We start from the raw sequence: 288,358 nt of genomic DNA on the forward strand, positions 1-288,358 counted from the left end.
ATCATCTTTGTCTAGTCCCTGTCCTCTGTCACAGGGCTTGATGTTATTGGATTTGTTTTCTTCCAACAGTTGTAGAATTATAATGATGGCTCCAATTCTTTCTCCCTCCCTGTATTCATACCTTTTGCCCTCTCATTGCAAGTGGGCGGAGTGAGTGCCTGCCCCTTAGGGCAGGTGAATGGGCTCTGGTGAATGCTTTGGCTAATGGGTGTTAGCTGACTTGACACAAGCCAAGTCTTGAAAAGGGTTTGCATCTGTGGCTTCCTCTTAGCACCTCTGCCATCACCGTGAGAATATCTTTAGGCTAACCTGCTGGAGGATGTGAGAAATGTGAGCACAGCCAAGTCACCCCAGTCATGCCCAGTCAGCTGGATCAGCCAATGGCCAGCCTCAGTTGTGTGAACTAGTCCAGCCAAGATCAGCAGGGCCACTGAGCTAATCCTTAAGTCACCCCGGATGCATGAACAGTGAACATTTCATGTTTTCTGCCGGTGAGGGTTTGTGGCTGTTTGTTATTGCAGTAGATAAGAACACATTAACTTAAGTCCCATTTCTAAGCAACTTCCCTTCATGTACATAAAAAAATTTTTTTTAACTAAGCAGAATATGAAAGTGTAATAATCTAGAACAAAAAATATATAGGTATCTTTTGGTGAAAATTTGCACCTATCTCAGGAATCTCCTGCACCATTGATAGTGAACAAGGAAAAGTTTTAGACTTATGTTGTTTGACAGGATGGATTTACTAATACCATCAGATCTTTTATCAGGTAGTATAAAAGCCAGAGTCAGAGTTTGATGCTTTTCTGACTTAAAAAAAATCAGGTAGGTTACTTAAAGAAAAATGGAGTTTCATTTTTAGTTCTAGGTGCAGTTAGATTATATAGTTCTTAGGCAGTGGTTCTCAACCCTGGTTGCATATTATAAGCAATGGGGGAGCATTCCAAAAATACCCATGCCCAGGCCCAATTCCAGGCCAACTGAGTTACCATTTCTGGGAATGAAGCCCAGGCTTATATATTGTTTAGCAGCTTTCCCAGGTTTTTTGATGCACAGCCTAGGCTGGCAGATGCAACCCTAATTGGAATGATTGCATTATGTAGGCGATAGTGCTAAACATTTCAGTCTGACCTCCAAAAGTAGACTTGTTATAAAAAATTTAGTGTTGAGTCACTTCTATGCTTACAAGATACAGAACAGAATGTTTTTAAGATATGAAACATATAAACATCTAACTTGGGGGCCTTTTCTCCTGACATAGGTAGGAGTTAAATATCTTGTGAATATTCCCAACGTTTGTTTTACTCTAACAATTTCGACCTGGTTTAAAGAGTACAGCACAATAGTCAACAATCTCTTAACTTTCCAGTGCTTTTCACTAACAACTGCTTTTTAAGCAACTGATTCTCTGCTTCTCTCAAGAACATACTAACCAGAGCTGAAACAAAGACAAGTACAGAGTCTCTAGAAATCAAGGGCTGAAACAAAGATCACAGGTTTGGAAAATGACAATGATAATTTCTCCTTCCACAGCAGGTTGAACTACTATTTGAATACTTTTAGTGTTAGTATTGCTTGCTAGGGTAAGAATTCTAGCTCCCAGTTTAGTTAGGCCTGGGTTCAAAATCTGGTTTTATCACTTACTGATTTTAGTTTCATTAGTTTTAAAATGGGGATATAGTAATGATCACTTGCTCTTGAGGGTCTTAGTTGAATCAAATAACATAATGTGGGAAAGTATCCCGCCCAGTTCTTGGCACATAGTAGTACTCAGTAAATGTTGCCTATAATAATGATAGTAATTGCTCTAACTTCTGTTATAATACAGGGCAGTTGGTTCTGTTCTATTCTATTGGGCAGCTCTTTATTACAGTTAGGTAATGATATATTTTCTTAGAACTTCCAATTATACTAATTTTCTTTTATGGAGTAACATGGAATAAATTTAATATCTCTTCCAACTGAGGAGGCTTCAACTGTTTGGAAGAAATGTACAATGTTTTGTACTTTGGACATTCCCTCCCCCCCTTCTACTTTCCCTCTTCCTTTGGCAGGTTGCCTCTGCGTCAGTGCATGCAGTCTTAAGAAAAAGATAAGCCAGATGAATTTGTTTGCTCAGTCTGCCCTACCAAAGCACCACAGACTGAGTGGCTTAAACAACAGAAATTTATTTTCTAACAGTTCTGGAGGCTACAAGTCCAAGATCAAGATGTCAGCAGGGCTGGTTTCTTCTGAGGGAGGCCTCTCTCCTTGGCTTGTAGACGGCCACCTTCATGCTCACATGGAATTCTCCCTCGATAGGTATCTCTGTCTAAATTTCCTCTTCTTATAAGGACACCAGCCATATTGGATTAGGGCCACTCTGATGACCTCATTATAACTTAATTACCTCTTTTAAGACCCTCTCTTCATATATAGTCATCACATTCTGAGTTACTAGGAGTTAGGACTTCAACATAGGAATGGGGGCAGGGATGGCACAATTCAGCCCGTAACACCAAGCTCCAGACTCTTCTCCCAGGACTTTGAATCTAGAGCACAATGACCAGGGAAAAACATGACAAGAGCTGATTCACTAGGGCAGAAGTGTCCTGGAGGGTCTTTGCATTAGATCCCCATGGCTGCCCTGTCTTGATTTCTGTCCTTCATGACAGATCTTTCTCTTCTTTTCTATGAGTAACCCTGATACCATTGTGATAAATTCTTCTCTTTTCCCCTTAAAGCTAGCCAGAGTCCATTGCTATTGTTTGCAATAAAAAGTCTATAACTGATACCTACCCCTAAGTCCGTTCCCCGAATGTGTTTTCTAGACAACGGGTGCTGGAAACCAGGCTCTCCCCTTGGAGGATCCTGTTACCAGAACCAACAAGTTCCCAATTTCAGATGGAACTAAAGAAAACGCTCTAGTTGAGTATGTGTGTCTGCAGATATTTCACTTTACAATTGGATTAAATTATGTATATGTTTAATGTTAATATGTGCTGTGAAAATATCAGGATAAAGTGCTCAATGATTTTTTTTTAAAAAAATTCTGTTTATCATTGAAAACCCTTATTATAGACAAATAATCTGTTTTTGTTTGTTTAGTTTACAATTGTGATCCATGATGAAGACCAGAAAAAAAGCTGAGTTAGAAGCAGTTTTGTTGGAGCACAAGTTCTGTGTGCAAAGACAGGTGTTGCTTGGGAATAAAAGGTTACAATGAAAGGTCAAAGCCATAATGCTTGATTCACAGGGACTAGTTGGTGGCTCTGGCAGAGACTGCTAAACGTGTTTGATATCCATGTGCTCTCCTTTTTATGGTATTAGACTGTTAGCTGTGCACACGGCACCCGGAGTAAAGGTGGCATTTTCCAGCCTCTCCTGCCATAGGGGTGGCCGTATGGCTGTGCTCACCCGGATGAGATACATGCACAAATCATATGTACAACCTCTGAGGTTTGTGCCTTGCCCTTCTTTTTTCTAATTTTGAATCTGGTGGGCTCCCCTGAGTTATGACTACAAGGGCAACACTCCAGAAGAGCACTAAGCTCAGAGAGAGAAAGAGCATGGACATCTGACGATTGTATGGGACACAGCTTTGGTACCAGCTTAGATATTTGTGTGATGCAGAAAAATAAGCATCTCTCTTCTTTCAGACTCTGTGTTTTTGTTTGACCTGCAACATATTTATGTCCTAAGTGATATAGTGGCCATTAATACACTTCCTATTCTTGATTAAGTATTGGGGTAATAAAGACCGTTTCTATGACTTCCAGCGGTTTGCTAAAGGAACACGTGTTGCAGTCTAGTAGTTTTTGTTAATAGCCTGATTCTGTCACTTCAGAGCCAAAATTAACTTAATTTTTAACGTGGAAGATAAGAGAATTTCTTAAGAAAGCCAAACTCTGGTGCAAACAGCTCTATCACTGTGTGTATGACTTTTCAAACACCAAATATTCAATTTTCTTCCATCTTTAGAGGAAAAAAATAATGACATCATATTGGGCACATTATAAAACCACATACATATGCTGTAACAGTGGGAATGCTTTCCAGAGTCAAATGCAACCAAAGAATGGAAACCATTTGCCCCTAACTCCCAAGTGGAAGCATACAACAGTCCAGCTTTTGAGTGTGTTCTATTCCTTGATTTAGTCTTTGACAGAATGCTGAAAGTAGTCCTCAGTTGGAAATTTCTCTATAATTTCAATCCAGATATCCAGATCCATTTGTCAGAGCCAGAAAACAATTTCTGCCAGCTCTGATGATCTGTAATTGTGAGTTAGAATTTTCTTATCTGGTAGAATAAAGAAGAAAAAAACAAAACCATTTGGACCTGGACCCTGACCTAACACTTTAGCTATTCATTTGTGATATTGATGTGGATTTTTGGTGAAAAGATTGCAAATGTTAAAATCCCTCAACAATTACATACTTTTTTTAAAAATCCTTATGAATTTTTTTAAAGAAATTTACCTAAAAATGGATGGCCTCTATATACATCCAATGTTCAATTAGAGGATCTTGTATTCCAAAAGTTAAAGAAAAGCTACTCAAAATCCTCTTTTTTCCCAGAGTTTTCATTCTCAGATTCCTTAGGATACAGATTCTTAACTGGGATCCATGAGTGGATTTCTGGGTCTGTAATGTGGATAGAAATGACAGGCAAAATTTCAGGAATACAGATCCATAGCTTTCATCAGATGTACACAAGTGTCTATGACCTCCAAATAGGTTAAGAACCTGTAAGGTATTGAGTAATAGGTACTAAATAAGAGCCTAATATAAGCCTGGCTCTAAAGCATTAGAAGATTAAAGCAGCTTAATTCTATTGGAATGACAAGAGCAGAACATCTGCTGCAAGAGTCCATGGTTTTCAGAACCTTGCTATTTTTCAAGTGTACAAAATCCTGCTTGCTGTCTGTGATACTGAAGCCAGAGCCTCACAGAGGCTTAATGGAGACTATAACCCAAGATTGGGGTAAGAATTTGATGTTTACTGCATCAGCTTCAAAGTCCAGCTGTAAATATGCTATAGTTGAGCGATGGAGCAATATAATCTTTTCAAGCTTGAAAACACAGTGATGCAGAGCCAAATACTTTGCACTGTTTGCTTGTTTAAGAAGAAATCTATTTCAAGATTTGATTACCCTAACTCAGACAACTTTTTCATCACTAAGTCCTTTCAATTCCATATCATGTGTTTCAAATTTAGTCTGCATAACTTATTTTTGTTCTACTTTTCTGTCAAAAACAATGTGGAAATCCCAGGTTATATAATTGAGGTCTTGGAGAGGCAATATACATCTAGCCAACCAAAATAAAATGAAAGCTATTATCATGAAACATGCTTAAGGAAGTCTATCCTTTGTTCGGTTAAGAGTGCCAACATTTGTGATCTTAGGATGAAGTCGAAGGAAACTAAAATGGGTTTTCCTTAATGCAGCCATGTGCAAAATCACTCTTTATCATAGCAGATGATCTGTAAAAATATTTGTGGATTTTTAAATACCCATGAGAAGAAATCAATTTAAAATATAACAAGAATGTATTATTTTTATAATGTACGTGGAAGCTGAAATCATTATATTCATCTTCCTTATTTGAGTTTATTATCAGCCCTATTAGACAAGCCCAGTGAAAGACTCTTCTGCAAACCCTCTCTCTCTAGGGCAGACACTGAAATGTTAATTTCTTCCTCTTTCCTTGCATCAGGTTGGTCACGCAGTTCATTTGAGTTACTGCTAGAAGGGAGATGCTGCATGGCTTTGAACTAATAGAATAACTAAAATCCATAGATTTTTAAATACACATATGAGGATGTTCCAGGAAGAGGTCACCACTGTGCAGAGTTGTGAAGCTAATGATAAGAGTCGACACGGAGATGTTTAGTTTGGCAATACCCGGGGCAATTTCGATTTCCTGGTAGCGTGGTCCAGGAAGGGAGTGAGAGACTCTTCTGATGACCACCTGATAGGATAAAGAAAACATTCCTCTGCGGGGGCGTTGGGGGCAGTACAGAAGGGCTGACCGTTACTGGACTGGCTAGTTCTGTAAAATTGCTACAACAATGCTTAATAAAATGAACAGCCTACAGACTCTAGCTGAGACTTCATGGAAACACCCAGGGAAAGAAAGAACAGAGGGCAGTCTTCCCAGTGTGCATGGAAGAAGTAAAATGTTTCCCTGAATTCTTCTATCAATGTCAACGTTTTGGATGGAAATATGCTATTAAAAGAAGATTAGCTCCGGTTTGCTTAGAAAGAATTCTCCCTGCAAATAATCCTGTGTGAGTTTTTAATATGTAGGGTTTACATTGTCCATCAGTTCTATTTGGCTGTTTTCAATATGATTTCTTTTTGACCCATGAATTATTTAGAAGTGGGTTTTTTAATTTCTGAATATATTGATTTCTTGGCTATCTTTAGCTGTTGATTGTATTTCTGATTTTAATGCATTGGGGTTTTTTTGGTTGATAGTGCCTTAGAGTCAAGAATATGATCAATTTTTGAAGATGTTCAATGTGTACTTGAAAATAATATGTATTTACTATATTTTTGTGGGACTATCTACATATACAGTGTATACACATACATATCAGTTATGTCAAGCTTAATTCTGTTGTTCATATTTTCTCATTTCTTTCTAAATTTTGGTCTGCTCAATCCACTATGATCTATAATTGTAAATTGTTAATTTCCCCCTTGTGCGCCTGCTTGCTTTTTGCTGCATATATTTTGAGGCTACGTCGTTTGTTTTTTTTTTTTTTGGAGGATAGGGAATCAGAATAATTATGTCTTCCTGGTGAATTTATCATTAAGTAAAGCAACTCTTGGTCTTTAATAATGCTTTTTTGCCCTTAAGTCTGTTGAGTATATATCAGCTTTCCTTTGATCAACATTTATCTGGTGTTGTGATCATCACTGGTTGCCTAATCAAAATCCATTTATTCCTTTTCCTTCCAATAGAAGCTCAGGTAGCCACCTGTTTCTCTTTCACACAGCTAAGTGTCTCAGATTGGTTGGTCTACGGGTGAGTGCATTCTGTTTTCCAGTTGGTTGGTTGTTGGGCATGAGATTCAGTGTCGGCCAAAATGAAGTGTGCTGACAGGCGGGGAGCCTCTGGGAAAGCGTCCTTCTTCTGAGTAGAGCCATGGTCTCCCCCGCCACCTGACGATGGCTCTTCCTCGTGTCACCCCTGGATTTGCTGCAGCCGTCTTGCTACAAGCCTAAAAGCCAACACAGGGCAGAGAGAAGGAAAGAACCCAGGTCCTTCATACAAACGTTCGCATAATTTCTTGTTGAGTATCCTTCTAATTTTTATGTGTAACTTTTCTTTTAGTGCCTTATATAAACTGAACAACGTTGAGTTGCTCTGGACACAAACACAGAGGGCTTTTTTTTAAACCTCTTAAGAGGTACATTCATCCACTTACATTTAGTAGTATATTTGCTCTTCTGTCATCTTATTTTGCTGTTTTAAACTTCTTTGCAGTTCCTTTTGCTTTTTAATCTTCTGTTATATGTACTTGGTTTTATTTGCTTTTTTCCTTATATTTTTTGAAAATTCTATTTTTTTTCATTCTGCAAGCAGTTGCCTTTAAAAATAAGGAAAATTCTTGATGTTCCATGCCAGTTTGGTAAAAGCAAAACTTGATGCAGTCTAAATGTTACCAAGAATTAAATAAATTATCATACATACAAAGAATGGGTTGTTTATAAGCAATTGAAGTGGTAATTCACCTAGAAAAAATTTTAAGATATACTGCTAGATGATAAAAGTTGTTTGGAAACTCTGCACACTTGACCTTCCGTGACTTCCTTTAGTCTGTTCCTATTCCGATTATATTTAGCAGAAATTCTGTTATGTTTCTGACATGTAAATGCCCCCTTTTCCTAGTTTCCACAGCTAGTTCAGGCTGTCTCCCATTTTTGTATTCCTTTAGTCTTATCATTGGCCCAAGTGGTGGTGTAAGAATTAGGGTTTCCATTTTTCTAGGAAGCCTATTTTTTCCTTTGAAAACCAATGTCATGCTTTATTTATTCATTCCTTCAATCAATATTAATGACCATTTACTAAGTGCCACGTATTTAAATGTAATTGTAAGGCTAGATGTTTAAGCTTCACTGTAAGATTATGTAATCTTTAAACTAAAAATCACCAAAGGAAGATACTGGAAGATAGAAGCTGCATAGACAATAAAAGCCCGCAAGGGTAGCTTTGGCCAGGGATGAATAACAGAGACAGTCTCTCCTTCATGCATTTGCTGTGTTTCAACTGAGTACTAAGTACCCTATTTGGTGGGGTACTTAGTACTCAGTTGAAACACAGCAGAAGAATGTTCCAGGAAAGTAAAAGAGACTAGTAAGTCTGAAGTTATGACGTGTGACTTTTACTCAGTAACTTACCAAGGAAAAACTTCTGCCACTTCAGATGCCTTCAAAAACCAATAGCCTTAGTATCTGTGCCTCAGTTTCCTCCTCTGTAAAATGGGGTAATAAATATTACCAATCCCCCTAGGTCTAGTCTGAGGACTGAGTGAACAGAGGTAAAATGGGATAACAATGATACCACTATTCTATAATGATATCATATATTACTTATATATTAATATACTATATAATGATTTTTTTGTTTCTTTTGAGCACATCAACTTTAACTTCTTGAAATTAAGAAATTGATAACAAAGTTATTTTCTACTAATCAACACAAGTTGGTCTACAGGCAAATCACAAGATGGAGCTTGATCTTACTGAAATTAAGGAGGTGATACACTGAGATTAAACTGAGGGGTTAAACCAGTGCACTTAAAGATAATCCGATGATATAGCCTTTAAATTTGTCAATATTTTCCTTGTTATGATGCTGGGAAAGAGAAAGCAGAAAGCATGAAACTGAAACTTCAGGATTGGGTCAGCAGCCTAAATTTGTACACCACAAACCACAGGGCAGTTATCGACGTGGAAAATCCGATGATCTTCAGCAGGCCTGTCACAGAAAGCGGGTTCCTCTCCCAGAAGGTGTGGGTGGTGTCTACAGCTGCAGCATCCTCTGATTCAGGTTCTTGGACTCATATGTCTGTCTTTGCCACCTTCCCCAAAGCATTCAAGACCTCTCTAGCCGCCCGTTCTCCGCTTCACTATGTGGCAGTCTCTGTGCCAGGAAAGCAAATCCTGCCTACGGGCTGGCGAATCACCCTTCTGTCCTGTCCTGAGTCCTGATCCCAGGGGGAAGAAGGAGTGTGGCGGCCCCCGGAGCACTGCTCCTCACACCAGTTCCTCTCTTCGTAGTGCACCGGGTGTAAAGCTTCTGGGGATCCATCCTAGCCCTTTGGCGTAGAACTCACAGATTTTCCTTATTTCTTTATGGACCGCAGGGAGGCGGTCAGCTTTTCAGGCAAGGATGAAGCCCATGATGGCGGGCAGCGGTCCATCTGGCTTGGTGTCATCCAGGGTTATTGAAATAGGAGCGTCCTCACCTTCGATGATCACACAGCCACGGTAATCCTTCTTCTTCCAAAAGGCCTCCTATGGTGCCAGGCAACAGGCTTGCACGGAAAAATGTGAAATCCAGGGGTGGTTATTCAACCAAATGATAACATAGTCAATAATAACTTGGTTTTTATTAGTGCAGCCGATTAACTACTTTCTGATGTCTTTTATGTCTACCCTACACTGTATTATCTTTCTCACTTTTGATGTGGTCCCTACACATTTGTTCATCCTTGGTGATCTGGCTGGACATCCTTTCTTAGTTCCCTAATTTGCCTTTCAGAACTTTGCATAGCTCCGTTTTGCCAATTTGGCAGGCTGTTCCCTGTCCTTCGTGTCCCATATAGTTTGTTCACCTGCCAAAATTGTTTGTTTAAAGGCCATCCAGATCTTTGGACTCCTTTTTTCCCAAGTCTTTTTTCGCCAGTGCCCTAAACTTGCTGAAATTTGCTTTCCCAGAACTGATTATTTTTTCCTCATCAGCTTCTTTCCTTTTCCTTAGGAAAGGAATTTTATGCCTTTTTTTTTATTATTACTTTCACAGAAGTTTCAATTCTCTTTTAGTTCTGTATGAACTCTGCCATTATTGAAAATTGAATTAGAAAGGATCTTTGCCTTCTGATGCATTTTGTAACAATTATCTCCAGTGGACTTTAAATCTGTTTCACAGTTTGTGTGTGACCTATTTTCTACAGCAAGTATCAGGATAGTTAGAAACCTGTCTGATCACCACACTGGAGTATTAGGGTGCACGTCCTCATGTACTTCTGTGTTGAATAAAACAAAATAAAGCAGCTGTAAATATGTATTTATACTGTTGGCTTACCTTAAAGACACTATAATAACATGTCTTGAAAATTAAAAATTAAATTATCATCATAATCCCAGGAGCCAAAAACAATGACTTATTTTTAACAACCCCCCGCCCGTCGACACACACACACACACTGGCACTATTTCTATGTGTTCTTGGGAAGAAACAACCCAGAAGTTTAAGAGGTGGCCACAAAATTCCTCTGAGGGGGAAAATGTAATTTTTGTAAAGACAATTTAAGGACTATTGATCGTGGAGAGATAGCCCTGAGGATTTGTCGTGGACGGACTCAGAGTGAGGCACAGAGAGTCAAATCGCTCTCTATCGGAGAAGGAAGAAACTGTAGTAAGTAGCCTGCTATAGGCACACCTGCTGCAGTGTGACTTGTAGCTCACGCCATCGAGCGGAGACCTTTGACTTGCTCTGACTGATAGAATGAAGAGGTGGTGGACCAGTTGTTCCTAAGGTTCAAGAAGCCTTGGGTGCCTCTGCTTGTCCTCACGGAACCCAGCCCAACCTCCCTGTGAACAAGCCCAGGCTGGCCTACTGGAGGGTGAGAGACTGCATCGGGCAGAGTCAAGTCAGCCCATCTGTCCCGCTGAGGCCCTAGACACACGAGAGCCCAGCCTCTAAAAACAAAGCCAGTCTGCCACTGCCAGCAGACGCATGAGGTGCCCAGCTGAGTCCAGTCCGAATTGCTGCCCAGCAGACTCACGAGCTAAATGCATAGTTGTTTGGAACGGGGCGGGGGGGGGGGCGGGGAGTGAAGCAATAAGAGCTAATTGATACAGAAACATTTAAATCTCTGAAGATAGCATCACCAGGGCCAGGAGTTGGTGCTGGGAATAGGCGAGACTCCGGGAAGAGACATAGGTGGTGAGGGAGAAAGAGCCCAACGAGGCAGGTGATGTCAGTGACGGGTTTTTTATTTTTTTAATTGAAATATAGTTGATTTACAATATTGTGTTAGTTTCAGGTGTACAGCAAAGTAATTCAGTTATGTGTGTGTGTATATATGTATTTTTTTCAGATTATTTTCCGTTATAGGTTATTACAAGAGGTTGAATATAGTTCCTTGGGCTATACAGTAAATCCTTGTTGCTTATTTATTTTATGTGCAGTAGTTTGTATCTGTTAACCCCATACTCCTTATTTATCCCTCTCCCCTTTCCCTTTGTTTTCTTTGTGAGTTTATTTCTGTTTTGTATAGATTCATTTGTATTATTTTTTAATTCAACATGTAAGCAAAATCATATAATATTTGTCTTTCTCTGCTGACTTATTTCACTTAGTATGATAATCTCTAGGTCCATCCACGTTGCTGCAAATGACAAGATTTCATTCTTTTTTATGCTTGAGTAATATTCCATTATATATATAATGGAATATATACATGAGATTTTATATATATATATATATATATATATATATATATATAAAATTTTCTTAGACTGTTCATCTGTTGATGTGCACTTGGGTTTGTTTCCGTGTCTTGGCTATTGTAAATAGTGCTGCTATGAACATTGGTGTGCATGCATTTTCTCAAATTAGAGTTTTCTCCGGATAGGTGCCCAGGAGTGGGAGGTTCTTGATGGGGAGAATGGCTAGGCGACAGCGCTGAGGCTGCTGTCACAGAGTGAGGCTTTCTTCAGTGCTGCCCTAACCCCAGAATCTTCCGCAAATGGCTCCGACTCATACTTGTCTTGGATGAGTAGCATTTTTCAGAAATCAGAGAAAAGGAGTTGTGTTACATATCTGCGATCACAAGGGCAGGAAGGGAGGAAGGAAAGGGGAGCAGTTGCCAGAGGTGAGGCTGGGAAGAACTGAACACTGAGACGAAGCAAGCAATGACCAGAATCGTGAGGTAATTTGGAAGAATATGTCCTGCTCAAGAATTCCTGGAAATACTCAAAGAGTGTTGAGTTTTTCACTCTCTAGAGGTTCAGACCAGTGTTGTCTAAACCTTAGTGGGTAAAATCACCCTCACAAACCAGAGGACTTTCAGCCACTAGGAGCTGGCGTCGGGTTATACAGAGTTTCTCTACCGTACATAATGTTTTGTATTTCGTTCATTTTGAAACTGTGTGGCGTGTAAGTTCAGCTCCAGAATCAGTAAGAAGTAGTTTTCATCGCTTCATTGCTAACTTGCTTTTAATACATCTGGAATCAAAGGAAAAAGTTCTGACCAACCAATGTGAAAAGCCAGACAACAGCAAAGCAAGTGTGAAGTCAAAACTGAATTCTTGGCTGTATCTGAAGGGAAGGGGGCAGCGCAGGCAAGATGCGGAAGCGGGGCCGGCCGGCACATTTGGGGGAAGAGAAACAGTTCAGTTTGGCCGATTACAGTGGGCAAGATTTAGAAATGCCATACAATGTCTCTTTCCTCCTTAGGAGTTCCAGAACTGGTTTTTGTGTTGGTTGGTTTGGTTGGTTGGTTAGTTGGTTGTTTTGAAAACCCTGCAGCTTCCCCGCCATTGAGCCAAGAAGCTGAAGACAGTTTTTTCACGCGGAAGGGGAGAGAGAACGCTACCCAGAACAAAAGAAACCCTTGCTCAGCTCTGAGTTCCAAACTGGACTTTTAATATAAAGTCGGTAGATGCATAGTAGTCTCAAGAAATTAGACCTTCAAGCAGGAGAAGGGTGTTTTCTCAGACCCTTCCCAGCAGACGTCCTACATCACAAGCTTGGAGGGTTGGCTTCAGGGAGGACGAAGGCGAACGTGTGTCCGGAAGTGCCAGCCGCACGGGGGAGAGTAAGCGCCTCTGTTCCGGGAGGACTGAGCGCCTGGCAGAGGCGGGAAGGAGGCGCCCCAGGTGCTGGGCCTACTTGGGAGCCGGCGGGACATAAGAAGCCGGTAGAGGGCCGGGCGGGGCCCGGAGCCCGCACAGCAGCAGGTGCGGCTCGGCGGCCGGAGCCCGGGCGGCCCCGAGTCCCCCCGCCGCGGCCCCGGGGTGCGGGGGAGGCAGCGCTGGGCCGGGCCCGGAGGCTGGCGGGGCGGGACGCGCGCGGGGCCGGGCATCGCGCGGGGCCCCTCCCGGCTGCGCCCGCCGCCGCCCGCCGCTCCGCCCGGGGCAGCCGCCTCGCGGGGGCCGGACGCTGGGCCGGCCGGGCGGCGCGCTGCCTGCAGGGGCCCTGGCGCCCGGGACAGGGGCGGGGACAGCCTGAGGGGTGCGGCGTTCGCGCCGAGGAGCCGGTTTACGCTCCTCGTTCCTTTAAGTCTTCTTTCCGCTCTACTGACGTGGGACGGGCAACAGTCGCATCTCTTAAGGCGTGCAGCGCGGCCGCCCCCCGTAAGCGTGCGCTGCGGGAAGATGGCCGCCGCGCAGCCCGAGGGCTGTTTTACGCGGGAGACCCGGGCCCCCCGAGCCGGCAGGGTCACGTTCGGCCGCCGTAGGGGGAGACGGTAAAACCTGAAGGAAGCGACGCCCGTTTTTGCACGTCCGAGTCGGCGCTGGTGACTTGTTTGAGCGGAGCCCCGGCGGGTATATGCGGAGGAGGAGCGAGCGGGCCGAGACGAGGGCGCGGAGGCCGTCCGTGCGGAGGCCGGGCTGCCGCTGACGGGGCGACAGTGCACGGAGGGCTTTCTCCCGGGGGACGCGACGCTCGGCGAAGTGAGCCGGTCCCGAAGGCCGGACGCGGCCTGATCCCGCTTCTGTGAGGCCCCTAAAGCGGGCGGGGTCGCAGAAGCGGAGCGCACGGCAGGCGCCGCCGGGGGCCGGGGTCGGAGTCCCGCCGCAGGACGGGTGCTGAGATGGGCCGCGCGCTTCAGACGCGCTCGGGGGGCTCTCACGTCAGGCGCCCCTCCGCTGCCATCACACACACACACACACACACACACACACGCGCGCACACACACGCGACAGGCGGACTCCGGGAGGCGCTTTCGGTTTTCTGCTTCAACATCTTTGCTGGAGCCTAGCTGCTGGACCACGGTGTGCTAGTTTCTGCTCTGCAACAAAGCGAGGCGGCCCTGCGTGTGCATCTGCCCTGGGAGGCGTTGGTGCGTCTCCTGCGTGGACTGTGGTGACTGCTGTTTGCATGACCAGACTCCGCAAGTCGCGCATGCTAAAAGCGTGCAGTTCTTTGGATATCAGTCAAACCCCAATAAAGCTGTTTAAAAAAAAGAAAAAGGAATCGAGGGTTGTCTAAAGCTCCTAAGGGATTCTTTCACTCTTCCTCCGAAACGTCAGTGCTCCGGCCAGAGGGCGGGAGTAAATACCCTTCCCGAGGAAGGCACTCACATCGTCACCCTCCCGGGTGGAAGGGCCACGCAGCCAGCGTGGGCGCAAGGGGGGCGCACGGAGCACCCCTGGGCCCCGTGCAGGGTCTGCCGCGTACGAGGGGCGCACGTGTCCCCAGAGTCACGACGCTCCAGGCGGGAAAGAAGACCCGCCTTCCCGGCACGCCTTCACCTCTGTTGTCTGAGCTCATGGTCAGTTCAGTTTGAGAGAATAATCCAAATAAACCAACCTCGGAGATGACAGTGGGGTCGCTCGTCTTCTGGTTTGAATCAGCGTCAGCAGCTGTCTATTGCTTCAAACGGGACAAAATGATTAAGGCGCTCCCTTAATGTTTCACACCTTGCGAGTGCAGATGAGGAAGGACCGTCAGAGCTGAAAAGAGCAACACATTCCCTTCAAAGCAAAACCGGGGGCCAACCGTGACATCCCCCCCACGTGTCCACAGGGTTCAAGCAGGACGCGGGTTGGTTGGGGCCAGCGTTCTTCTGCAGCGGAGGGGCCGCATTTGCAAGCTGTCAGGGACCACGCTCGCCATCTTTATGTGCCTGGACCACATCCACAGTGCAAACTGAGCGGATTCTCAGGGCAGCTCCCAGCCTAGAAATATTTCTCACAGCCCCAGCACAAACTTTTCAGAGCCCTTCAGCCTCTTTTTCTCTCTAAAAGTGCTGAATTGTACATGGGAGTTGCAGAACACTCACATTTGCCTTTTAGCACAACCTAAACACCACACAGTGGAACTTTTGAGAGTTGGGTTCATTTTTTAGGCCATTTTGGTAGATTTAGTGGCACCGTTAAGAGACCTTACTGCTTTTCCAAAAGTATGACTATATCTTCTTAAATGCCTAATTTGCCCGCTGAATCACACACACTGGGAGAACTTGGCTCATTCAGAATTAAAAATATACTGAACTGACTGAGGTAACTTGAGAGGATTCTTTGTCCATGAGTCAGTGACTGTGAAACTGTTGGGATGCTTAAAAAATAGAGTCCCTGCTAGAGACGCTGTGGAGTGTATCTCAAGTCCACTGACTCTGCTGGTAAGGATGCCCCGAACCACCTTTTCTTATTATAGCTTTGACTAGTTAGGCTTTAAAAATAATTTTATCCAATCCAGCTATTCCACTCCTGGGTGTAAACCCAAGAGAATTGAAAGCAAGGACTTGAACAGATGTTTGTGCACTCATGCTTATGTCAGCATTATTCACAATAGCCAAGTGATGGAAACAACCCTAGCGACCACCAGTGGATGGATGGATAAACAAAATGTTGTATGTGCACAGAATGAAATATTGTTGCCCTGTAAAATGGAAGGAAATTCTGACATACACTACAGCATGGATAAACCTTGAAGACAATGTGCTGAATGAAATAAACCAGACACAAAAAGACAAATATTGTATGAGTCCGCTTACATGAGGTAGCTAGGGAGGTCAAATTTATAGAGACAGAAAGTGGTTACCAGGGGCTGGAGGAGGGGAGATAAAGAGCTGGTGTTTAAAGGAGGCAAAGTTTCAGTTTGGGAAGATGAAAACATTCTGGAGATGGATGGTGGTGATGGTTACACAACAGTGTGAATGTACTTAATGCTGTTGAACTGTACAATTTAAAAAACGGTTGAAATGGTAAATTTTATGTTGTGTATATTTTACCACAATAAAAAAACTAAAAATAACTGTACACAAAATATAATGTTGACTATGGTCTTCTAGATGAATTGCCTTTGAAATTCATATCAATTTGAATTTAAAAAGTCATCACGCCAACAGAAATAGCATGACTCAGAGAGGTTTGTCAGAAGGAGAAAAAGCACTAAGACAAGATGCCTGATGATCTGGCATAACCCAAAGAAATAGTGAAAACTCGCATAAATTAAAACAGTATTGGTAAAAGAAACCCCTTAACCTAACCAAGTGTATAGACTAAGACATACCAACATGGGACCCAGTGGCCACATAAATGTGGCTAGCCTGAATTGAACTGTGCTGTAACTGTAAAATACACACCAACTTCAAAGATTTGGTGAAAAACAATGTAATATATTTCATTAGTAATTTTAATTCATTAAATGTTTAAATGATAATATTTGGGATACATTTGGTTAAATTAAGCATATTAAAATTAATTTCACCTGTTTTATTTTTACTTTTTTACTACAGCTACTAGAAAATTTTATTTTATATATGTATGCAATGTATGTACTTTATTGAAGTATAATTGACATATAACATTATATTAGTTTCAGGTATACAACATAATGATATTTGTATATATTGTGAAATGATCACCACAATAAGTCTACTTAACATCTGTCACCACACACAGTTACAAAAAATTTTTTTCTTGTGATGAGAACTTTTAAGATCTACTCTCTTAGTAACTTTCAAATATGCAGTGCAGTGTGATGAACTATAGTCACCATGCTGTACACTACATCCCGATGACTTATTTATTTTATAACACCCCACATCCCCGCCTCTGGCAACCACTGAACTGTCCTCTGTATCTGTAAGTTCAGTTTTGTGGGGTTTTTGGGGGTTTTTTTAGATTCCACATATATGGATCATATGGTATTTGTCTTTCTGTCTGATTACACTTAGTGTAATGCCCTCAAGGCCCATCCATATTGTAACAAGTGGCAATACGTCATTCTTTTTTTTTTTTTTAAAGTTGTTAGAACTTGACAGTTTTTTTTTTTTTTTAATTTTATTTATTTCTTTATTTCTTTATTTTTGGCTGTGTTGGGTCTTCGTTTCTGTGCGAGGGCTTTCTCTAGTTGCGGCGAGCGGGGGCCACTCTTCATCGCGGTGCACGGGCCTCTCACTATCGCGGCCTCTCTTGTTGCGGAGCACAGGCTCCAGACGCGCAGGCTCAGCAGTTGTGGCTCACGGGCCCAGTTGCTCCGTGGCATGTGGGATCTTCCCAGACCAGGGCTCGAACCCGTGTCCCCTGCATTGGCAGGCAGATTCTCAACCACTGCGCCACCAGGGAAGCCCACTTCATTCTTTAGTATGGCTGAATAACATTCCATTGTATATATTTATGGCACATTTTCTTTACCCATCCATCAATTGATGGACACTTAGGTTGTTTACATATCTTGGCTATTGTAAATAATGCTGCAATGAACAACGGGGTGCATATATCTTTGCAAATTAGCATTTTAATTTTCTTCAGATAAACAGCCAGAAGTGGAATTGCTGGATCATATGGTAGTTCTATTTTTAATTTTTTGAGGAACCTCCATACTGTTTTCCATGGGGGCTGCCCCAATTTACATTCCCACCAACAGTGCAAGAGGGTTCCCTTTTCTCTATATCCTTGCCAACACTTGTTATTTCTTGTCATTTTGTTGATAGCTATTCTGATGGCTCTGAGATGATAATCATTGTGGTTTTGATTTGCGTTTCCCTGATGATTAGTGATGTTGAGCAGAACATTTTAAATTACACAATGGCTCGTCTTATATTTCTGCTCTAGAGGTATGTGGGGTGGTTCATGGTATAACAGCATAGAGGTAGAGTTCGTTTCATGACTATGGGCTCCTTCTCTAAGGTATAAGAGACCAACTTTTAAGAGTTTGTCAGTTCTGATACCTTTCTATTCCTATTCCCTAGTCTTAGCCGTCTACTTTATAGTAGGCCCAGTACAACAAAATGTACATTGCTCTCATTTCCTCTCTGTATTCTATTCATTGTACCCCTACCAGATTAACTTTGAGAAAACCCTTGTATACATTTTTTTGCCATGCCCAAAATCCAGTAACTACATCTGGGAAGTTTGCAGATTCCAGGTTTCCCAGAGATTCTGAATCAGTAGGTTGGGGGCAGGACTGAGACTTTGCATTTCAACGGATACCCCAGACTAGTATCATGCAGGAGGCCTGGGGAACACTGGCCTGTGGGATTAAGCTGATTCCTCAAAGTATTTCTCAAGGCTCTTTTTATCTTCATAAGCTGGGTAGTCCAATCTGTTTGAGGGAGAATGGGAAGCAAATACCTGGAGAACCTTTGGAAGAGAATAGGCCTCTGTCCTGAGCAGCTTTGATACTTGCCTGATAGAGGGCAGGGAGTTGGCCCTAAAGGTGTCTCCAGCTCTGCTATTCTTTGACCCTAAACCTAATTATGATTATCTACATCCTCAGAGTAATTTTTCCAAGCTTCAGTCAGTTTGAGGAAGTCAGCCTGTTCAATGCTGCATTTTGTAGTGCTGACATCATAATATGAATCTACATGAACCAAGATGGTTTTGACATGTGCTCTTTTTCATAAATTATTTTCCTTGCTTTTCTATTGATTAGCTCCAGGCATCTTTAGGGATGTTTTTTAATGTCAGGACTTAAACTCTCCTTCTAATAGATGAAGGTGATGACATTGCAGACTGATGAGTTGAAGGCCATATCTGGCTCACAGAGTCTTTCTGATTTTTCTGCATGGTTGCTGGTATGGACTGTGTCCCCCACCCCCAAATTCATATGTTGAAGCCCTAACCCTCAATGTGACAATATTTGGAGATAGATAGGCCTATTAAAGAGATAAGTAAAATTAAATGACGTATAAGGGTGGGGCCCTAATTCCATAGGACTAGTGTCCTTATAGGAGGAAAAGACACCAGAGATTAATCTCTTTGTGAGCACACAGCAAGAAGGTGTCTGTCTGCAAGCCAGGAAAGAGGTCTCATCATAAACCAGCCTGTCAGCCCCTTGGTCTTAGACTTCCAGCCTCTAGCTCTGTAAGAAAATAAATGTCTGTTGTTTAAGCCACCCAGTCTGTTGTATTCTACTATGGCAATGAAATTGCCAATACTTAAAATTTGGGTGAATGCCTATAAAAATCTGAATTTCTCTTGAAAAATGATAAGATCTGGCTACAATTAGCTAGAGATGAGTAGTAATTTGTCTGCACTCTCCACTTCTCCACAGTCTCCACCACTCCCTTCTGTCTCCCAGACATGGAGGCTAAAGGTCAGTTGGCAATTGTCTCAGTATTATTATTATTTTTTAATCCAGCTCTTTTCACTCATTTACATTACTTGCCTTACCATTGTGGATTTAGGTTTGTAACTGATAATGTAACTAATCTATTGACAAAGGTCAGTTTTCTTCCAATAATGAAATAGGATTTGCATTTAACTATCCACACTATCTTGTCTGAACTCCCTTTTGATATATAGTCTTTCTTTATGAGCAAGCTAACCAGCTGTAGATTCTGAATATGTATGAACCATGCTGATATACACTAATATACCTTTCAATCATGAAAATAAATTAGGACATAAATCCAAACTGAAATGACAAATCTTAACTCCGAACATCATGGGCCAATTATGTAATGTGCAAAGGATGTCTTTTATCAACTAATGAATCAGGGTGGCATGAACTGGCAAAAGAAAAGCTCCCTTTTGTCTTGCTAGATGCAAATAAAGAATAATTACTTTTACTTGAAATTTTGAAAATAATGGATTGGGAATACAAGGATTCCATCTGTTACCTGATTTCAAGTCAGCTATGGGAGCTGTGCATCAGAAACATTGACATATTAACTTTGCATCTTGCATTTATGGAAATTAAAGCATAAGGCATTTTAAGAGCCAGAAAATGTAACAACCATTTATCAGAGAAAATGGGAGCAGAAGCTGGAGACACGGAAAGTAAAATGTTGGAAAAAAAGAAGGAAAACAATTGCTGGGATGAGGGGAAATTAATGTAACAGAGCAGAAAAAAAAAAGAGCACAAAGGAGAAAAACACGATGCTTTAAAGGAGAACAGACGTCTATGAAACTGTACTATATTTATTTATTGGTTGGAAGTGTATTTCTATTAGACTAATTCAGGCAAAATATATAAAGAAACAGTAAATCCCAATATTGTTTGTCTTAGGCATCTACAACAATAAACAAATGAATGGATCAAAATCATTCTTTTCAAAACAACAGTGTGTATAAAGCAATCTATCAATGACTTTTTGAGTTATTTCATTTGTCTGCTTTTGGTGCTCTTGGAATAGAATTCAGCTGCTTAGACAAAAAAAAATTTTCAGAATTTAGTTATGGGCCATTTCAGCATGCTTCAAGTACGCTGTACTACTATTAGTTGTAGTTGAAAGCTATTACAAATGTGCATTTTGTAGGTTAAAGTATATTATAGTGTTTTAGATGTTGAAGCGACCATTCTTTCGTCAAGAAAAAAAAAATTTATGTATGGGTTGTGTCTCCCATTTGTAAACTGAGGATCTCTCTTTTAAAGTTAGTATGAGGAAGAATGTCTGCCTTAGAAGTTTCCAAAGAATAAAAAAAATTCACTGAGAGTGTTTTTATTTTAAAAAAGTAATTCATGTTTATTGTAAAATAGTTTAGAAAACACAAATGAGCAAGAGACAACAAAAATCATTCTTACTCCACCATTCAGAAATAATCACTTCTTTGACTAATCACAGTGTGGTGTGTATAAGTCCCATCTTCTTTCATTGTGACTAGCTACATGTATATAATTTTTAAAATGTGATCACACTGTATACATTGTTTCAGAACCTGCTTTCCAATTTAACAATGTCTTGCGAAAAGCTTTCCATGTCATTAACTATTATTCTACAACATGTTTTCATGGTGAAGTTGCACCATAATTGAATTAACCAATTTTTCCCTAACATTTTGCCATTATAAATAATGACGTGGTGAACACCCTTGTACATAAACCCTTGGGCATAATCCAAAGGGCATAAAAAATTAAAAAGCTTCTGGTGTGCATTGCCAAATTGTCCTTGCAGAATAACTGTGCCCATTTAGATAGACCCTAGTATGATACGAGATTAGCCGTTTTACCAATTCTCCTGTATTTTAAATGAGATCACAAGTAGGAAGTACCTAATACAGTGACAGCATTAGGTAGCATCATATACAATGTTGTTCTCTTTCTACTCCTTTCTCACTGAGGAAGAGACTCCCACTTTTTACAGTTAAGTACAGGAGGAACATAGGTGTTTTTTGGGCACTTAATGCATTTGAGGCAGTGAGGTTTTTTTTTTTTACCTGATTATTTTTTATTTTATTTTATTTTATTTTTATTTGTTTATTTATTATTTTTGGCTGTGTTGGGTCTTCGTTTCTGTGCGAGGGCTTTCTCCAGTTGCGGCGAGCGGGGGCCACTCTTCATCGCGGTGCGCGGGCCTCTCACTATCGCGGCCTCTCTTGTTGCGGAGCACAGGCTCCAGATGCACAGGCTCAGTAGTTGTGGCTCACGGGCCCATTTGCTCCACGGCATGTGGGATCTTCCCAGACCAGGGCTCGAACCCGCGTCCCCTGCATTGGCAGGCAGACTCTCAACCACTGCGCCACCAGGGAAGCCCCAGCAGTGAGGTTCTTAAATAAGTGGGTGTCCTTACTGTTTTCACTGAATTGTAAGAATGGACATAGCCTATTCCATTCTTGTCTTTTATGGAATGTGATTACACACCTTCAATTATTTGGACTGTGAAATTTTCTTTATTATTTTTAACCTAATCTTGTTAGATGGCTGTCTGTTTATCAACAACTGAATTTCTCATTTTCCTAAGTGGAAATAAATTTTCCAAATATTTTGAATCATTGACTTTCAAGTCCATGCAAATGCCTTAGAGATGCGTAATGGTAATTCCAAAATCTATCAAAATAATAGGATTTGCAATGTCATTCCCTAAGACATCTAACCTTCCACTCACTTTCAGAACCTAGAGAAGTTTTAAAAAGAAACTATTTTCACACAAGTCATCCTGAGAGGCAAAATAATAGTGACTACCAACAGCAGAATGATGGTGACCAGGATTTCTAAAAGGAAACTTTCCAAGCTAAAGACAGTAGAAGATCAAAGAGTATCTATTTAAAATTCCTTCCACCTTAAACTCCTTTCAGACTGAAATAGCCAGCTATCATGAAGAACATACTGGATTCCCAGGATGTCCTGGGGAAGAATAAAACCTAAAAAAGAACTTTGTTGCTGAAAACTTAGAATTAATGTCATCAGCTTTAAAGCAGAAAACAACTATAAAACAAAACATCTTATACAAAAACTAAAGCAAAAAAAAAGTAAGTGCTCTCCCATGGAGAGAGAAAAGATGGTCTCTTTGCATGGAGTAGCAAAGAAATAGTGTGATCTTCGGCATGTTTGTTCTCTGACATCTCTGGGTGCTTTCACTCACTGCCGTTGACATTTTTCTAGTAAGGTCAGAATTTTCTGTTATGCCATTTCACACACACACACACACACAGCCAAAGAGTGACCTTTAAATTCAGTTTCTCTTTTGTTTACTTTAAAGGTACTATATTCCTGGTGCTCAAGAATTAAAAGAAACAATTCTTAGAAATACACAAGATGATTTTCACCTTAGCTTACTGTATCTGTTTCCACAAGCTTAGTTTCCTTTAAAATGGTACTGTTGCTCTTATTTTATGCATTTAGTAATCATGCAAACGAAAGCCCCAAGCTTGCATATGGTAAAGGAACAATCCTTCCCAACCATTCATCCAGTTCTTGGTGCTGCTGCTGTTTTTTGTTTGTTTGTTTATTTTCTGCTGCTTCCCTCCATTCTCAGGACCCACTAATTCCAAGAATATTTAAAAATCTTAAAATGATGGTGAAAGCTTCCTTTAATAATAATGTAACAATAATATATTTATTAATTTTCTATAGCTGTCATAATCCATGATTTCTAGATGTGGTTTTTTTTTTAATTTACCATCTTAATCTTTTTTATTTACTTATTTATTTTTGGCTGTGTTGGGTCTTCGTTTCTGTGCGAGGGCTTTCTCTAGTTGCGGCGAGCGGGGGCCACTCTTTATCGCGGTGCGCGGGCCTCTCACTGTCGCGGCCTCTCTCGTTGCGGAGCACAGGCTCCAGACGCGCAGGCTCAGTAGTTGTGGCTCACGGGCCTAGTTGCTCCACGGCCTGTGGGATCTTCCCAGACCAGGGCTCGAACCCGCGTCCCCTGCATTGGCAGGCAGGTTCTCAACCACTGTGCCACCAGGGAAGCCCTCTAGATGTGTTTTTAATGTTAGTAAAACACAGCTAACCAGTGACTTTAACATTAGAAATAACTACTGTTTAAAGCTAAAGGATTTACACTATTATTTAAATTCTATTCTTTGTTAGCCTTGATACCATTTCCTTGTTTCTATTATCCTCTTTTATAACCTCCTTTGAAAAGCAGTGAAGATGAATTGGTGTTTTACAAAACCTTAAAGTTCTCAGAAATGCCTTACCTTTTTATCGGAGAATCTTCCACTGGTATAATTTTCATCCTGTACAGGCTTTTCATTTCATACAAATTATTTACATTTAATTCAGTTAAGTTTATGAACTTCTCCAAATTATGAAAAACATACACAGTACTTAATAGTTTTCAATAAAACCTTCCCTGCTCTTTAAAGCATTAAGTGAGATTGTCAGTTTACTGAGTGGATGCGGACAAAGCTATTTTCCTCGCTAGTTTTAGATGCTGGGGACGGTTAGTTCCCAAACATTGCAGCACACCAAGGTTACATATGTGATTCTTTTAAGTGGCTTCTAATGTTTCTATAACCTGATAAAATGCCATTAATCCTTTGTAGCCACTTTTTAAAAAGTATTGTTTGTTTGTGCTGAAAACAAGTTCAGAAATTCAAAGCAATTTTCTGTGAAGTAATATTATCCTTACATCAGCATAAACTAATTCTTTCAATAAAAGTGTTGGTGAATCCTGTGAGGGAAATAAAACATCTAATTGTTTATACTTTGGAAATCCAAAAGTGAAAATCTCACTCATTGCTTATGTTTTTGTGATTTGCATTATCTGGTACAGTGACAGTTATACGTTGTCTTCTCAGATGTTTGATAGTTTTAGGAGAAACTTGGAATGACCTCGGGATGCTCTCTCTCAGCCCAGCTGCTTAACTCTGAATTCTATTCCATAACAGTTTGTGAAATCAGCACATCTCCTCAGAGCTCTCCCGTGGGTTGCAAGCAATCAAACAAACAAAACCATAGTGTCAAGACAGATTGGTTTAACAGAAAGAGAATTCTAAAGACATTCATGAATGACTCTAAAAATGCACAACGGGAAGGCCATATCTTTATTAAAATCACCACAAATGCAAAAGCATCGCCGATATCTATATATATATACACACACACACACACACAAGCTGTATACATATATTCTCAAATTCCTGGAAAATTATCACAAATATATTGGCTTTACATGTCATTACATGGCATATCCCTAAAATAGAACAAAAATACCCATACAATTTTTGGATGAACAGCATCCTTTGCATTTCTAAATTCCTGTGTTTTCAGACATTTGTTTGTAAAGGATTTGCTATGAAATGTTCCCCAGTTGAGGCCTCCTGGCCCTGGGAGTGACATGGCCTGTGTCGTGTAGCATTTGGTAGCTATCATGTCCGTTCAAGTTTCAAGTGTATCTCGCCTTTTCTGTAGCAAGAGCCAACCTGCGAATGTTGGATATACAGCCAGCTGCGGCTTCCTGGAGATCCTGGTCAGGTGACCCCACCATACGCAGTAGAAGCTGCCACACACGGACGAGCAGGGGGAGAAGGGAAATAAGAATAAAGCCATTAATCTAAACACGTAAAGTTAGGATATAAGAATGATGTTAAATAGGAAATGCTTTCTAAGTCACCGAAAAAATGGCCGAGAAATTCCACTGTGGCAAATGCAAATATAAATGGTACTTAATCAGATGCAGGAATTTCTCATGAAATTCTTACCTTTTTATTCAATGGAGCTGAGCTAGACCTGTTTCTCCCTCCTTTCTTTGGTCATCTAACTGCTCGAAATTTCTGCTTTGAAATTTCTCTTGCATCCTTTGTGGCTTCTCCACCTCCGGAGACAAGCCAGCAGGGTATCATGCCTAGACTGTTGGTGTATCCTCCAAGGCTTAATCTCTCTGCATTCCAGTCTACCCCATCGCGTCACAACCTAATTATATCAATCAGTCCCTTAATAGAGACTTTCATCGACTCCCAGTGCCAGCTAACTAGAGCCCAGTCTCTTAACCTGTCCTTGAAGGATTTCTGTGCTCTGGCCTCAGTTTACCTTTCTAGCCATTCATCTTTCTCCTGTTCCATCCTGTACTCCAAGGTCACGCTTCCCCACTTCTTTTGCCTTGATTGGTGCCATTACTCTACCTAAAATGTCCTCCCATCTCCTTCTCTGACTCTCCGTTATCCACCTTTCATGACCCAGCTAACTTTTCTACAAAGCCTCCGCTGATTTCTGTCAAACAAAATGCCATTTCTCCCTCATCAGAACTCTCATAGTTGTTTGCTCAAATGTCTGTTGCTATACTTGTATTCTTCCCTTTTTCACAGACTTGTATTAATGCTTTTTGTCCTACTTTAGATTGTAAACTCTGGAAGAATCTTATAAAACCGTAGAGTGCCTGATACACAGTAGATGCCAAATAAATATCAAGTAAATTAATTAGAACTTTTAAAATCTATCATCAATTATAATTCTAACTAATAGTTCTGATGAAAGATTTAAAATGTAATTTGAATTGAACATTTTTCATACAGTAGCCTTTGAGTACAAATGTGGATAATGTCATAGAATGAGGATGTCTGGATAAGGAAAGAAATATTGTAAAGAAAAATACTGTGAAACATCTTAAATATGGCAGGCTTAGGAGTCTGGCTTTTATTCTGCAGGTAATAAAAGGAAGTTGTTGAAGCACTTTAATCAGGAGAGTGACATGGTCATATTTGTATTTTAGAAAGATACATTTTATGGCAACTTAATAGAATAAGGACTGTGGAGAGAGGCGGCTGGTGGGAACGGCAACACATCAGGCCAGAGGTGATAAGAACTGAGTAAAGCAGAACCGGGAACAGCATGGAAGGAATGAGTTCAAGGGATATTTAGGGACTAAACTGTTCAACAGATGGCCCAAGGACAGCTGGTTATCCAAAGAGAAGAAAATGAAAATGTAATGTAAATGTATGTAATCTCATACATAAACATCCATTCCAGGTAGACTGATGACTTAAATAAGAAAGCAAAATGTGAAACATTTAGGAGGTTGTACAAGAGGAGACCTTGATCACACTGGGGTATTGAAGGGTGTCTGGCCTCTCTGTTTCTTGACCTCCTCATGTCAGTGATTTTCACCACACTTTAGCCCCCACTTCCAGGGTCACACCCTGGTTCTTATTTCTATTTTATTTTTATTTTTATTTTTATTTTTCATCACTCTCAACAGTCCAACCTCCAGACTCTTTGATTTGGCCATTGAACTTACTTGTTTGCTCTCATCACGACCTCTAGCCCACTGGCCTGTGTACTTTTTCTTAAACCATCTCCTGTCTTCACTTCCTCCATAACCAGTTTAGAGTCTACAGTCCATCTTTTCATTCATTCTCTTACCAGTTTCTTAAGCCTCCTTAAGCCAAAGAATAAGTTTAATCACAGAAGTGAGAAAATGCAGAAACAAAGGAAAACAGTCCAACAAGACTAAATAAAAATAGTTTAGTCATTAAGCAAAGTCAAGGACCTTTAGTTTCTCTTCAAGGGCTATAGGTAATATTCTGAGCCATGTCCTGTGAGCCGTCCTGTAGGTACTTAAACGATCAAGATGATTCTGGTCAGACCACCACGTGACCAATGTCAAGATGACCATCAGAGCTGACTGTGCTGTTTCTGCATGGAGCCCCCTCCCTCTGTCTATAAAAGCTCTTGCCCCGATTGTCAGGGGGGTGTGGGAGGGAGTAGGCCCTTGGACAGGGGTCCACCCTCCCCCCACCCCCGATCTGGTTACCAGCATCCAAAATAAAGCAAACTCTCCTTTCCACCAACCTTGCCTCTTTATTGGCTTTTGAGCGACAAGCAGCCAGACCCCACTTTTGGTAACATCTTCTCTATAAAAACCATCCCCTGGCTCCTGTTGGTGGAGCCCTCCTAACCATTTTCAATTTGGTGCCGCCTGATTTGAATCAATGTTTGCTCAAATAGACTCTTGTAAATGCCTCAGTTTATCTTTTAAGAGTGTTATTGAGAGTTTTTCTCCAGCATCATTCAGTAACCTAGGTGTAGGATGTAGGACAGAGGACATATATTATAGGATTGTAATTCATTTGAACAGCGATGCAGTCTGGGCTGGGCTGGAAGGGAAGTAAAACAGAAGTCTACTGATAATCTGGGAGAATTAGGAAGAGAGACCTCAGCGAAGTAGGAAAACAGTGTCAGTGGGAATGAAGCATAGGAAGAAGTTGAAAAATAGGACATTATAGTCTGAGAATGGATTATTTGGAGTTTAAGATTTATAGATAAGGTTGTCTTGAGAATTGACAAAGTCCGGGATGTGGCCATGGGAATATAGGTCAGTATAAGATTGTTACACAGTTTTATACACACACACACACACGAACACACTTAATTTATATTCTCATTCTCTGTCTCTGTCTCTCTCTCTGCAGAAAGAGGAAATAGTGGGAAAGTGGAAGGAAGAACAGAGTAGTAGCCAGCTCTCCTTGGCTACTGCAGCGCATAGCTTAAAAGTCTTTCTATAGCAGCTCACACTTGAACCCCTTTCCTAGCTTGCAACTTTCAACTCTTGATCTACAGTTTGGTATTTTTACCAATCTACTTATTTGTTTATGCCTCACCTTACTATTACATGAAAGCTTTTAAAGCAGATATGACGATATGAAATTTAGACTGTCTCTTCTGAATGCGTATTTAGCACAGAAGTTCATCCACCACTTTTTTATCATGCTCTCACAGATTTTAGTCTCCCACCTCATCACTGTAACCTTCCATTATCTTCATGTGTGGAGCGCTTGCTGTAAACGTGGGGAGTTCACGCTGCCGCATCATTACTAAATCATTAACTAAGAGCATCCCAGGCTTGACGTCGAGGGAGCCTAAATACTCCTCTGTTCTCAGAGGGGCCTGTTTTCCCCTTCGTTCTACTTTCTAATCTTCAAATTAGTTATTTTATCAAAACCAAACGTTCCAATCAGTTTCTCAGTAAATTACATAATCACTTGAGGGTTTTTTCCCTCCTTTTCCCAGGTAAAATAGATGATTAATATGAGTTCATGAGTTCCCTCGTTGATTCCACTGTCTTATAAAATACATCATTAACATTCTCCCACCAGTCTAAATCACTTTAACAGACAATATTTATTACTATATTAATTTTTAAAATTATAGTCATGTCATCATAATGAATAATGTCAGTTACCTGTGGATGTTTCTGGGCCCTGGATTAGGGGGCCTGATGCCACCTTAAAAGCTTGATTTCTACGAGCAAATGGGATGTAGAAATGCTCCAGTGTCCAACTGCCCTGCATATGCTATTCAGAAAACTGGAGGACAAGAGGGGCAGAGACTTGCTACGGAGAACTCACCTAAGCTTGCCTCGCAGGGACAGCCTGCCTCACTCTGCTCTAGTCTGGGCCTCTCCTGCAGCAGTTTTTTTGTTGGTTTTTTAAGTCTGGGGAGACGTGAAATGGAGCTCCAGCTGTGAACCCCAACTACCTGCCTGAGTGAGGAACTAGACGGCTCCTCACGCCGTTCAGCTCCTCTGTAGAAAAGGCAGTGTCAAATAGTAGTCAAGGCCGTGGGCTTTGAGGTTGCAGCTCCTTGGATTTGTATCCTGACTTCTCCACTTACTGGGCAAGTTATGGAACCTTTCAGCTCTGCCTTCTCATGTGTTTAATGGGCTCACCTACCTCTGAGGGTCATCGTGAAGATGGATGAGACAGTACACACCTTTAAAAGTGCTTGACCACCTGTGTTCACAGGCTCTTGCGGTCTCTCTATCTTTTGATCTTTGTATCCCCCCACCTTCCCCTCTTCCAGTTTCGTCTGATTGTTCCCTGAGGCCGTGTGTGAGGGGGGAAACTGGAGAAGCAAAGGCAGGGAGACGTTACACCAGAAAGGGCAGAGGATCCACCCGGTTTTGAAGAGAGGGTTTGGAGAGCTTGGAGTAGGGGGCTTGTTTGGGAGCAACTTCAGAGAGAGAGAGATACTGAGTGGAACAAAGGTAGGAGATTTTAAAGAGCTTAACAGTACACGACTGTGCTCTCTAGCTTCAAGAGAGAGGGAAACCAGGATAACAGTTACTTTCAGTTGCTCCTGGGCGGCCAGGCTTGTGTGTCTCGGACTGCATGTCCCAGTCACGAATGGACCATGGGAGCCTGGCTTCATACAGGCTATGCATTCGAATCCCAAAAACCAAGGGCCCGGGACAGAGTAAGTGCTCCGTAACTGCCATCCATTATCATGGTGATTTCTTCACCAGTTCCAAAGTCTGGTTCTGGCAGTTATTCGTTGGAGCCCAGCCCTGGTGAGTTTGAGAAGAACAAGGAAGCAGGCATGTTGGCCCTGTGGCCCGTCTGCCCCTATCGCACTTGCTCCAGGCCCTCCCTTGTCTCTGGTTGACTCCGTGGGTACCGATGGTCCAGGCTTCACTTGGCCTCAGCCACTGCCACCGCTGCCTGGCACGGCTCCCTTAGAAAGCAGCCCATTGGCTGATGCCTGCCAAAAACGGGCCGGTGTTTTGCCCATGCTCCCCTCAGACCTGGGTGCTGTTCTGTGGTTCCCTCTCCAGCTTTCCAAGGGTCAGATGCATTTATTCCCAAGCCCTTGACGCCAGTTACATAATTTCAAATTACCTAAACCAGTGAACAGTGAGTGTGAAACGTCTGGCATGCTGCTGGCACCTGTGTCTGTGACAGAGCCTGTGGCGTGCTGGCGGCCCCTGGAGTCTACTGGACGGGGCTGCTGGGAGGGCATGCCCTGTGCCGTCACACACGCTATGTTAGAACACAGTGTTCAGTCAATGCCAGTACCTTTTATGACCCAACTGCGTAAATGACTTTGTCTATTACCGAACTTCTACTCCTGAGTGCATCAAAAGGACTACTGCTCTTCGGGGAATTAATTTTGCCTCAGTTTCTTGCTCTCACCACGAGGTTTCCTTCCATATCCAATATGGTGGTGAGTGAATGTTTGGCCTAAAAGCTTGATCAGGGGAGCCCAGCAGTCCAGTGTTTTAAATGACTAAAATGTAGACAAGGGTGAAAGGTTTAAAAATAGATGAAAGGAGAAAAGCATGGCTTAGAAAGGTACATGTGGTAGAGGTGACAGCTGCCCCCTTAAACATAGCTTCAGTGACTCACTGGCCTCGGGCCACAGGCTACCTGATGTTTGTACAGCGTGAAATGGTTTTATTAGCTACCAAGCTTACTATGTGCCAGGCACTGGGATCTTTTCTTTGTTCGTTAATCTTATCCTGCTCTGGCCATTTTCCTTAGCCAGGAACGTTCTCAATCAAGGGTATAGAGTTGGAAGTGTAACATTCTCTGCCCGCTAAAGGTAGGAAGGGCTTGATGCTTGAGAGGCATCCCTAGGACCCTCTTTGGGTGATGCTGCTCTCTGAATTTATTTTCCCTGAACTTTATTTTGCCGTTAATGAATGCTCCTCATTGCATCGTTAATACAACCAGAGGCTGCGTAGCTAATGCTGCTTTACAAATTGAGTAAGGATGTGCGACTTTCCCAAACCATTATCTGAACAACATGTACTGTGTATGTGTCTTGGTTTTGAATTAGGCTCAGGAATATATGTTTTTCTTAAGAGCTTCACAAGCAAACTAGGGCACCCGGAGGAACGCTTTAAAACGACTATAAACAGCCACATAATGGAAACTTAGTGCAAAATCCTGCATTTGAGGGGCAGCTAGCAGAAAGGAAAGAGCAGCATGTTTTCAAATCACTAACACACATGGCAAGGGGAAGGTGGCATGTGATACTTTGCGGTCATGACTCAAAAGGAGTACTTTCCTTAGGAAGGTGAGATGCAAACTGGGTACAAGTGATTATGGAATTGGTATGCATTTTTTTTCCAGGATATATTTTTTGATTTGTAGACTTTTTCCAACTATAAAAACATTTAAAAATCTTATAAGGAGGAAAAACACCTCAGATTTACCTTTTTGAAGTGTTTGTTCCTTTCAAAAACTTTCCTCTTTTTCATCCTCCCCCTCCCCCAAACATACCCAGAGACCTTAAATTTATTGGGAGTTTCATATATACACTGAAGGAAAACCAGCTCCCTTGCTTTAGAACTTAATTGCACAGAGCACTTTAAAACATCATTCAAACACATAACTTTTCACAGCGTTGGTGTGAACGAGGACACGGGGAGGTGCACTGAGAGGGGTCTGTGGATTGGGTGCACGAGTACTTCTTCCAGTGGCAAAGGCTTTGATCACAAGGCACGTGCCCTCAGAATGCAGCTGTGACCCGAGCTTCACATCCCCTGGAAGGTGAGACAAAGGTAGCAAGGGAATCGGAGTCTGCGTCCAATTTCTACTTTTACAACTAACAGTTCATGACTTTATGTAATATTTCAGTTGTATGAAAAGTACCAATTTGAGTGATAACAGATTTTCTTGTGGTTTGACTTGACATTGTTCGGGCGAACCCAGGCTGGGAATAGGAGTTCTCATTAGAGCCAGAGGAGCGCTGAAATACCTGCATGCATGCCGAGCTCAGCGGGTTTCCCAGAAAACTCTGGCGTTCCCAGAGCTGATCTGAACCCTTCTTCTGCTGTCAGTGTCCCAGGCACTGAGGTGAGGTTTGCGCGACCCAGGAACGCACGATGCCTCTGGACCCTGTCCTCCGGGCCGGTGGCCTCCTGGCTGTCCGGCGGGCTGGGCTCTGCTGCAGAGACTCTCGGTGGGTCCCGACCCCAACTCGGAGCCTTGGTAACTCATTTCACGTGGCAGCTCCCCAGAGCCATGGGCCTCAAAACACATGTTACATTTGCTGGTTGGGGCAAAACTTTTGATTCTGCTTTTCGGTGAAGTGAAGCAAGGAGCTTGCCTTTTCATGGTGTCTGCTTGCCTCTGGGTGACAGGAGCACATGCCCTGTGATCCAAGGGCCATGTCCACAGAGCTTGGGAGGGTCTGCTGGTTCCATCCACTGCCCTCTCTGTGTAGACGTTCCTTCACATTGGAGTAGGTTTGTCCTCTGGTTTTCCCTCAAGTTGTCTTTACATGAGCCTTCCACTAGAGCGCTGTTGTGCCCAGATACACACACACACACACACACACACACACACACACACACACAGAGGAGATTTAGAGTGTTGGGTCTGCTGTCCTGGGTTGGAGAAATAGGTCACATAACAAAGAGTGCCCTAACAGCCCTCTTTACAGAATGCTAGAAATGGAGAATGACTTGGTTTCTGGCTGGATCAGGAGTTCATGGGACCCTGCTCTCTGCTAGAGGAAAAGGAAGCGACAAGTCTCTGCACGCCCTGGGCAGAAGCTCACGGTGTCACTTGGAACAGCTTCAAGTCACTCTTCCATTTTTCTTCCTATCAAATATAAAGAACATTTGTGTCTACGGAGGTTTCCCGGATAAGAATGCCAAAGAAAAGATAGGGTAAGGATGGATAAAAAGACACACATGGACACGGTTGTTTAGAATTGTATTTTGCTATTGGGTAGATCAAAGTGACAAAGGTAATTCTCTCGAGTAAAAAAGAAAAAAGAACGTGCTCATAGATTATGGAAGGTAGTGGCTGTGAGTTCACATCTTGGGTTCAGAGAGTCTGGTTTTGAGTCTTATATTCTCCTCACTGTGTATGACCTGGGGTAACTTTCCCTGAGCCTCAGTTTTTGTTCTTTTCTTTTCTTTTCTTTTTTTTTTCATTTGTGTAAGTACATGTTTTCGCTTTATTGTGGCATACTATTCCAAGTAGGATTTCTGCATGATACTTTTTTTTTGAATTTTATTTTATGTATTTTTTTATACAGCAGGTTCTTATTAGTTATCCATTTTATACATATTAGTGTATATATGTCAATCTCAATCTCCCAATTCATCAAACCACCACCGCACCCTGCCACTTTCCCCCTTTGGTGTCCAAACGTTTGTTCTCTGCATCTGTGTCTCAATTTCTGCCCTGCAAACTGGTACATCTGTACCATTTTTCTAGGTTCCACATATATGTGTTAATATACGATATTTGTTTTTCTCTTTCTGACTTACTTCACTCCGTATGACAGTCTCTAGAGCCATCCATGTCTCTACAAATGACCCGATTTCGTTCCTTTTTATGGCTGAGTAATATTCCATTGTATATATGTACCACATCTTCTTTATCCATTCATCTGTTGATGGGCATTTAGGATGCTTCCATGCCCTGGCTATTGTAAATACTGCTGCAGTGAACATTGGGGTACATGTGTATTTTTGAATTATGGTTTTCTCTGGGTGTATGCCCAGTAGTGGGATTGCTGGGTCATATGGTAGTTCTATTTGTAGTTTTTTAAGGATCCTCCATACTGTTCTCCATAGTGGCTGTATCAATTTACATTCCCACCAACAGTGCCAGAGGGTTCCCTTTTCTGCACACCCTCTCCAGCATTTGTTGTGTGTAGATTTTCTGATGATGCCCATTCTAACTGGTGTGAGGTGATACCTCATTGTAGTTTTGATTTGCACTTCTCTAATAATTAGTGATGTTGAGCAGCTTTTCATGTGCTTCTTGGCCATCTGTATGTCTTCTGTGGAGAAATGTCTATTTACATCTTCTGCCCATTTTTGGATTGGGTGGTTTTTTTAATATTGAGCTGCATGAGCTGTTTATATATTTTGGAGATTAATCCTTTGTCCATTGATGCATTTGCAAATATTTTCTTCCATTCTGAGGGTTGTCTTTTCGTCTTGTTTGTAGTTTCCTTTGCTGTGCAAAAACCTTTAAATTTAATTACGTCCCATTTGTTTATTTTTGTTATTTTCATTACTCTAGGAGGTGGATCAAAAAAGATCTTGCTGTGATTTATGTCAAAGAGTGTTCTGCCTATGTTTTCCTCTAAGAGTTTTATAGTGTTCAGTCTTACATTTAGGTCTCTAATCCATTTTGAGTTTATTTTTGTGTATGGTGTTAGGGAGTGTTCTAATTTCATTCTTTTACATGTAGCTGTCCAGTTCTCCCAGCACCACTTATTGAAGAGACTGTCTTTTCTCCATTGTATATCCTTGCCTCATTTGTCATAGATTAGTTGACCATAGGTGTGTGGGTTTACCTCTGGGCTTTCTATCCTGTTCCATTGATCTATATTTCTGTTTTTATGCCAGTACCCTATTGTCTTGATTACTGTAGCTTTGTAGTAGAGTCTGAAGTCTGAAAGCCTGATACCTCCAGCTCCGTTTTTTTCCCTCAAGATTGCTTTGGCTATTTGGGGTCTTTTGTGTCTCCATACAAATTTTAAGACTTTTTGTTCTAGTTCTGTAAAAAATGCCATTGGTAATTTGATAGGGATTGCATTGAATCTGAAGATTGCTTTGAATCTGTAGATTGCTTTGGTAGTATATTCATTTTCACAATATTGATTCTTCCAATCCAAGAACATGTCATATCTCTCCATCTGTTTATTTCATCCTTAATTTCTTTCATCAGTGTCTTATAGTTTTCTGCATACATGTCTTTTGTCTCCTTAGGTAGGTTTATTCCTAGGTATTTTATTCTTTTTGTTGCCGTGGTAAATGGCAGTGTTTCCTTAATTTCTCTTTCAGATTTTTCATCATTAGTATATAGGGATGCAAGAGATTTCTGTGCATTAATTTTGTATCCTGCAACTTTACCAAATTCATTGATTAGCTCTAGTAGCTTTCTGGTGGCATCTTTAGAATTCTCTATGTATAGTATCATGTCATCTGCAAACAGTGACAGTTTTACTTCTTCCTTTCCAATTTGTATTCCTTTTATTTCTTTTTCTTCTTTGATTGCCGTGGCTAGGACTTCCAAAACTATGTTGAATAATAGTGGTGAGAGTGGACATCCTTGTCTCGTTCCTGATCTTAGAGGAAATGCTTTCAGTTTTTCACCACTGAGAATGATGTTTGCTGTGGCCTTTATTATGTTGAGGTAGGTTCCCTCTATGCCAACTTTCTGCAGGGCTTTTATCATAAATGGGTGTTGGATTTTGTCAAAAGCTTTTTCTGCATCTATTGAGAAGATCATATGATTTTTCTTCTTCAGTTTGTTAATATGGTGTATCACATTGATTGATTTGCATATATTGAAGAATCCTTGCACCCCTGGGATAAATCCCACTTGATCATGGTGTATGATCCTTTTAACGTGTTGTTGGATTCTGTTTGCTAGTATTTTGTTGAGGATTTTTGCATCTATATTCATGAGTGATACTGGTCTGTAATTTTCTTTTTTTGTAGTATCTTTGTCTGGTTTTGGTATCAGGGTGATGGTGGCCTCATACAATGAGTTTGGGAGTGTTCCTTCCTTGGCCATTTTTTGAAAGAGTTTGAGAAGGATGGGTGTTAGCTCTTCTCCAAATGTTTGATAGAATTCACCTGTGAAGCCATCTGGTCCTGGACTTTTGTTTGTTGGAAGATTTTTAATCACAGTTTCAATTTCATTACTTGTGATTGGTCTGTTCATATTTTCTATTTCTTCCTGGTTCAGTCTTGGAAGGTTATACCTTTCTAAGAATTTGTCCATTTCTTCCAGGTTGTCCATTTTATTGACGTAGAGTTGCTTGTAGTAGTCTCTTAGGATGCTTTGTATTTCTGCGGTGTCTGCTGTAACTTCTCCTTTTTCATTTCTAATTTTATTGATTTGAGTCCCTCCCTCTTTCTTTTTCTTGATGAGTCTGGCTAATGGTTTATCAATTTTGTTTATCTTCTCAAAGAACCAACTTTTAGTTTTATTGATCTTTGCTATTGTTTTCCTTGTTTCTATTTCATTTATTTCTGCTCTGATCTTTGTGATTTCTTTCCTTCTACTAACTTTGGGTTTTGTTTGTTCTTCTTTCTCTAGTTCTTTTAGGTGTAAGGTTAGATTGTTTACTTGAGATGTTTGTTGTTTCTTGAGGTAGGATTGTATTGCTATAAACTTCCCTCTTAGAACTGCTTTTGCTGCCTCCCATAGATTTTGGATCGTCGTGTTTTCATTGTCATTTGTCTCTAGGTATTTTTTTGATTTCCTCTTTGATTTCTTCATTGATCTCTTGGTTATTTAGTAACATATTGTTTAGCCTCCATGTGTTTGTGTTTTTTACATTTTTTTCTCTGTAATTGATTTCTAATCTCATAGCACTGTGGTCAGAAAAGATGCTTGATATGATTTCAATTTTCTTAAATTTACTGAGGCTTGATTTGTGACCCAAGATGTGATCTATCCTGGAGAATGTTCCATGCGCACTTGAGAAGAAAGTGTAATCTGCTGTTTTTGGATGGAATGTCCTATAAATATCAATTAAATCTATCTGGTCTACTGTGTCATTTAAAGCTTATGTTTCCTTATTAATTTTCTCTTTGGATGATCTGTCCATTGGTGTAAGTGAGCTGTTAAAGTCCCCCAGTATTATTGTGTTAGTGTCGATTTCCTCTTTTATAGCTGTTAGCAGTTGCCTTATGTATTGAGGTGATCCTATGTTGGGTGCATATATATTTATAATTGTTATATCTTCTTCTTGGATTGATCCCTTGATCATTATGTAGCGTCCTTCCTTGTCTCTTGTAACATTCTTTATTTTAAAGTGTATTTTATCTGATATGAGTATTGCTACTCCAGCTTTCTTTTGATTTCCATTTGCATGGAATATTTTTTTCCATCCCCTCACTTTCAGTCTGTATGTGTCCCTAGGTCTGAAGTGGGTCTCTTGTGGACAGCATATATATGGGTCTTGTTTTTGTATCCATTCAGCGAGCCTGTGTCTTTTGGTTGGAGCATTTAATCCATTCACGTTTAAGGTAATTATCGATATGTATGTTCCTATGACCATTTTCTTAATTGTTTTGGGTTTGTTTTTGTAGGTCCTTTTATTCTCTTGTGTTTCCCACTTAGAGAAGTTCCGTTAGCATTTGCTGTAGAGCTGGTTTGGTGGTGCTGAATTCTCTTAGCTTTTGCTTGTCTGTAAAGCTTTTGATTTCTCCATCAAATCTGAATGAGATCCTTGCCGGGTAGAGTAATCTTGGTTGTAGGTTCTTCCCTTTCATCACTTTAAATGTCATGTCACTCTCTTCTGGCCTGTACAGTTTCTGCTGAGAAATCAGCTGTTAATCTTATGGGAGTTCCCTTGTATGTTATTTGTCATTTTTCCCTTGCTGCTTTCAATAATTTTTCTTTGTCTTTAATTTTTGCCAGTTTGATTACTATGTGTCTTGGCATGTTTCTCCTTGGGTTTATCCTGTATGGGACTCTCTGTGCTACCTGGACTTGGGTGGCTATTTCCTTTCCCATGTTAGGGAAGTTTTGGACTATAATCTCTTCAAATATTTTCTCGGGTCCTTTCTCTCTCTCTTCTCCTTCTGGGATCAGTATAATGCAAATGTTGTTGTGTTTAATGTTGTCCCAGAGGTCTCTTAGGCTGTCTTCATTTCTTTTCATTCTTTTTTCTTTATTCTGTTCCGCAGCAGTGAATTCCACCATTCTGTCTTCCAGGTCACTTATCCGTTCTTCTGCCTCAGTTATTCTGCTATTGATTCCTTCTAGTGTATTTTTCATTTCAGTTACTGTATTATTCATCTCTGTTTGTTTGTTCTTTAATTCTTCTATGTCTTTGTTAAACATTTCCTGCATCTTCTCGATCTTTGCCTCCATTCTTTTTCTGAGGTCCTGGATCATCTTCACTATCATTATTCTGAAATCTTTTTCTGGAAGGTTACCTATCTCCACTTCATTTAGTTGTTTTTCTGGGGCTTTATCTTGTTCCTCCATCTGGTACATAGCCCTCTGCCTCTTCATCTTGTCTGTCTTTCTGTGAATGTGGTTTTTGTTCCACAGGCTGCAGGATTGTAGTTCTTCTTGCTTCTGCTGTCTGCCCTCTGGTGGATGAGGCTATCTAAGAGGCTTGTGCAAGTTTCCTGATGGGACGGACTGGTGGTGGGTAGAGCTGGCTGTTCTCTGGTGGGCAGAGCTCAGTAAAACTTAATCCGCTTGTCTGCTGATGGGTGGGGCTGGGTTCCCTCACTGTTGGTTGTTTGGCCTGAGGCGACCCAACACCAGAGCCTACCTGGGCTCTTTGATGGAGCTAATGGCGGACTCTGGGAGGGCTCACGCCAAGGAGTACTTCCCAGAACTTCTGCTGCCAGTGTCCTTGTCCTCATGGTCAGACACAGCCGCCCCCGCCTCTGCAGGAGACCCTCCAACACTAGCAGGTAGGTCTGGTTCAGTCTCCTATGGGGTCATGGCTCCTTCCCCTGGGTCCCGATGCACACACTACTTTGTGTGTGCCCTCCAAGAGAGGAGTCTCTGTTTCCCCCAGTCCTGTTGAAGTCCTGCAATCAAATCCCGCTAGCCTTCAAAGTCTGATTATCTAGGAATTCCTCCTCCCATCGCCGGACCCCCAGGTTGGGAAGCCTGATGTGGGGCTCAGAACCTTCACTCCAGTGGGTGGACTTCTGTGATATAAGTGTTCTCCAGTTTGTGTGTCACCCACCCAGCAGTTATGGGATTTGATTTTATTGTGATTGTGCCCCTCCTACCATCTCATTTTGGCTTCTCCTTTGTCTTTGGATGTGGGGTATCTTTTTCGGTGAGTTCCAGTGTCTTCCTGTTGATGATTGTTTAGCAGTTAGTTGTGATGCCGGTGCTCTTACAAGAGGGAGTGAGAGCATGTCCTTCTACTCTGCCATCTTCGAGCCTCAGTTTTCTTATCAGTAAAATTAGGGTTTGCAATAATGCCATTTTAATGGGATAGATGTGGGGATTCAATGAGATGATGACTGTAAAGTGCTTATACTACATGCTCATAAAAGATGATCCTTTTTATTACTATTGTTGTTGTCGTGAATTGGAGGTTGTTTGTTGTTGAGTAGAGAGATTCAAATAAAATTTGCTGTCAGCTCACTTTCTCTGCTAGAGTTCCAATTGGACTGATCCAAATAAGCAATTTTAATCTAATTATATTGGAAATTAATGTTAACAGGAGGTTTGTGGTGTCCTGTTAAGTGAACAAAAGCATAAGGCAGGGAAGTTTCACTAGCACAAGTCTGTGTTCATTCTAACACATGATGAGTTCTGTTCAGATTCGAGTCCCCTCCTGAGTCCGTCTCTAGTCCAGAAGGACATCAGACCCTCACGGATGAACAAAGGCATAAAGGGGATAATTAAAATGGGATAAATGCCTTGGATCTGGAATATATTTGCAATGGGAAATAGGAGAAGTTGGATGAATATGGAAATGGTCAGTGGAATTTTAAATATTCACGGAAAGGTAAAGCTAAACTGTAACACTTATTAATTTATATTATAAAAAAACAGAGCTCACCCACACCTCTTGTGTTATTAGAATAATTGAATAAAACTTCTCTACCTCCTTCCTGCAAAAGACTATCCTATAAACTCAGTTGCAAGGCTGGCCAGAACTCAAATGCGTTTCCACTCAAGTATTCTTCTTCCTGTTGGGTTGGAAGATGTTAAAGGTAACTCAGTCTAAGTGAAGGAAGGTGGAGAAGATGGTAGAGAAGGGAAATAAACTGATAATTTAATATTTTAAATTATTACTATTAACCTCTTCCCCTGCCTGACCTTTACAAGACGTGATAAGAAAAAGATAAGTGCCCAGCCTGCAACTGCTCTCAGAGGAAGGCAGGGGTGAGCTAGGAGAAGGTGCAATCTAGGATAAGACCATGGGGAATGGGCATGGGAGGCCACCTGTGATGACCCCGAGTTTATTATTATCTGTAAGTTATATTTTTAAGGTTCTTGGAGCAAGGCCTGGCTCACAGTAACTGCTCTCCGATTGTTAGCCCTTAGTACTCTAGTAGAAAACACACTTCAGGAGCTGTACACTCATCCCAACACTAGTAACAAGTGACAGTGATGAAAAGTGTCTACAATTGGCTGGAATGACTGACCCTCTCAAGAAGAGGTCAGGCTGCTCCTAGGCAGTGGAGGCTGGGTCATGTGCATGAGCGCCTCTGTAGAAGTGAGGGCAGAGTTTCTCAGGAATAGGTCGGTGGGATAGAGTCTCTGAGTCCCTGTCAAGTTCTGCTTCTGTGATAGGTTCCAAGAGTCCTTTCTGGAGAAATCAGGGAGACCCGAGAGACAGGGCTCACAGTCCTTGGGGGCTCTGGTGGCCGGAATATAGGCCGGGTGCTGCAGAAGAAGGAAGAGACTGCGCTGCATTTTTGCTTTGAGTTTCACTATGGCTTTCCTCTGGTTCTTAGTAGCTCAAAGAACACTTTTGTGGGGTAAAATGATCTTGAAATAGAGCAGTCAGGAACTTCACCAATATGTGTTCAAACAAGACCAAGTATGAATTAGGATATGAGCTGGGCTTGTCAATATTCTATTTGAAGGTTTAGAAGACGTTTGAAAGATATTAAAAGGATAATCATATCCTCCAGTAGCTTCTTGAAAAATGTGCAAAGGAGGTAAACCTCTTAAGACTTACATGACTTCTTTCATACGTAATTTAAGTTTGCTTTGGTATAGAATTCTAGGTTGGAAGTAATTTTTGAGGAGTTGGAAGAGTTTTGAAGGCAATGCTCCATTTTCTTCTTGCTTCTGGTGTTACTGTTGAGAAGCCCAGAGTGATTCTTGATGTTTGGTTTGTGATCTCTCTCTCTCTCTCTCTCTCCTTCTTTCTCTTTTGAAGATTACAAATGTGTGTGTGTGTGTATGTGTGTGTGTGTGTGTGTGTTTGTGTGTACTTAACGTCCTGAAATTTTATAATGCTGTTTCTCATCGTAGGCCTGTTTTTATCCACTGTATACAGGCACCTGATAGGCCCTTTCAATCTAGTGGTTCATGCACTTCAGTTCTGGGAAATTCTCCAATTATTTCATTCCATTTCCTCCTCTCCGTTTTCTCAATTATCTCCTTCTGAAGCCAATCTTCCAAAGTTACGTCTTTTGCATGGTTCTCTTTTTCTTAATCTTTCCTATTTTCATTTCTTTATCTTTTTGCTCCACTTTCTGGGAGGTTTCTTTACCTTTATTTTCCAACTATTCTATTGAATTTGTGCTTCCTGAATGCTTTTTTTTTTTTTTTTTTATAGAGTCCTATTCTGGTTTCATGGATGTGATACCTTTTATATCACTCTGAGGATGTTGATTTTTTTCTTCTCTGTGCTACACTGTGTTTCTTCCAAGGATTGATTTGTTTGTTTCTGTTTGTTTCAGATTCTATCTTACAGGTTCAAGACATCCTTTAGATGCAGTTACTCATTGGATGATTGGAGATTTTGAGTAGGTAGGTGGGGCTTGCTGACTTTGTGCTTTACTACAGGGTGATTGGGGTGGTCTCAGGGCCACTTAGAATAGTGCTCTCTATGAAGACACCAGATTGAAGGGGGCTGAAATGCAGCCCTCGCTTATTTACCAGTTCATGAACGCTGGTCAGAGGCTATGTCTTCCTGAAAGAAGGGATGCCTTTTTCCTCCCACAAAACTGTGATCTGCTTTTCAAATCTGACATTAGCAAAGCTTCATCTACCCAGAGGAAATATCGTTTTCCAATTCACACAGCAGTTTCCCACAGGCCAGCAGAGGCCCTGGGAAGGCTGGCTGAAGTTCTCCCCAGGTCAATATCTTGATAGCTTTTGTGTTGAGCTGGTCAAATTCTGCAAGAAAGAGCTTTTCAAACTCTAGCCAGCAGAGTAAAGGACTGGCTTCGAGAGATTTGTGAGTGAGCAGGACAGAGATTTCCATTCAATGGAGCTTAATCTCCATCTTGGGTAGAGTAGCCACACCTCACGGTGGCTGCTGTCCTCCAGCCCAGAGACACTGTTTTACCCTCTATAGACAGATGCGGGGCTGGGGACAGCAGTGACTCTGTGGGGTGGAGTTGGACAAGGGGCTCTAGCTTTCACCCAGTCTTCCTTATTGGAGCCTGCACCCTCAACCCTACCAAACAGTTCCAGAGGTACTTAGTACTACTAGTTCCTGATATTTTGAGGCTTCCACATTGTAAATTGGGTGTGGTCTCAGTTTTCCCCACTTTTGACTTTGTATTCTTATTCCTCAGATCTGCTGGGCAGTTGCCACTCTCCCACTGAATTTCAACATATACAAATTTATTATATTCTCCTCTGCAATTCTCCAATTTTCCTTGTCCCTGTTGTTTTTTTTTTTTTTTTAAGTTTCTTGACTGTAATGTTTGTTAGTAGATTTCAGAAGGAAGAAAAATTAAACTCAGGAGTTTAATTTGCTATCTTACTTGGAATAGTCCATAGGTTTCCTCCAGACTCTAAGAAAAATGCCCTTTTGTTATCAATTCTGGATACAGTGCCTGCATTTAACTTGTGTTTTCTCCCTTTGGGAAGAGACTGAAAGTCCATGTGGCTGTCTGTGTCCTACTGTTAAATCACTTTTGTGAAAGAATATTTAGAAGTAAGTTTTTTTGGAGACAAGTTATATGTGTGTATGTAAATATATATACATATATGCAGTCATCCTTCAGTATCCATAGGGGATTGGTTCCAGGACCTGCCACGAATATCAAAATCCACAGATGCTCAAGTCCCATAGTTGGTCCCCTGTATCTGTAGTTCCACATCCATGGATTTAACCAACTATTGAAAAAAATCTGCAAATAAGTGGACCCACACAGTTCAAACCCATGTTGTTCAAAGTCAACTGTGTGTGTGTGTATACATATATATGATGAATATAAGTTGTACATATGATGTATATTTATTATTTGAAAGAGTGGAATGATAAAATTTAAGTCTCCAGCTCTGACCTGACCTCTGACCATTTGACTGCCTAGTTGACATCTCCACTTGGATATAAAAATACACATTAAATTTTACATGGACAAAGCTGAACTCCTGATTCTCCCATCTGAAACCCGTTTTCTCACAGCCTCCCCATCTCGATTCATGTCAACTCATCTCTCCAGTTGCTTGGGCCAAAGACATTGGAGTGTCCTCAGCTTCCTCTTTTCTCATGGCCCTCATCCAAGACATGAACAAATCTGTTGGCTCCACCTTCAAAATGCACCCAGAGTTGGACCTCTTTTGACTACCTCCACAGCTGTGGTCTGAGTCACTATTCTCTCTTGCCTGAACGTAATAATTAGGCCAAGTTTTTGATATGCAAAAAAGATCTGGGGCTGACTTTGAAGGTATAGCCTAGAGAAAACTAAATCACTCAGATTGGTAACTAACTTAGGAGAATCTTTCCTTCTTTTAAGAAGAAAAGGCAGAGAAGAGAAAAGATATCTTAAGTGATCTGCTGGGAGAATGAGAGCCTAGGTCATAAATGTTAAAGGGACTTCTTTAAGCTGAAAAGAAATGGTTCTAATTAATAACAAGAAAACATACCAAAGTAAAAAATCTCACTGGAAAAGGTAAATATATAGTAAAGGTAATGAATCAGTCACTTATAAAGCAAGTATGAAGGTTAAAGACAAAAGTAAAATTAAATAAAACTGCAATAATTAGTCAAGGAATGCATACAATTAAAAGATATAAAAGGTGACATAAAAATATAAGACATGATGGGGGGAATAAAAAGTAAAGTTCTAGGATGTGTTCAAATTTAAGTTGTTATCAACTTAAAACAGACCATTACATACATACGACGTTATATGTGAACCTCATGGTAACCACGAAGCAAAAATTTATAGTGAATACACAAAAAGAAAAATGACAAAAGAACCTGAACATAACACTAAAGAAATGCATGAAACCACAAAGGAAGAGAGAAAGAGAAGAAGAAAGGAACAGAGAGAACTACAAACCAGAAACTACAAGCCAGAAAACAGCTAACAAAATGGCAGTAAATACATACCTAGCAATAATTACTAAGTGTAAATGGACTAAATGCTCCTATTGAGGGGACTTCCCTGGCAGTCCAGTGATTCAGACTTCACCTTCCAATGCAGGGGGTGTGGGTTCAATCCCTGGACAGGGAGCTGAGCGCCCACATACCTCATGGTCAAAAAACCAAAACATAAAACAGAAGCAATATTGTAACAAATTCAATAAGGACTTTAAAAATGGTCCATATAAAAAAATTAAAACATAAATAAAAATAAATGCTCCTATTGAAAGACACAGAGTGGCTGAATGGATGAAAAAACAAGACCCAACCATATGCTGTTTACAAGAGGCTCACTTTAGAAGTAAGGACACACACAGTGAAAGCAAAGGGATGGAGAAAGATATTCCATGCAAATGGAAATGAGAAGAAAGTTGGAGTAGCTATACTCATATCAGATAAAATAGACTTTAAAATAAAGACTGTAATAAAAGACAAAAAGGACATTACATAATGATAAAGGGGTTAATCTAGCAAGAAGATCTAAACATTTATAAATATATATGCACCCAACATAGGAGCACCAAAATATTTAAAGTGAATATTAATGAGCCTAAAGGGAGAAACTGACAGCAATACAATAAGAGTAGGGGACTTTAACACCCCACTTACATCGATGGATAGATCATCCAGACAGAAAATCAATAAGGAAACATCAGCCATAAATGACATATGAGACCAGAGATTTAATAGATTTATACAGAACATTCCATCCAAAAGCAGCAGAGTATACATTCTCAGTGCACATAGAGCATTCTCCAGGGTTGATCACATGTTAAGCCAGAAAATAAGTCTCAAGAAATTCAAGAAGGCTGAAGTCATATCAAGCATTTTTCTCTGACCACTATGGTATAAAACTAGAAATCAGTTACAGGAAGAAAATTCAAAAACCATAAACATGGAGATTAAATAATATGCTACTGATCAATCAATGGGTCATTGAAGAAATCAAAGGAAAAAATTTAAAAATACCTACAGACAAATGAAAACAGAAATATGATATACCAAAGTCTATGGGATGCAGCAAAAGCAGTTCTAAGAGGAAAGTTCATAATGATACAGGCCTACTTCAAGAAAGAAGACAAATTCCAAATAACTAATCTAACTTTACATCCAAAGCATCTAGAGAAAAGAAGAACAAATGAAGCCCAAAGTTAGTAGAAGGAAGGAAATAATAAAGATCAAAGCAAAAATAAATGAAATAGGGACTAAAAAGACAATAGAAAATATCAATGAAACTAAGAGCTGGTTCTTTGAAAAGATAAACAAAATTGACAAACCATTAGCTAGATTCACCAAGAAAAAAAAAAGAGAGCAGGCTTAAATAAATGAAATCAGAAATAAAAGAGAAGTAACAACTAATAGTAAAGAAATACAGAGGATCATAAGAGACAACTATGGACAATTATACACCAACAATTGAACAACCTAGAAGAAATGGATAAATTTCTAGAAACATACAATCTTCCAAGACTGAATCATGAAGAAATAGAAAATCTGAATAGCTTGATTACTAGTGAGAAGATTGAATCAGCAATCAAAAACCTCCCAATGAACAAAAGTCTAGGACCAGGTGGCTCACTAGTAAATTCTACCAAACATCCAAAGAAGATTTAATACCAATCCTTCTCAAACTATTCCCAAAAAAATGAAGAGGAAGAAACACTTCCAAACTCATTTTAAGAGGCCAACATTACCCTGATACCAAAACCAGAGAAGAATACCACAAAAAAATTACTGGCCAATATCCTTAATGAACATAGATGCAAAAATCCCCAATAAAATATTAGCAAACCAAATCCAACAACACATTGAAAGGATCATACACCATGATCAAGTGGGATTTATTCCAGGGATGCAAGGATGGTTCAACATCCACAAATCAATGTGATTAACACATTAACAAAACGAAGGATAAAAAATATGATCATCTCAATAGATGCAGAAAAAGCATTTAACAAAATTCAATACCCATTTATGATAAAATGCTCAACAATGTGAATATCGAGGGAATGTACCTCAGCATAAATAAAGGCTATATATGACAAACCCACAGCTAACATCATACTCAAAGGTGAAAAGCTCAAAGCTTTTCCTCTAAGATCAGGAACAAGTCAAGGATACCCACTCTCATCACTTTTATCAACATAATAGTATTGCAAGTCCTAGCCACATCAGTTAGGCATGAAAAAGAAATAGAAGCCATCCAAATTGGAAAGGAAGAAGTAAAATTGTCACTATTTGCAGATGACATGATACCATATATAGAAAACCCTAAAGAGTCCAGCAAAAAAAAAAAAAATTTGTTTGTTAGTTAGAATAAATGAATTCAGTAAAGTTGCCAGATATAAAAATCAATATACAGAAATCTGTTGTATTTCTATACACTAATAATGAACTATCAGAAAGAGAGATTAAGAAAACAATCCCATTTACAATTGTGTCAAAAAGAATAAAATACCCAGGGATAACTTCAAACAAGGTGAAAGAATAACAGAATAACAGAGGCAGAAAGACGAATAACTGAGCTGGAAGACAAAATGGTGGAAATAACTGCCAAGGAGCAAAATGAAGAAAAAAGAATGAAAAGAATTGAAGACAATCTCAGAGACCTCTGGGAAAACACTAAACACACCAACATTCAAATTATAGGGGTCCCAGAAGAAGAAGAGAAAAAGAAAGGGTCTGAGAAAATATTTGAAGAGATTATAGTCAAAAAATTCCCTAAGATGGGAAAGGAAATAGTCACCCACATCTAGGAAGCACAGAGAGTCCCATACATGATAAACCCTAGGAAAAACACACCAAGACACATATTAATCAAACTAACAAAGATTAAATTCAAAGAAAAAATATTAAAAGCAGCAAGGGACAAACAACAAATAACATAAAAAGGAATCTCCATAAGGTTATCAGCTGATTTTTCAGCAGAAACTCTGCAGGCCAGAAGGGAGTGGTAGGATATACTTAAAGTGATTAAAGAGAAAAACCTACAACCAAGATTACCCTACCCAGCAAGGATCTCATTCAGGTTCGACAGAGAAATCGGGAGCTTTTCAGACAAGCAACAGCTAACAGCACCACCAAACCAGCTTTACAACAAATGCTAAAGAAACTCCTCTAGGTGGGAAACACAAGAGAAGAAAAAGACCCACAAAAGCAAACCCAAAACAACTAAGAAAATGGTAACAGGAACAAACATATGGATAATAACCTTGAATGTAAATGGATTAAATGCCCCAACCAAAAGACACAGACTGGCGGAATGGATAAATACAAGACCCATATATATGCTGTCTACAAGAGACCCACTTCAGACCTAGGGACACATACAGACTGAAGGTGAAGGGACGGAAAAAGATATTCCATGCAAATGGAAATCAAAAGAAAGCTGGAGTAGCAATACTCATATCTGATAAAATAGACTTTAAAATAAAGACTGTTATAAGAGATAAGGAGGGACACTACATAATGATCAAGGGATCAATCCAAGAAGAAAATACAACAATTATAAATGTTTATGCACCCAACATAGGAGCACCTCAATACATAAGGAAAATGCTAACAACCATGAAAGGAGAAATCGACAGTAACACAATAATAGTAGGGGACTTTAACACACCACTTACAACAATGGACAGACCATCCAAGCAGAAAATAAATAAGGAAACACAAGCTTTAAATGACACAACAGACCACATAGATTTAATTGATATTTATAGAACATTCCACCCAAAAGTGGCAGAATACACTTTCTTCTCAAGTGCACATGCAACATTCTCCAGGATAGATCACATCTTGGGTCACAAATCAAGTCTTGGTAAATTTAAGAAAATTGAAATCGTATCAAGCATCTTTTCTGACCACAATGCTATGAGATTGGAAATCAATTACAGGAAAAAAAAAACTGTAAAAACTACAAATACATGGAGGCTAAACAGTGCACTACTAAATAACCAAGAGATCACTGAAGAAATCAAAAAGAAATTTAAAAATACATAGAAACAAATGACAACGAAAACACGACGACCCAAATCCTATTGGACGCAGCAAAAGCAGTTCTAAGAGGGAAGTTTATAGCAATTCAATTTCACCTCAAGAAACAAGAAAACTCTCAAATAAACAATCTATCCCTACACTTAAAACAACTAGAGAAAGAAGAACAAAGAAAAGCTAAAGTCAGTAGAAGGAAAGAAATCATAAAAATGAGAGCAGAAATAAATGAAATAGAAATGAAGAAACAATAGCAAAGATCTATAAAACTAAAAGCTGGTTCTTTGAGAAGATAAACAAAATTGATAAACCCTTAGCCAGACTCGTCAAGAAAAAAAAGGAGAGGATGCAAATCAATAAATTTAGAAATGAAAAAGGAGAAATCAAAACTGACACCACAGAAATACAAAGGATAATAAGAGATTACTACAAACAGCTTTATGCCAATAAAATGGACAACCTGGAAGAAATGGACAAATTCTGGGAAAGGTACAATTTTCCAAGACTGAACCAGGAAGAATTAGAAAATATGAACAGACCTATTGCAAGTAATGAAATTGAAACCATAATTAAAAATCTTCCAACAAACAAAAGTCCAGGACCTTATGGCTTCACAGGCGAATTCTATCAAACATTTAGGGACGAGCTAACACTGATCCTTCTCAAACTCCTCCAAAAAAATTGCAGAGGGAGAAACACTTCCAAATTCATTCTATGAAGCCACCATCACCCTGATATCAAAACCAGGAAAAGCTATCACAAAAAAAGAAAATTATAGACCAATATAACTGATGAACATAGATGCAAAAATCCTGAACAAAATACTAGCAAACAGAATCCAACAACACATTAAAAGGATCATACACCATGATCAAGTGGGATTTATCCCAGCAATGCAAGGATTCTTCAATATACACAAATCAATCAATGTGATATACCACATTAACAAGTTAAGCAATAAAAACCATATGATAACCTCAATAGATGCAGAAAAAGCTTTTGACAAAATTCAAGACCCATTTATGATAAAAACTCTCCAGAAAGTGGGCATAGAGGGAACCTACCTCAACATAATAAAGGCCATATATGACAAATCCACAGCAAGCATCATACTCAATGGTGAAAAACTGAAAGCATTTCCACTAAGATCAGGAACAAAACAAGGATGTCCACTCTCTCCGCTCTTACTCAACATAGTTTTGGAAGTCCTAGCCACAGCAATCAGACAAGAAAAAGAATAAAAGGAATACAAATTGGAAAAGAAGAAGTAAAACTCACTGTCTGTGGATGACATGACACTATACACAGAAAATCCTAAAGATGCCAACAGAAAACTACTAGAACTAATCAATGAATTTGGTAAGGTTGCAGGATACAAAATTAATGCATAGAAATCTCTGGCATTCCTATACACCAACAACGAAAAATCAGAAAGAGAAATTAAGTAACCAATCTCATTTACCATCGCAACAGAAAGAATAAAATACCTCGGAATAAACCTGCTTAAGGAGGCGAAAGACTTGTACTCAGAAAACTATAAACCACTGATGAAAGAAATCAAAGATGACATAAACAGATGGAGAAATATACCATGTTCATGGATTGGAAGAATCAATATTGTGAAAATAACTAAACTATACTACCCAAAGCAACCTACAGATTCAATGCAATCCCTATCAAACTACCAATGGCATTCTTCACAGAATTAGAACAAAAAATTTTACAATTCGTATGGAAACACAAAAGACCCCAAATAGCCAAAGCAATCTTGAGAAAGAAAAACAAAGTTGGAGAAATCAGGCTCCCCGACTTCAAACTAATCCACAGAGCTACAGTAGTCAAGAGTGTATGGTACTGGCACAAAAACAGAAATATAGATCAATGGTACAGGATAGAATGCCCAGATATAAACCCACGCACATATGGTCACCTAATTTATGACAAAGGAGGCAACAACATACAATGGAGAAAAGACAGCCTCTTCAATAAGTGGTGCTGGAACACTGGACAGCTACATGTAAAAGAATGAAATTATAACACTACCTAACACCATACACAAAAATAAACTTGAAATAGATTAAAGACCTCAATGTAAGACCAGACACTATAAAACTCTTAGAGGAAAACATAGGAAAAACACTCTTTGACATAAACCACAGCAAGATCTTTTTTGACCCACTTCCTAGAGTAACGGAAATAAAACCCAAAAATAAACAAATGGGACTTAATTAAACTTAAAACCTTTTGCACAGCAAAGGAAACCATAAACAAGACAAGAAGACAACCCTCAGTATGGGAGAAAATATTTGCAAATGAAACAACAGACAAAGGATTAATCTCCAAAATATACAAATAGCTAATGGACTCAATATCAAAAAAAGAACAATCCAATTAAAAAGTGGGCAGAAGACCTAAATAGACATTTCACCAAGGAATACATACAAATGGCCAAGAGGCACATGAAAAGATGCTCAACATCACTAATTATTAGAGAAATGCAAATCAAAACCTCATACCAGTCAGAATGGCCATCATCAAAAAATCTACAAACAATAAATGCTGGAGAGGGTGTGGAGAAAAGGGAACCCTCTTGCACTGTTGGTGGGAATGTAAATTGATACAACCACTATGGAAAACAGTATGAAGTTTCCTTTAAAAACTAAAAATAGAACTACCATATGACCCAGCAATCCCACTACTGGGCATATACCCTGAGAAAACCATAATTCAAAAAGAGACATGTATCACAATGTTCATTGCAGCTCTATTTACAATAGCCAGGACACGGAAGCAACCTAAGTGTCCATCGACAGATGAATGGATAAAGAAGATGTGGCACATATATACAATGGAATATTACTCAGCCATAAAAAGAAACGAAATTGAGTTATTTGTAGTGAGACAGATGGACCTAGAGTCTGTCATACAGAGTGAAGTAAGTCAGAAAGACCAAAACAAATACTGTATTCTAACGTGTATATATGGAATCTAAAAAAAAAAAAAAAAATATGGTACTGATGAACCTAGTTGCAGGGCAGGAATAAAGATGTAGATGTAGAGAATGGACTTGAGGACATGGGGTGGGAGCGGGAAGCTGGGGCAAAGTGAGAGTAGCATCAACATATATACACTACCAAATGTAAAATAGTTGGCTGGTGGGAAGCAGCAGCATAGCACAGGGAGATCAGCTCAGTGCTTTGCGATGACCTAGAGGGGTGGGATAGGGAGGATGGGAGGGAGGCTCAAGAGGGAGGGGATATAGGGACATATGTATGCATATGGCTGATTCACTTTCGTGTACAACAGAAACTAACACAGTATTGTGAAGCAATTATACTTCAATAAAGATTTATTAAAAAAAAATAAATGGAAAGATATTCTGTGATCATGGATTGGAAGAATTAATATTGTTAAAATGTCCATACTATATAAAGCAGTCAACGGATTTAATGCAATCCCTCTCAAAATTCAAAGGGCACTTTTGATGGGAATAGAACATTAATTCTAAAATTTGTATGGAACCACAAAAGACCCCAAATAGCCAGAGCAGTCTTGAGAAAGGAGAACAAAGCTGTAGGGATCACACTCCTTGATTTCAAAGTATGCTATAAAGCTATGGTAATCAAAACAGTATGGTTTTGCATAAAAACAGACACAGAGATCAATGGAACAGAATAAAGAGCCTAGAAACAAATCTACACATATATGAACAATTAGTTTACAAGAGAAGAGTCACGAACATATACATGGAGAAAGAATGGTCTCTTCAATAAATGGTGTTGTGAACACCGGACAGCCATAGGAAAAAAGAATGAAACTAGACTATTATCATATACCATACACAAAAATTAATTCAAAATGGATTAACGACTTGAATGTAAGACCTGAAACCATAAAATTGCTAGAAGAAAACATAGGCAGTGAGGTCTTTGACATTGATCTTAGTGATGCTTTTGTGGATCTGACTCCAAAGGCAAAGGAAACAAAAGCAAAAATAACCAAATGGGACTGCGTGAAACTAAAAAGCCTCTGCAGAACAAAGGAAGCCATCATCAAAATGAAAAAGCAATGTACTGAACACAAGCAGATACTTGCAAATCATATACCCAGTAAGGGGCTAACATCCAAAATATACAAAGAACCCACACAACTCAACAACATAAAAGCAACCTGATTTAAAAATGGGCAGAGGACCTGAATAGACATTTTTCCAAAGAAGACATACAGATGGCGAACCGGCACATGAAAAGATGTTCAATATCCCTAATTATTAGAGAAATGCAGATCAAAACCACAATGAGGTATCACCTCACACCTGTTAGAATGGATATTATCAAAAAGACAACAAATAAGTGTTGGTGAGGATGTGGAGAAAAGGGAACCCTCGTGCACTGTTGGTAGGATGTAAATTCGTTCAGTCACTGTGAAAAACAGTATGGAGATTTCTCAAACAATTAATAGAACTACCATATGATCCAGCAATTCCACTTCTGGAATTTATCTAAAGAATGCAAAAATAGAAATTTGAAAAGATATATGCACCCCTATGTTCATTATAGATCATTTACAATAGCCAAGGTATGGAAACAACCTAAGTGTCCATCAATGGATGAATGGATAAATAAGATATTTTATGTATACACACACACGCACACACACACACACACAAAATGGAATACTACTCAGCCATAATAAAGAATGAAATCTTGCCATTTGTGACAACATAGATGGACCTTGAAGGTATTATGCCCAGTGAAATAACTCAGAGAAAGACAAAGACCACATGATTGCACTCATGTGAAATCTAAAAAACAAACAAACAAACAAAAACCCCAAAACGAACAAACAAACAAAAACAAAAACTCATAGATACAGAGAAGAGATTGGTGGTTACCAGAGGGGAAGGGGGTTAGGAGGCAGGCGAAATGGATGAAGTGGGTCAACTGCATGATGATGGATAGCAACTAGACCTTTGGTAGTGATCACTTTGTAGTGTATACAGATGTTGAATTATAATGTACACCTGAAACTTATATAATGTTATATACCAATTTTACTTCGATAAAAATTTAAGAAGATTGAATATGCAGAAATTAGAAGAAATAGCTAATGTCAGAATTTCCAGCTTCTGAAGGAGACAAAATGGGATCATGAGTGCAGTGGGTGGGAACAGCCTGGAGAAGAAATGCTGAGATACCAGAGAGAATATGTTTCTACTGAATGTAGCTACAGGTACGTTCACAGGGAGTGGAAGTTGAGGTATTTTCTGCCTGTAACCTCCATTTTCTTTTCAATATAGAAGGCAAGTTCACGTGAGAAGTACCCCTACTTAACACATAGGCTTGTAATGGGTAATTTCACATAGAAGTATTTTAAAACAATAAGAGACATGAACTCTTTATTAGAAAACAATTGCCTTAATTATACAAAGGCATTTTCCATGGAAGGATTTTGTTTTGGTTTACAACTTTGCTCTAGGAAATGCTAAGAATTTATAAAATCTGAGGTAAATCTATAAAATTGAACTCTATCAAGCTAAGCAAGAATTCTAAATTGTTTAAGAATAAGGCCAGGCCAAGAATCATCTAAATATGGATATATTAAAATGGATAAAAATGTCCACAGCATATCTACACTACCAAATGTAAACTAGATAGCTAGTGGGAAGCAGCCGCGTAGCACAGGGAGATCAGCTCGGTGCTTTGTGACCACCTAGAGGGGTGGGATAGGGAGGGTGGGAGGGTGACGCAAGAGGGAGGAGATATGGGGACATATGTATACGTATAGCTGATTCACTTTGTTATACAGCAGCAACTAACACACCATTGTAAAGCAATTATACTCCAAGAAAGATGTTAAAAAAAATGTCCACAGTATTCCTTAATTTTAGTCAGTCTAAATGCTTAATGTTATCTTGTCTGCATTTATATTTATCTCTAAAAATTGGCACATTATTAGAAGGAATTCAAAACCAAAAACATGTTAATATTTAAAATACCTCATTGGATAGAGAATTCATTCCCCATAGGAGTAAACATGGAAAGATATCCAGAGGAGACGAAGCCAAAGAATTGAAAAGGAAAAAAAAAAAAACCTTTAGTTAAACCACTTTCCCAACTTTATTTTGATTTCTTTTTAGCTTTCAAAAGCAGATTAATATGGAAAAATAAAGCACAAGGCTGGAGAAAAGAGCCACAATTTTTCTTCTTCAGTGTCAAAGAAATAGCTTTTCCTGCTCCTACTAAGTTGGAACTAAGCTCAGAAGGTTGAAAATAAATGACTAATTTCTTGGGAAATAACCTTAAGTGAAAGATTCTTTTGGCCCAATGATTGCTTTTCTTAAACTCCAGTTGACTTAACCTCATTCTCAAGGCCTCTTCTGCCCTCCCTTCCATCACACCCTACTGGTATCAAGTGTACCTAAAAGGCAGTCTCGGCACTTGCTACCCATCTCGGGAATGTTTTCCTTCTCTGATACAATTTGTGGGCAGGAATAAGTCAAAAGTGTGCTTCCTTCATTTCTTTTAAAAACTTCTCTCTGACGTCTAAGATCTTTAAAAATGGGACCTAAAAAATATTACCACAAAATTTCACAAAGTAATGTTTCTACCAGCTTTGAAAAAAACTGTGCTAACCCTCTAAAAAGTTTTAATACATAACTAACATGTTAATTTTCATCTTCTCGTTTTGCTAAAATTATATGAAATGATACTTCTTAGTCTCATCTATACAAGAACTTCAAATTTCAGAGAAAGAAATGGAATGAGTTTTATAACAGAACGGTCCTTCTTCCCCTTCTGGCAAAGACCATGTTCATTTCAGAGCCCATCTTGCATTATTTTTACCAAGTTAGCTGTTCAGAACTGCAAGGTTGGCTCTAAGCATGGTATCTAGGCCAGCGATTAAATAAAAAAATTTTTTCAGCAGTGGAACTCTTTTCCTTTCTTTTTAAAAAAAAAAAAAAATTTACCAAGTATTTATTACTATGAATTGATGTAAGAATTAACAATATAAAATCTCATTTCCAGGCATAAGCATATTCAGAAGCAAGATTTACACACATTTGTCATAAAATAGTAAGTAGCAAGAGAAATATAATTTTATTAATCCTGGAGCTATCTTGCAATATTAATAAGAATATTAAGGACTGAAAGCTAATAGTACAAATTGGAATGATGAAATATGTCTCTACCAAATGCAGATGCATTTTTTGTTTCAGGTATATTTCCTCTAATTTTTATTACCAGTGTCCTGAGTTGGAAGAACGTTTAATGTCTAGATGTACTATGTAAAAGTAATACCTATATAATTTTTTGAAAACTGTTTGTTTCAATTTAAGTGGAAGCATTCCTTAGCTATGCAGTGATTCTTAGCATCTTTCTTTTAAATGTAGTTCTCAAAAACGGATAAATCCATTAAACTGAAAAGTTTTGATATATTTTCTTGCACATCTGAAATTGGTCATCAAACTTTATATGATTTAGTAATTTCTTTCTTAATACATAAATTCATATAATCTTTCTAAAGTTCTAGGAAGACTTAGCAGTAGAAAGTCCCAGAAACTTTTAAAGAGTGGAAGAACTCTTTTCCTTTTTTCCCCCAAACAAAAACTCAACTCTTGTATGAAATTCACATAGATTGATACATAAACATCCCGTGAAAGGCAACACGGAGCGTCGGAAGGGAAAGCAGGGCATGGGCTCCTAGAGCTCTGCCTGCCCCTCCGTCCCCAATACAGACCCTCAGGCCACTGTCTCCAGTTTTGTGATACACAGCAAACCACTTATCTTCATAACCTTTGACCTCCTCACCTCTTTATTTCCGTTCTCGCAACAGCACAGCTCCCCTGGCTGCTCCTTCCACACAGGTCTTCTCTGTCCGCATTCGCTCCTCCAACAATTGCCCCACAACCCTAAAAACTGCCGTTCCCTCAGTTTTGATAGTCTCAGCCAGACATTCGGAAAGGAACAGTTTAAACACATTCCTGCTCAGTTTTAAATGAGTGATCGCCTTGCTTATGCTTCCTGGATTTCAAAGTTTGTGTTTTTAGGCTAAATCTTTAGCTTACAAAATTTCAAATTATATACCAAAGTGATACATCTCAGGCAGCACATTAGGACTTAGGATTTAGGAAGGTCTTTGGGGCCGCCCTGAAATGATATGTGCAGAACATTGCTTCTGTGTGGCCTACTTCAGAATCCTCCCGAGGGAGCTGGATGGAGCGTATTCCTGAGCCTGTTCCAGGACGGCCCAGAGCTCCTGATCAAACATGTTAATAAAGTCATCCTTTCAATCTTACTTTAATGTCAGTGTGGATCCGAGGTACTAAAGTCGCTTATTGTGTCAATACTTATTTTGTGTTAATCTAGCTTTCTTCAGTGTATATCTTGCACTTCGGGCAAGATTTTCCTTTTAAATGAATATCTTCTCTATCACATCCTTTTGGATGTGATGAGCACAGGTGGGCAGGTCTTTGTTTCCTTGTCTACCAGGAAAAGATGTTGCTGGTCACCTGCGATGTGATGTGAGGAAGTCACGGTGCAGCCCGCGAGGCGGGTAGAGGGTGAGGAGCAAGGCATGTGGCGGGCAGCCCGGGGCACAGCCCTCCCTCCGCCTCGGGCCAGAGGACCCAGCTTTCTGGGCTGTTACAAGCGCGGCGTCCCCAGATTCAAGGAACAGGTGGTGGGGGAGGCCTCTCTCCCTTTTCACAAAGCAAAGCCTAGGCAGGACACAAGCTAAAGCTCAGGCAGGCTTTTCTCAGTTCATCACCACCCAACCTCCACCAGAAATGACGTTCCCCACCCACTGCACCATTGTGGATCCAGGAAAGGCAGGGAGGGTGGGTGTCCCGCAAGAAGGAAGGGGACGATAGTGACAGTGACCAACATGTCAACCAGCGGTTAGCGATCACCGCGTATGAGACACCATCAAAGCGCCCTGTATATACTAATTCACTTAACGCTCCCAACAAACCCAGAGTTATATATTATTAATTTTCTAGTGTTACAGATGAGGAAACTGCAGCATAGAGAGACTGAGTCGCTTGCCCAAAGTCACAGAGCTTGGGAAAGCCAGGATTTGAACGTAAGCTCTAGGTCCCATGCTCTCACCCATCGCGAACACTGCCGCCCTTTTGTCAGAAGCGTGCGTGGAGAAGGAGCTGCTCTGGCCCGGACCCTGGACCCCTGGTGCTGCATTCCCTCAGGCCATCACGCCCACACCCAGCGCCGAAATCTGCAGTCACAGTCAACTGGCTCCACTTACAATGATTCCACTCAAAGGGGCCTCTTTGTTTCTGCAAATGCTCCCCGTGGGTCCGCTGCAGACCGAGTGCAATCTGTGGGGACCAGGCCCCGGCCGGGGCTGACCTTTCAGACATTTATCTCCACCAGTGGTGCACCACTGCCCCTGCACCATTTTGGACTTGCAGTCCAGCACACTCAGAGCTTCTCCTGAAGGCTGAATCCCTTCCTTTCTCTGTGTATCCTCAGAGGTTATGCCCATCAACACCATTTTGAAGTTAAGATGCTCTGCATATTTCAGCTCCAGCAGCAAACAAGGCTGAGAAGGTTTTGAAATCACTCCTCTGATTCTTCCACTCATTCCCACTCAGACCCCTTTTTAAATCCCTTTTTAAATGTACTTGAGTTATTTTTCTCTGGTACAAGATAAAACTTATCCGTCCTTCTTTCCACTCTTTTGGGCGCAACGACTGGATCTCTCTGGTTTAATATTCCTAACGGCTTATATTGTGTTCACAGACTGCACTCCACTGTGTATGCTGTTTTTCAAATTGTTCCATAAGATTCTTCCTAGTACTGACCCTGGAAGAGTGTTGCCAAGGAACAGCTGCTTCCTGTCTCTACTCTGTCTCTTGTCCCTATCCCCTTGCCAGGTTCCCTAAGCATAACAAAGCTCACCCTCCCCGCCCCGTGCTGTTGTGCCTCACACACACACACACACACACTTCTGAATTGCTTTGGTGTAGAACTTTGTCACAAATGTCCTAGAAATCTACATAACGACCAGTTTGCTCCTTTTGGGGCAATCAAGGAGCCCATAAGTTTATCTGTGAGCACATTTCACGGATTACCCAAATATAGGTAACCAGCAATGCTAATTCTCCCCCTCCAGCTTTATTGCTTCATACGTAAGGCAAAACGACTTAATGATGCATTTCAGGAGGATGCGTTAGCAGTGTGAATCTTATTCTCCATGAGCCAGTGGTATGTTAAAGCTCTCATGCAGTAAAACTAAACGTCTCTTTTTCAGCCTGTCAGTTTACTCTGACATAGGCAGTTGCTGTGAAAATTATTCTAATGGGCATTAGAGGAATAAATAATAGAAATAATTTTTTAAATTATTTCAATAAAGTTTGAGGGTATAAGAAGAAAGTGTCAGTGCAAAATGGCTTTGCCGACTTGGCAGTGGCAGGCAGAGTCTGTGATGGAATTTTTACCTTAAGTGCAGCAGCCTAGCTTTCTCCATGGCCCAGCCATGCTTTCCGAAGTGTTTTATGTACCACAAAATACATAATAGAGGGCAGTTAAATTCACTCCGAACCCCCAGCTACATGACCATGACATATTTGGAGGTGACTCAGGTTCATTCCCAAACATGGTGCCATGACTTCTAAATTCACAGTCTGATTTCCTGCTGCCAGTTATGACTGCCAGATGCTTCCGACAGCGCAGCCAGTTTGTGGTGTCCCTAAAAATCATCAGCAATTTGAAAACATTAGCACCCAGCAATAATCATACTTTGCAATGATTGCCTGTATTTATCACCTCACTTTTCCAGGGTACAGACTGAAAAAAAAAAAAAAATCAAAGAGAAAAATTAAACTTCTCTAGCAGCGGGGAAAATACAGAGTTGAAAACCAACTGCATCAGAGGAACTCAGCCCTTTTCTATATTGTTCACAACTTAAACAGTTTGAGCTCTGTGGCTGTGTAGAAGAAAAATATTGTAACATGTTTCCCTCTGTCAAATACTTTTTATTTGGTCTTCACATTTGCAGAATATTTGGATATTATGTTATGTGGCAGGACTGAAAATGGGGAGAGGTTCATTGCTTCATTCAACAAATATTTACTATGTTCTGCTTCGTGGCACAAACTGTGCCTGGGAGTGCCGAAGTGGACGAGACAGGCATGGCTTCTGTCGTCAGGAGCCACAGTCTCCTGAGACCAACAATTCCATCATGACAGCGGGGAGAAGAGACGTCCAAGTCTTAGGCGCGCACAGATGCGGGCAGGGCTAGAAGCAGACACCCCCGAGGAAGAAGAGTGCATCTGAAACCTGAGAGACGGGCGTGGACAGCACAGTGTGTTGCAGGGATCTGAGTGGCATCCGAGGCGGGAGGAGCGGTGGGACCACCTGGCAGGGACCCACTGAGCACAGAGGCGCCCGCAGAGAAGTGGCGGCGGGCCCCTCACCCCCGCCCTGCTCTCCACTCGTACATCCTGGCTGGGGGCTGGCCCCGGAGAGCAGGCTTTACTTCACGCAAAAGTAGACAATGCTTGCCACCAAGCCATGTCCCATGAGTATATTCATTTGAGTCCAGGATAAACAGTTTTCACACAAAGACCCTCAAGCCCTAACCCTAACCCTTACCCAAATTTAGTGGTTTAAACAACCTAGAAGTTTGTCTTCCCTTGTGTAATGCTGCAGATGGTCCAGGGCTGGTAGCACAGCCCTGCCATCTTCAACGTGTTGGCTAAACTCTGAGTCCAAAGCTGCCCCAGTGGCCTCTACCCCTCAGCCTTCGAGTTAGGAGAGGGACCCAGGGATACGCTTGCATCCTTGACGTGGGGCAAGAAACAAAGTCGCCCACATCACTGCTTCACACGTCCCATCCCGGAGAACTTAGCCCCGTGGTCACAGCAAGAGTCAGGGGAGGCTGAGAACCGTATTCTGTGCTGTGCTGAAACCGTCCTTAGCCGTCCGTGCCACAAGGTAGGTTGCGGGAGGGGCCAGATGGTGGCAGAGAGGCAGGCAAGACTCGGGTTCTGGGATTACGCAAGGTCTTGCTCAAAGCAAAGGAAACCACGTTAGTGTTGTAGAAGGTGCAAGGGCAGATTTAGGAGAATTTGCTCGCAGAAAAGGCTGGATCAGGGTGGACACAAGACAAGGCTTCCCAGTGAGTCTCCCATTTAATTATCCAGACAATCCAAATTCTGCATTCAGAGGACACACAGCTGAGTCATATGGCCTCTGAAGAAATTGCCTGAGAGCTTATGTTTCAACAGAAAGGTTTTGGTGGCTATAGACAGAAACCTGGAGTATCCTGTATTACTCAGCTTTCCCCCGCAGTGACCCTCGGCTGTGCTCTGAGTTTACGACGGTCACAGGTCCCAACAAAGCACACAGCCTGGGGTGCAGAGGTGGCTGCACCTGCACAGTCACAGCTGTAGCTACGAGTGTGGCCTGCGCCCTGGCCAAGTCGCAGGAGGACCGAGCCACTCTCGAGGGTGGCACGGACCTGCCAGCGGCCTCTCTGCGGAGCGTCAGATCCTGCCGAGGATGCAGGGCCCATCCACGTGGCACTCAGCCCCTCAGGAGAAATGCTGCTGGAAGCCAGCACCTCAGATTCTTGTCTACACTGAAAAGGTGGAGGCCGAGGCCTGAAGAGCTGCCGTCGAGTCGGTTCAGCGCACGGACAGGGGACTTGGTTCCAGGGAGGAGCACTTCAGAAAGACGCCTACCCCACGCTCACAGCACCCAGCCGGCTCGGCGGAACTCTGCTCCTCAGGAGAACAGCGGCAGCATTTGGACCCCCGTCAGCCAGGCTCTTCATATATACGCATCTCTCTCCATACACGCATTCTTCCCCTCTCATCCTCTTTGTGTCATCATCCTTATAGAAGTGGTGAAGACACAGCCAGGGAAGCTGGGTGGCTTGAAGCTGTACCCACAGCCAGGACTCAAACCCAGGTCCAGTCTGGCACCAAACACAAGCTCGTTTCTCTGTACCCTGTGTTATTTATTTAAGGAGTAGGTTTCTCCCTCAGATTTATCCATTTTCTAAATTGCATTCATGAACTAACTTTGGGATATCTGTCTAAATTATACTTATATGTATTATATTATGTATCTATGCCACCTAAAATGATTTCAAAACCTACCTAAATTTGCATACAAATCACTGGCTATATCCTATAAAAAGTACATCAGAAAATTCTGATGTTCTCATTCTTGCAAAATGGCTTGTGGTAGCTTGAGTGTCTACGTGCTGTCAGGATCCTTGTTTTCATGGCTCACTACCAAATCATTCTTTTTATGATAGGACATCGCTTCTCTTAGGATTTCAATGAATATGAAAAATATGGGTAAGCCATACTAGTGGTTTTGATTTAATTATTAATGATAAGGGTTATCAATTGATTGATTAATAATTAAGTTCTGATTATTATTAATTGAACAGTTAGCAGAGCTAAAACTTGAAATGGTGCTGAAGCATGGAGGACCAATTTAATAAAAGTCACACCTAATGAGGATAGTTTAGTGAGTCACGACTCAGCCTGGGGCTTCTTTCACTTAGCCCAGTGTTTTTGAGACTTGTTCGTGCTGTGGCATGTGTCACTGGTTTGTTCCTTCTTGTTGCTGAGTAGTAGTCCATGGTACGAAGGCACCTACGGTGGTTGATCCACTCACCTGTCGAGGGACATTTTGACTGTTTCTATGTTTGGGTGACTATGAATAATGCTGCTGAAAGTACTCACAGAGAGATCTTCGTGTGTATACACATTGTCGTGTTTCTCTTGGATAGGCATCTGGGAGTGGAGGTGCAAGGCTGTGTGGCATGCTTAACTTTCTGAGAAGCTGGCAAACTGTTTTCCGGGGGTGGGGGGCCTGTATCATTTTGCATTTTTGTCAGCAGTGTGGGAGGGTTCCGGCTCCTCCACATCCTTGTCAGCACTTACTATTGTCAGTCTTTTCAATTTTAGCCATTCTGATAAGTATGTGGTTGTGTCTCATGAAGTTTTGGTTTGCATTTCCCTGATGGCTAGTGGTATTGAGCATCTTTTCATGTACTTGTGTTTGCCATCCATATATCTCTGCTGAAGCATCCAGATATCTTGTGAATTTTTGAGTTGTTTATCTTCTTATTGAGTTGTAAGAATTCTTTATGTAATTTGAATACTACAAGTCCTTTGTCAGATATGTAAAATATACATATGTATATATGTATACACATATACGTACATGGGGACTTGCCCTGGTTTTGCAGAAAAAAGTTGGACCCAGTGTGGCTTCAGTCAGGCTCTTCAGTGCCGCCTTCCAGGTCCCAAACAGGACTTGTACAAGCAAAGCTGAGGGCATATTCTGGCACAAGAAAGGTGTATCTCCAGATAGATATAGGATAATTTGTTGTCAACACACAATTTCACTTTAAGCGAGCCAGCAACTTTGTTGCCTCTCCCAGTCACAGGGAGGACCCCACATTTCCACCTGTGCTGCCCTCTGACCACGCATGGGCGGCTCTCCCAGACCTGTCTCTAGGTGACCAGCAACACATCTTGGATGAGTGTTTCTACCGTTCTTTGGCAAAGATGACAAGCTTCAAAGAGGCTTTCATTTTTACTTCTCTGCATGCAAATTGGAATGAAAAATATCGGGTCAACATTCTGACAAGTGTAGTTTCATTGGCAAGTGACCATCTAAGAAAAAATACCTTAGAAATTTAATTTCACAAAAATTTGATCAGATTTCCCCCCAATCAGAAAATCATGGTCTAGTGAAAAATATCAACATTTCCAGTAGTTAGTGTGCACATTTTAAGTTAGCTCTTATGATAAGCAAAGGTATAAACACTAAGCCGCACATTGTAAAGAGACCCCCTCAAACTGCACGTCGGTTTTCCTTGCTGTAAATGGAGCATTAGGGGTGCTTTTCTGATTTTCTTTCCTCCTCAGGGATTCAGACTTTAAACTTGGGTTATAAAGAATGTTAGCTTAAACTTTAGAAATATTTTTCTTACTTTTACTCACAGGTAAACAAAGACTTAGAGAATGAAGTGATTGAAAAACTGAAAGCATATTGCAAACTAGGATATTATAAACAAGTCCTGACTTGTTAACCAGAAGCACAAGCCATTATGTTTGATCACTCCTTAACCACAGAAATCGTTGTTCTAATTTAAATATGCATACACTATAATTAAGCTGATTTCAAAAACATAACTTTTGTTGAGCACCTATACTTTTAAATTTGTGTCCAAAGACATTTCAAAGGGAGACATCTTACACCATGGCAATGGTTTGGAAAATACAGAGATCACACCCTCTATGAACTGAAGAGTTTTGTATTTTTTTAATAATTAAAAAAAAAAACAAAAACGATTGATCCTGAAGGAAGTGAAAAAAAGGAGCCTTGGAAGGGAATGTTAATGCATGCATATTTTTGGTACCTTAAAGACTTCAACATGCTAATTCCAGCACTGTTTACTTTTTGTATATAACAGGATTGCTGTTTTCAAGGGTAAAACAGAAGATATTTTCTGAGTGCCAAAAACTACTTATTCATGAAGTCTGAAATACCATTATTATTATTAATTCTTATGTCTAGCATCTGTGAATAGCTTCTTATACGAGAAAACTATTTTGGGTCAGCTGGAGGCCAAAAATAATGAGCTGGCCTCCTGCCTTTGTGTATTGAGTCCAGTAGCTGCCAATTAATAAAATTGATTTTTTTCTCTTTTGCTCCCGAGATAAATTTCAGAAAATGGAAACAAACATTTGTTGGTGCTTTTTATAAATTTCCAATGGAAACAATCTATTTCTCACAAGTTTAAAGAGGGACAGCTCTGTAAGTAACCAAACAATGAGGAGAAGCTGCCCGGTGTATTTCTGTGGTTTCAAAAAAGGGCCAAGTCGGAAGGAAAAAACATTCCCAGCATTTTCTGAAGCTAGATAAATACAGAGAAGAAATACAGATGAAACATGGAACTGCTCTCTAGAACCCCTGCCAGATTCCTCGACTTTTTGGCAGGCTGATTGAATTTGGCAAATGTAACCAGTAGCAATCTTTTCCATTAAAAGGAGCAGCATATACTTTATTTTACCATACTGTTTGTGCATTTTTGACCCTCCCAAACTGGCTCTCTTTTTTTAGAAGGTGATTATTTCTGCAGAGTTGGCTGCAATTTCATTTATTTGAAATGGATCATTTATCACCAAAAAAGCTGTGGGGCAGAGCTACTGTTGAAGGACTCCGACAGACCTACAGCTCGGCAGGAAAAGTGTCGTTTTCTGAGACCGAGAGATGCTTTAACGTGTTCCAAGAGCATCTTATGCCAACCTAGCGCCTTGATAGCCAAACGTATTTAAATTTGAGGAGTCCTGGACTGTACAGTTTAGACAAGATAAACTACCCAGTCCTGTCATTTTCTTTTATTTGTGATCAGAAAAACTGTAATGTAGCCTGATGTTCCTAATTTTGGTGACATGATTAGGTTAAGAGAAAGACTGATTCTCCAGCCTCGAATCTAAATTCTGTGGACTCCAACACCCCTTAACCCTAAATTGTTTCTTATCTGGCAGTGATTCTATTGTAAAGTTATTAGGATATATGAGTAACAAGCTCTAAAAATGTCAAGGTCATGGTTTCCTGCTTCACCCAACTCAGGAAGGGAGGCTCACACCTGATAGGTCTTTCATGCACTCAGATGGAAATGACTTTTTGTTTTTACCTTTCATTGGGTTCCTCTAAACTAAACGAAAATTTAAAAACATTAGTGTGTTCACCTTTTGCTGTTAAGTTTTTGAACACAACATGATGGACAGGTGTTTGGTTTTTAAACAGCCAAAAATTCAAGCAGCCTTTGTATAGTTGACAGTGATTTGGATATATTATTGTTCTGATGTTATTTGCCATCTTGTGCATCTTTCTTAATCATAAAGTAGCAGCTAATTTAAAGCAAAGGAAAAGCATTAGCTTGGTGTGAGTGCCAGATAAACCCTGTGGTTTCAATTTACAGTTTGGAGCCATCAGTGACAGATATAAAAATAAGAATCTGTAATTTGCCAAGTTTAAAATCCCAAAACCAACATGTGAATGCTTCACAGGTTTATATGTGCATAAAATGAAGACTGTTTTGCATAGGTTTTTCAATGGTGAAGGAGTGTCTTTTCTTAAACTTAGGTTGACAGTTTAATAGTTTAATCACAAAGTATCTGACAAAAAAAGAGCCAAAAGTTACTGTTTAAATTTCAGAATGCTAAATCCATACCAGCAGTTGGCAATAGCTAGATGGAATATTTTCAATAAAAATTATAAATAATTACGTCTCACATTTTATAATTTACATCCATTTAACTCAAAGAGCTTGCCTTGTGAAAGAGTTCTTTAATAAAAATAAAATAATAATAATAAATAAAGCTGGCCAAAGCTGTTAGCAGGAATTTATAATTTTAACAAACAAGGCACAACATTTTAGAAGTGTTGGGTAAAATGCCCTCTATACGTCTTTGAAAGCCTTGCCATGATAATGTCATAACAAAAGTATATATAACTCTAAACACCGCCAATAATAACATGATAATACAGTGAATGTCCACTGAGCCAACAACTTCTCATGTTAGTTGGTCCAGAAATCTAAACCATGGCTTGACACATTCGTGTGCACCTTACACCGTCTTCCCAGCTCACCAGGAATGCCCTGAACTGTCCCTGCCCCTCACCCCCAGGGGCCGCCTTGGGAGCCATTTGTTAAGATACCACACTGTTTTCTTGTCCACAGCTGATTGGACTAAGGGTGGGTACTTTTCCCAAACTGGGCCAGTCAGATTCCTTTCCCTGAGATTTTTGAATTGAAAGTGACAATAATATGTGACCTCCCTGGGTGACTGGAGAGGAAACCTAGCAGTAACAGTGGAGACACATGTGGAGAGACACAGCCAGCTCACAGAGGAAGAATAAAATGAAACAGATACAGAACGGAAGTGAGATGACAGATGAAAGAAGAGATTCTAAAAAGCGTCTTTAGCTGGTCCTTTCTCCAGCATCTTCCTAGGGCTCTGCTGTTTTCTGGCCCATGAGCTCTGTCAAACGCCCACATAGCCCCTTTGGTGCCTTAGCTTATTTGAGTTGTGTTACTTGTAATTTATTGAATCCTAATGGATCCTGCATTCTATCTGTGGGACACGGGGCACATCACTGAGACTGTTGAACTAAAGCTTCCCAATCTTTAAAATGGGGACAGTAATGCCTGTGTCACAGGGTGACTGTGAACACAGTGAGAGCACCTAACCCAGCAGAAAACACTAAGTAATTGGTTTCTGTCTTAAGAAGAGATTATGCTGTAATATACATTTTATAAAAATATATACAGTTATTCATATTAACTAAGTGTTAGTCCAAGAAAAGCACTGCAATCTCGTGTTCTTGTCTAATAGTCTAATATTTGCTAATTTTCATTTAAGGGGTGACTCCAAATTATTTGGTGAAGTTTAAAATGAAAATGGGAAAAATAAATGCTGGAGAGGGTGTGGAGAAAAGGGAACTCTCTTGCACTGTTGGTGGGAATGTAAATTGATACAGCCACTATGGAGAACAGTATGGAGGTTCCTTAAAAAACTAATAGAACTACCGTATGATCCAGCAATCCCACTACTGGGCATATACCTGGAGAAAACCATAGTTCAAAAAGAGTCATATACTACAATGTTCATTGCAGCACTATTTACAGTAGCCAGGACATGGAAGCAACCTAAGTGTCCATCGACAGATGAATGGATAAAGAAGATGTGGCACATAGATACAATGGAATATTACCCAGCCATAAAAGGAAACGAAATTGAGTTATTTGTAGTGAGGTGGATGGACCTAGAGTCTGTCATACAGTGAAGTAAGTCAGAAAGAGAAAAACAAATACCATATGCTAACACGTATATATGGAATCTAAAAAAAAAAAAAAAAAAAAAAGGTTCTCATGAACCTCAGGGCAGGACAGGAATAAAGATGCAGATGTAGGGAATGGACCTGAGGACTCGGGGCGGGGGAAGGGTAAGCTGGGACGAAGTGAGAGAGTGGCATGGACATATATACACTACAAAATGTAAAACAGATAGCTAGTGGGAAGCAGCCGCATAGCACAGGGAGATCAGCTTGGTGCTTTGTGACCACCTAGAGGGGTGGGATAGGGAGGGTGGGAGGGAGGCACAAGAGGGAGGGGATATGGGGATATATGTATATGTATAGTTGATTCACTTTGTTATACAGCAGAAACTAACACACCATTGTAAAGCAATTATACTTCAATAAAGATGTTTAAAAAATAAATAAACAGAAAAAAAAAAAAGATAGAATGAAGGCCAGGGACCTTGAAATCATATTTTTAAGAAAGGAAGAAATCAAGCATTTGCCACATGATACAGTTAATTTGTAACTGTGTTCACTAAGGCCCAATTTCTGGAACATATGTATTAGCTATAAGCTATCATAAATCTCTCCTAGAAGTGAATTATTCGACTTGTAAACACCATTTCTCTGAGACCTACTGTAAGATCCAGTCATGAGGTGTTAAAAGATTTTGAACATTATATTCTGGTTGAGTTTTTTCAAAATCAGTCAGTGACTATTGGACTTTCTTTACCAGCACTAGTTAACACATCTATGCAAAATGCCCTTGTGAATTATTGTAATCAGACTTTCATAAAGGCCAAAACTTCCAAAACATTTTAGATTAAAAACTTATCAGTCGGGCTTCCCTGGTGGCGCAGTGGTTGAGAATCTGCCTGCCAATGCAGGGGACACAGGTTCGAGCCCTGGTCTGGGAAGATCCCACATGCCGCGGAGCAACTGGGCCCGTGAGCCACAACTACTGAGCCTGCGCGTCTGGAGCCTGTGCTCCGCAACAAGAGAGGCTGTGATAGTGAGAGGCCCGCGCACCGCGATGAAGAGTGGCCCCCGCTCGCCGCAACTAGAGAAAGCCCTCGCACAGAAACGAAGACCCAACACAGCCAAAAATAAATAAATAAATAAAACAAAAAACTTATCAGTCAAACTATACATAAGCAGGTGTACATATTATATATATGCATGTACTTTCTGTGTATTCAAGTTAAAGCCATTATGAAATGTAGTATGACATACTGGCAAATCCTCAAAGATCAGAATTCAGGTCCTTTAATACACTGCTTTACCTTAGGTAATGGGCTTAATCTTTCTGAGCCTCTCTTTCCTCAGCTGTAAAAATGGGAATAATGGGAATAATGCTGAGTATCTTATAGGACTGCTGTGAAGAATAAATGTGATATTTGGTTAAAAAATAAAAAATAAAATGAAAATGGGCTTGTGAGCAACTGCTATCACTATGCTTATTTCCCTCTGTATAGTAGGGAAAAAAAGGTTTGCGAAGGGACCCCTAATTCTTCCTGTTCCCTTAATCTCTCATCCAGTCTGTAGCCAAGTCCTGTTTTGGCCGCCATGTTCTTGGGGACTGACTGCTTACCAGCCCCTAGAGGGCTTTTTGCTTCCACTCTTTCTGACCCACTTTCTACACTCCTCCAAGACAGATCTTCTAAAAACACAAATGGGATCGTGTCACTGCTCTAATTAAGCATTTTCAACGGCTTCTCAGTACACTAGAATAAAACCCCAATTCCTTTCTGTGTCCTGGCAGTCCCCATGTAGTCCAGCCCCATCCAGCTCTCCAAACACATCTTGTGTCACTCTCCCTTCCCCCACTCAGCCTCAGCCACCCTGCTCTTCTTGCAGGTCCCTGGACACGCTAAGCACACTCCCACCTTATGTCCTCTGCACATACTTGCTGTCTGTAAACTCTTCTCTCTTTATCCTGCATATCTTAGTTTAGATGCACCTGCTCCAGGATGCTTCCTCTGACTTCCTGGTCTGAAGTAGGTTATCCCTCTATGACTCTTCATTCAACCCTATCTGTTTCCTTCGTAGCATCAGCACACTGGCAATTATTTTGTCCATTCAACCCTATCGGTTTCCTTCGTAGCATCAGCACACTGGCAATTATTTTGTCCATTCAACCCTATCTGTTTCCTTCGTAGCATCAGCACACTGGCAATTATTTTGTCCATGTACTTGTTGTTGACCAGGTCCTTCCTATAGTGCCTAAGAGGGCTATGGAACTCTTGGTGCTACCCTCTCCTCCTGAATTCTGGGAGTGGTGAGTAGAAGGCCAGGTCCTGCCTATGTGTAGAATCTGTATCCTCTATCTTTATTCTATTCCTTTGAAAAAAGGGGTACCCCTTCAAAGGTGGAGTCATTTCCTAAATCAGCACTAAACATACGTGGTCATTCTTGACTACAGTTTTTAAGAGGTTTTGCCCCCAGTTAGCAATGCATATTTTCCGCTGATTTCAATAAATTAATAACCAATATATCAGGATGAAGTAGGATGGAATCACCTCTTTTCACAAATAGTTATCAATCTTCTACCATGTGAAGGATTAATTTGTTAAAAGGAGAATTCAAAAGCATATAAGATTATCTTTTAAAAGATTCTATAAAACCATGGACCATTTCCAGACAGATTAACTTCAAGTAGAAATCAATTTCTCACAGTAAAATCTTTAAATAAATTTAAATGATAAACTGAAAGGGAATGTCAGATAATTGATTAGAATTCTGAATAAAAATATTTATCCAAGTTTTATATTTGAACTTTCATCTGGCATGATGTCAATGGAGTAAAAGTAATCACTTAATAATAATTATAAAACCAATTATACATATACTTTTTGAGCCAGCATTTCTTCTCCTCAGCATACACTCAATCAGTGCTGTGTCCACCAAAATACCATGTCAAGGATGCTCATAGAAGCACCATTTGTAATAGACCCAACTCATTTTCACTCTAATAGGTAGAGGATTCTTAAAAAAATGTTTCATGTTCAAATTATCCATTCACAAGTTTTTCAGAAGTTGGATAAATTCTGTATAATTTGTAAATAAATGTCTGAAATTATATATAAAATAATATATATTCCCTAGAATAAATTAGAAACTGGTATCTAAAATAAATTAGAAAACCATTTCTGGAATAAATTAGAAACTAGTGTCATAGTGAAAAAAAGAATAGGCTGAAGCCACTTGGGGAGTATTAAGTCTTAAAAATAAAATAGAAACAGCCTATCTGCACACAAATCTGTGTGTGAAAATCCTGAGGGTTAGGAAAAGATTCAGCTGAATAAATAATAATAATAATTTGTTTCCTTGGAAACCACTGCAGTGGATGAATACCATTATAGTAGTGCATGCTGTGGTGTGCTACCCAGTGCAACTGACTGGCTGATGGGAAGCGGCTCTCCATATATATGATTACTTGAGAGGTAACTATAAACCTTAGCATTTAAACTTAATAAATTAATTAAGAATACTAGTAGGCTAAATGTGCACTAGTTCATCAAATTCCAGGATATTAGAACAGAAGTGTGTCCTTTTCAACTATGGTGTTAGCAACGTTAGGGAAAATAAAAGCCTGCTTTATACTGAGAGTAGAAGATTTAAGGATTTTCTTGTTTAAAGGGGGGTTGGGGATGAATAGGTGAAATACCTAAGAAGGGCTTAGAAAAGTTATAGTGACCACATGTTCTGATCCCAAGTCAGGAATTTTAGCAATTTATATAAAAAGTTTTATAATCGCATAAAAATTACACCTAAGTCAACTTTTAGAAAATGTTTAAACTATATCAAATTTGAATAGCTAGTAAAGGCAACCAATTTGCAATATTGCAGGTTCCTTTTTCTAAGTTTGCCGGAGAGGGTGTGCCTTATCCAGCGCTTCTCAAACTTTACCGTGGATATGAATCATCTGGGAATCTTGTTAAAATGCAGATTCTGATCCCGTAGGTCTGGTATAGGGTCTGAGGTTGTGCATTTCTAACAAGCACCTCTGTGCTGCTCTGTGTCTGGGACCACACTTTGAATAGCAAGCCCTCAGTCCTCACGGCGCCAGGAGAGGCCCCAGACCAGACCAGTTGCCTCTAGGCCACAAATAGCTTTGTCCATTAACAAACATTGAATGTTTTCCTGATGACAGGAAAAAAGTTTAGGAAGCACTATTCTATAGGACAATCATACAGCATATACCTTGATATCCTTTCAAAGGCAATTAAATTAACTGGATTGGCCAAGGGTCTGGCATACTGTGTCAGATCTTATATTCCTAGTTTCAAAGCTTATAGCTTTGAAGATAGTATTTTAAAGTAGGTAACAAATAAATTCAGGCCTCTCTCAGTTAGAGGAAATTATATTTTTATAGTATTAGCAGAAAGTCCTCCTTGTCTTGTCTTTGATGAGGAGCAAATAAAGTGTCCTAGACAGACTGTCTTCACGCTTGCAGAGGTACTGCAAAGCAGAGTTCCACAAGTACCTGCCACCCACCAGAGACACACTCTTCCTGTTCAGCATGATGTCACCCACCGGTGCATTCCAAGTGCACAATCAGTATTTGTTGGGTGGGTTAAGCTTCCATGCAATGGATTCGTCACCATCAGGGTTCTCTAACCTTTTTCTTTGAACAGGTTGACTTTGGAGCATCAGAGGATGACAAATGTCAGTGATGGTCTGGCACCCTTGCCATTGAAACTCATGTGGATCAGTGGTTCTCAAACTTCCGTGTGCTTCCGCATCACCTTAGGAACTTGGTTAAAACACAGTTTCCTGGTATTGCTCACGGAGACTCCGTGTCAGTCGATTTAGGGTGTGGCCAAGCAATGTACGTGTTTTTAAACAAGCCCCATATTGCTTCGAGGCAAGTAGACTGTGGACCATGCTTTGGGAAAGGCTGCTGTAATGGACCACAGTGCACTCACGTGGCCCAGGAGTAACTGGTGGGGTTGCTCCCTGATACTCAGGATATTGGGTGAGGAGATAGGAGAGTTCTGACTCATAAGAAGTCATATGACTTTAAGAATGGACACTCTTATTCATGATCTACTAAGAGGCCTGAGACTTTTGTCCCAAATTTCCAGGTTAACCTTAGATTTTCAATTTAATTTTTTTGATTGGGGATTTCTCCTTTTATAATGTCATAATTAGTGGTATTTATAATAATACCTAGAAGTATGCCCCTTGGTGGTAGGAGATGTTTTTAAAAGTAAAAATAATATAAAGATCTTGGACTTTTGGAATATAGCTCACGTAGACCTAAAAACTTGCTATAGATTAGTGAAAAGGTTTAAATTAAACCCAAAACTTAATGGAACTGTATTTTAGTTCCAATTTTCTTAATTCTAAAAATGTCAAGTGTATACACATACACACACAGAGCATAAAATGCCATTCATATTAGCTAAATTAAGCAATATTAACTAATATTACCTTTGGAAAATACAGCTACCCTTGTTAAAATCTATGTAAAGATTAGCAATGCAATTTTTTAATCACAAAATCATCTGGTTTTAACTTTATATACTATAACTCTTTCTAGTAATAATGTTTAATTGGGATACATTAAGAATATGCAAGAGCTTCCAGGGCAGTATGAGAGGCTGGAAAATCATGAAGACGAAGGAGAAAAGTACAGCACTGGGGACATAATTCAAGAGAGGGTGTGAGGGCTGTGACCGGAGGGACGGGCGCCGGTCCACCACAAGACAAGCGTGCCCTCTGCCACATCCCGGTCCTGTCTGTGCGCCCCAGACGGGGACTCTGCCTCATAAGGCAGCTCCTCAGCCAGACTCAGCCCTTCGAACACAGCCTTCAGCACAGGTGCCCACGCCCGCATGTGCCCCAGGGGACTTCAGCTTGACCTTGCAATGGGAGTGAAGAGAACAGACCCTGGAACCAGATTTCTTGGGTCCTTTCCTTATGACCTGGATGATTTGGGGCAAGTTACTTAACCTCTGTGAGACCCCGTTTCTTCATCTGTAAAATGGAGAAAATGACAATTCCCATCTCACTGGATAATGGAGAAGACTGAATGAAAGAATATATGTTAATGTGCTTTTAGAATAGAATCTGCACATAAGAAGCTGAATAAATGAAAATGATATTACTTCCATTATTATCTAGCGCTTTTGCTTTACATGCAGCTGTCTTTTTCATCTTTTCTCACCTTTAGCTTTCAAGAAGGGGGGATTTGGGCTTCCCTGGTGGCGCAGTGGTTGAGAATCTGCCTGCCAATGCAGGGGACACGGGTTCGAGCCCTGGTCTGGGAAGATCCCACATGCCGCGGAGCAGCTGGGCCTGTGAGCCACAACTACTGAGCCTGCGCGTCTGGAGCCTGTGCTCCGCAACAAGAGAGGCCGCGCCGGTGAGAGGCCCGCGCACCGCGATGAAGAGTGGCCCCCGCTCGCCGCAACTAGAGAAAGCCCTCGCACAGAAACAAAGACCCAACACAGCCAGAAATAAATAAATAAATAAAACATGTCAATTCATTTAAAAAAAAAAAAAAAAAGAAGGGGGGATTCGTTTTGCTCAGGGTCGGGTGGGAGTGAGGTAGCAGAAGCAGGGTGGATTCACTCTAGTGAAGCAGAGCTCGCATGGAAGAATACACGCATTCTGTTAGCTCAGACCCTCCTAGGCACAGTCAGTTTTCCCCAACTGCTTCGTGAATATTTTAGAAGACCACTGAATCACCTCAAGGGCAAAGGCATTGCCTAGAGCTCTCCAAGGAAAACTTAGACTAAAAAAAAGTCATTTTTTAGAGTCATTCTCATATCAGATTTTTATATGCACTAAACTTGTCAGAGTACAAAGAATTAAGATTAGAATTCTTAATTCCTACTGGAGAGATTCTTGTTTTGTAAACGTTTCTATCAAAGAAAAGCAAAGTGCTAAATAAATATGACAAGGATGGCTCCTACTGGGCTTCATAAACAACTATTAAAGGGCAGCATGGCCTAGTGCAGTAATTTTCAATTCTTTTTAAAGCAGCCAAAAGCTTTTTTGAAGCAATCTCATGCATAATTTCAATATACAAAATGGAAAAAATAACCACTCTAACTGAAGTAGGTGACTTCAGTGACTACTCCCTGCCCCCCTTCCCCAGGACCTTGAGTACTAGGCGCTGATCTCTCCCTGGGCGAAACCCTAAGGGTCCATGAGACGCGGTTTGAAATTCACTCATCTAGTGGAAACAGCACTAAACTATACATCACAATCATAAATGATGTTATGCCCTATAATGATTGTGTGGTTTTAGGAACTTCACTTACCTGGCCCTTCGTTTCCTCATCTGCAAAACGTGTGTTTAAAATGGATAACTCACCTCTACCAGCTATCACTTTCCATGAATTTATTATATAAGAGAAAATCTAAAAGGGAAATAAGAATTCTGCTTCATGCCAAGATAGGGTAACAGAGACTGGATATACCTTCCCGTCTCAAGTAATTTAAGAATAGAAAAAAATAAAAAACAATGGCTTTCAAGTCATCGGACATCAGACAACAAACAAAGCACAGTGATCACTGAGAAAAGGAAAACAAAAATGGTTAGCCCTAAGGGTGTCCCAGCCTGCTGCCTGGAGAAAGTTTGCTGCCTGGAGAGAGTTTACAGGTTGCAGCGCAGGAAGAGAGAACCCACACAAAGTGTGGCCATCTCCCTGAGTTGGGAGCCAGAGCTGGGAGTCTGGGGGACCATGATGACTAGAGTCCTCAGCGAAGATTACTGGAGAGGAGGGGGCAGACTTCTGGAGACCTGCATCAGTGCCCCTGGATCTCCAGTGCCATACTGACTATCACCTGTGTGTAAGGAGCCTACTTGAGGACAGGAAAAGGACACCTGAAAGATGGAACAATCTCTGAAGGTCACACACAGTGAGGAATAGTGCCTAATCCCCCTACTCAGAGTGGAAGACTTCATAATTTACAGGGTGTCAGGTAGAATAAACATAAGGGTCTTGCCTCAGAAGTGGGGAAGAATTAGCCCTACTCTAGTCCTGCCAACAAAGTGTAAAAGCAAGAAGTGAAAAGATCAACTTGTTTCAGAGTAACATAACTGCATCCCAGAATGAAACTCTAGAATATTTATAGAAACACACACACACAAAAAAGATATCCAACACTCAACATATTAAAATTCACTGTCTGATGTCCAATGATCCATGCAGCAATGATATTAGAACTGTAATTAGAATTGGATTTTGTATGTGCAAGAAGCCAGAGGAAAGAATCACCATGTTAAGTAGGGACATGAGAGATGAACAAAAAGACTCAAATTGAATTTTGAGAGGTGAAAATTATAGTATCTGAAATGTAAAACACACTGAGTGTAAATAAAGGCAAATTAAACATTGCAAAAATTACTCTCCTTGAGGACATGGAAATATCCCAAATTAAAACACAGAGAAGAAAAAGGACTAAAAAAAACTAACAGCACCTGAGGCAGCTCTGGGAAAACCTGAAGTAGCCCAAATATCAGTGAAAATGTAGTTTCCAAGGACAGTAGAAAGAGAAGGGGAAAAGGAAAGTATTTGAAGAAACAATGGCTCAAAAATTTCCCAATTTGATGAAAACTATGAGCCCACAGATCCAAGAAGCTCAACAAACCTCAAGCACAAGAAACATGAAGAAAACGGCACCAAGGCACATCATAATCAAGTTGCACAAAATCGGTGAAAATAATAAAGTTTAAAAAGCAGCCAAAGAAAAAAGACACATGACATACAGGTGAACCAACATAAAGATGATAGCAGACTCTTCTCAGAAACAATGTGAGTGAGAATAAAATGGGGCAACATGCTTAAAGTTCTGAAAGGAAAAAAATAGTCAATGTAAAATTCTACACCTAGCAAAAATATTTTTCAAAAACAAGGACAAAATAAAGTCTTTTTTAAACGTAACAAAAACTGGAAGAATTTATCATCAACAGAAGTGTACTGTAAGAAATATTAAAAGTAGAAATAAAAGGAATCCAAAACAGAAAAGAAGAAGTAAAACTGTCACTGTTTGCAGATGACATGATACTATACATAGAGAATCCCAAAGATGCTACCAGAAAACTACTAGAGCTAATCAATGAATTTGGTAAAGTAGCAGGATATAAAATTAATGCATGGAAATCTCTTGCATTCCTATACACTAATGATGAAAAATCTGAAAGAGAAATTAAGGAAACACTCCCATTTACCATTGCAACAAAAAGAATAAAATACCTAGGAATAAACCTACCTAGGGAGACAAAAGACCTGTATGCAGAAAACTATAAGACACTGATGAAAGAAATTAAAGATGATACAAATAGATGGAGAGATATACCATGTTCTTGGATTGGAAGAATCAACATTGTGAAAATGACTCTGCTACCCAAAGCAATCTACAGATTCAATGCAATCCCTATCAAACTACCACTGGCATTTTTCACAGAACTAGAACAAAAAATTTCACAATTTGTATGGAAACACAAAAGACCCCGAACAGCCAAAGCAATCTTGAGAACGAAAAATGGAGCTGGAGGAATCAGGCTCCTGGACTTTAGACTATACTACAAAGCTACAATAATCAAGACAGTACGGCACTGGCACAAAAACAGAAATATAGATCAATGGAACAGGATAGAAAGCCCAGAGATAAACCCACGCACATATGGTCACCTTATCTTTGATAAAGGAGACAAGAATATACAATGGAGAAAAGACAGCCTCTTCAATAAGTGGTGCTGGGAAAACTGGACAGCTACATGTAAAAGAATGAAATTAGAACACTCCCTGACACCATACACAAAAATAAACTCAAAATGGATTAAAGACCTAAATGTAAGGCCAGACACTATAAAACTCTTAGAGGAAAACATAGGCAGAACACTCTATGACATACATCACAGCAAGATCCTTTTTGACCCAGCTCCTAGAGAAATGGAAATAAAAACAAAAATAGACAAATGGGACCCAATGAAACTTAAAAGCTTTTGCACAGCAAAGGAAACCATAAACAAGACGAAAAGACAACCCTCAGAATAAAAATAAAAAAGCAAGCCCCAAATATACGTTGCCTATAAATACCCACTTTAAATAAAGATATACAAATAGGTAAATGGATAGAAAAAGCTATCAAATTTAGCATACTAATACTAACCAAAGAAAAAGTAGTAGGTTTTCTATTAGTAGCAGAGATGGTAGATTCCAAAATAAAGAATATGATGAGGGATAAAGATCATGTCATAGTGATAAAGGGTCATTGACAGGACATACTATTCCTAAATATTTATACACCTAATAAGAGAGCTTCAAAATACATGAAGAAAATAAAAACTGATAGAGCTGCAAGTAGGAACTGGCAAATCTACAATAATTGATAGAACAAGTAATCATAAAATCAATAAAGGTGTAGAATACCTGAACAACAATATTAACCAACTTGACTTTATTAAACTTTATAGGACACTTTACCCCAACCACATCAGAATACTCATGTTTTTCAAGTGCACATGGAACATTAACAAGATAAACCATGTTCTGGGTCATAGAACAAGTCTCAAATGTTTTAAAAATATTCAAGTAATACAATGTGTGTTCTCTGACTACAGTGGAATTCAATTATAAATCAATAACAGAAAGGCCACTGGAAAATCCTCAAATATTTGGAAACTAAATATCACATCTCTAAATAATCCATGGGTCAAAGAGGAAATCAAAAGGAAAATTAGAAAGTATTTCTAACTTAATAAAAATGAAGACACAGTTTATCAAAATTTCTGGGATGCAGTATTAGACGAAAATTTGGACAACTAAGCACATTTATTAGAAAACAATAAAGGTATCAAACCAATTACCTTTGTTTCCACTTTAAGAAACTAGACAAAGAAGAGAAAAGGAAACCCCAAAGTAATCAGAAGAGAGGAAATAGTAAAGATCACAAAGGAAATCAATGAAATAAAAAGCAATAGAGAAAAATCAATGAAACAAAACTGGTTGTTTGAGAAGATCAATAAAATTGATAGACCTCTAGCCAGACTGATCAGGATAAAAAAGAAGACAAAAATTACCAATATCAGGAATGAAACTGGTGCCAAAACTACAGATTCTATATATATTAAAAGGATAAGGGAATATTTTAAACAACTTTAGGCCAATACATTTGACAATTTAGATGAAATGAACTAATTCCTTGAAAGACACAAGATATCAGAAGAAATAGAAGAAATCTTCTCACTCAAGAAGAAATAAATAACCTGAACAACCCTATATTGATTAAAGAAATTGGATTTGTAGCTTTAAAACTTACAGAAATGAAAACTTTAGGTCCAGATGGCTTCACTTGTGAATTCTACCAAACATTTAAGGAAGAAATAATACGAGGGCTATAAAACTTCAGGAAGATTGAATAGGAAGGAATACTTCCCAACTCATTCATTGAAGCCAACATTGCCCTGATAGCAAAACAGAGAAAGACATTATAAGAAAAAAAAATACTATAAAAATGAATATAGATGCAAAACTCTAAGCAAAAATTCAGCAAATTAAGTTCAACAATGTATGAAAAGGATAATACATCATGACAGAGTGGGTTTACCTCAAGAATGCTGGGTTGGTTTAACATCTGAAAATGAATGTAATTCTCCATAATAACAAACTAAAAAAGAAAAATCATAAGATGATATCAATAGATATAGAAAAAGCACTTGACAAAACCAGCATCTATTCCTGATAAAAAATTCCCATCAAAGTAGTAACAGAAGAGAACTTCCCTAACCTGATAAAGGTTACCCATGAAAGACCTGCTGCTAACATTAAACTTAATGGTGAAAGTCTGAATGCATTACCCTAAGGTAAAGAATAAGACTAAGACATATGCTCTTACTGCTTCTTTCCAACACTGTACAGAGTTTCTGGCCAATGCAATCAGGAAAGAAAGATAAATAAACACATCTAAGTTGGAAAAGAAGAAAGTCTTTATTTGCAGATGACATGATTGTTTATGTGAGAGGCTGGCAAGCCACAATCTGTCTTTGTATGGCTCACAGAATGAAGAGTGGCTTTTGCATTGTTGTATGGTGGTAAACAACAACAACAACGGCAACAATAAAAGAAAGAAGAATCTGCAACATAGACTATATGCCACCCATAAAGCCTAAAATATTTAGTATCTGACCTTTTACAGAAAAAGTTTGCCTACCCCGGTCTATATAGAAAACATGATAGAATCTCCAAAAACCTACTAGAGTAAATAAGTGAGTTTAGCAAGGTTGTAGAATACAAGATTAGTATACAAAATCAATCACATTTCTTTATAACAGCAATTAACAATCAGAAATTGAAATTTTAAAAGTACTATTTACAGTAGCATCAAAAAATATTGATTACAGGGCTTCCCTGGTGGCGCAGTGGTTGAGAATCTGCCTGCCAATGCAGGGGACACGGGTTCGAGCCCTGGTCTGGGAAGATCCCACATGCCGCGGAGCAACTGGGCCCGTGAGCCACAACTACTGAGCCTGCACGTCTGGAACCTGTGCTCCGCAACAAGAGAGGCCGCGCCAGTGAGAGGCTCGCGCACCGCGATGAAGAGTGGCCCCCGCTCGCCGCAACTGAAGAAAGCCCTTGCACAGAAACGAAGACCCAACACAGCCAAAAATAAATTAATTAATAAAAAATATATATTGATTACATAGGGAATAATCTGTATTGATTACATAGCAATTATGTGAAAAACCCATATGATGAACACTACAGAATGTAGCTGAGAGATGTTAAATAAGATCTAATTCAATGGAAAGATAGTCCTTTTTAATGGGTCAGAAGATTCAATATTGTTACGATATCAATTTTCCCCAGAAGATCTATAGATTTAATGTCATTCCAATCAAAAATGTTAGGAAGCATTTAATGTAGAAAATGACAAACTGATTTTAAAGTTCATATGGAAATGTAAAAGAACTAGAATAGCCAAAACAACTTTTAAAAGACAATAAGGTAGGAACTTTAAGGCTTATTTATTACAAAGCTACAGTAATTAAGACAGTGTGGTATTGGCATAAATATAGACAAATAGAACAAGGGAACAAAACAGATATGTATTCATTGATTTTCTTTCCAAAACTGCAAAAGAAATTCAGTGGAGAAAGGGCAATCTTTTCAACAAATGATGCCCTTATGCCCCCCAAAATTAGCTTCAATTCCTACCTTGCATAATAAACAAAAATTTACTCAAAATGGATCATAGACTTAAATGTAAAACCAAAAGTTTTAAAATTTCCAGAAGAAAACATAGAAAATCCTTGTGACCATGTGTTAGGCAAATATTTCTTAGATATAACACCAAAAGCATGATCCATTTTTTAAAAAGATCAGTTGATTTCATCAAAGTTAAGAATGTCTGCTCTTTAGATGACACTGTTAAGAGAATAAAAAGACTAGCTACAAAGTGGGAGAAAATATTTTCAAATTATACATCTGGTAAAGAACTTACATCCAGACTATATACAGAACTCTCAAAACTCAATAATAAGGAAACAAATAATGAAATTTTAAGATGGTCAAAAAATTTCAACGTTTTCCCAAAGGAGTTGTAGAGCTAGCATATAAACACATTAAAAGATGTTCTTCATTACTAGTCATTAGGAAAATTGAAATTGAAGGCATGAGATGCCATTACACACCTATTAAGATGCCTCAAATAAAAAAGACAACACACCAAGTGTGATAAGGGCGCCCCCATACACTGCTGGTGGGAATGCAAAATGGTACAGCTGCTTTGGAGAGCAGATTTAGCAATTTCTTCAAACATTAAACACACACATACCATATGATCCAGCCACTCACTGGTAGGCATTTACCCAAGAGGAGTGAAAGCACATGTCCACACAACACTTGTACATGGATATCCACAGCAGCTTTGTTTGTAATAACCCCAAATGGGAAATAACTCTAAAGTCCATCAACAAGTGAAAGGATAGACAAATTGTGGTATATCCATACAATGGAATACGACTCAGCAATAAAAGAGTGAACTATCAATGGAACAGGATAGAAAGCCCAGAGACAAACCCACGCACATATGGTCACCTTATCTTTGATAAAGGAGGCAAGCATATACAGTGGAGAAAAGACAGCCTCTTCAATAAGTGGTGCTGGGAAAATTGGACAGGTACATGTAAAAAGTATGAAATTAGAACACTCCCTGACACCATACACAAAAATAAACTCAAAATGGATTAAAGACCTAAGTGTAAGGCCAGACACTATCAAACTCTTAGAGGAAAACATAGGCAGAACACTCTATGACATAAATCACAGCAAGATCCTTTTTGACCCACCTCCTAGAGAAATGGAAATAAAAACACAAATAAACAAATGGGACCTAATGAAACTTAAAAGCTTTTGCACAGCAAAGGAAACCATAAACAAGACCAAAAGACAACCCTCAGAATGGGAGAAAATATTTGCAAATGAAGCAACTGACAAAGGATTAATCTCCAAGATTTACAAGCAGCTCATGTAGCTCAATATCAAAAAAACAAACAACCCAATCCAAAAATGGGCAGAAGACCTAAATAGACATTTCTCCAAAGAAGATATACAGATTGCCAACAGACACATGAAAGAATGCTCAACATCATTAATCATTAGAGAAATGCAAATCAAAACTACAATGAGGTATCATCTCACACCGGTCAGAATGGCCATCATCAAAAAATCTAGAAACAATAAAGGCTGGAGAGGGTGTGGAGAAAAGGGAACACTCTTGCACTGTTGGTGGGAATGTAAGTTGATACAGCCACTATGGAGAACAGTATGGAGGTTCCTTAAAAAACTAAAAATAGAACTACCATAGGACCCAGCAATCCCACTACTGGGCATATACCCTGAGAAAACCATAATTCAAAAAGACACATGCACCCCAATGTTCATTGCAGCTCTGTTTACAATAGCCAGGACATGGAAGCAACCTAGGTGTCCATCATCGGATGAATGGATAAAGAAGATGTGGCACATATATACAATGGAATATTACTCAGCCATATAAAGAAATGAAATGGAGGTATTTGTAGTGAGGTGGATGGAGTTAGAGTCTGTCATACAGAGTGAAGTAAGTCAGAAAGAGAAAAACAAATACAGTATGCTAACACATATATATGGAATCTAAGGGAAAAAAAAAAAAGTCATGAAGAACCTAGTGGCAAGACGGGAATAAAGACACAGACCTACTAGAGAATGGACTTGAGGATATGGGGAGGGGGAGGGGTGAGATGTGACAGGGTGAGAGAGTGTCATGGACATATATACACTACCAAATGTAAAATAGTTAGCTAGTGGGAAGCAGCCACATAGCACAGGGAGATCAGCTCGGTGCTTTGTGACCACCTAGAGGGGTGGGATAGGGAGGGTGGGAGGGAGGGAGATGCAAGAGGGAAGAGATATGGGAACATATGTATATGTATAACTGATTCACTTTGTTATAAAGCAGAAACTAACACACCATTGTAAAGCAATTATACTCCAATAAAGATGTTTAAAAAAAAAAAAAAAAGAGGTAACTATGGATACATGTAAGAACAGAGATGAATATGAAAGCAATTAAGCTGAGTGAAAGAAGCCAAACAAAGAAATCAAGCACATACTGTATGATCCTATTTATGTTAAACTCTAGAAAATGCTCATCTATAAAAACTAATCTATATTGATAGAAAGCAGATCAGTGGTTGCCCCAAGACAGAGAGGGGCAGGAAAGAAGCTTTACCAAGGGGTAGCAGGAAACTTGGTGGGATCATTATATTGATTTGGTAATGATTTCATGTGAGTATGTGTATGTACAATATATAAATATATATGTCAAAACTTACCAAATTGTATACTTTAATTATGTGCATGCATATGTCAATTACACTTTAATAAAGCTATTATATTTTTAAGTTAAAAAACAAAAATGAAATAAGGAAAATGTTTGGCATATGAATAATATTAAAGTTAAACAGGATAAACTAAAATCTAACTTACTGGAACCCTTAAGTAATCATAAACTTCTTTCTCACTTTAAAGCAAAAGTGCAAATACTGTAACAAGAAAAAAGTCAATCAGAAATAAATCTGTATATGACTCTATGTGTGGTACTGTAATATATTCAGTGATACCTAATAGTCCTAACTAAGTAATTTAATTGCATATCATCAAGTGACCTATTCCCAGCACTCCAGGGAATATCCGAAATGTGAGGAAAGTACTCAAAACCATAAAGTTACATGAAGCGTTTTAATTAACCAAAAATATTATAGTTCAATCAAACATTATGTAGACTTGCATATGGACCATGAGAGTTCCTGAGTGATCTGAGTACCTAAAGTCCATTTACTTGACTCCAAAGCATTAGCAATATTTTTCTTTCCCTGTGCCAGGCTTCAAAAACCAAGGGGTGTGTTAGCTTCTGGGTTCATCTTCCGGTACTGTGGATGCCACTATGCATGCTGAGTCTGGGCAGAGCCAAGACGACCCTTTTAGCTCTACTCAAATTGAACCACTCTTCCGTCACTCTGCCACTGCTGGGAGTACTCCAGGTTGCATTTTCTGTAGTCTCTTCAATTTCCTGCCTTCCAGAAAGTTATGGTAGTTTTTACCTGCTTGGTATAGACATTTGCAAAACAAACCCAATGTCACGATGGGGAAGGGAGTTTCATGCTTCTTAAAGGTGCTCATCTTCTTTCTATTTGATCACTTTTTCTGTCTTAGGAAAGGGCTTGTCTTGCTCAGTTTTTCTGCAACTTCTATCACTCATTCTATCACTTTCCTATGTTACAGTTCTGTTATACTTAGCGAATGACTTTGGAATATCTCCTAGATGTCTCATATTTTCGATACAGTTGCCAACAGCTCTGCTTCCATGTTCACAAGGTTTTGTAATGACACAGACCTTGGGCTGATACTTTGGAGAAGGAAGTCTGTGTGAAACCATAAAGAGGGTAAGGACTGGATTATTCCTACCCATTGTATGCATCAGAGCAGGGGGTTTATTAGTTCCTACAGAAGAGATGCTTGCCGGGAGAGCCTCTACCACAAGGATTATTTTTCATCACAACTGACGGCTTAGCAGTGTTCAAACACAAACCCTTTGGAAACCTAGTCTTTGGCTTCTAGGGCTCCTGGTTAACTGGCTGACTTCCTGAGTTTGCTTTGACAGTTCTTCTTCCTGGTTTACATGCTCCGTGAGCGAAAATGTAGACGTTTCCCAGGCTTCTCTAAACTCTCAGCCAAAAGCATCTTATCCACCCTCATTCATGGCTTAATACCTCTCCAGTGATACTTCCGGAATCTGCCCTCTCTCCTGTCTCTAGACTATGCTGTGGAACATGAAAACCACTAACCACCTGCTGAGAACTTGAAATGTGGCCAGTCCAAATTGAGATGTATTGTAAGTGTAAAAACACACACCAGATTTTGAAGATTTAGTACCAAAAAAAGATAATGTAAAATATTAGTATTTTATTATATTGATTCATGTTGAAATAATATCGTGGGTGTACTGGGTTAAATTAAATATATTACTAAAATTAATTTTACCTGTTTCTTTATCTTTTCTTAAATTGGGGCTACTAGAAAATATAATATTACATATGTGGCTCACATTACATTTCTACTGGCTAGCATTGCTCTAGACCTAAAATTCAAACTGACCATTTAAATGGAACACACTATGACAGGTGTGAGGTGATACCTCATTGTGGTTTTGATTTGCATTTCTCTAATGATTAGTGATGTTGAGCATCCTTTCATGTGTTTGTTGGTAATCTGTATATCTTCTTTGGAGAAATGTCTATTTAGGTCTTCTGCCCACTTTTGGATTGGGTTGTTCGGTTTTTTTTTTGATATTGAGCTGAATGAGCTGCCTGTATATTTTGGAGATTAATCCTTTGTCAGTTGCTTCATTTGCAAATATTTGCTCCCATTCTGAGGGTTGTCTTTTCGTCTAGTTTATGGTTTCCTTTGCTGTGCAAAAGCTTTTAAGTTCATTGGGTCCCATTTGGTTATTTTTGTTTTTATTTCCATTTCTCTAGGAGCTGGGTCAAAAAGGATCTTGCTGTGATGTATGTCATAGAGTGTTCTGCCTATGTTTTCCTCTAAGAGTTTTATAGTGTCTGGCCTTACATTTAGGTCTTTAATCCATTTTGAGTTTATTTTTGTGTATGGTGTTAGGAAGTGTTCTAATTTCATTCTTTTACATGTAGCTGTCCAGTTTTCCCATCACCACTTATTGAAGAGGCTGTCTTTTCTCCATTGTATATTCTTGCCTCCTTTATCAAAGATAAGGTGACCATATGTGCGTGGGTTTTGATGTAAAAAATAAATAAATAAAAATTAAAAAAAAAAAAAATGGAACACATTAGAAACTGAACTTAATTTATTCCAGACCCTCAAACCTGCTCCTTCTCTGTTACTACAGAATAAACACCAGTTGGCATTCACAGATACACTGCATAATGTCAGCTGCTACTGTTGAGGAAATTGTACACAGAAAGAGCTAACTGTAGAATAAATTACTTATGAACAGGGTGACAGGATGACTCTGGTAATTGTCAAAGAACCTGTCCACATTGTTCATGGGCAGCTGCTGCAGGAATGTTTGCAGGACTAGGAAATAACTCTATACAGCTGTGTCTCGGTGTCCAAGGGGGATTGGTCCCAGGACCCCCACGGATACCAAAATCCACGGATGTTCAAGTCCCTCATATAAAGTGATGTAGTATTTACATATAACCTACACACATTGTCCTGTGTACTTTAATTTTTAAAATTTTTTATTGAGGTATAGCTGATTTACAATATTATATTAGCTTCAGATGTGTGACACAGTGATTCACAATTTTTAAAGATTATACTCCATTATAGTTATTATAAATATTGGCTCTATTCCCTGTGCTGTACAGTAGATCCTTGTAGCTTATCTATTTTATACCTAGTAGTTTTGCCCCTTTTAAATCCCCACACCTATCTTGCCCCTCCCCCCTTCCTTCTCCCCTCCACTTACTACTAGTGTGTTCTCTGTTACCTGTGAGTCTGTTTCTTTTTTGTCATATTCACTAGTTTGTTGCATTTTTCAGATTCCATATATAAGTGATAACGTAACAGTATTTGTCTTTCTCTGTCTGACTTATTTCACTCAGCATAATGCCCTCCAAGTCCATCCATGTTGTTGCAAATGGCAGAATTTCATTCTTTTTTATGGCTGAGTAATATTCCATTGTGTATATGTACATTGTATATATATATATATCACATCCTCTTTATCCATTCATCTGTTGATGGACATTTAGGTTGCATCCATATCTTGGCAATTGCAAATAATGCTGCTATGAACATTGGGGTGCATGTATCTTTTCAAATTAGTGTTTTCATTTTCTTTAGATATATACCCAGGAGTTGACATGCTGGGTCATATGGTAGTTCTATTTTTAGTTTTTTGAGGAACCTCCATTCTGTTTTCCATAGTGGCTGCACCAGTTTACATTCCGACCAACAGTGCAAGAGGGTTCCCTTTTCTCCACGTCCTCACCAACATTTGATATTTGTGGTCTTTTTGATGATAGCCATTCTGACAGGTGTGAGGTGATATCTCATTGTGGTTTTGATTTGCATTTCTCTGATGATTAATGATGTTGAGCATCTTTTCATGTGCCTGTTGGCCATTTGTATGTCTTTAAATCATCTCTGGATTATTTATAATACCGAATACAATGTAAATGCTATGTAAATAGCTGTAAATGCTATGTAAATAGTTGTAAATACAATGTAAATGATATGTAAATAGTTGCCAGCACATGTGGCAAATTCCAGTTTTGCTTTTTGGAACTTGCCGGAATTTTTTTTTCTGAATATTTTCGATCTGTGGTTGGTTGAATCTGCAGATGTGGAACCCACCAATACGAAGGGCCGACTAAGCATTTGACTAGAGAGGTGCTGTAGCATTTAGGAACAAAAACAGTCAGGGATTTGCCAAAATAGTGGATAAAGTTCATATGCATTTGAAGTCAGAAATGTTAGCAGTTACACAACGTGACACATTCACTGCAGGGACCTTAACCACCCTGATGCGCCACATATTTTCTTGCATTGTCTTGGCTAATGGAATCTTCCTCTTCACCTAGCCTGAAGTCTGGAGTAATTTTTGACTCAACACTTTCCTTTATTCCCCATATCCAAGCAACTACCAAACCCCACTGGATTCTATCAACACCCACTACACGACATCCACATTTTTTCCCTCAAAACCAAAGAAGGGACACAGGTCCTTATGCTTCCCCGAGAGCCGCCTGAGGGAGAGCCCACCATGAGGCCAGCCTCTGTTCATGACAGAGTAGCCTACAGTAAACTTACAAGAATCGGTTCTTTACACTTATCCTCCAGTAGAAATAGCAGGTAGTCAGGAATGCAGATGGGCAAGACAGAGAGGCCCTCAACATACCCTTAGATGACCCAGGAAAGGGTCTCAAGGGCAACAAACCCAACTTTCTCTGTTTTTCTCTATCCTGTCCCCTCACCCTAATCATTTTTATTGCTTTATTTTTTTATTTATATAAGCTGTGTGGGTGGGTGAACACAGTTTCAACAGTTTTCATAGCAGAATACAATTCATAAATGATTTTGGATTACCTACTGACTTGTATTAGGAGAAATAATTGAGAGTTGCATATATACCTGGCATATATGTCAATTGAATGGTAACACGTAAACCTATTAAATTTGAAAACTTTCTGAGTAGTCTAGAAATTCTGCTCTTAAACTGACAATTGTCTAAGCATGTTACATGTCAGACACTTTATCAGGCTACTTAAATTTATAGCTTCATTTCTTTAAAAGTCTTTAGGTTGTGCATATTAGATTGTCCTTGTTCAATAACAGAATGTATAATTTTAAATTAGAAAATCTTCTTTTTTGAAGTGTGAACATAATCCCGTAGAAGTGATGGCATTTTTACCATTCTTTAGTAACTTGAAGTAAACATTCCAGTATATTTTTTTATAAATAACTTTAAAAAATTAGTGCTTAGTTTAAAAGGTGCTTTTTATGCCAGTTTTTTGCTTGAATAAATTAATATGGCCTAACTTATGTGCTGTAAAAATGGATTTACAATGGAAAAGTTGACACATTTAAATGTAAATTGGGTTTAATTTCAGAAAAATTAACATCGTATTCTTCATCTATAATAGGTTTAAAGGATAAATTAAAATAACGGCCTCAAAAAATTACCAACTGGGGCTTCCCTGGTGGCGCAGTGGTTGAGAATCTGCCTGCCAATGCAGGGGACACGGGTTCAAGCCCTGGTCTGGGAAGATCCCACATGCCGCGGAGCGACTAGGCCCGTGAGCCATAACTACTGAGCCTGCGCTCCGCAACAAGAGAGGCCGCGATAGTGAGAGCCCCGCACACCGCGATGAAGAGTGGCCCCCACTTGCCGCAACTAGAGAAAGCCCTCGCACAGAAACGAAGACCCAACACAGCCATAAATAAATCAATCAATCAATCAATCAATCAATCAATCAATCAATCAAATTTAAAAAAAAAATTACCAACTGGCATTCTAAGAGTCTTATTCCTCCAAAGATGTTTCATATTCAGCATATATAAGTTTGATAAGATATGATTAACTTAAGATTTTATTAGCTTTTGTCTAAAAGATCAAGCTAACTTTGGGTATACATTTCAAAATGTAAATGCAGCTGGCTGTCACAGGCTCCAAACTGAGGTAACAGTAAAATTACATTGTACAAGGAAACAAGCCATAGAAGAGAGCTAGAATTTGAAATCAATTTTTCCTAATACTTGTAAGCTGTTCATGTACTCTTAAGTATTTTTCTATCTGTTGTCATCAAAATATTCCACTCAGAATAAGCTCTAGGTGGTTTCCAATGTATAGATATATCAAAGTCTACGTGCAGAAACTTTCCCACCTGGGTATTAGTTAAAGGCAAAGAAAATGTGATGCACAGTTTTTTGTTGTTTTTTTTTAAAAGAAACATGTCTTTGAATTGGTTCTTTGCTTATGGTTACGACTGGCAAGACTGTCTAGTTGCTGTTCGTCAGCTCCTTTGCTGTGCAGTTGGTGCCTATATTTTATTATTTAAGTGCTAAGTAAATAAAATATTAAACGGAATTATGAATACCACTGATTATTCATGCACTATACATTTTCTTTAATCCAGTTCAGATTATGGAACTTGTACTTATTTAACTGAGTACATTTTATAGTTTTCAATTTAGAAAAATTCTGTCTCCACGCAACTTTCCTGCAGCACAAATCATGATAATGATAACACACGGCTCATTTGCAGCCATGATGCAACAAGTGGGCAGTTTTGTGTGTTCAAATACCCCTTTCAGCAAAACCTTAACATCACTTAAGTTTCTTTCCAACCTACATTGACATAACTTGGACTAAACCACAAAGTTGGTCAACAGTACCTTCACTGCGCCATTCTCGTGCATGGTGATGCAGTTATCGGCATCTTCTGAGAGCTGGTACAAGGCTTGGGCTGTCGCTCTGTGCACGTTGGTGTCGTTTGATTTCAGGTTCCGCACTAATGGAGCCACTGCCTTGTGTTCGCCGAAGGCCACTCTGTTTCTGCCCCACATACAGCAACGTGAGATGGCTTCTGCTAGATGACGTCTCAGTTTATCGTTATTCTGCACAAGGAGAACGGATTGTGGTGTGTGCATCATAATGACCCTGTGATGCTTATGCTCTAGGTGTTTATTACCCACTGGCTGCTCAGGTGGTGTCTTGATGGGAACTAGTATTCTGGTGGGTCACCAATGCATCAAGGTTCAATCCTGCCTTTTCTTTTTATGAACTGAGTGGAGGGCGTGCAGGCAAAGGCGACCAGGTGTCTGGCATTAGTTATTTGCTCAAGGCTCAATTTCCTTTTGAGTAAGTCTACTCACAACACAGAGTTACAGATCAGCGAGCGGCCGAGTAATAAAAACAAATAAGGAATATTGGACACTCTTAAGGGAGCCTGCCAGATAACTGGGGGAAGTGGATTAATTCTACTTCTTCACCTTAGGAATACTTCCACATCAGGAATACACCTTGGTTCCCAAGAGGGAGAAGACAATGCAGCAAACGAGGACAGGTTTTGAGTCTGCCATTTTCCCTTCTGTATTGTTTATGCAGACCACATACTTCTTTTTGGATGTAATTAGCTCATATAGGTATAATACAACTGAATAACACTATAATTTTCTGTCTATTAATTGTACTGTTCTCTTGATTCAGGTCACAACTTGGTGTCCTTAACTGAAACTGGCAGATAGTCTCAGGAATTTAGTATTAGACTGGCCCAAAAGTCTTCTAGACCAAGCAGGCTTCCAATCATTGAATTTCTGCTCCACGACTTTTCTGCCAAGTTCAAGCTATGCTCAAATACCTCTGGTCATGGTGAAGTCATTATCTCTCAAGGCTGCTTGCTCTATCTGGCACAATTCTGGGTAAACAATACAGCGATTGCCAAAATCTTCTAGCTCAAGAATGCCATCGACCCAAGCTTGCTAAGCTGGGAGAGGAGCATTTAACTTCTAAAGTTGGCATGAACAATTATCTTAAGGCTCGTAATAATGACGATGGTGATGATTTCAGTTTGAAATATACTTTCACATTTATTAGTCTCAGAGAAACTAAAATGAATTCGCTAAAATCTCATACCTCACAAGTGATAGATATTAAACTTGAGTCCAGGTCTCTGGATTTTAAGCTCATTGTTTTTGCTACTACACCGTGGTATCTTATGACAATATGCATTTTGAAATAAAAAGATACATTACTTACTGTATTTGCTAGTTTGGACAATAAAGGGACAACTCCATGATCTGTGATAACAGCTAAATTTTCTTGATCTTTTGCTATATTGGTAATAGCAGCACATACACTCGCCAAAACTTCTTTATTATCTGATTTCAGTAAATTGACAACAAGTTCCAAACCACCAACAAAGGAGCGAACCATCTCTCCAGCATCCTAGATAACAATAAAAATAAAGATGATATCAAAAATAAACCTATGTTTAGCATTTTTTAAAAAAGCACAAAGTAATGATAAGGCTGTGAGGTAGACCTTCGGCGTGAAAAAAATTCAGTTTCATTTATTTATATGTTATATAAATATTTACGTTATGTTATACACACATACATACATGTATGTATGTATGTATAACACATACACAGAGACAGTTCAGTTTCCACAAATGTGTATTGAACAACTATTACGTGAGAGTCACTGTGATAACTACTGGGGATATAGAAGTTAACAAAACACATTGAGTCTTATTATCGCAGTAGTTATATTCTATTAAATCATCACAGAAACGGAATTAGCTAATACTGAACCATTGCTACTAGGGGAGATACAGGGCTAGCTTCCTGCAAGCCTCTGGTCACATTGTCATGAACTGATCAAAATGTAACCTTGTTTTATGTGTGCTTCTGTTTAAAGACATCTCATTTCATATAGGTTAATTCATTAACATTGAACCTATAGACAACACACTATAACTCATGCCCGAATGAAGCTTATCTAGCACCTGTATTTTCTCCATAAGGCACATCACAGCTTTCTTGCACTTAGGAACACTAGACTGCACTTCAGTGCTATGCATGGGGGCCATTTTCAACAGTGAAGCCAACAGTAAACACAAAAATGCGGGAAACGTGGCGCTAAGCAGACTGCACAGCGGAGGCTCACTGATGGTCCGCGGGCTGAGACAAGAGGGCAGAGCATCAGCTTGCTCAACCTCTGCTGACAGTGAGGGTGTCGGGCAACTTAAAATTTTCCTTCTCTGTGCACGTCCAAGAATGACTGAGAAAACGCCCTGAGTGCTGACTTGGGAGTTACAGAAAATGTGAGCAAGTAGGTGACTCCCCAAATAGAATCCATGAACAACATGGACTGACCGTGAATACTCTTTAGCCACCATGTTGCTACAGTCTAGTGGGGAAGATGGGCATTAGGAAGCTACAAGTAGACCGAGTAGCATTAATGGGGAAGAGGGAAAGACACTACAAATACGTGTGACAAGGGACTCCTGGCTGGTGTAAAGATTCAAGGAGTGCCCCTCCACCATGATGTTTGCCAGCTGAGACCTCAGGGGTGAGGAGTTATCCAGTGTGAAGGGGATTCTGGGTGAGGGACCAAGAGTGGGAGACAAGGTAATTTTTTCTAGGTCAGGATGGTTAGAGCATAAAATAGGAGAGGGAGAATGGGAGACCATAAGACTCGCTTCGGTGGCATTCAAAAGCTGCTGAAGAGGCTTAATAACTGTGTGTGGGGAAGCAGGAGAGGCGATTTTCTCCATTTTGCCTCATGGAAGGTCCCTCAAGATTGCAGGGTTGGGGCAAAGAATGGTGTTGGGAACTCAGGCTGTTTCACAAGTTTAGGTAACAGGTGGTGGTAGTTTGGAGGAGGTGATGGTCCGGCCTGGAGAGAAGGATGTGGACTTGTGAGGATTAACTGGAGAAGATAAGGACGAGTGATTCAATTCCCATGTTTCTGACTTGACCTAGTGGTGTTGATAATGTTGGAAAGTGGGGTTTTGTTTTGTTTTCTTGGTGTGGGAAAGGGTAGTGTTAGGTAACAGAAGAAGTACCCCCAAGACATTTAAGTGGAGGGATCCACTTAAGGAGTCAGTTGGCTTTGCGGGTCTGGGGCTCAGGAGTGAACACCAGGCTAGAGGTAGAGACTTGGAAGTCATCAGCATAAAGACCGTAACTGAGGTAGTAAGTGCGAAAGAGCGGGCTTTCTGTCCCGCTATGGCCGTGTGGGTAGAGGCAAGGAATTTGTCAGAGGAACCTGGAGATAGATGGCGAAACAGAAACCCCACCTCCCCTGGTGTTGGACAGCGGCTGTGTGATGCCCACCAATTATTTGGCTCCATGGTTTTCTCAAATAATAGAAATTCACATCTTTTGAGTACCAATTATATGTCAGGCACTTTGTGCATAAATTATCTCAGTTAAACCTCCAAATAACCAGGCGAAGTAGATACTGTTTTTCCATTTTTGGTTTTAAAAACTGAGGTTCAAAGATGTTGAACCTCATAAACTAGACTGTATCACTCATGACGGCAGGGGCCATGCCTTAGTAAACTCCGTGATCTTTATAAGTCATGAATCTGATCACCTCATCCCCATACCTCCCCTGTCCTTCCATAGCCCCCCCACCCTTAGGATAAAATCCCAACTCCACACATGCTTTACAGCCCTTCCCGGTGCACCCCTGGGTTCCCTGCCTCGCCCTCCCTAACTTGAGCCCCTTCCCCAGCCCCACACACACCCTAAGCCAGTGGCTCCCCAGAGGAGCTAATAACCAGAATCTTGAAGTGTTCTCTGAGAATGTAGTTCAGCAAGTCTGGGCTGCGGCCTATAAAAAAAAAAAAATCTGTATCTTTAAAAACTCTCCTGGTGAGTCTGAACTTCAACCAGTATTGGAAGCACTGTTTATGCATTAGTCCTTCGTTTCACGTCCTCAGATGTGCCGCCTGCGTGTCATGCCCTTTTGTCTGCTTTCCTATTGGCTTGGGGATTCCTACACATCCTCAGCTACTAGCTAATGTGCCATTTTCTTCGGGAAGCCTTTCCTGAACCTCAAGTCTGAGTTAAGCCGCTCCTCCTATAATACCTGGTTCTTCTCTGTTTATTTTTTTATTTTTAAATTTATTTATTTTATTTATTATTTATTTTTGGGTCTTAGTTGCTGCGTGTGGGCTTTCTCTAGTTGCGGCGAGCAGGGGCCACTCTTTGCTGGGGTGCCCGGGCCTCTCACTGTGGTGGCTTCTCCCGTAGAGGAGCATGGGCCCTAGGCACACGGGCTTCAGTAGTTGCGGCACACAGGCTCAGTAGTTGTGGCTCGCGGGCTCTAGAGCGCAGGCTCAGTAGTTGTGGTGCACAGGCCTAGCTGCTCCGCGGCATGTGGGATCTTCCCGGACCAGGGCTCAAACCCGCGTCCCCTGCATTGGCAGGCAGACTCTCAACCACTGCGCCACCAGGGAAGTCCCTCTTCTCTGTTTATAATACTCTGTGCGGTATTAGCTTATCTGTTTGCCTTTGACCTTGAACTGTAAGTTCCAGGAGGGCAGGGACTCTGTCTGTCTAGCTCAGTGTTACATGTCCAGTGCCTAAGCCAGTTTCCAGCAGTGAGTACATGCTCAATTAACATTTATTGAATTTGATTACATGCAAACTTGCAGCTATGGAAGGAAAATTTTCACTGAGGGTATAACAAACCAAACTAAGCTTCTAGGAAATGATGAAGGAAGGGCCTAAGTCAGGTTCTTCCCAATTTTAAGGGCAAAGCATCTTTGTCCACAACATGTTGCCTCTCCTGATTGCTAGGTGAGATGGTATCAGCAATATTGGTGGGCTTGTTCTCGATGTCAAATTTAAATATAATTTCTGATAGTTAGGACACACTTCCTAATTCTGATGTATCAATAAAATTATTTTGAAAATATTTAATTGCCATTTTTTCTAAAATTCTACAATAAAGGTTTTTAAGTAATACAAAAGAAATTATCTTTCTACATTGTCACCTTATTACACTTCTATGCTTTAGGGTGCAATCAAATCAAAAGATTATAAATGTGAATTTATTAACCTTTGGTCAAACATCCAACTTAATTTAATCCAAATTACTCTTTGAGGTAGTACTTGGTAGTGGTAGTTGCAGTAGTATTTCCACCTTATAGATGAGAAAAACCTCAGAGAAATGAATTAATATGTGAAAAGAAAACTGATAAGTGGCAGAAGTGGGATTTGAATCCAGATATGCCCAACCTTTTCTAAGTGGTGTTATATGCATCAATAATCTAATAAATGTATCAATTATATAATTATCTAACAATTTTTTCTTGAGAAAAAACTGGAGGAATTCCTGAAAGATGATGGTGGGCATAGTTTTTGAATCTCCCTATGGAAACAGAGCAAGTATTATAGCAAAACAAAAAAGGGACAACACATACAACAATATTCAGCGACTAGATATCTACACCAACCCCCAAATACAAGCTGATCAGGACAAGTTACCAAGCGCTACAAAGCCCACATGCTCTAAGAAACTCTGAAATCTGCAGGGGAAAAGCAAAGGGAAACCAAATTGCCATTAGGTCTCATTGGAAAGCTCAGGAACAGCAACAGAAGCTGGGAGCTGACTTCTCAGGCTCTGATGGATGGATAAGACTAAAAGGACACACAGGTATGATAGTGCTAGAATGTTCTACAGGTCTGAGTCCCATGAATTCTTAAAACTGAAGCCCTCTCACAGGACAAAGCCAGCACTGAGGAGAAACTACTGGGGTTGCATCCTAATTGAGCAAGGCAAGGGTAACAGGAAGAAGAGAAGAGAAAGTCCAGATAAAAAGAGGGCAAGAAAGGGAGAAGACTCGAATTAATAGAATTAGAAATGAAAAAGGAGAAGTAACCACTGACACTGCAGAAATACAAACGATCATGAGAGATTACTACAAGCAACTCTATGCCAATAAAATGGACAACCTGGAAGAAATGGACAGATTCTTAGAAATGCACAACCTGCCAAGACTGAACCAGGAAGAAATAGAAAATATGAACAGACCAATCACAAGCACTGAAATTGAAACTGTGATTAAAAATCTTCCAACACACAAAAGCCCAGGACCAGATGGCTTCACAGGCGAATTCTATCAAACATTTAGAGAAGAGCTAACACCTATCCTTCTCAAACTATTCCAAAATATTGCAGAGGGAGGAACACTCCCCAACTCATTCTACGAGGCCACCATCACCTTGATACCAAAACCAGACAAAGATGTCACAAAGAAAGAAAACTACAGGCCAATATCACTGATGAACATAGATGCAAAAATCCTCAACAAAATACTAGCAAACAGAATCCAACAGCACATTAAAAGGATTATACACCATGATCAAGTGGGGTTTATTCCAGGAATGCAAGGATTCTTCAATATACGCAAATCAATCAACGTGATACACCATATTCACAAATTGAAGGAGAAAAACCATATGATCATCTCAATAGATGCAGAGAAAGCTTTCGACAAAATTCAACACCCATTTATGATAAAAGTCAGGCAGAAAGTAGGCACAGAGGGAACTTTCCTCAACATAATAAAGGCCATATATGACAAACCCACAGCCAACATTGTCCTCAATGGTGAAAAACTGAAACCATTTCCACTAAGATCAGGAACAAGACAAGGTTGCCCACTCTCACCACTATTATTCAACATAGTTTTGGAAGTGTTAGCCACAGCAATCAGAGAAGAAAAAGAAAGAAAAGGAATCCAAATCAGAAAAGAAGAAGTAAAGCTGTCACTGTTTGCAGATGACATGATACTATACATAGAGAATCCTAAAGATGCTACCAGAAAACTACTAGAGCTAATCAATGAATTTGGTAAAGTAGCAGGATACAAAATTAATGCACAGAAATCTCTTGCATTCCTGTATACTAATGATGAAAAATCTGAAAGTGAAATTAAGAAAACACTCCCATTTACCATTGCAACAAAAAGAATAAAATATCTAGGAATAAACCTACCTAAGGAGACAAAAGACCTGTATGCAGAAAATTATAGGACACTGATGAAAGAAATTAAAGATGATACAAATAGATGGAGAGATATACCATGTTCTTGGATTGGAAGAATCAACATTGTGAAAATGACTCTGCTACCCAAAACAATCTACAGATTCAATGCAATCCCTATCAAACTACCACTGGCATTTTTCACAGAACTAGAACAAAAAATTTCACAATTTGTATGGAAACACAAAAGACCCCGAATAGCCAAAGCAATCTTGAGAACAAAAAATGGAGCTGGAGGAATCAGGCTCCCTGACTTCAGACTATATTACAAAGCTACAGTAATCAAGACAGTTTGGTACTGGCACAAAAACAGAAATATAGATCAATGGAACAGGATAGAAAGCCCAGAGATAAGCCCACGCACATATGGTCACCTTATCTTTGATAAAGGAGGCAAGCATATACAGTGGAGAAAAGACACCCTCTTCAATAAGTGGTGCTGGGAAAACTGGACAGGTACATGTAACAGTATGAAATTAGAACACTCCCTGACACCATACACAAAAATAAACTCAAAATGGATTAAAGACCTAAGTGTAAGGCCAGACACTATCAAACTCTTAGAGGAAAACATAGGCAGAACACTCTATGACATAAATCACAGCAAGATCCTTTTTGACCCACCTCCTAGAGAAATGGAAATAAAAACACAAATAAACAAATGGGACCTAATGAAACTTAAAAGCTTTTGCACAGCAAAGGAAACCATAAACAAGACCAAAAGACAACCCTCAGAATGGGAGAAAATATTTGCAAATGAAGCAACTGACAAAGGATTAATCTCCAAGATTTACAAGCAGCTCATGCAGCTCAATAACAAAAAAACAAACAACCCAATCCAAAAATGGGCAGAAGACCTAAATAGACATTTCTCCAAAGAAGATATACAGATTGCCAACAGACACATGAAAGAATGCTCAACATCATTAATCATTAGAGAAATGCAAATCAAAACTACAATGAGGTATCATCTCACACCGGTCAGAATGGCCATCATCAAAAAATCTAGAAACAATAAATGCTGGAGAGGGTGTGGAGAAAAGGGAACACTCTTGCACTGTTGGTGGGAATGTAAATTGATACAGCCACTATGGAGAACAGTATGGAGGTTCCTTAAAAAACTACAAATAGAACTACCATACGACCCAGCAATCCCACTACTGGGCATATACCCTGAGAAAACCATAATTCAGAAAGAGTCATGTACCAAAATATTCATTGCAGCTCTGTTTACAATAGCCAGGACATGGAAGCAACCTAGGTGTCCATCATCGGATGAATGGATAAAGAAGACGTGGCACATGTATACAATGGAATATTACTCAGCCATAAAAAGAAATGAAATGGAGGTGTTTGTAATGAGGTGGATGGAGTTAGAGTCTGTCATACAGAGTGAAGTAAGTCAGAAAGAGAAAAACAAATACAGTATGCTAACACATATATATGGAATCTAAGGAAAAAAAAAAAAAGGTCATGAAGAACCTAGTGGCAAGATGGGAATAAAGACACAGACCTACTAGAGAATCGACTTGAGGATATGGGGAGGGGGAGGGGTGAGATGTGACAGGGTGAGAGAGTGTCATGGACATATATACACTACCAAATGTAAAATAGATAGCTAGTGGGAAGCAGCCGCATAGCACAGGGAGATCAGCTCGGTGCTTTGTGACCACCTAGAGGGGTGGGATAGGGAGGGTGGGAGGGAGGGAGATGCAAGAGGGAAGAGATATGGGAACATATGTATATGTATAACTGATTCACTTTGTTATAAAGCAGAAGCTAACACACCATTGTAAAGCAATTATACTTCAATAAAGATGTTTAAAAAAAAAAAAAAAAAAGAGGGCAAGAGAGCACAGGAGTCTGAACCTACTCTCCATCACTGTGAAAATAGCAGAAATGGCATCTTAAGAACCATGAAATTAAAAATGCTACCCTGGCCCACATCTCTCTCCTAGAAGACCATGAAAACTCATTTCAATTAAAAATGCACAATATAAAAAGACCACAGTCGATTTCCATTTGGAGTTACTACAAGAAAAAAATGAAAAAAAAAAAAAAGAAAATCATAGAAAGTATGATTAGAATTATTAAAGCTCACAAATTAGGTGATTAGTAAAAACCCATTTTTAAAGATCCATAAAAAGTTAGAAATAAAATAAAAATTCATTTTGGAAATAAAGAGTAAAGTAGAAGTAACACAAGAATGAATAAACAAAATGGGAAATATCTTTAAATAAATAGAAGATGTGAAAACTCCAAAATGATGGAAAAAGAGCTAACAAAAACTTCAAGAGAACAAATAGGCAGAAAGATCTAACATACGTACAGTAAGAGCCCCCAAGAAGGAAACAAAGCAATACAAGAGAGCAAAATTTTAAAAACTGTAATTCAAGAAAACTCTCTCCTGAAATAAATAAAACCTGAGAATATATTGAAAGATCACTCAATATACCAGGGAAAACTGGCCCAGAATTGGCTAACATAAAGACAAATACTAGTACAACTGCTGGACAGTAATAAAAAAGAAAAAGATTCTTTGGTCTTCCAGGCAAAAAGACCAAGCCACTTCTAAAGAAAATAATAAGCTACTATCCTTAGACTTTCCAACAGCAATGGTTTATGCAGAGGAAAAGAGAGTAACACGTGTGAGCTACTCAAGAAAAAATGTGAAGCAAGGTTCTAACTTCCAAAAGTTTGAAGCCCAATGACCTTCAAGGATAAAACTGTTATAAACATGGATGACTTCAAGGAGTGATGCTAACACAGGCCCTTTCTGAGGCACCTACTTGGGAATGAGTGTCAGACCTCCAAAAAGACTAGAAAAACGTTGACAAAGGGACAGCAAATTTCTTAAAATCCTTTACTGGCTTCATTTCCTTCAGGATCAGGTCTAAATGACATTCACGTATTTTCCCAACCTCTTCTTTCCCATACTCTTTTGCATAAGCTATACTCCGGCCTCTAGGATTATTGCTGTTCCCAAAGTACCATGTTCTTTTATATCTTTGACCAAGTTATTTTCTTTACCTGGAGTTTAGCCCTACCAAACTACAAACTCCTACTCAGCTCTGAAAACTCTGACTCATCTTTTTTTTTTTTTTTTAAATTTATTTATTTATTTATGGCTGTGTTGGGTCTTCGTTTCTGCGCGAGGGCTTTCTCCAGTTGCGGCGAGCGGGGGCCACTCTTCATCGCGGTGCGCGGGCCTCTCACTGTTGCAGCCTCTCTTGTTGCGGAGCACGGGCTCCAGATGCGCAGGCTCAGAGACTCGTCTTTTAATAGCAGCTTAAATAACAGCTCCTGCATGAAAATTCCCCCACTCCCCTGCTCAGTGTTGGTCACCCCCTGCCTTCCATATTCTTGTCGATGGTTTTGTCCAAAAACCCATTGCCTCATCCTCTCGTGTTTGCAAAGTCTTTTTTTTTTAATATATTCTTTTTATATGTTATTTAATAAATATATGTTATATTTTCACATATAATAGAATTTTAATAAAGATAAAGTCAAATAAAACAACTATATTTTAGATAGAATTTGTAATCAGTTTTGGTTTCTATTTTTAATTAATTTTTATTGGAGTATAGTTGCTTTACCATGTTGTATTAGCTTCTACTGCACAGCAAAATGAATCAGCCAAGTCTTGATTTTGTTTGGTTGTCTAGTTCTCACAGACAAGCATCAGGAGAGAGCGTCTCTAACCTCAGAGGCCTAAGCCTATCCTAGAAGTCTCCTTCCCCTTGCCAATGATTTGCTTAGGGGTGGCCTAGATATGGCCCAGTTGTGGCTAATGCCTTCTGAGATGACCACTCAGAAATCTTCTGGAAAAGTTTTCCTATTTATAACAACACTGAGAATGGCAGAACAGCAAGAGGACGAGAGCCTGGTCCTTGAAGACACCGTCGAGCTGCTGAATCAGCTCATACCCTAAAATCCGGTTTGGCTATTGAAAACCAAAGGCATCTGCAGCTGGTTTCTTTTCATCATACTGTAATGATTCTCTCACAGGTCCTTTCCCCATTAACGTGTGAGTTCTTCAAGAGCAGAGACGCCTGGTCTTGTTCTTTGACTCTCACTTGGGACGTTGTCTGGTGTCTGTCACTCAGAGGACTTTCAATAAATGTTTGTAGAATTATGAAAAACTAAAGGGAATAAGGGTACTATAACTTTAAGATACTTGACCACAATCACAAGCGCCGAAAAGAAAAGAGCGTTAGCTCTGCAAGGTGGAGCGTAAATGGATCCGATCACTTAGCCTCCCATTCTAGTGACTTCCTGGTTCCCTCACTGCTTTATCGGTGGATCCCGTGAGCCCCAGCACTGGGGCACCAGGGGGAAGAATAACGAGGGTGATGGCATCTGCCTCTGATCCGAGAACTTCCTGAGGTGCCTGGTAGGAGCCCCAGCGAGCCGGCGTCAGCGAGGTCGTGGGCGCGGCTCACCAAGGTCTCCTAACGCTTATCATCTGTGGGACAGTGAAGTGTTACACTCAAGCCTACAGGCCCCTCCAAAGTTTGTTTATTTGTTTTGAAGATGAGACTTCTTTCTTTTTTTTTTTTTTCCTTTTTAGCTTTAAAGATTTTAGACACATGACTTCTTGCCTCACATAGTTTCTCTGGAAAGGAAGACAGTATATTTGAGGATGGAAAAAGTAATTCCTCCACCAAGACTGTCTTTCACTAAATGCTAAGCAGCTGGGAAATCCACCACATTTCCCACCTTCTCATGTGTCTTAATAACTAGTCTTTGCCAACTTCACCACTGGTACAATATGGGTTATAGACAATTCAAATACTTACCTGTAATGGAAAAATCTTTAATAATAATAATGATAATAATAGTAGTAATAGTAAAAAAAAGAAAGAGAAAGACAAATACCATATGATATCACTTATATGTGGAATCTAAAATATGACACAAATGAACTTATCTATGAAACAAAAACAGAATCACGGACATAGAGAACAGACTGGTGGTTGCCAGGGGGAAGAGGTTGGGGGAAGGATGGAGTGGGAGGTTGGGGTTAGTAGATGTGAGCTTTTATATATAGAATGGATAAACAACAAGGTCCTACTGTATAGCACAGGGAACTATATGCAATATCCTGTGATAAAGCATAATGGAAAAGAATATTTAAAAAAGAATGTATATATGTGTGTGTGTGTGTGTGTATATATATATATATATATACATATATATATATATATATAAATGAATCACCTCACTCTGAAGCAGTAATTAACCATACTTAAATAAAAATAAATAAATAAATAATAGTAATACAATAACAACAGCCTAATTCTTTTGCAGTTTACAAAGGACTCCCGCATACATTATCTCATCTGATGCTCACAGCTCTGCCTTAAGAAGACATGACATCCTCATTTTATAGACAGGAAGGCTAAAGGCTCATGCACAATGAGTGACAAAACTAAAAAGCAACTTTAGATCTCCTGATTTCTCATTTAGTGTCTTTTCACTACACACTGTGTGCTTGGACTTGGAAGTACCAACAGTTGAAGTTGTCACATTACAGTTAGTTTATAAACAGTCAGAAGAAGCTTCCCAATTTAGAGAGTTAATAATTCCAAAAGAGATGAAGCTATTTTGCCAATGACATTTCCCAAGACAAGCAAAAACCATAATTGAAGAAGAGAATATGAAACACCTTCATGCTGCTATCAAAGTAAAGCTTGAATGGTTGAATAAGTAGGAAAACGTGTCAAGTTCGAATTAAACAAAATTAAGTCAAATACACAAATGTGATGAAAATATAAAGTAGCAAAATATTTTTGGTTAAAATTCAACTAATAGGAAAATATTAGGACAGATTATTATTTACAGATTAATGAATAAAACAGGAACCCGGATGTTTGGCACAGAGCAGGTAAAATAACAGGCTTGAAAATCCCTCTCTTGCCTCCAGCAAAAAAGAACCGGCAGCTCTCTGAGGAGGTGAGGTACACAGAATGCAACTTTAAAGCACATGCAAGACAAGTGTAACATGACTTAAGACAAAAATTTTTGACCAGAAGGGCTATAAAAACACTGCTCTGTGCCATATAGAGCCCATACAATGCATAATATAATATTTGAAAGAGATTTTAAAAGAGTACATTGCATATAAAAAATTTCAAAAATGCTACATTCACATTAGAATAGCATGTCAGAGAAACCAAAACTGAACAGGCAGATCTTGTCCTAAAGGTATGTTCAATAAATTGCTTTTCAAATTCTAAATATACCTCTATATACTCAAGGAGAACAGACAGTTTGTGTGGCTCTATCACAATAAGATCCTTGCTCTGTTCCTAGTAGTTAACAAGTCCTACAGCTTAAATACATATATATCTGATCCAGAATTACTTTACACTTTCAAATGTAGCTCTTCAAAAATCAAAAGTAGAACATCACTGATTATTCCTTTCCTTCTGAACTGAAGGAACAATAAATTAATTTCCAGTGAAATAAATGACATGGTGGCTCACAGTCTAGATTTATGTAGCAGAAAATGTATTAAACATTGAAGGTGGCTTTATCCAATTAATTCACAAGATAAATTTTTAAAAAATTTAATGGTTCTGATTTTTTTCTACTTCCTAAGCCTAATTTAAGATAATCTTTTCAAATATCACGGTCAACTGTGATTTTTCAATTTTACTATGTCCTGTGTTGATTCTGCTTTAGATGCCATATTCTGTTAATGAGGAGGTGTAATTTGTGAAGCACCATTGTGTATTCAGAGGCTTATGGAGGTAATTAAGTGACCTTCTTAGCCAATGATGTATTTGAAAGAAGTCTGTAAGTACAAGGTGCTAAACAAATATAAGACATATTATCATAAAGTACCTATTGCATGTAAATCTCTACATACACATATGCATATATATATTTAGAATTTTTCCCACTTGTAGTCAATAACCCACAGATTAAGATGGGTAAAGCAGTTTCTGCTTAAGATCCAATCAGTGAGTTGTGTAGATCAGGCTAAGAATAATACTTGAAACCATAATCTTGACTGAAAAAAATTAATTGTATGAAATACTACACTTCAAAAACAAAAAACAAAACACAGGGAGTCTCTAATTTATGAAGAGGTTCTTTTCCAAATGTTTACTTGTTGGGTCTGTTGTATCATATTTTTCTATAAATATGTGATTAGCTTCCCAGTTCATCAGATGAATCTCTTTAACTCATAATGAACATTATACTACCTGCAACTAACCCTCATTTTCATGAATGTTCTTCTAACATTTGAAGCCAGCTACCTGGTCTCCCTCATTTCCTGTGTGTACCTTTAACTAATTTTCATAGTAAATGGTTTTCGTCGGTCTTCCCTCTCATTTATCAAAGTTTCCCTGAGAACACACCGAGTTTAACACAGCTCCAGATGTGGTCTGACTAGAACAGAGACGGGCAGACTTCTTACCTCCTGAGATATCCGTGTGGAGCCTCAGAAATGTAAGGTGCTATTTTACGTTGTGGGATTCAAAATAAATAAGATCTAGATCAGTGGTTCTCAGCCTTGGTTTCACATCATAACCACCTGGGGTGATTTTTTAGAAATATGTATGCCAAGGCCTCAATCTCAATATACAGAACAAGGGTTAAGGCTCTTGCACGAGGATATTTTTTTTTAAAGCTCTGAAGATGATGTGTATCTAGACTGGAGAATGACCAATCTGGATAATTATCAAATTGTGTTGCTATTACTTCCAAAATCATAGCCTCAGTGCAAAAATGATGAACGTAAATGCCCAAGCACTTGTGGAATGGTAGGGCAAGGATCCGATCATCTATAACAACAGTGAGTACACTGGCACATAATGGCAAAATCAACATTTTCGGAACTCTCGAATTTAATGAAAGGCTTGTAACGAGGGGTGTTTATTCAAGAAAAACAGCTGAACTTCAGTAAGAACAGTGAGCTTTGTGGCATCTTAACTTTCCCACCTTCCTCTCCCCAGCTCTGCAGTAGCCTTGAAAACCAATGGCCTTGAAACCATGGTATCTGTGAAAAACCTGCAGCCTGGCAGCCACAGGAGGGGGAAGAATGGGTTTGGAGCTCCCCCAAAAGCCTCATTACAAAAGAATGGTCACTATTTGACCTGAATGGCAACTTTTAGGAAAAGCTCCAAAGGCTTGTCTTTACCTCAGGACTCATTTAATGAGGAAAGTCCTATCCTCAGGGTGTGTCTTAAAAAAAAAAATCAGTGGCAATTATTTAACATAAAAGCTGTTTGAGATGGCAATATCAGTTGGGACAAACAAGAGGTTGGACAAAAAAAAAAAAAAAATTAAAAGGAAAATCTTGGAAATGTGAGGTCTATAGAGGGCTTTGAAAAACTCCACCGTATTCCTGGGGCTTTAAAATGCCACAAGCAGGTGTAGGGATATGCACGTGCTCAGAAGAGACCTGAGGCAGCTGCGGTCGCTCGTCTCTGCCTGACCGTGAGGCCCTACACGGGAAGTGAAGGGTAAGACAGATGTGTAAGCTGCTAGGGTTCACTGCCTGCCACAGAATGCACACAGGGCCCCACACCAAACGGTGAGAAATCTAATGATGCAAAGTGTTTAGGAAAACCTCTATCGACTCATCAGCTGTCCAATGAGCTAACTGAGAAGAAACCTCAGTGGTCACACTGAGAAGGAACACAGATGTTACAGAATTAGTCCAAGAAAGTCAATAACAAACAATAGCAAAAACAACAACAAACAGCAAGAACACAACCCCTGAAAAGGGGGGAATCTGATTTCCAGAGTTTCTAAATTATATTATTTTCAATATAAGGTTTCCAATAAAAAGTTATAAGACATACAAAAAAAAGAGAGAAGTATGCCACAAAGTATGCCCCAGGGAAAGAAAGCAGTCAATAAAATCTGACTGTAAGGAAGCCTGTACCATGTTGGACTTATTAGATAAAGACTTTAAATCAGCTATTACAAATATGTACAAGGAACTAAAGGAAACCATGCCTAAACAATTAAAGTTTGAGAACAATGTCTCAGGAAGTAGAGAACACTAATAAAGAGATTTAACTTATTAAAAAAAGTCACTTAGAAATCCTGGAGTTGAAATGTTCAATACCTGAAATGGGAAATTTACTATATGGGCCCAACATCAGATGTGAGCGGGCAGAAAAGAGACTTGGTGAATTTGAAGATAGGTCAGTTCAGATTATCTAGTCTGAGGAGCCAAACAAAAAATGAAGAAAAAGGAAAACATTCTCAGAGACCTATAGGATACCATCAAGCATAGCAACCTATGTATATGAGAGATCTGGAAGAAGAGAAAGGGACAGAAAGACTATTTGAAGAAATAATGGCAAAAGCTTCACAAATTTGAGAAAAAAATTTTAACCTATATATTCAAGTATCTTAAGGAATTCCAAGTATAATAAACTCAGATACACACCTAGACACATTATAATTAAACTGTTGAAAGACAAAGAGAGAATCTTGAAAGTTGCAGGCTGCACTTGAAAGTTGTACATGGCTATCATGTACAAGGGAACTTCATTAATACCAGTATCTGACTTCTCATCAGAAAGCATGGAGACATTTCCAAGATGGTGGACTTAGAAGCACCAGACACTTGTTCCGCCATGGAAACATTAAATAAACAACTAACAGACTGGCTAAAGTAACTTTATAGGAGCTCTGGAAACCAATTCAGAGATCTATAGTAAATAAACAAACACTGAACCAAGATAAAGTCACATTCAGAACTTTAGGAAATTTCCTGGCATTTTTACTTGCCCACGTCCCATCCCCTTCCTGGCAATGTTACAGGTCAGGAGGAAGCGGGCCAATTCCCAGTCCCCTCCCTTGACCAGAACAAGAGGAGTAGAAACGACTTGCAACACTCTGGCTTGTGGATGAGCTACCTGAGAGACTGGTCCCTGTCTCATGTGACTAAGAACTTAGATGCGAAATTGTGGCGTACGCTGGACCTCAGGTGGCAGAAGCTGTGGAAGACAATGGTAGTCATTGTGGGGTGTGAAAACTGCAGGGGGACTGCAGACTCACAGACACCTCAGGGCAAGAAGTTATAAGAAGAGGAATAAAATAGAACATTTAAGGCCCCAAGAAAAAGCTGGGGTGAGACTCTTTGGGAAATTAAGACATTTAAAAGCAGCTATGAATATGGGGGAAATTTTAAGTAGACAGACACACTGGCCCAGATAAAACACATGCCGAGAAAAGATCTGAGAAGACCTTACACCTTTACCCTAGGTGATTCCAACAGGAATGACAAGAATGACTAGTGAAGGTCTTCCAAGCCAATCTGAAACGACTAGTGGCTGTTTTTTCAAATGCCCAATTTTCAACAAAAAAACCACAAGATACACCAAGAAAAAGGAAAACATGGCTCACTCAAAGGAACAAAGTAAATCTCCAGAAACCAACCCTGAAGAAACAAATGCATCAGACTTACAGATGTATCGGGCAAAGACTGTAAAACATCTATCTTAAGTATGCTCAAAATGCTCAAGAAATACACAAAGAATTAAAGAAAATAAGGAAAATGATATAGAAATAACATGAGAATATCAGCAAAAAGATAGAATTTTTTTTAAAGAACCAAATAGAAATTGTAGCACTGAAAAATATAATAACTGAATTGAAAAATTAACTAGAGGTATAAAATAACAGACTCAAATAGGCAGAAGAAAGAATCAGTGAACCTGAAGACAGGACATTTGAAATTACTAAATGTAAGGAGAAAAAAAAGAAAAGAGAGAGAGAGAGAGAAAGGGGCAGAGAGATTATTTGAAGAAATAATGGCTGAAAACACTCCAAATTTGAGTAAATACATGGATATACAAACCCAAGAGGTTCAATATACTTTAGGATAAACTTAAAGAGACCTCATAAAGGTAAATAGAAAAATACAAATAGCAATGTTATAGTAATTTGGTTTGTAACTCTACTTTTTATTTTCTATAAGATTTAAAAGACACATTCATAAAAATAGTTATAAATCTATGTTATTGGGTACACAACATGTAAAGACGTAATTTGTGGCATTGGGAACATCAAGGGGGAGTGGGAAAGCATAATTGTAAAGGAGTAGACTGCCTGCGTGCAACTGAAGTTATTAGTATCAATTTAGGGTAAACTGTCATAACTTGAGGATACTATATGTAATCCCCATGGTAACCACAAAGAAAATATCTATAGAATATGCACAGAAGGAAAGGAGAAGGGAATAAAAATATGGCACTACAAAAAATCAACTAAACACAAAGGAAAGCATTAATGAATGAAATGAGGGGAAAAAGCCACAAAACATACAGAAAACAAATATTAAAATAGCAAAAGTAAGTGCTTCCCTATCAGTAATTACTCTAAATATAAATGGATTAAACTCCCCAATCAAAATACACAGATGGGCTGAATGGATTTTTTTAAAAAAATCCAGTATGATGTCTACAAGAGATTCACTGTAGGTCTAAGGACACACATAGGTTGAAAGTAAAAATATGGGAAGATATTCCATGAAAAGTCAAAAACTATTTAAAAAGAGAAAGAAGGATGTATAATGATAAGGGGGTCAATTCAACCAGATATAATACAATAATTATAAACATTTGTATGAATCCCAAAATATATGAAGCAAACAGTGACAGAACTGAAGGAAGAAACAGACAGCTCCTTAAAAACAAGAGTGGGATACTTCAATACCCCATTTTCAATCATGGATAGGACAATCAGACAGAAGATCAATAAGGAAATAGAGGAATTAAACAACACTATAGACCAATTGGATCTAACAGACATATATAAAACACTTTACCCAACAACAGCAGAATATACATTTTTCTCAAGTGCGCATAGAACATTCTCCAGGAAGACTATATTTTAGGCCACAATGTCAGTCTAACTTAAAAAAAAAAAGATTGAAATCATACAAAGTACCTTTCCTGAACACAATGATTGGATGAAAATAGAAATCAACAACAGAAGGAAAACTGGAAAATACACAAATATGTGATAATTAAGCAATACACTTGTAAATAACTATTGGGTTAAAGAAGACATCACTCTATTTCCTAAAGAAAAAAACAGAAAAACAGTAGAGAAAAATCAATGAAACCAAGAGTTGGCTATTCAAAACAAAACTGACAAATCCTTAGCTAGATTAATGAAGGAAAAAAGAGAAGACTCAACTCAAATCCAAAATGAAAGAAGGGACGTAACAATTTAGAGAAATAAAAAGGATTGTAAGAGAATACTATCAACAGTTGTATGCCAACAAATTGGATAACCTAGAAGAAATGGATAAATTTCTAGAAACACATAACCTACCAAGACTGAACCATGAAGAAACAGAAAATATGAACAGATCTATATAAGTTATGTTATAAGTAAGGAAATTGAATCAGTAATCAAAAACCTTCCAACAAAGAAAAGCCCAGGACCGGATGGTTTCACTGGTGAATTCTACTGAACATTTAAATAAAAATTAACAACAATCCTCAAACTCTTCCAAAGAACTGAAGAGGAGATAACACTCCCAAATGCAGTGTATGAGGCTAGCATTACTCTGATACCAAAGCCGAATAAGGACAGTATAAAAAATGAAAACTGCAGTCCTCAACAAAACAGTAGCAAACCAGATTCAACAGGATTACACATCATGACAAAGTGGGATTTATTCCTAGAAAGTATGGGTGGTTCAATACAAGAAAATCAATCAGTATACTGCCCTGCATTAACAGAATAAAGGTTAAACCCATAAGAGCACATCAATTGATGCAGAAAAAGTATTTGACAAAATTCAACATCCTCATATGATTAAAAAAACAAGCTCAACAAACTAAGAATAGAAGAAAACGATCTCAACATAATAAAGGCCAAGTAGGAAAAACCCACAGCTGAGATCATACTCCACGGTGAAAGACTGAAAGTTTCTCTCCAAGATCAGGAACAAGACAAGTGTGCTTGCTTTCAGGGAACACAGCCAATATTTTATAGTAACTATAAATAGAATATAACTTTTAAAAATTGTGAATCACTGTGCTGTACACCTGAAACTTATATGATACTGTAAACAACTATACCTCAATTTAGAAAAATTAAAAACAAAAACAAAAAAACAAAACAAAACAAACAAAAAAAGCTCTGTGCCCAGAGAGACAGAGGGACATAATGTTGCATCAGAAACTGGGGTCCAAACACATGAACTGTGAGATGACACAGTTTCTGATGGTGATCAAGTGCAGTGTGGTCCTGGGAGTTCTTGGCTGAGGTGGAGATAATGATATGATTAACTCAATGGATGAGGTTATTAGTTTAATAAAGTAACTGGAAACTGGTAAACTGTACTTCCAAATAAAATGGTTACACGGTTTCATGAGCAGCTTATTGTTGGCACACCTGTTTAGAACAGGCTATACCTTTTAGTCGTTACTTTCCATTTTGTATATTACACCTCTGTCAATCTACCCCTTCCTAAACTAGCAACCTCCATTGTAGCCCCCTTTGGGGCTGAGAAGCATGGAATGGGAAACAGTAGCAGGACAGGAGGGGAATCCAGGTGAAAGCAACAAACGTGACCCATAGATACTGAAGACAACTTTGTCACACCCTCACTTTTGTTCGGGCCTTCAAGTTCCCATTTGAAAATCCGGCACACAGAAAAAATACCTGTAATATAGTTCACTTTAGTTTATAGGATTTTAGAATCTGGGGGCCAGATGAGGAGCCTACTTTGAACTATTTGGTGACTTATTAAAAATGATAGCCGACCCCAGATAGGAGGGCTGCCAAACACGGATTACATTTTAAACAGGTTTTCAATGTTTTAAAAACCTATGCAGCCTTTTTGGCACACCGTGGACAGCTATACATTCTTTGGCCCAAACGTGACCAAATCCAAGCTCCTAAGCCATGTCCATGGCAGTCTTCTCAGTATGAAGTTACAGCCCTACACGCTCCTTTTCCAGGTTCTCTCTGGCTTCCAGATTGGGCATGGCTCATTGGGCAGCTGAAATTAAACAGAGTGTGATGTCAAATTCCTGCCTGGTTTGATCAGCTGTGTTCTGTCACACCTGTAGTCAGGAAGCTAAAATTGCCCAAGCTTGTATTTCAGCCTCACAGAAATTAACTTTTTCCTCGCCTCTTTCGGGCGATCATTCTCATACATCTTCTAATTGGCTTCTCTGTTTGGGGCAGAGCCTCAGGTTGCTGGTTTCGAAATTACTAGAGATTTTTTTTTTTCCCCTCTGAGATCAAAATTCACAACCAGACATTATTTCCTAAACAAGTAGCAAAATTAGGTTTAAGAAGGTTACAAGGCCAAGCGATCTCGTGGATATATTACTGATTTGGAAGACAGATTGAGTTTTCTTCCTAATGCTACAGCTGACTTATTATACAGAGTGTTTATTCTAAAATAAAATACCTGTTTCCCATCTAGTTCATAAGGAAGTGGTGATCACAAATTAATATGAATTATGTGAATCACTTCTTATAAAAAGGCCAATAAATATATGTAAACTTCTACTTTTTTCTTAATAAAAACTTTTAAAAGTCATTAATGAAAAGAAATAGGATTAAATACTATCTTACAGCATTCACAAAAAGAAAATATAAAAAAACGCAGTGATATTTTAAGAAAGAAACATGATTCTTATAAATGCTGGCAAAAAGCTTGAAAGTAAGTGATGTAACACAATTATACATTCTTTATGTGAATTCTGTAATTTTTCAATATCTTATTTTTCATGGAGCACAAATGTGAGTTGATTTTCTGCAGCAGGAAATTTTGGATCTGAAGAACAAAGAATTTAATACGTGGATCTTTGCCAGATTCAGTTGCTGCATTCTTTACATCACAAGTTCATAATACTGAACACCTGTTCAACCACTGTTTTCCTCCAAAAATGTGTTTGATCGTTCAGCTGGAAAGGAGCAGCTTTTCACTTCCATTTACAAATCTCTCACACTTCTTACAAAGCAGCTCTTCATCTGCAGCCAGACTTGCAGCTCATGAATTTTACCAAATAACATCACTACAGAGGTCACATCTTAGGATCTCTGTCCTTTTTAGTAATCTTAACAGGAAAACAACAACAACAAACTTTCCTTAAGCCTTAAATAAAACCTTTTAAATAAAGCTACTTAGAAAAATATGCAGTGAATTTTTTGTAATTACTTCAGTATTATTTCAGCCTCTGTTGTTTAGTTCTTGATAGACTGAAGAATACTGAGTAGTTTTTAAACTGAAGATGCTTATTTCCTATCTTAAATATTCTTTCAGGTTTAATATAAGACCATAAAACAGACTTACATTCCACACCCTGATTTTCGAATCATATAAGGAATGGACAGATAATTATCAAGCAGGCAAAACATTTCTTTTTCACTTAGTACATTTTCTGTATCACTGATAAGTGACCAAAAACTATAATATACTGACTTTCTCCAGAATGAAGGAAAATTTTAAGTTTTCTAGTTGAGACACTGGCCTCCTGGTAAAAAAGTCAATATTTCTTACTACAAAAATCCCACTGTCCATTTGTTCAATACATCTAATTACAACGCAAATACAATGCCAACTTACTTTGTGACTCTTCGTCACAATTATTCCACAATTCATTACTGAAATACTTTGCTGTCCCACTCATTCACTGATAGGTAGCTTTAAATATTTCCCAGCAAGAAAAGAGGCAATCCATCCAATACAAGTAATTTCCACATCTCATTTTCTTAACAGATCTGAAAATGTGTTCTAATGTATATGCTGCTAACAGTATAAAAAATGGGTAACATCTGTCTCGAACAGTTGACACCTCACCACCTCCATTCCACATGGACACACACAGAGCGTGCTCAGATTGGCACAGCCCTTAGCTATCATTGACAGTGGCTGGTTTCTGCAGCATTACTGTCAGTGCCATCAATCCAGACAAAGAAGTGGTTTATTTCTAAATGATGCCAACTCCTATGATTCATAAGTTAATAATTCTAAAGTGACTTGCAAAAGCATCTTACATGAAAAATGTGGAAATGCTTTCTTATAAAATAAAAGGAAATTTTCCCTAGAAAGCTGAGTCATTAACTTACCTGAAGCAGAGAGCGGGAGGGAGGGGGAAAGAGGGAAGAATGGGCCAAAATATCTGGCAAGATCTTTTCTGGTTCTGTTATTTTACTGCAAGCTGGATGCCCAGCATATTCAAAAAATGTTTCCTGCCTCTACTCTCCCATAGAACATATACTCTTATTTGAAAACAATTTAAACTTACCTAAAACAGTGGAATATACAAAATCTATTCTTGAGGATGCTCAAGCATGAGGATGAGGATGTTAACCTGAATATAACCAGGTGGGTTAAGTTTTGGAGAGTGATGTAATATAAGACACGTGAGACCCTAAAGGAGTCCCAAGCATACATAACCTCAGTGCATATAGACATTTATAAGTATCTTCACCCATATTACTTTAGCTTATCAAAAAGGCAGTTGATTAGGGCTTCCCTGGTGGCGCAGTGGTTGAGAATCCGCCTGCCAATGCAGGGGACACGGGTTCGAGCCCTGGTCTGGGAAGATCCCACATGCCGTGGAGCAGCTGGGCCTGTGAGCCACAACCACTGAGCCTGCGCGTCTGGAGCCTGTGCCCCGCAACGGGAGGGGCCGCGATAGTGAGAGGCCCGCGCACCGCGATGAAGAGTGGGCCCCGCACCATGATGAAGAGTGGCCCCCGCTTGCCGCAACTAGAGAAAGCCCTCGCACGAAACAAAGACCCAACACAGCTAAAAAAATTAAAAAATAAATAAATAAATAAAGTAGCTATTAATTTTTTTAAAAAAGTGGTAACTTGGGAAGAAACAGAGAAAGATCGATTTTTTAAAAAAAACAAAAAAAACTATAACATGTTCTTCACCAGCATCATTTTATATTCTGGGGCTGTCTTTCACAATTACTAAGAAGTAACAGAAGTTGTATCTCCTTGGGTATAATACATGGGTGAAAATTAGATAAAATCTCATTTAACCCCCAGATTACTATGTTTAGGTTAAAATTTGAATGAAAAACAAAAGAAAACCCTATTCTATTCCTGATTTGTGATTAATTTTTGGTATGAGTATTGAAAAAACAAACCAACATTTTATGGATTTTAATTATTAATTTGGGTTAGTATGGAAGGGATTAATCAATAACATGTAAAATCTTTTCCAACCACAATGCTATAAGACTGTAAATCAACTACAAGAAAAAAACTGCAAAGAACACAAACATGTGGAGGCTAAACAATATGCTACTAAACAATAAATGGATCACTGAAGAAATCAAAGAGGAAATCAAAAATACCTAGAGACAAATGAAAATGAAAACATGATGACCCAAAATCTATGGGATGAAGCAAAAGCAGTTCTAAGAGGGAAGTTTATAGCAATACAATCCTACCTCGGGAAACAAGAAACATCTCAAATAAACAACCTAACCTTACACCTAAAGCAACTAGAGAAAGAAGAACAAGGAAAACCCAAAGTTAGTAGAAGGAAAAATCACAAAGATCAGAGCAGAAATAAATGAAGAAAACAATAGAAAAGATCAATGAAACTAAAAGCTTGTTCTCTGAAAAGATAAGCAAAATTGATAAACCTTTAGCTAGACTCATCAGGAAAAAAAGGGAGAGGTCTCAAATCAATAAAATTAAAAATGAAAAAGGAGAAGTTACAACTGACACCACAGAAATACAAAGGATCATAAGAGACTAGTACAAGCACTATATGCCAATAAAATGGACAACCTAGAAGAAATGTACAAATTCTTAGAAAGGTACAACCTTCCAAGACTGACCCAGGAAGAAATAGAAAATATGAATCGACCAATCACAAGTACTGAAATTGAAACTGTGATTTAAAAACTTCCAACAAACAAAAGTTCAGGACCAGATGGCTTTACAGGAGAATTCTATCAAACATTTAGAGAAGAGTTAGCACCCATCCTTCTGCAATTATTCCAAAAAATTGCAGAGGAAGGAATACTCCTAAGCTCATTCTATGAGTCCACCATCATCCTGATATCAACACCAGACAGAGATACCATAAAAACGAACCTTACAAGCCAGTGTCACTGATGAACATAGACCCAAAGATCCTCAACAAAATACTAGCAAACCGAGTCCAACAACACATTAAAAGGATCATACACCATGATCAAGTGGGGTTTAGGGATGCAAGGATTCTTCAACATATGCAAATCAATCAATGTGATACACCATATTAACAAATTAAAGAATAAAAACCATATGATCATCTCAATAGATGCAGGAAAAGCTTTTGACAAAATTCAACACCCATTTATGATAAAAACTCTCCAGAAAGTGGGCATAGAGGGAAACTACCTCAACATAATAAAGGCCATATATGACAAACCCACAGCTAACATCATTCTCAATGGTGAAAAACTGAAAGCGCTTCTTCTAAGATCAGGAGCAGGACAAAAATGTCCATTCTCGCCACTTTTATTCAACATAGTTTTGGAAGTCCTATCCACAGCAATCAGAGAAGAAACAGAAATAAAAGGAATACAAACTGGAAAAGAAGTAAAAGTGTCATTGTTTGCAGATGACATGATACCATACATAGAAAATCCTAAAGACGCTACCAGAAAACTACTAAAGCTCATCAATGAATTCGGTAAATTGCAGGATACAAAATTAATACACAGAAATCTGTTTCATTTCTATACACTAACAACAAATGATCAGAAAGAGAAATTAAGGAAACACACATCAAAAAGAATAAAATATCTAGGAATAAACCTACCTAAGGAGGCAAAAGACCTGTACTCGGAAAACTATAAGACACTGATGAAAGTAATTGAAGATGACACAAACAGATGGAGAGATACACCATGTTCTCGGATTGGAAGAATCAATATTGTCAAAATGACCATACTACACAAGGCAAGCTACAGATTCAATGAGATCCCTATCAAATTACCAATGGCATTTTTCACAGAACTAGAACAAAAAATATTTTAAATTTATATGGAAACACAAAAGACACTTTCCTTTGTGTTTTTCTTTGCTTTCTAAAATTGGCATAGTGAATATATAACCATATGCCAACTTATATAATTCTTGAGGTTTAGAACTTTTTGTAGAAGTTGCTTTTCAAAAACAACTCTCCATTATTTGCATATCTTAGACTTGGGATATTCAAAACAATAGCCACTAGCTACATGTGGCTACTTAAATTAATTGAAACTTAATATAATCAAAAGTTTAGTTCCTCAGTCAGACTAGTCACATTTCAAAACCCACACATGGCTACTGGTTGCAATATCTGAAGAGTACATTTCCATTATCACAGAAATTTCTATTAGATAGAGCTGTCTGAAACCACGGTTTGATTGGGATCTATATGAATAATGAGATACTATTTTTTAATATAAATGTGCTTTCTTTCCTCTTGCCTTTCTGAGCACATGACCTCTCTTGCACTTGACCCCTGAGGTATCCTTCTGCCTTGGGTAGATGAGTTTTGTTCTAGAAGTATGCAAGGAAGGAAACCAGTATAATATTCACCTCCTGGTCCTAGAAAATAGGAGTTTTCAAAAGGACAAGAATCTTGCAAATTAGGGTATTTTCTTGAGGAAATATGTTTTAAGTTTCCTTCTCTCCCATTTCAAGGGCCAGACCTGGTATACTAGACCAATAGTCTTCAAAATTTTTACTCACATATCTCAATACATTTTTGAAAAGGTATGCATCCTCCTCATCTATTTCGAATTGACATCTAAAAATGTTCATCATAAATTTAGTCATAAAAGCTGTATTTTGTGATATATATGACATCAAATTTTGACTCTGCATATTTAGTTAATTCAATTTATGGAAATGTCTTCTACATTATGTAATCAGAAAAGCCAGTCCTCATTGTTGAAATAATCAGCCAAATTATACTTACTGTCAGCTAAGAAATGTGTGACTTCAAGTTTTTAAATTCACAGAAGGGTATTAATTCAGATCCCTTTGATAACTTTGTCACTTCTGAATTGGACGACAGAAAGATAGATAGATAGATAGATAATAGATAGATAGATGATAGATAGATAGATAGGCGGATAGATAGACAGATAGATAGACAGGGAGACAGGAGATTGGGCATGTGTTTGTTGCCTGGATGAAGTAAGAAGTTGCCTTTTTCAGTGTTTCTTACCAGCAGTCCTTCCTCTCACAGGGCTCACCCTCAGGAGTTACGTATTCTAGAACTGTCCTTCTGCTTGGTGCTCCAGAAGATTTTTACTCTACTTAGAGCAATGTGCTTGTAAGGTTTAGGAACAGTGAGAGCTATGCTTTCTTCCTTCCTTCCATGCATCCGTTCTTCCTTTCTCCATCTACTACCTACACACACCCTCTCCACCTCTCTCATGCCTTTCCCATATTAGTCATTCCCTCAGCCTAAACTGTCTTCCGGATTTCATATTGGCTCCTTCCATTGATATTACACCTCAGCTTCCAGAAAGAACTATTAATCCTCTTCGTATCTATTTCTCCCCTTAATTCATTTCTCACCCCGGTACCACGGACTTAAACTCTCACCTCTCAACTGAAATGTCTATGACCGATGACCTCTTAATTTCCATATTTAATGTACTCTTTTCAGTTTTCAAAGGCAAATGACCTCTTAGGGGCAAATGATACTGTTGAACACTCCTCCTTTCTTGGCTTTGCTTCCTTTCTTGTCTTTCTTGAAATTGCCCTCTCCTGGTGATCTCATCACACGTCGGTCTTCCTCTGTGACTGTTCTTTGTCACTGGTCTTCTCTTGTCGCCCACACCCTCTGCCGTTCATCTTTGCTCAAGACTTCAACCACCTCCTACATACTGATGGCTCCCATATATATATATCTCCAGTCCAGAATCTCTCCTGACACCCAGATTCATATATTCAAATGACTGGACATCTATACCTGGATGAAAGCAAATTCCCCATCTTTTCCCCAAATTGTGTTCTTCCCATGTTTGGTGAAGGTTACTAACAAGGTTAGCAACTAAGGTTACTTAGTTGTCAAAGTTAAAACACCAAAACAAAAACAAAAATTCATACTCTCTCTCACCTCTTTCTCATAGCCAACATCCAATAACTCACCCATTTCTGATTCTACTTCCCAATCATTTCTTGTATTTGCTCTTCCTCTTCACCCACACTGCCCCTGTATTAGGTCAAGCTCTAATTACTTTCCTCTGAGTCATGGCAATAGCCTAATCGATCACCCACTCACACACTTTCTAGTGAGCCAATCTGCTTATGTCTCTTCCTTGTTCAAAACTCTTCAGATGTCCATGGTACCCAAATGAAAATGCATGCAGAAGTTCTTGGTAAGAGAAGTGAACAAGCAGAGATCCTCATGGGTCTGTCCTTCCCCCAGGAGTGGTAGGAAGGGAGCTGAGAAGAGTTCAAAGATGCTGAGTTGGTGGGAGTGGAGAGCAGTGGAAGGCAGGAGAGGTTCAGGAGAAATGGAGCTCTTTATGAGGGCTTGGGTGTAGACTGGTCTTGGGGCCAAGGGCTTAAACACAGACAGGATGGGTTGTTCTTAAAATCTGAGTGTGGCTCAGTTTGGGTGGCTAGCAAAGGAGACCAGTTGGATATTTGGGACAGAAATCCTGGGCGAGAATAACGAATGTGGAAATGCTGGAATACCTTTTAAAGCCAATAATAGATAAATAGGCAGATTTGGAGTTGAAGTCCATACAAATACAGGATGCAGTTTACACGTAATAACAGCACTGATAGAAATGTTATCTATACAAAATGGTATCTCACCAATGATAATATTAAATTCATCATATTTTCAATGATGATTGAGATTTAACCAGTATCTCTAACACCGTTCTCTAGGAAAAGGAAAGACTTTTGGCATGTTTTTACCTATTACCTTCCACTCCCTAACATGCTTTCCAAATCATCTGGTAGCTTAGATTCAGATTGTTACTGTGACAACACCATCTGCTTTTATTTTACTTTATGCCATTACTTTTAAAGAAATTCTTTCTTAATAATCTGACAAAATTTGAAAGCCATATTACCAACACAAATTCATATTTAGCTATAAATTCTAATGATTTATTTGTTCATTATTGTTTCTATAACTCATGTTATTCTCTTCCTTCGAATCTTCTGTTTTGCTGGAAAACATTGTAAAGTAATTTTTTTTCAAAGAAGACCCCTGGGGGATAACTTTCCTGAGTGCTGACATTTCTAAAGGCTCAATGTCTTTATTCTGTCCTTAGTCTACTCTCACTGGAATGCTAGTTTTGCAGGGTATAGAATTCTAGCATAAAAAGTATTTTCCTCTAAAGACAGTAAAGGCTTTGTTCCTTTTTCTTGTAGAATTTATTGTGAATGATGTTAAGCCTAATACTGGTGTGATTCTTACTCTTATGTAACTTTTTCTTTTCCTTTAATTTCTGGAAACACCAAATTTGAATTTGTGTCTAGGCGTAGATAAATTCTTTTTCCCTACTTGGCACCAGTTGGATCTTTTCAATCTGAAGACTAGAGTCTTTCTTCAACTCTTCAGCTTACAGAAACCACCCCTCCCCTTTAAAAAAAAAATGACTGTTTCTTCTTTTCAATTGCTCTCTTTCTTTTTGTGTGCTTGAGATTCCTATTTGGTTTTTACTTTTACTTTACATTTTTAGCTATTTACTAGACCTTATCATCCAGATAATTACATAGTCATATCCCAGCATCACACATAACCTAGTATTTATCTCTTTTATTAAATTTATTGTTTTGTCAAATATATTTTTAATTTCCAAAAGTTCTTTCTTAATCTATGAATATTTCTTTTTTATTCAGGCTTTTTGGGCCTAGTAGTATCCCTTGGGTCATTCTGAGGATATTAATTTTTAAAATTTAATGTTATCTTCTGTTCTTTACATTATCTCTTTCCTCTGAAGTTAGTTCTGCTTATTAATCTTGGCTTGCCTCTGATACCATTAACCTTCCTTAAAGATAAATAAGGTCCTTAAAGATATTAAAGATTCCTTAAGGAAGATTAAGGTCTTTCTTAAAGAATATCCTTAAAGATATTCTTTAAGGATGTGTAGCAATCTTTCTCCAGTAGGCTTCTTTCTTGCTCCCTAAATAATATCATTTATATTTTGCATTTAAAAAATTTCTTTGGACCTTATATAATAGGATTATATTGTATGTCTGCTTCTGAAACTTGTTTTTATTTTGCTCAATATGTTTATGTGACGTAGCAATATTGGTGAACACATTGCTGAAATACATTCATTTTTCACTGCTGCATTGTATGACATGTTATGACTGTACTATCATCCTGTTGTCCATTTTCCTGTAGGTTGACATTTGAGGTGTTTTTATTTTTATTTTTCCTTTTCTGTTGTTATAAAAAAATGGTTCCATTAACCAGTTTGTAATAAGTCTTTTCTACTATTGCTACATATCACAATTCACTTTTTACAAAAGATTACTTCTAGTCACAAATATTTAGGAAGATAGAGGCATGTTAAATTTATTACAGGGATTAAATGCTTTAAATAAAAATACTTTAGATAAAAATACTCAACAGAGAGAAATATCTCTAGCAACAAGGATCTTAAAGGGAAATCCCTAAACCTATAGGAAAAGAAATTTAAGTGAAGATAACAGAAATGGGCTGAAAAGAGATCCTCAAAGAAAATAATAAAATTTACAAATGAAGAGCTAAAAGACTTCAGAAACTTCCAGTTCAGTCTTTTTTCATACAAAAATTTTATCCATAGGTTTTATATCCAGTCTTTATCGACAGATAAGAAAAGTGGGATTCATGGAATTATGTGACTTTTTCAAGGTAACAAAGAACTTAGTGATTTTTCATTGTAGTAATTCAGACAATAAATAACATAGAAGTCATCTTGAGCTTCTGAAAGTAGCAGTAATGCAATTTTCTTTTCACCCAAGAGATAAGAACAGTCAACTTTCCTCCCCCTAATTTACCTGGGGTAGTTGTTTTGATTGCACCAGCCATGTAGAACATGGTAATAAGCACTGCCATCTTAGCCCAGTTTCATTTTACATATAAAAACTGACCAGGAGAAGGCATTGCTCAAAAATTAGTTTGGCACAAACGTTCAGCACATTTTTCCCCCAGATAAATCTGACCAAAAAGAAGTGGAAAGCAATTAGTGACCTGTGGTGACATTATTCAATATGGTATTAGAGATTCTAGAATGGATTGATTTGCAGTCTCTTCTCACCTTTGCATTCTGGATGCAGGGACAGAGGGCCCAAGCTGCACTGGCCTTCACGTCTGGGTGAGGATTTTTTAGTAGGGACCACAACAAACGAACTCCATCTAAGTGATCAATTATCCTATTGTGAAACAAAAAAACAGAGGTAGAGACTGTAATTAGTACATGAAAATAAAAATTTTAATGGCCTATCTATTCACACAATTATAATTATTTTTTCTCCTTTTGACATTTTGCTTAGCTATTTTTTTTTCAAAACTTTAACAACAGCAGGGACATAACATACTGTTGAGTTGTCGGCTCTCTGATTTCAGTTTTAAACTCGCTGACACAGAAAGCAAGCTCCATGATAGTTGTGATTCACATAAACTGAAAATCAAGCCATGTAATTCTTTAATTAGCTGTATACAGACTGTTACCTAAATGTAAAAATACTGGTTTCTTTCATATAGTAACATCTAAATACTTTCCAAGACAAATATTTATGGCTCAAAGCTGTGCAGTTACCTTTTCTATTTGGTCTGTGTTTAACTGACTTACCGTACTGCATGACACAGTTTAACCTCTTCCAGTACTAATCTAGCACTAGGAATTAAAATCAGTACAACACACTGCATCCTTTGTGGGGCACGAATAACACATAACTTGTTTTCCATGTGCTCCCTTCCCAGCAAGACCAACATTGCAGACTGTGTTATAGTTACTTAAACACACTGTAATCAAAATATCTTCTTGACTAGCTGAAAAATGAATTATCATCAGAGTCGTCTCCACACCATCTGTCTTCTGTTTATGTATCAATCAGTCCAGGGAGTAAAACCTTGCATTAAGGTCCATCAAATACTCGCAGTTGAGAAGAAGGTCAAACAAAACTTAATATCCTTTACAAACATGGCTTTGTTCAGAAAGATAAACTCAGAGCATATGAAAACAGATAAAGAACATCAAAATTCCTTTGATTTTGAACCTCAAGTTGAGTTAAATACACGTAGTACTTAGCCACAGATAGAATAAATACTACTAGCTTGGCACCATTCAAATTTTTTCTTGAAAATTGACATTAAAAAACTACATTTCTTGATTATCTGAGTATGCCAGGAAAAAAAAAATGTATTATTCCAAAGGTTCCAAGTTGGATATGTTTTCCATAACCTTATAAAACAGTTGGTAATGCAAATAGCTTATAGTAAGATATAAACTATCTCTTTAAAAGATGATCTTTAATAAGAAAAAAGCACATTGAGAAAGTATTTTAACCCAAAGTTTAACTAAATAGCTTTCTAAAACTAAAACTTTCTGTATCATGCTGAGGGAAAATAAAGTTTTATTTCTTGATTTATAGAAACTATAAAGAAAGATACTGAACACACTGTACTTCACAATGAAGGAATTACTTTGCAAACTTAAAAAAGCTTACTGGTTTACATATGCCACTGAAAATGTAATTAATGGAGATCCTTGGGTCTCTATTTTTTCACATGCAATTTCTCAAAGAACAATAGTGAATGTTAATCCATCCTACTCTCTCACTAATGTAGTAGTAACAGCTGCATTAGGAATATTCAGCCATACAATGAGGGACGTAGCTTGTCATCACAGTGGAAGTCATCTGGATGGCACATATTTTCAGTTAAAAAGAGGCATAATTCAACTCTGGATCCCCCCAGGAAAAATTTCACAATTAGCGATAAAAATTCACTATTCATTCTAAAACCAGATGTACTGTCCTTGACCGTCACTCCAAACCCTAGGCAATTCATCAGCTGCTTAGTTACAACAGCTGATGACTGTGACCCCATTACAGGTGTCTTAAAAGACAGCACAGTACAGAGTAATTACCTTAGATGAGGAAAACATTTAAAAAAAACATTTGCAAACACAGGAACTAACAAAGTCATGGGTAGCAAACTTCAGAGTTTAATTTTGTCCCTCCATCTCCCTCATCCTCTGTATCGAGTCATAATACTGTGGATTTTCTTCAAATAACTCAACTATCTCCCCCTACTTCTCTGTTCTCCCTGCCAGCATCCTAATCCTGGTCTCCACTACCTCATATCAGGATTGCTACAATAGTTGCCTAACTTGGTTTTATGTCTCCAGTTTCTCTCAATTCCAATCCATCCCATAAATCCCTGGGAAATTAATCTTGCTGAAGGAGTTCTGAGAGCTTCTGCAGTATCTCCTTGCCAGCAGGGCCCCGGGGATGTTCATTCTGTCCATCACACCACCCAGCACATTCAGTCAATGCTTGGTGAACAGTTCACAACTGAGAGGTCACTCCCAGGAGACAGTCTCTGACAGCTTCCCGCTGCCTGCATGGTATTCACACCCCAGTTCCTGAATTCAGTATTTAACATTTCCAATGAGCTGGTTTATTCCTCCAAACTCCCTACATTCAGGTGTTTGCTCATAAAACTCTGTGGCCATCTACTAAACTCTAAGTGCTAAGCATACGGAAGTAACAGATACAGTCAGTTCTTATTATGCCGGGTAGTTGGCTGTATAAAGTCACTGCAAACAGTGAGTTTGTAGATACCGAATCATCGCTCCTGGGGGAATATAAAGTTTTGTTCCTAAGAGCCTCTGGTGAGAATATTTTCGTTAACTGATCAATACATAATCTTGTTTTATGTGTGTTTCTGTTTAAAGACACCTTACTTAATACACATTGTTGATTCATTAACACTGAACCCACGGGGAATCCAATACACACATTTTCTCTGTAAGGCACATCACAGCCCTCTTGCATTTTGGCACTATGCTTGGGGGCCATTTTAAACAGGAAGATCACCAGCTCAAAGCACGAAAATGCAAAAAACGTGGCACTAAATACTGTGAAGATGACACTTGTTTACAAAATGAGAGCGGAAACAAGAAGGCAGAGTGTGGTCCTGTTCAACCCCAGCTGGAAACACGTGCACCAGGCAGCTCAAATTTTTCGTGGCTCCACACGTGTCTGTGAATAACTGCAAAAGTGCTATAAGGATTAACTGGGGGGATTACAAATACATTTTAGCAAGGATGTGAATACACAAATACAGAGTCTGCAAATAATGAGGATTTTAATTGTCCTTTAGGAAACTGCAGTCTAGCCAGTGTGTTAAAGAGACCATAATAATCTATTCTGGTAAATGCTATAATAGATGCGGGCATGGGGTTCCCTGTGAACACAGAGGGGAGACACTGTTAACTCACAAGCCACAGAAATTCTCCCAGGACTAAGCCTTTGCCCTGCCATCTCCATCTTTTGCTGCAACAATCCATACTTTAAGGTCTACCATAAGACCTCTCCCCAAGCCCTCTGGCTTCTCCCTCCTCTGAGATTCTTTTGAGGTTTGCTGCCCTCGTTTCTAGCACTCATAACACACTGCTTTGCACTGTAGGCAGGTGAGGATGCTTCTTATCTCCCCAAGTACTGTGCAATCTCCTTGACGGCAGGAATCTGCTATTGTCCGCCATGCTTAGGGCGGCTCCCGCAGACAGTGAGTATGGGTTAAATGGACCTGAAACAAGACAGCCTTTGCCTACTCCTTTTTTGATGAACCAAAAATCTCTCCCAACACAAATACATTCATTTTTAACCTCATACTTGGAAAGTGCATGTTCAAATTCAAAATCTAACCGGTAAATTTTTATTTGGAGTTGCCTCTAGGTTGAAAGTGCATTTTCATAGGTCTTCTTTACAACTTTATTGCTTTTTGAATATACAATGCTGGGCTTGTAGGTGGTATTCATTACATCACTGCCCATTTTCAATGGGTCTATCTCCTTTTGTATAGTTCTTTAATTTGATTAGCATCTTGCTCTGAATTCACGTCCAGCAGTATGTTATAACTCTTCCTGTTTTTATTGTCAATAGAATTTTACATTAATATTTTGATATTATAAAAACAAAACTGAACTATATGTTTCCAAAATCTTCAACTTTATCATAGAAATCAAACTGTGTGGCTGACAAAATAACAGCTCTTGAAAGATGACTACATATTCATATTCTGGCTCTTAAAAACAAACAAACAAAAAAGACACAGCTGCTTGTTATGGCTCTCAGTGTCTTTTGTTCTATTAACTCTTGTCAGGATTGTTAACAAGTCTGGCTGGCTGGCCTGCCCACTGAGGCCACATATATGCACAAATGTGAACAGTTTGCACCCACATAGCCAGCACGGCTGAGGTTGCAGAGTTTCTTTCTGGCAATGACAATACATCTATTTTGAAACCATAATTTTGTATCTTTTCTAAAAATTTCACAATATTTGCTGAAAATTATGCTGATAAATGCTATTGTCTGACAATGGCTCAACCTAAATGTGGTTAGCCTAAAGGAACATGATGTTCTTAAGCCACATTATAAGATGCAACTGAAATCTACAGGTTTTAAAACCAAGCTGGCAATTCCACAAAAATGGAAACATAAATGGATGTCAGGATTAATGATCCCTGTGCAAAACTATGATTAGAAAAGAATTTTACATTTTCATAAAAATTCTCAGAGTTTTAATGTTTATATCTCTGTGTATTCTTTTAAAGAGGCTATGGGAGACCAAATTGGGAGAAAAGATGTGAATGTAGCAGCCTCTGGAAAGGCATGTCAAGTGTGTCCCAGAACTCCTTGGCTTTGGTAGAGTAGAAGGATAGTCTATCCTTTTATAGTTGTGTAAGCACTATGACAGAAAAGCTTTCAAAACTTATTCATTCATACATACAGTTATTCATTCATACGAAAAGTTATGCATTCATAGAATAATATTAAGAGGGCCCAACAATTTTTGAGGTCCGGCTCATATTCAAATATTCCCATTTCTTTGCAAAACTTTCTTTAGAGCTTTTTAAAAAACAAACAAAACCTAGATTCAAAAGGGATCATACACTGTATTTTTGATATATCTTTTTAGTCTCTTTTAATCTAGAACATTTCTATGGCATTGACTCTTTTAAGAGATCAGGACTGTTGTAGAAAGTCCCACAGTTTGAGTTTGGCTGACTGCTTCCTCAAGGTGTCGTTTGACTTTCCCCTCTTTTCTCTGTACAGACCTTCCTTGATTTATCCATGGGGCTGTGTCCTAATAAACCCAGCACAAGTGGAAAACACATTTAACACACCTAACCTACCGAACATCACAGCTTAGCCCAGCCCACCTTAAACATGCTCAAAACACTTACATTGGCCTATAGCTGGGCAAAATCATCTAACACAAAGCCTATTTTATAATAAAGTGCTGAATATCTCTTGTAACGTATTGACTACTGTACTGAAAGGGAAAACCAGAATGGTTGATGGGTACAGAATGGTTGTGAGTGTTTGAGTTGTTTACCCTCCTGATCACACGGCTGACTGGGGGCTGCAGCTCACTGCCACCGCCCAGCATCATGAGAGAGTATTGGACTTCATATCCTACTAGAATTAAAACAGACCCAAATAAATGGAGATATATACCATATTAGTGGATTGGCGATCTCAATATTGTTAAGATTTCTATTCTTTCTAAATTGATCTATAGATTCTTAGCAACAATTATTAAAATTCCATAAAGCTTTAAAAAAGATTTAGACAAGATGACTCTAAAATTTATATATAAATGCAAAACATCTAAGATAGCCCAAAGCATCTTAAAAAGTTGGAGGACTTAACACTCTTATTACAAAGCTATAATAATCAAGATAGTGTGGGACTGACATGAGGATAGAAAAATAGATCAATGGAAAAAGGAGAAAGGAGTTCTGAAATAGATCTGCTAATATACAGTCAATTGAATTTCAACCAAGGGACCAAGCTAATCAACTGAGAAATAGCGTTTTCAATAAATGATGCTAGATCAATTGAATATCATATGAAAAAATTAACTTGGACTCCCCTTTCCACACCACACTTAGAAACTAGTTTGAGGTATATCATATAGTACACTAGCCATGAAAGTAAAATTGATAACTTTAACTTCATCAAATTAAAACTTTCTGCTGAAAAGACAGCCTTAATACTGACTGGGAAAAATCATTCCATAGCACATAAATCAAACAATGGATTTGTATCCAGAATATGTGAAGAACTTCTTCAAATTGCCAAAAAAGATAAACAATCCAAATTTAAAATGGACAAAAAACTTGAATAGACTACAAAATAACATATATACATATGAAATAAGCACATGGAAAGTTATTCAACATCATTAGTTATCAGGGGAATGCAAATGAAATCTACAATGACATACAATTTTGCTCTGTTAGAAGGGCTAAATTTAAAAAAAAAAAAAAAAAGAGCAACATTAAATGTTGGCACCAATGGGAATGTAAAATTGTACAACCACTTTTGTATACTATTTGGATGTTTCTAATAAAGTTAAACTTCTACCCTATGACTCAGAAATTCCAATCCCAAAACAGGGCAAAACTAATCTGTAGTGATGGAAATCAGAAAGTGGTTGCTTGGGGTGGGAGTGGGGATTGACTGGAAAATAGCATGAGTGCACTTTCTTGGGTGAAGGACATGTTTTATATCTTCTTTTGGCTGGTGGTTATATGAGTGTATACAATTGTTAAAACGCATCAAACTGAGCAATTAAGTGTTAAAATAACCTATAATTTTGAACAAAAAAATTCAGACAAAAACCAACACATATTATATGCTTCCATTTGTTTCCAAATAGAAATAAAACTATTTAGGGAGGCATTCTCAAATATAAAATGATGAAAACAGAGTAAGATATGAATTACCATAAAAGGTAAGAGAGGGGCTCTCCCCAGACTATGGGGCGGTGGGCACTGGGGGGCCGTGATAGGACAGGCAGCCCGGGTGTTTGTAGGGTGATGATGGTATTCTGCTTCTTGGCTTGGGTGGCAGGTACGTGAGTCCTCCCTTTTCAAGAATTTACTAATGTGTACATTTACATCATGCACTTTCCTTTATGTATATTATATTTCACAAATTAAAAGTTTTAAAAATGTGTTTTAACTTCATTATAAACACACACACATACTCTCACACACAGGAAATAGTACTGAAAAGCCAACTTATTCAGCTATGGAACTAAGCACACATCACAACTGGATGGATGAGGTATATAATGTGGATAACTAAAATCCACATAATCCTCAAATTAAACATCCCCAGAGCTTGTTTTAAAATGAGAAAACTAAGATTCAGAAGATTAAATTATTCACATAATTAATTTTCATTTGGCATTTCAGTATCTCAGTTAAATCCATATGCTTTTAAAAGTATACAGATGAAAAACAAATAACAAAAAAATGTAAAAGGAAGGAAGAATGTTCTTATTGATACAAACATATAAAACATATATTCTATTTTATATCTTGGATAAACCCTAAAATGTCACAAGGACTGGTTTTGTGGTAAATGAAATTTCTGGGCAGCCACAAAGAGATTAAATCTCTTCTGTATGCAAACAAGCATAGCTTTATTTTTTTCCCCCTTTTTAAAAAGAACAAATAAACCCAATGTAAAAAAAAAAAAAAACTATGTAAATGCAACATAATTATGTTTAAACCACAGAAGACAGGAAATTTAGAGTTACAGATTCCATGGTAAGTTTTAATTCTATCCTTGTGTATATGTTTTATAAAAGAGTCTTTCATTACATGATCACATAACACTGGACTATGTAACAATCAGTTCAGCAAATATTTGTTTTACAATGTGTGGAAGGAAAATATTTTACAGGATAAATTGTAGGAAATTAGTATATTATTTAGGTAAACTGTCATGTAAAACTTCTTAGAATCTTGGGCATTTACAGAATATTAACAGAAACATTTTTTCTTGATTATTTTCTAAAGAACATGAAATTTAACTCTTTTATAGTCAGGCACTTATATTTGAAAGCTGACCTTTAGGTTTAAGGTTATTCTGAAGTAATGAAAAACTTAGGACATTAGAATTTTAGCATGTTTTGAATCATGTATGCCAGGAATTTTGTATTAAAGGCACAGTAGAGACTGAAATAAATCATGAGGATCTACAAGTTCCTAAAAAGTCTGAAAAACAGCCCTTATTATCACTATTGGCATTTGCTAGGGTTCCTGACAACTCATATATCTGAAATTTGACTTTTTCAAAAGTAAAAGAAAAGCATTTATCCTGATTTTCCTGTATTAACTATATTTCAGGTTAACCAAATGGTTAGCAATCAACTCTAAGATAAACCTAGTAAAAGTATTAGATTATAAAGGTAAAGAAAAAATTCTCATGCCCTCCAAACGAAAAGATCAAATAACTCACAAAGAAACATGAATTCAACTAACATCAGAATTTTCCCAAAAAAGGTATGAAGTAAGACAACAATGGAGCAGAATTTTTTTAATTCAAGAAAGAAAGTGGGAACCAAGAATTTTATATCTAGCAAAGCTGTCCTCTGAGTATTTATAGGAAAATAGCTTCACTAGATACAAACTTGTGCTTCTGCACAGCAAAAGAAACAATCAACAAAATGAAAAGGCAATCTATGGAACAGGAGAAAATATATGCAAGCCATACATTTGATACGAAGTTAATATTCAAAATACATAAGGAATTCATACAACTCAATGGCAAAAAAAATAAATAAATAACTCAATTTAAAAATTGGCAAAGGAACTGAACAGACATTTCTCCAAAGAAGACATGCAAATGGCCAACAGGTATATGAAAAAATGCTCAACAGCACAAATCATCAGGGAAATCCAAATCAAAACTACAGTGAGATATTGCCTCACTCCTCATTGGAAAGGCTGTTATTGAAAAGACAAGAGATAAAAAATATTGGCAAGAAGTGGAGAAAAGGAAATCCTTGCACACTGTTGGAATGTAAATTGGTACAGTCATTATGGAAAACAGTATGGAGGTTCCTCAAAAAATTGAAAATATAACTATCATTTGATCTAGCAATCCCATTTTTATGGGTATATATCCAAAGGAAATGAATTCAGTAGCTAGAAAAGATATCTGTGCTCTTATGTTTATTATAGAATTATTTACAATAGCCAAGATATGAAAACAACCTAAGTGTCCATTGACAGATGAACGGATAAAGAAGTTATGGTATATTTATACAATGAAATATTATTCAGCCTTAAAACAGAAAGAAATCCTGCCATTTGTAACATCAGTGAACTTGAAAGACATCATGCTAAATGAAATAAGCCAGACACAGAAAGTCAAATATTGCGTGAAATCACTTACATGTAGAGTCTAAAACAGTTGAACTTAGAGAAACAGTGATTCGAATGGTGAAGGGGCTGGGAGTGGAGGAGATGGGGAGATGCTGGTCAAAGGGTACGAAGTTTCAGTTATAAGATGGATAAGCTTTAGAGACCTAGTGCCCAGCATGGTAACTGTATTAATAATAATGTATTGTATACTTGAAGTTTGCTAACAGAGCAGATTTTAAGTGTTCTTGCCATACACCAAAAAAAAAAGTATCTTTGTGAGATGAGGTTAATTAGCTTGGTTGTTGTAATCATCCCACAAAGTATACTTATATCAGAACACCATGTCATACACCTTAAATATACATAATGTTTAAATTTGTCAATTATAGCTATATAAAGCTGAAAAAGAGAAAGGTACTTTAAACATATAAAAACTTAGGGAATTCTGTACTCATGAGCCCTTTTTGAAGATTCTACTAGGGGATGAGCTCCAAAAATTAAACTATGACTGTAAAACTGCAGCAAAAACTGATAATAAGTATATGTGTATATATGTTTGTTGGTCTAAGATTAAAACAGGGGCAGGGTCAAGGGTAGAATAATAATGTTCAAATGTTACATGTTATGACAAAGTAGAAACAATGCACTTTAAAGTGGAGAGGATAAGGAAGAGGGAAAGAGAAAAATGAAATAAGCCCATTGATTACTATAGAGATGATGGGTGGGAGTTAAAAGATACCAGCAAAAACTGAGAAACTAAATAGCAAATAACTACATAACAGAAAGGAGAAAGCAAGCATTAGAAAAATGTACAGGTACAAAGACACTGACTAGAATGAAACAAAAATGCAAACTTTTCTAAATAACAACAACAAAAAAATTAAAGAGCAAAGATTACAAATCTTACAGAGAAGAGCAAATATAAAAGAATATGAATAATTATAAAATATTATGACATTGTTGAGACCAAACATCAATGAGTGTGAATGGGTTTAGCTCACTTATTAAAAATATTTTTAGCTTGGCATACAAAGCAAGACCCATCTATATACTGTATGAAAGGGCACACCTAAAAGAAAGTGGTTCAACAAAGACTAAAAATAAAAGGTAGACCAAGATACTCCAGGAAAATGGAAAAAATATGAAAGCAGGGGTAAAGATCCTTATATCAAAGTAGAAATATCAAGCCAAAACTCATTAAACATGACAAAGAAGAGCTCTTGAAAAATTAAAATCCACAATTCACAATGATTAGAAACATTTATGCACCAAATAATATAGTGCCTGCCTTTGGGGCTTCCCTGGTGGCGCAGTGGTTGAGAATCTGCCTGCCAATGCAGGGGACACAGGTTCGAGCCCTGGTCTGGGAAGATCCCACATGCCGCGGAGCAACTAGGCCCGTGAGCCACAACTACTGAGCCTGCGCGTCTGGAGCCTGTGCTCCGCAACAAGAGAGGCCGCGATAGTGAGAGGGCCACGCACCGCGATGAAGAGTGGCCCCCGCTCGCCGCAACTAGAGAAAGCCCTCGCACAGAAATGAAGACCCAACACAGCCAAAAAAAGAAAGAAAGAAATTTATAAAAAAAAGATACATATATATATACATCAAACTCTACACTCTATTGAAAGAGGACACATCTTCACCCCAAGCACCTATAGATGCTTTGTAAAAATTCATCTTATATTGAGTCATAAAGAAAGCACCAGTAAGTTCCATAAAAAGTGGAAATAAAACACTGACTAAACTGCAACATAGTAAGAAATATCTAACAAAAACAAAAAATAAAAAGGTTCCTCTTTGTGGAATTAAAAAAAAAATTCTATTAAACAACACCTGCCCTAAAGGGAAAACACAAACTGAAATTAAAGAACTTCTTAAAAATAATGATAATGAAATCACTATGTATCAGAATGTACAAGGGACATTTAAAGAAGTGTCAAAGAAAAACTCATAGGACAAAATATTTTTATTATTAAAAAAAGAGGGAATTCCCGGGCAGTCCAGTGGTTAGGACTCTATGCTTCCACTGCAGGGGGCCCGGGTTCGATCCTTGGTCAGGGAGTTAGGATCCCACAAGCTGCATGGCACAGCCAAAAAAAAGAAAGAAAAAAAAAGAATAAAAATAAATATCTTCTCAGTTCAAAAAAATTAGAAAAATAGTTACAAAATAAACCCAGAAAAGGCAACATGGAATAAATATAAAAGAAATTTATGAGGTAGAGAATAAAAGAACAGTATATCTAATTAATAAAATTTTTTCAGAAAAAAATCAAAATAGAGAAACTATACTAGATAAATTGATCATGGAAAAAACAGGAGAAAGCTCACATACACAAATATAAAATGACAAGTGGAAAACAACCATTGAAATGAGACAAAATTTAAAAATCATAAGACATTGTTTTGCAGATCATTATTTAAATAAATTTGATGATCTAAATGAAATTGATCATTTTACAAAGAAATGCAGATTGACCCCATTAGAGTAGAATGCATAAATAGATTAGATTTCATAGAAGAACTAGAGAAAACCAGTAAAGAACTAACAGAACACACACACACAGAGTAGGCCCAGATGACTGCACAGAATAATTCTATCAAAACTTTAAAGCCTAGATGGTCCCATTGCTCAATAAATTATTCCAGAGTACTGAAATGAAAGAAAACTTCCTAATTCCTTTCGTGAAGCAGGTATAACATTGATACCTAAATTTGATAAAGATAGTTGTAAAAAAAAAAAAAAAAGAAAGGAAGGAAAAGAAAACTACAGACCAATATAATTCAAGGATATCATTACAAAAATACTAAATAGGATTAGCAAACAGAATCCTACACCACATTAAGAAAATAGTACATCATGACCAAGTGAAACTTGTTCCCAGAATGCAAGGTTGGTCCAGTGTTTGGAAACCCATTAATATTATTCAACATATTGATAGATATAAGGGAAAAATCATAATGGAGTATACAGAGCATAATCTCCATAAATGCTTAAAGAGGGATTTGACAAAATTCAATACCTATTTCTGATTTTGAAAACACTCTTTAAAAATAGAAATTGAGAGATTTTTAAAAATATGATAAAATATATATACTTTAGTCCTCAAGACATTATTTTACATAATAGAACACCACTAGAGGCATTTCTACTAAAATCAGGAACAAGGCAAAGAAGCTATCTCCATTACTATTCAACACTGCAGTAGGGAATTAGCTAATGAAATTAGAAAAGAGAAATCAATCTAAAGAATAAGAATTTATAAAGAAGAAATAAAACTTTCTTGGGAATATCCTGGAGCAGAGTTCAGCAATTTTTTTTGTAAAGGGCCAGGTAGTAAGTATGTCTTTGTGGGTTATTTGGTCGCTGTAGCAACTATCAACTCTGCCATTGTAACATAAAAGCCACCAAAGACAATATATAAATGAATGAGTGTGAGTATGTTCCAATAAAACTTTATTTACAAAAACAGGATTTGGCCCATGTGCTGTAGTATGTCAACAATTGCGCTAGAGAATCAACAATAAAGTGAACTCAAACAATAAGAGAATTCCATTAGGTAGCAGCATAGAGAATTAATACACAAAATTCAATAGTGTTCATACAGACAATCAACTGAAGCACAAATGGCAGTGAAAAACCATTTATACCACCAACGAGGAAGATTAAATACTTAGGAATGAACTGAACAAAAATGCATGAAATCCACATACAACAATCTTCAAATTAAAAAAACTAGACTTCAACAAATGAAAAGTTTCTATAATTTCACTATGGTTATGTAGGATGTTAAGGGAAGCTGGGTGAAGGGTATATGGGAACTCTCTGTACCGTGCACTCTATACTTTTGCAACTTTTCTGTAAGTCTTATGCTATTTCAAAATAAAAGTTAAGTTGGTGGGAATGTAAATTGGTGCAGCCACTGTGGAGAACAGGATGGAGGTTCCTTAAAAAACTAAAAATAGAGCTAGCATATGATCCAGCAATCCCAGTCCTGGGTATACACCCAGAGAAAACTCTAATTCGAAAAGATACATGCACCCCTATGTTCAAAGTAGCACTATTTACAATAGCCAGGACATGGAAGCAACCTAAATATCCATCAATGGATGAATAGATAAAGAAGATGTGGTACATGTATACGATGGAATGCTACTCAGCCATAAAAAAGAATGAAATAATGCCATTTGCGGCAACATGGATGGACACAGACATTGTCATACTGAGTGAAGTTAAGTCAGACAGAGAAAGACAAATACCATATGATATTGCTTATATGTGGAATCTAAAAAAAATGAACTTATATTTACAAAACAGAAACAGTCTCACAGACATAGAAAACAAACTTATGGTTACCAAAGGGGAAAGAAGGGGAGGGATAAATTAGGAGTTTGGGATTAACATATACACAATACTATATATAAAATAGATCATCAGCAAGGACCTACTATATAGCACAGGGAACTATACTCAATATTTTGTAATAACCTATATGGGAAAAGAATCTGAAAAAGAATACACATATATGAATCACTTTGCTGTACACCCAAAACTAACACAACATTGTAAATCAACTATACTTCAATTAAAAAATAAAAATTAAAAAAATTTTAAAAGAACGTAAAGATCCTGAGGTGTGGAAAAGAAATTTTAGATATTTAAGTTTTCAGCATCAATACTTTTTAGTTGTTTGAAATTTTATAGTATTTTATGAGAAAGTTACACTCCTCAAAACACAAGCGTTAACTGTTTTTTGCAATGTTGATGTGATTTTTATATACTTGAAGGCCAAATTACCTCCAGATGAATTCTGTACGTATCAAATAGACATTAAAAAGTCAACAAGAAAAGAAAATTCAGCATGAATAAATCTACGTTTTCATGAACCTACTACGTTGGGATACCTGTTGCTCCATGTTAGTTCCTCAGGAAGGGTGTAATTAATAGGAAACTGTTTATACTGAGTCTTTAAAAGCAGTAGTCTGATGTACTGAGAAAAGTCAGTAGAGTTTTATGAAATCATTGTTGTCTTAAAAATCATTTTTGACTCAGTAGCCAAACTGTTATTATTACGATGTTTCTTATTCTTACTGAGAAATAGATACGGGGAGAAAACTGGGCATACTAGCACACAGAGTTAATAAAACTCTGCTCTGGGTATGTGTGTTCATCCTCACATGCAACCTAAGTTTTAGCCATAGCCCCAGACGTATCATTAAAACATAAAACTGCTCATCATTAAAACAAGTTCCTAACCTATGAATTATCTAAGACTTACACAAGGCAAAGTTATTTCTCATTTCCTTACCATTTAACTTAAAGCTTGAAGACTCAATAAATCCTGCAGATCTAGCAATAATAGCCATGTCTGATATATGATGCCAAATGTAATGCTGTTTGGATTCTTACCAACCTCAAAACACTGTTTTCTAAAACTGACTTTGTGTGTTTCTAAAACCATCTGTGGGAAAACCATATTCACAAGTACAAAAGGATTCATCAACCTCCGTGTTACACAAGAAAGAACAGTTTAGTCTTTATCTTATGAGGCTTTGTCATAGAATTTGACACTTTTGATCACTTTCTCTCCTTAAACACTCTCTTCCCTTTGTTTCTTCAGTAACTCACTCTTCTGGCTTCCCTCACAACTCTGGCTGTTCCGTCTGCATTTCTTTATAGGCACCTCTTCTCTGGTCCATTCATTCTCCTTAAAAGATTGGATGCAGTAGGATTCTGTTTTTGTCCTTCTCTTTTCCCTTTCTTTCTCTTGCTCACAATCTCACATATATTCATCACTTAAGTTACCAAATACTCATAATGCTATATGCCCAGCCCACATTCTATCCTAAGCTTTAGACGTGAATGAATATCCAATTGACTAGTTGCCATCACCACAGAGATGTCCCATAAGAACCTCAATGTGTACCCAACGTAACTGAACTCATCATTCATTTAGTGTACAATAAATGTTTGCTGAGTGCCTACCCTGAGCCTGGGACTGGATTAGACAATAAATATATCAAGATGAACAAATTGGCTTTGCTTCTCCCCTGGTGAAGTTCATTCTGCCTTCCCCAGTCTTCCAGCTATATTCCCTATAACAGCAAGTGGTACAATTATCCATCTAGTTACCCAAGTCAGAAAGCTAAATATCACTCATGACTCCCCCCTCTTCTTTACAACTCGTGTTCATCCACTCACCTGGTCTTATCCATTCTCTCCCTTTATTTCTCTTTACTCTGTCATTTTTTTTTGTTCTTTAGTATAACATATTCCACAGGCTTAGTTTAAACCACCTTCACCTCTGGCCGGCAGTGATCTCCTAAACAAGCTTCTCTGTTTCAGGTTATGCTTAAAACCCTTTAAAAACCTTCAATTGACTTTAAAGCAGAATTCAAACTTAGCATGATGCACAAAGGCCTGTATTATAATCGCCTATTGACATGCTTATGCCACACCCTCAAAGCTCCTTGACTGCAGCTGAGAGGACCCCATTTACGGTCCTCTTGTTCTCGATTTATAGCAAGTTAAATAACATGATTAATTTGATATAAGAGAAACACAGGGGACTTCCCTGGTGGCGCAGTGGTTAAGAATCCACCTGCCAATGCAGGGGACATGGGTTCGAGCCCTGGTCCGGGAAGATCCCACATGCCACGGAGCAACTAGGCCCGTGTGCCACAACTACTGAGCCTGTGCTCTAGAGCTCATGAGCCACAACTACTGAGCCCGTGAGCCACAACTACTGAAGCCCGTGTGCCTAGAGCCTGTGTCCCGCAACAAGAGAAGCCACCGCAATGAGAAGCCCACGCACCGCGATGAAGAATAGCCCCTGCTCGCCGCAACTAGAGAAAGCCCGTGCGCAGCAACAAAGACCCAACACAGCCAAAAATTAATTAATTAATTAATTAATTATTTTTAAAAAGAGAGAAACACAGAATGAAGGGATTCATCTATAGATGAGTACAGATACTGGACCCTCTGACTTTTTTTTTGTATTTATGTATTATTGGTTTAAATTGTTATTCATTAAAGCTATTGCTATGTGAATGATACTAGCCAACATTTACCTAGCACTATCATGTATCAAGCATTTTACATATATTAATTCACTCAATCATTACAACAATCCAGTGAGATTGGTACCATGACTGTCCCCATTTTATATATTTGGTAGCCAAGGCACCAAGTAGTTTAATGATTTGCTGAAGGAAACATAGTTGGTAAGTGGTGAGACTGGAATTCCGGGCAATGGTTCCAGAATCTATACTCTTAACCATTATACACTACTGTTCAGAATAAAATGATATTGTGCAAGGTACTAAACAAGAACTCTAATTTTTTTAAAGATGATACATATTCATCATACAAATTGTATAGAAAATATAAAAAAGAAAGTAGAAAATATCCCAAATCCTACCATCCAGAAATAATAATTGTTAACAGCTAATATAAGTTATTCCAGATATCTCTTTATGCCTACAGCTAGATAAAAGGATGTATGGATAGGTAAGAGAGATCGATCAACGGGACTTCCCTGGTGGTCCAGTGGGTAAGACTCCATGCTCCCAATGCAGGGGACCCAGGTTTGATCCCTGGTCGGGAACTAGATCCCTCATGCATGCTGCAACTAAGAAGCCCATGTGCTGCAACTAAAAATCTCACACGCTGCAACAGAGATCCCGTGTGCCACAACTAAGACCCAGCGCAGCCAAAATAAATGGATAAATATTTTTTTAAAAAGAGAGAGATAGATATAGATAAATGGATGGATGGATGGATGGATAGATATATAGATAAAATTATGTTTTAAATACTATCTATTGATTTATTTATTGCAAGATAAAATTTGCACACCTACTCATCCACCCTTCTCTCTTTGTCAGTTGTATTATTATACTATCGTTATCAATATCTATAAAATATAGATGATTCCCCTAATGATAATCCCCCCACTGTTTTGATTGATTACTGGCTATTTTAATCAATACCCTCCAGCTCATCTGAGGGAACAACGTGGCTCTGTAATTCATGATTTGGTCACCCTGTGTTATTTATATGTGGGCACATTTCACTCTTCCGTCACTCGTGCACACCAGTTCTAAGAGATGACACCATTCCGTACTCCCCAGTGTCCCCCTAACTCTCCCAAATAAAAGCTTTCAGCTTTCAGGGCCGCTTACATCATACTCTCGGGCTCCACTGCACACGCACCGACCGCTTTTGTGACATTGACAAGTAGAGCTCGGTTTGTTCCCACGAGGAGGTCCACGAGCGGCCGGATGCCACCATGTTTGCGGACGGTGACTCTGCCCTCAGGCTCTTGGCAACACTCTCCCAACGCACCCACTGCGCTCACAAGCACTTCTTCCGGCTGGTCAGTTAAAAGTCCCACCAAGGCTTCAATGGCTCTGTATTCCCGAAATCTAAGTTCACCACAAGCAAAGGAGGGTGGGAAGGGAGGGAAAGAGGCGAACAGTGTTATTTTCGGTATGAAGTTAGCTGATAATAATGTTAGTGATAATACTGATAGCTAAAATTTACTAAATGCCGACCGTATGCTCATTCCATCTTTACAGCCACCCTGGGACATGGATGCTGTTACAACCCCGTTGTCAAAAGGCTAATCTGAAGCTTGGTAAGCAGTGAAGTCAACATCCACACCCGACCTTCTGTGCCCTTAAGTGCTACACTGTACAGCCCCGAAGACACTACAACTGCTTCCAAATCTGAGCGTCGACAATCCCACTGTCCTAAGGGTTTTCCCTCAGGTTACAGGAATGATTTTACACGAACAAAGCAAAATAAACCTTTTCGTGTGTTAAATAGAACACGTGAATTTCTTGTTAAAGAAAGTCATCACCCTGAAACGGGAAAGAGTTGCCCCAGAACACCCACCATAGAGTGTGTAAACTCTAAAAATATAAAAAAGGATAAATTCAAAGATTATAATCAATCAAATGGTCATAAAGTTTACAAATACTTTAAAATTCAATGAAATTGTATTTGGAAATGACTACACTTGAAGACTAGCCTGGTTAGTTGGCATTTAGCTGACTCATTTATCTTTAGAAAAAGAAAAAGAATAAAACCACTTCCATTTCTAAAGATTCTGTGGGAAATTCATTCCCTCATCTTGATAGGTCTCTGCAGGAAATATCAGGGCTACTTCTCATTTACATGGCTGCCCACATGCAAAACAGTCCATTGGCACAGGGAGCTTATGTCAGCACCCCCTTTCTCCTACTGAGGCACAGAAACCATTGTCGGATGGTGGGATGGGAAGAATCCCTTAATTCTGCCAACTTAGTCCAGAATGTACAGCTTTGGAAACTACAGGAGTAACATTAGAATCAACTCTTTATTAAAATAGCATTAAAATAGAAGAATGTGTTTTGATGGCCATATTTTAATACGGAACATTGAATGCCTTCTCTTACTTGGTCACATTCTCTTTGCTGATGGAACATTTCCATATTGCCCCTGTGACAGCGGCCAACCGTTCCTTATTGTCAGTGTTACTGAGGAGAGAAGCCAGGGGTTTGAGTCCTCCACGCAGCCTAACCAGGTCGCGGGTCTCCTCATCTTCTGCACACTGCACAGAAGCCAAATCAGACGCGGTCAGTGATCCAGGCGCATCAAGCTCTCAGTGACTGCCAAAGAGGCTGCCATTCTAGGAGCTATGAAACTTCTTCTCAGAGAGTATCCTTTTCTGAAGGAGCCTTCAAGTAAAATATAATTCTTGTCTATACTGGCAGCTATCTGACAGTGTCGCTCTTCCTTTACGTGGTTTTGGCAATGTCTAGAGGTTTCTACATACTTGGCAATCCTCCCAAGCCAGTTCTGGGGTAGCCTGGGCTTCTACCAAGACAGACGCAGAGGCTGGTAAGCAACCTAGCATACCACATGCATGGATGGAGGGTTTCTGCAGTGACGTAACCCAGAGCCTTGGGAAAACACAGTAGAGAAGATAAATGAGTGATGGGGATTCAGCCAGATCGTTAATGACCCCCAAAGTCTAAGAAGTGAGGAATTTCCCCAACAGAGTTTCTATGCCCAGAGCAGTGGGTTATATCAACAGCAACGGATATGTTATTCAAAATGTTTATCCACATGCTTGTGTCAACCTTTGAAATAAATACAGGCTGCACAGATATTCCCAACAGATGATCCTTCCCAGTTTATAGAGCCAAAAGATGACAAGTTTAGCATAGGTTTGATATTATTCTAAGTGTACAGTTGTTCTCTAAGGCCATGAACTGCGTATCATGCATCACCCATGAGGGCCCCTACAAGAAATTCTCATCACAATGCATCACGCAGCACCTGCCATGTTTACCTTCTATTAGTGACTTTCAGTTCTGGCTCAACTGCAACTTAAAAAAATTAATCACTATTTCTAACTGACCCTTAAAATATACTCATATGAGGCATATATACAAGTCAAAGGGAACTCTTGTACAGTGTTGGTGGGAATGTAAATTGGTGCAGCCACTGTGGAAAATGGTACAGAGGTTTCTCAATAAACTAAAAAGAGAACTATCATATGACCCAGCATTTCCACTCCTGGGCATATATCCAAAAAAAATAAAAATACTAATTCAAAAAGATACATGCACCCCAATGTTCACAGCAGCACTATTTATAATTGCCAAGAAATGGAAACAACCTAAGTGTCCATCAATAGATGAATAGATGTAGAAGAAGTGGCACATGTATATATAATACATAATGGAATACTACTCAGCCATAAGAAAGGACACAATTCTGCCATCTGCAGCACATGGATGGACTTGGAGGGCATTGTACTGAGTGAAATAAGTCAGAGAAAGATAAATACTGTATGCTATTGCTTACATGTGGAATCTAAAAACTACAGCAAACTAGTGAATATAACATAAAAGAAGCAGACTCACAGATACAGAGAACAAACTAGTGGTTACAGTGGGGAGAGAGGGGAGGGGCACCATGGGGTGGGGGAGTGGGAGGTACAGACTACTGGGTGTGAGGCAGGCTCGGGGATGTATGTACAACGTGGGGAAGACAGCCAATATTTTGTAATAACTGTAAATGGAAAAGTAACCGTTAAAATTATATAAAAATTAAAAATAAAAAAGACTATTACGTATCCCTGTTATGAGTGAGCTGTGTCCCTCAAAACTCAGACGCTGAGGTCCTCACCCCTGTGCGTCAGAATGTGACAGAGGTAATTACGGTTAAATGAGATCGCTGCGGTGGGCTCGAATCCAGAACGCCTGGTGTCCTTCTAAGAAGAGGGTATTAGGGCACAGTGGAAGGACCATGTGAAGACAGAGGGAGAATGACAGGGGAACATGAAGACATCCATCTACAAGCCAAGGAGAGATTCCTCAGAAGGAACCAACCCTGCTGACACCTGAGCTCAGACTTCCAGCTCCCAGAACTGTGAAGAAACAGAGAGCTATCGTTTAGGCCACCCAGTGTTAGGGCCGCCCCAGAGAACTCATGCGACCCTCTGCTGACTGACCCGAACCCCTCTCCGACTCCATCTTTCTGGCACATTCTCTCACTTGGCACATTTTGAGATGCATTCTTCTAGGAGATCTACTCTAACTAGGCAGAAACTGTTGCTGCCAGTAGCCAGCCAAGTATGAATTTGTCAAAGCCATCTTTTCTTCCCCTTTACCGTTCTAATCTATTTTTTTTTTGTATACTGTGAAACTTGTAACCCACAGAAAGTTAATGAAGATGAAAATAAGCAAATTAGTAAAAAGATAAAACAGGAATAAGCACACGACACACACACTCATGCATCTATCTTGTCTTGGTGGGAGGTATATTTCCCGAGACCACTGTGTTTGAACAGGATATATGAAAGGCGATATAGAGGCACCACGTACATATCTGGCTATTTTACACCAAAGTACATCATTTTAGCAGACAGAGACATGTTAAGTGTCTTACAGAATCGTAAGTAATCAGACATGCTGGAGCAGATTTCTCTCTGACATTTAAAGGCATCTGCCATTACCACAGGACAGTGGTTCTCAGACCTATGGGTGCACGAAAATCCCTAGGGGTTCTCGTTAAAAACGGATTCCTAAGTCCCATCCCCAGAGGATGGGACCTCATGAAACAGCACCTTAAACGGCACGCAGAAGAGCCCCCGTACCTGGCAGATGGCCATGGCGCAATGCTCCTGCAGCTGCTTGTTTTCACTATTTAGGTTCTTTACCAGATTTTCAATTATCCTTTCAGCTTTGATTGCGGCTCGGTAGTTTTCCTAGGAAAGTAAACTTTAGTAGTTATATATTGCATAAATATGCATAAATATAAGTGTCTATTCACATTTATTAATAACTACACTGAACAAACTTTCTTAGTAAATAAACACCATAGTCCAAGTTTAACACACCGTTATAACAATAAGAGAATTTCATCAACATTTTCAAAAATATATCATCCAGGTATCAATGTAATTAATTTTCCATTAGTTTGATCTTCTCTTTCAAATAGAAGGGTGACTTCTTAAAAAAAATTCCTTAGAAGTTATGTTTCCGCTAAAGAAAGTCGAGGTGAATGAGAGCCAGGGAAGCAGAGCTGGCCTGCATACCTCTGAGGCACATTCCTGCAATGTCCCCACTACCGGGATTAGCATGTTTTCATGAGACGTCTTCAGTAACCGAGCCAACAAAGGGATGCCCCCAGCTCGCCGAATGGCTTCCTTATTCGCGTAGCTCTTGCTGCAGCTCCACAGCGCCAGCGCCCCGCAGCGGGCCACCTCCCCATCGCAGGCCTCGTACAGGCCCGGCTGGGCAGGTTCTGTGGAGTGCTGCCTGCAGTCAAGCAGAGCGACCTAGAGAACAGATCAATACAACATAAGCGGGAATCTTCGAGATAAGACTTAACCCGGTCCGCAATCGCTGCAGGGTTGATACCAAGCTCACCTCCCTCACAAGTACGAATCCTTGAAGAAATTAACTTTCGTACCACACAGCAGTCAAAGAAACAAACAGAACCTTCAAAACACCTTCGTCCAGATTTGGCAGCTTTTACATTTCCTTCCCACAAGGAATTTAATCCCCCCGAGAGAGTATTTTCTTAATACAGCTCTAACATTGACATTAGTAAGATTTGTAAAGCTCACCCTCATCCCTGGTATCTCAGAAAAGTAGGCTCCCTAAAGCCAGGAGAACTTTCCAGTGAGAGCTGAATGGCCTGAACGTTCTTAAAACCATGAGGCCTCTTTGGAGGACGTGGCCCTCCCCCTGCACTCCCGAAACCAACTAAACCAAACGCACAGCAGCCAGGATCCTTTCTCTTCTCTGCAGTAACCAAAGTCACTGAAGCCCCTGAGGGAGAGGCAATTTACAAGCATCCAGCAGGGTGGCCGGGGAGGAAGTGAAGCCAGCCTTCCCAGAGCTGTCTTAATCCCACGCATAACCGGAGACCAGATCCCATAGATACTGCCCACTTAACCAAGGCCACCGTTTAGAAGGCAGGAGCCCGGACGGAGTCACTGATTCCTAACTCCAACCTCCTGCAGAGAGGACACGGATTTGCAGCAGGAGGACACTCATGGTCTAGTTAGTTGTGGCCCAAGGACGGGGTGAGGACGATTTACACGGCTTCCAGGTCACCACCGGGCCCAGGACAGCAAGACAATGGGCTTGAACACAGGGAAGACAGTCTGAAAGTACCTGCCTGTGTACTAGTTACTCCCTCATTATCTGTACAAAGTCCAAACTCCGTAGCTCTTGGACAAGACTGTGTGTGATGCCCACAGTCCTCAACCTTCGTCTCTCACGACTCAGCCCACCGCACCCAAGGTCTGGCCACGTTACACCACTTAGTTTCCAAACTTTCAGTGTTGTTTCCCAGCTCTGGGCCTTTACCAACATGGCTTCATCTTCTTTAAATGCTTTTGCCTGATGTGTCTGCCTCATAGATACCTACTCACCTTTCAAGACTCAGGAAAGGTGACATCTCCTCTCTCCAGCCTCTCTTTTTAAAAAAAAAAAATTATTTAAAAAAATTTTCTCTCTATCCTAGTTAATTAACTAATTCATTTAAATTTTTAAATTTTTCATTGAAGTATAGTTGATTTAAAATATTATATTAGTGTCAGTTGTACAACATTCAATAATTCTATAGATTATACTCCGTTTAAAGTTATTGTAAAATAAGAGCTATATTTCCCTGTGCCATACAATATATCCTTGTTGCTTATTTATTTCATACATAGTAGTTTGTACCTTTTAATCCTCTGTATTGTCCCTACCCCCTGCACTCTCCCCAGTGGTAACCACCAGTCTGTTCTCTGTATCTGTGTGTTTGTGTTTTGTTATATTCATTTGTTTCTTGACCCTCCTTCTCCAAGTAGAGCTGACTGATCACCCCCCTTAGTTCCTCCACTATTCCCAGTACTGACTTCCTCGAAATACCTCATATACTCACCATTATGCTTATATTTATGCCCATATCCCCACTGCCCTCACATCCCCACGACCATGAGGCTGTGACATCACTGTGGTCGGGGACATACGTTTATTTACATCTATATTTACACTTGTATTCCCACCACCTTGTTCTGTGGATCTACACCTCCAGAGGCATTCGAAATGGTTTTCAGTGAAAGGACCGAGTACACTGTACATACAGAGGAGCACGTAAACTGGCCTCGGGACTGACGGCCCTGGACGTGCAGGGCTCCCTGCCTGGGTGCACTCTCCCTGCTTGCTCAGGCCTCACACCTTCTGCCCAGTCTTATCGAGCTGCCCCTCCAGAGCCTGAACGCCATCTAGGTGCCCAGACCCCACTGTGGCCAGTGCCCTCCTGCCTGCTCTGATCTTGCCCTCGGTTTCCTTGCTCTGGGGCCATAATCAGCCCACGGCTTCATCTCTGTACTGTGTGATGTCCCTCATTTCCAGTCTTCGCTGGGGACTCTTGCCTGCGTGTCACATACTGCCCTCCCCCACACGTACCCAACCAAAAGTGGATCCCCAGTCCTGGTTGAGAAGTCAGATGTGTTCCCAACCCAACAATTTCAAGTTTATCCATTAATGGTCTTTCCTGTTCCTAATTTTGCTATTATTTAAAATTAAATTAAAATGTATGTCATTAACTTGATTAGGTGACTGTAACTGTCCAAACTCCAGGCCCCTAAACATGACACGTAAGATGTCCATAAAAACATACGCCAGTGCTCTGTCTTTCATTCTTATGGGAGTAGTTTCAGTGGACAGCCACGTCAGCCTACCATACGATTTCATTATTTAGGCAGGACAATGATAATCCCAGTAATAACTACCTTTTCCCCCAACGTTTTATTTTGAAAATGTTCAAACACACACAAAGGCTGAAAGAATACAGCAACATCCACATACCCACCACCTGGGTTCTCTAATTAACATTCTTCCACGTCTGTTTTATCACATAGCTAACTATCTATTCATCCATCTATCCAGCCATAAGTCCACCTTGTTTTTGAGGCAAATGATTATAAGGTATAGTGCTCTACAGATTACAAGTGGATAAAGTGAACACACAGAATCTCTTTCAGTAAATTTCTGAACATGTTTCACTGTGTACTTATTCACATTAAATCCATATTAATTCGATAGATAGTTATTAACTGTTTATATGTGTGAGGTCCTGGGCGAGGTGCTGAGGGTGACACTAAGATGAATAAGACACGTCTCTCATCTTCAGGAACTTAAAGTAGGGAAGTGGTGACAATCCAGCGTGATAAAAGCCGTGGTAGCGACTCAAGATCCAGTGAGGATACAAATGCACTTCCATACTGCACTTCATAAAGATCCCTCCTGCTGTGGCAGGGGCACTGAGCCTACTTTTTTCTGTCAGCGATAGTTATTGAAATAATCATTTTTTCTGAATATAAAAGTAATACACAACAAACTGGCAAACGTAGAAAAGTAGGAAGGAAATTTGGTAGTCATTTCAGAGAAAACCCCTGATGAACAATTTTGTGTATTTATTTCAAGTGATTTTTCTATACTTGTTAGCTCTGGGCTTTAAAAGTTGGGATCATGGGTGTCATCAGTTTTTAATCCTGTTATGATTTTATATAATATTAAACATTCCATGTTACTACATAAACTTCCAAAACACAATACTGACAGCTGACAGTGGATGCTTCTTATGGATATGATGCATATTATTTTACTAACCTCATACTGTAAAACATGCTGTTTTCAGTTGTCACTCCTCTAAGGAGCAATGAGATGAGTAAGTGCCTGCAGCTCTGACTGGCTGCCTCCGTGGAGGACACCTCCTCATAGTGAGGTCACCACAGCAGAGGACATGGGCTACCAGATGGTGTTCCACTGCAGAGGGTCTCACCACCCTCTCTCTCTTTTTTTTTTTTTTTTAATTAATTAATTAATTTATTTATTCATGGCTGTGTTGGGTCTTCGTTTCTGTGCGAGGGCTTTCTCTAGTTGCGGCAAGCGGGGGCCACTCTTCATCGCGGTGCGCGGGCCTCTCACTATCGCGGCCTCTCTTGTTGCGGAGCACAGGCTCCAGACGCGCAGGCTCAGTAGTTGTGGCTCATGGGCCCAGTTGCTCCGTGGCATGTGGGATCTTCCCAGACCAGGGCTCGAACCCGTGTCCCCTGCATTGGCAGGCAGATTCTCAACCACTGCGCCACCAGGGAAGCCCTCTCTTTTTTTTTTTTAACTTTTTATTTTATACTGGAGTACAGTCGATTAACCATGTTGTGATAGTTTCGGACTGAGTGAAGTAAGTCGCCACCCTCTTACTGACGCTGCCCACACACACGAATGTATCCCTACCTATGGGATACGTAAAAATTACTTCCATTTGTTTAAATTTGTATTTCTTTGAAAAATGAGGTTGAACATGTTTTTTGGCTACTTGCCAATGTAAATACACAAAAATAATTTTCAAGGACACGTTACACAGAAAGAAGATTCCCACAGCACGCCCAGTGGTTATTTGATGTCCGGGAGGAGCCGGGAAGGACAGTGGGGTGCCCGCCGCCATGAGTGGCACTTACTCACCAGTTTGGTGATGCCCCCGTGGCGTCTCACCGCCCGCCAGGCTCTCCTAAACTTGGCGACGTTCGCAATTGTCTCAGCTGCCAAACATTTCAGGCTCTTATGTGGAGAGTCAAGAATATTAACCATGACCGGCAAGCCCCCAAGGTCAACAATATTACGTCTGATTTGAGGATTATGACTGATTTCCTTCAGGATTTTTAACGAACCAATCTAAACGAGAAGAAAAAGTTATAGATGAATGGGTGCTTAATGCATAACCAGTGCTATATTTTTTAAAAATTCCAAGCCTACCTAAAATCCTTCCCCAATTAAGTTTTTTAAGGGAACAGTTTCTATTCCCAGGTGTTATACATATCCCCCCGCATTTTCCTTCAATTAAGTAAACAAACGTTCATCATTTAAGAAGCACATGCTAATGGAAAAGAGCCAAAAGAGAAGGAAGAAAAGCAGAGAGTTGACAAGAGCAGCTAATAGCTAATAGCAGAAGCGGGATGTCAGTAATAATAAAGACAAGAAACAAGCGGCAGGAAGGGCAGACGCCCAGCACTACGAAGAGAAGCAGGTGAAGGCGTGAACGAGGGTCCTCATCCACTGTGATCCAGCCACTCACCTTACATTTGACTTCATCTGTCTCAAGTAAATTTATTAAAACTTCAAGGCCTCCAACATCCCTGATCGCCAACTGGCAGGTCTCTTGCGCTAAGTTGAAGTCCTTCATTGAACACAATGCAATCACCGTAGCCGTCTGATTTCCTCCCTGCAAAGACGCAAGGCCACAGGAAGGTTAAATAAGCTCACACTCCCATAGAAATTTGCTGAAGGGTGATGAATCCATGAACCGGGAAGTGTGTGTCCCCATACACAGCATGTTCAACTCTTTTAAATTCTCTGAGTGGATTATAATTTGTCAAATGAATCATGCAGAGCTGAAGCACAAGAAAGCAGTGCAGGGCGTCACAAAATATTGCTCCAGTCGAGAGTCACCATGTAAAGGTGGTCTGGCTGCTTTAAACAGCTGCGGCATTAGGTGTTATTAGGATATTAAATAGAGCCAGGGGGCGAGCCTTGAGAGATGGTCTGAGGAATGTGAGTTCTATGTGGAGGTAACAGGCAGTCCCTGAACTGTGTACTCTGCAATGCAAACCGTGTCTGAAAATTATTCTTACACATGTACACAGAACAGTCTGGGACAGAGGAAACCTGGGGAAAGCAAAGCCACGTGGGAACCAGCACAGCCGTCCACACTGGGACCGAGAGTAAGTGGAGTGAGGCCGTGGGGCTGAGAAAGAGAAGGTAGTTCCATCAAACCCGGGGACCGACCGATGGGTGGACTGAAGGAGAAGAAAGACAGTTTCACTGTCGTGAACGAAACACTGGCCCACCAACATGCAAATCAGCGTCTGTTTAGCTAATCACCACAAGTGAAGAGTAGTGGGGAAGTGCTTTTTAAAAAAATCCAAGAGATTCAAAAATTTTTAACGATTGATCGGTGAATCAGGCCTGCCAGGAAATTAAATCAGAATTCACTGCAGGAATTCTTAAGCAATGTCCACTGATCATTAACGCTTTGAAAATCTTTGAAGACCACAGCGTAGTACATATTACTTCTACTGCTATTGAAAGTGGTTGGTAAATAAGAGTCCCCAAAATAGTTCATAAGACACAAAAGCAACATTTCTAATGGAGCCAAGAATAAACTGTTTTTGTAAAAGGTGTTCATAAACGACAGCCCTGGATTTCTACCTCAAAACATAGTAGCAATGGCCTCAAATAAATCTTTTTTGAGGGAAGACACCTTCAAATTATATTTATTATCATTTGCAAAACATTACTTTATATTGCTATATATTACATACTTGTGTACGTAGATAGACTTAGCACAAAAAATGGAAATTATCTTCAAGCTACCCACCCCCTCCTTCATATCACACAAATGCACACATGCCAATCCTTTTGTGAATTCAACACAATATGTTTCTTTTAACATAAGAAACTAAAGTGGGATCAGTAGAGGGTGAGCATCAGAAAGTGAAGAAGGAAACGCTTAGGCTCAGACTTCCTACTAACTCCTTTCCAGAACATTCCTTCCACTTCTCTAAAAATGCAATGAGCGCCATTTCTGCTTTCATTCTAACTTTCCCTCTGCGTACTCTAGGCCGTCCTCCATATTCAAGATTAAGTTTAGAATGACAAGAGCCTTAATTTTGTTACTTACATTTAAAATAATGAGTTTTGTTCTTATAGCTTTTAGCATCCTTTTCTCGATATCAAGAGAAATTTCAACACCACCAATTTCCCCACAGTGGGTTTTAAAACATAACGCAATACACCCTCTGTCACTGCTGTCAGACACAGGATCCCACACGCCAGCACCTCTTAGAAAAAGGTAGATATTTTGTATACCATAAGGAAGAATCTAAGTGCTAACCATAATTAATTAAGGAAAATAATACAGAAAAAAGAAAAGCAAAGAAAATAAGGGAAACGAGTCATTAAACAAGGCTCTTTTTTGGAATTTAAATGGAGAAAGGAGGCAGAAGGATCCTCCCGGGGCACCTGCAGGAACAGAGGTGGGCTCCTACGTTAAAGGTTTGAAATGGAAGCCGAGGGCCTCAGGTCGAGAGGGTTCTTGAGACAGTGGCTCCAGACTCAAGCACAAGCAGGAGGCGAGAAGTCGTCCAACGGCACTTCCGCCCCCCAGGCCACTCCCTGAACAGGCATGCTCTGTCCTGACGTTCGCAGTCGCACGTGACGGAGGACCTTCGCGACCCCTGTGCCTGCGTTCTAGCTTCTGTGATGACAGCACTTTTCTACTTACACACTCAGCGCAAGCTTTGCTTCCTGGTTCAAGTGCTTTTCATTTGTCTCTTGTAGACTATTCCCACCTTTTGAGTTTTATTTCATTATTGACACTACAACTGACGACATACATTTTTAAAAGTCACGTAAACTGCAGCTGATGCCCGAAAGGTAAGACCCTGTATTTTGCTGAATTATCTCTAGGCCAATTTTGAAGCCAAATGATGGAAAATTTACATTTATCATTTAGAAGTTAGATCCTTATAGAAAAAGTATTTTTTTCTGTAAATCATCAGCTTTTTCTGAAAATCTGGAAACGTATTCATAGGCTTGAGGGATTTTTTTAGAACAGTTTTTTATGAGGGAAAGTTAGTTTTTCCACATTTCAGGATTTACTTCTACTCTTGTCACTGACCACACTCCCCAAAGGATTATAAATCTTTCAGAATGAATACCAGCGGATGGGAGCCAAAATATTCAATGTACAGAGCCACAAATGTTAGCCAATTGCTATTCTTTAAATACCAGCTATGTCAAAGGATATTCAAATGTCCGTTCTACTTTGACCAGATGCCATAAACATCTTACTGAAGAGAAGAAGTGCAAATATGCAAATATGCTCCTTTTCAATTAAATCTCCCCTGAGAATGTAATTAGTTGCCAATACTTATTTTCACATTTTATCACGCATTTGCATTTGTGAGGTTTTAAGAGCTGGAGAAAAACGCAGTAAAATATTATTTTACTAGCTTCTGAAGGGTTTTGAAGAATGCTTCCAATAAGCTTTTCTACGTCTTGAATTAATGCAATTCTTTTGCTAGCTGTCCTCCATCCCCTGCTGCCTCTCAGACATCTCCAGGCTCTACCGGCCTTTGGATATTTTACCAGCTCAGTTTCCTTTCCACGACCAGGAGGCCGACGCGCGTGGTTGCGATCACGCTTCAAACATGCCGCCATCAGACGAATGTTGCTTTCTCTCGCTCTTCTCAAAATTTCTTCTTAAAAGATGAATAGAGGACATTTTAAAAAATAATGTTTTTCCTGGATTTAAGTAAAATCTTTGAAATAAAGAAGTATTACCCTATCCGGTGTATAGAGTAATCCCCTCCCCTTACTGCTTATAAGGAAGAAATAAACATGACTAAGCTGAGATGAAGCACGGATGCAAGAGTAAAACAGGGAGAAAGCTGCCTGAGATCACTGCTGTATTCTTTCATTCAACAAATTTGCTTCCTATTTACTTAACTATTTGCCGAGTCCGATGCCAGGCCCTAGAGACACCCTGGTAAACAAAAACAGACGTGGTCTTTGCTTTTATGGAGCTCACAGTTCGGCGGAGAAGAACGATTTTAATTTTTTAAAGCCCATCCCAATAAATGGAAATTTTAAGTCCAAGAGGTGCCATAAGGGAGAGGGGCAGAGGGCCAGGGAAACCCACAACGGGGGCTTTAACTGGGCCGGGGCGTCAGGGAAGTTTCGCCGGAGGAGAGAAGCCTGGGCGGAGGTCTGGACACAGAGCGGGAGGAGGCAGCCGGCGCGATGGAAGGCCGCAGTCAAAGGAGCGGGCGCGGCCACGTGGGTGAGGCCAGGAGGAGGCCGGCAGCCGAGGTGAGCTGACAGGCCAGGTGGGCCACACGACCTGCTGGGCCAGAGGCCAGGCTGCGCACTTTCGCCTTTAGTTCACTACCGACAGAAAATATTCAAGGGCTTCCCTGGTGGCGCTGTGGTTGAGAGTCTGCCCGCTAATTCAGGGGACGCGGGTTCAAGCCCTGGTCTGGGAAGATCCCACATGCCGCGGAGCAACTGGGCCCGTGAGCCACAAGTACTGAGTCTGGGCGTCTGGAGCCTGTGCTCCGCAACAAGAGAGGCCACGATAGTGAGAGGCCCGCGCACCGCGATGAAGAGTGGCCCCCGCTTGCCGCAACTAGAGAAAGCCCTCGCACAGAAACGAAGACCCAACATAGCAATCAATCCATCAATCAATCAATAAATAAAATCTTAAAAAAAAAAAAAAAAAGAAAATATTCAAGGGTGGTTGGCCTGGGGGGAAGGAGAGGGCTACCGGGAGCTGACTACATTCCTACAGATCCCGCTGGCTGCAGAGGCCCTGGCTGGAGCCAGCCGGCGTGGACAGGTGAGACCACTCAGATTACTGCAGGAATCCGGAGCAGGGGACAGGGGGCTGGCAGGCCGAGGGGACCCATCATGTGTTCGAGTAACTCGGTTCCGAAAAGGGTGCCGGAAGCTAGGAGACGGCAGTGTGATGGCAAGCACGCTCACAGGGCCGTCCTTCCGGGCGTCCCGTCGGACCCAGCGAGACAGGATGGCAGGCAGAGGTGCGATGGGGGACAGAGTTCGCCTTCCCCTGTTCCCCACTGTCTGCAGTCAGGGGGCAGCGGGTGAGACCCGGTGAGGGGACACAGCCATCACAGCCGTCCAGCTGGCTTTCAGCGTTCTCAGCATTTATTCCTCCAAACATGCCACTCATAGAGCAAGAGCCATGAACCCTGCCAACGGCTGTTCATTAATGATGACAGAGGGGCTGGCGCCCAGCGCAGAGCTTGGCTCGGAGATGCGCTTCATCCCTCAGGAGTAGAAACGGTAGAGTCAGAGCTCCAAGTGAGTGGCATAGAACCACGTAAGTCAAGCTAGTAAAATATATTGCTTTGCCTTCGGTTTACGTGCAAGCCAATTTTAGGCTGATAATTCAGCACTCATAAACCTAGGGCTCAAGAGATGAGACCAGAAGGAAACTCCAAGGAAAAAGAGAAGTTACTGTTCCAGAAGAAAAAAGAAATTAGACTCAGATTGTTGGACTGCAGGCTTGCTAAGAATTTTTTTTTTTTTTTAAATCAGGAATGGGTAAGGAACAATTCAAGGGTTCCCTACACATTCTTTTTAAACCACCATGGAACATTTACAGAAATTGATGATCTACTGGAATGTTACTGCAATGATGAAAAATTTGTAGGAAATACAATAGTCTTTCTAAAAAGATTCAGAAGAATGAACTGAATAATTATGATAATTAATAAAAATATCTCAGTAAAGCGACTGGATACGAGGGTAACTGGATATTCAAAAATGAGTAACTCTCCATACACTAAGAATAACAAATCAAAATATGTAATTTGAAAAAAGTTCCCATCCCAGTATTGGCAAAATAATAATAGTAAAAATATCTATGAGTGAATCTCACAAGAAATGTGTTGTAAATACATGGGGGAAAAGCTATTAGTTTTACTCAAGTATATAAAAGATTAAATAAATGAATGGTCATACCATGTTCCTGAATAGGATAATTCAATGTTATTAAAATTGCAATTTATCCAGAAATAATTTACAAATTCATGTAAGCCAACCAAAATCCCAACAGCATTTTTTAGATTTTTTTTTAAAATTTGATTCTCAAGATGATCTGGAATGGAAAATATGCAAAAAGTAATTTAAAATATTTTAAGAAAACTCTCTGGCCAATCAAATATTAAAATATACCAAAGCTATAGTAATTAAACAGCATGGGAACATCCAAATAAATCAATGTAACAGAGAAAGATCTGGAAACAAGCTCTTACAAGTGAAATGACAATATTTGATAAAAGTAGCATCTCCAATCACTGGAGGAAAGAATGGGGGAGCCAGTCATCTGGCTTTGACATACGACAAGCGGAGAGGAATTATTTGCACATAAAAAACAAAGGATTAATTTGCATCAAGAATCAAAAGACAAACAACCACATAGGAAAATAGGCAAGGTATACAATACAATGGCTACTTGACGTATGAAAAAATTTATGAACCTCACTAGCAATGAGGAATAGGTAAATTCACATAAGATACATTTTCCCCCTATTAAACAAACAAACAAAAAAGACTGCAGATTAGAATTTATAACAGTTAATCTCAATCCTAGGTAACTTTAATACCCTGGGGAGATTTTAAAGACCATCAATGCCCAGACCCCATTCCAAACCAATTCAATTAAAACGTCCATGAATGGTACCTGGGCACCAGGGTCTTTGTTTTGTTTTTAAGAGCCGGGCTGATTTCACTCTGTATCTGAGGTTAAAACCTTTGGTATATTACTGATAGAGTGTAAACTGATGCTTGCTTTCTTTAGAGAGTATCAAAAAAATTTTTACATAAACCAAGCTTGGTTGATCACTTTTCACTATTTCCCTCTGAAATAAAAAAAAAAAAATTAATGCAGTACTTAGACCTTACTGTGCATATATTCTTTTTTTTAACACAGCTCTACTGAGGTAAAATTGATATACAAAAATACTGCACATATTTGATGTATACAATTTGACGAGTGTGAACATAGGCACGTACCTGTGAAACCATGACCACAATCAAGACAATAAACATACCCCGCACCTCCCAAAGTTTCTTTATACCTCCCCCTTTTTTGTCTGTTAATAACACTTATCGTGAGATCTGCCCTGTTAAATTTTTTAAGTGACAAACAGCATTATTAACTATAGGTACTGTGTTGTATGGCAGATCTAGAGCTTATTCATCTTGCATGACTGAACTTTTATACCCATTGAACAACTGCCCATTAGAACTATCAACATTCGAAATGTGCCTACTCTTTGACCCAAGCAGTTCCATTTCAAAAAATCCATCCTACGTAAATAGTGCACATATCCAAAGCATATGTAAAAATATTTGCTGCAGCATTGTTGCAATTACATGATTTGCGGAGACAACCTAAAAACTTATCAATAAGGGAACTGTTAAATAAATTACTGATTTATGTATAATGAAATACTATGGAGCAATTAAAAGGAGTAAGGCTGATATGAAAGATCACCAAGACAGAGCATTAAACACAAAAGGTACAATGTAGAATCACAGTCTGACTTCACTTTATGTATAAAAATCACATATGTGTATGTATACAAACAAACATGTGGAAGGGGGCTTTCACTTTTATTCCTTTGCATGGCTTGAATAATTAAAATGAGCATATGTTAATGCATTATGTTATAATACTTTAATATTTTAAATACAGAAGAGAGTAAAGGATGGACCAGAAGAGGAACACAAGCTTCCGCGACGCTCTGTGTGTCACAGAAATGTCAGGAGGCCACAGCCAGCCAGACCAAGATCTGGATTAGGATCCACAGCCCTTGTCAGCAGGAATCTCAAAGGCCAGCGGACCAAAAAGGGACAAAAGATTTATAGACATATATAAAATGAAACATCATTTATACCAAATCTGGTACCTCTCACTCCTCGACCCTTATACTTAGAAATTCTTCAGTATGCAAACTTCTGTAACAGGACTTGAATATGTGTTTTTAAAACAAAAAGTAAAGCAGCCTAGTGCGTTATATAAATTGGGAACGAGGCAAAGCTTCTTTTCTCTATTTAGCCTCTCAAATAAATTTGGGGGGAAAGCATGCTTCGAGCAATAAAAACTATTTTTGTTGCAAATACATCAGGCAACAAATTCCCTGAAAAGATCTATTACATTTTCAGATCATTACATTAAATTGCCTTAGATATCAACATTCTTTATAGTCAGAAATCTTAATGAGTAGCTAGACAACAGTGAGAAGGCACTAACTATGCTCTACTGGACTAGTTAATAGTATGTGTCCATGAAGAAGTGAATGGAGTTAAAGCTTAAGAGCCCTTCCTAGAGATTTTTCATATTGTCATTTTTCAGTAGTTAAGCTGATGTGGTCGTATAATGCTGGCTAGGGGAGGTATACACTGTTACGATTCGATAGTGTATGTATCATAATCATCTAATTATCTTCGCTTTTTCTCTACTTCTCTTTATTTATGATAGCCAAGAGGCAAAGCGAGTTTAAAGCTCAGAACTGAAAACAAGTTACTGTTGTATTTGTAGAGCATGGATTCCCCTTTGGAGATGAGGCCCTCCATCACTCCCACCATCTCCTCTGTAATAAAAATCAAAGAGGACTAATCCTTTCCTAGTGGGCATTATAAACATACAAGTCACACACATCTGAATAAGTAAAATTCTTATTTAAGAAAATGTAAGTGCAGACTCTACTGAGTAGAAATTTCATTAGAAGATGGAATTTAAATATCTTCTGATTAGTAACAGGTAATTTTATTTCAGTACAAAAGTCCTCCTACTCTTTTTGTCTTAGAGACTATTTTTTAAATTAACTACATCAGTGTAACAACATATGTATTAACTTAAAGATTGTTTCTCAGGAAAGTGGCTCTAATGTTTCTTTTTAACTACTGGAGTTCATCTGGCTGCATAAGCAGTAACCATTGTTTTCCATTTTTGAAAGATTCTTCTTAACAATAATAACCCTGCGCTATCACATTCTTCTCCATCTCTTTAAGTAAACACCTAGGGCACTCTGCTGCTGCCTCCCAAAACTGAACGCTGAATTCCTTTGTGAAGAAGTGCTCCATGTGTAACTAGCCTCTGACTCAAACAGCAGAGAAAATAGGAATGTTCAACAGTGAGGCCTTCAGGCCCCCTGCGCCCTGAATTTCTGGACAGAGGGACAGAATAACCAGGCAACGAGCAATAAGCAGAGGCCCCTGGACGCCTTCCCGGCTCACAGCCACCTTCTGTGTGGCCTGGAGCGAAGTATTGCTCAGCTTTTCCACCAACGAAACAGGGATCACACTACCTGCCACTCCATACCCCAAACCCAAGTAATGGGAAAGCAATTAATTGACTGTAGTTGATTGCAAAGTACATCAAATTCCTCTGATGAAAAACCATATAACTCCCAATTACCACTTAGAAGAACACCTTAACCAATTAAGGTCGTGTGCGTGTGTGCGTGTGTGTGTGTGTGTGTGTGTGTGTGTGTGTGTTTTAATCAGTTCGTGGAAGATCATGAAGGAACCGAGCCCCACAAAAGCAGTCTTTAACAAAGGTTTTCAAGTCTGAAAATGTCTTTGCCAAGACTGCCCCTCCAGAGAGGAAATCCAAAACGTTCCAAGAAGGGAGCCGGGAAAGTCTCTTCAGAAGCCTCCAGGGATTCCTGATGTGACTCTCTTCTAGAGGTCACTCTGAAGTAGAGCCCTGTCACTGCTGGGCTGGGGGCGCCACCAAGCACCTTCGCTTCTCATGGCCTGAGAATTCTGAGTTTGTGGATACGTAACAGAAGAAGAAATAGCAAGATCCCTGGCTCACGTGAAGGGTGAAATCAACACAAGTTTGATCACACAGTATGAATCAGTGAGGCACCACCCCTCCCCAACACATGGTGGACGGGGGGAGAGGATTAATATGTGACGCCCCTGCCACCGTGACCATAAGCTGTCACTCAGCAGTCCACGCCAGCCGCTCTCCACTGACTGACCTGGGTTCAGAGAACATCATCACCCCTCTAGAACTTGAAAACAAAGTTTGCCCCAATATCATACTCCAGGCTGATATCACGTTTCTGAATTTACATTAAAAAGCCCATCTTTCCCCAGTCTTCATACCTGGCCTTCCCGGTGTTAGCGTGTAGGAACATTCAGTTGGAGGGAAAATTACTTTAAAAGTAAACGTTTTTCTCTTTTTGCTTCAAACTTTCCTAACTATTTATCTTCCTTTAATTAATCTTTTTAATCCACTAACTTGGTTGCATAAAATTACCAAAAAAGATGTTACTTTCTTTAAGATTAAAAAAAAAAGCGAATGAAGCAACCTACTTATAAGATGGCAAACTAATATTTAAAGAAAGACTGCCCATTTAACATAACTATTTGATCCATAAACACTGCCTTAGTTGTATGTGCTAGCTCAAGGGAGAGACAGCTACTTTCTGATGAGCTTTTCAGAGGTCACATTCAATCATGAATTTAAAAAACCACAAACATGCCCACCTGCTCCACACTCCTTCCTAAGCCTTTCATTCCTCTGGGTCCCAAAATGGTAGCCCTATTTCTAATGAATAATTGCAGCTTCCATCCTTTATTTCCAACTATTGTACAGGCCTTTCTATTTGGACATTTCACTGTCTTCACACTTAAGCTGCCCCAAACCAGACCCCCCTCACAAACTGGCCGGCCTTCTCTCTTGGCCATTTCTTGGCTGCTCCCAAGGACACTGCCCTATTCCAAGTCCCCAACACACTCTATCAGGGCAACACGTCACTGGCTTCTGGTCTTCTCACTGGGATTCATTTTGCAAACCACCTGCTGCTGAACTCAGCTTTCTAAATGAATGCTTTCATCTTCCTGCTTCCCCAGGTGAGGAGGAGGTACACCTGGGGAAGTGGCCCCGGGGATGAACCCTGGATTCCTCCATCACTGCAGCAAGTACTCAGGAATAAGCCCAGCCGAACGAAGCGCTTCTGAGTAGGGGCAGACGTCTCCAAACCCGCTTGCTAACATTATCCCAGCTGAGCCTGGAGCCGCCGGTGCAGATAGCTTATCCTCAAGTAACAGCCCTAAGAAATGCCTAGAGGGGAGATAAAGAATGATTCTAGACCGAGCCTCTGAGATCCCTTCGAACTGCCCAAAAGCTCACCAACCATTTTCTAGTCTCCTCAATTTTCTCTTGGATTTCCTGATCCTATAGTATTAAATTCCATATGCAATCTACCTTCAAACCACATAGAAATGGATTCCAGCAGGCTTTTAACTATGGGTCCAGAAATTCATTCGTCAGTTTAAGGATACTTACACGAAGGTGCATGAAATGCAGATCTACTTATAATTATGACCTTTCAACATTTTATCTCGTGTAACTAAAGAGTACCTATTTACATTAATAATAATATTAGAATACTTGTGATGAAGAAATCCACCATTTCCAAACAACAAAAAATCCTCCAACTCCCCTCCTATTTCACAAAGGGGTTCTATACATTTCTGATTTAGAAGTGAGTGAAACTTACTGTATTTTTAGAGAGACTCACAGTATTAGTGTGGGGTGCACGCCTTAACAACTGTCTCGCCCAATCGCTGGGATGGATACAAAGCAAAATATTTTCATTGCAAGATTTTGAAGCAACCATGGACAGGGGAGAGAATAATATCCACAGAAAGCGGGCAAATGCAGCAAGGAAACAGTATGTCTACAAGGAGAAGGGGGGCAGGGGAAGGAGGAGAAAGGGGAGGAAGAGAAGGTGGGGGAAGACATCAACAGCAGAGGGAACAGAACGACTCAGGCTCAGAGGGAGGAAAAGCTGTTCTGAAGGACCTGAGAGTGAAGGACAGCCTGGCCCCTCAGGAGCCTTGTTCTGTCACCGTCCCTCCTGAGCAGAGGATGGACAGTCCTGTGTTTACTAGCAAGACACCCTGCAAGACACAGGAATGAGTTTAGTACGGTCTCTCCACTCAAGGAGCAGCTGATAAGACAGACAAGCTGTACTGCGAGAAGTAACAGAAGGTAAGCGCAGAAGGCAGCGGAAGAAGGAGTTTACTACTTCATTCAGAATTAGGGTACAGAGTCATCGGCTGTGTGGGGAAACAGAGATTGGAAGGTTGGTGAGTAAAAATGCAGAGTATCCATTAGTTTAAAAATTAAATTGTGTTCTAAAACTCCAGATTAAAAGCATATATACAGATGCAAAACTTGCAAGTTGAAATGAACGTATGTCAAAGCCAAATAATTGAAGACTAAGTCCCTTTATGGTATGCCAAGACCTGAGCTCATAGCTCTGGATAAATACTAAGCTGTGTCATTTCATCAACTTGTTTGGGTATTAATGAACGCATCAAAAGTTTTCAGCAATCACAGACATTGCTGCACTTGGAAAATGGTAAGTGGAGATTGAGGTCAACGTGAACATTTCTCTGCTGGTTGAAATCTACATTTAAGGCATAATTTTGTACATTACAATGTCAGGTGTATTATTTTGAGATTACCTAGAGACATTCAATTTTGCATTTCATAGACTTTTCATATCCTTTTGTGTCTCCATAGAAAAACATTTATCTGTGTTGAAAATCCTGAAATCATTGGTAGATATACTTTTTCTTTTATTGGCTATGTTAAGAATATTTACCTGTGGGAACTGTAATAATTCCAAGCAATTTACTGTCTGGCCAGAAGTATCACATTTGCACACGATTTACTGACGGGTAACTTGTGCAAGCTTGAGTAGCACTTCATCAATACAGGCTTTCCTCAGCTGTTCTGGGACAGCACCAGTGCATCCCTTTTTGACCCACCATTATATGGATTTATCCTAAATAGTTGAAAAACGCAAGACCGTGATTCAATAATGAGACCACCACGAGACACTCTTAGCCGTGTTCACGGGGAGGGTACTGTGGAGAATGCTGCGCACCACCTACCCACTGTCTGCCCCGTTAAGTCCTCGGGGAGGAAATTCTTTCTGCTCTTAGCACCAGGATCAGTTACACTCACTGGCAAGCGGGCTGTTTTTACCTTATGGTGGAAAGAGTCCCTCACTGTATTAACTCACTGCCTTTCTGCCTTTTACTGGTTGCTAGAATCTTAAAGCAAAAGCTGAGGACCACCTGTGCGGGTGGTAAAGACTCCCCACCTTACGCTGTCTATAATACCAATATGCAACAGAAACAATTACCATTGCCAACAGGTGCTGAGCCCCTGGTGCTAAAGCACTTATGTGTGTCAGGTTTCATTTAATATTCATAATAATCCTAAAATGCGGGCTCTTTTATTTTGCCATCTTAACCCATGAGGAAACCAAAGCTTACAGAGGTCCGCCAGCACCCCAAGGCCGCTAAGCCAGTGCGTGGCAGAAACCCGACTCAGCTGAAGTCTTTCTGACATTGAAGGTCGTGCCTCTAACTGCTCCATTATTCTGCCTCCTGGTCTGGCTGATGCTTCTGCCCCCTTTGATTCTTTATTTCTTTTTACTAATGAAATAAAGTTAATAGACCAAAATTCGCTGCATAAACACCAGGGCTCTTCCAAACCTTCTTCCAAAGGCCATGTCCGAGCCCCAGTGCCTGTCTGGCTCGAGTGCTGGGTGGCAGAGATCTCTGCTGCCAGTTTTTCCCCAGAGGACATGCTCTTCATGAGTAGAGGCTATGGGCAGCCCTGTGGCTCGGGAAAGGACAGGCGGGTCTCCTGAGTCTGGACACTGCTGCCGTGTGTGCTGCGCTGGCCGCTGTGCTGACTGGGGGGTTTGTGCACAAAGACTCCTGCCAAGGCCAGGGGCAGGATCATGGGGATGGAACGCCAGCCTATGCTCCACACGAGTGTTTCCAAATTCTGGCAGATATGAATCTTCCAGATTCCGGAATGAGAAATTGGAATTCCCAGAAATTCTCAGGAATTCGTGAAACCATGTTATTTCATATTTGTTCCTAAATTTTATTTACATGTTACTAAATAATAATGATGACCATAACAGTAAATTATTTCCATAATAAACAATGAATCATTTATTTATGATAGAGATGCTAAAAATTTCAGAGGTTTTCTGTAAAAAAAAAATCTATATATTGCAATAACGTGTAAAAATGATCTCCACCTGTTATCTGGTAACAGAAAACATTAGGAGAACATTAACACAAAATGAATGCTAAATAAAAGCCATTTTAAAAATTGAAAGATGACATTAAAATATTTATCATTTATAAGATATTCTTAAAATACAATTTTAAAATATACAAAGCATTAATTGTCCTATCCAATAGTCTTGATTCTTTTTTTTTTTTTTTTTTTTTTTTTTTCAGCTACAGAGACATCAATGATTTATTGCACAGAGAACTTTACAAGTCAGAGGCAATGATCCTGGAGTGACACCCCACTGTGTATGGCCAACAGCAGGCAGGACAAGGCAGCAATCTTCGCTACACAGTGGAGGAGAAGGTTATCAGTAATAGGGGATTTGACATCAAAAGAGTTCCTTGGTTGCCAGGGCGACTGCTGGAAGGTCTTGTTCTTTGGGTTAGCAACCATTGCAAGGGCCAGATTTTCTTTTTTTTTTTTTTTTGTATTTTTTTGTATTTTTTTTTAACATCTTTATTGAAGTATAATTGCTTTACAATGGTGTGCTAGCTTCTGCTTTACAACAAAGTGAATCAGTTACACATATACATATGTTGCCATATCTCTTCCCTCTTGCATGTCTTGATTCTTGTTTCAGGACAAATATGCCAGATGTTAAAAAATTTTTCTTTCATTTTGCATTGACATTGGTCAAATTGCTGACAGGTTTCCAAAAGCATAGCCAAGTTAGGCGTTAGGGTTTGCATCATATATGCTCATTTCCTTTTTTAATGATGGAAATATTTTATCTGCCTGCCCTGATTCTGGTTGGGCCATTGAGATCTATGTTGTTTCTGCTAATTCAGATTTCAGATCACTTTCTGGGCTCGTGATGCAGTGTTGCACAACCCACATTCACATCTTCCTCTCTTTGCATTTCTTATGTTAAATTACTTGGAAAGAACAAATTGTAATACCTAATATATACAATATAGTGAATATTCAAACACAAAACAATGCCCGGGTACATCCAAATGACGTACCACTCAGATCTCCTGGCAAGCTCAGCAAGGTTACAGAGAATCACAGGTCAAAATTTCAAATTTAACGACTTACTTTACTTTACAAATTTGTCATTTCTTAGAACACCACTAATAGGACTTGCATAAAGTATACGATGCATATTAGCGGATCATTTATTTTTGCAAGAATGACTTGCACGTACACATTATTTAGAGCACGGCAGCAGCTACAAGCGAGGCTGACCGCCTGGGCTGTGACCACTTCACTCTTCCTGGTTCCTGTCCTGACGCCTAGAAATGTCTACCTTCACCTTTGATTCTGCTGCCAGAATTTTCTTTTTTTATAAACTTTATTGAGGCATAACTGGCAAATATAATTGTATCTGATGTGTACAATGTGCTGATTTGATACCCTCGTACACTGTGGAATGATTACCGAGATAATCAACTGGTCTTGCTCTCCATGATGTCAGTAGATTCCTCTGAACCAGTAATGTCTTCAGGAAGATTATTAAATTTTAATTGTCAAATTTTAATTCTAACTTCCCGTTTTCCCCATTTCTTGACTAATTTTTTTGGGATTCAGGATTCAGGAAAACATAAAAAACTTTTTCTGAGAAGTGCTGAGAATTGCCGCTGAGACTGTGTCCAACAGGCAAGCGGGCATATTTTTCTTTTAGGAAAAACTTTTTTGGCTTACTTATACCTACCAGACTGTCCACGCAGAGGGCCTTTGTTGAATTCACCAAAATGTGCATATAGGCTAGTTCACCTGTCAGCTTGGGATGACTTCAAAGGCACAGGAAAAGTACCTTTTAGCAATTTAGGAGTCACATAAATATCTTTAACTATGCAAAGCTTAGCAAATGCAGGAGGACAAGACGAGGTAAGTCAAAATGTTGTTTTCACAAGTACTTCTGGGCTATTGCTTTAGACCTGGCCTCGCCATTTATCAATATCCACTATCCAATATCAGAAATGAATATTAATCTGGGCTTGGGTAAATCATTTTCCTTGCCCCACCCCACATTCAAGGACTTAAATATTGATACACTGTTATATGGGCCATTTATTTATTTATTATTATAAAATGTTTTCACACATGGGATATTACTTGAGAGTAATGGAAATGGACCAATACATATTTTAAGCACCTACAGTGTATCAGACACCACACCACATGCTTCAAATGTGTTTTCTCAGTCCTTAAAATAATCCTATAGTGGGTATTACTAATTTCACTCCATGGGTTGGGAAAATTAAGGCTCAAAACCATAACTTTTCAACAGTCACATTGCTAGTAAGTGACACAACCGAGAATTTAGTCTAAGTCCAACTTCAAGACTCCTTGCTCTTTCCACCGCATCATACTGCAGATCATGAAATGGTGGCAAGTCACAATATCTGACGGCTGCCATGGCCCACTGCCCGCTCCCCAGCTAGGGGAGAGGGCTGGTACCTGGCAGCCAAGCTGCTCCATGAGGATGAACCTCACTATCCTCAGGGTAATAGGACCTTCCCCTGTGCACACTTAAGTAGTAACAGGGATACTTACTACCCTTACGTGAAAGAAATATATAGTCAACTTGGAAGCAGAACATACATTTTTAGGAAAAAATTTTAAATAAACATTGCAAACGTAGTACAAAAGGTTTCTCTCTCACCTTCAAATATTTCACCAGCTTCTGAATTTGCCAGTATTCTGACGGCAAATCTGCATTTGCTTCCTGAAGATGGTCAGGTGGTTCTTCATCTTCCTCACTCTCTGAGGAGCTCTCACTAATAATTTCCTCAATCTTTTCAGCACTCTTACTAAGAACAACAACAACAACGTATAATAAGTATGTTTATGCTACAGTATGGACATGGTTATAATGTTACTATTTCAGCAACATGTACATAAGCAATGGATAAGGTACCAACACCTTCTGAGTTCTGGAAGATCTTTGTTAATATCTATATGAGGAGGTGAGTAAACACGTCTCTGTAGCAGATGCATTTCAGTATTATTGCTATGGGTGCAATAATAATAAAGAACATAGCAAGAAATGGCAAGGGTATTAGGTAAATGACCGAAGACTGCAACTTGTCATAGCACTTAAATAACTTAACATGTGGTTATTTATATTTACATTTCTTTTATTTACTTACTTAAAATTGAATACAATTAAAAATTCAGTTCTCCAGTCACACTGGCCACATTGCAAGTGCTCAATAATCATAGGTAGCTAGTGGCTACCGTACAGGACAGCTCAGAAATAAACCATTTCTACTCCTGCAGAAAGTTCAGTTGGGCAGTGCTGCCAGCGCCCCAAAGGGAAGGCATTTATTCCCTTACCAAAGAGAGTTCACTTTATTCCGCACTGCTCTAGAGGCTTCTAACTTGACATCAAGGTCACAGACACAGGCTAGTTCACTCAAGCCCTTGGGAACATACTGAATTCATCCTTATCTACTTTCTTTCTCTCCCTCCTTTTCTCTCTCCATCCCCCCAGGTGCTCTCTTCCATAAAACTCTTTCCTAGTCTTTTCCATTTGGAAGCATTGTAGGAGGGTGGGTAATTGTCAAGTTTCATTATTTTTAAGGTTCTACCATTCTCTTAATTTCTCAAAGGTTTTTCAGCACAGAGAGCTCCAATTCTTGTACTTTCAAAAGTGCAGAATGGTGCAACCGTGCTCTCTGGGCCACAGTCGGGGGAAATCCTGAACTGAAGTGCCTGGAGCTGAGTTTCAGTTTTATGTATCCTCTTGTCCAAAAGATGTCAGGAAACCTGCGTTGGTTAAAGAGGAAAATCTGGTAGATCGGGTCTACCTAAAAATGAAGTAAACCCCAATGTTCACTGCAGCATTATTTACAATAGCCAAGACATGGAAGCAACCTAAGTGTCCATGGACAGATGAGTGGATAAAGAAGACGTGATACATACATACAATGGAATATTAGTCGTAAAAATAGAAGGAAATCCTGCCATTGGTGACAACCTGGGTGGACCTGGAGGGTATTATGCTAAGTGAAATCAGTCAGAGAAAGACAAATACTGTATGATTTCATTTATATGTGGAATCTAAAAATAAAAAACAAAAACAAAACAACAACCAAACTCATAGAAATCAGACTTGTGGTTACCAGAGGTGGAGGGAGGGAAATTGGGGGAAGGTGGTCAAACGCTACACACAGGTATCTGACAAATAAGTGCTGGGGATGTGGTGTTCGACGACATGACTACACTAACACTGCTGTGTGGTGTATCTGAAAGTCGCTTAGAGAGTAAGTCTGAGGGTCCTCATCACAAGAAACAGTTATTTGCAACTACATAAGGGGATGTAAATTAACTGAGCCTATTGCAGTCTTTTCACAATACACGCATGTCAAGTCATAGGGTGCACCATAAGCTTATATAGAGCTGTATGTCAATTATATCTCAATAAAACTGAAAAAAGCCACACATACATACACACACAGAGATATATCAGTTTTTTTGTACATAGCTAAAGCAATGCAGAAAGGCAACTACATGGCACTAAAGGCCTACATAAGAAAAGAGAAGTCTCAATTCAGTCATCTAAACTCACATCTAAAGAAACTAGAAAAAGAAGAGCAAAACAAACCCAAAGAAAACAGCGAAAAGGAAATAATAAAGAGAAGAAATCCATAAAATTGAAAACAGAAAAATAACTTGAAAAATCTATAAAAACAAAAACTGCTTGTTGAAAAGATCAATAAAACTGACAAAGCTCTAGCAAGGCTGACAAAAAAAGAGAAGACACAAATTTCCAGTAGCAGAAATGAATGAAACGTAGCATATCACTACAGATTCTGCTGACAACAAAAGGATAATAAGAGAAAACTATGAACAACTGAACATTAATTTGACAATTTAGATAAAACGGACCAACTCCTTTAAAGGTACAAACTACCGTAACTTAACCAATATGAAGCACGTAATTTGAATAGCACTACAACTATTAATAGAATTAATTCATAATTTAAAAACTCAAAGCAAAAGTCTCCAGTTCCAGATGATTTCACTGGAGAATTTTAACAGGCATAGAAGTACTAACACCAATTTTATACAATCTCTTCTAGAAAACAGAAGAGAAGGGAACTCATTTTATGAAGCCTGATATCAAAACCAAAGTGCAAACAAAAACAAAACACTGTTATTGAATATCCCTCATGAGTGTAGATGCAAATATTCTTAACATACTATTAAGCACACATAATTCAGCTATATATAAAAAGAATGAGCCCACCATGACCAAGTGGGGTTTATTCCAGGAATGCAAGGCTGATTCAGTATTCAAATATCAGCCGTTGTAATCCACCACAGTAACAGCCTAAAGAAGAAAAATGACATGACCGGGCCAGCAAACAGAATCCAACAGCACATTAAAAGGACCATACACCATGATCAAGTGGGGTTTATTCCAGGAATGCAAGAATTCTTCAATATATGCAAATCAATCAACGTGATACACCATATTCACAAATTGAAGGAGAAAAACCATATGATCATCTCAATAGATGCAGAGAAAGCTTTCGACAAAATTCAATACCCATTTATGATAAAAGCCCTGCAGAAAGCAGGCATAGAGGGAACTTTCCTCAACATAATAAAGGCCATATATGACAAACCCACAGCCAATATTGTCCTCAATGGTGAAAAACTGAAACCATTTCCACTAAGATCAGGAACAAGACAAGGTTGCCCACTCTCACCATTATTATTCAACATAGTTTTGGAAGTGTTAGCCACAGCAATCAGAGAAGAAAAAGAAATAAAAGGAATCCAAATCGGAAAAGAAGAAGTCAAGCTGTCACTGTTTGCAGATGACATGATACTATACATAGAGAATCCTAAAGATGCTACCAGAAAACTACTAGAGCTAATCAATGAACTTGGTAAAGTAGCAGGATACAAAATTAATGCACAGAAATCTCTTGCATTCCTATATACTAATGATGAAAAATCTGAAAGTGAAATTAAGAAAACACTCCCACTTACCATTGCAACAAAAAGAATAAAATATCTAGGAATAAACCTACCCAAGGAGACAAAAGACCTGTATGCAGAAAATTATAAGACAGTGATGAAAGAAATTAAAGATGATACAAATAGATGGAGAGATATACCATGTTCTTAGATTGGAAGAATCAACAATGTGAAAATGACTCTACTACCCAAAGCAATCTACAGATTCAATGCAATCCCTATCAAACTACCAATGGCATTTTTCACAGAACTAGAACAAAAAATTTCACAATTTGTATGGAAACACAAAAGACCCCGAATAGCCAAAGCAATCTTGAGAACGAAAAATGGAGCTGGAGGAATCAGGTTTCCTGACTTCAGACTATACTACAAAGCTACAGTAATCAAGACAGTATGGTACTGGCACAAAAACAGAAATATAGATCAACGGAACAGGAGAGAAAGCCCAGAGATAAACCCACGCACATATGGTCACCTTATCTTTGATAAAGGAGGCAAGCATATACAGTGGAGAAAAGACAGCCTCTTCAATAAGTGGTGCTGGGAAAACTGGACAGGTACATGTAAAAGTATGAAATTAGAACACTCCCTAACACCATACACAAAAATAAACTCAAAATGGATTAAAGACCTAAATGTAAGGCCAAACACTATCAAACTCTTAGAGGAAAACATAGGCAGAACACTCTATGACATAAATCACAGCAAGATCCTTTTTGACCCACCTCCTAGAGAAATGGAAATAAAAACACAAATAAACAAATGGGACCTAATGAAACTTAAAAGCTTTTGCACAGCAAAGGAAACCATAAACAAGACCAAAAGACAACCCTCAGAATGGGAGAAAATATTTGCAAATGAAGCAACTGACAAAGGATTAATCTCCAAAATTTACAAGCAGCTCATGCAGCTCAATAACAAAAAAACAAACAACCCAATCCAAAAATGGGCAGAAGACCTAAATAGACATTTCTCCAAAGAAGATATACAGATTGCCAACAGACACATGAAAGAATGCTCAACATCATTAATCATTAGAGAAATGCAAACCAAAACTACAGTGAGATATCATCTCACACTGGTCAGAATGGCCATCATCAAAAAATCTAGAAACAATAAATGCTGGAGAGGGTGTGGAGAAAAGGGAGCACTCTTGCACTGTTGGTGGGAATGTAAGTTGATACAGCCACTATGGAGAACAGTATGGAGGTTCCTTAAAAAACTAAAAATAGAACTACCATACGACCCAGCAATCCCACTACTGGGCATATACCCTGAGAAAACCATAATTCAAAAAGACACATGCACCCCAATGTTCATTGCAGCTCTATTTACAATAGCCAGGACATGGAAGCAACCTAAGTGTCCATCATCGGATGAATGGATAAAGAAGATGTGGCACATATATACAATGGAATACTACTCAGCCATAAAAAGAATCAAAATTGAGTTATTTGTAGTGAGGTGGATGGAGTTAGAGTCTGTCATACAGAGTAAAGTAAGTCAGAAAGAGAAAAACAAATACAGTATGCTAACACATATATATGGAATCTAAGGAAAAAAAAAAAAGGTCATGAAGAACCTAGTGGCAAGACGAGAATAAAGACACAGACCTACTACAGAATGGACTTGAGGGTATGGGGAGGGGGAAGGGCAAGCTGTGACAAAGTGAGAGAGTGTCATGGACATATATACACTACTAAATGTAAAATAGATAGCTAGTGGGAAGCAGCCGCATAGCAAAGGGAGATCAGCTCGGTGCTTTGTGACCACCTAGAGGGGTGGGATAGGGAGGGTGGGAGGGAGGGAGATGCAAGAGGGAAGAGATATGGGAACATATGTATATGTATAAGTGATTCACTTTGTTATAAAGCAGAAACTAACACACCATTGTAAAGCAATTATACTCCAATAAAGATGTTAAAAAAAAAAAAAAGAATATCTGTACAAAAACTATCATCATACTTTCTGGTGAAAGACTGAATGCTTTCCTCCTAAGATTGAGAAAAAGCAAGGACTTTGATCACTGATAGTCAACATAGTACTGGCGTTTCTACTTCTAGATGTAAATCTAACAAAACACGTACAGGACTTATATGCTGAAAACTATTACAAACTGCTGGTGAAAGAAATCAAAGGCTTAAATAAATAGACATACAGTGTTCATGGATTGGCAGAGTCTACATAGTAAAGATATCAATTTTCTCAAAATTGATACAGAGTTTTAATGCAATTTCTATCAAAATCTTCAGTAAGTTTTTTCTGGTAGATATAGCAAGGTCATTCTAAAATTTATGTGGAAAGGAAAAAAGCTAGAATAGGTCAAAACGATTTTGGGAAGAAAAATAATAAAGTGAGAGGAATCACTTTACCATATTTCAAGATTTACTATAGAGCTACAGTAATCAAGAACGTATGGTGTTGGCAAAGGGCTGGACATAAAAGTCAGCTGCACAGAATAAAGACCCAGAAATAGCCCCACACGAGTACACCCACCTGATTTTTGATTAAGGTGAAAAAGCAAGTCAAAGGTGGAAAGATAGCCTTTTCATCAAATGGTGCTGGAGAAACTGAACATCAATAGGTTAAAAAAAAAGGAATCTTGACCTAGGTCTCATACTTTATATAAAATTAACTCAAAATGGATCCCAGTCTTTAATATAAAATGTAGAATTATTAAACTTTTAGGAAGAAAACATTGGAGATATTCTTCAGGACCAAGGGCTTCATGACATCAAAGGCACAATCCGTAAAAGAAAAAATTGATAAATCAGACTTCATCAAAACTAAAAATTGTTCTCTGAGAGGCCCTATTAAGAGGATGAAAAGACAAGTTACAGAAAGGGAGAAAATATTTGCAGACTACATATATAACCAAGGATATCCTGGATAGATAAAGAACTCTCAAAAATCAACATTCAAAAAACAAATGATTCAACTAGAAAATGAGCAAAAGACATAAAGAGACATTTCACTGATGAGCGTAAAGGGACAGCAATAAGCTCGTGACAAGACGTTAACATCACGAGCCATTAGGGAAATGCTAAGACCACGGCGAGTTACCACTACACAGCTTCCAGAACAGCTGAGATACAACACGCAACAATACCAAATGCTGGCGAGGACGAGGGGAAACTGAGTCTCTCATACGTCACTGGTGGGAACATAGAATGGTGCAGCCAGTCTGGACAAGGTAGGCAGTTTCTTAAAAAAGCTAAACACACAATTACTATATATGTCAGCAACTGGGCATTTATCCTAGAGGAATGAAAACTTACATCTATACAAAAACCTGTATGTGATTGTTCATAGCAGCTTTATTTTTAATAGCCAGAAACTGCAAACAACTAAAAGGTGCCTTAATACGTGAATAATTTAAAAAACTACCATTGCATGGTATATCCATACAATGGAATGCCACCCAGCAATTAAAAGGGACAAACTATTAGTACATGCAAAAACTTAGGTGGATCTCAAGGGTATTATGGTGTTGGAAAAAAAGTCAATATAAAAAAATGTATGAATCTATTTATATGGTGGTCCAAAATGACAAAATTATGAAAATAGCAAACAGATGAATGGTTGCTCGGAAGTGGGAGTGACGGGGGTTGTGGCTACAATGGGGCAGCAGGGGGCTGTCTGTGCGGGGTGAACAGTGCTCTAGTCTGGTTGCCATGGTCACCACACAAACCTGCACAGGGTAAAATGACATTGAACTATACCTATACATTGTACCAATGTTAATCTCCTGGTTTTGATCTTGTACCACAGTTACGTAGGACGTAGGATTTAACCATTGGGAGAGGCTAGGTGAAGGGTCTATGGGACCTCTCTGCATTATCTCCACAACTTTCTGTGAATCTACAATTATTTCAAAATAAAAAGTTTTAAAAAGTTGTCAGAAAATTAATAGCTTATTATGTCTAACTCCCCAAAATGGCATACATGTTGTAGAGTGTCTTAAAGTTTGTTTTATTCCAAGTGTGCAAATATAAAATGTGAAATTTCTGCCATTTCTTCCCACTACCACCTTAGAGTAAAAATGGCTGAACCTTCTCCCCAGATATGTCACTTTTGTCATCAAACTGAAAACTGGGTAAGAAGCTTATTAGTTGGCCTTCTATTAATGGTTGTTTTAATGAGAAATAACATTTATCACTTTAGAATTGGCAGAGCCATCAGTGACCAGTAAAGGCTCAGAAAGATGACAATTCTGCTATGACATGATTATTCAGAGGCCAGAGATCAGATAAGAGCCCCGGTTTGCTACCACTTAGTTAACTGCTTTTTGCATTAAATATATTCGTTTACAAAGAGTTAACTAATACCAGTAGATCACTGTATTAAAGTAACTCCACATTAAAAGAATATTCTGTAAATATATTTAAAGAAATCCACTATTACCATTTTTACAGCATTCCTACTCACTGTCAATATAGATATCTTAGGACCCTAATTTGAAAGTAAAACACCATTAACCAGCGTTAACTAGCCTGTTGCACAGGGGTGGCTTTAAAGAACTGGTCATGTTAACAGAAACTCACCGAATTAACTGTGCTCTTCCAGGTGAAGTAGATGGTCTGGACTTTTCAAGTCTTCCTCCATGTTTTTCTTCTTGGGTGTCTCTTAGTGAGCTTTTGTTCCTAAAGAAATATTAATTTTATTAATTACTTTATGCTGACTAACAGGAAATTAAAATAGAAATGTATACAAATATTCCATCATTTTCATGCATCCAAATGATGTGTTTTCCTAACACAGAGAATGACTATGAGCTCCAGTCTCATCTGACACCTGAGAGGTTCCTTTTGTCCTTCAAGCACAGACATGCATTTTATATAACGGAGAAACACTTTGCCCAGTATTTCTTTGTGCTAGAAACAGGTCTTCATAGGCTGCCATCATTGGGAAGGTCCTTCAGTCTGTCCTGGATCACAGTTGCCTGTTTTTCCACCTTGCCCACCTGACATTGCAGCAGGTCCTGTGCCTGATTTTCTGGATATTCTCAAGCTTAGTCTACACCTTGGCATGTACTGGGTTTGCATTAAATACTTGTTTAGTGAATTCTTAATTGAAGAAAATAAGCACATGCAAAAAGCAGTATTTTATAATTCACCTTCCCATTAACAGAGTAGCCCATACATTTGTCATTTTCAGACTCACTCTTTCAAACAGAGCCACAAAGGTCAAACACCCCAAAATCAGTGAGACTCAGAGGAGCAAGCATGTCTCCTCCTTCCACAAGACTCCTCTGTCAGCTCTCCGAGTTTGCGCCCAAAATACAATCACCTGTGGTTCTCAGAATCCCTGCAGGTGAGGGACCCATGTGACCAGCAGGGACCCAGTTCTTAACCCAATAAGGGGATGACATGGAATAAAAATAGGCTGTAACTTGTAACCTAAACTTTAAAAAGTGCTCTAGGTGCTTCTGACTGTTTACGTTTTGGTAACACTGGCCCTTAATCTTTGCTTTGGCACCAATTTACAGAGGGTCCTAAATGGAACTAGGCTTGTATATTTCAGACGTTCATCAAACCAGTGTCCACTTTACTCAGATCATTCATATGTTTGCGGTTCTATCCTTTTTTATAGTATTTACTTAAAGTTCTGTTAATATACAAGATACCACGTCTATGAAGTTTTCCCTAATTAACTACACATAATTGTACATTTAATCACATAATTTAAATTGGAATTCTTCTAACACTTACTTAATCAGGTCCCTACCACAATGTTTACATTTCCCATGGGATTCCTCCATGTGTTTCATCATATTTTTCACGTGTTATTTGCCCTGACTCATCGACCACATGAAAGTGAATTGGGCTCTCCCTCTGTGGTGCTCTGCACAGAAACGCTGTCTGATGTCAAATCTTTCTGCCTGGAACATGAAGAGGGCAGGAAGGAACCAACTTGTATTATGGAGGAAGGTGTGACTATCTCCTCTGTAGCTTTCTCTGATGAAACTAAGTTATGTGAAAAGTTGGGCAACCGTGTGGTTAGCAAGGATGCATCAGAAAACCCGTCACGTAAGTGTCTACATACTCTTTGGCATCAACAGTGGTCTTCCAGTTTAAACTTGGCTCTAATCTCTTGGTCATCTGACTCCTTCCCAAACTGATTTGCTTCTTCTCCAGTGCACTCCTGCGGGAAGCAGTGCTAGCTTTACGTAAAGCGGCTGCTTCCTCCTCAGGTGCCTCATTAGGCTGATCCTTCTCCTTTTGCTGTTCTTCATTGAATCTACCCTCCTTTAATTAAAAAAAAGAGCATATTTTTACAGTGATATCACTTCTGAATTATCTCATGTTGTCTGAAGATTCACCCTGGCGATAAATTCAGTCAGGAAGTCTCAAGACACTCTAACTTGTGTTGCTTAGCAACACAAATTGAATCTGGGCAACTTCAAGACCAAGGCCTCTATTGGAGTTAGGCTGACAGTGATGGGATGGTCCTAAACTCACACCCCTGCTGCAGCCCACACGGATACAGCAGCGGGCCTGGACCAACTCGCTCCTCACCACCACCAGAAAAAAATTACACTTAAACCCTGTAAAGACTGGGACACATCTTAGTCAAATTGCTGAGACCAAGGATAAAGAGACCATCTTGCAGGTAGCCAGAAATAAAAGACACATTATAGACAGAAGAAGAAACGTAACAATTAAAAGAGACTTCTCATCAGAGACAATGCAATCCACAAGACAAGGGAGTGATATAGTTAAAGTGATGAAAGGGAAAAAAAACCCATATCCTGTCAACCCAAAATTCTATACAGAGAAAAAAAATCTTTTGAAAATGAAGGTAAAATAAAGACTTCACAGATGAAAAAAAGCTGAGAGAATTCACTGTCAGAAGACCCAGGCTAAAAAAATTGTTCATGAAGCTCTTCAATCAGAAGGGATCTCATACGAGACAGAACATAGACCTACACAAAAGAATGTAGAAATGGTAAAAATAAATATAAAAGATTCTTTGTGATAAGGGGTTGATAGTATGTCAAAGTAAAATGTATGACAACAATAGTACAAACACAGGGAGAGGCATTCGAAGCACACTCTTGTAAGTCTCTTAGACTACTTGTGAAACTGTATAATACTGTTCAAAGGCAGACATGGTAAATTAGAGACATATATTATAAGCCCAATTGAGATGTTTTTTAAAAAGTATAACTGATGAACTAACTGCATATACAAAATGGAATCATTTCTAAAACTTCAGTTAATTCAAAGGAGGAAGAAAAAGAGGAGAAAAAGAACAAAGAACAAATGGGACTAATAAAAGCAACAAGCAAAATAGTAAATTTAATTCAACTCTATCGGTAGGCACATTAAATGAAAATGATTTTAAAATGTCAATTAAAAGAAATCATCAGAGTGGATGAAAAAGGAAAACCCAATTATTTGTGGTCTAAAAGAAACCATTTTATATGTAAAGATATAAATACACTATAAGTAAAAAGCTGGAGAAAAATATTCCATGAAACCAATAATCAAGAGAAGCAGGAATGGCTACATTAAAATCAGACAAAATGGACTTCAAAACAAATAATATTATCAGAGATAGAGAGACATATAATGACCAAGAGCCAATTACACCCAATTCTAACTGTGTGTTCACCAAACAATAGAATTTCAAAAGATGTAAAGCAAAAATAGAACTAACCGGAAAAACAAATAAATCCACAATTAGGAGACTTCAAAACCCCCCTCTCAGTAATCAACAGAATGAGCAAAACAAAACTTAATAAGAATATAAAATACCTGAGGAAGGCTACCAACCACCTGGATGTAATTGACATTTATAGAACACACCACACACAGCAGCAGAATACACGTTCTTCTCAAATGCACAAGGAAAAATTCAACAAAACAGACCATATTTTAAGCCATAAAACAAACATCCACAAATTTAAAAGAACTAACATCATACACAACATCGTCTCATAATAAAATGGAAGTAAGCTACAAATCCATAAGAAGATATATGGAAAATCCTCAGATATATTGATTTGCATGAAAACATATCAAAGTCTATGGGACACAGTTCATATGCTGCTTATAAAGAAATTTACAGCATAAAACTTTATATTACAAAATAAAGGTCTCAAATCGATGCCTAAGCTTCCAACTTAAGAAATTAAATAAGAAGAGCAAATTAAACCCAAAGAGAGCAGAAGAAAGAAAAAGTTAAAGAGCAGAAACAAAATAAAATAGAAAGCAAACAATAGAGAAAATCAATGAAACAAATAGCTGTTCTTTGAAAAGATCAATAAAATTTATCACTTCTTTCCAGACTAGTCAAGAATAAAAAGAAGATATAAATGACCAATATTAGGCATGAAAGAGGGGTTATCACAGCAGAGCCTCCAGACATCAGAAGATAATAGTGGAGTATTATACTTGATGCCAATATATGAGGTAAGTTAGATAAAATGTGCAAATTCATTGAAAGACACGAACCACCAAAGCTCAGTAAGAGAAAGAAATCTGAATAGTTCTATATCTACTAAAGAAATAAAATTCTCAACATAAAACCTTTCAACAAAGAAACCTTCAGGTAGAGATGGATTCCTTGGTAAATTCTACCAAACATTTAACAAAGGAATAAGATTCAATCTACATAAAGAATTCCAGAAAGAAGAAAAGAATAGTGCATACTTCCCAATTCATTCTGAGGCCACATTACCCAGATACCAAAAATAGACAAAAACATTAAAAGATAACTACTAACCCATATCCTTCATGACTATAGATGCAAAAATCCTCAGTAAAATATTATCAAATTACATCTAGCAATGTCAAATAGGGTAAGACATCATGACCAAGTAGGATTTATCCCAGGATTCAATATTAGTTCAATATTCAAAAATGAATGACTATATCAACAGACTAAAGAAGAAAAATCATGTGATCATCTCGAGATACAGTAAAATCACCACCTCCAAGTAGTAATAGGCTCATCTCCCATGGTTTAAGTTGAGGCCCCAAGGGAAGCATGTAATAAAGCACCCTCCCCCTCCTAGCCAGGTGAGTGTCAGCAGAGGCCCAGTGGGGAGACTGAACTTCCACCCCCTGCCCAGTGGTAATGAGGCACCCTACACCACCAGGTTCTCAATGGAGTCTAAGCGGGGAACTTGGATTTTTACATGCACTGTGTAGTACCCCAGACCTACACCATGAGACCTATACTTAGAGAAGTCCTGCTAAAACAAAAGATTTAAATAAAATCCAAAGTTTCATAACATAATCCAAAAATGTCCAAGACAACACAAGAAATCACTCATCATACCAAGAACAAGGAATGTCACAACCTGAATGAGAAAGGATGATGAATGGATGCTTATACCAAAGTAAAATGGATGATGAAATAATCTCAGATAGATATTGGAATAAGATTTTAAAGTAGCCATCATGAGGCTTCCCTGGTGGCACAGTGGTTAAGAATCTGCCTGCCAGTGCAGGGGACACGGGTTCTAGCCCTGGTCCAGGAAGATCCCACTTGCCACAGAGCAACTAAGCCCGTGAGCCACAACTACTGAAGCCCACACACCTAGAGCCCATGCTCTGCAACAAGAGAAGCCACGACAATGTGCACCACAACAAAGAGCAGCCCCCGCTCGCCGCAACTAGAGAACGCCCGCGCACAGCATCAAAGACCCAACGCAGCCAAAAATAAATAAAATAAATAAATTTATTAAAAAAAAATAAAGTAGCCATCATAAAAATGCTTCAATAATCAATTACGAAGACTTGAAACAAATGAAAAATCAGAAAGTCTCAGCAAATAAACAGATGATATACAGAAGAACCAAAAAGAAATTCTGAAAATGAAATTTACAAACCAAAATAACTCACTGGATAGCTCAGCAACAGGACGGAGAAGACATAGGAGAGAAACCATGAACCTGAAGACAAACAATAGAAATTACCCAATCTGAACAACAAAGAGGAATATATTGAAAAAAAAAATTTTTTTAAATAAATAAACAGGGCCTCCAGATCTGTGGGATCATAGCAAAAAATCCAACAGTCATGTAATTGGAGCACCAGAAGGAGAGGAGAAAGAAGGTCAGACTGAAAATGCATTCTAAGAATGTCTGAAATTTTCCCAAACTTGGAAAAAGACATAAATCTAAGATCCAGGAAGTTGAGCAAACCCTAAACAGAATAAACCCAAAGAAATTCCTGCCAAGACACATAATAATCAAACTCCATAAAACTAAAGTCAAAGAAAATTCTTAACAGAAATGAGAGAGAAACAATATTTTACCTATAAAGGAAAAACAATTAAAATAATAGCAGATTTCTCATGAGAAACCATGGAGTCCAGAAAGACTGGAACAACATTTTTCAATTGCTGAAAATAAAGAACTGTCAGCCCAGAATACCATATCCAGTGGAAATATTCTTCAGGAATAAAGGGGAATTCAAGATGTTCTCAGATAAAGGAAAACTAAGAGAATTTGTCACCAACAGACCTACCTCAAAGAATAAGAAGTTCTTAAACAGAAAGGATATGATAAAAGAAGGAAATTGGCAACACCAGAAAGGAAGAAAAGAACAGCAGAAAGAATAAAAGCATGGGTACATACAAAAGACTTTCATTCTCCTTTTGAGTTTTCTAAATGATGTTTGATGGTTGAAGCACAAATTATAACATTGTCTCATACGGTTATCAATGTGAAGGAAATAAAGGCAAATATAAATGAGAGAGGGTAAAGGAACTTGAAGGGAGATATGGTTTCTATACTTCACTCATGTGGTAAAATGTCACACCAGTAGATTATGACAAATTATGTATAATACAATATCTACAACAACCACCAAAAACTCAACACAAAGAGATACACTCAGAACACTATGGAAAAATCAAAATGGAATTCAAAAATAAATGTTCAAGTAATCCAAAGAAAACCAGGAAAAAAAAAAGTGAAAGAAAACAGAAAACAGAAGGAAAAAACAGAAAATGAAACTAAGCTGGCAGACTTAAGCTCTCACATATCAATAATTAAAAGTAAATGATTTAAACACACCAATGGATACATCAATATATAGAGTTTCAGAAAATGGATTTTAAAAATGACTCAACTATATGCTGTCTACAAGAAACTCACTACAAATATAATGATATAGGTAGCTTGGAAGTCAAAGAAAGGAAAAAGATACACCACACAAACGTTAGTTAAAAAAAAGGTAGGAGTGGCTATATGAATAGCAGATTAAGTAACCTTCAGAAAAAAGAAAATCACCAAAGACAGAGAGGGACATTACATAATGATAAAATGGTCAATCAAGAAGACATAATCCTAAATGTGTATGCAGAGCTGCAAACACAAAAACAGATAGAACTAAGAGGAGAAACAGACAAATCTACAATTATTGTTGGAGGATTTCAAATCCTTCTCTCAACACTGATAGAAAAGCAGCAAGGATATGAAGAACTCAACCACACCAAAAACCAAATTTATAAAGATTTAAGTCATTTAGAGTGTGTTCTCTGACTACAGTGGAATCAAACTAACAATGAATCATGTAATAGAAAAATCTCATGCTAAACAACAAACTTCTAAATAATCATGGATCAAAGAGGAAGTCTCAAGGAAAAAAAATTTTATTGAGGTATAGTTGATTTAAGGGAATTTTAAAAAATAAAACTGAATGAAAACGAAAACAATGATAATATAACACCAAAATGTATGACAGGTAGGTGAAGTTCTGTGAGGGCAATTTATAGCACTAAACACTTACCTTAGAAATGAATCAAACTATCAAATCAAGAGTCTAAGCTGCCACCTTAAGAAACTAGCAAAAGAAGAGCAACATAAACTCAAAACAGGCAGAAGGATGTAAAAATAGATGCATCTCTGAACCGTCAGCGCTACGGTGAGGGCAGGAAAGTGGAGACTGCCTTCCATCTTACCGCTGTCCTGCCCCAGAGAGGTGCTCACTTGTTTCTGAATGTCTTTGTCCAAAAGACAAATTCTCTGTAGATGAATATAAACTTAAGAGAATTCTTTCTTAATATTATTCACCCCTGAAATCACCAAAATTCCTTTCAATGCAAATATAACTAGATTAAATTAAATGTATGATTAAAAAAACTAGAGAAATAAGAGTAAATGAAACTCTAAGTAAAAAGAAAAGAATAAATACCAAAGTGAAGTAGAAAAAAGAAAAATAGAGAAAAATCAATGAAACCAAAAGCAAATTCTTTGAGAGAACGGAGAAAAATGATGGACTTCTAGCCAGATGGATCAAGAAAAAATAAAACACAATGATTAATATCAGGCATGAGAGAGGTAACAATAGCTACAGATTCTACAGTTGTTAAAAAGTTAATAAAAGAATAAACAAGTTTATACCAATCAGTTCAACAACTTAGATGAAAGGGATGCATTCCTTTAAAGAAAACCTAGCAAGCTCCCTCAAGAAGAAACAGATAACCTGCACGGCTCTAGAACTAGTAAGGACATTGAATTTGTAGTTAAAAACCTTCCCACAAAGAACACTCCAGGCACAGATTGCTTCACTGGTGAATTCTACCAAATAGTTAAGACAGAAAGAATAGCAATTCTACACAAACTCTTCCAGAAAATTGAATGGGAGATAAAACTTTCCAACTCTTTCTATAAGGCCAGTATTACTCTGATACCCAAACCAGACAAAGATACTGAAGAAAAGAAAACTACACATTGATAATCTTACACAGATGCAAAACGTCTTAATAAAATCTTAGCAAATTAAATTTTTAAAGTATATAAAAAGGATAATACACTCTGAACAAATGAAGTTTGTCCCAGAAATGTAAGGTTGGTTTATCATTTGAAAATCAATATAATTCACCATGTTAAACTAAAAAAGGAAAAAAAGAACATGATTAATGCAATAGGTACAGAAATATCATTTGATAAAATCCAATATCCAATCCTAATAAAGTTCTCAACAACTTGGAATAGAGGGGAACTTCCTCAACCTTATAAATTTCATCTATGAAAAACCGACAGCTAACAATAATTAGAAACTGAAAGTTTTCCCTTTACCATCAGGAACAAGAAACCACGTCTATTCAGTTCTGTACTGGAGGTTCCAGCTAGTGCATTAAGGAAAGAAAAAGAAATAAAATCACTGAAATTGTAAAGGAAGAGGTAAAATGATCTTTATTTATAGACAATATGATTACCTACATAGAAGACCCTTTGGAATCTACAAACCAGACAAAACTAATAAGTGACTTCAGCAAGGTTTCAACATATAAAATCAATATACAAAAATCAAGTGTATTTTTATATAGTAGCAACAAATAATCAGAAATTGACATTTTAAAACTATTGTTAACAATAGCTCCCAAATAGGAAATATTTACAGATAAGTTTCACAAGAGATGTGTAAGACATGTGCACCGAAAGTTACAAAGCAATGCTGAGAGAAATTAAATAAGATGGAGAGACAAGCTAAGTAATACTAAACAAATGGAGGGACATACTGTGTTCCATGGATTGGAAACCCCAATATTGTGAAGATGTCAGTTCTTAAATTGATCTATAGATTCAACACAATATCAGTCATAATTCCTTCAGGGTTTTATGAAGAAATTGACAAGCTGACTATAAAATTCGAATGGACATGCAAAAGATATAGAATAGCCAGCAACTCCAAAGAATAACAGCAACAGCAGAGGATAGACACTACCTGACCCAAAACTTAATGCAAGTAAGTAGGTAATCAAGACAGTGTGGTTCTGGTATAAAAACAGACAAATAGATCTATGGAACAGAAATACACCCAGATAAATGGGCAACTGTGCAAAGAAAGGACAATTCTTTTTCAACAAATGATGCTGGAACAACTAGATATCTACATGCAAAAGAAAAAAATGATCTCTGATCCATACCTCATATCATGTACAAAAAATATATTAAGGAGGGTCTGAGCAAGATGGCGGAAGAGTAAGACGCGGAGATCACCTTCCTTCCCACAGATACAGTAGAAATACATCTACACGTGGAACTGCTCCTACAGAACACCCACTGAACGCTGGCAGAAGACGTCAGACCTCCCAAAAGGCAAGAAACTCCCCACGTACCTGGGTAGGGCAAAAGAAAAAAGAAATAACAGAGACAAAAGAATAGGGACGGGACCTGCACCAGTGGGAGGGAGCTGTGAAGGAGGAAAGGTTTCCACACACTAGGAGCCCCTTCGTGGGCAGAGACTGCGGGTAGCAGAGGGGGGAGGCTTCGGAGCCACGGAGGAGAGCGTAGTCACAGGGGTGCGGAGGGCAAAGCGGAGAGATTCCCGCACAGAGGATCGGCGCCGAGCAGCACTCACCAGCCCGAGAGGCTTGTCTGCTCAGCCGCCGGGGCGGGCGGGGGCTGGGAGCTGAGGCTCCGGCTTCTGTCGGATCGCAGGGAGAGGACTGGGGTCGGCGGCGTGAACACAGCCTGAAGGGGTTAGCGCACCACAGCTAGCCGGGAGGGAGTCCGGGAAAAAGTCTGCAGCTGCCGAAGAGGCAAGAGACTTTTTCTTGCCTCTTTGTTTCGCGGCGCGCAAGGAGAGGGGATTCAGAGCGCCGCTTAAACGAGCTCCAGAGACGGGCGCGAGCCGTGGCGATCAGCGCGGACCCCAGAGATGGGCATGAGACGCTAAGGCTGCTGCTGCCGCCACCAAGAAGCCTGTGTGCGAGCACAGGTCACTCTCCACACCGCCCCTCCCGGGAGCCTGTGCAGCCCGCCACGGCCAGGCTCCCGTGATCCTGGAACAACTTCCCCGGGAGAGCGCACTACGCGCCTCAGGCTGCTGCAACGTCATGTCGCCTCTGACGCCGCAGGCTCGCCCCGCCTCCTCCGTACCGCCCCGCCTCCTCCGTACCGCCCCGCCTCCTCTGTACCGCTCCCTCCCCCCGGCCTGAGTGAGCCAGAGCCCCCGAATCAGCTGCTCCTTTAACCCCGTTCTGTCTGGGCGGGGAACAGACGCCCTCAGGCGACCTACATGCAGAGGCGGGTCCAAATCCAAAGCTGAACCCTGGGAGCTGTACGAACAAAGAAGAGAAAGGGAAATCTCTCCCAGCAGCCTCAGAAGCAGCAGATTAAATCTCCACAATCAACTTGATGTGCCTGCATCTGTTGAATAACTGAATAGACAACGAATCATCCCAAATTTAGGAGGTGGACTTTGGGAGTAGGATATATTAATTTTTCCCCTTTTCCTTTTTTTGTGAGTGTATATGTGTATGCTTCTGGGTGAGATTTTGTCTGTATAGCTTTGCTCTCACCATTAGTCCTAGGGTTAGGTCCATCCTTTTTTTTTTTTTTTTTTAACTTAAAAAAATTTTTTTCCCTAATAAATGTTTTCTTAATAATTTTTTCCTTATTTTCTATTTTTAAAAAATTAAAAAAATTTTTTAATAAGTTTTTTCATATTTTTTATTTTAAAAAATTGAAAAATTTTTTCTTAATTTTTTTCTTAATAATTTTTTCTTATTTTTTATTATAAAAAATAAATAAATCTATTTTTAAAAATTAAAAAATTTTTTTCTTAATAAATTTATTCTTAATAATTTTTTCTTATTTTTTATTATAATAGCTTTACTTTATTTTATTTTATCCTCTTTCTTTCTTTCTTTCTATTTTTTCTCCCTTTTATTCTGAGCCGTGTGGATGAAAGGCTCTTGGTGCTCCAGCCAGGCATCAGGGCTGTGCCTCTGAGGTGGGAGAGTCAAGTTCAGGACACTGGTCCACAAGAGACCTCCCAGCTCCACGTAATACCAAACAGCGAAAATCTCTCAGAGATCTCCATCTCAACATCAAGACCCAGCTTCACTCAACGACCAGCAAGCTACAGTGCTGGACACCCTATGCCAAACAACTAGCAGACAGGAACACAGCCTCATCCATTAACACAGAGGCTGCCTAAAATCATAATAAGGCCACAGACACCCCAAAACACACCACCAGACGTGGACGTGCCCACCAGAAAGACAAGATCCAACCTCATCCACCAGAACACAGGCACTAGCCCCCTCCACCAGGAAGCCTACACAACCCACGGAACCAACCTTAGCCACTGGGGACAGATACCAAAAACAACGGGAACTACGAACCTGCAGCCTGTGAAAGGGAGACCCCAAACACAGTAAGATAAGAAAATGAGAAGACAAAAAAACACACAGCAGGTGAAGGAGCAGGGTCAAAACACACCAGACCTAACAAATGAAGAGGAAATAGGCAGTCTACCCGAAAAAGAATTCAGAATAATGATAGTAAAGATCATCCAAAATCTTGGAAATAGAATGGAGAAAGTACAAGAAACGTTTAACAAGGACCTAGAAGAACTAAAGAGCAAACAAACAGAGATGAACAACACAATAAAAGAAATGAAAAATTCTCTAGAAGGGATCAATAGCAGAATAACTGAGGCAGAAGGACGGATAAGTGACCTGGAAGATAAAATAGTGGAAGTAACTACTGCAGAGCAGAATAAAGAAAAAAGAATGAAAAGAATTGAGGACAGTCTCACAGACCTCTGGGACAACATTAAACGTACCAACATTCAAATTATAGGGGTCCCAGAAGAAGAAGAGAAAAAGAAAGGGACTGAGAAAATATTTGAAGAGATTATAGTTGAAAACTTCCCTAATATGGGAAAGGAAATAGTTAATCAAGTCCAGGAAGCACAGAGAGTCCCATACAGGATAAATCCAAGGAGAAACATGCCAAGACACATATTAATCAAACTATCAAAAATTAAATACAAAGAACAAATATTAAAAGCAGCAAGGGAAAAACAACAAGTAACACATAAGGGAATCCCCATAAGGTTAACAGCTGATCTTTCAGCAGAAACTCTGCAAGCCAGAAGGGAGTGGCAGGACATATTTAAAGTGATCAAAGAGAAAAACCTACAACCAAGATTACTCTACCCAGCAAAGATCTCATTCAGATTTGACGTAGAAATTAAAAGCTTTACAGACAAGCAAAAGGTAAGAGAATTCAGCACCACCAAACCAGCTCTACAACAAATGCTAAAGGAACTTCTCTAGGCAGGAAGCACAAGAGAAGGAAAAGATCTACAATAATAAACCCAAAACAATTAAGAAAATGGTAATAGGAACATACATAACGATAATTACCTTAAATATAAATGGATTAAATGCTCCAACCAAAAGACATAGACTGGATGAATGGATACAAAAACAAGACCCGTATATATGCTGTCTACAAGAGACCCACTTCAGACCTAGGGACACATACAGACTGAAAGTGAGGGGATGGAAAAAGATATTCCATGCAAATGGAAATCAAAAGAAAGCTGGAGTAGCAATTCTCATATCAGACAAAATAGACTTTAAAATAAAGACTATTACAAGAGACAAAGAAGGACACTATATAATGATCAAGGGATCGATCCAAGAGGAAGGTATAACAAATGTAAATATTTATGCACCCAACATAGGAGCACCTCAATACATAAGGCAAATACTAACAGCCATAAAAGGGGAAATCGACAGTAACACAATCATAGTAGGGGACTTTAACACCCCACTTTCACCAATGGACAGATCATCCAAAATGAAAATAAATAAGGAAACACAAGCTTTAAATGATACATTAAACAGGATGGACTTAATTGATATTTATAGGACATTCCACCCAAAAACAACAGAATACACATTTTTCTCAAGTGCTCATGGAACATCCTCCAGGATAGATCATATCTTGGGTCACAAATCAAGCCTTGGTAAATTTAAAAAAATTGAAATCGTATCAAGTATCTTTTCCGACCAGAACGCTATGAGACTAGATATCAATTACAGGAAAAGATCTGTAAAAAATACAAACACATGGAGGCTACACAATACACTACTTAATAACGAAGTGATCACTGAAGAAATCAAAGGGGAAATCAAAAAATACCTAGAAACAAATGACAATGGAGACACGACGACCCAAAACCTATGGGATGCAGCAAAAGCAGTTCTAAGAGGGAAGTTTATAGCAATACAAGCCTACATCAAGAAACAGGAAACATCTCGAATAAACAACCTAACCTTGCACCTAAAGCAATTAGAGAAAGAAGAACAAAAAAACCCCAAAGCTAGCAGAAGGAAAGAAATCATAAAGATCAGATCAGAAATAAATGAAAAAGAAATGAAGGAAACAATAGCAAAAATCAATGAAACTAAAAGCTGGTTCTTTGAGAAGATAAACAAAATTGATAAACCATTAGCCAGACTCATCAAGAGAAAAAGGGAGAAGACTCAAATCAATAGAATTAGAAATGAAAAAGGAGAAGTAACCACTGACACTGCAGAAATACAAACGATCATGAGAGATTACTACAAGCAACTCTATGCCAATAAAACGGACAATCTGGAAGAAATGGACAGATTCTTAGAAATGCACAACCTGCCGAGACTGAACCAGGAAGAAATAGAAAATATGAACAGACCAATCACAAGCACTGAAATTGAAACTGTGATTAAAAATCTTCCAACACACAAAAGCCCAGGACCAGATGGCTTCACAGGCGAATTCTATCAAACATTTAGAGAAGAGCTAACACCTATCCTTCTCAAACTCTTCCAAAATATTGCAGAGGGAGGAACACTCCCCAACTCATTCTACGAGGCCACCATCACCCTGATACCAAAACCAGACAAAGATGTCACAAAGAAAGAAAACTACAGGCCAATATCACTGATGAACATAGATGCAAAAATCCTCAACAAAATACTAGCAAACAGAATCCAACAGCACAGTAAAAGGATTATACACCATGATCAAGTGGGGTTTATTCCAGGAATGCAAGGATTCTTCAATATACGCAAATCAATCAACGTGATACATCATATTAACAAATTGAAGGAGAAAAACCATATGATCATCTCAATAGATGCAGAGAAAGCTTTCGACAAAATTCAACACCCATTTATGATAAAAGTCCTGCAGAAAGTAGGCATAGAGGGAACTTTCCTCAACATAATAAAGGCCATATATGACAAACCCACCGCCAACATTGTCCTCAATGGTGAAAAACTGAAACCATTTCCACTAAGATCAGGAACAAGACAAGGTTGCCCACTCTCACCACTATTATTCAACATAGTTTTGGAAGTGTTAGCCACAGCAATCAGAGAAGAAAAAGAAATAAAAGGAATCCAAATCAGAAAAGAAGAAGTAAAGCTGTCACTGTTTGCAGATGACATGATACTATACATAGAGAATCCTAAAGATGCTACCAGAAAACTACTAGAGCTAATCAATGAATTTGGTAAAGTAGCAGGATACAAAATTAATGCATAGAAATCTCTTGCATTCCTATATACTAATGATGAAAAATCTGAAAGTGAAATTAAGAAAACACTCCCGTTTACCATTGCAACAAAAAGAATAAAATATCTAGGAATAAACCTACCTAAGGAGACAAAAGACCTGTATGCAGAAAATTATAAGACACTGATGAAAGAAATTAAAGATGATACAAATAGATGGAGAGATATACCATGTTCTTGGATTGGAAGAATCAACATTGTGAAAATGACTCTGCTACCCAAAGCAATCTACAGATTCAATGCAATCCCTATCAAACTACCACTGGCATTTTTCACAGAACTAGAACAAAAAATTTCACAATTTGTATGGAAACACAAAAGACCCCGAATAGCCAAAGCAATCTTGAGAACGAAAAATGGAGCTGGAGGAATCAGGCTCCCTGACTTCAGACTATATTACAAAGCTACAGTAATCAAGACAGTTTGGTACTGGCACCAAAACAGAAATATAGATCAATGGAACAGGATAGAAAGCCCAGAGATAAGCCCACGCACATATGGTCACCTTATCTTTGATAAAGGAGGCAAGCATATACAGTGGCGAAAAGACAGCCTCTTCAATAAGTGGTGCTGGGAAAATTGGACAGGTACATGTAAAAGTATGAAATTAGAACACTCCCTGACACCATACACAAAAATAAACTCAAAATGGATTAAAGACCTAAGTGTAAGGCCAGACACTATCAAACTCTTAGAGGAAAACATAGGCAGAACACTCTATGACATAAATCACAGCAAGATCCTTTTTGACCCACCTCCTAGAGAAATGGAAATAAAAACACAAATAAACAAATGGGACCTAATGAAACTTAAAAGCTTTTGCACAGCAAAGGAAACCATAAACAAGACCAAAAGACAACCCTCAGAATGGGAGAAAATATTTGCAAATGAAGCAACTGACAAAGGATTAATCTCCAAGATTTACAAGCAGCTCATGCAGCTCAATAACAAAAAAACAAACAACCCAATCCAAAAATGGGCAGAAGACCTAAATAGACATTTCTCCAAAGAAGATATACAGATTGCCAACAGACACATGAAAGAATGCTCAACATCATTAATCATTAGAGAAATGCAAATCAAAACTACAATGAGGTATCATCTCACACCGGTCAGAATGGCCATCATTAAAAAATCTAGAAACAATAAATGCTGGAGAGGGTGTGGAGAAAAGGGAACACTCTTGCACTGTTGGTGGGAATGTAAATTGATACAGCCACTATGGAGAACAGTATGGAGGTTCCTTAAAAAACTAAAAATAGAACTACCATACGACCCAGCAATCCCACTACTGGGCGTATACCCTGAGAAAACCATAATTCAGAAAGAGTCATGTACCAAAATATTCATTGCAGCTCTGTTTACAATAGCTAGGACATGGAAGCAACCTAGGTGTCCATCATCAGATGAATGGATAAAGAAGATGTGGCACATATATACAATGGAATATTACTCAGCCATATAAAGAAATGAAATGGAGGTATTTGTAATGAGGTGGATGGAGTTAGAGTCTGTCATACAGCGTGAAGTAAGTCAGAAAGAGAAAAACAAATACAGTATGCTAACACATATATATGGAATCTAAGGGAAAAAAAAAAAAGTCATGAAGAACCTAGTGGCAAGACGGGAATAAAGACACAGACCTACTAGAGAATGGACTTGAGGATATGGGGAGGGGGAGGGGTGAGATGTGACAGGGTGAGAGAGTGTCATGGACATATATACACTACCAAATGTAAAATAGATAGCTAGTGGGAAGCAGCCGCATAGCACAGGGAGATCAGCTCGGTGCTTTGTGACCACCTAGAGGGGTGGGATAGGGAGGGTGGGAGGGAGGGAGATGCAAGAGGGAAGAGATATGGGAACATATGTATATGTATAACTGATTCACTTTGTTATAAAGCAGAAACTAACACACCATTGTAAAGCAATTATACTTCAATAAAGATGTTTTAAAAAAAAAAATATTATATTGGATCATAGGCCTAAATGTAAAACCTAACATTTAAAATCTTCTATAAAAAAGCACTGGAGAAAATCTTTGTAACACTGGGTTTGGTAAAGCTTTATTAGATACAACACTATAAAAGAATAATAAGTTGGACTTCATCAAAATTGAGGACATTTGCTCTTTGAAAGACTCTTTTTGGAGAATGAAATAACAAGCTACAAACTGGAAGAAAATATTTATTTACAAATCCTATATCTGAAAGAATATATAAGTCTATATGTATGTATGTATGTATGTATATCTCACAACTCAGTAATAAGAAACCAAACAACCCAATAAAAAATGGGCAAAGATCTGAATATACACTTTACCACTTAAGATATATAAATGGCAAATAAGCATATGAAAGGATGCATTCAAGTAATGCAAATTAAAACTCAGTGAGATATCCCTACACACCTATTAGAACATCTAAAATAAAGGATGGACCGTACCACTTATTGATGATTTTGTGGCACAGCTGTCAATCTCATGCACTGCCAGAGCGGATGGAGATGGTTATAATCCCTTTGGAAAGCAGTTTACCGATTGCTTAAAAAGTTAAACATATAACCACCGTATAACCTTGCCATTTCAGTCTGAGGTTTTACCCAAGAGAAATGAAAGCATGTGGTCTGTAAAAATAAACACCCCAAAACAAAACATTAAAAACATAAGAGCTTAAATTTTAAAGATTTGTACAATGTTTGGAAGACAAAGTAAAGGAGTATTTGCAGAAAGTGTGGTGGGGAGTATGAGAGAAAAGAAATTCAACGGATCAGTCTCAGAGGCCCCAAGATCCAACTAGAAGTTTCAAAAAGAGAACAAAAAGATCAGAGAGGAAAAAAATGATTAAAGATACAATACAAAAATATTTTTCCAGTTCTGAAGGACATATGTCATCATTAATGAAAAACAAACAAAAACCAGCACCAACCATATCATCATGAAAATTACAGAACATCAGGGATAAGAGAAAATCCTAAAGCCTCATTATATGGGAAAAGCCAAAACAAACAGGTCACATAGGAAAAATGCCTTTAAAATTCTAAGTAAAAATTATTTTCGAACTGTCATTATAGAAATAACAACTGAGAGAGAAGAATAAAGATATTTTCAAACATGCTAACCCTCAGTTTTTTTCCCTCCTATGTGCCTCTTTTGCTCAGGAAGCACTACCAAAATGATGGGGTGGACCAAGAAAAAGAAAACTGATGAGAAGGGCACTTCCTCAACAAGATAAAGGCCATGTATGGAAAGCCCACAGCTAACATCATATTCAGTAGCAAAAGCCTGAAAGCATTTCCCCTAAGATCAGGAGTAAGACAAGGAATCTACTTTCGCCACTTCTATTCAACATAGTCCTGAAAGTTCTAGCCATGGAATTTGGCAAGAAAGAGAAATTTAAAACATCCAAATTGGAATGGAAAAAGTAAACTATCTCTGGTCACAGGTGACTTGATCTTATATGTAGAAAAACCTAAAGATTCAAAAGAAACGGAATTAAATAAATTCAGCAAAGTTGCAGGATTCAATTTTGAACTTCACATTCAAAAATCAAATCTGGGCTTCCCTGGTGGCGCAGTGGTTGAGAATCTGCCTGCCAATGCAGGGGACACGGGTTCGAGCCCTGGTCTGGGAAGATCCCACATGCCGCGGAGCAACTGGGCCCGTGAGCCATAATTACTGAGCCTGCGCGTCTGGAGCCTGTGATCCGCAACAAGAGAGGCCGCGATAGTGAGAGGCCCGTGCACCGCGATGAAGAGTGGCCCCCGCTTGCCGCAACTAGAGAAAGCCCTCGCACAGAAACGAAGACCCAGCACAGCCATAAATAAAAATAAATAAATAAATAAATAAAAATTAAAAAAAAAAAAAAAAAATCAAATCTGATTGTAACACTCAAAAATCGGTTGTATTTCTATACACTAGCAGTGGACAGTCAAAAATGAAATGAAGAAAACAATTCCATTTACAATAGCATCAGAGCGAATAAAATACTTAGGAATAATTTAACCAAGGAGGCAAAAGACTTGTTATACACGGAAAACTATAAAACATTGCTGAAAGAAGTTAAAGAAGACAAAAACAAATGGAAAAACTTTCCATGTTCATGGATTAGAAGATAATATTGTTAAGATGACAGCGCTATACAAAGCAATCTACAGATTCAATACAATCCCTATCAAAATCTCAATGGTGTTTTTTGCGGAAATGGTAAAACCAAGCCTAAAATTCATATAGAAAATCAAGGGACCCCAAATAACCAAAACAGTCTTGAAAAAACAAGGACAAAGTTTGAGGACTCACTTTGATTTTAAAACTAGTACAAAGCTATAGTAATCAAAACAGTATGGGACTGGTATACAGATAGACATACAGACTGATGGAATAGAATTGAGAGCCCAAGAATAAACCTTGAAATCTATGGTCAGTTGATTTTTAACAAGGATGACAAGACCATTCAGTGGGGAAAGAACAGTGTCTTCAACAAATGGTGCTGGGAAAACTGAACATCCATGTACAAAGGAATGAAGGTTGTCCCTTACACCATCTACAAAACCTAACTCAAGATGAATCAAAGACCTAAACTCTAGAGGACTAAAACTAAAAAATGCTTAGTGGAAAACTTAAGGGCAAATCTTTATTACCTTGGATTTAGCAATGGTTCCTTAAATATGATACCAAAAGCACAGGTAACAATAGAAAAAATATATTAATTAGACTTTATCAAAATTTAAAATGTTTGTATACCAAAGGACACTATCAAGATGAGTAAAAAGATAACCCATAGAATAGGGGGAAATATTTGCAAATCTTCTATCTGATAAGGAATTAATATCCCCAATATATAAAGAACTCTAGCTCAACAACAAGACAATTTAATTTTTTAAATTGACAAAGGACTTGAACAGACATTTCTTCAAAGAAGATACACAAATGACCAATAAGCACATGAAAATATGCTTAACATCACTAATTATTAGGGAAATGCAAATCAAAAACCACAATGCAACACCATGTTCACACTTATTAGGATGTCTATAATAAACACAAACATACACAGAAAATATCAAGTGTTGGTGAGGATGTGAAGAAACTGGAATCTTCATACATTGCACTGGGAATGTAAAATGGTTCAGCTGTTGTGGTAACAGCTTGGAAGTTCCTCCAAAAGTTAAACGTAGAATTACCCCCATATGACCCAGAAATGCCACCCCGACGTGTACACCCAATAGAAAACAGGGACTCAAACAGATATTTGTACACCAATATTCATAATATTTTTCAAAATAACCAAAGGTGGAAAAACCCAGTGTCCATCAATAGATGAACAGATAAACAAAATTTGGTATATACATATATGGAATATCATTCAGCCATAGAAAGGAATGAAGTTCGGATACAGGCACGTCACGGATGAACCTTGAAAACATTACGGTACGTGAAATATGCCAAAACAAAAGGACAAAATATTGTATGAGTCCACTTACATGAAATACGTAGAATAGGTAAATTCATGGAGACAGAAAGTAGATTAGTGGTTACCAAGAGCTGGGGGAGGAGGAGTGAAGAGTTATTGCTCAGTTTCAGATGATGAAAAAGATTTGGAAACAGTAGTAATGGTTGCACAACCTTGCGAATGTACTTCATGCCACTGAATGATACACTTAAAATGGTTAACATGGCAAATTTTATATTTTATGTATATATGTACTTTATGACAATAACAGCAGTGCAACAACAACGGAAAACTGGGGTTCAGGAAACAAGTGATCAAACAGCAGGAAACAAAAAGAATTCACAAAATGATGACAAAGTGCCAGGATAAGAGCGACAGCAGTCTGACAAGAAAACGTTCCACAAGCAACAGCATCAGGAAGACAATGGACCTGATCCGTGAGCTCTGTGGGCTCCGTGGAATTGCCTCGGCCTGAGGATCAGCCCCGAGCATAAGTGAACCACACTAGTGTTCCTTGCATATCGGTTCTTACGTACATCAGCTTCAACCAAAATTTTATTTCACAAAATATTATACTGACTGATTTCTTTGTCCAGCACTATTTCACAAACCATGGGAGACACAAAAGCACAGTTCTTATACACACGCAGTTGACACACTTATTAAGACAATCCAACTAGGTAGTAGTCATGGGATTCCCAGAAAGGATAAAAATAATCAAAACATCTAGGCTTCATTAACAGACCTGAGTCCCTTGTTCTTAGTGTAATTAATTCAAAACGGAAAATGAAAAAGTCCCCTTTAGAAAGCACTTTGAAATATTACACCTGTCACCTAAGGAAAACCAGAAACATTCTTAAATTGCTACATTTACAGTATTTATTACTTTATATTGTGGAAAACACTCTAATAATTGAAAGTACTGTCCAAAACAAGGCAGAATTACTCTCTAATTTTTTATGCTATAGAAAGTTGTAGCCAAAAGTATAATGCTATGAGAGTTCAAAAGAGACTGTAAAACTTACCTGTTGAGACATATTTTCAGAAAATTTTGCTGATTTTTCTCTTAAAAGTGTGACAAGGTCTTTATAAATTTCTCCTTTTCTCTCATAATTAATTTCCCCCTCATCATCTGTTTTGCCCTTTGGAAGAAAAAGTTTGGTGCTATAATTAATGGATGAGCGATATAAGAACCTGATCAATACGTCACAACCCAAGCACAAGCATTGTTTTCTTCTCTAAAGGATCCATGAGGTAGTCTTTATACACGAAATGTACAGGCACCCCCTTTCCTCTTAATGTTACCTATTCATTCATTCATTCATTCATTCGTTCAGTCATTCGTTCAGCAAGCCTTTACCAAGTGCCCCCTAGATGCACAGGGCACGCTGCTATCCAGCAGAGACCTGAAAGCTCCCTTCCCACTTCTCTCCTGTGAAAATGCATTATGACTTCAAGAGCTTTTGATGAAGTCACAGAAGGCCTCGAGGTTAGAATGTCACCACACAAAAGGCTGTGTTTCTGTTGGTCTCACCCTACCCCTGCTGTGTGTGGAGCACGATTGCCATAGGCTCGTTTTCTAGGGGTGGGACCTCTCTGTGACCATCTGTCCCTCCACCCTCAGCCTCTGTCTCTCCTCTTATCTCTCTCCTTTCCTACTCCTATTACTCTTCCTTCACCCTATGTGTGTGTTTGCACATATATATACACATAAAAACTGTAGTGTTACATGTATAACTGTATATATATGTAAAACATACAGATACATGTAAACTGTAGTGTGTTACACATTTTCTTATAACGACGGAACAGCTTCAGTTCCTTGTCTTTCTTTAAACTGAGAGGAACACTCAGATGTTTCCATATCAAATAAAGTTGTATGTGTGTCAACAGCCTTTTACAGAAACAAAGGCTCCTCGCCCCACTCTGGAAGGCCCAAGAGAAGCATTCCTTTTTTTTTCTAAGCTCTTATTTTCCCCTTAGAGATTTCGTTTTTCTAAAGCATCAAAGCAAACCGAAAGCAAATCATAGTTAGGTTGTCTGGCTCCTCTGTGCAGAAATAAGCCCAGGACCACGCTGATGGGACAAGCACGAAAGGCGGGTCGCAAGACAAGCCCCGCCGCAGAGAACACGGCCGCATGTCGAGAGCAGAGCCAGGCCAAGACCCGCGATAGATGGGTCCCCATTAAGGATCTGGACCCTCCCTGCATAATTCTGCTGCGAGCCCCAGTTTTACATGGAAGACAGCAAGAGCCGGGTTTTCAGAGGAGGAAGCTGAGCTCCTTCCAGCCAAGTTCAGTCAGCAGACGTGAGGCTCAGTGTCAAGGTTTTAATCCAGAAGGCCATGTGCCGCCTCTCTCGGGTCGAGGCCCACCGCCCACACTCTGCTTTGCGACCCTCGGGCCGGAAGCCTGCAAAGCTGTGTTTCTCCACTGCCAGGCTGGCTGAGTCTCGGGCAGCAGGGTGGGAGAGGCCTGCAGGGGAGGAGGCCGGTGGGGGGAGGCCAGCGGGGAGGCTGGTGGAGGGAGGCTGGGGGGGGGCGGCCGGCGGGGGGAGGCCGGGGGGGGGAGGCCAGCAGGGAGGCTGGACGAGGCAGGAGGCACATGCTCCCTCCCACGTGCTGTCAGAGCCACCTAGCAACGGCCCCTCACCGCGCAGTGGCAGTTGCTCCCAGTAGCCACAGTTGGTTCTAATTTCCTCTGGAAGAACCCAGAGGCCCAGAACCAGGCTCCCCACGACCCCTCAGAAATCCCACTAACAGCCGCCCCGGGCCCATCCTCAGCGGCCCAGGCCAGGCTCTGCCCCTGCACTAACGGCGCTGCTCACTCGTCAGGGCTCCGGGGCCGGTTTCATGGAGACACCTGGGCTCCGAGGGGACCAGCACGGCCTGGCGGTGACCATTCTCCAGACGCGTGAACCCCAGTTCTGCGGCGGAGCCCCGCCCGCGCAAGCAGGGGCCACTCCCCAGGGGTCTGAGTCCCAGTCTGCGCGGGCCCTGCCCGGAGCCGCTGAGGCCCCAGCTCAGGGGGCACGTCCTCCGGGCGCCCGCATTTGGGTCCCCTGCCTGCTCTTCCGTCTGTCCCCTCAACTCTTACAACTGCCTCCGCATTACCTCGGTGCTCCTTTATCGACTTGTCTTTCCTTAAACACTTGTGTCATTAATCAGCAAACTGATTATGTTAAAGAGGCAGTACTTAGATAGTGGAACGGGTCCCTTTGAAGGCCATTTCCTAGAATACTGACTTAAGAACCTGCAAGGGGACACAGAGACAGCAAACACACAGCAAAGGGATCTGCATGAATCCCACAGAACATACTTCATTTTTCTGTGGTTTTGGGATTCAATCCTGGAGACATGCCTGCGCTTACAGAGACCAAAGTCAATACGGTTTTTAAAAAATTACTTACACCATTTAAAAACACTCCTTCTTTGCTACAAGTAATGCACAAAGTTTCAGCATCGTGTGGTTTCACCAGCACGTAACAAATTTCCCCTTGAATTTGTCTCCAAGGTGGGGCTCGACATCCATTTGAAAATTCGTAATCTGAAACCAATTATCAATCAATTAAAAGGAGCTCCTTAACCTCAACTTGTAAAATAGGTTGGCTTCAAAAAAATAGGATTGAAATTTTAAGTTTTCATTTCTTAAATATTTAATGTAGCTACTGAAGCATTTTGAAAATATAATTATGAAAATATATATAATATAAAATGAACCTGAGGTGTACTCGATAGATTCCAAGACTGTCTGTTCTCCCTTTCCTGAGAAGCGTTTAAGCAGCTCTACATCATTCTTAACAGTCCCTGGATTTAATCGTATTTCTCTGAAATAAATGTTTAGAAATTCATTTTAAATACTTTAAAACAGAATCTACAGAAAACAACATGAAAACATTTCACTATATCAGGGGGAATATCTTTTTTTGTAATTAAAATATCCGTTAAATTATACAACAACAAAATTACGGTGAATTTTAACCAGGTTACAGTCTTATAACTGTCAAAACATCAAAGAATCAGTGATTCATGTTGAATGCAACATTAAATATACTCATTTCAATATTCACTTCATTTCTTAATGATAATACCAAAGTACTAGAAAAGACTAGACAAATGAACAAGTTTTAAACTTGATAAACTCTACATGATAATTGCATTATAATTTTTAAATTTATCTAATAGTTTAGGAGACTTTGAAAATAACAAGACCACTTAATGTCTTCAGAATTAGATGTAACTCCACTACAATGTTTTAGCCATGTTAACTGAAAATTGTACTGTTTAGAATTAGAAACCTTCGTGCAATAACTAAAATTTTATTCCAAAAAATGTAATGTTAAATCAATAGCAACCACTTCCAAACTTTATTTTTCTTGTGTCTTTTCCCTAAAGCTCTGAAAGTACTTTTTATAACCAATTTTTAGAGGTTTCTTTTTGAAAAAAAAGACTCACAAGGAAACATTTTTCAGAGAACGACTGAGTAGGTGCAGATCCAGCTGCTTGAGTAGCAGGGCAATCTTCGTCTTAATTTCACCTTCAGGATCATCATCTTTGGTAATTTTATCAAGAATAGTTAATACAGAAGAGTCTTCATTTATTTCATTTATCATATTATAATCCAAGCCCAGGATTTTTGCTATGGGATTTCTGTTTGCTGACCAAAAAAGTAAATTAAAAAAAAATTATCCTCTTGTCTTCTATTGCAAGAACCATAAAGACTATCAAATCCTTTGGAGCCCACTCAAATGTGTTTCTTTCATTAACCTTTCTCTGATTGACCCAATTTGAATTAATCTCTACTTCTCAGATTTTACTGTACTTAGGAACTTTCTCACACCTCTTGAGATGTTTACCTTGTACTGTAATATCATCTCTATATGCTATCACCCTAATAGGACAGAAGCTAAGAGGTCTATTTTTTTTTAAGTTGACTGTGGGGCATTGTTCAGAATAGGCATTCAATCAATACATTCAGAATTGATTTGAAGATAGAGAAATACTGGTCTCCTTAGAAGAATGCTCACTAGAACTGTGTGTGTGTGTGTGTGTGTGTGTGTATACCAGTGAACAGTATTCACAAATGCTTTCTCTCCAAAATAGCATGTTCTTCTCAGTCTACCGATCTACTGCCAATCTTTTCCACCTGTTTGAACTGCTTATATTTTCAATGTCTTTTGACATTAGTTGGGAAAACAAATCTAACCAGTATTTACATACATGCCAAAATCATAGTGCAAATTTTAAATACCAACTTGTGATCAAGGCTGAAAGTTGAACCTAGAGATGTTGAAAACAGAATTTAATAAAGGCCAAAAAACTATATGGTTGAAAATGAGGGAGAAAGGAGCAAAACCGTGTTTAGAAAGGAGGAATTCAACTCAGATGAAAATATATATGCATTTGGATGGGTTGGGGGATGCCTATGGGACTAATTCAGAAAGCTTGACCTGATGGAAAGGAAGAGAAGCACAGCGATGGCACTAACTTTCCCACAGGAAGCAGACTATCAGCAGGAAAGTCGTGGGGGGAGCAAGGGAAGGAGGCCCGGGAACCAACCACTTAGAGAGCATCTCCACTCCACCTTACAGCTGTCGTCTCTAAAGATTATGAAGAAAGATACTAGGTGAATTCTGGGGAAAGACACAAAGCTGACTTCCAAGTTGCCAGGTACCATGCAATTTGGACCAAAAACTAAGAGCTGTACCTAGAACTCTTACAGAAAGGGCAAAATGCAGCAAAGGATACATATTTAGCCAGATTGGGTGCACAACACTCTATGTATTAAGTTGACGTATTAAGTTGAATTTAATGAACAGCCATGCGTCTATTGACTCTTCTTAAATTCACTTTTATTCTCAAGATTTCATCCCTCTCAGAAAAGTAGCTTTGATGTACAGGGAGAGCAGTCAAGATGTAAAAAGAAGCTGCTGTTCTAAGGTTCACATCTTAAAAAAAAAAGGACTAACTTTCCACCTCACAGCCACGGACAGTGGCAAAGAATGATGACAGATGAGGGACCTTATGCCTGGGACCCACTGGTCACACGATTCCAAAGAAGCAGAACACATATATGACATAATTACCTATTGTCAGGTATTTCTACTTGTAAGAAATACTTAGAGCCCAATGATAGCAGGTGATCAATCACATTCTTTTTTGCATGTTAGATGATTAGACAACAATAAGAACATTACATAACTTTAGTGAAGAGGAAAAATACTTCCCACTGAATGAATGTAACTATTCACAGAAAGCTGTGTATTTCCACAATGGAAAGGGCTGAGACAAAAGGAAAGTGAGATTATTATGGGCTGTATGCTAAAGGAAGAGGCTGCATTCATTTTAAAGGAAACAAATCACCATCCATCACAGCAGAATGCAAAAGGAGAGGGTGGATTCTGGTGCTGGCCCTGGACATCTGTTTTTTCCCCGGACGTGAACCTTAAAGGCGTCAGGTCTTTCCAGGAGCTAAGAAGGCTCTCTTTAAACCACATACTAAAATTAGACATCTCGAAGCTTACTAATGGTAAAGCATTAGGCTTTTCATTTAAAGTAGAAATCTGGTATGAGCATAACATTTCAGCCAAAATAAATTAATGACATTTTTATGAAGTTGAACATAGTACTTTTTACCTTTTAGGTTAGAGAACTTTTTTCAAGAGACTGTAACAAATGATTCCCTCCCCTGCCCCCAAGATTAAGTTTCTGAAAGTTCAAATCACAGATTGCAGTGTAAACATCACCTTTAATACATGCTTGTGCTTCCTTCAGCTTTTTATTTTTGGCAATATATAACACACGTGACAGCTGCCCAAAGCTCCTAATTTTAATCTGTGGTACAGAGAGAAATAGCAAAGGCTGTCCATTTTTATCAGCTTCTTCTGACTTGACTGTTGTTTCACTGAAAAATGAAAAAAAAAAATTTTTTTTTTTTGAAAGCTTAAGGTTAACCTGGATGTCAGTAGAAGTTAAGTTTAAGACATTTCAACAAATTATATCCATGTCTCATGATAAAGCACAGAGAATATAAATACGTCTTGTTAGAAGCTCATCTATTTTCCCACTTTCATCCACACTCAGGCCCTTAAATCCCCAGACTTATTAGCAACATGATATACCCAGGAAGAAAATTTTTAAACAATTTCTTGAATACCTATGTGAACTCAATCACAGTTTTTGGTTTTGTTTTTCTAATAATGCATTGGACATGTTTTTAAAAATCACTGGTTCTACAGAACCTTTCATGTTTTGTGGATTTCTAATGTTATTTAATTTATAAAATTTTTATACCACAGTAATTAGTGGTTAGGAATTTTCTTGGCTACTCTGTTTATGAGCAAAAAAGCTATGAAAAAAGACAAACTAGATCCCCTCAATGGATTATTTTCCCACTGCAAACCTCCAATTTGGTTTACTTTAGGATAACAAGCAATTTTTCTAACTAGGCTTTTTCCTGATCAGAAATTATTAGCTCTCCTAGATTGGTGTTTCTGCCCATTTTAACTTTTTCAGGTTGGCATTTCTAAAAGACTAAGATGTTTCTATGGCAGTGATATATCTCTAGATTTCTACCACTTACAACATTACCTAAACTGCCTAGCTTTTCACTGCATACTGATATCTCTGGCAAAACTGTCCACATCTTAAGACCTGATATTTTAAATTGTAACACAGATAAATAGCTGTGAAATGTTGACACTCAGACAAGCTACTACTATTTCATAAATGAAGGAGCAAAATGTTTTGAGACTTGCCAGGAACGTGCATCATTTACACAACGTACACCTTCCCAGGAATAAAGCTTTTGGAAGAGCGCCCCAAGGATCGACGAGCTTTCTTAGAGGTCTGCTCTGGGGCTGGCCGCTGGTGCTGAGCGGATGAGAAAAGGATGAAGTCACAGGCAGACTGAATGCCCACAGGACCAAGCTCCTGAGCCTGAGAAGGCGAAACTCCTGGGGAGACCAGGAGGACAGCAGGGCACAGGACATTCTCATTGCTCCCGCCAGCGGAAGCCTGCAGCTGAACAGAGAGCAGCAGGAAGTAAAACGCCAGGAATGGAGAGGACTGTTGAAAAGCAGCCTCCCGTTTCAGGCTCACGGTCTGTCGGCCCTGAGGAAAGAGCTCTTTGGAAGAAAACTGCTGTAGCCACCTTGGTAAGGTTAAGAAGAACGAAAGAAAGAATAAATGAAATCCACCGACCTGATCAAGAGACTTTTAAACTGGAACTGCAGGAGGGAGATAAAAATACTCAGCTTATGCTATAGAGAGAGCAGGAAAAAAGGTCTGATTCATTTAATCCCCAGTGTCAGGTTCCATGTCCAGAACATAGTAATTACTCCACAAATAAGGCTATAGTTGAGAAGCTATTTAGTAATGCTCAGGGATGACAAAGAGTTCAATAACAGAACTTTGGGCCACTGACCTTAATACTGTGACTTCTCATTTGAGGACAATGGTAATTGTTAAGAAGTTTCTCCCTTATATTAAGCAAAATGCACCACTCTCCCTCTGCCACCCCACAGATTTTACAGATTTAAATATCAGAAGGGATTTTGTCTCTATCTGAGATCACAAAATCAAGGCCTAGTGGCATCTGGCAGTTCATATGAGTGGAAAGACCAGGCACAAAGCAACAGCAAACGTTGGGAGTGTGGTGACCTGGAGAACACATCCTCTAGGGAAAGAAAATTCAAATTTAAAAATTAGATAGTGTGTTGGCCAAACAAAATAGCCTCAGATTTCACCGGAGCGCCTCCGGTTTTCTGAGATTTCTGAGATTCACAGAGGTTAAGCGACTTGCCCCAAACCTACAACCAATCAATAAAAAACGTGCAACTGAAGATATTAAACTCTAGAAGCAATTCACTGGCTTACCTGACAACATAACCTGATCCAAAGGCTGAGGGGTCCAAATTGGTTTTCCATTCCAGTGGTTCTACAAAAACATAGTTTGCCTCTTGGGGATGTTTATAGATAAAACTCTCCACAAACACAATAATTTCCTTCAGTATCGCCTCATTGAGAGGGGTAGTTTCCAGGGCCCTAGCCCGGTGCCCTGCAGCCGTCCACTGCGCGGACCTTGTCAGTGCCGCGCCCATGGGATCCCACGATGCTCAGACCCGAGCTCAGCGCGCACACTGCGTCAAGGCAGAGAGAGAGAGACGATAGCATCCACCTTTCCCCCGGAACAGTTCTCATTTTCAAGATTTTAAGCTAGCACTTACCCAACCCGCATTCTGCTTATTCATCTTAGAGGTGGATTTTTTAAATTATCCAGTAGCTCTTCAATTCAATAAAATAGCTAACTTTCCCTGAACCAGCGCTAAGTGAAACTGACGAGGACGTAAGGATTTTCCAACATCTGCCTGCCCTGGAATGAATAACTTCTTTCTCATTTTCCTGGGCCTAAGAGAGAGAATTCAAATAGCTGGGCAGAAATTGGAAACAGCGAAGTCCAAGAGCGGAACAAAAAGAATCGGAGGAGGTTGGCATCAAGGCCTTTGGTTTGCAGCTCTGCTGGGGCCAGAGGTGAAGGGAGCGATGCTCTTTTGAGCTGGATCACACATTGTTTAGAATCATGCTATTAAACTGACTTCTGTTATTCTTCGTCATCATCATACATCTGCATCGGTGCAATGATGCGCATATTGACCCTATTAATCGAAATATTTGAGCAGTTCAAATTCCATACTCCCTGCCCATATATCCTGCCCAGAATATTTTATTGTAATTCATAACTTTCTTAAGAGCAAATGTGAGAACAAATGAGAATCTCTTTAGCCTGTTTGTCTAGATTACCAAAAGAGTCTAGCATTAAAATGTAAAACAGAAATTGAAATAAATTTTACTTTAGCTAAATAGAAATTCTCCTTTAAAAGAAGATATTTGAAAAGATAACATTATCTGTAAACTTAAATAAGAGCCAAGCTAATAAATAAGTTCTGACATTAATACATAATGGACATTTAAGACTTTTTTTTCAGATAATCTATACTTGTTTATTTTCTCATTTGTAATAACACTGATCATTAAAACCTTTCTTCTGGAATATTAGAAGAATGGTTAAAAAAGTTAAATAAAGAATGTAATTAGCTTCCCCCTCGACCCACCATTATTAAAAAAGCTCAGTACCAATATTCTACAGAAATGATTTGGAGATGTTACTTTCCATCCTGTATTAAATCTTGAAATACAGTAACAGGGACATCTAGATCAGAGGTCCTCAAATGGGCAGTACTGGCTGCTGAGAAGCAGAGGAGAAGCCCTGTACAGATGTTTCATTATCAAAATGATAAGAATGGAACGTTGTTAGCGTTTAGTGATGAGGACCAAGAATGCCAGATGTCCTGCAATGCGCAGGACAGTCCCCCAGAAGGAAGAATTATGCGGCCATCTCCAGCATCTAGTACGTAAACGCTTCAGTTAATTAATACCTGAGCCTACAACCTATCACTATTTTACAAATAATCGTGAAGGATTTTTTCACAGTTTTAATATGCACTGAATCTTCCAGAATTGAAACTATTATATAAATCAAAGGACAGTTGTATATACTTCATTTTACACAGAACTTCACCAAGAGGTCAGCAGTTTGTAAAATCATGTCATTGACTGAAATGTTAGTCACACAATTTAAGTTTCAGTGACACGTCTGTATTTGGAGCTACTGCATACACAGTAATTCTATGTAAGGCTGGAGCAACTGATTACTTCATTATATATTCTGAGCATATATATATATATATATATATATATATATATATATCTGAGCATTTACATACTGATATTTTATTACAATTATCTTCCTTTTATTTTATAGTTAGAGCACCATTGAGATTTAAAACTATGATTTTGATTTCAGAAGAGTAAAGTGGGCATTACAAACTACTTGTTATAAAAAGCAAGTATTGGGTCAGATAAGGTTGAGAACAACATATATATACACATACATATGTACATAAATATATCTGAAAAAGTGCTAGTGAAATAAAATGTATACCAAAAAATGTACGAATTTGTTGTGTGCAGTCGTTTTAGTATTTCAGTGTTTTGTTTCTACTGCTAGATTCTGAACACATAAGCAGGTACTGATGTTTATGTGTGACACTCCTGAGTTTCCCAGTATTACGAGAATAAGTGCAAATAGATTTATCTTATATGGAAAGGCTCAGGAGGATAGTTCTATTTGTTTTTAATCTTAAGTACAAACTTGTTTTGGTTTATAAAGCTGTATTGTATGCATCATTGCCTTCTTGCACCTTTTAAAAGAAAAATGTGAAATTACGTAAGGCTGTGGCAGTCAACATGCCATAGAGTAACTTCCTGGAAGACACTTACAAAGGAGCTACGACAGGCAAAAAGTTCTTTTCATCATGACACATTTTTCTAGGAATGTGTGTAACATATTTGACTCTATTCAAATTGTTTTTCTGAGTCTAATAAACCAGGAGCTGCAGCAATGGACAGGCTTGACTTAAGGAGGCCTAAGAAAATCTTTGGGGGCCTATGAGCATCCAGAAGGCAAGTACAATATTATTTAAATATTATTCGAAAAATAAAAAGTGGAACAAAATCCCAAAGAAGAGAAGACCATGTATAAAAGACCTTTAAAAAAAAAGACTTTGGGGCTTCCCTGGTGGCGCAGTGGTTGAGAATCTGCCTGCCAATGCAGGGGACACGGGTTCGAGCCCTGGTCTGGGAAGATCCCACATGCCGCGGAGCAACTAGGCCCGTGAGCCACAGCTACTGAGCCTGCGCGTCTGGAGCCTGTGCTCCGCAACAAGAGAGGCCGCGATAGTGAGAGGCCCGCGCACCGCGATGAAGAGTGGCCCCCACTCACCGCAACTAGAGAGAGCCCTCGCACAGAAACGAAGACCCAACACAGCCAAAAATAAATAAATAAATAAAATATTTAAAAGACACAGATAACAAAACTTATAAAAAAAAAAAAATGACTTTGGAGGCCCAACTGAGTTTTTAAAAGAAAAAATAGGTAGTCTTGTATTTTTTTCTTCTTAAGTATGAGAAATTTCTAATGGCCTCTTAATTTACCAAGAGAACCAAAGTTACAGCATTTATTCCACTAATTCCAGTGATGTTCCAAAATGGTCAGTATAACTCGGGTGAAAGTTCAAAAACTAACATTTTTTATCAAGACAGGCTGATGGGACGTTTCCACCCAGTACCAATCCATGAGTTCTTCGGGCCCGAGAAACACGGTTACAATGAACACATGTGCATACAAAGTACATATCTTTGAATTAATTGAAGATTTTAAAGTTTAACAATGACAGGGAAAGAAGTTTCAGTGCATGTGTTTGTTGCTATAAATTGAGCATCACGTTACACTCATGTTCTCTACTCATCCAATGGATACAACAATTTGTTTTTCTTTTTTAAGGGTCCGTTGCAAGCCTCCAGGATCATTAATAAAATGAAACCCATTCGTGAATAATTTCTGTAACACTTGAGCAGAAGCAAAACCAAATTCTTTATGAGACTACAGGAATAAAAGCGACCACCCTAAGATCCAGAACCGTGGCTGCGGAAGCGGGTTAGGAGACAGTGCCTACACTGGCATCCCGAGAACGAGGAAGCTAGGCGGTGAGACCTACAGAAAAATCAGTTTCCGAACTGCCCGGAACCAAGCCTTGAATCCAGGCAAACTCAGCCCGTGTGAAGACACGCGATGACGGCACCTAAGCGGCCCCCTGAGGGGCGGAACGCGCTGGAGCGGGAGGCTGGCTTCCCGGGCTGAGCGGGGAGGGGAGGCGGGAGGGCGGCAGCGAGCACGGCGCCGGGACGGAGGCAGAGCTGCAAAGGCGGAGGGGGAAGGGACAGGGGACGGGAGACACTGGTGCGGCCCGGGCGGGCGCGCGGGGCGCGGCGGTGGAGCCGGAGGCCCGGCCCGGGCAGGAGCAGGGTGTCCGCGGGGAGGCAGGGCGGGACGGGCGCGGGAGAGACACGGGGAGGGGGCGCATCTGGGGCCCGAGGGGAGAAGGGGAAGCCGGAGAGAGGGCCAGAAGCGGGGCCCGAGCGCGACTCCCGTTTCTCCACCCACGCGGACGGCGGCAAAGACGCCGGCGCCCGCAGGCCGCACTCACCCGCAGCGCCCGGCTCGGCGCCCGCACGACGCCCCACGCTCCACGCTCCGCCCGCGCGCCCGCCGGTTGCTAGGACGCCGGGTAAACAAGGCGCCGGGCCGCGCGCACCGCGTCCCGCCCCCAGCCCGCCCGCGCGCCCCCGCCCGCGCCTCCCTGGAAACACGCTGGGTCCTCCTCCTCCCCCTCCCCCTCCTACCCCTCCTCCTCCCCCTCTTCTCCCCCTCCCCTCCTACCCCTCCTCCTCCCCCTCCCCCTCCTCCCCTCCTCCTCCCCCTCCCCCTCCTACCCCTCCTCCTCCCGCTCTCCCTCCTCCCCCTCCTCCTCCCCCTCCCCCTCCTCCCCCTCCCCCTCCTACCCCTCCTCCTCGAGGGCGAGTCCCCGCTCAGGCCACCAGGTAGGAAACGTTCACCTTCCCTAAGGCACAGTGGGAGGTTTTAGCAGAAACTTCATGGTAGAACCGATAGCAAATGGAAAATAGTCGTTAGAAACACCGTTTTGCTTCCCCACAGGCTTCCAGACAGGAGTCCTGTAGCGTTCCAGGAGGGCTTCTGTGTACCTGAAAGCTTCACTGGGTTCTCAAAAATAGCACAAGGCCTCTCACAGGATATTTGAGGTGCACATTTTTCTCTCCAGAAAGCAAATAAGGTAGAATTTTCGAACACTCACTGGAAAAGCAGAAACTGCTCTTGGATACTCTAGTTCAGAGAACTGGAATGAAGTCAGAACACTTTCCCGTGTTTTTAAATGCCTTTTTTTTTTAACGTTTGTGTGTTAAGATGACCTTGATCCCACCAGTAGACACTCTACCAACAAGAGACCAACCTTGAAAAGCCAGAGGGGAATGAGGGAGTGGGAAAAAAGAAAATATTTGGTGGAGAAAAGAAGAGAGAGGGAATGAGCAGTGTACTGTCTTGGGGGCTGGAGTGTTTGGGGACAGTGCTGGACAAGCCGGGGGGAGAGTGTTTAGGAACTAGGACTGGACTGTTTTTCCTTAAAGCCAGGGAGGCAGATGTGTGAGCATGTTAGGTGTCACATGTCAGGGCAGTAGGCTGTCCCTGCTCAAAAACAGAGCCTTTCTGCAGACACATAAAGAAATAAGATCGATTTGACCTTTGTTTGGGGTTTTCTTCTCTTCTTGAGAGTGTGAACGTTGTTAGGAGTGGAATCATTTTGCCCGAAGGGGACTCTACCTCCAGAGGAGCCTAGAGTTGCGAACACCAGAAAGGAAGATTACATGCCAATAGGCGTAAAGGGCCCATTCAAAAGAAAAAAAAAGGTAGAGAGATTACACTCGAAGACAGTCACAGCATCCTAGCTGTAGAGTTGATGCACGTCACAAACTGGTGAAGTTCAACCAGCTGGTGAGGGTCCACCTTTCAGAGGCATTCTGGAGTGGTCCTGGAAGCAGGGAAACTTCTTTGGGTACTTTATTTCCCTTGTGCATTTTAATCAGCTGTATAATATGAGAGAGCGTTTACTGGGCCCTGTGTAGAAACTGGCCAGAGATCTACAAAGTTCTGGTCAATTGACCTTGGTTTGCAAAGGAGGGAAAAGCCAGCACCAACCAGATCTGAGCATTTGTGTCCTCATGTGCCAAATTCGTGCCAAGGGGCAGAACCTCCCATTGCTCAGTCTGATTGCACAATTGGAATTTACTGGAATTTATTAACCTTGAGATTTTCCAAGAAAAAAAGCTTCTAATAATATTTAAATCTGTAGAATTTCCAGCTGGCTTCTTCCAGTTTTTTCTTGCCATGTGGAAGCACTGACATGGCTGTCCCTCAGCTCTCAGTTTAACTGACCACTTCTCAGAGTGCTGACCACTCCACCGAAAGAAGCCTCCTAGGAAGACTTAACTAGTCTTTGTCTCTTTGCCTGTCCCCTACCACTGCAGTGAGCGCCATGAAATAGGGACCTTTCCTGTCTCCTTCAAGTCTGTACCCCTAAGAGCTAGAAGAGAGACTGACCCGTGGAAGGAGCAAAATTGATGAATCATCTGGTCAAAGATGGCTTGCTACCTGCCGTTCTTTGTTGAGCCAGGCGCCGGAAAGGTGAGGCCCACATTTCCCTGGACACAAGTGATGAACCAGTTTGATGATTCCGAGTGGCTGTGTTACGGGAAAGAGCCTTCAACGCCGAGAGCACCCAGGCGTTTGCTGAGGCAGAGGTCTCTCTCCTCACTGCCTGCAGCTAGAACATGACCCAGTTCTGTACAGTGGGACTTCAGAGAAGGTCTGCCACAGGCAGCTGAGACAGGCGTGAACATGTTTGACTCCCCCCACCTCCTTCTGTCAGCTGAATGTGCTCTCTGTGGGACCAGCCACCCTGGCTCAGGGCGGCTCAGCGCCCCTGGGGCACAGCACAGGAGGCACGGGTGCTGTGGCAGTATCTGCTCCGGTTGCCTAACAATAGAAGCATACCGTCTCACAGCTCTAGAAGCTAGAAGTCCAAAATCAGGGTGTCAGCAGCGTCCGTTCCTTCTGAGACTGTGAGGGAAGGATCTGTTCCAGGCCTCTCTTGGCTTGTGATGGCCATCTTCATGGTCATGGGATGTCCTCCCCATATACCTGTCTCTGTGTGTAAATGTCCCCCTTTTCTAAAGACAACCGTCATATTGGACTAGGGCCTATCCTCATTAGCTCATTTTAATTTGCATTACCTCTGTAAGACCCTCTCTCCTCCAAGGTTGCATTCTGAGGAACTGGGACTTCAACATATGAATGGGAGTGGGGGACACAATGGCAAACATAACATTCTGTAAACGGGGGGCTCAGTGGGTTTCAGGGGCCCATTCATCGGTGTTAGAGTGAGGCCCAGGGGTGTGAGGCAGACAACAGGAGCATTTACAGGCCATAACCAGGAGAAGGTGACAGGCAAGGTTGGTCTGAGTGTCCGATACCTCAGTCAGGAAAGGACTGACAGTGGAACATCATAAATCAGGAAAGTACAGTCACTATATTGTGCAGTCATGGAGTTAAGTCTCATTATGGGACGAGATTGCCTCTTAATGGAATTTTTCAGGAGATTTTAACAGAATTCTGATGATAGGAAAATTTGCACGAGGTCTGATGAAGTCCTAATGGACAAATTCCCCAGGTCCAACCTTTCCTTACAGATTGAGACAAACAATCAAAGAAGTCCAGCCTCAGCAGCCTTCTCAGTGATATACTATGGACCAAGACCACAGTCAGAAATGAAATGGCTCTTTCTTTTTAGATTCTAACTTCCTAGATATTCATTTATTTGATAAGTGCTTTTTTGGATACCGGTATGTGCTAGGCACTGTGTTGGCAGAACTGCGTTTTCCAATTCGAGTACTGGCAAAAAAAAGGAGTCCATTAAACTCTATTGAAAATCCCTGGAATAGAAGGAAGGCCAGTGGCGGGGAGCACAGGAAGCAGAGAGAGAGGAGAAGAGATGGTGAGGTGGGCAGGATGGCAGAAGGGAGGGCCTTGAAGCCCTGACGAAGAGTCAGATTTTATTCCAGAAGCAAACGAAAGTTATTGGAGGATTTTAAGGAGGGCGTGGCATGATCTGATTCATGTTGCTAAGAAGCTATCCTGGCTATTAAGGTGCAAGAGTAGAAGCAGAGAGACTATTACTAAGCCACCGTGGGTCAGGTCCCTAAGGAAATCGAGTCCAAGATGGAGAGATGCCTGTGAGACAAGTACTGGGGACTCTTCCCAGGGGAGTGAAGGCAGCAGGACTGGACCAGAGGCAGGCTGAACTGCAGTCCAGTTGCCACTACCCCAGGGAGAGCTCTGGGTCTGGGGGGCCCTACAGAGTTTTCCCATATTGAGGAGAGGGCTCTGGGGGGGCTTTATATCTCATTATCTTTATATCTTTCTCTGCCCACAGCTAAATTTTTATTTAGTTGATAACCTCCATTACACACTAAGTTAATCTTTTTTTCTTCCAGTGTTACTGACAGATAATTGACATGCAGCACTGTGTAAGTTTAAGGTGTACCGCGTAATGAGCTTACATACATCATGAAGTGATTGTCACAAGTTATCACAGTAAGTCTATTGTCACAGTAAGTTTAGTGAACATTCATGATCTCATATAGATTCAAAATCGTAAAAATAGAGAAAAATTTTTCCTTGTGATGAGAACACTTGGGGCTTACTCTTTCATATGTAACCTACAGCCATGTTAATTGTATTTATCATGTTGTACATTACATCCCTAGTAATTATGTGTCTTATAACTGGAAGTCTGTACCTTTTGACCCCCTCCATCCAACCCCCCTCCCCCCGACACCCACCTCTGGTAATCACAAATCTGATCTCTTCTTCTATGAGTTTGCTTGCTTGTTTTTGAAGTATAATTGGCCTACAACACTATGTAAGTTCCTGGTACACAACATAGTGATTTGATATTTCTGTCCTTTTCAAAATGATAACTATAGCTATGATATGTCACTATACAAAGATATTACATATTAATTTTGGACTATATTTCCCACACTGTACTTGCATACCTATGACTCATTTATTTTGCATCTGGAATTTTGTGCCTCTGAATCTCCCTCACCTATTTCTTTCCTCCTCTCACCCTGCTCCCGTCTGGCAACCACCTGTTTGTTCTCTGTATCTATAACTCTCTGTTGTGTTATGTTTGTCCATTTGTTTTGTTTTTTAGAGTCCACATATAAGTGAAATCATAAGTATTTGTCTTTCTCTGACTTATTTCACTCAGCATAATACCCTCTAGGTCCATCCATGTTGCTGTAAATGGCAAGATTTCATTTTTTTTTTTATGCCTGAGTAATATTCTATTGTGTGTGTGGTATATATACATCTTCTTTATCCATTCACCTATTGATGGGCATTTAGGTTGCTTCCATATCTTGGCTATCGTTGATAATTCTACAGTGAACACAGGCATGCATACTAGTGTTTTCGTTTTCTTCAGATAAATATCTAGGAGTGGAACTGCTGGATCGTAGAAGTCTATTTTTAATTTTTTAAGGAGCCTCCATACTGTTCTCCACAGTGGCTGCACCAATTTACATTCCCACCAACAGTGCACAAGGGTTCCCTTTTCTCCACATCTTCACCACACTTGTTATTTGTTGTCTTTTTGGTAATAGACATTCTGACAGGTGTGAAGTGATATCTCATTGTGGACTTGATTTGCATTTTCCTGATGATTAGTCACATTGAGCATCTTTTCGTGTGCCTGTTGGCCATATGTATGCCTTCTTTGGAAAAATGTCTATTCAAATCCTCTGCTCATCTTTTCATTAGGTTGTTTGTGTTTTTTTGATGTCGAGCTGTATGAGTTCTTTGCATATTTTGGATATTAACTTCTTATCAGATATATCGTTTGCAAATATCTCCTCCCATTCAGTAGGTGGCCTTTTCATGTTGTTGATAGTTTCCTTTACTGTGCAAAAGCTTTTTAGTTCAATGTAGTCCCATTTGTTTAATTTTGCTTTTGTGTCCCTTGCCTGAGGAGACAGATTCAAAAAAATTTTGCAGACTGATGTCAAAGTTTTCTTCTAGAAACTGCCTATGTTTTCTTCTAGAAGATTTATGGTTTCAGGTCTTAACATTTAAATCTTTAATCCATTTTGAATTTATTTTTGTGTGAGAGTATAGTCCAGTTTGATTCTTTCCCATGTAGCTGTCCAGTTTTCCCAGCACCACTTATTGAAGAGACTGTATTTTCCTCATTGTATATCCTTGCCTCCTTCATCATAGCCTAATTGCCCAGATAAGTGTGGGTTCATTTCTGGACTCTCTATTCTGTTCCATTGATCTGTGTGTCTGTTTTTGTGCCAGTACCACATTGTTTTGATTACTGTAGCTTTCTTTGTAGTATACTTTGAAATCAGGGGGTGTGATACCTCCAGCTTTGTTCTTCTTTCTCAAGATTGTTTTGGCTATTCAGGATCTTTTATGCTTCCATACAGATTTTAGAATTATTTGTTCTAGTTCTGTGAAAAATGCCATTGATATTTTGATAGGGATTGCATTGAATCTGTAGATTTCCTTGGGTAGTATGGTCATTTTAACAATATTAATTCTTCCAGTTCATGAACACAGTATATCTTTCCATCTGTTTGGGTCATCTTCAATTTCTTTCATCAACGTTTTATAGTTTTTTGTGTACAAGTCTTTTACCTCTGCAGGTAGGTTTATTCCTAGGTATCTTATTCTTTTTGATGTGATGGTAACTGAGATTGTTTTCTTAATTTTTCTTTCTGATAGTTTGTCATTAGTGTATAGAAATGCAACAGATTTCTGTGTATTAATTTTATATCCTGCAACTTTACCAAATTTGTTGATGAGTTCTAGTAGTTTTTTGGTGCTGTCTTTAGGATTTTCTATGTATAGTATTATGTCATCTGCAAACAGTGACAGTTTTACTTCTTGCTTTCCAATTTGGATTCCTTTTATTTCTTTTTCTTCTCTGATTGCCATGGCTAGGACTACCAATACTATGTTGAATAAAAGTGGTGAGATGGGCATCCTTGGCTTGTTCCTGATCTTAGAGGAAATGCTTTCAGCTTTTCACCATTGAGTATGATGTTAGCAATGGGCTTGGCATATACGGCCTTTGTTATGTTGAGATATGTTCCCTCTATACCCACTTTCTGGAGAGTTTTAATCATAAATGGATGTTGAATTTTGTTAAAAGCTTTTTCTGCATCTATTGAAATGATCATATAATTTTATTCTTCAAATTGTTAATATGGTGTATCACATTGATAGATTTGCAGATATTGAACCAGCCTTGCATCCTTGGGATAAATCCCACTTGATGATGGTGTGTGATCTTTTTAATGTATTGTTGAGTTTGGTTTGCTAATACTTTGCTGAGGATTTTTGCACCTATTCACCTATATTGGCCTGTAATTTCTTCTTCTGTGATACCATTGTCTGGTTTTGGTATCAGGATGATACTGGCCTCATAGAATAAGCTTGGTCAGCTTCTTGTTTGTACTTTGTCTTCACTATTTCCTTTCTGTAGTCTCAGTCTAGCCCTTTTGGTGAGAAAGGAGAGTGAAAGGAGAAGAAGTAAAAGGACAAGGAATCTTCTAAATTGTCTGCCCTGTCATAAACTACCTTTGCATTCATTGCATTAAGCCTAATCTGGCTCGTTCTCTTGTGAATGTTTTTTCTTAGAATTTCAAAAATCTTGCAGCGTTGGTGCCCTTCCCACTGTATTTTGCTCCATCCCAAAACAGCCTTCTTCCTTCTGACTACATTCTTGGTAATCTACAGTTCATACATTTACTTTCTGCTGAGGTCTTATAGCTGCCATCCCACCTCCTCCAACCCCCAGTGTATTTTTCACCCACAGCCAAAATCCGGCCCATGGGAAGCACTCACACATTATTTGCTCAACAAACTCTAGAGCACAGGTCAGTCCTATCGCAATAGATGCTTTCCTCCACTTTGCTGCCAGAGCCACTCTACTCTGCCTGTCTCTCACCCCCCAGGCTCACCCACCATCTCCTTCCCTCCTCACAACTGCACAGGATAAAGGACACATATTAAGCTCTCTGAGTAGTCTCCTTAAAGTCCTTCTTCTTCCTTACTTCTGAACTGAGGTTGGGGGTCAGGTGAGTAGAAAAAAGATGGCTAGCACAGCTCTCTCCAAAAAGCTCTTCCCTGGAAATCCACTCATTTCCCTTCTATAACTTCAATATGGGTGAGTCAGGAAATTGACTTTCCAGTAATAACCTTTACAATTTTACATCTCAGCCTAGTGCCTTACTCCGGAATAAACTGTCTACTGTATCTTGAATCCCCATGTCTTGAATTAGTGAAACAATTTTAACATATTATTTCTTAGGTATATGTACAAATTGTGGATGATTTCAGAGCAAATCAATAATATACATTGCCTTAGAAAGTGAATGGATGGGGAAGAATTATTAGTGTTTTTATTTATATACCTCCTTATCTTCTGATGTGTTACAATGAGCCTGTGTTCCTATAGTAAATGATTAGGACTGTGTAAGAAACAATAGACATAGAACATATGAGTAATTTATATATATACAGATTATTCAAAATTAGGCCATATATCAAATATCAAAGGTCATTTCATATGCATTAATCAAAATGATTTTGATTCTAAAGTAAAAGTGGTGTAGGATTGCCTTAAACATTTTGACTTGAAGGAAACACAGAAGTGTTTTCTCGGATCTTTATCTTGTATATACATGTAGTGCAATTGATTGGCCTTTTGATTGGAAAATTTGAAGGAGAAGATAATCAAAATGACAGAATCTCAAACTGAATTTGGGGGGGACTAAGGCAGGCATGTTGTGTGCTTCATTTCTGTATAAATGAAAAAATTAAAAATAAACCCATAGAGGTACATTCTCTTATCAGTTTGAGCCACACCTATAGAAATGATAAAAACTGGCCTACAGGGTTAATTAAACCTGTATGCTACATCACTAAAATGACAGTGGGGAAAAAGAATGGGAGGGAAGATGAAATGGGTGAAACATGTCAACAAAATGTGGGTAATAGGAAACAGAAGGGTTGAAATGGCTTAGCCGAGAGGAGAAAGCTGAAACCTAAAAGCTTGAAGGGATCAAAGCCAATAAAAATAAAACATTTGCAGAAAAATAGACCCTGGAAAGACTCAGGACTTGGAGGCATCTCTAAAGGTGCAGAGTAGACTGAAAACAGGAAAAGAGCTTGAAAGCCTTGTTCAAGGAGGAGCTGGACTTATAAACCTTTTCCCCGACAGAGAGGTTTATCAGTCAGGGCACCAAGAGCAGCTGAAAACACTGTACGGAAATCATGGAACTAAGTAAATATGGGCTCCCGGAATGCTGACCATCCCCGCCGCCCCCTCTCCTGGACCCTTCCTCGCACTGGCAACCCGACTTCCATCTTCAGGCAGAAGATCTGACACTGACCAGCATGAATGCAAAGATCTACAGGTGCTGACATTTGAGAGTTCTTCCAGTCAAATAGATAGATGTTGGAAGAGGGGACGTGTATGGGTAGCATGGGGCAGGAGTGGTGGCAACAGAATTATACCCTCTACTTCCAGAGTAAAGAGTCAACAATGATCTCTAAAAAGAAAAACCAAGCCATAGCAGTTAAGCATGTCATTTAGAAATTTGGAAACGTTGAGCAACGCCAAAGACAAGCAAGAGTCTTGCCCGTCACTGTGATTTTTAAGAAAAGAAAAAAAAAAACAGGATCCAATCAACTTCTCAAGAAAAACCAGGGCCAACCACCTTGTGGAAAGGCTGTGCTCCATCATCCAGGCCTGGCTAGTCATACACAGACTTAAGAGACCCAGTCCTGATGAACTCAGACATTGGAGAGGGCAAAGCTTCTCTGACAAGTAGCTAGTGCTGCAAGAATGCTGCATGACACAGAGCCCCAAACTCAGTGGTACACATGGATCTGTACTCACAGACCTTCAGGTCAGTTGCAGTTCTTGTAGCTTGGCTCACCTAGGCGAGCCCTGAGTAAGTGCCCTGCTTCAGGCTCTGCTTCTGGGCTTGGTTCCAGGCCTTGTTCCGGAACTCAGGCTCAGGGGCAGTGGCTACCTGTGGGATGTACTTGTTGTGGTGAGTCACTTTCATGGACATTCCAAGCCTCTGATTGCATCATGTCAACTGACATCCCATGGATCCAAAAAGTCACATGGCCAAGCTCAAAGCCAAAGGTTGGGAGCTATTATTTGCCCACCATGAAATCATGGCAAGGGTGTGGATAATCTGACACCACTTCAACAGAGTGAAGAAATCACTGGAACTAATAATCTACTGAAGCACCCTTCTTCATGTATCATTCATCAAGTGGGTTCTAATTTTGGTCTTCATTCCCAGTACGTTATCATGGTGGTTCTGTCACCTTATCATATTCTCTATCCTCCAGCAGGAATATCTAAGGTTGTTTGCAAATAATTTAAACACATTATAATCATAAGTTAAAAAAAAAAGAATATCTAGGATCAATAGCCTAGTTAAGTGTTCTGATTTGCCTCTTTATGTTTATGCAATTATTCTGAGTCTTTAAAAAATCTTTTTATAAATTATTTTATTCAAAGTCTCTCTTTTTTGTTCTAAACTCTCTCTTTTATCTAAGTAAGAAGACAGAATACCATAAAAAAATGTTTAACCCCATTTTATGTCAAGTAGCACTTGGTCCCTGTTCTGGATTTTTTAAAAAGTAGAAACTCAGGGCAAATACACTGGAATGCAGGGAAAGTTATTTGATATAGAAAATGTGTAGTCTAGCCAAGAAGTGATTACTCCAGAAATCCTCATGGAGAATAAAGGATTTAATGTGAGACTTGATATTTTGGAAAAACAAACTGAGGATTAATAATATCCGGGTGATGTCTCCCAAAAACACCAAAGGAAACAGTGAAGACGTCTTAAAAGAATGGCTTCCAGATGCCTAGTAAATCATGTGTCTCTACCAAATGAGAACATGGCTTAAGGAGGATATTACTTATTTTGAGAAAAGAAGCATTGTTTGGGTGACTAGTCGTCTTTTGCCCTTCAACTCTGTAATATTATTAAAGATATAGAAGCCAAGAGCATTATCCTTTTTGAATAATGGAATGATGGATACCATTATTTGCGATGAAAATTAGTTCTACAATTCAGCGTGATTTTTGTAAGAAAATAAATAAATTAGGGTTTTACGGTGAGATGATTTGTCTTCTTTGGTGACTGGAGTATATCTCGGAGGCTTGTAAAGTGGAAGAAGGATGATTGTAAAAAGGTAGGATGAGAAAACCGGGCTGAGGCTTAGTGCATAGGAACGTTTTTAGATACATAAATTTCAGAAACAATTTGGAATCTGGAAATTGATTTCCTATAAAGCGTCTACACCCACAGACCCTTTGGCAAGAGTTCATGTGTTCCCAGTTTGGAAACCACTCACTTGGTTCATTGATGGAGCGTCTCGTGCCCCATATTCCTCTGCCCTTTGCGGTCTTAGGTCACACCCTCCAATACGTTCCAGTGTGGATTTGCACCGATCACAATGTGCCAGAACTTATTAGCTTTCAGCGTTGGGGTCCTGAAGAGCATTTATTGAGGTCGCTGGCATTGGTTTTCCATATTGAAATCTTCCTTTGACTTTCTCGGTGATTCATATTCTCATCCCTGTAATATTACCCGGCAAGTGTTTGGGCTTGAGCAATTCTGCTCTGGGTTTTGTCACTGGATTAGAAAACAACAGCAGCAGCAATAAAACTAGTCTCTAGGGATCGCAAACAGATTGTAATCAGATATCACAGAACAGAAATTAGAATGTGTGCGTTCTCTCTGAGAGATATTGCATTTACTCAATTAAATTTCCTATAGAGGATTTTAAGCACAAATGGGCCATTTTGCAATTTCCATGAACTTTAAGTTCTTAAGGTAAAAAAAAAAAAAAGAAGTCTAAATGAACCTAATTAATCTTCTGTTTCCTTCCTAACTGGTGAATCAGCTGAAAGAGGCAGAAGCACAGATTAATAAACCATATGCAATATATTGCCAGCTGTCATTTGAGGAAACTATTTTTTCTTCTGTCTTATTGATTACCTAAGTGTTACAGTAACATCACAGGAGCTCTTTGGGATTAGGAAAGCCATGATGATTTTTCTCCCTCCTTTGCAAAATTGTCTACTTCCTTAGTTTCTGTAAACTCACTCTGTATTAGTTAAGATTAGGTTCTGGTGTGAGAAACAGACTCCAAAAACAGTGGCTTACGGAGGACAGAAGTGTATTACAACAAGAGTCTGCAGCAGTGGTTCAACTCCACAAAGTCCTAAGGGACCCAGGCTGCTCCTCCCTGGGCAGGACCCACATTTCCAAGGTCTGCTCCATCTCCAGACATCAGGACCACATTCCTGCCAACAGGAAGGAGGAAAGCATGAAAAGGGGCAAAGGTCATGTACTGGCTTACCTTTAAGGAAACTGCCGTACCACAATTCTACTTATATCTCAATGGCCAAAATTAATCATATGGAACATTTTTGCTTTTTACATTTTGAAGCTATCGTAATAGGTACATAGAAATTTAAATTTTTTTTTTTGGCCACGCTGCACCGAGTGGCATGTGGGATCTTAGTTCCTTAGACCAGGGACAGAACCTGCATCCCCCGCACTAGAAGCACGGAATATTAACCACTGAACCACCAGGGAAGTCTCTTATCTTTGCTAAGGATCCAACCCTTCTATCATTATAAAGTTAACCTGTTTTTCTCTAGTAATGATTTTTGCCTGAAAGTATATTTTTTCTGATTTTAATAGAGGTACACCAACTTTCTGTTTGGTGTTTTCCTGGGGTATCTTTTCCATCCTTTTACTTTCTACTTTTCTGGAAACTAACATTTTAGATATGTTCATTGTAACAGAATATAGCTGATTTTTTAAAAATACATCTGACAATCTTTGGGATTGACATGTACACACTGCTATATTTAAAATAGATAACCACCAAGGATGTACTGTATAGCACGTGGAACCCTACTCAATAATCTGTAATAACCTAAATGGGAAAAGAATTTGAAAAAGAATAGATACATGTATATGTATAACTGAATCACTTCGCTGTACACCTGAAACTAACACAACATTGTTAATCAACTATACTCCAATATCAAATAAAAATTTTTTTAATAAAATAATGTAAAAAAATAAAAATATAGTCTGACAATCTTTGCGTTTGATGAAGGCATTTAATTTATTTACATTATGTGAAATCTTATTTTGTGCTTTCCATTTGTCCCATCTTTTCTATGATTCTTTTTCTCTCCTCTGTTTCCTTCTATTTGAATTGATTAATTTTTTTTCTAACTCTGTTTTATCTACTATTATTTGGAAGTTGTGCACTCTGATACTGTTCCCCAAAAATAACAGGCATCATTAACTTATAAAAGTCTCAAGTTAATCAGTGTCTTTGTTCACCTGCTGAGCCCTCATCCCTGTCAGAGCTGTGTCCCTTCTGGGATAACATGCTGTTGTGCTCACGCGTTTAAATTCTTTTAACCCCTTAAAACTTTGATATTGCTGCTTTATACAGTCATCATTTCATATTGTTTGTTTCTGTGCATATATTTACCAATTTCTCTGCTTTCCATTTCTTTTAAAAATAGAATCACTGAGGTATGATTGACATACAATAAACTGTACATATTAAAAGTGTACGGTTTGAAAAGTTTCAACGTATGTGAAACAATCACTACAGCCAGGAGAATGAATATATCGTCACCTCCAAAAGGTTTCTCAGGCCCCTTTTAATCCTTCACTCCTACCTCTTTATTTTATTGTTGTCGGTGGTATTTCAGGCAGAAGCCTAAATCCAAATCCTATTACTCTGTCATAGCTATTATTGAACATCTCTCTCCATTTGTGTTTGTATCTCAGACTTTGGGTTTTTGTTTTTTGTGTTTTTTTTAATATTTATTTATTTATTTATCTGGCTGTGCCGGATCTTCGTGGCGGCACGCAGGATCTGTTTTTAGTTGTGGCATGCGAACTCTTAGTTGCAGCAGGTGGGATCTAGTTCCCTGACCAGGGATCGAACCTGGGCCCCCTGCATTGGGAGCTCAGCGTCTTACCCACTGGACCACCAGGGAAGTCCCTGTATCTCAGACTTTGAATCTGAGATCACTTTCCTTCTCTCTCTTTTACACTCTTTAGATTTTCCCTTAGTGAAGGTCTACTAATGGCAAATACCCCTCAGTTTTTGATGGCCTGAGAATATCATCAGTTTGGCTTCATGCAGAAAAGATACTTTTTTCTAAGAATAGAGGTCTAGGTTAAAAATAGTTTTCCCTTTGTACATTGAATATATCACTTTACAGTCTCCTGGCTTCCTTTTTGCCATCAAGAAAGCAGCTGTCTGTTTGTTACTCCTTTGTAGATAGTACAACTCCTTTCAAGATCTTCTCTTTTCTTTGGTGCTCTACACTTTCACTATGATTTTTCTAGTTGTGGGTTTCCTTCGTATTTATCTGCCTGATTTTCGCTGTGCCCTTGAATCTGACAGAAGATACTTTTCAACAGTTCTGGAAAATTCTCAGCCATTTTATTCTCACATAATACCTCTGCTCCCCTTCTTTCTTTTCTTCCTGAAGCTCCAATTAGGCACGTATGTACTCTATCCACAAATTTTTTTACCTATTTTTCCATATATTGCATGTCATTTCTGTGCAACCTTCTGGATAATTTCCTCATGACTATTTGTCTTTGAGATCACTAACTCTCTCCTCAGCTGTGTCTAATCTACTGTTAAGCCCATCCATTGAGGGTTTATTTTGTTCATTTCAGTTATTAGGTTTTTCATTTCCAGGTGCTCTATTTGGTTCTTGCTCAAATTTGGTCATTTTATATAGTTTATTCTCTGTACAGATTTTCAAACTTTTATTTCTTTATACATGCTAAACATAATTATTTTATATTCTTATAATAACAATATCTGAAGTCTTGTATTCTTGCTGCTTCACAATCATGGTACCTTGTTTCCCTGTGTGTTGAATGGTTTTTTGCTGTGAACTGCTCATTTCCCTTGGAAATTTGTTTTTCAAGGAATTCTTTGGGAACTGGGAAAAAAAGCTTCCACCAGAGAAGATTGACCTTTGCTTCTGCCAGATACCTAGGGTACAATATGTTTAAGACTACTTTAAACTACTGGTATCATCTTATATATTTGATCTGTAATTTTTCATTTAACAGTATATCATGAAATGTCTGTCATTCTAGACAAATTCACCTACTCACTATTTTTTAATGTTGTATAGCATTCTATAATAAGGCTATATTATAATTTATTTAATCCTTCAACTGTTGACTTTTAAGTAGATATCACTGAAAATGTGTATCTTTATATACATAGCTTTACATGCTTGCATAGTCATCTCTAATTTTATATATATGTATATCCTCTAATCATATATGTTCATATTTATTATTATTCAATAATATATATTGAATAATATCACTTATTATTCAATAATATATATTGAATGTATTCATTTCAAATATACATAATATATACATAATATATGTCTATATATTCATTCCAGAAAGTTGGACTGCTATGGCAAAGAAAATGTGTACTTTAAAAATGTTTCATACATACTACACATGACCTTCCAGAAAGATTCTATCAATTTACAGCCCACCAATATATACCCATGCCCTTGACAATACTAGATGTTATCCATCTTTAAATTTTGCTGATCTGATGAGAGAATATTATTGTTTTAATCTGCTGATATCTTACTATTAATGAGGCTGAACATATTTGCTTACTTCTATTGACCATTTGCTTTTCTCTTCTGTATGATTGCTGTTCATTTATTTTGCCCATTTTTATAATTTTTTCTGAGTCATTTTCTTATTTGTAGATAGTCTTTGAACCTTACAAATTTTAACATCTTTCTTTTAAACATATGATCCAGGAATAACTTTTACAATGTAAATATGAACTAGTATAAATTAGAATTGAAATGTTTTCATAATAGATACTGTTCTTGGGGCAAAGATATGCCGTGAATAATTGTTGTAAAGAGTGTACATGGTGATAGTCCCCTCCATCCGTTCTTTGGTATTCTCAAATTTTACACCATGAATATTATAGTGCTCTTTGTGACTACTTTTAGAATCTGTATTTTTTCATTTCCTGTTTCTGGTCATTACCTAAAGTGAGTGCTTTAGTTGAAGTGAGTGGGTATTTGAATTGAGGCAAAAGAGCCTACCAGTGAGTAGTGATTGTATATTTTATTGTTGAGAAAATTTAATCTGATTGCCTCCTCAATCTTTTAAAAAAGTATTGGAGATTCATGTACTAATAGTCATACTTAGGGAGCTATTTCTAGTCAGGTTTCTAATGCTTTACTAGAGATATACTTATTTTCAGAGACCCTAGTTTTTTTTTTTAACTTCAAGTGTTTAGCATGTAACTGATTTTCACCAGATGGTTCCATCTTCATTATTTATCTAAAGCAGTAATATTTATATTTAACAACTATTGTTGGAGAGAGATTATAGCATTGTTGGAATTTGAAGTGTTACTAATGCATATTTTACTGTTTTGGAAAATGTCTACTATTTCTAATGACTGTTCAAATCTCTGTTTCTTGTGAAACTCATACTTGGCTTCTTCAGTTAATTCTTTCGGGCTATGAATTTTTTGCAAAGTTATTGGGAAAGCCATTTTCTGACAATTATAAAACACTGACTACAGCTACTGATAATTTTTATAGGTTTTTATGATGTGAGAGAAATTTGACTTTGCATATTGAAATAAACTGAAAATTATAGAAAGTTTTTTATTCTTCCATAGGAATGCTTTCCTTAATGATAGAATACATATCATAGGAAATGATATAACATCAACGATTTTTTTAAACTGCTTTGAATTCATAGTTTATATAGTGCATTTAAACCAGGAGCATTTAGGACTTCACCAACTCAAACTGGATAAGTATTTAGAGGAGGAATGTGTGAATTTTCTTAAAAATAAAATCTATATGTTAAGAAATAAAATTGGTTAAGAATCATCAGGGCTTAGAAATTATATTTTTCAGAATTTTCCCAAGCAACTTACTGATAAACATGCTGAGCAAACATATAAATTCATCTGATTCAGGATTGATCCAAAGGTTAAAAAGATGACAAAGTCTTAGCAAATTTTGTATTTCACTGACTATCTGATTTAAACACTTTAAACATTCTTTGGCATTTAAATAAAGTCAAGTATTGTGTCTTATTTATTATTTTCAGAACATATAATTTAAGATTACAAAAGTTTAAAATATATTTTTTAAAACTCAGATCCATTTGATCATTCAAAATTAATAAAAGGAGACAGGGTGGTAGGGGAGGATGATACTGAATTGCCGTCCATGCTTCAGTATGAAAATGGCCTGAAAGAATAAATGACTGCACATAATTGGCTTTCTCAAAAGAAGTTACTGACTAATAAGAACTATAAACCTTGGACTTCCTCAGTTCAATGAAAGCATATTTAACTGCTGTGTTGTAAGAGATGCTGGTCCTTATCATTGCTATAATCTATTTGGAACCTGATGCTGGTCCTTATCATTGCTATAATCTATTTGGAACCTGATGCATCCAAGTCAAAGTTACCTACCTAAATTATCAAGCAACTTCTGGAATTCTCTGGATTTAGGGGTAGTGTATCAGCCAGGGCCAGAAGAGATCAAGATCAAAAGGGAGCCAACACAGCAAACAGAAGAAGAATTCAGAAATTCTGGTGTAGGAATCAGGTCAAATCAAAAGGAGGAACTTGGGCCTCTGGAATTACACCAGTACAACCAAGATTACAGGGAAGGTGAGTAGGCAGAATTCAATGGGTTACACTTTTACCCCAGCCCACTATCAGAGAGATACTATCATAGAAAGAAGAGAGAAGAGGGCCTTACCTTGTAATCTGCCCCACGGTGAAATCTTCAGCTACCCTAAGGAGTCTTGAAAATATGTCCTAGTCTTAGTAAAACTGGAAAGTAAAACTTAGTAAAACTGGAACGCTAGCTTGTATAACTGACCCTAAACTTTATAACAATAAATGTGTCAGTCACATTAAGTATTGTGTTTGGCATACATAACTATTTACTATTATTTACATATCATGAAGACAATCATATACTTTTCTTTTTAAAATCTTTTCATGGTCTATGCTAAATATTTATTAGAAGCAACTTCTATGACTGTTTACAAACTAAATACCATAATTTGTGTATTACTTGGCAATGTGTAAGCAAAGAATCTTGTCAATTCTACATTTTGCTTTAAAAAAAAATTTAATTAACGTAGCTCTGTACTTAAATCAGTACATGCAAAGTTCAACAAGGCATGAAAATCAATAAGTAAAACTACATTTTGGGAAAACACTACCTTGGGGAGAAAATGTTGTAGTCTTCCATTTTCAAGCTGGCATATACAACCAATTGAATTAACTTTCAATTGTCTATTAAAAATTAATTCAATCTGATCTAGAACCAAAATACTAACAAAATGCTTACATCTGCAAAAGTTGAAGGAGTAGATGTTTCAGTCAATACCATTTTCTATATTTAAAACCAGAAAGTGACATCAACAGCCCTCAACAACTTACTTATTGTCGTATTTTTGGTCTCCAAACACATCCGTTTAACATGTGCACGGAACTTTCAGCCCTGAGAATAGAATCCCAAACATTCACTACATACATATGTCTATGATTACTTCTGACCACAACAAAACTTTCAAATGAAAGTGAAAAATAAGAATGTAAAAGGTTTGTTTCTCCATCTTGCTATTTTGTTTATAAGTACACACACACACATTAATATTAAATTCACAAAACAGGATACAAAAATTATATGTAAACTATGATTGCAACTATGTAAAAAATGCATATGAAAAAAAATGGGAGGCCAGGAATCCACTAAAATTGTAATAGTGGTTACAATAGAGCCACGGTGTTTTGCTTGCCTTTGTCTTGACTTTCCAAATGCTCTGCAACGTGGTGATACTACTGTAATTCAAAGCTCCCTTGTCTTCTTTATCGAACACCCCGAAAGACTTTACTCAAAAAGATACGTAGTGATCAATGTGCAGTGTTTTGGCAATTTGGTAGGAAAGGAAAAGAGCCATTCACCGCTCATCCCACATCGGAATTTGCAAGTCCCTTTGAATGCTCTTCTCCAGAATCCCTTCTGTGCTTTAGTACCAGGAAGGCTCTTCTTCCTTCCTTCCCTCTTCACCGCACCACATCCCTGCCACCTTACTGCTCAGCCTTTGGCCTCCAGAATGCCACGCCTTCCCTGTCAAGTTTCTTTCTCTTGAAATTATCTAGGAAGGTTTAACTATGCCTTACCTTCTGCCTCTACATTTGCTTATCAAACCCATCCCATCAAGGTGCTCAGAAAACAAAAGGATTTTGCAGTCACCAGGAACCCCCCTCATTATGTTTCTATGAGTGTAAACTGGCATGATTTTTCCAAGAAGAGAATACAGCAATTTCTCTGAAAATGCAAAATATACATACCTTTTGGCCTAAAATCCCACAGTTAGAAATCATCCTATAGAATTAGTCAAGAAAGTTCACCAGTGGAAAATGTACATGGATGTTTACTGCAACAGTGTTTGTCATAGCAAAAAACTGGAAATATCTAAGTATCCACTGATACGGTACTGGTTTAAACAAATACAGTATATCCATGGGAGGGACTATTACATGGCTATTTTAAAAGAGTGAATGAGATCATACTAATCTAGAAAGCTCTCAAAATATATTGTTTTTTCTTTTAAGTCAAGATATTAAATAATCTTTAAGTATTTTTCAGAGGGTAAAGTGCAGGCTATCTACTAAACCAAAGACCCTAAAAAGAAAAAACAAGACTATGGAGGAGGACAGTTGGCCCAGCCATGAAGTCTCTTGGCCTTTATCAGCATACAGACTGCAGAGAGGGGAGCAAGGCCTGAGAGGTCTTGCTAACCTTTCCGGCCCACGTGCTGTGGCCACGTGATCTTCTTTCGGGAGATGGCGTTAGTGGTGCAAGTGGCTGATGCGACCACCACAGCAGGTAGTCACAGAAGCCAGCAGATCCCACCTCCACAGCTGCCCGCAGGTTGCCCTGCTATGACCCACACGGGGCAGTACCTTGGCCAGGACGGGGGCAGGCTGAGACCTGCCACACGGGAGTGTCTGGTGAATTCGGCCACACTGTGCACTTTTCACTGCTTTGGCCTCATGGATTCCTGTTTCTTGGGGAGAAGCCAGATGGACCTGATTTTTCTGGTGAGTTACCATCACATATGACCTATGTTCTTTAGTTTCTTTCATTATATCCCTTTGAGATGCTGAAACATCAACCCTATACTTTAACGAATAGCACCTGGATGTTCTCATCTCGTTTCTTTGTGAAGCAATCGCAAAACACTTTAGTAAAAAAGATTTATGACAACTCTTCTATTTTTTTCCATTTTATATGTCTGCTAAATTCCATTTTTTAAACATAGAGAAAGCCACTGGTGGAATCGCAACGTCTAGAAACGTTAACTTCTCCGTAAAAATAAGGCCACTCAAATCTTGTTAAACTGATATTGTATTCATTGTGCCTTTTAATGCCCACGTTCATTCCAAAGGACTTATAAAATGAAATCATCAAAAAGTTCCCAGCTGCACAAGTCTTTTGAAACTTTTCTGTTGTAACAGAGTCTGCGTTACACATTACAAAAACATGCAAGGGGGCTTAAAGATAGTTTAACAAAAAGACTAGAAAGGGAGACTCTCCAGGTGGCTTTTTAAGTGTGGAACATAATAAAACAGTGTTTGGAAAGTATTAAGCCAAGATGTAATAACTAGAAAACAAGAAAGTCCATTTATAAGCTGAAGTGTAACTTTCAGTCATAAATAGAAGAAATGTTGAGAATGCAAGGGGGAAAAAAAACATGAGCACTTAATAAATGTGTAACAAATAGACTAAAAGCCTTCAGATGTAGAAGAGCAATATGACAGTATATTTTGGACCCATCCTTCTGAACCTCTGGCCTAAGGCTTTGAGTTATATACTATATCAGTCAGGACCTCCTCAAGGAAATCACTTGAGTATTTAAAACAGAGAGCCTGATGCAGGAAACTGGTTACCCAGGGGAAGGCAGAGCTGAAATGCCCAACAGCAGACAGGGAGACACCCCAAGGTTAACCCTAGCAGGAAGCCACCACCATCCCTGGGCCAGAGTGAGGATGCAAAGGGCACGGGGAACCGGAGGGGAGCTGGACGCGGCCCACCATTGCATCAGGTGTTCCCAGGGTCAGAAGGGAGCAGGAGAGATACTGGCTTCTCCCTCCTTCCTCCCCGACCTCCCGCTACTGTTCGCCCCGCCGGTCCCAGCTGGGGAACTAGCTCACAGGGTTCATCTGTCCCGCAGTGCAGGGGAGCAGATAGATCCCAGGGCAAACGTGTCCAGGACCAGCACAAATGCTGTCTGCGTTAGCAGATGCACACCCTTCCTCCTTTATGTTCAGGGGAGAACTTCCCACGGGGAGGGACGTGCACGGCGCTAGGATGACCAGGGACTCTCTCCTGCTGCGCGACACTTTGCTCAAAGCAAGCAGATTCACCCCTGACTGCTCCTTGTGTCTTGACAGTGTTTCTCTGCTGCATTACTTAAAGTCATATTTCAGTTTGGCCGTACACATTTTTTAAAGGGCTCATTTGGCTTGTATTCTGGGTGTCCTGCTGTAATTCATCCACTGACCTTTGGGCAGAGCACACTTTACAACCACACCAGAGGCAGGTTAAGTGGAAGCCCAGCTGAGCAGCTGTCCATGACACCAACCAGTGAGAGACGCTAAGAGATCAATGGGGCATTAAAACATCGCTGGAAATGTCACTAGCTGGGGGGAGAAAAAAACCCAAAAAACAAACCAAAAAAGGCCTTGCATTTCCCAAAATTCCTCCAAAGGAGACAGAATGCACTTTATCTGGTAGAACGCTTGAATCCACTTTCAGACACTGCCTCGTCCATGCCCTCAGCCAAAAACTGCTCTTGGGAACAAACCGAAAACTAAATCCCAACAGTAAAGGAAATCCATTGACTCATATAATTTAAAAAAAGACGAGTCAAGGTGACCTTCAGGTGAGTCTGGATCTGCAGCCCAGTGACATCCCCAGGCCCACGCCTTCCTCACCGTTGGCTCATGGCTGTTGGAGGATAGCCAGCGGCCTGTCTGCGAGGAGAGAGAAGACCTCTTCCCTCGACACAAGACCTTCAGGCCACCAACAGTTACTGGCCAGGCTTGGGCTTCTTGGGAAGTACGGTTTCCTTAAAAATTTACTGTTTCCTTCCCATTCATCTGGTCGCTACTGCATACTTAAGGTGTTTGAAATGGACATGGGAGTGGGAGGGGTCAGGACTAAGCTTACTCATATTTCTGAGAAGTTCCCGCCTTCCTGCTTTCTCTGGCATCACCTCAGCTTGTGAAGGAGAATTAGCTCTTCCAGCCTTGAGAGGCTCCAAATGTTTGGGCCCCCCAGACACCATAGACAGCCAGTTCCCTAGAAAAGTATCTCTTAGCAAAGCCAGACTGTGGAAACCTCTTAACCATTGTGGTAAGGACTGCTTATCGGTCAATTTAAATTCAAAAGGAAACATAAAAGGATACAAATAGATTATAAACATTTTATTTTATTCATCCATTCATCAGTAGTTTGGTATGAGGCCAAGGCTTTTTCTTCAAGTGTGGGTCTTTTCTCACATTAAACTTTAGACGTAATGCATTGAAGCATAAGATTTACAGTTTCTTTTATTCTGTTTTCTTTTAATGTGGAGTGAGAATTTAAAGGAACTTGTGAAGTAGAGGAGAGAAAAATCCTTTTAAATTTTTACAATTTCCCCCAATTTTTATAGTTTGAGAGCAATTTTTAAGCAGTTGACTTTTATCAAGTCTTTCCAGAGCATTTAATCTAGTTTTCCTAGGAAAAAAAAAAACCCTCTACTTAAATACTCATAGTTCATTGGTTTCTGTAATTCTTTATTACTTACTAAATTATTATGTTACAATAAACATAACTGGCATAAATAAATTTAGGAAAAGACACAAGTAAGTTGGGTGGCCATAAAATTCAGTTGGTGGGAACAGGTGTGCTTGGTGGGTTAAGGGCAACACCTATACCCACGAACATTCTGAGGACCATGGGCTTCAGTCAAGACGTTTTACAGGAGAATGGAGCATATTAAGTGGCCAAGCAATCAATTCCGCAGATGCTAGTTAAGACAGCAACTGCATTACATTCCCTTTCTGCTTTCAGAAAAGCCACCTGTAGCCTAAGTGTGCTTGTACTGCTCACATAAGACCTAACTCAAGGTCACAATATATATTCAAAATCTCCAAAATCCTGATTTTTTTTTTCCTACCAGATGTCAATGTCACAGCCTTGGTAGAAATGTACTCAGAGTCCCAAAGCACAGTAGGAAATATTTTAACCCACTCTTTGCTGCTATATACAAAGGTGTCCAACTTCCCTGCTTGGGATCTGTATGACTACCCTCATTACCCTCCAGCCTACCTTCTCAGCTCACACGGTTCCACATTTTTAAATCTTCTCTTTGTAACACCTCATTTTATGTTAATAAATTCTGTATGCATCGTAAAAATACTAGAAAAGACTTAAACTGGCTTAATCGACAAAGAAAATATATTGGCTCAAACTTCAGAGGAAGAGCAGGTTTTAGGAGAGGCTCAGAGATCCAGTGTATATTTGTGTAGATTGTGCATTGCTCAGAGCAATGGGGCAATTGTGCCTGGGCAAGGGGGCAAGTGGGAGCTGGATCCAGCTCACCATCCATATGCCCAGACATGGATCTGGGTCTACCTGGAGGAAGGGGTGCCATTTTATTCACACAAAGGAACCTCTAATAGCAAAGCCATCTCCTGCAGGCTGGACTTTTCCAGTTCATCCACCCAGAAGTACCGTATGTCCTAACAGTGGGACCCCTGCCAACCCAACAATGTCAGCCAAGAATCAGTTTCTTTTTCCCTATCTGTTCTGAATTTTCCTTATGTCAGCAACATCCATAGGTTGGCTCCACTCATACTGAAGGCCAGCATCAACTCAGTCATCCTTTTTCTTGTCCAGCAGGAGACTGATTCCCTAATCACTGACTAGGCTAACCTCATATTGGACCAATCTGGATCGTGTATCCATTGCTAAACCAATCACTGTGGCAGGTGGCTGAAATACACTGGTTGGCTAAGGTAAGATTTACATCTGCCATTTTGCTATTTTTCTTTCATATGTCTTAGTCATTTTTATTTCTCTATTTCTCTATTAGTACCTTCTTTTGTGTTAAATGACTATTTTCTAGTATACTATTTTAATTTCCGTGTTCTTTCTTTTAATATATTTTGTTCTGTTTTTTTGTTTTTGTCTTTTTAGTGTATTTCTTTTAATGGAATTATTTGTTTATCCATTCACCTACTGAATGATATCTCATTGTGATGTTAATTTCCATTTCCTTAATGACATATGATGTTGAGCATCTTTTCATATAATTATTTGCCATCTGTGATCTTCTTTGGTGAGGTGTCCAGGTCTTTTGGCTATTTTTCAATAAGGTGGTTTATTTTCCTATTTTTAAGAGTTTCTTGCATATTTTAGATAACAGTCCATTACCAGGTATGTCTTTTGTAAATATTTTCTCCCATTCTGTGGCTTGTCTTCTCATTCTCTTGAAAGTATCTTTTGCACTGCAGAAGTTTTTAATTTAATTAATTCTACTTTATGAACTATATTTTCCATAAACTGTGCCTTTGGTGTTATAGGTTGGTTTTTTGCTGTTGAGTTTGAGAATTCTTTATATATTCAAGACTAGTCATTTGTCATATACGTGGCTTGCAAATATCTTCTCCCACTCTGTAACTTTTTAAAAAATCTTAACAGGGTCTTACACAGAGCAAAGACTTTAACATTTTTGATTAAGTTCAATTTGTCCATTTTTTTCTTTTGGGGATCAAGGTTTTGGTATCAAATCTAAGAACTCTTCAGAGATGCTAAAGATTATCTCTTTTTTTTCCCTAAAAGTATTTGTAGTTTCATGTTTTACATTAGAGACTGTGATCTATTTTGAACCAATTTTTGTATAAGGTGTAAGACTTAGGTCAAGGTCTTTTTTTCTGGCCTATGGATGTCCTATTGCTCAAGCACCAATTGTTGAAATGCTATCTCTCCTCAATGGAATTGCTTTTGCAACTTCCTCAAAAATCAGTTGAGCATACTTTTTTTTTTTGGAAAGGACAATTTATTTTTTTAATTTGTTTTTTATAGAGCATTGATTTATAACATTATCTAAGTTTCATATGTACAACATTATATTTCTACTTCTGTATACCCTACAATACAACATGCTTACCACCAAAAATTTAGTTTCCTTCTATATGGAAACTCACCACACAGTTGCTCCCCTTTACCCATTTCACCCACCCCTTCACCTTTGGTAACCACTATCCTGTTCTCTGTATCTACTGTGTCTATGTCAAATTTCTTTTAATACATTAAACCTAACTGGTGCCATTGGCAGTATCAAGGGAGCATTTAAAAGAATTATTTTGGAATTGCTCAGTTTAGATTGGGACCTGTTGAATCTGATGATAATATGTTATCCAAGAAGAATGACCTATGTGCAGCTGGAATGATGGAATCAGGGCTCATTTGTTAAGCTGAATTATTCAGACTTGCTAATCTTACCACTTTTTAAAATTTTATCACATTTTGGAAGAGAATTTTGCTTTCCTCCCTTTTGCTCAGTAGTGTTTACCTAGACTGATTGTAGCTTTATTATGGTGAAACAGAAGTCAAAATTAATAACTGGCATATTCCTCTCTAGGTTGTATGTATAATCATGCATAGGAAGGAGAATTAATTTTCTCTGTACAGTTCAGAAAATTTGCTTGTATCTTTTTTATTCTGCTGTTACTTGCTTAGGTTATGAATGAAAGGATGGATTTCAGAGAGAGAAGCCAAAGCTGAAATGCTCTTTTTTTTTTCATTGAAGTATAGTTGATTTACAATGTTGTGTTAGTTTCAGATGTACAGCAAAAAGAATATACATATTCTTTTTCAGATTATTTTCCATTGTACATTATTACATTGAATATAATTCCCGGTGCTATACAGTAGGTACTTGCTGTTTATCTACTTTGTATATAGTAGTTTATATCTGTTAATCCCATACTGTACTCCTAATTTATCCCCCCCCCAACTTTCCCCTTTGGTAACCATAAGTTTATTTTCTATGTCTATGAGTCTATTTCTGTCTTGTACATAAGTTCATTAATATTATTGTTTTAGATTTCACATATAAGTGATATCATATGATATTTGCTTTTCTTTGTCTGACTTACTTCACTTAGTGTGATAATCTCTAGGTCCATCCATGTTGCTGTAAATGACAATATTTCATTCTTTTTTATGAATAATATTCCACTGTGTGTGTGTGTGTGCACACACACATCTTCTTTATCCATTCATTTGTCAGTGAACACTTAGGTTGCTTCCATGTCTTGGTCATTGTAAATAGTGCTACTATGAACATTGGGGTGAATGTATCTTTTTGAATTATAGTTTTTGTATTTTCCAGATATATGCCCAGGAATGGGATTGCTGGATCATATTGTAACACTATTTTTAGTTTTTCAAGGAACCTCCATACTGTTCTCCATAGTGGCTGTATAAATTTACATTCCCACCAACAGTGTAGGAGGGTTCTCTTTTTCCACACCCTCTCCAGCATTTATTATTTGTAGGCTTTTTGATGATGGCCATTCTGACTTGTGTGAGATAATACCTCATAGTGGTTTTGATTTGCATTTCTCTAATAATTAGTGATGTTGAACATCTTTTCATGTGCCTGTTGGCTCTCTGTATGTCTTCTTTGCAGAAATGTCTATTTAGGTCTTCTGCCCATTTTTTGATTGGGTTTTTTGTGTTTTTTTTTGATATTGAGTTGTATGAGCTATTTGTATATTTTGGAAATTAAGCCCTTGTTGATTGTATCATTTGCAAATATTTTCTCCCATTCTGTATGTTGTCTTTTTGTTTTGTTTATGGTTTCCTTTGCTCTGCAAAAGCTTATAAGTTTGATTAGGTCTCATTTGTTTATTTTTGCTTCTATTTCTTTTGCCTTGGGAGATTGACCTAAGAAAACATTGCTACAATTTACATCAGGGAATGTTTTGCCTATGCTCTCATCTAGGAGTTTCATGGTGTCATGTCTTATATTTATAAAGTCTTTAAGCCATTTGAGTTTATTTTCGTGTATGGTGTGAGGGTGTGTTCTAACTTCATTGATTTACATGAGGCTGTCCAGCTTTCCTAGCACCCCTTGCTGAAGAGACTGTCTTTTCTCCATTGTATATTCTTGCCTCCTTTGTTGAAGATTAATTGACCATAGGTGTGTGGGTTTATTTCTGGGCTCTCTGCTCTGTTCCATTGATCTACATGCCTGTTTTTGTGCCAATAGCATGCTGTTTTGATTACTGTAGCTTTGCAGTGTTGTCTGAAGTCTGGGAGGGTTATGCCTCCAGCTTTGTTTTTTTCCTCAGAATTTCTTTGTCAACTCTGGGTCCTTTGTGGTTCCATGTAAATTTTAGGATTATTTGTTCTAGTTCCATGAAAAATGTCATGGGTAATTTGATAGGGATCACGCTAAATCTTTAGATTGCTTTGGGTAGTATGGCCATTTTAGCAATATTAATTCTTCCAAAACAAGAGCATGAGATATTTTTCCATTTCTTTGAATCTTCTTCAGTTTCTTTTATCAATGTTTTATAGTTCTCAGTGTATAAGTCTTTCACTTCTTTGGTCAGGTTTATTCCTTAGTATTTTATTTATTTATTTTTGATGCACTTCTAATTTTTTTTTTCAACTTTCTCTTTCTGGTATTTCATTGTTAGTGTGAAGAAATGCAACAGATTTGTGTATGTTAATCTTGTATCCTGCTACCTTGCTGAATTTGTTTATCAGTTCTAATACTTTTTGTGTGGAGTCTTCAGGGTTTTCTATATATAGTAAAGTGTCATTTGCATATAATGACAATTTTACCTCTTCCCTTCTAACTTGGACACTTTTTGTTTTTATTTTTCTCTTCTCTGATTGCTGTGGCTAGGACTTCCAATACTATGTTGAATAGAAGTGGTGAGAGTGGGCATCCTTGTCTTGTTCCAGATTTTAGGGGAAAGGCTTTCAGCTTTTCACCGTTGAGTATTTTGTTGGCTGTGGGTTTGTCATAAATAGCTTTTATTGGGCTTCCCTGGTGGCACAGTGGTTGAGAATCTGCCTGCTAATGCAGGGGACACGGGTTCGAGCCCTGGTCTGGGAAGATCCCACATGCCGTGGAGCGACTAGGCCCGTGAGCCACAACTACTGAGCCTGCACATCTGGAGCCTGTGCTCCGCAACAAGAGAGGCCGCGACAGTGAGAGGCCCGCACACCGCGATGAAGAGTGGCCCCCGCTTGCCGCAACTAGAGAAAGCCCTCGCACAGAAACGAAGACCCAACACAGCCAAAAATAAATAAATAAATAAATTTTTTTAAAAAATAGCTTTTATTATGCTGAGATATGTTCCCTCTATACCCACCTCGGCAAGAGTTTTTTTTATCATGAATGGATGTTGAATTTTATCGAATGATTTTTCTGCGTCTATTGATATGATCATGTGTTTTTTGTCTTTTCTTTTGCTGATGTGGTATATCACATTTATTGATTTGTGTATGCTGAACCATCCTTGTGACCCTGGGGTGAATCCAACTGGATCCTTTTCATGTGTTGTTGGATTCGCTTCACTAATATTTTGTTGAGGATTTTTGCATCTATATGCGTCAAAGATATTGGCCTGTAATTTTCTTTTTTGGTAGTGTCTTTGTCTGGTTTTAGTATCAGGGTGATGGTGGTTTCATAGAATGACTTTGGGAGTGTTCCTTCCTCTTCAATCTTTTGGAAGAGTTGAGGAGGATTGGTATAAGTTCTTCTTTGTATGTTTGGTAGAATTCCCCAGTGAAGCCATCTGGTCCTGGACTGTTGTTTACAGGGAGTTTTGGGGGTTTTTTTTATTACAGATTCTATTTCACTTCTAGTGATCAGTCTGCTCAAATTATCTATTTCTTCTTGATTCAGTTTTGGTGAGCTATATGTTTCTAGAATCTTGTCCATTCTTCTAAGTTGTCCAATTTGTTGGCATATAATTGTTCATAGTATTCTCTTATGATTTTTTGTATTTCTGTGGTATCAGCTGCTATTTCTCCTGTTTCATTTCTTATTTTGTTTATATGGGTCCTCTCTCTTTCCTTCTTGGTGAGCCTGGCCAGAGGTTTGTTGATTTTATCCTTTTAAAACACCAGCTCTTGGTTTTATTGATGTTTTCTATTGTTTTTTTAATCTCTATTTTATTCATTTCCTCTCTGATATTTATTATCTCCTTTTTTCTGCTGACTTTAGGTTTCTAATTCTTTTGGGTGGTAGGTTAGGTTATTTATTTGAAATTTTTCTTGTTTTTTGAGGAAGGCCTGTATCGCTATGAACTTCCCTCTTAGGACTGCTTTTACATCTCAGATTTTGTATGGTTTTGTTTTCATTGTCATTTGTCTCAAGGTATTTTTAAATTTCCTCTTTGATTTCATCACTGACCCATTGTTTTTTTAGTAACATGTTGTTTAGTCGCCATTTAACCTTTTTTTCTTTTTTCTATTTGTATAGTTGATCAGTTAAGCATATTTTTTGTGAGTCTATTTCTGAGTTCTTTATTCTGTACCATGGATCTATGTGTCAACTCTTCTATCACTACTACACAGTCTTGATTACTGTAGCAATAAAGTAAGTTTTGAAATCAAGTAGAATAAGTCCTCATACTTTATTCTTCTTTTTCAAAAAAAGTTATTTAAGTTCCTTGACCTTCCATATAAATTTTGCAATAATTTTGTCTATAGCTACCAAAAAATCTTGCTGGGATTTTGAAAGGAATTGCGTTAAACCTGCATATCAATTTGAGGATAACTAACATCTTTACTATGCTGAGTCTTGCAATCCATGAACAAACCATGTTTCTCCATTTATTTAGGTCATCTTTGATTTCTTTCATCAGTATTGTGTAGTTTTTGGCATACAAGTCCTGCACTTGTTTTGATAGATTTACACCTAACTACCTAATATTTTAAGTGATTATAACAGCATTGGATTTTTAATTTTAGTGTTCACATGTTCATTGCTAGTATATAGAAATGATATTTCATCTTTCTTTTGTAACCTGTGACTTTGTTGAATTCTCTTAGTTGTTCTAGTTCTTTTGTAGAATCTTTGGGATTTTCTATGTAGACAGTCATTTCATCTGCAAATAGTGACAGATGTATGTCTTCCTTTTCTATCTCTATATATTTTATTTCCTTTTCTTGCCTTATTACACTGAATAGAATTGCCAGCACTATGTTGTATAAGAGTTGTCAGAGCAGATATCCTTGCCTTGTTCCAGGCTTAAAAGGAAAGCATTCAGTCTTTTGTCATTAAATGTGATGTTAACTATATTTTTTCGTACATATTCTTTATCAAATGGAGGATGTACCCCTCTCTTCCTATTTGTCTGACAGATTTTTTTTTTTTATCATGAATGAGTGGGGAATTTTATCAAATACTCTTTCTGCATTAGTTGATATAATCATATGATTTTTCTATGTTAGCCTATTAAAGTACTGGTACATTGATTGATTTTTGAGATTCAAACAACCTTGTATCCCTGAAGTAAACCCCACTTGGTTATCTGTATATTCTTTTTAGGTATTGCTGAATTCTAAATGCTAATACTTTGTTAAAGATTTTTGTGATTATGTTTATGAGAGATATTGGTCTGTAGTTTGGTTTTTTTTAATTGTCTTTATCTGGTTTTGGTGTCAAGGTAATAATAGCTTAATAAAATGAATTGACAGATATTCCTCCCTCTTCTGTTTCTTCAATGACATTGTGTAGAATTGGTGTTAATGTTTTACATCCTTTTTCAGTGAAATGATCTGAATCTGGAGATTTCTTTCTTGGGAGTTTTAAATTTTTGAATTCCATTCTCTTGATAGTTATAAGGGATACTCTATTTCATAATTGATGAGTTGCATTTTTGTTTTTCAAAGAATTGGTTCATTTCACCTAGCTTATAAAATTTGTGTGTACTGAGTTATTCATAATGTTCCTTTATTACCCTTTTGTTGTCTGCAGGGTCTGTAATGTCGTCTCCCTATTTCATTCCTTATGTTGGTAACTTGGGTCTTGACTCTTATCTTTATCAGTCCTGTTAGAGACTTGTCAATTTTGTTGATCCTTTCAAAGAACCAGCACTTTGTTTCATTGATTTTCCTTTTTTCCCAATTTAGTTTCAACTGCCAGAAGTAAGTTTTCCAATTATGAAAAAAAGGAAGATTTTGAAAGGTTTATGTGTGTTTAATACTGTTACTCTCCTCATAAAGTAAAATAGTGGATTTATAATTCTAACCAAAAATCTCTCTTTCTTTTGAAATGGTTTGATGTCATTTGGCTATCAAACCAGATAAGTTTGCATTTTAGAGTTTTTATGTGACTCATAATAGTGTATTGTATAGTGCAGGTACTTAAATTCTAGTGTATATAAATAGGTATTATCTCAATGTTTCTTTAAGACACAGATGCAAAGGGCCCAGCTAAAACTCACTGAATCATCATTTGCATTTTCATGAGCACCTAGGGTGATGCTGATGCATTCAGATAGCCCCTGGAACACACTTTGAGGAATGTTACTCTACAGGGTAAATGTCTCTTCTTGAAGAAAAACATTCTGAAAACATAGGTAATTGAAGCAGTTACCTAATTGAATGACCTCAGTTTTTAAAATATGCATTCAAATGTTTTTGTCTTTATTCCTTTCCAGCTTTCCTACTGTAGACCTAGACACATGGTATTTAACATAGGGGTGGTGCAGTTTGTGTAGCAAAAACAGGAAACATCTAACTCAAGACATACCCCTTGACTGCAACATCTTTGGAACTGACCCTATAGAATGGGTCTAGCTTTCTTAAAGGATCACCCTTAGCTTATTTATTTTGGCAATCTTATGCGTATTTTATCTGTATTATTGTGGTAGCCAGGTAAAAACGTCATAACTTAAGGTTTCACATGACTATACAAATAGCAATAAAATGGAAACAAACAACTGACTCCCTCCCAAGTAGTATTTTATTTAACCTAAGCTCACCTCTTTGGTGCTGCAGCTATGTAATTGGATCATTTTATAAAAGGGTTAATAATTCAAACTTTTGGACAGAAGTCCAGAAAATTATCCCTCTGTTTCCTTCCCTTAGACACTGAGTAACACTAGAGTTCATATGTTTTTGGAGAGTCATTTTAGAAAAGGCAGGATGATTACTAAACAGTCAATTATTAGGTAATAACTCACAGAAAAAAATTTGTGGGGTTTGGCTTTTGCTTTGAATTATCTTAATTAAGTCTTGCTTGTTCTTCTGGATGTGACGGATTCTATTGATTCTGACCCCTGTAGACTATCTCCATCCCCACCACAGAGGCCAATCCACTTTCCTTTCCCTCCTGGACAACATCCAAAGGCTCCACCCTCTATTCTTGACCCCTTCCAGTCAGCCCCCCACAAGACTTTTAGAGTGGAGTTTTTAATAAGATAAATGGAATCATGTCATTCTTCTGTCTGAACTTCTTCAGAGGCTTTCCTCATCATGGACCACACATTCCTGCAGGATCTGCTTCTGGCCTCCTTTCTAGCCTCAGCTCAATCCCACTTCCCTCTTCCTCATGACACTTGAGTCACTTTGCCTTCTTTGCCCCCTTAATTCTTTGACCCATCCAAGCCCTTCCCTACCTCAGGGCCTTTGTGCAGGCTGTTCCCTCTGGCTGGAAGCCTCTTCCCACAATTTTTACCTGGCTAAATCAGGGCTCCTCTCTTAGATCTGTGCTTAAATGCCACATCCTTAGAGAGAGCCTCCAAATCGAAGTTATGTTTCTCCCACATTTCTCCTCATTGCTTATTTTCTTTCAAGACATCGCAATCTGTAAATACAAATGCATGTGTTTGCTAATACCTGCCTTTCTCACTAGTCTATTCTGAGAGAAAAGATTATGGTTATGTTGTTCATTACTATATCCCAGTGCCTACCATAGCACCTGGCCCTGAGAGAATAAAAGTAAAGATTTGTAATTACCCAGTGTATTAGCTATCTCCTGCTGTGTAACAAATTAATGCACAAACTAAGACATTGTTTAAAACAACAAATACTTCTTATCTCATAGCATTGATGGCCAAGAATTTAGAATGGCTTATCTGGGTGGCTCTGATTCAGGGTCTCTCATGAAGCTGTACTCAAGATGTCAGCCAAGGCTGTAGCATCTCCGGACTAGAGTGGGGCTGGAGGATCTGTTCCGAGAGGGCTCATTAACTAATTTTCCTGTGGGTTATTAAGACTATTGGCAGGAGGTTTCTGTTACATACTACAGGCTACTCTATAGGGCTGCTTGAGTGTTCACTTAGTGTGCCAGCTGGCTTCCCCCAGAGAGAAGATCCAAGAGAGAAAGAGATTAAGGAGGGGTAGCCCATTCTAAGTCCTAACTTCAGCTAACACATAATGTTGCTTTTACTATATCCTATTTGCTAAAAGCAAGTACAGGTCACACTTAAAGGGAGAGGAAATTGACTCCACCTTTGGAAGGGAGGAGTATCAAAGAATTAGAGGACACATTTGGAAACCATCACAGTTCTTCCGGCCACAAATTGCTTATACTGCCTCCACATGCAAAATATACAAAACTCCTCCTCCTATCTCTCTGAGGGTCTCATTCATCTAAATTATTGGATTAAAATCCAGAATGTTGGCTTCAAAATTAGGCCCAGGTATGGAGAGACTCCTTGGGCATAGTCCCTTAAGTATAGCTCCTTTAATACCATTCAAACTGAAGACCTATGAACTGAAGAGACAAGATAACTACTTCTCCCACAGCCAACCTGCAATGGTGCGATGGGCCCGACATAACCACTAGAATACAATCCTGTTTAAAAGGGGTGAAAATGGAATGTGCAGAGGAGCCCTTGGTCCATGGCAATTCTGAAATCCAGCTTGGCGTAAGTTGCTGTTCTTTCCTCTTCCTCTTCTTCTTTTTTTTTTCTTTCTTTTCTTCATTGATTTTCTTCATTTTTTTTCTGTTTCCAGTTTTATTGATTCCTGCTTTAAGCTTTATTATTGCCTTCCTTGTACTTGTTTGGGGTCTATTTTGCTCTTCTTTTGAAAGTGCTTAAAGTTGAACCTTAGATTATTGATTGGAGACTTTTCCTTTTTTTTGAATGTATGCGTTAAGTGATAAATATCCCTCTTGCACTGCTTCAGTTGTCCGACACATTTTATTATGTTGTATTTTCATTTTCATTCAGTTCAGTGTGTTTTATTTCCCTTGAGACTTCCTGGGTTTTTAAAATTAATTTTTATTGGAGTATAGTTAATTTACAATGTTGTGTTAGTTTCAGGTGTCCAGCAAAGTGAATCAGTTATACATACACATATATCCACTCTTTTTCAGATTGTATTTCCATATAAGTCATTACAGACTATTGAGTAGAGTTCCCTGTGCTATACAGTAGGTCCTTATTAGTTATCTATTTTATATATAGTAGTGTGTATATGTTGATCCCAATCTCCCAATTCATCCCACATCCCCTTTCCCCCTTGGTAAGCATAAGTTTGTTTTCTACATCTGTGACTCTATTTCTGTTTTGAAAATAGGTTCATTTGTACCATTTTTTAAGTTCCACATATAAGCGATATTATACGATATTTGTCTTTCTCTCTCTGACTTACTTCACTCAGTATGACAATCTCTAGGTCCATTCATGTTGCTGCAAATGGCATTATTTCATTCTTTTTATGGCTGAGTAATATTCCATTGTATATATGTACCACATCTTCTCTATCCATTCCTCTGTCGATGGACATTTAGGTGGCTCCCATGTCTTGGCTATTGTAAATAGTGCTGCAATGAACATTGGGGTGCATGTATCTTTTCGAATTATGGTTTTCTCAGGATTATGGCCAGTAGTGGGATTGCTGGGTCGTATGGTAGTTCTATTTTTAGTTTTTAAAGGAACCTCCATACTGTTCTCCATAGTGGCTGCACCAATTTACATTCCCAACAGTGTAGGAAGGTTCCCTTTTCTTCACATCCTCTTCAGCATTTATTGTTTGTAGATTTTTTGATGATGGCCATTCTGACCAGTGTGAGATGATACCTCATAGTGGTTTTGATTTGCATTTCTCTAATAGTTAGCAATGTTAAGCATCTTTTCATGTGCCAGTTGGCTGTCTGTATGTCTTCTTTGGAGAAACGTCTATTTAGGTTTTCCACCCATTTTTTGATTGGGTTGTTTGTTTTTTTGATATTGAGCTGCGTGAGTGTTTGTATATTTTGGAGATTAGTCCCTTGTCAGTCGCTTCATTTGCAAATATTTTCTCCCATTCTGAGGGTTGTCTTTTCGTCTTGTTTATGGTTTCCTTTGCTGTGCAAAAGCTTTTAAGTTTCATTAGGCCCCATTTGTTTATTTTTGTTTTTATTTTAATTACTCTAGGAGGTAGATCAAAACAGATCTTGCTGTGATTTATGTCTGAGAGTGTTCTGCCTATATTTTCCTCTAAGCGTTTTATAATTATCTGGTCTTACATTTAGGTCTTTAATCCATTTTGAGTTTATTTTTGTGTATGGTGCTAGAGAATATTCTAATTTCACTCTTTTACATGTAGCTGTCCAGTTTGAGACTTCCTGTTTGATCCATAGTTTATCTAGAAGTGTATTAATTTCAAGTTTCCAAAGATGTTCCTTTTATCTTTTTGCTATTGATTTCTAGTTTGATTCCATTGTGGTTAGCGAACATATTCTTATGATTTCAATTTGTTTAAATTTGTTGGGGACGTCCCTGGTGGTCCAGTGTTTAAGACTTTGCCTTCCAATGCAGGGGGTGCAGGTTTGATCCCTGGTCAGGGAGCCAAGATCCCACATGCCTTGTGGCCAAAAGTCCAAAACACAGATAAACAGAAGCAATATTGTAACAAATTCAATAAAGTTTTTTTTTAATTTGTTGAGGTTTCTTTGATAGCTCAGGATGTAAGCTCTCTTGGCATATGCTGCATGGGTGCTTAAGAAGAGTGAGTATTCTGACATTGTTGGGTGGAGTGCTCTATAAATATGGATTACATCCTGTTGGTTGGTAGTATTTTCAGTTCTATAATTTCTGTTCTAGTTGTTCTATCAGTTGTTGAGAGAAGGATTTTGAAGTCTCCACTTATAACTGTGGAGTTGTCTACTTCTTTCACCTGTCTGTTTTATTTTCACATAACTGGAATCCTATTTTTTGGTTCAGGTACATTTTGGATGACTAGATCTTTGTGGATAGATCCTTTTATCATTATATAATGTCCTCTTTTGTCCCTGGTAATTTGCTTTGCCCTGAAGTCTCTTTTATCTGTTATTAATTAAGCCATGCTGCTGGAGTTTAATTAATATTTGTATGATGTATCTTTTTCCATTCTTTCATTTTTACTCTGCCTATATCATTATATTGAAATGAGTTTTTGTTGACAGCATATAGTTAGGTCATATTTTTTTCAGTTCTTTCTGCTAATCTCTGTCTTTTAATTGGTATGTTTAGATCATTTCCATTTAATGTAATTATTGATATGTTAGAGCTTATGTCTGCAATTTTATTTTTTGTTTGTTTTTCATTTCACTGTTTTCTTTTTCTTGCTTTTCTGTGAGTTATTTGAACATGTTTTAGAATTCCATTTTGATTTATCTCTACAGTCTTTTAGGGATCTGTTTGTATAGCTTTTTAGTCAGTTTCTCTATGTAATACTTTGTATATATATAACTTATCACAGTCTACTGGTGCCATCAGTTTATTAGTTCAAGTGAAGTACAGAAATATTCACCTTCCTTTACATCCCTTTACCTTTAACATTATTAATTTTCTTAAGTATTTTGGTAAATTCTTTTAGAATCACATCAGAGAATGTCATAATTTTTGTTGAGCCTAACAACTAAGCTTTTTATTTTGGTTATTGTATTTTTCATTTCTCATATTTCCATTTGGTTCTTCCTTATATTTCCTATCACTTTTCTGAGACCTTCTATTTCCTTCCTGTGGCTTTGTATTTTTTCATTTATTTACAGAATATTTGTGTTTGCTGTTGCAGCATTTTTATCATGACTGCTTTAAAACCCCTGACAACAATTCTAACATCTCTTTCATCTTGGTGTTGTCACCCATTATCTTTTTCTATTACGTTTGAGGCCTTCCTGGTTCTTGGTATGATGAGTAATTTTTTAACTAAAACTTGGATATTTCGTATGATGTCATGAGATTCAGGATCTTCTTTAACCTTCTATTTTAGTTGGCTTTCTCTGATACCACTCTGGCAGGGGATGGAGATGGTACTGTGTCATTACTGTCAGGTGTAGGTAAAAGTTCAGATTCCCCACTTGGTCTCCATTGGTCCCCAAGGAAGTATTGCTGGATGGAGGGACTTCTGGCTCCTACATGGTCTCCACTGACTACTGTGGGGGTGGCCTTGTTACCACTGGGCAATGGTGAAATTCCTGACTCTTTACTAGGCCTCCTCTGACACCACCCAAGCAAATATGGGGAGGGTGCCTTGTTACTTCCCAGTAGGCATGGAAGTCCAGGCTTCCCACCGGATCCCCACTGAAACCACCTGGGCTTCATTACCGGCTGGTGGGAATGAAAGTCTTGGATCCCTATTTGGCCTTTTCTGATATCACCCCAGGAGTTGGGGCACTTCATTATAGCCTCATGAGGATAGAAGATGAGGCACCCCCACCTGCACTATGTTGTTGTTGGTAGGGTTGGGGCCATAGTTTTTTCTAGGGTGTTTGGCTGAAGTAGAGCAGTTATTTCTAAAAATTTTCTGTCTTGCTAGGTGTCCCCTATCCTGTTTTTTTGGCAAAGGAGAGCAGGTGTTTGTCGAGGATTTTTTCTTGTCTTTACCAATCAGTGTTTCTGGGCTGCCAGCTTCTTCAGATCAAGTCTGGGATATATGAGGTAAGAGAAAAACAAGGGTTCTCACCACTGTGTCATTCCTCAGGTCCTGAGGTCCTCTGCCAGTCTGCCTTCTTCCATCCAACTTTCAGAGTCTTTTAATATTTGTTTTATATGTCATGTCCATGGTTTTTAGTTGTACTTAGAGGGAAGAATGGGAAAAAGTACATCTATTCCATGTTCCAAGAAACGTAAGTCTCCACAATTGTCTTATAAATAAGAGTTACAAACAAAACTAGGTTTATACTGCCTTTTATATTTACCTAGGTAGTTGTCCTTATCAGTTCTTTTATTTCTTCATGTGGAATGAATTATTGTTTAGTGTCCTTTCATTTCAGCCTGAAGGACTCCCTTCAAGCTTTCATGTAGGGCAGGTCTACTAGTGAAAAATTCACTCCTGTCTTGTTTATCTGGGAATATCTTAATTTACTTTTTGTTTTGGAAGGATAGTCTTACTGAATATAGGATTCTTGGTTGACATTCTTTTTCTGTCAGTACTTTGACTATTTCATCCTGCTGTCTCTGGCCTCCATGGTCTCTGATGAGAAGTCGGCTGTCAATCTTAGTGAGAATTTCCGTCTACACAGTAAGTCCTTTGTCTCTTCCAGTTTTCAAGGTTCTTTGTCTTTTGACAGTTTGACTAAGATGTGTCTAGGTGTGGATCTCTGAGTTAATCCTACTTAGAGTTTATAGAGCTTCTTGGATGCGCAGTTAATGATTTTCATCAGATTTGGAACTTCTCAATATTCTTTCTGTCCCTTTCTCTTTCTCCATTCCTTCTAAATCTCCCATTGTACATGTTTTGGCATGCTTGATGGGGTCCCAAAGGATTCTGAATCTCTTTATTTTTCTTCATTCTTATTTCCGTCTCTTCCTCAGATTGAATAATCTCAACTGGCCTTCAAGTTTGCTGATTCCTTCTTCTGACAGCTCGTATCTTCCGTTGAGATCCTCTCATGAACTTTTCACTCATGAACTTTTCACTTCAGTTACTGTACTTTTTGGTACTCTGTAAATTTCTATTTGTTCTTTTTAAATAATTTCTATCTCCTTATTAGTTATTTTTTATAATTTTATAATTTCTATCTCTTTATTTGTGTTCTCTCTTTGGTGAGACATTGTTCTTATACTTTCCTTTAGTTCTTTAGATGTAGTTTTCTTTAGTTCTCTGAATATATTTGTAATAGTTTTTTTAAAAAATAAATTTATTTATTTATTTTTGGCTGCGTTGGGTCTTCGTTGCTGCATGTGGGCTTTCTCTAGTTGCGGTAAGCGGGGGCTGCTCTTTGTTGTGGTGCGCGGGCTTCTCATTGCGGTGGCTTCTCTTGTTGTGGAGCACAGGCTCTAGGCGCATGGGCTTCAGTAGTTGTGGCACGTGGGCTCTAGAACGCAGGCTCAGTAGTTGTGGCACATGGGCTTAGTTGCTCCACAGCATGTGGGATCTTCCCAGACCAGGGCTCGAACCCGTGTCCCCTGCATTGGCAGGCGGATTCTTAACCACTGCACCACCAGGGAAGCCCTGTAGTAGTTTATTTAAAGTCTTTGGTAGGTACAATGTCTGGGCTTCATCAAGGACAGTTTCTATTGATTGCTTCCTGTGTGTTGGGAGTGGGGAAGAGCATATTTTCCTATTGTCATTTTACGTTGTTGAAAACTGGACATTTAAAATGATATCATGTGGTAACTCTGGAAATAATATTCCCCCCTGCCAAGGTTGGTTGTTGTTGCTATTGTCACTGCCTATTTATTTAGTGATTTTCCTGAACTAATTCTGTAAAAATTTCTATTCTTTCTTGTGTATAACAAAACAAGTCTCTATTCAGTTAGCTTAATGGTCAGCTAATGATTGAACAGAGATTTCCTTAAATGCCTTGGACCAATAATTCTCCATTCTTTGCCAAGGAATCTGTGTGTAGGGGTATGCCTGCAAGGCTCTGGCATGCAGGCTTTAACTACGGCTTAGCCTTCACTTCCCGTTTGTGCAGAGCCTCAAGGTCAGCCAGAGGTTAGAAATTAGGTCTCATCTTCTCAGGTCTTTCCTATGCATGTGCACAGCCCTGCACATGAGCATGTTCTTCTACAATTCCAGCAATATCGGAGATTTTCAAAGTCCCCTCTAAACATCTCATTTCCCAAACTTTCCTTTTGAATTTTCTGGTAGCCTCTTACTAGCCCCAAATTGTATTGCTGTTTCAGACAGGAGCAGTGTTAAACACTGCCACTAATTGTTTTCTACAAATGCCCTGATGATAGGGCTGTTTACATTGAGTAAGCTCTGAATTGGGTTAAAGAAAAGTCCCAAGAATAAAGCTTTTGGGGAAGCTACCAGGCAGGTCCAATAGTGACAATTATCTAGGAATGGGGTGTTAGGAGAGTCTTAACCCCATTCTGTGCCCTCTCCTTTGTCTAGGTTGCTGGTTTTCACTATGATTATGTGGATGTTGATTTCCAAGATTACTGTGAAGCTGGGGCAAGAGAGAGAGGAATAGGATAAATCACAAAGCTTTCTGCTTGTGCTTAGATTCATCTGTTCTCCTTGAGTAAACACTCCTTAGATTATTGCAAGTCTTTGGTGAACTTGCAAATTTCTAATAAAGTTGATCCTGACCATTTTAGCCAGTGTCTCATTGCATATTTTCAGTGGTCCTCACTCTACTATTCCAGAAATGCATCTCTGCACTGTTATTTTAACACTTATTCAATCTACTCCACCCTCAACCCTTCCCAAGTCCCTTTTAGAAGTTGACCTCTGCTCCTAGCTCAGAAGACATTGAATGGGACATTCATGTCAACCTTTTTCCTCTAACCTATAAACTCTCCTTCCTCTTCCTGTCATGATAGAAGAGGTGTCCTTACTCCCAAATCAAATCCATCATTTCTCTGCTACACTTTCCAACGGCTTCCCATCTCACTCAGGGCAAAATCTAAAGCCCTGACCATTGCCTGAGAGGCCTTCCAAAATCTGCCCCCGCTGCCTGTCTAACGTCCTACCCTAACACTCTCCCCTTGCTCAAACTGCCCCAGGTATGCTCTTCCTCTTTCTCTTTGTCTTCTTTTTGAAGTATGGTTGGTTTACAATATTATATTAGCTTCAGCTGTACAGCATAGTGATTAGGTATTTTTATACTCCATTAAAAGTTATTATAAAATAATGGCTACAATTTCCTGTGCTTTACAATATATCCTTGTTACTTATCTACTTTATACATAATACTTTGTGTATTTTAATCCCATACCCCTAATGCATCCCTCCCCCTTTCCTCTTGCCACTAGTAAACACTTGTTTGTTTTCTGTACCTGTGAGTCTATTTCTGTTTTGCTATATATAATTTGTATTATTTATTAGATTTCACATATAAGTGATTCAATACAGTGGTCTTTCTCTGTCTGGCTTATTTCACTAAGCATACTATTTCCTAGGTCCATCCACGTTGTTGCAAATGGCAGAATTTCATTCTTATTTATGGCTGAGTAATATTTCATTATATATACATATACATATATATAATGAAATATATATATTATGTCTTCTTTTTCCATTTGTCTATTGATGGACACTAGGGTTGTTGCTTCCATATCTTGGCCATTGTAAATACTGCTGCTATGAACATTGGGGTTCATGTGTCTTTCGAATTAGTGTTTTTGTTTTTTTCCAGATATATACCCAAGAGTGGAATTGCTGGGTCATATGGTAGTTCTACTTTTAGTTTTTCTGAGGAATTTCCATAATGTTTTCCATAGTTGCTGCACCAATTTACATTCCCACCAACAGTGTACAAGAGTTCCCTTTTCTCAGGCTTCCCTGGTGGCACAGTGGTTAAGAATCCACCTGCCAATGCAGGTGACACGGGTTTGAGCCCTGGTCCGGGAAGATCCCACGTGCTGCGGAGCAACTAAGCCCGTGCGCCACAACTACTGAGCCTGCGCTCTACAGCCCACGAACCACAACTACTGAAGCCCGTGCACCTAGAGCCCGTGCTCTACAAGAGAAGGCACCACAATGAGAAGCCTGCGCACCGCAAAAAGAGTAGTCCCCACTCAACGCAACTAGAGAAAGCCTGCGTGCAGAAACGAATACCCAATGCGGCCAAATATAAATAAATAAATAAATAAATTTATTTTAAAAAAAGAGTTCCCTTTTCTCCACGTCCTCACCAACATCTGTTGTTGTGTTCTTTTTAATGATAACCATTCTGACAGGTGTGAGGTGATATCTCATTGTTGTTTTGATTTGCATTTCTCTAACAACGAGTGATGTTGAGCATCTTTTCATGTGCCTGTTAGCTATCTGTATATCTTCTTTGAAAAAATGTCTGTTCAGGTCTTCTGTCCATTTTTATTGTTTTTTGCTTAATGGAGTTGTATGAGTTATTTATATATTTTTGGATATTGACACCTTGTCAGTCATATCATTTGAAAATATATTCTCCAATTCTGTAGATTGTCTTTTCATTTTGTCCATGGTTTCCTTTGCTATGCAAGGGCTTTAAAGTTTGATTAGGTCCCATTTTTTAATTTTAGTTTTTACTTCTTTTGCCTTAGAAGACAGATCCAAAAAAATATTCCTTTGATTTATGTCAAAGAGTGTTCTGCCCATGTTCTCTTCTAGGAGTTTTATGGTTTCAGGTCTTACATTTAGGTCTTCATTCCATTTTCAGTTTGTTTTTGTATATGGTGTGAAGAAATGCTCTAATCTCATTGTTTTACATGTAGCTGTCAGTATTCCCAATGCCACTTATTGAAGAGATTGTCCTTTCTCCATTGTATATTCTTGCCTCCATTGTCATATATTAACTGACCATAAGTGTGTGGGTTTATTTCTGGGCTCTTTCTCTCTCTCTCTCTCTCTTTTTTTTTAAAATAATTTTAGATTTATTTATTTATTTTTGAACAATTTTTTTTTATTTTATTTTTAAAATATTTATTTATTTATTATTTATTTTGGCTGCACTGTGTCTTAGTTGTGGCATGTGGGATCTTTAGTTGCAGCATGCAGACTTTTTACTTGCAGCATGCAGACTTTTAGTCACGGCATGCAAACTCTCAGTTGCGGCATGCATGCGGGATCTAGTTCCCTGACCAGGGATTGAACCCAGGCCCCCTGCATTGGGAGTTCAGAGTCTTACCCACTGGACCACCAGGGAAGTCCCTCTTTCTCTTTCTGAGAGTACATTATTAGTATTAGAAGAGCAACAGATTTCTGTATATTAATCTTGTATTCTGCAACTTTGTTTAATTCATTTATTAGTTCTAAGAGTTATAAGGTGTAGTTACAGTTGCTTTTACAATTGTTTTCTTTTCATCCTCATACTGGCTTATTTAATGGGTTGATCCTCAGTCCTTACTATATATTTGCCTTCCCTGGTGAGATTTTTCCCTCTCCTACAGATTCTTACTTATTTTCCACTTAGAGAAGACCCTTTAACATTTCTTTTAGGGTAGGTTTTAGTATTGATGAACTCTTTTAGAGTTTGCTTGTCTGAGAAGTTCTTTGTCTCTCTTTCTCTTCTAAATGATAATCTTGCTGGGTAGATTATCATAGGTAGCATGTTTTTCCCTTTCAGCACTTTGAATACATAATACCAGTCCCTTTGGGCCTGCAAAGTTTCTGCAGAGAAATCAGGTTATAGCCTTATGGGGGTTCCCTTGTATACTGACTCTTTGTTTTTCTCTTGCTGCCTTTAGAATTCTTTTGTTAACTTTTGTCAGTTTAGTTATGATATGTCTTGGTGTGGGTCTGTTTCAGTTCATCTTGTTTGGGACCCTCTATGCTTTCTGTACATGGATATCTCTTTCTTCAGGTTTGAATTTTTCAGCCATAATTTCCTCAAATACATTTTCAATCCCCTTCTCTCTCTCTCTCTCCTTCTGGGATCGTATAATGTGAATGTTGGTATGCTTAATGTTAATGTTAGAGATCTCTTAAATTGTTTTCATTTTTAAATTTGTTTTTCTTTTTGATGTTCTGGTTGGGTGATTCCCATTATTCCAACTTTCCAGATCAGTTATGCATTCTTCTCTGTCACTTGTCTGCTACTCATTCCTTCTAGTGTGTTTTCTATTTCATCTATTAAATTCTTCATTTCTATTTGGGTCTCTTTATATTTTCTAGTTCCTTACTAAAGTATTCACTGTGTACATTAATTCTTTTCCCTAATTCAGTTAACATTTTTATTGCCTACTTTTAAAATTCTTCATCTGGTAGATTATTTCTCTTTCATTGTTTACTCTTTCAGGGATTTTTCTCTTGCTCTTTCAATTGAGAGTAGTTCTTCGCCTTTTTATTTTGCATATCATTCCCCATCTCTATTAATTTAGGTGAAACAATTACCTATTGCAGTCTTGAAGGGGTGATCTTATGTGGGAGCATCCCTGTACAGACTGCATATGCCCAGCACTTTTGGTGGGAGAGCTGGATTTGACATGGACAAAAGTCACATCTTTCCTCAGGGTGTGGGGCAGCTCTCACCTCGGTAGGGAGTGGAGCTGGAAGTGGTGGGGTAAAGCTGGAGCCAGGTGTGACGCAGGACTTCTCCTCAGCTCAGTGGCCATCACCACCCTATCAGGGACAGGGTCTGATCCCAATTTGCTGGAGCAGAAGCCCTGAGTGAGGGCTGAGCCCAAGCTGGCTCTGTTCTCTTCAAGTGTTTGTGGCATCTGAGATCCAGAGCACGTGGGTTCGGTAGCTGCAGCACGCTGGCTTCTCTCTAGTTGTGGCACATGAGCTCCAGACACGCGGGATCATTCGTTGCGGCACGCAACTTCTCTCTAGTTGTGGCGCATGAGCTCCAGAACACGCGGGCTCGGTAGTTGCAGTGCGCGGACTTAACTCTAGTTGTGGCACATGAGCTCCAGAGCATGCAGGATCGGTAGCTGCGGCACGCGGGCTTCTCTCTAGTTGTGGCACATGAGCTCCAGCACACGCGGGATCTTTGGTTGTGGCGCGTGGACTTCTCTCTAGTTGTGGCACAGGAGCTCCAGAGCACGTGGGTTCAGTAGTTGTGGCGCGCGGGCTTCTCTCTAGTTGTGGCACATGAGCTCCAGAGCACGCGGGCTCAGTAGCTGTGGCGCGCAGGCTTCTCTCTAGTTGTGGCACATGAGCTCCAGCACACGTGGGATCTTTGGTTGTGGTGCATGGACTTCTCTCTAGTTGTGGCACATGAGCTCCAGAGCACGTGGGTTCAGTAGTTGTGGCGCGCGGGCTTCTCTCTAGTTGTGGCACATGAGCTCCAGAGCACGTGGGTTCAGTAGTTGTGGTGCGCGGGCTTCTCTCTAGTTGTGGCACATGAGCTCCAGAGCACGTGGGTTCAGTAGTTGTGGCACGTGGGCTTCTCTCTAGTTGTGGCACATGAGCTCCAGAGCACGTGGGTTCAGTAGTTGTGGAGCGCGGGCTTCTCTCTAGTTGTGGCACATGAGCTCCAGAGCACACAGGATCTTTCGTCGTGGCGCACGGACTTCTCTCTAGTTGTGGCGCATGAGCTCCAGAACACGTGGGCTCAGAAGCTGCGGTGCACACGCTTCTCTCTAGTTGTGGCACATGAGCTCCAGAGCACACAGGATCTTTCGTCGCGGTGCGCGGACTTCTCTCTAGTTGTGGCACATGAGCTCCAGAGCATGCAGGATCGGTAGCTGCGGCTTGCGGGCTTCTCTCTAGTTGTGGCACATGAGCTCCAGAGCACGCGGGCTCGGTAGCTGTGGCTTGCAGGCTTCTCTCTAGTTGTGGCACATGAGCTCCAGAGCATGTCGGTTCAGTAGTTGTGGTGCGTGGGCTTCTCTCTAGTTGTGGCACATGAGCTCCAGATCACGTGGGCTCAGAAGCTGCGCCGCGCACACTTCTCTCTAGTTGTGGCACATGAGCGCCAGAGCACACAGGCTCAGTAGTTGCAGCACGCAGGCTTAGTTGCCCCCATGGCATGTGGAATCTTAGTTCCCTGCCCAAGGATTGAACCCGTGCCCCTGCATTGGAAGGCAGATTCTTAACCACTGGACCACCAGGGAAGTCCCAGTTCTAGGCGCTTTTGATTTGAAATCTGGGGCAAGTAAATCTCCCAGGTTTCCATAAGGAGCTGGATCTCCACAATCACAATAATCAAATCACACTGCAGTTTCTGTACCCAACTTTGTTCTCATTCTTAGAGATGACAGTCCAGCTCATGTCCTGTGCATGGAACGGTTATCTGTGAGTGCCCAGCTCTGTCTTCCCACAAAGGCCTCGCAAGCTCCTGGTGTGCTCCTGACGGGAGGACCACACGGTAGCGAGTCGTTCACCTCAGTCCCCCGGAAAGTGCTCTGACCATCGTGGGCTGGAGTGCTGGCTTACAGACCATTCATCGTCCACTGTGATAACCCCACGTAAAGATGACCTGAGCTTCACTTCCATTTGAAGGTTAGGATTAAAAATTATTCTTAGGATGGAAGAAAATCCATTCAAATATAAGTAAGAAATCTGGAGTTTAAATTTGTGTTAATTCACCTGAGGGGTGTGCGTGTGTGTGTCTGTGCAGGGGAGAGGGCTTGAAAATGCACACCAGTAGGACATCAGCTTCTGGAAGTCATTCTCCCAACCAGTGTATTTTACTTTATACTGTTAAACTAACTTGATGAAAATATAAGTTTGGGTAAAACTAAGAGAACAAGAGTAGAGGATATTATTTATGAGTGTCAAAATCCACTATGTAGACAGACTTTTTCACTTGACTAAAGGAGCAGAAACCCACACAGCAGGAATATAATAAAATTTTTTTCTTTGTGCTGCTGGCAACAGCCTGGAAGAATTCTGCAAAAACTCCGACTGTGTCACGTCATTGGAGTCCCTGCCACTGTGCTTTGTGCCTTGGCATTTTTCACCAGGCTGGTTCTAATTGCCCGAGCAGGGCTTCCATTCTATGTGGAAGAAATGATGTTTCTCTAGCCTCATTTCACAGAACGAGCCAGATGTAGACTAGATACAGGCCCCGGAGGTCAGAGAACGGGTGCAGCATGCACTTCGTCTTCTTGGGCAGCTGCACCCCAATTTCCTGTGTGCGGATCAGTGCTTCTCCAGTGTGGTCCCTGGACCACCAGCGCCAGCCTCTCCTGGGCATGAGTTAGAAATGCAGATTCTCAGGCTCCACCCCAGACCTCCTTAATCAGACATTCCGGGGCAGGGCCCAGAAATCAGTATTTTAACAGGCTCTCCAGGTAATTCTGATGCTGCTACCATGGGGAACCCCTCCCTTCCCTAATCTCAGGCACCCCAGATCAGGGGTAGTACATAGAACCTGTGCTTGCCCAGTTAAAGTAAATGTCAGGACTTTATCTGAAGCTCCCAGAAGACTCGTGTTCTTCCAGCTGCCTTGGACTCAGTTCCTTGTACAGCTGGCTTGTAATCCCAAGTGGAGAACCTGTCTGCGAATCAAGCCAGTGAGTGGAAGAAAGCCGAGTGAGCTGGGCCAAGCCCTGTGCCTCGGGCAGAGAGAACCAGCTCCTGATAATACCGCTGGAGCCCAACATCAAGACCACTTCAAGCAAGCTCTGCCGTGGGCTATCCAGATACAAACGTGGATTACGTTTTTACTGTAGCCAGTTTGGCCTGGGTATCATGACACTTAAGACTGAAGGAATTCTAAGGAATAAAACATGCAAACACTATTCTAAGCCAGTCAGTGAAGTTAAGTGTTTTTAAAAACCACTAAACTAATGAGAACTCAGTCTTAGCAGAGAACCTTGCCTCCTGATTTATGAAGAAAATTAAGGACACTTGACACTCTTATCAACATGGCCCTTCTCTTCCTCCACTCTGGGATAAGGTGATGACTCCTGCGGCAGGCTTCCTCACCCCCTGTGCCCTTGACCCTCTGCCTTCCCACGTCTCCCAGGACCTTGCTTCTTAGGCCACTCTTTTCCCCACTGTATCCTCACCTCTCTGTCTCTGAAGCCTCCTTGCCTTCGGTCCATAAATATGCTCAAATCTCCCATCCTCGAAGTATAGTCCAGCTTAACTGCCACTCTCATTCAAACCCTGCAAGTAAAGTAGCATCAATTTACTATTTCCATTGCCTCACCTCCTAATGCACTTCACCGTGACTTCTCCCATCACCACTTACCTGCAAATGTCTCCATTAGGGTTACCGGTGCCTGCACCATGCTGAATCTGGTGGACATTTCTTGAGTTCTCTCTTGGGTTTGACATCATTAGTCATCCCTTTCTTCCTGGTATCTTCTACTTCCTTGGCTTCTCCGATATCGCTCTCTCCTAACTCTCTGCACAGTTTTAGCTTTGCCCTCACCGCCTCCTTTATACCTCCTCCTCTGTGTACCTGGTGGAAGTTGGCATCATCTAGGACTCGTTCTTCGCACATCGTTCCTCTCCATGGATGATCCCATCCATTCTCATGTCTCCACCAGCCCTGTGCTCCATGGATTCCAGAGTCTGGATACCTACCCCACATTTCCCCCTAAGCTTCTGCCTCTGACAGCTCACTGTCTACGCATCTCACATCCAACACATCCAAAGCTGACCCAGTGATACTCCCTCAGCCCCATCAGGCCTTCCTGCTACATTTTCTAGTTCAGTTGGCAACACCACCACCACCCAATCACTCAGGTTAGAAACTCGGCTCCTCCCTCTTCCTGACCTCTCACTTCTAATCCAGCGTGCATCCGACAGATTTTGCCCACCAAAGACTTCCAGAAAGATGTTTCCTCTCTCCATCTTCACCGCCTCTCCACATCCAAACCATAGTTTGGATTATTGTCATTTTCCCCATGGATTAGGTCTTTCTTTTTCCCTTCAAATTAAGCATTTTACAAGCCTCCGGAAGGCCTAGTATGGAGACACAGCCAAGCAAACTCCCCTGCCTCCCATCCTGCTCAGCCCCCTTCATCGCCCCCGTATTGCTGACAACAGTGTTTCTCAAGTCGTCAACCCGAGAATGTCCTCACCAGGCTCACCTGGGGTACCTGTGACAGTGTGATTCCGGAACCTTACAACAGTCCTACCAAATCGTACTCTCCAGTGGGTGCCTAGAAAGTTTGAATTTTCACACATGTGTCTCAGTGATATACACATTTAAATTTTGGAACCTTTGGCCCAGTGATACACCAGGACCCTCCTGATGCTGGCCCTTGCTCCTCCCATTTTCTTTCTTTCTCACTATTCCCTGACTTTAGCTCCATGCTTTTATCATCCCAAACGCCTGTATTATACTACACTAAGTGTGTCTCATTCCATGATTTTGCTCGTGCCTCTACTGAAATACCCAGAACCTGTCACTCACTCCACACCCCCATTGCCTGGTTATCTCATATTTATCCACTGAGATCTTCAGCTCATGTCTCCTCTCTTGCAGCAAGCCTCAAGGTCTTACCCTCCAAATCCTCTTCTCTCCCACATCTTTTCCCCTTCTGTTCAGCAGGCCAGATCCTCTTTTGAGCTTCCACGTGTGTATCTCTATTACTGCTCTTATGCCAGTTCTCAAAATTCCTAATTTGTGTGCCTCATTCTCCCTCTACAACGTGAGCACCTTAAAGTCAGGGACTGTGTGCTATTCAACCCACTAGTCATCATCCCAAGCACAGGCTGGGTAGATTGCAGGCACTCAAATGCTTCTCCCATAAATGAAGTGTGCGTACTTGTTCTCCCTATCCTTGCTAGCTGTCTCTCTGCAGAGGGGCAAATGGTAAGGGAGCAGGGAGGAGGTGGAAGGTAAGATTAATAGTGACAGTGCTCAGGATGAACAGAAAGGGAAGATGCTCATGGAAAAGGGGCCATTATAATGGTGGCGAAAGGAGATCATGAGCTTCTGAACAAAGAAGGTAGCAGAGAAGGTAGAGGTAATATCCCTCTTTCCCTAGTTCGTTGAGAGTTTTTGTTATGAAAAGGTGTTGAATTTTATCAGATGCTTTCTTTGCATTTATTGAGACGTTCATGTGGTTTCTATCCTTCATTCTGTTAATATGGTATATCACATTAACTGATTTTCATATGTTGAACCACCTTTGCATTCCAGCAATAAATCCCACATGATCATGGTGTATGATCCTCTTCATCTGCCGCTGAATTCATTTTGCTAATATTTTGTTGAGGATTTTTGCATCTATATTCATTAGGGATATTGGTCTGTAATTTTCTTGTAGCATCCTTGTCTGGCATTGATACTGGGGTAATTCTGGTCTTATAAAATGAGTCTGGGGACTTCCCTGGTGGCACAGTGGTTAAGAATCTGCCTGCCAATGCAGGGGACATGGGTTCAAGCCCTGGTGTAGGAAGATCCCACATGCCGCGGAGCCACTAAGCCCGTGCGCCACAACTACTGAGCCTGCACTCTAGAGCCCGCGAGCCACAACTACTGAGCCCGTGTGCCACAACTACTGAAGCCCGCGTGCCTAGAGCCTGTGCTCTGCAACAAGAGAAGCCACCGCAATGAGAAGCCCGCGCACCGCAGCAAAGAGTAGTCCCCGCTCGCCGCAACTAGAGAAAGCCCACACACAGCAACGAAGACCCAATGCAGCCAAAAATAAATAAATAAATTTATTTTAAAAATAATAATAAAATAAAATAATTTTAAAAAATAAAATGAGTTTGGAAGTGTTCCCTCCTCTTCAGTTTTTTTGGGAAGAGTTTGAGAAGGATTGGCATTAATTCTTCTTTAAATGTTTGGTAGAATTCGCCAGTGAAACCATCTGGTCCTGGGCTTTTTTCTATTGGGAGGCTTTTGACTATTGATTCAATCTCCTTGCTAGTTACAGGTCTGTTCAGACTTCCTATTTCTTCATGATTCAGTCTTGGTAGGTTACATAGTTCTAGGAATTTATCCATTTCTTCTAGATTTTGTAGTTTTTTGGTATATGTCAAGGCCATGCAAGAAAAACCCACAGCTAATATCATAATCAACGGTGAAGAACTGAAAGCTTTTCCATTAAGACCAGAAACAGGATAAGGATGCCCACTCTCACCGCTTCTATTAGACAGAGCACTGGAAGTCCTAGCCAGAACAATTAGGCAATAAACAAACAAAAACAGAACCATAAAGGTGTCTTAGTCTGTTTCAGGCTGCTATACCAAACTAGCACAGAGTGGGTGGCTTATAAACGGCAGAAATTTTTTGTTCACAGTTCTAGGGGCTGGAAGTCCAAGATCAGGGTGACAACGTGATCAGGTAAGGGCCCTCTTTGGGGTTGCAGACTTCTCATTGTTATTCTCGCATGATGGAAGGGGCTAGAGAACTCTGTGGGATCTCTTTTTTAAGAGTCCTAATACCAGTCATGAGATTTCCATCCACACTTATGACCCAATCACCTCCCAAAGGGCCTACATTTGGGGTTAGGATTTCAACACACGAATTTTGAGGAGATACAAACTTTCAGACCATAGCAAAAAGGCATCCAAATTGGAAAGGAAGAAGTAAAACTGGTCCTGTATGCAGGTGATATGATCTTATATGTAGAAAACCTAAAGACTCCACACAGAAAAACTGGTAGAACTAGTAAATGGATTCAGTAAAGTTGCATACAACACACAAAAATCAGTTGCATTTCTATACACTAACAGCAAACTGAAAAGGAAATTAGGAAAACAATCTTTTTTACAGTAGCATCATAAAGAATAAAATACTTAGGAATAAACTTAATTAAGACAGTGAAAGGGGCTTCCCTGGTGGCGCAGTGGTTGAGAATCTGCCTGCCAATGCAGGGGACACGGGTTCGAGCCCTGGTCTGGGAAGATCCCACATGCCGCGGAGCAGCTGGGCCCGTGAGCCACAACTACTGAGCCTGCGCGTCTGGAGCCTGTGCTCCGCAACGAGAGGCCGCGATAGTGAGAGGCCCGCGCACCGCGATGAAGAGTGGCCCCCACTCACCGCAACTAGAGAAAGCCCTCGCACAGAAACGAAGACCCAACACAGCCATAAATAAATAAATAAATAAATAAAGCATGACACAAATTAAGCAATGTGAATACCATCAAGCTTTCATCATCATTTAAAAAAAAAAAAAAAAAAAAAAGAATCTGCCTTCCAATGCAGGGGACGAAGGTTCGATCCCTGGTCGGGGAATTAAGATCCCACATGCCGAGGAGGAACTAAGACCAGCAACTAAGACCCAATACAGCCAAATAAATAAATAAAAAAAAAAAAAAAAAAAAAAAAGACAGTGAAAGACTTGTACACTGTAAACTATAAAACATTGATGAAAGAAATTAAAGAAGACACAAACAAATGGAAAGACATCCTGTGTTCATGGATTGGAAGATTTAATATTGTTAAAATGTCCATACTACACAAAGAGATCTACAGATTCAATGCAATCCCTATTAAAATCCCAATGGGGGGCTTCCCTGGTGGTGCAGTGGTTGAGAATCTGCCTGCCAATGCAGGGGACACGGGTTCGAGCCCTGGTCTGGGAAGATCCCACATGCCGCGGAGCAGCTGGGCCCGTGAGCCACAATTACTGAGCCTGCGCGTCTGGAGCCCGTGATCCGCAACAAGAGAGGCCGCGATAGTGAGAGGCCCGCGCACCGCGATGAAGAGTGGCCCCCACTTGCCACAACTAGAGAAAGCCCTCACACAGAAACGAAGACCTAACACAGCCATAAATAAATAAATAAATTTTTAAAAAAAAAAATCCCAATGGTAATTTTTTTTCAGAAAAAAATTCTATAATTCATATAAAACTGAAAGAGACCCAAATAGATAAAACAATCTTTAAAAAGAACAAAGCTGGAGGCATCGCACTTCCTGATTTCAAAATGTATTACAAAGTTTTAGTAATTAAAACAGTATAAATACCAGCATAATGACAGACATCTAGATCAATGGAACAGAAGAGAGAGCCCAGAGATAAATCCACACAAATATATGGTCAACTGATCTTTAACAAGTGTGCCAAAAATGCACAATAGGTAAAGGATAATCTTTTCAACAAATGGTGTTTGCAAAACTGGATATCCACATGTAAAAGAATGAAATTGGACCCTTACCTGACACCTTACATAAAAATCAATTCAAAATGCATTAAAGATCTAAGCATAAGACCTGAAACTATAAAACTCCTAGAAGAAAACATAGGGGGAAAGCTTCATGACATTGGTCTTCACAATGATTTCTTGGATATGACACCAAAAGCACAGATAAGTGTGACTACATCAAACTTAAAAGCACAGCAAAAGAAATCCAAGAGGGTGAAAAGGCAACCAGTGGAATGGGAGAAAATATTTGCAAACCATATATCTGATAAGGGATTAAGTTTCAAAATATGAAAGGAACTCCCACAACTCAATAGCAAAAAAAAAAAAAAAATCCTGATTTAAAAATGGTCTCAGGACTTGAATTGACATTTCACCAAAGATTTACAAATGGCCAAGAGTATATGAAAAGATGTTCAGGGCTTCCCTGGTGGCGCAGTGGTTGGGAGTCTGCCTGCCAATGCAGGGGACGCAGGTTCGAGCCCTGGTCTGGGAAGATCCCACATGCCGCGGAGCGACTAGGCCCGTGAGCCACAACTACTGAGCCTGCGCGTCTGGAGCCTGTGCTCCGCAACAAGAGAGGCCGCGACAGTGAGAGGCCCGTGCACCGCGATGAAGAGTGGTCCCCGCTCGCCGCAACTGGAGAAAGCCCTTGCACAGTAACGAAGACCCAACACAGCCATAAATAAATAAATAAATAAATTAATTAATTAAAAAAAAAAAAAGATGTTCAATGTCACTAATTATCAGGGAAATGCAAATCAAAACAAAAGAGACAAGAAGTGTTGTGGATGTGGAGAAATCAACTCCTGTACTCCTTTGCTGGGAATGCAAATGGTGCAGCCACTGTGGAAAACAGTATGGAGGTTCCTCAAAAAACTAAATATAGAACTACCTTATGACCCAGCAAGCCACTTAGGGCTACTTATCCAAAAGAACTGAAATGAGGATCTCAAAGAGATTTCTTCCCGCCCACGTTTATAGCAGCACTATTCACAATAGCTAAGATGTGGAAACAACTTAAATGTCCATCGATGGAAGAATGGAGTTTTTAAAATGTGCTATATACGTACAACAGAATGTTATTCAGCTTTAAAAAAGATGGAAATCCTGCAATATATGACAACAGGGGTGAACCTTGAGGAAGCTATGCTAAGTTAAATAAGCCAGTTGTAGAAGGACATACACTGCATGATTCCGCTTCTTTAGGGTATCTAAAATAGTCAACCTCTTAGAAGCAAAGAATAGAATGGTGGTTGTCAGGGGCTGCGGGGAGGTGGAAATGGGGAGTTGCTGATCAACAGGTATAATATTTCTGTTTTGCAAGATGAGTAATTTTAGAGATCTGTTTACAACATTGTGCCTATAGATAACAATAGTGTATTGTAAACTTTAAAATTTGTTAAGAGGGTAGATCTTAAGTGTTCTTACCACAATAAAATAAAAGAGGGAGAGAGAGGGTAGAGAGGATGGAGCTAAGAGATTTCTGATAGGATTCAGTGGCTGAATGTCTGTAGGAGGTGAACATACTAGTTCATACTTGCACTGGCCTGTAATAATTTTCTTTAATCTTTCTTTCTTCCTTTCTTTCATATCTTTGTATGGTTTTGGTATCAGGGTAATGGTGGCCTTGTAGAATAAATTAGGGAGTGTTCTGCTCTATTTTTTTTGGAACAGTTTCAGAAGGATAGGTATTAGTTGTTTATATGTTTGGTCGAATTTTCCTGTGAAGCCATCTGGTCCTGGACTTTTGTCTGCTGGGAGGTTTTTTTAATACAAATTCAATTTCACTACTAGTGATCAGTCTGTTCAGATTGTCTTTTTTCCTTATTCAGTCTGGGAGATTGTATGTTTCTACGAATTTGTCCATTTCTTCTAGGTTGTCCAATTTTTTTCACATATAACTGTTCATAGTATTCTTATGCTTTTTTTGAATCTTTGTGGTATCAGTTGTTATTTCTCTTCTTTCATTTCTTGTTTGGGTCCTCTCTCTTTTTTTCTTGATGAGCATGGCTAAAGTCTTATCAATTTTATTTATTTTTTCAAAAAAAAAACAGCTCTTGATTTCATTGATTTTTTATTGTATTTTTGTTGTTGTTGTTCTCTATTTTTTAGTTTCCTCTCTGATATTTATTATTTCCTTCCTTCTGCTGACTTTAAGCTTTGCTTGTTCTTTTTCTACTTCCTTTAACTGGTAGATTAGGTTATTTGAGATTTTTCTTATTTCTTGGTGTTGGCTTGTGTGGCTATAAACTTCCCTCTTAGAACTGCTTTTGCTGCATCCCATAGATTTTGGAGTGTTGTGTTTCCATTTTCATTTGTCTCAAGGTATTTTCTGATTTTCTGCTTTCTCTCTTCATTGACCCGTTGGTTTTTTAGTAGCATGTTGTTTAGTCTCCACATGTTTGTGTTTTTCTCATTTTTCCTCCTGTAGTTGATTTCTAGTTTCATACCACTGAGGTTGGAAAAAATGCTTGATGTAATTTCTATCTTCTTAAATTTGTTGAGACTTATTTTATGGCCTAGCAGGTGGTCTATCCTGGAGAACTTTCTATGTGCACTTGAAAAGAATGTGTAATCTGCTGTTTTGGGATGAGATGTCCTGTAGATATCTATAAAGTCCAACTGGTCTATTGCGTCATTTAAGATAAATTTTGCCTTATTGATTTTCTGTCTGGATGATCTGTCCACTGATTTAAGTGGGGTGTTACAGTCCCCTACTATTATTGTTTTATTGTCAATTTCTCCCTTTATGTCTGTTAATATTTTCTTTATGTATTTAGGTACTCCTGTATTGGGTGCATATATGTTAATGACTGTGATATCGTTTTTTTGTATTGATACTTTTATAATTATATAGTGCCCTTCTTTGGCTTTTGTTATAGACTTTGTTTTGAGGTCTATTTTGTATAATAGGAGTATTGCTATCCCTGCTTTCCTTCTGTTTCCATCTCCATGAAATATCTTTTTCCTTCCCCTCACTTTCAGTGTGCGTGTGTCTTTAGCTCTGAAGTGAGACTTTTGTAAGCAGTATATGGGTCTTTTTTTAAATCCAATCTGCCACCCTATGTCTTTTAACTGGAGCATTTTAATTGATACTTAAAGTGATTATTGATAAGTATGTACTTATTCCCATTTTGTTGTTTTCTGGTTGCTTTTGTAGTTCTCTGTTCTTCTTTTTGTTTCTTCCCTCATGGTTTGATGATTTTCTTTAGTGGCATGCTTGTGTTCCTTTTTTCCCCTAGTTTTTGTGTATCTATTATGGGTTTTTGATTTGTGGTTACCAAGGAGTTCATATATGTTGACTGTAACTATATCTACTTGTTTTAAACTGGTAGTCACTTAAGTTCAAACACATTCTAAAAGATCTTCATTTTTTACTCCCCTTTCCCACATTTTTTGTTTTTGATGTCATATTTTACATCTTCATGTTTATCCCTTCACTATTTATTGTAGTTTTAGATGATTTTATACTTTTTTCTTTTAATCTTCGTACTAGCTTATTTAAGTGGTTGATTCTTCGCCTTTACTCCTGGGATTTTTCCTTTTCTATAGATACTTACTTCTTGTAACCTTTTCTTTTCTACACAGAGAAGAACCTTTAACATTTCTTTTAGAGTAGGTTTACTATTTGTGAACTCTTTTAGTTTTTGCTTGTCTGAGAAATTCTTTTTCTCTCCTATTCTAAGTGATTATCTTGCTCTGTAGGGTATCCTAGGTTGCAGGTTTTTCCCTTTCAGCACTTTAAATATATCTTGCCTCTGCTTTCTGGCCTGACAAGTTTCTGCAGAAAAAGCTGATAGCCTATGGGGGTTCCCTTGTATATAACTCTTTGTTTTTCTCTTGGTGATTTTAGAATCTCTCTTTAACTTTTGCCACTTTAATTATGACATGTCTTGGTGTGAATGTGTTTGCAGTCACCTTGTTTGGTACCCTCTGTGCTTCCTGTACCTGGATATCTGTTTCCTTCTTCAGGTTTGGGACGTTTTCAACCTAATTTCATCAAATACATTTTTGACCCCTTTCTCTCTCTCTTCTCCTTCTGGGACCCCTATAATGTGAATGTTGGTACACTTGATGGTGTCCCGGAGGTCCCTTAAACTGTTCTTTTTTTTTAAAATGTTTTTCTTTTTGCTGTTCTGATTGGATAATTTCCATTACTTTGTCTTCCAGATCACTTGTGCATTCTTCTCTATCACCTAGTCTCCTGTTAGTTCCTTCTAGTGTGTTTTTCATTTGTTATTATATTCTTCATTTATGACTGGTTCTTTTTTACATTTTCTAGCTCCTTGTTAAAGTTCTCACTGTGTTCATCTATTCCTTTCCTTAATTTAGTTAGCATTCTTACTGCTGATGCTTTGAACTCTTTATCTGGTAAATTTTATTTCTGTTTCAGTCGTTTTTTTTTTTCAGGGGTTTTCTCTTGTTCTTTCAACTGAAACAAATTCCTCTGTCTTCTCATTTTGCTCATCTTTCTCTGTGTCTATGAATTCAGGTGAAACAGTTACCTATTCCAGCCTTGAAGGGATGTCCCCATATGGGAGCATCCCTGTACAGTTGTATATGCCCTGTAGCTTTGGCAGGAGAGCTGGATCTGATGTGAGCACCAGTCATGCTTCCTCCAGGGTGTGCTGGCACCTGTCACCTTGGTAAGAGTTGGGACTGGAGATGGACAGGCTAGAGCCATGGCCGGGCGTTTGTGCCAGGGTTTCTCCTCTGGTCAGTAGCCAACATCACTCTATTGCAGGGTTGTTCAGGTCCCAAGTCGCTGAAACAGAAGTCCTGAGGCTCAGGTCCGAGCTGACTCCGTTCTGTCAAGTGCGTATCCTCCTGTCTCCTAGCACCAGCACCCTTGCCCTAGAGGGGAGTAGCACTGGCGCATGAGGGGCTGGAGTGGGTGCCTGGTGTGGATCAGGGTGTGGACTGTGGCAGTCCTGGCCCCAGCGTCCTGGACCTCTCTGTAAGCACCAGTAATGGCTGTCCCTGCCCCATTCAGAGGCCATTCCAGGTCCAAGCCAGTTCTGTCCCTCACAACTGAGCACTCCTCTCCTCCACGGCTGCTGTCATCCTCGTGTGGAGCTGTGTCACAGAGCAAATGGGGCCTGAGTGGGCGCTTGGCTCAGGCTGGGGCAGGCTGCAGGGTGGTTGGGGGAAACCGGCCAGAGTCCCGTGCAGTTTCAATCTGCTTTCTCCGCTTTGTTTCAGGAGTAAGCAAGTCTGTGCGCTCTCCTCACAAGCGGAATCTAGGTTTCTTACAGCCCTCCTGTTAGTCCCACTGGTTTTCAAACCAGCTAAGGTGACTCGTCTTTTCAGTGTCAGACCCCAGGGCTGGGGTGCAGAATATGTGGCTCGAAGCCCTCGTTCCCCAGGGGTAATCTTTCTTTGCCCAGGTAATCCCCCTCCTCTTCTGGGTCCCCTTCCAGGGGCACAAGTTCCAATCTGATCGCTTTTCTTTCCTTCCTACCCAATTCCGTGTGGATCTTTCTTACAGCCTTGGTTGCACAGGAGTCTTGCTGCCAGCCTCTAGTTAGTTTTCAGTGAGAATTTCACCACATGTAACTGCATTTTGATGTGTTCATGGGGAGAGGTTAGCTCTGTGTCCTCTTACTCTGCCATCTTGATCTCCTCCCTTTGGATTTACTTGCCATGTCTCACAATTTTTCTCAATTTTCATCCTTATGCTATTAAAATTATGTTCTGGGAGAGTCTGTGATCTTTCAATTTAGTATTTGGGTCTGCAGTAATGTCTACTCTCATATAATCTCATTATATGTTTTTGGAAAATACTATCAACTTGAAAGCTATTTTCTTCTGCAGCAGTATCCCCAAGGATAGTACTTGATGCTCAGTCACATATTAATCATATCAAAGCATAATATTAAAACAGGATGAGCAGTACAGCTCAAAGGGTGCAAAATAGATGGGATTTGAATAGCCATCCATCTGAAGCAGCAAGAATCACTCCTATCATACTCTGGTCTCTTCCTGTAAGAGAGACTTTTGTGACGTCCCTTTTGCTATCTTGAAATGAAATCCATAGATATAGGGTAGTCTACACAGTTAAAAAGAAACCCCAGGGACTTCCCTGGCGGTCCAGTGGTTGAGAATCCACGCTTCCACTGCAGGGGGCACGGGTTCGATCCCTGGTTGAGGAACTAAGATCCCGCATGCCGTGCGGTGCAGCAAAATAAAATAAAATAAAATAATAAAAAATAAAATAATAAAATGGAACCCCATTGTAATATAAGGGAGAAGGAAAAGGAGAGCAATGGAAAGTAAAATAGCTCACACTGTGAGATGTAAATGCTCAAGCAGCAGTTCCCCAAAGACAGCAGTGATCACGTGCATGGGGTAGGTTCACACATCGTGGCATGGGTGTGTCCTGACATGCAATGTTGGAGACTGACAGCATGAGTGGTATTGCCATTAGTGACATGATGTTCCAAAATAGTGAAAAACTCTTGGTAAAGTTCTGAAAAAATGAAATACTATCTTCCTTTGATTTACATGGTAGCGCATTCCTGGAAAAGTCAGTGTATATTACAACCTAGCCAAAATACCACTCATGTTATTCTTTCCTGAGTTGCTTGAGCTAGTGTTTATTTTTATTTTTTTTCCCTTTGAAAAGCTTTTAAGGCAACAAGTTTTCCTGAGCTCAGTTTTTTAGTCCTACTCCATAGATTCCGAGAGTTACACTGTTATTTTCTGAATAATCTACAATTTTATTTTTAGTTAGTCCATGATCAGAATACTTTTTTTAAATTTTGAGTTTTTCTAAGAGGTCTTTTTTTGGTGTCTACTTGTTATTCATTTTTAGTTCTATTGGACTGTGGTCACTAGATGTAATTTGAAGTATTTAAATATTTTGGAATTTAATGAGGTTTTTCTTGTAGCGTACTTGAGGACTGGGTTTTATAAATGCTCAGTGTGGCTCCTGAATAGAAGGTGTAATAATCTCAGTTTGCAGGAAAAAGCATTCTTTCCATGGCTATGAGATTGGCTGAGGAGTTGTGATATATGGACCTTCTATAACTGTTTTCTTCAAGGTCTAAGAGAAGTATTTTAAAGATTATCAAATAACATGGTTTTATTGACTGCACTTCTCAAGGTTTTACCCTGTGTCTTCGATGCTCTTCCTTTTGTGGCTTATACCACTGGTTACTAAAGAATGACTTTTTGACCCAACTGATAAACATTGAACTCAATTTTGATATTATTATTGTGCCTTCTGTTTTCTTATTTTCTTATTTTTTTGCTTTCTTTTTGTTTGCATCTGCCTGGCTTATTTTTGTCAATCCTCTTACTTTAAATCTTTCTCTTCTTGAAGAATATGGTTGATGTCCATTTTTGATGTAGTTGAAAAATGGTCTCAATACGTGAGTTCACGGCATTTAAATCTATAATAAGAGACTCATTTGGCCTTGTTTCTGTCATCTCATTTAATGGAGTCTCTTTCTGATTCCTCTTTGTATTTACTTTCAATTCCACAGATGACTGCCTTCAAATATTTTTTAAAAATTTAACTAATATTTAAGCACGTTTATATTTCTTCCTTCTTTCTTTCATCCTCAGTTGTTTTGGTATCTTCTAGATTCCTAAGAGCAATGTATTTCCCTAAGTTATTACTTTATGCTATATAGCTCTTCATTGACATGTACAATAATTACATTTTGTAGCCATTGTTATTTAAACATATTGCTATTTAGGTCTTTTCTCCGTTTAAGTGGAGCCAGTGATCACAAACAGCCCACCTACTACTAACTAGCAGAGTGCCAGGCACAGAGCAGGGGCCCAATGAATGGAGCCTTTAGGTATTACTAATGCCCAGGTCAGATTAAACAGTTAAAGAGGTATTACTTTGTCCAAAATGGTAGACTCACAACCATGATAAATTTGGAAACCCAAAAACATATGAACAACTTTCCCCAAACTTAAATTTTATCCATATTGTGGAGGAAAAAAACGTGGAACCCAAGAAAAATAAAATTTAAATGGGATCTCTTGCTTTAGTTTTCGCTACAAGTTCCAGAATGTTTTAAAGCTCAATGCATCATTGCAGGGCACGTGACACCTTTGGAAAGTGAACGTAGATACTGGGAGTGGCCTAGGTTGTCATGGATACTGCTTTCCATTAGGAATGCTTCCAGCAGCAAGTAAACAACAGCTTAACATTAACACTTTTTAATAGAACATCTTTTTCAGTTTTATTGATATAATTAACATTGTGTAAGTTTAAGGTGTACAGTGTGATGATTTGATGCATGTATAGATGATGAAATGATTACCACAGTAAGGTTATTTAACACTTCCATCACCTCACATAATTACCTTGTGTGTGTGTGTGTCTGTTGATAACTCTTTTAGCTACTTTCAAGCATGTTACACAGTGTTGTTAACTAAAGTCACCATGCTGTACATCACATCCTCAGAACTTATTCATCTCATAACTGGAAGCTTGTACCTTTTGACCAACCTCCCCCTTTTCCCTCCAACCCCTGGTAACTACCATTCTATTTTCTATTTCTGAGTTCAGCTTTTGTAGATGCCATATATAAGTGATAACATATAGTTATTTGTCTTTCTCTGACTTATTTTAGTTAGAATAATGCCCTCAAGATACATCCATGTTGTCACAAAAGGCAGAATTTCCTTATTTTTAACTGTTGAATAATCTTCGTGTATGTGTGTGTGTGTGTGTGTGTGCATCCCCCCATTCTTCATTCATCTGTTGAGGGACACTTGCTGTTTCCTTGTCTCAGCTGTTGTGAATAATGTTGCAATGAACGTGGAATGTGGGAGTGCAGATCTCTTTTCAAAACAGTGATTTCATTTTCTTCAGATATGTACCCAGAAGTGGAATTGCTGGGTCATATGGTAGTTCTATTTTTAGTTTTTTGAGGAAACTGCCATGCTGTTTTCCACAGCGGCTGCCCCAATTTACATTCTCACCAACAGAGCGTAAAAGAACATTGTTTTTTCAGTAATTAGAGGAAGGAGGTCCCAGGATTTTTTTCAGCAGCTCAGTGATGTTATGGATTTAGGATCTTTTCCTTTTTCTACTCATTCATCTATAGATTGGCCTTAGTCATCCATTGGTTTAGGGTTAGGGTTATGGCTGTCATCTTTGCAAGCGCCTCAACATAACTGAAGCATCTCAAACAGGAAGCATGGGGGCAGGAGCATAAAAGGTTTTCACCTCATGCAGTTGTTTACGTCAGGGAAACAACTCTTACTCACAGCTCCTACGACAGACATTACCTCGAATTGGGTGGCATGACCAACTCAGATCCATCCTTGCGAAGAGGGGATTGTCATGATTGATTAGACCAATCATGATTCATCACTAAGGACTGGTACTCAAACAGACAAAATAGAAATATTGCATATTATGCTAAGTTTTTTGTATGTTTTTGATAATAGCCACTGTTTGAAGATCAGCCCACTATACAGGCATAGATAAATCAAGTTATATCTGACTAAAGCAACAGTGTTCTGAGAAAACTCTTTGTAAACTGCTGTGCATCAAAAGGATGAACAATCACTCCCCTAATGACCAAATCTCACCTGTTTCCAGAACTGGCTCAAGTTCTAGCACCACCAGGAAGCACAATGCAGTGAAAGAGTGTGGAATTGGAGGAAGCCTGACCACTGTTCAAGCCCCGATTCCTTACTCGTCACCTGTTACCTTGGGCCAGGTACGGAAGCCAGCACCTTGGTTTTCTCAACTGTAAAATGTGAAGCTACCACTCCCATACAAGGCAGCTGTAAGGATTAAATGAAATCGTAGACAAATCATACAGATGTCTGATGTTAATAAGGACAGTTTGGTCTGACGGTGAGTAGGCCCACGTAGGTGTATGTGAATAAGACAGCTGTTATAAAAGTAAAAATACTCCCTGCCCCCAGAAGCCGAAGCGTAAGTGAGCACGCATTTGGAAAGGAAGTGCGGCAGCAGAAAGGGCTGGGATACAATCAAGGGGCACTTCTTCCACCTGGTATCGGTTATATTCCATACTAGTGGTTGCAAATAGAAGTTGGTTCACTTGCCTGTCGAGAATCACCCAGTGACTTCTGGATGTATCATTTGGAAGTAATGGTATTTTTATGAAACAATAAAGCTGGTCACAGAAATTATTTAGGAAGCTTCCTGTGAATTTACTAATAGGAGAACTGTTTGTGTGGAGTAATTAAGAATACTTATGCAGCTACTTTTAAACTGTGTGATGTGAGAGTGAGCGTTGTGAAGCGAGCTTACCATCAGGCAGCACCTCTAGCCCAGGCTTTGTTCCAAGCACATTACACGGATCGATTCTTTCATTTCACGCCCACAACAATCCCATGAGGTAAGCACTCTTATTATCTCCATTATTTTCTGGTGAGAAAACGACAGTGAGATTAAATGAGGTTATAAAACTCGTAATAGGCAGAATCTGAACTCAACAATCCAGCTCCAGATCCCCCGCCCCTAACTGCTACATCCTACAGCCTCTCAGTGGAAGCAGAGCTGGGCTAACTTGTTCAGCTGCTTAGCAAGGCCAGTGCCACTTAGCCTGTCTGTATAAGCAGGTGGCAGTTTGTCCTCACATGCAGAGCTGGAAAAGTCTACTTTGCCTACCTGGAACAGGGGCAGAGGATGTGAGTGACGCCTCGATGCCTGATGGAAAGAGGCGGGGCGGGGTGTTCCCATCATGGACGGGCTGGGAACCCATTCTTTGCTCCACAGCTTTAAATGGCTGGACCGTGTGGGTAAGAGCAAGGCTAGTGAAGTCCACCTCTCCAACAACCTGGATGAAACCGATTAATGTTTGAAACAAATATGAAATTTAATTTTAGACAGAGCCAGTTCAAATATATCACTTGGTGTCATTAAAAAAACCATTTTTTCCACCCTTGGAAACAGTGAAGTAGATACCAAGTGCAAGAGCCATCTTCAAGACAGTACACACATAATTTGAAGATACTTTATTAAGCTCAAAGGTTTTCCATTACTTTTATTTATAAACTCTTACTAGTCAAAAAGAAAATAAATAATAAAAATCTATATCTTCAGGAAACTTTTAACAACATAATTTCATTTTACATGTTTCTCAATTTTAAATTATTACAATTTAGATACATTCAATCACTACACAATACCAGGAAGGTCAGCCTTAAAGATATCGATAATGTCTATATTGGTAAGTAAAATAATGGTAAAAAAAAAAAAAAAAAGATTCCAGTATGTTAATGATGGGAATATAGAATTATCTTCTTGATCTTGGATTTTAAATATATGGACTTAAAAAAACCAATATTCCTGTTCTCTCAAATAGTGGCTGACACTGTCTCAGAAGCAAGCTGCCTAAAGAACTAGTCTGTCCTTGCTAGAGAGGGAGCTGAAGATGCATAAAGTACAGAATCAAGGGCCCTTTGCAACATTAATCAAAGGCCATGGAGTTGGCCCTGCCACATTAAATTTTAACCGAATCTCTTTTCTAAGCATCAAGGTGGCCACGTAAACGTCACTTGCAAGACCACGTATGTATATTACCCGATAAAAGATTTTTCAAATTGCTGAAGTGCCTCTTTTCATTATTTTAAAAAATACTGCCCAGCTCTCGTGTAAAAAGGGAGACAGGCTGGACAATTACATTTCTATAACACCTCCACCACCACCACCAAAAAGGACTCCGTTTCTACCACGTTACACTATCTCTACCTCCGCAGGAAAGAATTGAGGCAATTGTCTGTAAATGAAAAAAAACAAAACCAAAAACAAACCATGTACTATTTCTGAACAAAGAATTTGGACTGCCTAAATTATAATTCATTTCCTAGGAAGTCCTGATTTTTCGGAAATTTCAGTCAATGTTCAAAGAGAATATTCTACCCAAACCACGTAAGGAAGATTTGTACTTTCTTAGACCAGCCACACAACTATAAAGTATGGCTTCAGTATTAGATCTGGCAACCCACCAACCCCTTTTTAAACTAAATTGCTTGCTATTTAGTTAATTAACTTAGAACTTGCTGTTTGGATTATGCTGTCAAGTAACTATGTCTGGTTATCTAACTATTTAGCTGTGAGTGTGTATCAAGGTATGAAATTTGACACGTCCGAAGGAAACTCAGTGAGTCATGCTATCAAATGTGCACACAGAACTCACTTGTGGATCTGCATATGAATAAAGGTCAAATATTTACATGGAATGTTGACCCTGACTTATAAAACTACTATCTTAAATTATGACGTCTTTACATACAATTTATTTTATGAATAGCCTCATTTGATAATTAAAAAAATATGTCTTTCAAATATTTCATAAGTATATAAAATTTCACTACACTATTTTTTTTTAAACAGGACATCTAAACTCTCTTTACAAATCAACAAAAAATATTGTTTTTTCTGTTTGAAAGTCACAGATGCAATGATTTCTGACTGACAGGTCTTATGGCATGCAAGAATGGGAGGACATGTTCTTTTATACAACTATGGACATTTCTGGTATTTTGAGCTATATAATTTACTCACTGAAGATGAGTAGCATCAAAGAAAAATGAGAGATCTCATCTAAACATTTACAACAAAAGAGTCTTAAACTTCTTTAAAAATGGCAAGATTAGGATGCTATCTGGCCAGTGTTAAGAAATATTTTGATGACAAAGAAGTAAGTTAACATTACATGAAAAGTTTTCTAAAATATATCTTATAGTGCAATTTAAATATATTGTGATCAATTGCACACATTTGAAAAATGATCACATTTTCTTTAACTGTATCAGTAGCATGTAAAACCTACTTTTAAAATAGGAATCATTCTTATAATTTATTGGGAAAATCCAAAGCCAGATAACTGGCTCCAGAATTTCTGGTGAGTCCAGAAATGTTGTATGAGTATTTACAAATAAAAATGTCCTTTGTAATCTTACTTGCCCCAGGATATCGCCATTCTTAAGCCATAAAGAATGGTTTTTAGTTTCATACATAATAATTTTTAAAAGCCCATCTTCCCTTATTAAACATTTGTTGAGTCACTGATATATGCACTCATAAGGCCTTCTCAAACTGTAACTGTGAATATATTGTGTCTACGTAAGAAAAAGGTTGCACTTCCAGAATAGTAAGAGGACGTGGCCTTACTGCCAGCCCAGGCGCCTCTATGATAGTAAGAGGACTCGGCCTTACTGCCAGCCCAGTTCGTGGTCCTGAAGACTGCGAACTGAATGTATTCAGCGGCTGACATGCAAACTCCAAGGCAGTGACGACGTCGGAGACCAGCTGAAGCACTGAACTCCCGTGTACATTCTCCAGCTATGTCTCTCTAAAAAGTTCAACCCCATTTTGGAGACAGAGCTACACAGTCAAGACAACCAGAAGGCTGAAAGCTTTGCTCAGAATACGGTACTGTGCAGATTTTGATTGTGGACCTTAAACTCAAACACTGTGCTTGAAATAAGGCTGTAGAAAGATACAAACAAAACCAACATTCAATTTTAACCAAGATTGCACACCTTAACAGTGATATAGATTAAAAAACCCTACCACCAAAATGGTAACTGATTTAATCATGCACTCTACAGAAAAGATAATTATGGAAATTTCCCTTAGTTATGAATGCAACCAGCTCACTGGAACCCAGTGGGTATCTGTCTCCAATTTGTCAAAAGTTGTTTTTAGCTCACTGAATGCCATGGTGAGATCATCATTTACTATAGTTTTGTCAAAAAGATGACCATATTGACTTTCCATTATCTGGGCAGATTTAATCATTTCTTGAAAGTCTTCTTCCTACAAAAAGAAGTATTTTAAAAAATTGGTTAACTAGGCAATTTTATCACGCCACGTCAATGCAAATATTGCACAACTGGTTTATCTAATGTTGTTCTGTGTTCACTATTTCACCTCAGTCATGAAAGAAAATTACCCTCTTTATAAATTCTTCAGAAGCCATAATTTCTAATACCCTCTCTCTCTATTTGCTTGTAACTAAACTGCCCTGACAAGAGTCAAAACTCCTGCCTTACCTAAATTTCAGGATAATTAGTCACTCGCTTATCATTACAGGGATATTTCAGTATTAAAGTAGAGTTGTTTACCCTGAGGCTTTGCCTGCCTTGTTCACATTTATTCAAAGCAAGGAATGTATAACAAACTACTTTTTCAGAGTTGGATACATTTATGAAAGGACACTTATATCATGTCCTTCTACGTCTCAGTAAAAGTGGGAAGTGGGTCAGCGGCCCTTCATACTCACATTTTTGAAACCAGTAAGAATTTTAGTTGATTATAAAACAAGACTATATACATGAATCTGAGTTAAATCTTATGCTATCATTTATTATCTTCATTGAGAAATCTTCACATAGTACAATACTATAAAAAACAGTACAATAACTCTTTATACTGTGACATCCTGGAGTCATTTCAGAGTCTACATTTCAAAGTCATAGAAGATTTTCACAACAACAGAAATTTTAATTTTAGTGTTAATCCAGAGCCCTGAGTAATTAACCTCATAGAACAGTACCTGTTCAGTATGGTTGCGTATTGTCAGTACTTTACAAAAAAGATATTTTTAAAATACTGGGAATCAAAAACATTACCTGTATTTGGTACCCACAATTAATAGTTCACGAATTAATACAGCCTAAAGTTAAAGATGAGTTAATTAAGAGAGGGAGGGGAAAAAACCTTCTGCCATTAAATTTCTCTGCTTTTTATTTTTGATCCTAAAGTAGAATACATCGTCTTAAGGTTAAAAACAAAAAACAATGAAAGGCCCTGCCAGAGTCATTCTAGTCATTAACAAACCACAGCTGCCATTTCTAGTAACAGTCAAAGGAAATACAAATACAGATTGAATAATACAAGTCTACTTGTCCTACACCCAAAATGATGCTTTTTCTTTCACTATGCTAAATATGATGTTGATACAAACAGACAAGGCAAATTATTAAATTTTCATCTAGACTATTAATGAGTAATAGTAACTGACTTTGGTATTTTTCCCTTTAAAAATAAGGCTAGTTGAAAACTCAGTGGTCTAACTTTTACATGTGCCTTCAAAAATTTTATAAGTATACATAATAGCATACAAAATAGCTTTGAGTCAGTGTAACATGAAGATCATTCACAGTGCAATCACTGAATGCGTGCACCCAAATACAGCTCTGTCTCACGTGGGTGTTTGGATCCCACCTTCATCTACTGCAGTCTCCCTAATGCAGTGACTACGGCACATATGATTTTAAGTCCTGCTTGTGTATTTTCAGTAAAGCATCCTCACACTCACCGTAAAGGGCTTTGCAGCACCTTGGTCATCTCTGCTTGAAATAATCTTTGCATTTTTTCTTGTCTCCCTCAAACGCTCTATTGATGGAGGCTTTATAAATATCACATAGGGCTTAAATTCTAGTGTCCTTAAGTGCTTCACTGTCTGCAATGAAGAAGATAAGTTTTCTTACATTTCTTCATAATGTCATGAGTAAGTTTTATAACAAAACTGAATTTTCTTTCTAAGGAGAAAATTCCTTAAAATTATTTCCTAATTAAGGTTAGCAGGTCTTTCAATATATTGTTATTCAATCAGTTGTTGACAATTAAATATAATAGACACCTCTAAAAAGATGGAGAATGTAGCTTGTCTTTAAAAATGCTTTGAAATATGCCATAATTAATATTGAAGAGAAGCAGCTCAAACTACCAGAAAACTAGTTTTTAGATCTAATACCCAAAAGATGCTATGAGTTAACTTTCTTTACACGAAAGTCTTCCAACCGTCCTGTTTAAGCCTCTTCCTGATCTCAGGTTGAGGTCTCCCTCCTCTTCCATTCTGCCCTTCAGAGTCCCCTACAAAGGGCAAGCCCCCTGCTTTTCATGAAGTTCGTCAGCACTGCCCCTGGGTAACGAGGAGAATGCTGTGGGCTGCATCTCTGCTGGGGGTCTGTGGTGAGACAGGGAAGCGAACTGCTTCACCCACTGGCACTCAGTCCACGTGACGTGAGCTCCCAGGGTGCCAGGCAAGCTCTACCTGGTGACTTGTACCTGGTACAGTTCCTGTGAGATGCCCGCGGCTCTTGCCGGGCAGTTTACACTTCTAGGATATTTACAGAACCAAAATCAATGAAAGAAGACTGAGAACCAAAATGTCCATTGTCAAAAATTATGAACACTTATAACAATGCATACATGAAATACATTATACATAAAATGCAACATATTTTTAAATACAAGATACATAGAAGAAACATCTAAGAGACATTATACTTGGCAAACACTGAATCTAAATAAGAGTTACAAACACAAATGCCGAGGCTTCCCTGACCCCTGTTTCCTAATAACAACATGGGCTTTTTTTCAGCAGAAACTTCTCAACTTACATTTAAATGCTTTTGTCACCTTAGCAAAGCCACCTATACGCCAAAAGTGAGTAGATTTCAGATTTACCCCACACTGAAATGCTCAAATGTGGTAGATTACACGGGCTAGAAGGGTGTTGAATAGGTCACTGTTCACTTACATGAGGCTGAACGTCCAACAAACAAACTTTGTTTTTAGCTAGGACAGACCGAACTGAGTCTATACTTGTGCCGTAATAGTTGTTTTTATATTCACCATATTCAATAAACCTGTAGAAATTAGAATCATTTGTGAATTATATATACATATATATGGCAGACATAATTCATATATAAAAGATGTTTTTGCTGAACATGTAATTTTTTAAACTGTTTTTAATAAAATAGCTAGGTCCAAGTACTCCAGAATGTCAGTTTTAAAAAATCTTCTATTTTGTTTTTTCAAATCAGTAACACTTGCTTGTATTACACTTAAGCAGAAAAAAGGTACTTTAGTCCAGCAGGACTCTAATGTTTTCCATCACCTCTTTTTCAGAACTAATGCTATGCAATAAAACAGTGAATAAGCCAAACAATAAAAACTACTGAAATTTCACTGCACACGAAAGAACAACCAAGCTCAGCTTTAGAACTCGAGGAGGACCGGCTGGTGGCTAACGCGAGCAGGACAGCTGAGAACGTGCCAACACGAAAAAAGCATTTCGATGTTTCAATAAAATCCCACAATCCCGCATTAGAACACACATTGCTCCCTGATACCCTAAAATATCCATGCTTCAGCAAATGGAAAACCGGGGGCTGGGAGACCTAGCGCTTGTGAGAGGATATGGTACAAGCAAGATGATTAACATTATTTCGGTTTTTTGAAGAGCCAATGCGAGCCAGGGACGTACGTGGAAACGACTGGAACTAGGGATCTATTACACAGTTATTAGTTACTAAAATAAAGTTGTATCTAAATTCTACGTTAAGATTCAATTACTGGAGTAGGACGATCTCACAATAATACACTGGCAAAATAATCCCGACACATTCAATTTACCAGATACACAACAGCTCTAGGTTATTAAAAAATTACAGGCAAAGATGGGTAATAACCATGAACTGAATTATCTTTTTATCAGTTTCAAATATTATTATAAAAATGAAAATTCATTTCAAATGGAAGGGAACCCTCAGTTGTCTACAACTAGACATATGGGCACATGTTTAAAAACAATAGTTCCACAAAGATTCTAAAAGAAGTCCACATACTTGTTATTTTGTACATCGGTCTCAAACAAATGCTTGGAAATGAAGACATATTCGACACCATCACTCTCCTGGCTTCTTCTTGGTCTGGTGGTGTCTGTGATTTAATTAAAAAGAGTTCAGAAAAGTCTGCATCAGCCACCCTAAGGAAAATACTAAAAAAGAAATGATCATATATTTGATTAAAGTACTTTTCTTAAACAAGATTTTAAAACTTAAAAAGCAAATTAGCTAATAAAACATAGGAATCCCATTAATTCAGTTTTTCCACTGATATTAAAGTTATATTGATTTGAAGACGGATTCAAAATTAAATTGCATTATGTTTATGCTATTAATTATTCTGAAGGGGCTTTAATATGTTAATTAAACAAAAATGGTATTTCAACCCTTGAGGAAAAACTCCTTTCTTTTGCAAATAATATGCTTATTATCATCATTTATTGATTCTTTATTCATTGTAAGCAAGTCTACTGCCCACTAGGTTGAAAGATAAACTCTAAAATTATTTTACTATTTTCTGCACAGGGCACATGGTGTATGCCATCAATGCTTTGTTTTCCCAATCAAAGTCAAAGACTTCTATGTGCTATTCATTCCTCCTTTGCAAAATCATAAACATCTTCTTGAAATACAAGTGAACTTCTAAACTTTCAGCAATTTTGCCTAATTATTTGCTACTGAATTATAATGGAGCAGAAAATACAGTGTTAACTTTAAAAACAAAACCCTAAGGAACTGCAGCGCTGATATGGCACGTGAAAAACTGACTACAGTCCATCCTTCCTGCTGATTACAACTAAAACCTCTGGACCCAAAACATCTATTGTTGTTTTGAGCACTTTGAAAATAAAAAAAGCAGGTAGACTGTGGAAGAGAGTCAACCGCCCTGGGGAAGGGTTTAACTTTTATTTCCTTTTAGCTTTGCCCTAGGGGTGGGCTCATTCACAGAGCAGCATGGAGGAATGTGTGTCTAAATTCCAATAGAAGCCCTGACTTTCTGGTGAAAAGGACCAGGAAAAAACGCCCCTGTGAGCTGAAGAGTGCGCAGGGAATCCAGGAAGGGAGAGAGCTGGAGAAGGAAATACTCTAATTCTGTGCACAAACCAACACTAGCCTAAGAATAACCCCTAAGCTGTACACATGCAGCCCAGACGCAAACCAGCATAGCAAAGTTTTAAGAAGCGAATTAAGATTAGAATACGCAAGTCTCAGCCTAATCCGTGAGTAGTGGAAGTACAGAACACACCCAAACCAATGGAGAGAAGGCTTAGAGAACGGAGCTGAGATCTGCACTCTGCACACAAGTTGCAAACGAATCCCTGAACTACACATGACGGGGCAGACCCAAACCAACACGGCAACAGTTTAGAGAACTGAAGTCAGATTTAAACCATAACTTGCAGAAAATGAGGTAAAACAGTCTAAACATAAACTACTCGGTTACTTGCTAAAATAAAACATCACCGTTCTCCAGAATATTATAACAGGACCGGGGGTCAATAGAACGTAGCATTCGTAATATCCGGGATGCAGTGTTCTATTATTCAACAGAAAAGAACGAGAAAAGGAGGAGCTTCAAGATGGTGGAAGAGTAAGACGCGGAGATCACCTTCCTTCCCACAGATACAGTAGAAATACATCTACAAGTGGAACTGCTCCTACAGAACACCCACTGAACGCTGGCAGAAGACGTCAGACTTCCCGAAAGGCAAGAAACTCCCCACGTACCTGGGTAGGGAAAAAGAAAAAAGAAAAAACAGAGACAAAAGAATAGGGACGGAACCTGCACCAGTGGGAGGGAGCCGTGAAGGAGGACAAGTTTCCACACACTAGGAAGCCCCTTCGCGGGCGGAGACTGCGGGTGGCGGAGGGGGAGGCTTCGGAGCCACGGAGGAGAGCGCAGCCACAGGGGTGAGGAGGGCAAAGCAGAGAGATTCCCGCACAGAGGCTCGGCGCCGAGCAGCACTCACCAGCCCGAGAGGCTTGTCTGCTCACCCGCCGGGGCGGGCAGGGGCTGGGAGCTGAGGCGCGGGCTTCGGTCGGATCGCAGGGAGAGGACTGGGGTTGGCTGCGTGAACACAGCCTGAAGGGGCTAGTGCACCACAGCTGGCCAGGAGGGAATCCAGGAAAAGGTCTGCAGCTGCCGAAGAGGCAAGAGACTTTTTCTTGCCTCTTTGTTTCCTGGTGCGCGAGGAGAGGGGATTAAGAGCGCTGCTTAAAGGAGCTCCAGAGACGGGCGCGAGCCGCGGCGATCAGCGCAGACCCCAGAGACGGGCATGAGACGCTAAGGCTGCTGCTGCCGCCACCAAGAAGCCTGCGTGCGAGCACAGGTCACTCTCCACACCGCCCTTCCCGGGAGCCGGTGCAGCCCGCCACGGCCAGGCTCCCGTGATCCGGGGACAACTTGCCCGGGAGAACGCACGGCGCGCCTCAGGCTGCTGCAACGTCACGCCGGCCTCTGCCGCCGCAGGCTCGCCCCGCCTCCTCCGTACTGCTCCCTCCCCCCGGCCTGACTGAGCCAGAGCCCCCTAGTCAGCTGCTCCTTTAACCCCGTTCTGTCTGGGCGGGGAACAGACGCCCTCAGGCGACCTACATGTAGAGGCGGGTCCAAATCCAAAGCTGAACCCCGGCTGTGCGAACAAAGAAGAGAAAGGGAAATCTCTCCCAGCAGCCTCAGGACCAGCGGATTAAACCTCCACAATCAATGTGATGTACCTGCATCTGTGGAATACCTGAACAGACAACAAATCATCCCAACTTGAGGAGGTGGACTTTGGGAGCAGGATATATTATTTTTTCCCCTTTTCCTCTTTTTGTGAGTGCGTATGTCTATGCTTCTGTGTGAGATTTTGTCTGTATAGCTTTGCTTTTACCATGTGTCCTAGGGTTCTGTCTGTCCTTTTTTTTTTTAACTTAAAAAACTTTTTTTTCTTAATAATTATTTTTTATTTTAATAACTTTATTTTATTTTATTTTACTTTATTTTATCTTCTTCTTTCTTTCTTTTTTTTCTCCCTCTTATTCTGAGCCATGGGGAGGACAGGCTCTTGGTGCTCCAGCCAGGCTTCAGGGCTGTGCCTCTGAGGTGGGAGAGTCAAGTTCAGGACACTGGTCCACAAGAGACCTCCCAGCTCCACGTAATACCAAACAGTGAAAATCTCCCAGAGATCTCCATCTCAACATCAAGACCCAGCTTCACTCAACGACCAGCAAGCTACAGTGCAGGACACCCTATGCCAAACAACTAGCAAGACAGGAACACAGCCCCACCCATTAGCACAGAGGCTGCCTAAAATCATAATAAGGCCACAGACACCCCAAAACACACCACTAGACGTGGACCTGCCCAGCAGAAAGACAAGATCCAGCCTCATCCACCAGAATACAGGCACTAGTCCCCTCCACCAGGAAGCCTACACAACCCACTGAACCAACCTTAGCCACTGGAGACAGATACCAAAAACAACGGGAACTACGAACCTGCAGCCTGCGAAAACGAGACCCCAAACACAGTAAGTTAAGCAAAATGAGAAGACAGAGAAACACACAGCAGATGAAGGAGCAAGGCAAAAACCCACCAGACCTAACAAATGAAGAGGAAATAGGCGGTCTACCTGACGAAGAATTCAGAATAATGATAGTAAAGATCATCCAAAATCTTGGAAATAGAATGGAGAAAGTACAAGAAACGTTTAACAAGGACCTAGAAGAACTAAAGAGCAAACAAACAGAGATGAACAACACAATAAAAGAAATGAAAAATTCTCTAGAAGGGATCAATAGCAGAATAACTGAGGCAGAAGGACGGATAAGTGACCTGGAAGATAAAATAGTGGAAGTAACTACTGCAGAGCAGAATAAAGAAAAAAGAATGAAAAGAATTGAGGACAATCTCAGAGACCTCTGGGACAACATTAAACGCACCAACATTCAAATTATAGGGGTCCCAGAAGAAGAAGAGAAAAAGAAAGGGACTGAAAATATTTGAAGAGACTATAGATGAAAACTTCCCTAATATGGGAAAGGAAATAGTTAATCAAGTCCAGGAAGCACAGAGTCCCATACAGGATAAATCCAAGGAGAAACATGCCAAGACACATATTAATCAAACTATCAAAAATTAAATACAAAGAACAAATATTAAAAGCAGCAAGGGAAAAACAACAAGTAACACATAAGGGAATCCCCATAAGGTTAACAGCTGATCTTTCAGCAGAAACTCTGCAAGCCAGAAGGGAGTGGCAGGACATATTTAAAGTGATGAAAGAGAAAAACCTACAACCAAGATTACTCTACCCAGCAAGGATCTCATTCAGATTTGACGTAGAAATTAAAAGCTTTACAGACAAGCAAAAGGTAAGAGAATTCAGCACCACCAAACCAGCTTTACAACAAATGCTAAAGGAACTTCTCTAGGCAGGAAGCACAAGAGAAGGAAAAGATCTACAATAATAAATCCAAAACAATTAAGAAAATGGTAATAGGAACATACGTATCGATAATTACCTTAAATATAAATGGATTAAATGCTCCAACCAAAAGACATAGACTGGATGAATGGATACAAAAACAAGACCCGTATATATGCTGTCTACAAGAGACCCACTTCAGACCTAGGGACACATACAGACTGAAAGTGAGGGGATGGAAAAAGATATTCCATGCAAATGGAAATCAAAAGAAAGCTGGAGTAGCAATTCTCATATCAGACAAAATAGACTTTAAAACAAAGACTATTACAAGAGACAAAGAAGGACACTACATAATGATCAAGGGATTGATCCAAGGAGAAGATATAACAACTGTAAATATTTATGCACCCAACATAGGAGCACCTCAGTACATAAGGCAAATACTAACAGCCATAAAAGGGGAAATCGACAGTAACACAATCATAGTAGGGGACTTTAACACACCACTTTCACCAATGGACAGATCATCCAAAATGAAAATAAATAAGGAATCACAAGCTTTAAATGATACATTAAACAAGATGGCCTTAATTGCTATTTAAAGGACATTCCATCCAAAAACAACAGAATACAACAGAAATGAAAAAGGAGAAGTAACAACTGACACTACAGAAATACAAAGGATCATGAGAGATTACTACAAGCAACTATATGCCAATAAAATGGACATCCTGGAGGAAATGGACAAATTCTTAGAAATGCACAACCTTCCGAGACTGAACCAGGAAGAAAGAGAAAATATGAACAGATCAATCACAAGCACTGAAACTGAAACTGTGATTAAAAATCTTCCAACACACAAAAGCCCAGGACCAGATGGCTTCACAGGCGAATTCTATCAAACATTTAGAGAATAGCTAACACCTATCCTTCTCAAACTCTTCCAGATTATTGCAGAGGGAGGAACACTCCCCAGCTCATTCTACGAGGCAACCATCACCCTGATACCAAAACCAGACAAAGATGTCACAAAGAAAGAAAACTACAGGCCAATATCACTGATGAACATAGATGCAAAAATCCTCAACAAAATACTAGCAAACAGAATCCAGCAGCACATTAAAAGGATCATACACCATGATCAAGTGGGGTTTATCCCAGGAATGCAAGGATTCTTCAATATATGGGAGTCAATCAATATGATAAACCATATTAACAAACTGAAGGAGAAAAACCGTATGATCATCTCAATAGATGCAGAAAAAGCTTTCGACAAAATTCAACACCCATTTATGATAAAAACTCTCCAGAAAGTTGGCATAGAGGGAACTTACCTCAACATAATAAAGGCCATATATGACAAACCCACAGCCAACATCGTTCTCAATGGTGAAAAACGGAAACCATTTCCTCTAAGATCAGGAACAAGACAAGGTTGTCCACTCTCACCACTATTATTCAACATCGTTTTGGAAGTTTTAGCCACAGCAATCAGAGAAGAAAAAGAAATAAAAGGAATCCAAATCAGAAAAGAAGAAGTAAAGCTGTCACTGTTTGCAGATGACATACTATACATAGAGAATCCTAAAGATGCTACCAGAAAACTACTAGAGCTAATCAATGAATTTGGTAAAGTAGCAGGATACAAAATTAATGCACAGAAATCTCTTGCATTCCTATACAATAATGATGAAAAATCTGAAAGTGAAATTAAGAAAACACTCCCATTTACCACTGCAACAAAAAGAATAAAATACCTAGGAATAAACCTACCTAAGGAGACAATTTTCTGTATGCAGAAAATTATAAGACACTGATGAAAGAAATTAATGATACAAATAGATGAAGAGATATATACCATGTTCTTGAATTGGAAGAATCAATATTGTGAAAATGACTCTACTACCCAAAGCAATCTACAGATTCAATGCAATCCCTATCAAACTACCACTGGCATTTTTCACAGAACTAGAACAAAAAATTTCACAATTTGCATGGAAACACAAAAGACCCCGAATAGCCAAAGCAATCTTGAGGAAGAAAAACAAAGCTGGAGGAATCAGGCTCCTGGACTTCAGACTATACCACAAAGCTACAATAATCAAGACAGTATGGTACTGGCATAAAAACAGAAATATAGATCAATGGAACAGGACAGAAAGCCCAGAGATAAACCCATGCACACATGGTCACCTTATCTTTGATAAAGGAGGCAAGAATGTACAATGGAGAAAAGACAGCCTCTTCAATAAGTGGTGCTGAGAAAACTGGATAGCTATATGTAAAAGAATGAAATTAGAGCACTCCCTAACACCATACACAAAAATAAACTCAAAATGGATTAAAGACCTAAATGTAAGGCCAGACACTATAAAACTCTTAGAGGAAAACATAGGAAGAACACTCTATGACGTAAATCACAGCAAGATCCTTTTTGACCCACCTTCTAGAGAAATGGAAATAAAAACAAAAATAAACAAATGGGACCTACTGAAACTTAAAAGCTTTTACACAGCAAAGGAAACCATAAACAAGACGAAAAGATAACCCTCAGAATGGGAGAAAATATTTGCAAATGAAGCAGGTGACAAAGGATTAATCTCCAAAATATACAAGCAGCTCATGCAGCTCAATATCAAAAAAACAAACAACCCACTCCACAAATGGGGAGAAGACCTAAATAGACATTTCTCCAAAGAAGATATACAGATTGCCAAGAAACACATGAAAGGATGCTCAACATCACTAATCATTAGAGAAATACAAATCAAAACTACAATGAGGTATCACCTCACACCGGTCAGAATGGCCATCATCAAAAAGTGTACAAACAATAAATGCTGGAAAGGGTGTGGAGAAAAGGGAACCCTCTTGCACTGTTGGTGGGAATGTAAACTGATGCAGCCACTATGGAGAACAGTATGGAGGTTCCTTAAAAAACTAAAAATAGAACTACCATATGACCCAGCAATCCCACTACTGGGCATATACCCTGAGAAAACCATAATTCAAAAAGAGACATGTACCACAATGTTCATTGCAGCTCTATTTACAATAGCCAGGACATCAGGAATCAACCTAAGTGTCCACCGACAGATGAATGGCTAAAGAAGATGTGGCACAGATATACAATGGAATATTGCTCAGCCATAAAAAGAAACGAAATTGAGTTATTTGTAGAGAGGTGGATGGAGCTAGAGTCTGTCATACAGAGTGAAGTAAGTCAGAAAGAGAAAAACAAATACCGTATCCTAACACATATATGGAATCAAAAAAAAAAAAAAATGGTTCTGACGAACCTAGGGGCAGGACACGAATAAAGATGCAGACATAGAGAATGGACTTGAGGACATGGGGAGGGGGGAAGGGTAAGCTGGGGTGAAGTGAGAGAGTGGCATGGACATATATACACTACCAAACGTAAAATAGATAGCTACTGGGAAGCAGCCGCATAGCACAGGGAGATCAGCTCGGTGCTTTGTGACCATCTAGAGGGGTGGGATAGGGAGGGTGGGAGGGAGGAGATGCAAGAGGGAAAAGATATGGGGACATATGTATATGTATAGCTGATTCACTTTGTTATACAGCAGAAACTAACACACCATTGTAGAGCAATTATATTCCAATAAAGATGTTAAAAAAAAAAAGATAAAGAGATCAGACTTGTGATTATCAGAAGTGGTGGGAGGGTTTGGAGGTAGGTAGGGGGGCAGGATGAAGGTAGTCAAAAGGGACAAACTTCCAGTAATAAGATAAATAAGTATTGGACATGTAATGTACACCATGATGATTATAGTTAACATTGATGCACTGTATATCTGAAAGTTGCTAAGAGAATGGATCCTAAAATTTCTCATCACAAGGAAAAAAACTTTTCTTTTTCTGTCTTTTTTTTTTTTTTGGTATCTATATGAGATGATATTCATTAACTCAACTTATGTTGGTGATCATTGTGCAATATATGTAAGTGAAGACCTTATGCTGTACACCTTAAACTTATGCAGTGTTATATATGTTATAGCTCAATAAAACTGAAAGACAAAATATATAATTTTAACAGAAAAAAAATTAAAATAGAAAAAGAAGACAATAAAGAAAAACAAACAAAATTTTAAAATCTAATTATACTGATCAAGAAAAAAAGAGAAAATCACCTATATAAAGAATGAAAAAGGGGTTATTACCACAGAGCCTATGGATATTAAAAAGGATAAGAGAATATTATGTTCTATTTAATGCCAACATATTTGATAATTTAGATGAAATGGACAAATTTTTTGAAAAATACAATGAATCAAAATTGAAATGAGACAAAAAAATCTAAATATCTCTGCATCTATTACATAAATCAAATTTATTTTTTAAAACCTTCCCCAAAAGAAAGCTTCAGGCCTAGATGACAGATGATGCCTATCAATCATTCAAGGATGAAATAACACTAATCTTACATAAACATTTTTTGCAGGTAGGAGGAGGAATCACTGCTTAATTCATTTTATGATATTATTACAATCATAATAGCAAAATCTAACACATTAGAAAATAAGATTATAGACAAATATGCGTCATATTTAGGCACGAAACTCCTTACCAATTTTAGCAAGTCAAATTCTATTTGTGTATATATATATATAAAGATTCCAGATCATAAGAAAGGTTGGCTTAACATTTGAAAGTCAATGGAATTCACCCTATTAACAGAATGAAAGATAAGACACAATCATTTCAATGTATGCAGGAAAAGCATTAGAAAAAAATTCAACACCCATCTGTGATAAAAGGTCTTGGCAAACAAAGGGCATCAATGATTCAACATCACACTTAATGGTAACAGACTGAATTTCTCCTGAGGTCAGGAACACGGCAAGTCTGCTAAACAATAACACAACAAAATAACTTGAAATGGATCAAGACCCAAATGTAAAATCTAAAGCTGTAAAACTTGTAGGAAAAACAGGAGGATGTCTTTGTGACCCCGAGATAGTAAAGAATTTTTAGGTAGAACACAAAAAACACAAAACATAAGAGAAAATATGTGATAATTTAGAGTTTGTCAAAATTAACAACTTTTGCTTTTTGAACAACACCATTAAGAACTGAAAAGGCAAGCCACACAGACTGGAAGAAAACATCTGTAACCCACTTATCAGATAAAGAACACTTTCAGAATATACAAAGAACTCTCAAAAGTCAATCACAACCCAAATGATAACATCACAGTCACGGGTTAAATGCAAATTGAAGTACAATGAGACATCACTACACACGTTGCACTGACAAAAATTTAAGACTGACTATACCAAGTGTCGACAGGGACGTGGAGCAACTGGGTCTTATATACACTGCTAGTCAGTTGTAAAAGGGCATAACCACTTTGGAAAACAGTTTCTTAAAAAATTGAATGTACAGTTACCATATGACTCAGCCATTCTACTTCTACTTATTTACCCAGGAGAAACGAATCAATATGTCCATCAAAAGACTTGAATACAATGCTCATAGTAGGTTTACTTGTAATAGTCAAAAATGCAGGGAAACCCCCAAGTATCCATCAACAGGTGACTGGATGGATAGACAAACTGTGGTATTTCCATGCAGCAGACTGACTACTTGGCAATTCAAAGGGATGAATTATTGATCTATGAAACAACATGGGTGAATCTCAAACTCATCACAGTGAGTGAAATAAGCCAAGTGAAAAAAGAAAAGAATGGAGGAACATACTGTATAATTCTATTCATAAAAAATGCTAGATGATTCAAACTAATCTCACAGTGACAGAATGCAGATCAGTGGTTGCCTGGGGACAGGGGATTCGGAAGGATGGATGACAAAGGGGCCAGGGACGTTTTCTGAGATGGAAATTTCATTATGTTGACTGTGGTGATGATTTCACGTGTGTGTATATAGGTGATCTAATTGTACATCTTAAATATGTGCAGTTTATTTATTTTAATTATATCTCAATAATGTTATAAACGGAAAAATAAGGGAAGTGGGAAAAAAGTAACCGAACACAAAAAGGAATAGATTTATAAAACCAAATTAGTTTAAATTACATTCAAAATTTAAATTCCCTTCTATTTAGTTAGCAAGCGTATTTTAACACAACGCTCAGAGCTGCTGGAGGGGCATCAAGAGGTGGTGCTGTCCTTTACGGAAGGTCACTCGCTTTGCTGAACAGCACGGAATACTGATAAATTTAATTCTACCATAAAAGCTGAGAATGAATTTCACAGCAGAAAAACAGACTCTATTAAAGTGTATATAACATAATACGCATCCAAGAATATAAAAGATATTAAGGTTAGTACGAGACCCTACTTCGGAGCTTAGGGCTGATATTCATTTATTATTTAATTGTTATTGTTGTTGCTGGTATTCCTTTAGCAAATAGTAGGCTTAAGAAAAATGTATTGTTGACGATCAAAACCGAGGATTTTGTGTGCAGTAATCTGTCTCTCATGAACTGAGAAAAGGTTGAATAAAACTATTCAATTTTAATGGCAGAACACTGAAAATCTGGAACACACAGTTTAAGGACACATGGAATACCCTTGGGAGGGTTAAAAATATTATTAGACCCAAAAATATTATTAGACCCAAATCAAGTGAATAAGACATTTATGACACTGCTAAACACAGTTATAAGGTAACACATCTACAACCAAATTGCTTATCAAGATCAACCTGAACAGCCAGGTCTGATGTGGTTTTACTGGTGAAGAATTTTACTGCCTAATTGTAATGAGGCACCATAGGAATCTCATAAGCTCATTAACGTGAGCAATCCTGAATCAGGGGTCAGAAAACTCTTATGAGAAGGAATTAGAAGGCAAAGATGGGCACCAAACCACACCACAGGCCACTACCTCGCCATGATTCACTGTTTAAGTGCCATGTTTATCGTTTAAGAGAAACATCAAACAAACATGAGACGAACTCCACTGTCTTCCTGTGCTCCCAACAAAACCCCAGAATAACCACCATGGTGAGAGAAGAAGAAGAAAAAAGTTTTAACTGGTCCCCTGACTTGCAATATACATATATATTTTTAGAAATCTCAACAGAGATATCCTATCTACAAAGAAGTGTTCTAAAGCATAAGGACTTTGAAACCTCCGACAACACATAACTGTAACATATACCTTCATGAGAAACCACAGAGAGTGATTAATGGGTGTGGCTGGCTGACAGAGCACCCAAATTCCAGGCTATAAACACTCTGGAATCCATCAAGCATTTGATATCCACTCTAATACGCTTTGTTAACTATTTTAATTTACTGAGAAAGCCTTTTGAAAAACTATGTTAACAGCCATATAGACTTGTTATGATAAACTGTGGCCTTAATACAATGTTGATGCTGCTTATCAAGGATGAAATTTCCCACACAGAGGCATTTTTAGGCAGAAATCAGGGGCTCTGACCACTTTCTTTAAAAGCAACCTGGCATGTTTAATATGGCTGTATGGATTTTAAAAGATCATATAGTTTGTTCATCCATTTTAGCACGAAAGAAATAGCATTTACCTAATTTAGCATCCCTTTAAAAAGTTTTTTTAAATTGAAATAATCATAGATTCACAATAAGTTGCAAAAATAGCACATAAAGGCCTCATGTAACCATCACTCAGCTTCTTCCAAGGGTAACACCTTCCATAACTATAGTACATATCAAAACCAGGAAATTAACTAAATCAACAACAATTAACTTAACTACCAAGTGTTTCTTTTTTATGTTTAAAAACCTGAAGTATAATATACAGAGACATTCCCATGTAAGCTTGATGAATTTTCACACATCAAATACACCCGTGTAACCAGCACTCTGAAGAAGAAGAAAATTGCCAGCACGCAGAATCCCCCTCCAACCCACCTCCTCAAGATTTCTAACAGCACGTATTAGCACTGCCTTTCCTGCATCTATGAAAGGGGAGTCATAAGCACATTCTCTTTTGCGTCTGTCTACCTCTTTTCGCTCAGCATAATGTCTGTGGGAGTCATGTGTACTTTTGCACGCGGTAGCAGATTATCACTGCATTACAGCGTCCCTCTGTGTGAATATACCACCACTTGCTTATCCAGTCTACCACTGATGGGCACTGGGGTAGCTTCCAGTTTTGAGCTCTTCTGAGTACTGTTTCTGTGCGTATCTGAGTACAGACTGTATGCGTTTGTGGGAGGAGTGTCCTAGGCGTGGAGCGGCTGGGTGACAGGGTATCGGGTTCGCTCAGCCTCAATAGATACTTAGTTTCCCAAAGTGGCTGAATTACTCTGCTTCCCGCCCCCAGCAATGTGCGAGAGTTCCGTTGCTCCAAATCTTTTCCATTTACCCATTCTGGTGGATAGCTGGTACATTTTTTGCAACAGCGAATTTAAACATCAAACAGAATACTGGTGGTATAATCAAAGCAATAATTTTTCTCCAGATATTTCTCACGACTCTACCTAAAAGTCTTTTACAAAGCAAAGCAATCTAAAATTCCAAAACTGCTCTTAAAATATCTTCTTAATTAATTAAATCATCCTCATTTGATGCTATGGCTGTATTTCTCACACATGTCTGACACAGTGAATCACCTGGGATAC

At 39.1% G+C, this 288,358-nt stretch overlaps 2 protein-coding genes across 7 annotated transcripts in view; both read right to left on the minus strand.

Annotated features, from left to right (window-relative positions):
* Positions 1–24,604: 24,604 nt before the first annotated feature.
* On the minus strand, positions 24,605–205,311 carry ODAD2 (outer dynein arm docking complex subunit 2). Of its 2 annotated transcripts, XM_061181520.1 has the most exons (20): positions 205,239–205,311; positions 201,010–201,272; positions 198,879–199,036; positions 196,588–196,789; positions 195,853–195,959; positions 195,543–195,679; positions 193,160–193,276; positions 173,404–173,606; positions 171,903–172,001; positions 164,030–164,177; positions 147,778–147,924; positions 147,168–147,377; positions 142,739–142,981; positions 142,298–142,408; positions 139,587–139,741; positions 138,330–138,572; positions 121,010–121,124; positions 90,972–91,160; positions 89,609–89,830; positions 24,605–25,063 (listed from the first exon to the last, which is right to left on the minus strand). In XM_061181520.1, exons 2-20 carry the CDS (start codon positions 201,231–201,233, stop codon positions 24,950–24,952), a joined length of 3,144 nt encoding a protein of 1,047 aa, XP_061037503.1. In that variant the 5' UTR covers positions 201,234–201,272; positions 205,239–205,311; the 3' UTR covers positions 24,605–24,949. The 2 variants fall into 2 exon arrangements, with proteins under 2 accessions (XP_061037503.1, XP_061037504.1); XM_061181521.1 differs by lacking the exon at positions 201,010–201,272 and having other exon boundaries at positions 205,239–205,305.
* A 65,210-nt stretch (positions 205,312–270,521) lies between these two features.
* MPP7 (MAGUK p55 scaffold protein 7) overlaps positions 270,522–288,358 on the minus strand; it is a 252,180-nt gene continuing 234,343 nt past the window's right edge. For all 5 annotated transcript variants that reach the window (XM_061181523.1, XM_061181526.1, XM_061181525.1 and 2 more), the window contains 4 exons: positions 275,355–275,448; positions 274,262–274,370; positions 273,035–273,178; positions 270,522–271,530 (listed from right to left, as the gene is read on the minus strand). In XM_061181523.1, the coding sequence (XP_061037506.1) occupies positions 271,351–271,530; positions 273,035–273,178; positions 274,262–274,370; positions 275,355–275,448 (527 nt within the window). In that variant the 3' untranslated portion in view covers positions 270,522–271,350. The remainder of the gene's footprint in view (positions 271,531–273,034; positions 273,179–274,261; positions 274,371–275,354; positions 275,449–288,358) is intronic.

The sequence above is a fragment of the Eubalaena glacialis genome, chromosome 2 (assembly GCF_028564815.1).
Source record: "Eubalaena glacialis isolate mEubGla1 chromosome 2, mEubGla1.1.hap2.+ XY, whole genome shotgun sequence".
In the NCBI taxonomy this organism is placed as follows: domain Eukaryota; kingdom Metazoa; phylum Chordata; class Mammalia; order Artiodactyla; family Balaenidae; genus Eubalaena; species Eubalaena glacialis.

What these genes read in the sequence shown, in the direction of transcription:
- ODAD2 (XM_061181520.1), bottom strand. Translation starts at nt 201,233, where the DNA reads ATGGGCGCGGCACTGACAAGGTCCGCGCAGTGGACGGCTGCAGGGCAC. An exon ending in ATCTATCGAGTACACCTCAG is followed by an intron (nt 195,680 to 195,852) that starts GTTCATTTTATA and finishes AATTGGTTTCAG; the next exon opens with ATTACGAATTTTCAAATGGA. An exon ending in TGTCCAAACTAGCAAATACA is followed by an intron (nt 89,831 to 90,971) that starts GTAAGTAATGTA and finishes CTCCTTGTGCAG; the next exon opens with AATAACGATAAACTGAGACG.